The sequence below is a fragment of the Nothobranchius furzeri genome, chromosome 10 (genome assembly GCF_043380555.1).
Source record: "Nothobranchius furzeri strain GRZ-AD chromosome 10, NfurGRZ-RIMD1, whole genome shotgun sequence".
NCBI classification, from domain to species: Eukaryota; Metazoa; Chordata; class Actinopteri; order Cyprinodontiformes; family Nothobranchiidae; genus Nothobranchius; species Nothobranchius furzeri.
This window is the reverse complement of record NC_091750.1, coordinates 10426505-10714862: the sequence shown is the minus strand read 5'-3', so window position 1 is coordinate 10714862 and position 288358 is coordinate 10426505.

The window sequence follows — 288358 nt, the reverse complement described above, 5'->3', positions numbered from 1 at the left end:
GACCTCTCTAGAACATTCAGAAGCCAAGTTATAAGCCCACAAATGTGTAACTGGACTACTTCTTTAAATTGACATCGGATCCGGTGACCTTTGGGACATGGTTTGAACCGCTTAGGAAAGTGCTATCATCATGAAACGTTCAGATCAATTACAACTCAATAGATTCTACCTTCTTGTAACGTTTCAGCCTGATTGGACCTTTTTTTCAAACAAATGAACCCAGAATGATGTGAAATTGTGCTTCGTGCAACATAATTCTGGGTGCCATTTAAAAACCATACGTGCTAATGACTCCATTCCTTTTTGTGGTGGTAGGGGCTGTTTATTGGAGTACACTAAAACAAACCTGATCTCTCTAGGACATTCAGAAGCCAAGTTATAAGTCCACAAATGTGTAACTGGACTACTTCTTTAAAGTGACACCAGATCCGGTGACCTTTGGGACATGGTTTGACCCCCTTAGGAATGTGCGATCATCATGAAACGTTCAGATCACCTACAACTCAATAGATTCTACCTTCTTGTAACGTTTCAGCCTGATTGGACCTTGTTTTCACACAAATGGACCCATAATGATGTGAAATTGTGCTTCGTGCAACATAATTCTGGGTGCCATTTAAAAACCATAAGTGCTAATGACTCCATTCCTTTTTGAGGTAATAGGGGCTGTTAATTGGAGTACTCTAAAACAAACTTGACCTCTCTAGGATATTTAGAAGCCAAGTTATAAGCCCACAAATGTGTAACTGGACTACTTCTTTAAAGTGACACCAGGCCCGGTGACCTTTGGGACATGGTTTGACCCCCTATAGGAATATGCTATCATCATGAAACGTTCAGATCACTTACAACTCAATAGATTCTACCTTCTTGTAACGTTTCAGCCTGATTGGACCTTGTTTTCACACAAATGGACCCAGAATGATGTGAAATTGTGCTTTGTGCAACATAATTCTTGGTGCCATATAAAAACCATAAGTGCTAATGACTCCATTCCTTTTTATGGTTGTAGGGGCTGTTGATTGGAGTACACTAAAACAAACCTGACCTCTCTAGGACATTCAGAAGCCAAGTTATAAAACCACAGAGGTGTAACTGGACTACTTCTTTAAAGTGACACCAGGCCCGGTTACCTTTGGGACATGGTTTGACCCCCTATAGGAATGTGCGATCATCATGAAACGTTCACATCACTTACAACTCAATAGATTCTACCTTCTTGTAACGTTTCAGCCTGAATGGACCTTGTTTTCACACAAATGGACCCAGAATGATGTGAAATTGTGCTTCGTGCAACATAATTCTGGGTGCCATTTACAAACCATAAGTGCTAATGACTCCATTCCTTTTTGTGGTTGTATGGGCTGTTGATTGGAGTACACTAAAACAAGCCTGACCTCTCTAGGACATTCAGAAGCCAAGTTATAAGCCCACAAAGGTGTAACTGGACTACTTCTTTAAAGTGACACCAGGCCCGGTGACCTTTGGGACATGGTTTGACCCCCTATAGGAATGTGCGATCATCATGAAACATTCAGATCATTCACAACTCAATAGATTCTACCTTCTTGTAACGTTTCAGCCTGATTGGACCTTGTTTTCACACAAATGGACCCAGAATGATGTGAAATTGTGCTTCGTGCAACATAATTCTGGGTGCCATTTAAAAACCATAAGTGCTAATGACTCCATTCCTTTTTGGGGTAATGGGGGCTGTTAATTGGAGTACTCTAAAACAAACCTGACCTCTCTAGGATATTCAGAAGCCAAGTTATAATCCCACAAATGTGTAACTGGACTACTTCTTTAAAGTGACACCAGGCCCGGTGACCTTTGGGACATGGTTTGACCCCCTATAGGAATGTGCGATCATCATGAAACGTTCAGATCACTTACAGCTCAATAGATTCTACCTTCTTGTAACGTTTCAGCCTGATTGGACCTTGTTTTCACACAAATGAACCCAGAATGATGTGAAATTGTGCTTCGTGCAACATAATTCTGGGTGCCATTTACAAACCATAAGTGCTAATGACTCAATTCATTTTTGTGGTTGTAGGGGCTGTTGATTGGAGTACACTAAAACAAACCTGATCTCTCTAGGACATTCAGAAGCCAAGTTATAAGCCCAAAAATGTGTAACTGGACTACTTTAAATTGACACCAGATCCGGTGACCTTTGGGACATGGTTTGACCCCCTTAGGAAAGTGCTATTGTCATGAAACGTTCAGATCCCTTACAACTCAATAGATTCTACCTTCCTGTAACGTTTCAGCCTGATTGGACCTTGTTTTCACACAAATGGACCCAGAATGATTTGAAATTGTGCTTCGTGCAACATAATTCTGGGTGCCATTTAAAACCATAAGTGCTAATGACTCCACTCCTTTTTGTGGTTGTAGGGGCTGTTGATTGGAGTACACTAAAACAAACCTGATCTCTCTAGGACATTCAGAAGCCAAGTTATAAGCCCACAAATGTGTAACTGGACTACTTCTTTAAATTGAAACCAGATCCGGTGACCTTTGGGACATGGTTTGACCCCCTTAGGAAAGTGCTATCATTATGAAACGTTCAGATCACTTACAACTCAACAGATTCGACCTTCCTGTAACGTTTCAGCCTGATTGCACCTTGTTTTCACACAAATGAACCCAGAATGATGTGAAATTGTGCTTTGTGCAACATAATTCTGGGTGCCATTTAAAACCCATAAGTGCTAATGACTCCATTCCTTTTTGTGGTTGTAGGGGCTGTTAATTGGAGTACACTAAAACAAACCTGATCTCTCTAGGACATTCAGAAGCCAAGTTATAATCCCACAAATGTGTAACTGGACTACTTTAAATTCACACCAGATCCGGTGACCTTTGGGACATGGTTTGACCCCCTATACGAATGTGCGATCATCATTAAACGTTCAGATCACTTACAACTCAATAGATTCTACCTTCTTGTAACGTTTCAGCCTGATTGGACCTTGTTATCACACAAATGGACCCAGAATTATGTGAAATTGTGCTTCGTGCAACATAATTCTAGGTGCCATTTACAAACCATAAGTGCTAATGACTCCATTCCTTTTTGTGGTTGTAGGGGCTGTTGATTGGAGTACAATAAAACAAACCTGATCTCTCTAGGCATTCAGAAGCCAAGTTATAAGCTGACAACGGTGTAACTGGACTACTTCTTTAAAGTGAAACCAGGCCCGGTGACCTTTGGGACATGGTTTGACCCCCTTAGGAAAGTGCCATCATCATGAAACATTCAGATAACTTACATCTCAATAGATTCTACCTTCTTGTAACGTTTCAGCCTGATTGGACCTTGTTTTCACACAAATGAACCCAGAATGATGTGAAATTGTGCTTCGTGCAACATAATTCTGGGTGCCATTTAAAAACCATAAGTGCCAATGACTCCATTCCTTTTTGTGGTAATGGGGGCTGTTAATTGGAGTACTCTAAATTAAACCTGACCTCTCTAGGATATTCAGAAGCCAAGTTATAAGCCCACAAAAGTGTAATTGCACTACTTCTTTAAAGTGACACCAGGCCCGGTGACCTTTGGGACATGGTTTGACCCCCTATAGGAATGTGCGATCATCATGAAACGTTCAGATCACTTACAACTCAATAGATTCTACCTTCTTGTAACGTTTCAGCCTGATTGGACCTTGTTTTCACACAAATCGACCCAGAATGATGTGTATTTGTGCTTCGTGCAACATAATTCTGGGTGCCATTTACAAACCATAAGTGCTAATGACTCCATTCATTTTTGGGGTAATGGGGGCTGTTAATTGGAGTACTCTAAAACAACCCTGACCTCTCTAGGATATTCAGAAGCCAAGTTATAATCCCACAAATGTGTAACTGGACTACTTCTTTAAAGTGACACCAGGCCCGGTGACCTTTGGGACATGGTTTGACCCCCTATAGGAATGTGCGATCATCATGAAACGTTCAGATCACTTACAGCTCAATAGATTCTACCTTCTTGTAACGTTTCAGCCTGATTGGACCTTGTTTTCACACAAATGGACCCAGAATGATGTGAAATTGTGCTTCGTGCAACATAATTCTGGGTGCCATTTACAAACCATAAGTGCTAATGACTCAATTCATTTTTGTGGTTGTAGGGGCTGTTGATTGGAGTACACTAAAACAAACCTGATCTCTCTAGGACATTCAGAAGCCAAGTTATAAGCCCACAAATGTGTAACTGGACTACTTTAAATTGACACCAGATCCGGTGACCTTTGGGACATGGTTTGACCCCCTTAGGAAAGTGCTATCGTCATGAAACGTTCAGATCATTCACAACTCAATAGATTCTACCTTCCTGTAACGTTTCAGCCTGACTGGACCTTGTTTTCACACAAATGAACCCAGAATGATGTGAAATTATGCTTCGTGCAACATAATTCTGGGTGCCATTTAAAAACCATAAGTGCTAATGACTCCATTCCTTTTTGGGGTAATGGGGGCTGTTAATTGGAGTACTCTAAATTAAACCTGACCTCTCTAGGATATTCAGAAGCCAAGTTATAAGCCCACAAATGTGTAACTGCACTACTTCTTTAAAGTGACACCAGGCCCGGTGACCTTTGGGACATGGTTTGACCCCCTATAGGAATGTGCGATCATCATGAAACGTTCAGATCACTTACAACTCAATAGATTCTACCTTCTTGTAACGTTTCAGCCTGATTGGACCTTGTTTTCACACAAATGGACCCAGAATGATGTGAAATTGTGCTTTGTGCAACATAATACTAGGTGCCATTTACAAACCATAAGTGCTAATGACTCCATTCCTTTTTGTGGTTCTAGGGGCTGTTGATTGGAGTACAATAAAACAAACCTGACCTCTCTAGAAGCCAAGTTATAAGCCGACAACGGTGTAACTGGACTACTTCTTTAAAGTGACACCAGGCCCGGTGACCTTTGGGACATGGTTTGATACCCTATAGGAATGTGCGATCATCATGAAACGTTCAGATCACTTACAACTCAATAGATTCTACCTTCTTGTAACGTTTCAGCCTGATTGGACCTTGTTTTCACACAAATGGACCCAGAATGATGTGAAATTGTGCTTCGTGCAACATAATTCTGGGTGCCATTTAAAACCATAAGTGCTAATGACTCCATTCCTTTTTGTGGTTGTAGGGGCTGTTGATTGGAGTACACTAAAACACACCTGATCTCTCTAGGACATTCAGAAGCCAAGTTATAAGCCCACACATGTGTAACTGGACCAGTTCTTTAAATTGACACCAGATCCGGTGACCTTTGGGACATGGTTTGACCCCCTTAGGAAATTGCTATCACCATGAAACGTTCAGATCACTTACAGCTCAATAGATTCTACCTTCCTGTAACGTTTCAGCCTGAATTGACCTTGTTTTCACACAAATGAACCCAGAATGATGTGAAATTGTGCTTCGTGCAACATAATTCTGGGTGCCATTTAAAAACCATAAGTGCTAATGACTCCATTCCTTTTTGGGGTAATGGGGGCTGTTAATTGGAGTACTCTAAACCAAACCTGACCTCTCTAGGATATTCAGAAGCCAAGTTATAATCCCACAAATGTGTAACTGGACTACTTCTTTAAAGTGACACCAGGCCCGGTGACCTTTGGGACATGGTTTGATACCTTATAGGAATGTGCGATCATCATGAAACGTTCAGATCACTTACAACTCAATAGATTCTACCTTCTTGTAACGTTTCAGCCTGATTGGACCTTGTTTTCACACAAATGGACCCAGAATGATGTGAAATTGTGCTTCGTGCAACATAATTCTGGGTGCCATTTAAAACCATAAGTGCTAATGACTCCATTCCTTTTAGTGGTTGTAGGGGCTGTTGATTGGAGTACACTAAAACAAACCTGACTTCTCTAGGACATTCAGAAGCCAAGTTATAAGCCCACAAATGTGTAACTGGACTACTTCTTTAAAGTGACACCAGATCCGGTGACCTTTGGGACATGGTTTGACCCCCTTAGGAAAGTGCTATCATTATGAAACGTTCAGATCACTTTCAACTCAACAGATTCTACCTTCCTGTAACGTTTCAGCCTGATTGCACCTTGTTTTCACACAAATGAACCCAGAATGATGTGAAATTGTGCTTTGTGCAACATAACTCTGGGTGCCATTTAAAACCCATAAGTGCTAATGACTCCATTCCTTTTTGTGGTTGTAGGGGCTGTTAAGTGGAGTACACTAAAACAAACCTGATCTCTCTAGGACATTCAGAAGCCAAGTTATAAGCCCACAAATGTGTAACTGGATTACTTTAAATTCACACCAGATCCGGTGACCTTTGGGACATTGTTTGACCCCCATAGGAATGTGCTATCGTCATGAAACGTTCAGATCACTTACAACTCAATAGATTCTTCCTTCCTGTAACGTTTCAGCCTGATTGGACCTTGTTTTCACACAAATGAACACAGAATGATGTGAAATTGTGCTTTGTGCAACATAATACTGGGTGCCATTTAAAAACCATAAGTGCTAATGACTCCATTCCTTTTTGTGGTAATGGGGGCTGTTAATTGGAGTACTCTAAATTAAACCTGACCTCTCTAGGATATTTAGAAGCCAAGTTATAAGCCCACAAAGGGGTACCTGCACTACTTCTTTAAAGTGACACCAGGCCCGGTGACCTTTGAGACATGGTTTGACCCCCTATAGGAATGTGCGATCATCATGAAACGACAGATCACTTACAACTCAATAGATTCTACCTTCTTGTAACGTTTCAGCCGGAATGGACCTTGTTTTCACACAAATGGACCCAGAATGATGTGAAATTGTGCTTCGTGCAACATAATTCTGGGTGCCATTTACAAACCATAAGTGCTAATGACTCCATTCCTTTTTGTGGTTGTAGGGGCTGTTGATTGGAGTACTCTGAAACAAACCTGATCTCTCTAGGACATTCAGAAGCCAAGTTATAAGCCCACAAAGGTGTAACTGGACTACTTCTTTAAAGTGACACGAGATCCGGTGACCTTTGGGACATGGTTTGACCCCCTATAGGAATGTGCGATCATCATGAAATGTTCAGATCACTTACAACTCAATAGATTCTACCTTCTTGTAACGTTTCAGCCTGATTGGACCTTGTTTTCACACAAATGGACCCAGAATGATGTGAAATTGTGCTTTGTGCAACATAATTCTGGGTGCCATTTACAAACCATAAGTGCTAATGACTCCATTCCTTTTTGTGGTTGTAGGGGCTGTTGATTGGAGTACACTAAAACAAGCCTGACCTCTCTAGGACATTCAGAAGCCAAGTTATAAGCCCACAAAGGTGTAACTGGACTACTTCTTTAAAGTGACACCAGGCCCGGTGACCTTTGGGACATGGTTTGACCCCCTATAGGAATGTGCGATCATCATGAAACATTCAGATCACTTACAACTCAATAGATTCTACCTTCTTGTAACGTTTCAGCCTGATTGGACCTTGTTTTCACACAAATGGACCCAGAATGATGTGAAATTGTGCTTCGTGCAACATAATTCTGGGTGCCATTTACAAACCATAAGTGCTAATGACTCCATTCCTTTTTGTGGTTGTAGGGGCTGTTGATTGGAGTACACTAAAACAAACCTGACCTCTCTAGGACATTCAGGAGCCAAGTTTGAAGCCCACAAAGGTGTAACTGGACTACTTCTTTAAAGTGACACCAGGCCCGGTGACCTTTGGGACATGGTTTGACCCCCTTAGGAAAGTGCTATCATCATGAAACGTTCAGATCACTTACAACTCAATAGATTCTACCTTCCTGTAACGTTTCAGCCTGACTGGACCTTGTTTTCACACAAATGAACTCAGAATGATGTGAAATTGTGCTTCGTGCAACATAATTCTGGGTGCCATTTACAAACCATAAGTGCTAATGACTCCATTCCTTTTTGGGGTAATGGGGGCTGTTAATTGGAGTACTCTAAATTAAACCTGACCTCTCTAGGATATTCAGAAGCCAAGTTATAAGCCCACAAAGGTGTACCTGCACTACTTCTTTAAAGTGACACCAGGCCCGGTGACCTTTGAGACATGGTTTGACCCCCTATAGGAATGTGCGATCATCATGAAACGTTCAGATCACTTACAACTCAATAGATTCTACCTTCTTGTAACGTTTCAGCCTGATATGACCTTGTTTTCACACAAATGAACCCAGAATGATGTGAAATTGTGCTTCGTGCAACATAATTCTGCGTGCCATTTAAAAACCATAAGTGCTAATGACTCCATTCCTTTTTGGGGTAATGGGGGCTGTTAATTGGAGTACTCTAAAACAAACCTGACCTCTCTAGGATATTCAGAAGCCAAGTTATAATCCCACAAATGTGTAACTGGACTACTTCTTTAAAGTGACACCAGGCCCGGTGACCTTTGGGACATGGATTGATACCCTATAGGAATGTGCGATCATCATGAAACGTTCAGATCACTTACAACTCAATAGATTCTACCTTCTTGTAACGTTTCAGCCTGATTGGACCTTGTTTTCACACAAATGGACCCAGAATGATGTGAAATTGTGCTTCGTGCAACATAATTCTGGGTGCCATTTAAAACCATAAGTGCTAATGACTCCATTCCTTTTTGTGGTTGTAGGGGCTGTTGATTGGAGTACACTAAAACACACCTGATCTCTCTAGGACATTCAGAAGCCAAGTTATAAGCCCACACATGTGTAACTGGACCAGTTCTTTAAATTGACACCAGATCCGGTGACCTTTGGGACATGGTTTGACCCCCTTAGGAAATTGCTATCACCATGAAACGTTCAGATCACTTACAGCTCAATAGATTCTACCTTCCTGTAACGTTTCAGCCTGAATTGACCTTGTTTTCACACAAATGAACCCAGAATGATGTGAAATTGTGCTTCGTGCAACATAATTCTGGGTGCCATTTAAAAACCATAAGTGCTAATGCCTCCATTCCTTTTTGGGGTAATGGGGGCTGTTAATTGGAGTACTCTAAACCAAACCTGACCTCTCTAGGATATTCAGAAGCCAAGTTATAATCCCACAAATGTGTAACTGGACTACTTCTTTAAAGTGACACCAGGCCCGGTGACCTTTGGGACATGGTTTGATACCCTATAGGAATGTGCGATCATCATGAAACGTTCAGATCACTTACAACTCAATAGATTCTACCTTCTTGTAACGTTTCAGCCTGATTGGACCTTGTTTTCACACAAATGGACCCAGAATGATGTGAAATTGTGCTTCGTGCAACATAATTCTGGGTGCCATTTAAAACCATAAGTGCTAATGACTCCATTCCTTTTTGTGGTTGTAGGGGCTGTTGATTGGAGTACACTAAAACAAACCTGACTTCTCTAGGACATTCAGAAGCCAAGTTATAAGCCCACAAATGTGTAACTGGACTACTTCTTTAATTTGACACCAGATCCGGTGACCTTTGGGACATGGTTTGACCCCCTTAGGAAAGTGCTATCATTATGAAATGTTCAGATCACTTACAACTCAACAGATTCTACCTTCCTGTAACGTTTCAGCCTGATTGCACCTTGTTTTCACACAAATGAACCCAGAATGATGTGAAATTGTGCTTTGTGCAACATAACTCTGGGTGCCATTTAAAACCCATAAGTGCTAATGACTCCATTCCTTTTTGTGGTTGTAGGGGCTGTTAAGTGGAGTACACTAAAACAAACCTGATCTCTCTAGGACATTCAGAAGCCAAGTTATAAGCCCACAAATGTGTAACTGGACTACTTTAAATTCACACCAGATCCGGTGACCTTTGGGACATGGTTTGACCCCCATAGGAATGTGCTATCGTCATGAAACGTTCAGATCACTTACAACTCAATAGATTCTTCCTTCCTGTAACGTTTCAGCCTGACTGGACCTTGTTTTCACACAAATGAACACAGAATGATGTGAAATTGTGCTTTGTGCAACATAATACTGGGTGCCATTTAAAAACCATAAGTGCTAATGACTCCATTCCTTTTTGTGGTAATGGGGGCTGTTAATTGGAGTACTCTAAATTAAACCTGACCTCTCTAGGATATTCAGAAGCCAAGTTATAAGCCCACAAAGGGGTACCTGCACTACTTCTTTAAAGTGACACCAGGCCCGGTGACCTTTGAGACATGGTTTGACCCCCTATAGGAATGTGCGATCATCATGAAACGACAGATCACTTACAACTCAATAGATTCTACCTTCTTGTAACGTTTCAGCCGGAATGGACCTTGTTTTCACACAAATGGACCCAGAATGATGTGAAATTGTGCTTCGTGCAACTTAATTCTGGGTGCCATTTACAAACCATAAGTGCTAATGACTCCATTTCTTTTTGTGGTTGTAGGGGCTGTTGATTGGAGCACTCTGAAACAAACCTGATCTCTCTAGGACATTCAGAAGCCAAGTTATAAGCCCACAAAGGTGTAACTGGACTACTTCTTTAAAGTGACACGAGATCCGGTGACCTTTGGGACATGGTTTGACCCCCTATAGGAATGTGCGATCATCATGAAATGTTCAGATCACTTACAACTCAATAGATTCTACCTTCTTGTAACGTTTCAGCCTGATTGGACCTTGTTTTCACACAAATGGACCCAGAATGATGTGAAATTGTGCTTTGTGCAACATAATTCTGGGTGCCATTTACAAACCATAAGTGCTAATGACTCCATTCCTTTTTGTGGTAGTAGGGGCTGTTGATTGGAGTACACTAAAACAAGCCTGACCTCTCTAGGACATTCAGAAGCCAAGTTATAAGCCCACAAAGGTGTAACTGGACTACTTCTTTAAAGTGACACCAGGCCCGGTGACCTTTGGGACATGGTTTGACCCCCTATAGGAATGTGCGATCATCATGAAACATTCAGATCACTTACAACTCAATAGATTCTACCTTCTTGTAACGTTTCAGCCTGATTGGACCTTGTTTTCACACAAATGGACCCAGAATGATGTGAAATTGTGCTTTGTGCAACATAATTCTGGGTGCCATTTACAAACCATAAGTGCTAATGACTCCATTCCTTTTTGTGGTTGTAGGGGCTGTTGATTGGAGTACTCTGAAACAAACCTGATCTCTCTAGGACATTCAGAAGCCAAGTTATAAGCCCACAAAGGTGTAACTGGACTACTTCTTTAAAGTGACACCAGATCCGGTGACCTTTGGGACATGGTTTGACCCCCTATAGAATGTGCGATCATCATGAAATGTTCAGATCACTTACAACTCAATAGATTCTACCTTCTTGTAACGTTTCAGCCTGATTGGACCTTTTTTCACACAAATGGACCCAGAATGATGTGAAATTGTGCTTTGTGCAACATAATTCTGGGTGCCATTTACAAACCATAAGTGCTAATGACTCCATTCCTTTTTGTGGTTGTAGGGGCTGTTGATTGGAGTACACTAAAACAAGCCTGACCTCTCTAGGACATTCAGAAGCCAAGTTATAAGCCCACAAACGTGTAACTGGACTACTTCTTTAAAGTGACACCAGGCCCGGTGACCTTTGGGACATGGTTTGACCCCCTATAGGAATGTGCGATCATCATGAAACATTCAGATCACTTACAACTCAATAGATTCTACCTTCTTGTAACGTTTCAGCCTGATTGGACCTTGTTTTCACACAAATGGACCCAGAATGATGTGAAATTGTGCTTCGTTCAACATATTTCTGGGTGCCATTTACAAACCATAAGTGCTAATGACTCCATTCCTTTTTGTGGTTGTAGGGGCTGTTGATTGGAGTACACTAAAACACACGTGATCTCTCTAGGACATTCAGAAGCCAAGTTATAAGCCCACACATGTGTAACTGGACCACTTCTTTAAATTGACACCAGATCCGGTGACCTTTGGGACATGGTTTGACCCCCTTAGGAAAGTGCTATCACCATGAAATGTTCAGATCACTTACAACTCAATAGATTCTACCTTCCTGTAACGTTTCAGCCTGATTGGACCTTTTTTTCACACAAATGAACCCAGAATGATGTGAAATTGTGCTTCGTGCAACATAATTCTGGGTGCCATTTAAAAACCATAAGTGCTAATGACTCCATTCCTTTTTGGGGTAATGGGGGCTGTTAATTGGAGTACTCTAAAACAAACCTGACCTCTCTAGGATATTCAGAAGCCAAGTTATAATCCCACAAATGTGTAACTGGACTACTTCTTTAAAGTGACACCAGGCCCGGTGACCTTTGGGACATGGTTTGATACCCTATAGGAATGTGCGATCATCATGAAACGTTCAGATCACTTACAACTCAATAGATTCTACCTTCTTGTAACGTTTCAGCCTGATTGGACCTTGTTTTCACACAAATGGACCCAGAATGATGTGAAATTGTGCTTCGTGCAACATAATTCTGGGTGCCATTTAAAACCATAAGTGCTAATGACTCCATTCCTTTTTGTGGTTGTAGGGGCTGTTGATTGGAGTACATTAAAACACACCTGATCTCTCTAGGACATTCAGAAGCCAAGTTATAAGCCCACACATGTGTAACTGGACCAGTTCTTTAAATTGACACCAGATCCGGTGACCTTTGGGACATGGTTTGACCCCCTTAGGAAATTGCTATCACCATGAAACGTTCAGATCACTTACAGCTCAATAGATTCTACCTTCCTGTAACGTTTCAGCCTGAATTGACCTTGTTTTCACACAAATGAACCCAGAATGATGTGAAATTGTGCTTCGTGCAACATAATTCTGGGTGCCATTTAAAAACCATAAGTGCTAATGACTCCATTCCTTTTTGGGGTAATGGGGGCTGTTAATTGGAGTACTCTAAACCAAACCTGACCTCTCTAGGATATTCAGAAGCCAAGTTATAATCCCACAAATGTTTAACTGGACTACTTCTTTAAAGTGACACCAGGCCCGGTGACCTTTGGGACATGGTTTGATACCCTATAGGAATGTGCGATCATCATGAAACGTTCAGATCACTTACAACTCAATAGATTCTACCTTCTTGTAACGTTTCAGCCTGATTGGACCTTGTTTTCACACAAATGGACCCAGAATGATGTGAAATTGTGCTTCGTGCAACATAATTCTGGGTGCCATTTAAAACCATAAGTGCTAGTGACTCCATTCCTTTTTGTGGTTGTAGGGGCTGTTGATTGGAGTACACTAAAACAAACCTGACTTCTCTAGGACATTCAGAAGCCAAGTTATAAGCCCACAAATGTGTAACTGGACTACTTCTTTAAATTGACACCAGATCCGGTGACCTTTGGGACATGGTTTGACCCCCTTAGGAAAGTGCTATCATTATGAAATGTTCAGATCACTTACAACTCAACAGATTCTACCTTCCTGTAACGTTTCAGCCTGATTGCACCTTGTTTTCACACAAATGAACCCAGAATGATGTGAAATTGTGCTTTGTGCAACATAACTCTGGGTGCCATTTAAAACCCATAAGTGCTAATGACTCCATTCCTTTTTGTGGTTGTAGGGGCTGTTAAGTGGAGTACACTAAAACAAACCTGATCTCTCTAGGACATTCAGAAGCCAAGTTATAAGCCCACAAATGTGTAACTGGACTACTTTAAATTCACACCAGATCCGGTGACCTTTGGGACATGGTTTGACCCCCATAGGAATGTGCTATCGTCATTAAACGTTCAGATCACTTACAACTCAATAGATTCTTCCTTCCTGTAACGTTTCAGCCTGACTGGACCTTGTTTTCACACAAATGAACACAGAATGATGTGAAATTGTGCTTTGTGCAACATAATACTGGGTGCCATTTAAAAACCATAAGTGCTAATGACTCCATTCCTTTTTGTGGTAATGGGGGCTGTTAATTGGAGTACTCTAAATTAAACCTGACCTCTCTAGGATATTCAGAAGCCAAGTTATAAGCCCACAAAGGGGTACCTGCACTACTTCTTTAAAGTGACACCAGGCCCGGTGACCTTTGAGACATGGTTTGACCCCCTATAGGAATGTGCGATCATCATGAAACAACAGATCACTTACAACTCAATAGATTCTACCTTCTTGTAACGTTTCAGCCGGAATGGACCTTGTTTTCACACAAATGGACCCAGAATGATGTGAAATTGTGCTTCGTGCAACTTAATTCTGGGTGCCATTTACAAACCATAAGTGCTAATGACTCCATTTCTTTTTGTGGTTGTAGGGGCTGTTGATTGGAGTACTCTGAAACAAACCTGATCTCTCTAGGACATTCAGAAGCCAAGTTATAAGCCCACAAAGGTGTAACTGGACTACTTCTTTAAAGTGACACGAGATCCGGTGACCTTTGGGACATGGTTTGACCCCCTATAGGAATGTGCGATCATCATGAAATGTTCAGATCACTTACAACTCAATAGATTCTACCTTCTTGTAACGTTTCAGCCTGATTGGACCTTGTTTTCACACAAATGGACCCAGAATGATGTGAAATTGTGCTTTGTGCAACATAATTCTGGGTGCCATTTACAAACCATAAGTGCTAATGACTCCATTCCTTTTTGTGGTTGTAGGGGCTGTTGATTGGAGTACACTAAAACAAGCCTGACCTCTCTAGGACATTCAGAAGCCAAGTTATAAGCCCACAAAGGTGTAACTGGACTACTTCTTTAAAGTGACACCAGGCCCGGTGACCTTTGGGACATGGTTTGACCCCCTATAGGAATGTGCGATCATCATGAAACATTCAGATCACTTACAACTCAATAGATTCTACCTTCTTGTAACGTTTCAGCCTGATTGGACCTTGTTTTCACACAAATGGACCCAGAATGATGTGAAATTGTGCTTCGTGCAACATAATTCTGGGTGCCATTTACAAACCATAAGTGCTAATGACTCCATTCCTTTTTGTGGTTGTAGGGGCTGTTGATTGGAGTACACTAAAACAAGCCTGACCTCTCTAGGACATTAAGGAGCCAAGTTTGAAGCCCACAAAGGTGTAACTGGACTACTTCTTTAAAGTGACACCAGGCCCGGTGACCTTTGGGACATGGTTTGACCCCCTTAGGAAAGTGCTATCATCATGAAACGTTCAGATCACTTACAACTCAATAGATTCTACCTTCCTGTAACGTTTCAGCCTGACTGGACCTTGTTTTCACACAAATGAACTCAGAATGATGTGAAATTGTGCTTCGTGCAACATAATTCTGGGTTCCATTTAAAAACCATAAGTGCTAATGACTCCATTCCTTTTTGGGGTAATGGGGGCTGTTAATTGGAGTACTCTAAAACAAACCTGACCTCTCTAGGATATTCAGAAGCCAAGTTATAATCCCACAAATGTGTAACTGGACTACTTCTTTAAAGTGACACCAGGCCCGGTGACCTTTGGGACATTTTTTGACCCCCTATAGGAATGTGCGATCATCATGAAACGTTCAGATCACTTACAGCTCAATAGATTCTACCTTCTTGTAACGTTTCAGCCTGATTGCACCTTGTTTTCACACAAATGGACCCAGAATGATGTGAAATTGTGCTTTGTGCAACATAATTCTGGGTGCCATTTACAAACCATAAGTGCTAATGACTCCATTCCTTTTTGTGGTTGTAGGGGCTGTTGATTGGAGTACACTAAAACAAACCTGATCTCTCTAGGACATTCAGAAGCCATAAGCCCACAAATGTGTAACTGGACTACTTTAAATTGACACCAGATCCGGTGACCTTTTGGACATGGTTTGACCCCCTTAGGAAAGTGCTATCGTCATGAAACGTTCAGATCACTTACAAGTCAACAGATTCTACCTTCCTGTAACGTTTCAGCCTGATTGGACCTTGTTTTCACACAAATGAACCCAGAATGATGTGAAATTATGCTTCGTGCAACATAATTCTGGGTGCCATTTAAAAACCATAAGCGCTAATGACTCCATTCCTTTTTGGGGTAATGGGGGCTGTTAATTGGAGTACTCTAAATTAAACCTGACCTCTCTAGGATATTCAGAAGCCAAGTTATAAGCCCACAAATGTGTAACTGCACTACTTCTTTAAAGTGACACCAGGCCCGGTGACCTTTGGGACATGGTTTGACCCCCTATAGGAATGTGCGATCAGCATGAAACGTTCAGATCACTTACAACTCAATAGATTCTACCTTCTTGTAACGTTTCAGCCTGATTGGACCTTGTTTTCAAACAAATGGACCCAGAATGATGTGAAATTGTGCTTCGTGCAACATAATTCTAGGTGCCATTTACAAACCATAAGTGCTAATGACTCCATTCCTTTTTGTGGTTGTAGGGGCTGTTTATTGGAGTACAATAAAACAAACCTGACCTCTCTAGAAGCCAAGTTATAAGCCGACAACGGTGTAACTGGACTACTTCTTTAAAGTGACACCAGGCCCGGTGACCTTTGGGACATGGTTTGACCCCCTATACGAATGTGCGATCATCATGAAACGTTCAGATCACTTACAACTCAATAGATTCTACCTTCTTGTAACGTTTCAGCCTGATTGGACCTTGTTTTCACACAAATGGACCCAGAATGATGTGAAATTGTGCTTCGTGCAACATAATTCTAGGTGCCATTTACAAACCATAAGTGCTAATGACTCCATTCCTTTTTGTCGTTGTAGGGGCTGTTGATTGGAGTACAATAAAACAAACCTGATCTCTCTAGGCATTCAGAAGCCAAGTTATAAGCCGACAACGGTGTAACTGGACTACTTCTTTAAAATGACACCAGGCCCGGTGACCTTTGGGACATGGTTTGACCCCCTTAGGAAAGTGCCATCATCATGAAACGTTCAGATAACTTACAACTCAATATATTCTACCTTCTTGTAACGTTTCATTCTGATTGGACCTTGTTTTCACACAAATGAACCCAGAATGATGTGAAATTGTGCTTCGTGCAACATAATTCTAACGGAATTAACCGTTATTAACCGTTCACTCAACCGGAGTTCACTCAACTCCGGTTGATTGAACGCTGGCGCGTCTCGCTGCCGCTGCTCGCTGGCAAACAAACTTTTTGTATTTTTTTTTCTTCTTTTTCACCCTGGTCACATCCCTGTGTCGGTGAAAACTCATTTTCACCTACCTGCTCAGCTTGCGTTCTGGTTGCACATCACCACCTCCCTGCTCCACTCCATAATGTGGTCCAGCAGGATTTCTGTGTGCCTCGCACTGGCCTGGATCATCCTGTCGCTCATTCTTCTGTCCGTGGATGGCCTTCTCCAGTACTCGGCGGCGGAGCTCTTCAACCTCCGCTTTCGCTACTCCGGATCTCCACCACCAGCTCTGTGCCTCTTCCCCGACATCACCTTCCAGCCTCGCCGTCGGTATATCCATCGGGGGTCCCGGCGGAACCTCCATCTCGACGGCTCCAAAGGAATACCCTCCTTCTGGTCCACGACTAGCCGGCGGCTACCCAGGAATACCTGCCGAGCTGCCGACTCCAGCGTGTTAGCCCGGCTGGCTAGTCGGACTAATGCTCCTGTCGCCAGGGACTTCCGCACTGCTAATTTTGGTCTTCTCAACATTCGCTCCCTCTCTGGTAAAGGACATCTCCTCCAAGATACCATCAGTGACCATAAGCTAGACTTTCTTTGTCTGAACGAAACATGGCAACAACCCAGCGATTTCTCACAACTCAATGACTGTACTCCTCCCGGATTTGTTTACCTCTCCAAACCCCGTGGGTCGGGCCGCGGCGGTGGTCTCGCGATACTGTATCGCGAGACTTGGAAGGTCCTTCCCGTAAACCTTCCTCCTCTCACCACTCTGGAATGCCTCGCCTGTCAACTCTCCGGCCCGACCCCCACAATAATTGTCACTGTTTATCGTCCCCCCAAGTTCAGCCCTGAGTTTTTAAATGAACTCTCTGCTCTTTTATCCCATCTGTCCGCCCTTTCCCCAAATGTAATTTTACTTGGTGATTTTAATATTCATATGGACAATATGGCCCTCCCCCTCAGCAAAGACTTCTCCTCATCTTTGGACAGCCTCAGTTTTCATCAATATGCCAATTTTCCCACTCACATTAAAGGTCACACCCTGGATTTAATCTGCTGCTCCGGCCTGACCCCCTCCAACTGTACAGCTGACCCGCTCCCTTTCACGGACCACTTCCTCATCTCCTTTTCTGTTCCCCTCCGTCTCTCCATCATCAAGTCACCACGTATCATTTCTTTTCGTAATATTAAGGACATTGATCTAGCCTCCCTGTCCTCCAGTTTTGCCACCTTGACCCCTAACTTGTCCTCTACTCCCGATGATCTTGTCATTCAGTACAATAACGGTCTGGTTTCTATCCTTAATTCATTTGCTCCCATCAAATCCCGCTCTGTATATTTTACTCGGTCTGCTTCATGGTTCACCCCTGCCCTTCGCTCCTTGAAAGCTACCAACCGGAGGCTTGAAAGACTCTACAAGAAAACCGGTCTCACCATCCATAAAGACTTATATTCTGCTCAGATTTCTCTCTACAAGGACTCCATCTCCCATGCCAAATCTCAGTATTACTCCGGTCTCATCTCGTCCAACTCCAGCAACACTAAAACATTATTTTCCATCATGAACAGCATTTTTCAGCCTCCCGACTCCTTACCCATCCATCTTTACTCTTCAGAAACCTGTAACTCTCTCCTTCAGTTTTTTAATGAGAAGGTCAATAGAATCCATCTCTCTTTACCTCATTCCTCCCCTCCCTCTCCTGATTTATTTGAACCCACCATTCCGTTCTCCTCCTTTGAACTTCCCCATCCCTCAGAAATATTAGATTACATCACCAAATCCAAACCTTCCACCTGTCAACTGGACCCTATTCCAACTGTTTTAGTTAAATCCTGCCTTTCTTCTCTGCTCCCTTTTATAACAGCCATTATTCATTCCTCACTATCCTCTGGTACGGTCCCATCCCTATTCAAATCCGCTTCAGTCAGCCCTATTCTAAAAAAACCTGGTTTAGATCCCAATGATTTCAATAACCTCCGTCCCATTTCCCATCTTCCCTTCATTTCCAAAGTCCTTGAGAAAACTGTTGCATCTCAGCTCCATTCACATCTCACCCGCAATAACCTTTATGAACAGTTTCAGTCTGGCTTCCGTCCCCACCACAGCACAGAAACAGCTCTCATCAAGATCACTAACGACCTACTCATTGCTGCTGATTCTGGTTTAATCTCTATTCTTATTCTCCTCGATCTGAGTGCGGCCTTTGACACCATTTCTCATCCCATCCTCCTTAATAGACTCTATTCCTTAGGCATCACTCACACCCCCCTCCGCTGGTTTCAATCTTACCTTACTGGCCGCACTCAGTTCATCCAGTTAAAATCCTTTACCTCAGAACCCTCCCCAGTCAAGTCAGGTGTGCCCCAGGGCTCTGTCCTGGGGCCCCTCCTCTTCATAGTATATCTCCTCCCTATCGGCAAAATCTTCCACAAATTCAATATCCAGTTTCACTGCTTTGCAGATGACACCCAGCTCTACATTTCCAGTAAGCCCAACTCTACTCTCCCACCATCCTCCCTTACACTCTGCCTCTCTGAAATCAAATCATGGTTCACCTCTAATTTCCTCAAACTCAACGGCAATAAAACTGAACTTCTTCTAGTTGGCACTAACTCCACCCTCTCAACATCTGACAGCTTTTCTTTAACTATTGACAGTGCCACAGTCTCCCCCTCACCTCATGTCAAGAGTCTGGGTGTCATTCTCGACAGCTCCCTTTCTTTTCAGGCTCACATTAATAACTTAATTCGGTCAGCATACTTCCATCTATGTTCCATAAACCGTCTTCGTCCCTCACTGACCCCTCACACTGCCGCCATTCTCGTCCACAGCCTCGTCACCTCCCGTCTCGACTATTGCAATTCACTTCTTTATGGTCTCCCCAACAAACTCCTTCATAAACTGCAACTGGTCCAGAATTCAGCAGCCCGTATTATCACCAGAACCCCTTCCTTTCACCACATCACGCCGGTTCTCCAGCAGCTCCACTGGCTCCCAGTTAAATTCAGGCCCATCTTCAAAATTCTCCTCCATACATTCAAAGCAATCCACAACCTCTCTCCTCCATATATCTCAGACCTTATAAGTATTCACACCCCGTCCCGTTCACTCAGATCTTCTTCTTCCATCCATCTTGCGGTTCCTTCTGCCCGTCTCGCTACCATGGGGAGAAGAGCTTTCAGCCGCTCTGCTCCTCGACTCTGGAACTCACTTCCCCCAGACATCAGGAACATCGACAGTTTTACCCTTTTCCAATCAAAACTCAAAACACATATGTTTAAATCTGCCTACAACCTCTGATTTTATTGAAATGTTTCTCTCTGTTTTTTCTTCTTTGGGTTTTATTATTGTTTTATTGTATTTTATTACGTGTTTTGTGTAAAGTGACCTTGGGTGTCCTGAAAGGCGCTTTGAAATAAAATGTATTATTATTATTATTATTATAATTCTGGGTGCCATTTAAAAACCATAAGTGCCAATGACTCCATTCCTTTTTGGGGTAATGGGGGCTGTTAATTGGAGTACTCTAAATTAAACCTGACCTCTCTAGGATATTCAGAAGCCAAGTTATAAGCCCACAAAAGTGTAATTGCACTACTTCTTTAAAGTGACACCAGGCCCGGTGACCTTTGGGACATGGTTTGACCCCCTATAGGAATGTGCGATCATCATGAAACGTTCAGATTACTTACAACTCAATAGATTCTACCTTCTTGTAACGTTTCAGCCTGATTGGTCCTTGTTTTCACACAAATGGACCCAGAATGATGTGTAATTGTGCTTCGTGCAACATAATTCTGGGTGCCATTTACAAACCATAAGTGCTAATGACTCCATTCCTTTTTGTGGTTGTAGGGGCTGTTGATCGGAGTACACTAAAACAAACCTGACCTCTCTCGGACATTCAGAAGCCAAGTTATAAGCCCACAAATGTGTAACTGGACTACTTCTCTAAATTGACACCAGATCCAGTGACCTTTGGGACATGGTTTGACCCCCTTAGGAAAGTGCTATCACCATGAAACGTTCAGATCACTTACAACTCAATAGATCCTACCTTCCTGTAACTTTTCAGCCTGATTGGACCTTGTTTTCACACAAATGAACTCAGAATGATGTGAAATTGTGCTTTGTGCAACATAATTCTGGGTGCCATTTAAAAACCATAAGTGCTAATGACTCCATTCCTTTTTGAGGTAATAGGGGCTGTTGATTGGAGTACTCTAAAACAAGCCTGACCTCTCTATGATATTCAGAAGCCAAGTTATAAGCCCACAAATGTGTAACTGGACTACTTCTTTAAAGTGACACCAGGCCTGGTGACCTTTGGGACATGGTTGTACCCCCTATAGGAATGTGCGATCATCATGAAACGTTCAGATCACTTACAACTCAATAGATTCTACCTTCTTGTAACGTTTCAGCTTGATTGGACCTTGTTTTCACACTAATGGACCCAGAATGATGTGAAATTGTGCTTCGTGCAACATAATTCTGGGTGTCATTTAAAAACCATAAGTGCTAATGACTCCATTCCTTTTTGTGGTTGTAGGGGCTGTTGATTGGAGTACACTAAAATAAACCTGATCTCTCTAGGATATTCAGAAGCCAAGTTATAAGCCCACAAATGTGTAACTGGACTACTTCTTTAAAGTGACACCAGATCCGGTGACCTTTGGGACATGGTTTGACCCCCTTAGGAATGTGCGATCATCATGAAACGTTCAGATCACTTACAACTCAATAGATTCTACCTTCTTGTAACGTTTCAGCCTGATTGGACCTTGTTTTCACACAAATGGACCCAGAATGATGTGAAATTGTGCTTCGTGCAACATAATTCTGGGTGCCATTTAAAAACCATAAGTGCTAATGACTCCATTCTTTTTCGGGTAATGGGGGCTGTTAATTGGAGTACTCTAAAACAAACCTGACCTCTCTAGGTAATTCAGAAGCCAAGTTATAAGCCCACAAAGGTGTAACTGGACTACTTCTTTAAAGTGACACCAGGCCCGGTGACCTTTGGGACATGGTTTGACCCCCTTAGGAAAGTGCTATCATCATGAAACGTTCAGATCACTTACAACTCAATAGATTCTACCTTTATGTAACGTTTCAGCCTGATTAGACCTTGTTTTCACACAAATGAACCCAGAATGATGTGAAATTGTGCTTCGTGCAACATAATTCTCGGTGCCATTTAAAAACCATAAGTGCTAATGACTCCATTCCTTTTTGGGGTAATGGGGGCTGTTAATTGGAGTACTCTAAATTAAACCTGACCTCTCTAGGATATTCAGAAGCCAAGTTATAAGCCCACAAAGGTGTACCTGCACTACTTCTTTAAAGTGACACCAGGCCCGGTGACCTTTGAGACATGGTTTGACCCCCTATAGGAATGTGCGTTCATCATGAAACGTTCATATCAAATACAACTCAATAGATTCTACCTTCTTGTAACGTTTCAGCCTGAATGGACCTTGTTTTCACACAAATGGACCCAGAATGATGTGAAATTGTGCTTTGTGCAACATAATTCTGGGTGCCATTTACAAATCATAAGTGCTAATGACTCCATTCCTTTTTGTGGTTGTAGGGGCTGTTGATTGGAGTACTCTGAAACAAACCTGATCTCTCTAGGACATTCAGAAGCCAAGTTATAAGCGCACAAAGGTGTAACTGGACTACTTCTTTAAAGTGACACCAGATCCGGTGACCTTTGGGACATGGTTTGACCCCCTATAGGAATGTGCGATCATCATGAAATGTTCAGATATGTTACAACTCAATAGATTCTACCTTCATGTAACGTTTCAGCCTGATTGGACCTTGTTTTCACACAAATGGACCCAGAATGATGTGAAATTGTGCTTTGTGCAACATAATTCTGGGTGCCATTTACAAACCATAAGTGCTAATGACTCCATTCCTTTTTGTGGTTGTAGGGGCTGTTGATTGGAGTACACTAAAACAAGCCTGACCTCTCTAGGACATTCAGAAGCCAAGTTATAAGCCCACAAATGTGTAACTGGACTACGTCTTTAAAGTGACACCAGGCCCGGTGACCTTTGGGACATGGTTTGACCCCCTATAGGAATGTGCGATCATCATGAAACGTTCAGATCACTTACAACTCAATAGATTCTACCTTCTTGTAATGTTTCAGCCTGAATTGACCTTGTTTTCACACAAATGGACCCAGAATGATGTGAAATTTTGCTTCGTGCAACATAATTCTGGGTGCCATTTACAAACCATAAGTGCTAATGACTCCATTCCTTTTTGTGGTTGTAGGGGCTGTTGATTGGAGTACACTAAAACAAGCCTGACCTCTCTAGGACATTCAGGAGCCAAGTTATAAGCCCACAAAGGTGTAACTGGACTACTTCTTTAAAGTGACACCAGGCCCGGTGACCTTTGGGACATGGTTTGACCCCCTTAGGAAAGTGCTATCATCATGAAACGTTCAGATCACTTACAGCTCAATAGATTCTACCTTCTTGTAACGTTTCAGCCTGATTGGACCTTGTTTTCACACAAATGGACCCAGAATGATGTGAAATTGTGCTTCGTGCAACATAATTCTGGGTGCCATTTACAAACCATAAGTGCTAATGACTCCATTCCTTTTTGTGGTTGTAGGGGCTGTTGATTGGAGTACAATAAAACAAACCTGACCTCTCTAGAAGCCAAGTTATAAGCCGACAACGGTGTAACTGGACTACTTCTTTAAAGTGACACCAGGCCCGGTGACCTTTGGGACATGGTTTGACCCCCTATACAAATGTGCGATCATCATGAAACGTTCAGATCACTTACAACTCAATAGATTCTACCTTCTTGTAACGTTTCAGCCTGATTGGACCTTGTTTTCACACAAATGGACCCAGAATGATGTGTAATTGTGCTTCGTGCAACATAATTCTGGGTGCCATTTACAAACCATAAGTGCTAATGACTCCATTCCTTTTTGTGGTTGTAGGGGCTGTTGATCGGAGTACACTAAAACAAACCTGACCTCTCTCGGACATTCAGAAGCCAAGTTATAAGCCCACAAATGTGTAACTGGACTACTTCTCTAAATTGACACCAGATCCAGTGACCTTTGGGACATGGTTTGACCCCCTTAGGAAAGTGCTATCACCATGAAACGTTCAGATCACTTACAACTCAATAGATCCTACCTTCCTGTAACTTTTCAGCCTGATTGGACCTTGTTTTCACACAAATGAACTCAGAATGATGTGAAATTGTGCTTTGTGCAACATAATTCTGGGTGCCATTTACAAACCATAAGTGCTAATGACTCCATTCCTTTTTGAGGTAATAGGGGCTGTTAATTGGAGTACTCTAAAACAAGCCTGACCTCTCTATGATATTCAGAAGCCAAGTTATAAGCCCACAAATGTGTAACTGGACTACTTCTTTAAAGTGACACCAGGCCTGGTGACCTTTGGGACATGGTTTTACCCCCTATAGGAATGTGCGATCATCATGAAACGTTCAGATCACTTACAACTCAATAGATTCTACCTTCTTGTAACGTTTCAGCCTGATTGGACCTTGTTTTCACACTAATGGACCCAGAATGATGTGAAATTGTGCTTCGTGCAACATAATTCTGGGTGCCATTTACAAACCATAAGTGATAATGACTCAATTCCTTTTTGTGGTTGTAGGGGCTGTTGATTGGAGTACACTAAAACGAAACCTGATCTCTCTAAGACATTCAGAAGCCAAGTTATAAGCCCACAAATGTGTAACTGGACTACTTCTTTAAATTGACACCCGATCCGGTGACCTTTGGGACATGGTTTGACACCCTTAGGAAAGTGCTATCATCATGAAACGTTCAGATCAGTTACAACTCAATAGATTCTACCTTTCTGTAACGTTTCAGCCTGATTGGACCTTGTTTTCACACAAATGAACCCAGAATGATGTGAAATTGTGCTTCGTGCAACATAATTCTGGGTGTCATTTAAAAACCATAAGTGCTAATGACTCCATTCCTTTTTGTGGTTGTAGGGGCTGTTGATTGGAGTACACTAAAATAAACCTGATCTCTCTAGGATATTCAGAAGCCAAGTTATAAGCCCACAAATGTGTAACTGGACTACTTCTTTAAAGTGACACCAGATCCGGTGACCTTTGTGACATGGTTTGACCCCCTTAGGAATGTGCGATCATCATGAAACGTTCAGATCACTTACAACTCAATAGATTCTACCTTCTTGTAACGTTTCAGCCTGATTGGACCTTGTTTTCACACAAATGGACCCAGAATGATGTGAAATTGTGCTTCGTGCAACATAATTCTGGGTGCCATTTAAAAACCATAAGTGCTAATGACTCCATTCCTTTTTGAGGGATTAGGGGCTGTTAATTGGAGTACTCTAAAACAAACTTGACCTCTCTAGGATATTCAGAAGCCAAGTTTTAAGCCCACAAATGTGTAACTGGACTACTTCTTTAAAGTGACACCAGGCCCGGTGACCTTTGGGACATGGTTTGACCCCCTATAGGAATGTGCTATCATCATGAAACGTTCAGATCCATTACAACTCAATAGATTCTACCTTCCTGTAACGTTTCAGCCTGATTGGACCTTGTTTTCACACAAATGAACCCAGAATGATGTGAAATTGTGCTTCGTGCAACATAATTCTGGGTGCCATTTAAAAACCATAAGTGCTAATGACTCCATTCCTTTTTGTGGTTGTAGGGGCCGTTGATTGGAGTACACTAAAACAAACCTGATCTTTCTAGGACATTCAGAAGCCAAGTTATAAGCCCACAAATGTGTAACTGGACTACTTCTTTAAAGTGACACCAGATCCGGTGACCTTTGGGACATGGTTTGACCCCCTTAGGAATGTGCGATCATCATGAAACGTTCAGATCACTTACAACTCAATAGATTCTACCTTCTTGTAACGTTTCAGCCTGATTGGACCTTGTTTTCACACAAATGGACCCAGAATGATGTGAAATTGTGCTTCGTGCAACATAATTCTGGGTGCCATTTAAAAACCATAAGTGCTAATGACTCCATTCTTTTTCGGGTAATGGGGGCTGTTAATTGGAGTACTCTAAAACAAACCTGACCTCTCTAGGTAATTCAGAAGCCAAGTTATAAGCCCACAAAGGTGTAACTGGACTACTTCTTTAAAGTGACACCAGGCCCGGTGACCTTTGGGACATGGTTTGACCCCCTTAGGAAAGTGCTATCATCATGAAACGTTCCGATCACTTACAACTCAATAGATTCTACCTTTCTGTAACGTTTCAGCCTGATTAGACCTTGTTTTCACACAAATGAACCCAGAATGATGTGAAATTGTGCTTCGTGCAACATAATTCTGGGTGCCATTTAAAAACCATAAGTGCTAATGACTCCATTCCTTTTTGGGGTAATGAGGGCTGTTAATTGGAGTACTCTAAATTAAACCTGACCTCTCTAGGATATTCAGAAGCCAAGTTATAAGCCCACAAAGGTGTACCTGCACTACTTCTTTAAAGTGACACCAGGCCCGGTGACCTTTGGGACATGGTTTGACCCCCTATAGGAATGTGCGATCATCATGAAACGTTCAGATCACTTACAACTCAATAGATTCTACCTTCTTGTAACGTTTCAGCCTGATTGGACCTTGTTTTCACACAAATGGACCCAGAATGATGTGAAATTTTGCTTCGTGCAACATAATTCTGGGTGCCATTTACAAACCATAAGTGCTAATGACTCCATTCCTTTTTGTGGTTGTAGGGGCTGTTGATTGGAGTACACTAAAACAAGCCTGACCTCTCTAGGACATTCAGGTGCCAAGTTATAAGCCCACAAAGGTGTAACTGGACTACTTCTTTAAAGTGACACCAGGCCCGGTGACCTTTGGGACATGGTTTGACCCCCTGAGGAAAGTGCTATCATCATGAAACGTTCAGATCACTTACAGCTCAATAGATTCTACCTTCTTGTAATGTTTCAGCCTGATTGGACCTTGTTTTCACACAAATGGACCCAGAATGATGTGAAATTGTGCTTCGTGCAACATAATTCTGGGTGACATTTACAAACCATAAGTGCTAATGACTCCATTCCTTTTTGTGGTTGTAGGGGCTGTTGATTGGAGTACACTAAAACAAACCTGACCTCTCTAGAAGCCAAGTTATAAGCCGACAACGGTGTAACTGGACTACTTCTTTAAAGTGACACCAGGCCCGGTGACCTTTGGGACATGGTTTGACCCCCTATACGAATGTGCGATCATCATGAAACGTTCAGATCACTTACAACTCAATAGATTCTACCTTCTTGTAACGTTTCAGCCTGATTGGACCATGTTTTCACACAAATGGACCCGAATGATGTGAAATTGTCCTTCGTGCCACATAATTCTGGGTGCCATTTACAAACCATAAGTGCTAATGACTCCATTCCTTTTTGTGGTTGTAGGGGCTGTTGATTGGAGTACACTAAAACAAGCCTGACCTCTCTAGGACATTCAGGAGCCAAGTTATAAGCCCACAAAGGTGTAACTGGACTACTTCTTTAAAGTGACACCAGGCCCGGTGACCTTTGGGACATGGTTTGACCCCCTGAGGAAAGTGCTATCATCATGAAACGTTCAGATCACTTACAGCTCAATAGATTCTACCTTCTTGTAATGTTTCAGCCTGATTGGACCTTGTTTTCACACAAATGGACCCAGAATGATGTGAAATTGTGCTTCGTGCAACATAATTCTGGGTGACATTTACAAACCATAAGTGCTAATGACTCCATTCCTTTTTGTGGTTGTAGGGGCTGTTGATTGGAGTACACTAAAACAAACCTGACCTCTCTAGAAGCCAAGTTATAAGCCGACAACGGTGTAACTGGACTACTTCTTTAAAGTGACACCAGGCCCGGTGACCTTTGGGACATGGTTTGACCCCCTATACGAATGTGCGATCATCATGAAACGTTCAGATCACTTACAACTCAATAGATTCTACCTTCTTGTAACGTTTCAGCCTGATTGGACCTTGTTTTCACACAAATGGACCCAGAATGATGTGAAATTGTGCTTCGTGCAACATAATTCTAGGTGCCATTTACAAACCATAAGTGCTAATGACTCCATTCCTTTTTGTGGTTGTAGGGGCTGTTGATTGGAGTACACTAAAACAAACCTGATCTCTCTAGGACATTCAGAAGCCAAGTTATAAGCCGACAACGGTGTAACTGGACTACTTCTTTAAAGTGACACCAGGCCCGGTGACCTTTGGGACATAGTTTGACCCCCTATAGGAATGTGCGATCATCATGAAACGTTCAGATCACTTACAACTCAATAGATTCTACCTTCTTGTAACGTTTCAGCCTGATTGGACCTTGTTTTCACACAAATTAACCCAGAATGATGTGAAATTGTGCTTCGTGCAACATAATTCTGGGTGCCATTTAAAAACCATAAGTGCCAATGACTCCATTCCTTTTTTGGGTAATGGGGGCTGTTAATTGGAGTACTCTAAATTAAACCTGACCTCTCTAGGATATTCAGAAGCCAAGTTATAAGCCCACAAAAGTGTAATTGCACTACTTCTTTAAAGTGACACCAGGCCCGGTGACCTTTGGGACATGGTTTGACCCCCTATAGGAATGTGCGATCATCATGAAACGTTCAGATCACTTACAACTCAATAGATTCTACCTTCTTGTAACGTTTCAGCCTGATTGGACCTTGTTTTCACACAAATGGACCCAGAATGATGTGTAATTGTGCTTCGTGCAACATAATTCTGAGTGCCATTTACAAACCATAAGTGCTAATGACTCCATTCCTTTTTGTGGTTGTAGGGGCTGTTGATCGGAGTACACTAAAACAAACCTGACCTCTCTCGGACATTCAGAAGCCAAGTTATAAGCCCACAAATGTGTAACTGGACTACTTCTCTAAATTGACACCAGATCCAGTGACCTTTGGGACATGGTTTGACCCCCTTAGGAAAGTGCTATCACCATGAAACGTTCAGATCACTTACAACTCAATAGATCCTACCTTCCTGTAACTTTTCAGCCTGATTGGACCTTGTTTTCACACAAATGAACTCAGAATGATGTGAAATTGTGCTTTGTGCAACATAATTCTGGGTGCCATTTAAAAACCATAAGTGCTAATGACTCCATTCCTTTTTGAGGTAATAGGGGCTGTTAATTGGAGTACTCTAAAACAAACCTGACCTCTCTATGATATTCAGAAGCCAAGTTATAAGCCCACAAATGTGTAACGGGACTACTTCTTTAAAGTGACACCAGGCCTGGTGACCTTTGGGACATGGTTTTACCCACTATAGGAATGTGCGATCATCATGAAACGTTCAGATCACTTACAACTCAATAGATTCTACCTTCTTGTAACGTTTCAGCCTGATTGGACCTTGTTTTCACACTAATGGACCCAGAATGATGTGAAATTGTGCTTCGTGCAACATAATTCTGGGTGCCATTTACAAACCATAAGTGCTAATGACTCCATTCATATTTGTGGTTGTAGGGGCTGTTGATTGGAGTACACTAAAACAAACCTGATCTCTCTAGGACATTCAGAAGCCAAGTTATAAGCCCACAAATGTGTAACTGGACTACTTCTTTAAAGTGACACCAGATCCGGTGACCTTTGGGACATCGTTTGACCCCCTTAGGAAAGTGCTATCATCATGAAACGTTCAGATCACTTACAACTCAATAGATTCTACCTTTCTGTAACGTTTCAGCCCTATTGGACCTTGTTTTCACACAAATGAACCCAGAATGATGTGAAATTGTACTTCGTGCAACATAATTCTGGGTGCCATTTACAAACCATAAGTGCTAATGACTCCATTCCTTTTTGTGGTTGTAGGGGCTGTTGATTGGAGTACACTAAAATAAACCTGATCTCTCTAGGACATTCAGAAGCCAAGTTATAAGCCCACAAATGTGTAACTGGACTACTTCTTTAAAGTGACACCAGATCCGGTGACCTTTGGGACATGGTTTGACCCCCTTAGGAATGTGCGATCATCATGAAACGTTCAGATCACTTACAACTCAATAGATTCTACCTTCTTGTAACGTTTCAGCCTGATTGGACCTTGTTTTCACACAAATGGACCCAGAATGATGTGAAATTGTGCTTCGTGCAACATAATTCTGGGTGCCGTTTAAAAACCATAAGTGCTAATGACTCCATTCCTTTTTGAGGGATTAGGGGCTGTTAATTGGAGTACTCTAAAAAAAACTTGACCTCTCTAGGATATTCAGAAGCCAAGTTATAAGCCCACAAATGTGTAACTGGACTACTTCTTTAAAGTGACACCAGGCCCGGTGACCTTTGGGACATGGTTTGACCCCCTATAGGAATGTGCTATCATCATGAAACGTTCAGATCCCTTACAACTCAATAGATTCTACCTTCCTGTAACGTTTCAGCCTGATTGGACCTTGTTTTCACACAAATCAACCCAGAATGATGTGAAATTGTGCTTCGTGCAACATAATTCTGGGTGCCATTTAAAAACCATAAGTGCTAATGACTCCATTCCTTTTTGTGGTTGTAGGGGCCGTTGATTGGAGTACACTAAAACAAACCTGATCTCTCTAGGACATTCAGAAGCCAAGTTATAAGCCCACAAATGTGTAACTGGACTACTTCTTTAAAGTGACACCAGATCCGGTGACCTTTGGGACATGGTTTGACCCCTTATAGGAATGTGCGATCATCATGAAACGTTCAGATCACTTACAACTCAATAGATTCTACCTTCTTGTAACGTTTCAGCCTGATTGGACCTTGTTTTCACACAAATGGACCCAGAATGATGTGAAATTGTGCTTTGTGCAACATAATTCTGGGTGCCATTTAAAAACCATAAGTGCTAATGACTCCATTCTTTTTTGGGGTAATGGGGGCTGTTAATTGGAGTACTCTAAAACAAACCTGACCTCTCTAGGTAATTCAGAAACCAAGTTATAAACCCACAAAGGTGTAACTGGACTACTTCTTTAAAGTGACACCAGGCCCGGTGACCTTTGGGACATGGTTTGACCCCCTTAGGAAAGTGCTATCATCATGAAACGTTCAGATCGCTTACAACTCAATAGATTCTACCTTTCTGTAACGTTTCAGCCTGATTAGACCTTGTTTTCACACAAATGAACCCAGAATGATGTGAAATTGTGCTTTGTGCAACATAATTCTGGGTGCCATTTAAAAACCATAAGTGCTAATGACTCCATTCCTTTTTCGGGTAATGGGGGCTGTTAATTGGAGTACTCTAAAATAAAACCTGACCTCTCTAGGATATTCAGAAGCCAAGTTATAATCCCACAAAGGTGTAACTGGACTACTTCTTTAAAGTGACACCAGGCCCGGTGACCTTTGGGACATGGTTTGACCCCCTATAGGAATGTGCGATCATCATGAAACGTTCAGATCACTTACAGCTCAATAGATTCTACCTTCTTGTAACGTTTCAGCCTGATTGGACCTTGTTTTCACACAAATGGACCCAGAATGATGTGAAATTGTGCTTTGTGCAACATAATTCTGGGTGCCATTTACAAACCACAAGTGCTAATGACTCAATTCCTTTTTGTGGTTGTAGGGGCTGTTGATTGGAGTACACTAAAACAAGCCTGACCTCTCTAGGACATTCAGGAGCCAAGTTATAAGCCCACAAAAGTGTAACTGGACTACTTCTTTAAAGTGACACCAGGCCCGGTGACCTTTGGGACATGGTTTGACCCCCTTAGGAAAGTGCTATCATCATGAAACGTTCAGATCACTTACAACTCAATAGATTCTACCTTCCTGTAACGTTTCAGCCTGATTGGACCTTGTTTTCACACAAATGAACCCAGAATGATGTGAAATTGTGCTTCGTGCAACATAATTCTGGGTGCCATTTAAAAACCATAAGTGCTAATGACTCCATTCCTTTTTGGGGTAATGGGGGCTGTTAATTGGAGTACTCTAAAATAAAACCTGACCTCTCTAGGATATTCAGAAGCCAAGTTATAATCCCACAAAGGTGTAACTGGACTACTTCTTTAAAGTGACACCAGGCCCGGTGACCTTTGGGACATGGTTTGACCCCCTATAGGAATGTGCGATCATCATGAAACGTTCATATCACTTACAGCTCAATAGATTCTACCTCCTTGTAACGTTTCAGCCTGATTGGACCTTGTTTTCACACAAATGGACCCAGAATGATGTGAAATTGTGCTTTGTGCAACATAATTCTTGGTGCCATTTACAAACCACAAGTGCTAATGACTCAATTCCTTTTTGTGGTTGTAGGGGCTGTTGATTGGAGTACACTAAAACAAACCTGATCTCTCTAGGACATTCAGAAGCCAAGTTATAAGCCCACAAATGTGTAACTGGACTACTTTAAATTGACACCAGATCCGGTGACCTTTGGGACATGGTTTGACCCCCTTAGGAAAGTGCTATCGTCATGAAACGTTCAGATAACTTACAACTCAATAGATTCTACCTTCCTGTAACGTTTCAGCCTGATTGGACCTTGTTTTCACACAAATGAACCCAGAATGATGTGAAATTATGCTTCGTGCAACATAATTCTGGGTGCCATTTAAAAACCATAAGTGCTAATGACTCCATTCCTTTTTGGGGTAATGGGGGCTGTTAATTGGAGTACTCTAAATTAAACCTGACCTCTCTAGGATATTCAGAAGCTAAGTTATAAGCCCACAAATGTGTAACTGCACTACTTCTTTAAAGTGACACCAGGCACGGTGACCTTTGGGACATGGTTTGACCCCCTATAGGAATGTGCGATCATCATGAAACGTTCAGATCACTTACAACTCAATAGATTCTACCTTCTTGTAACGTTTCAGCCTGATTGGACCTTGTTTTCACACAAATGGACCCAGAATGATGTGAAATTGTGCTTCGTGCAACATAATTCTAGGTGCCATTTACAAACCATAAGTGCTAATGACTCCATTCCTTTTTGTGGTTGTAGGGGCTGTTGATCGGAGTACACTAAAACAAACCTGACCTCTCTCGGACATTCAGAAGCCAAGTTATAAGCCCACAAATGTGTAACTGGACTACTTCTCTAAATTGACACCAGATCCAGTGACCTTTGGGACATGGTTTGACCCCTTTAGGAAAGTGCTATCACCATGAAACGTTCAGATCACTTACAACTCAATAGGTCCTACCTTCCTGTAACTTTTCAGCCTGATTGGACCTTGTTTTCACACAAATGAACTCAGAATGATGTGAAATTGTGCTTTGTGCAACATAGTTCTGGGTGCCATTTAAAAACCATAAGTGCTAATGACTCCATTCCTTTTTGAGGTAATAGGGGCTGTTAATTGGAGTACTCTAAAACAAACCTGACCTCTCTATGATATTCAGAAGCCAAGTTATAAGCCCACAAATGTGTAACTGGACTACTTCTTTAAAGTGACACCAGGCCTGGTGACCTTTGGGACATTGTTTTACCCCCTATAGGAATGTGCGATCATCATGAAACGTTCAGATCACTTACAACTCAATAGATTCTACCTTCTTGTAATGTTTCAGCCTGATTGGACCTTGTTTTCACACTAATGGACACAGAATGATGTGAAATTGTGCTTCGTGCAACATAATTCTGGGTGCCATTTACAAACCATAAGTGCTAATGACTCCATTCATATTTGTGGTTGTAGGGGCTGTTGATTGGAGTACACTAAAACAAACCTGATCTCTCTAGGACATTCAGAAGCCAAGTTTTAAGCCCACAAATGTGTAACTGGACTACTTCTTTAAAGTGACACCAGGTCCGGTGACCTTTGGGACATGGTTTGACCCCCTTAGGAAAGTGCTATCATCATGAAACGTTCAGATCACTTACAACTCAATAGATTCTACCTTTCTGTAACGTTTCAGCCCTATTGGACCTTGTTTTCACACAAATGAACCCAGAATGATGTGAAATTGTGCTTCGTGCAACATAATTCTGGGTGCCATTTACAAAGCACAAGTGCTAATGACTCCATTCCTTTTTGTGGTTGTAGGGGCTGTTGATTGGAGTACACTAAAATAAACCTGATTTCTCTAGGACATTCAGAAGCCAAGTTATAAGCCCACAAATGTGTAACTGGACTACTTCTTTAAAGTGACACCAGGCCCGGTGACCTTTGGGACATGGTTTGACCCCCTTAGGAATGTGCGATCATCATGAAACGTTCAGATCACTTACAACTCAATAGATTCTACCTTCTTGTAACGTTTCAGCCTGATTGGACCTTGTTTTCACACAAATGGACCCAGAATGATGTGAAATTGTGCTTCGTGCAACATAATTCTGGGTGCCATTTAAAAACCATAAGTGCTAATGACTCCATTCCTTTTTGAGGGATTAGGGGCTGTTAATTGGAGTACTCTAAAACAAACTTGACCTCTCTAGGATATTCAGAAGCCAAGTTATAAGACCACAAATGTGTAACTGGACTACTTCTTTAAAGTGACACCAGGCCCGGTGACCTTTGGGACATGGTTTGACCCCCTATAGGAATGTGCTATCATCATGAAACGTTCAGATCCCTTACAACTCAATAGATTCTACCTTCCTGTAACGTTTCAGCCTGATTGGACCTTGTTTTCACACAAATGAACCCAGAAAGATGTGAAATTGTGCTTCGTGCAACATAATTCTGGGTGCCATTTAAAAACCTTAAGTGCTAATGACTCCATTCCTTTTTGTGGTTGTAGGGGCCGTTGATTGGAGTACACTAAAACAAACCTGATCTCTCTAGGACATTCAGAAGCCAAGTTATAAGCCCACAAATGTGTAACTGGACTACTTCTTTAAAGTGACACCAGATCCGGTGACCTTTGGGACATGGTTTGACCCCTTATAGGAATGTGCGATCATCATGAAACGTTCAGATCACTTACAACTCAATAGATTCTACCTTCTTGTAACGTTTCAGCCTGATTGGACCTTGTTTTCACACAAATGGACCCAGAATGATGTGAAATTGTGCTTCGTGCAACATAATTCTGGGTGCCATTTAAAAACCATAAGTGCTAATGACTCCATTCTTTTTTGGGGTAATGGGGGCTGTTAATTGGAGTACTCTAAAACAAACCTGACCTCTCTAGGTAATTCAGAAGCCAAGTTATAAGCCCACAAAGGTGTAACTGGACTACTTCTTTAAAGTGACACCAGGCCCGGTGACCTTTGGGACATGGTTTGACCCCCTTAGGAAAGTGCTATCATCATGAAACATTCAGATCACTTACAACTCAATAGATTCTACCTTTCTGTAACGTTTCAGCCTGATTAGACCTTGTTTTCACACAAATGAACCCAGAATGATGTGAACTTGTGCTTCGTGCAACATAATTCTCGGTGCCATTTAAAAACCATAAGTGCTAATGACTCCATTCCTTTTTGGGGTAATGGGGGCTGTTAATATGAGTACTCTAAATTAAACCTGACCTCTCTAGGATATTCAGAAGCCAAGTTATAAGCCCACAAAGGTGTACCTGCACTACTTCTTTAAAGTGACACCATGCCCGGTGACCTTTGAGACTTGGTTTGACCCCCTATAGGAATGTGCGATCATCATGAAACGTTCAGATCACTTACAACTCAATAGATTCTACCTTCCTGTAACGTTTCAGCCTGAATGGACCTTGTTTTCACACAAATAGACCCAGAATGATGTGAAATTGTGCTTCGTGCAACATAATTCTGGGTGCCATTTACAAACCATAAGTGCTAATGACTCCATTCATATTTGTGGTTGTAGGGGCTGTTGATTGGAGTACACTAAAACAAACCTGATCTCTCTAGGACATTCAGAAGCCAAGTTATAAGCCCACAAATGTGTAACTGGACTACTTCTTTAAAGTGACACCAGATCCGGTGACCTTTGGGACATGGTTTGACCCCCTTAGGAAAGTGCTATCATCATGAAACGTTCAGATCACTTACAACTCAATAGATTCTACCTTTCTGTAATGTTTCAGCCCTATTGGACCTTGTTTTCACACAAATGAACCCAGAATGATGTGAAATTGTGCTTCGTGCAACATAATTCTGGGTGCCATTTACAAAGCACAAGTGCTAATGACTCCATACCTTTTTGTGGTTGTAGGGGCTGTTGATTGGAGTACACTAAAATAAACCTGATCTCTCTAGGACATTCAGAAGCCAAGTTATAAGCCCACAAATGTGTAACTGGACTACTTCTTTAAAGTGACACCAGATCCGGTGACCTTTGGGACATGGTTTGACCCCCTTAGGAATGTGCGATCATCATGAAACGTTCAGATCACTTACAACTCAATAGATTCTACCTTCTTGTAACGTTTCAGCCTGATTGGACCTTGTTTTCACACAAATGGACCCAGAATGATGTGAAATTGTGTTTCGTTACACATAATTCTGGGTTCCATTTAAAAACCATAAGTGCTAATGACTCCATTCCTTTTTGAGGGATTAGGGGCTGTTAATTGGAGTACTCTAAAACAAACTTGACCTCTCTAGGATATTCAGAAGCCAAGTTATAAGACCACAAATGTGTAACTGGACTACTTCTTTAAAGTGACACCAGGCCCGGTGACCTTTGGGACATGGTTTGACCCCCTATAGGAATGTGCTATCATCATGAAACGTTCAGATCCCTTACAACTCAATAGATTCTACCTTCCTGTAACGTTTCAGCCTGATTGGACCTTGTTTTCACACAAATGAACCCAGAATGATGTGAAATTGTGCTTCGTGCAACATAATTCTGGGTGCCATTTAAAAACCATAAGTGCTAATGACTCCATTCCTTTTTGTGGTTGTAGGGGCTGTTGATTGGAGTACTCTGAAACAAACCTGATCTCTCTAGGACATTCAGAAGCCAAGTTATAAGCCCACAAAGGTGTAACTGGACTACTTCTTTAAAGTGACACCAGATCCGGTGACCTTTGGGACATGGTTTGACCCCCTATAGGAATGTGCGATCATCATGAAATGTTCAGATCACTTACAACTCAATAGATTCTACCTTCTTGTAACGTTTCAGCCTGATTGGACCTTGTTTTCACACAAATGGACCCAGAATGATGTGAAATTGTGCTTTGTGCAACATAATTCTGGGTGCCATTTACAAACCATAAGTGCTAATGACTCAATTCCTTTTTGTGGTTGTAGGGGCTGGTGATTGGAGTACACTAAAACAAGCCTGACCTCTCTAGGACATTCAGAAGCCAAGTTATAAGCCCACAAAGGTGTAACTGGACTACTTCTTTAAAGTGACACCAGGCCCGGTGACCTTTGGGACATGGTTTGACCCCCTATAGGAATGTGCGATCATCATGAAACATTCAGATCACTTACAACTCAATAGATTCTACCTTCTTGTAACGTTTCAGCCTGATTGGACCTTGTTTTCACACAAGTGGACCCAGAATGATGTGAAATTGTGCTTCGTGCAACATAATTCTGGGAGCCATTTACAAACCATAAGTGCTAATGACTCAATTCCTTTTTGTGGTTGTAGGGGCTGTTGATTGGAGTACACTAAAACAAACCTGATCTCTCTAGGACATTCAGAAGCCAAGTTATAAGCCCACAAATGTGTAACTGGACTACTTTAAATTGACACCAGATCCGGTGACCTTTGGGACATGGTTTGACCCCCTTAGGAAAGGGCTATCGTCATGAAACGTTCAGATCACTTACAACTCAATAGATTCTACCTTTCTGTAACGTTTCAGCCTGATTGGACCTTGTTTTCACACAAATCAACCCAGAATGATGTGAAATTATGCTTCGTGCAACATAATTCTGGGTGCCATTTAAAAACCATAAGTGCTAATGACTCATTTCCTTTTTGGGGTAATGGGGGCTGTTAATTGGAGTCCTCTAAATTAAACCTGACCTCTCTAGGATATTCAGAAGCCAAGTTATAAGCCCACAAATGTGTAACTGCACTACTTCTTTAAAGTGACACCAGGCCCGGTGACCTGTGGGACATGGTTTGACCCCCTATAGGAATGTGCGATCATCATGAAACGTTCAGATCACTTACAACTCAATAGATTCTACCTTCTTGTAACGTTTCAGCCTGATTGGACCTTGTTTTCACACAAATGGACCCAGAATGATGTGAAATTGTGCTTCGTGCAACATAATTCTAGGTGCCATTTACAAACCATAAGTGCTAATGACTCCATTCCTTTTTGTGGTTGTAGGGGCTGTTGATTGGAGTACAATAAAACAAACCTGATCTCTCTAGGACATTCAGAAGCCAAGTTATAAGCCGACAACGGTGTAACTGGACTACTTCATTAAAGTGACACCAGGCCCGGTGAATTTTGGGACATGGTTTGACCCCCTTAGGAAAGTGCCATCATCATGAAACGTTCAGATAACTTACAACTCAATAGATTCTACCTTCTTGTAACGTTTCAGCCTGATTGGACCTTGTTTTCACTCAAATGAACCCAGAATGATGTGAAATTGTGCTTCGTGCAACATAATTCTGGGTGCCATTTAAAAACCATAAGTGCCAATGACTCCATTCCTTTTTGGGGTAATGGGGGCTGTTAATTGGAGTACTCTAAATTAAACCTGACCTCTCTAGGATATTCAGAAGCCAAGTTATAAGCCCACAAAAGTGTAATTGCACTACTTCTTTAAAGTGACACCAGGCCCGGTGACCTTTGGGACATGGTTTGACCCCCTATAGGAATGTGCGATCATCATGAAACGTTCAGATCACTTACAACTCAATAGATTCTACCTTCTTGTAACGTTTCAGCCTGATTGGACCTTGTTTTCACACAAATGGACCCAGAATGATGTGAAATTGTGCTTCGTGCAACATAATTCTGGGTGCCATTTAAAAACCATAAGTGCTAATGACTCCATACCTTTTTGAGGGATTAGGGGCTGTTAACTGGAGTACTCTAAAACAAACTTGACCTCTCTAGGATATTCAGAAGCCAAGTTATAAGCCCACAAATGTGTAACTGGACTACTTCTATAAAGTGACACGAGGCCCGGTGACCTTTGGGACATGGTTTGACCCCCTATAGGAATGTGCTATCATCATGAAACGTTCAGATCCCTTACAACTCAATAGATTCTACCTTCCTGTAACGTTTCAGCCTGATTGGACCTTGTTTTCACACTAATGAACCCAGAATGATGTGAAATTGTGCTTCGTGCAACATAATTCTGGGTGCCATTTAAAAACCATAAGTGCCAATGACTCCATTCCTTTTTGTGGTTGTAGGGGCCGTTGATTGGAGTACACTAAAATAAACCTGATCTCTCTAGGACATTCAGAAGCCAAGTTATAAGCCCACAAATGTGTAACTGGACTACTTCTTTAAAGTGACACCAGATCCGGTGACCTTTGGGACAAGGTTTGACCCCTTATAGGAATGTGCGATCATCATGAAACGTTCAGATCACTTACAACTCAATAGATTCTACCTTCTTGTAACGTTTCAGCCTGATTGGACCTTGTTTTCACACAAATGGACCCAGAATGATGTGAAATTGTGCTTCGTGCAACATAATTCTGGGTGCCATTTAATAACCATAAGTGCTAATGACTCCATTCTTTTTTGGGGTAATGGGGGCTGTTAATTGGAGTACTCTGAAACAAACCTGACCTCTCTAGGGAATTCAGAAGCCAAGTTATAAGCCCACAAAGGTGTAACTGGACTACTTCTTTAAAGTGACACCAGGCCCGGTGACCTTTGGGACATGGTTTGACCCCCTTAGGAAAGTGCTATCATCATGAAACGTTCAGATCACTTACAACTCAATAGATTCTACCTTTCTGTAACGTTTCAGCCTGATTAGACCTTGTTTTCACACAAATGAACCCAGAATGATGTGAAATTGTGCTTCGTGCAACATAATTCTCGGTGCCATTTAAAAACCATAAGTGCTAATGACTCCATTCCTTTTTGGGGTAATGGGGGCTGTTAATTGGAGTACTCTAAATCAAACCTGACCTCTCTAGGATATTCAGAAGCCAAGTTATAAGCCCACAAAGGTGTACCTGCACTACTTCTTTAAAGTGACACCAGGCCCGGTGACCTTTGAGACATGGTTTCACCCCCTATAGGAATGTGCGATCATCATGAAACGTTCAGATCACTTACAACTCAATAGATTCTACCTTCTTGTAACGTTTCAGCCTGAATGGACCTTGTTTTCACACAAATGGACCCAGAATGATGTGAAATTGTGCTTCGTGCAACATAATTCTGGGTGCCATTTACAAACCATAAGTGCTAATGACTCCATTCCTTTTTGTGGTTGTAGGGGCTGTTGATTGGAGTACTCTGAAACAAACCTGATCTCTCTAGGACATTCAGAAGCTAAGTTATAAGCCCACAAAGGTGTAACTGGACTACTTCTTTAAAGTGACACCAGATCCGGTGACCTTTGGGACATGGTTTGACCCCCTATAGGAATGTGCGATCATCATGAAATGTTCAGATCACTTACAACTCAATAGATTCTACCTTCTTGTAATGTTTCAGCCTGATTGGACCTTGTTTTCACACAAATGGACCCAGAATTATGTGAAATTGTGCTTTGTGCAACATAATTGTTGGGGTTATTAGGAGCGAACAATTCGTAAGCGTTAACTTACTTTTGGATTCTTCAATAAATTCTGTAAATATGTAAATATTTACTGATTTATTAATTAATTAAGATATTCTTAGATATACGGGGCACCATTCCCCTTTAACCGGGGAAAAATTGAATCCAAAACTCTTATCAGTCTTTCTTGAAGTTCGTAGAATCCTTGGAGCAGAGACTTCTCTTCGACACAACAAAGCTACTGGAGACGAAAATCTGAATTTTATAACGTTTAATTAACAATTTGTCAAATGAATAAACAGTGGCATAAATGAATAATAACCATGTGATATAATAAAAGGATGTATATTCAAAATAATGTTCAAGGTGTTTTGTGTGTATGTAGGATGTATGAATGGGGTCCTTTGTTCTCACAAAGGAGTAGTGTGTGTGCGTGTGTATGGATTCAAAATGGAGTCTTGAATACAAGATGGCTGACTCCTTTGTCTGGCTAAAGTGTGGGTGGCAACTTGCACTTTAACTTCCAAAGCACTTAGAATCAGTAGTAACTTAACCTTAAATCACTCAAAACATTTCAAAGGATCATGCAACAACACAAAAGTTTAATCACGAGTTAATATCCTTAGTTTATCAGCCTGGCCATGGCCGAACATTTAAAGATACCAAACAATGATTAATAAGCAGTTTATTCTTTCAAAATGACCCGAAGGACGAATTTGGAACGAAAGAGGAAAACACGAAGCTACTTTTTTTAAGCAATAGCGCGGTTTTATTGCTTATTCTGGACTATAGAGGAAACGGGAGAAGAAAAGAATGAGAGAAAAATGAGTTTTCTGATCACCAAAAGAGCGAGGCGTCCCTCCCCCTTTTGATTTGACGGTTCTCCGTGTTTCTCCGCAGTTTTCAGCGTCATCCGCCGGTTTGATGCTTTCTCCGTTGTTTGGCTCCACGAGTGTTTCTCCACGGCTGGACACAAAGAAAACGAAGTTCCTTTTGGGCTGAGTTTGACAACTTACAGCGTTTCTGAGAGCTGGATGGAGTTGTTGTTTCCCTCCGCTGGTTCTGTGTCCTCAAACATCAGCTGGAGGGGAGCAGAAACGAGCAGATCAGCGGTCCCGTGGGCTCAACTTGGCTCTTAGAGCTTCCGCGTGCTCAAAGAAGTCGGAGCGTTCGACAAGCGTGTCCTCACCGCCAGGTATCCTGGGCAAAAGAACGAGGATTCTTTGTCTCTGCTGAAGATTTATGGTCTTAGTTCGCGGGAAAAGCTCCACGGCTTCCCGCACATGCGCAGAACGTGTTTCTGGTACTAGGCGGTGACGTCATCACAATGCTTCCGTGTGCAAAGCATCATGGGAAATGAAGTTTCTTGGCGCTGATGTGATTATTTGCTTTTCAGAGCAATTTAAGCACAGTCATTTTGGAGAAAATCACTGCATAGTAATTTCCTCATGAGGTCAGACCCTCAACATTCCCCCTTTTGGTTTCGGGGATCGCGCCCAAAGCTCGATCGTCGGAAGCACAGATGGGTTTGTTCCTCATGAACATAGGTCGACTTGATTGTCGGAAGCACAGGTGGGTTTGTCCCTTAGGACGTTGGTCTCCTTGGACGCCTTTGTCTTTGGTCTTGGCTTGGATCCTGGCGCCTTTGGTCTTTGATCCTGGTCAGGCACAAAGAGGATAGGAAACGGGATAGTCCCCAACGCGCATAACGAGAAGAAGCCACTCACGCAGGTGGTACGCAATGAAGATGTCGTCCATGCGAGAGGTAGTAGTGTAGAAGGAGGAAGGTCGGTGGGCGGTTAACTCCACAAGGGGACACAAAGGCATCTCACCGCCGGCCATACAGTTCAGTTTATGGAGCACGCGGTGATGTACGAGGTCCATAGTTCGCAAACGCGCATTGACCTATGTGGTCCCAAGATTCCCCCCTTTTTGGTCCAAAGGGTGGATCAGGACAGTCTTTGGGCTAAAACAAGGACCATAAAACTAAGAGGTACTACAATGTGCTGGTGCGTCAGACAGAGTCATTGACAGACTGAGCTGGGCCGGCACATAACCACTAGTTAATATGTGACCAAATACGAAACAAAAATACAGAAAACCCCCAAAAAAAAAAACATATAACATCCAAGAAAATTCATAGCAACCTTGAGGTCTCATAAAATACATTCTTAGGTCATACAGTCAGTGTGTAGCTTATAAAGAATGTGACATACTGCAACACTCAGATAAATATGTTAGGTAGACTAAAATGAGAACTACTCTTAGGGTTACAAAATAATAAAGAAAACGTTGCTCACCCCCTTTAGACAGGTGTGGTACATTCACGCTTGGAGTCTCCCAGAACGCGGTCACGAGGCACACCGTAGGTGAGCAAGTGCATCTTATCTTGGAGTTTCTTAACACGCCTGTAGGCGGAATAAGCAATCACGGCCGTGATGAGCCATCCCATCCCCAGGGCGACCAATGTGCAGATTAAGGTGGTATAATCTGTGTCAATGTAGCGTCTTGGGCGTCAAAGTAAGTTCACGCGGGGTTTGTGTGAACTTAACAAATTTGGTTCCTTCAATCAGTAATTGTTGGTCAATTTCTAAATCGAAGGCAAAGTTATAACCCTGGAAAGCGTCCATGATCTCAATCTCTGAGTCATGCTGTTCGAGGTTGAGGTGATGGAGTGCCAGGTTTCTAGTTCAAAGTGGAAATGCCTACCGTCCTTTCAAATACCAAAGTTCAGCATCGACTTAAACCTATAGATGTGAGGTGTCACAATTATGGGAACATGTAACAGGAAACCGAGTTCTAATTTTTTTCCAACGTGAATGGGAATTGCACTGCCTAGGCTGTACGCTAGGTGGATTTGTGAAAGGTGCACAGTAGAGGGGTAGCAGCTGTCAAGCTATCTTTGAGCAGGTCCAGTGGTACCAAGTACGGGGAAATACGACTTTCAACCAAGCTGTCCAGCGTGGAACTTACTTCCCTGAGCAGGTCCTGCATCAAATCTCTCACCACTCGTGTGTACACAATATCCTGATGTATGGTTTCAGACAAAGTCTTGATTGCACGTAGAGATTCATTAATCAGAGCATAGTATAGGTACCAGAGTACCCTGTAAGGTTTTAGTAGGTACATCCTGTTAGCGGTCTAGGAGGAGTTTCTCTTGGTTAGTGAAAATGACGGCGGGGGGGGGGGCTTGGTTCTTTGTCGGTTAGTACATGTTAGTGGGTTAAACGTGCACTTTCCCCCCTTTCCATTTCCATGCATAGAACTATGTAGCGACTACGTCTACCTCCTGCGGGGAGTCTGGTCTCTGTACCCGCGGGGATGGTTTGACGTAGGGTTTGATTTGGTTTGCATGCACCCATTTGTAGACAGGCTCCTGTCTCGCTTTGGTGATGCGTAACCTGTATGCAACTGGAGAGAGTTTTGCCACGATCTCAAATGGTCCTGACCAGCAGGGCAGGAACTTCTTAGCTTTGCGTGCCGGTTGGGCGAACCGAAAGTAGAATACTTTGTCACCCACCTCGTATTCGCGGCTGGTTGTCTTTTGGTCGTAGTAGGCTTTAGCGCCTTCTACGTTGGTCTCCAGTTTCTTCTGAGCGTGCGCGAACGTAGCTCTGAGGTGTGTTTTCAAGTCTGCCACATACTGATGAGCGGTATAGGCAGTGGCAACACTGACATCCTCTGGGTGATACAGGAGGTGCAGTGGTAGAGTCATCAGTCTGCCGGTCATCATCTCAAAGGGCGTAACCCCCGTGGATCGCTGTGGAGTGGACCGTATGGCCATCAGGACCAGAGGGAGCTTGACGTCCCAGTCCTTCCCAGTGGAGCAGACGTACTTTTTGAGCATAGAGACGACCGTGCGGTTCATCCGTTCGACCTGTCCGGATGACTGTGGGTGATAGGGGAGGGACGTCATTACACTGGATGTGAAATGAGTTCCTCGGTCAGAGTCAATGCAGAGTGGAAGTCCCCATCGACTGAAAACGTGGTTAATCAGCAGTACAGCGGTTGTGACGGCTGTATCGTTTGGCGCTGGAAGGCACTCCACCCACTTTGTGAAACTGCAAGTTACAGTTAGCATATATTTGTTTCCTCTTGCCGATTTGGAAACCGGTCCAACCCAGTCGATCTGCAGGTGGGACCAAGGGAAGGTTATTCCCCTGCGTTGCAGTGGTGCTCTAGCAAGCGGCTGGGAGGGTTGAAACTGGGCACAGATGAGGCAGCCTTGGACATAGCTGTGTACGTCCTTGGACATCGACGGCCAATATGCTACTTCTGTCAGTGATGCGAGGGTAGCTTTTGCTCCGCGGTGACCTCCAACCGGAGTGTCGTGGGCGTAGGCAAGCATCACTCCTCTGTGGTCGAGTGGAACAACCCAGCGCGGCGGGCTGTGATCGTCACGTATGTAAACTAACAAATCGTTTTGTAGTTTCAGATGCGCGAGTTGACGATGCAGGGTTACCAAATCTTGGCTTGCACCAATAGGTGGTGATGGTTGTTTAGACATCGGGCCCTTTTGGAGAAGCTCGCGGATGAGCTTCAGGTCAGGATCTTGTTCCTGCATGGTGACTAGGTCCGCGTCCTGTGGTTTTCTGCCTAGAAACACGGGTACCTCAACGGTCCGAGGTTCGTCTGCCTGGCTAGCATGGCGACGAGTAATCGCGCAGACCTCGTGAACGGCCTTGGGTGGAAGCCACTCGTCTTTGAATTCCCAGCAGGTTCCCTGGTCAGCACCGAGCTTAGCAAGGCGGTCCGCTTCGTCATTACCATCTTTCTCCGGACCTAGGGTCCTGGAGTGACCTTTGACCTTTTTCCAGTAGACCATTATGCCTTTCTCAGTGGTGAGCAGATCACACGCTAGGAATAACTCCGAGTGTTTCACGTCTCTGTTCCTGGCGTTTTTCATGTGGTTCTCCTTCCACATGGGGAAGTGAGAAATGAAGCTGTGTCTAGCGTAGTTTGAATCAGAGCAAAGGACGATTTGAGTGATGTCCAAGGCTGCCGCCTGCTGGAGGGTTATCAACACTGCAGCAATTTCGGCGTACTGACTAGACTTTTGGCCCAACAGGTAGTGATTTGGTTGCTTAGTGTCACAGTCCACCCAAACGACTCCAACCCCAGCACGGAGCTGGCCTTCGTGAAGGTAGGAGCATCCATCAGTGTAAACTTTCGGAAGCCCTTGGCAAACATTCTCATCAAAGTAGCGATGATTGGATGCGGTTGGGTAGACTGCGGCAGGTGTGTCCAGGGGGCCCATGACGGAGTCAGAGTCACAGTGCTGGCAGCCTGCTAGCCCTTGTCCTAGCGCTAGCTTGGTGTTCTGACCATACTTGACCTCAATGTTGTATCCTTGGAGCACCATCATCCACGTCGCAATGCGGCTGTTTGACACTCTTCCTTCGCGAAGTCGCTGGCTGTTTAGGAAGGTGACGGGCTGATGACACGTTTCAATGATCACTTTCTGTCCACCGATGTAACTACGAAAGTGTTCGACGGCCCAGACTGTAGAGAGGAGAGCTCTCTCGCAGTCTGAGAATTGGAGTTCCACCTTGCTCAGAGGCTTGCTGGCGTATGCCACAACTCTCATGTCCTGATCGTGTTTCTGCTTCAAAGCAGCGCTCAGGCAGTGAGAGGAGAAAGTAGCCTCTATGTAGAACTCTTTATCCTTGTCTGGGTAAGCCAGACAGGGTGCGGACGCCAACTTCTGTTTTAGGAACTGGAAGGAGAGTTCTTGGGGTCTGTCCCACACGAAAGGTGTGTCGTTCCGAAGCAGCTCAGTGAGGGGCCTCGCTGTTTCAGCGTACTCCTCAATGAACTGTCTGGAGTAGTTGCAGACTCCGAGGAAGCTCCTGAGTTCAGTCAGATTAGCTGGGGCTTTGATGTCCTGAATGGCTCTAATGCGTCCCGCTTGGGGCTCGACTCCATTAGGGCCAACCAGCAGTCCAACATACTCCACTTTGGTTCGACACCACTGTCTCTTGAGAATCGCCAATTTAGCTCCGGCGTCAGCGAGCTGTTGCAGCACGTGACGGAGTTCGGCCAAGTGCTCCTCGAAGGTTCGACTCCTCATCAAGATGTCATCGACATATATGAGGTTCCCTCTGGAAGCAGCATCTGACATGGCTTTGTGGAGGAAGATGTTGAACTCGGCAGGTGAGTTAGAGTAGCCAAAGGGGCAGCGGTTCCAAGTATATTGGCGATTTCCAAAGGAGAAAGCCAGTTTATACTGGTCCGCCGGCTCAACCTTCATGGTCCAGAAGCCGTTGGCTACGTCAACCGTAGAGAAGAAACGAGCATCTCTGACTCTGGCTAGCTCCTGATCTAAAAGGATCATAGGCCACCTGGAGAGAGGTACTTGTTTGTTCAGTGCACGATAGTCTATGGTGAGACGCCATTTCCCAGTCGGTTTCAGAACCGGCCAGATGGGAGAGTTGTAAGTGGAGTTACACTCTCTGATGATGTTTTTCTCCTTCAGCTGATCGAGGATCTCCTGGATCGACTCATAAGCAGCGAGGGGAATCTTGTACTGACGTACAAAAGTAGGAGGGGCATTCGGGTTCGTCGGAATGCGAACCGTGTGCAGGTTTGTGAGTCCACAGTCCAGGGAGTCCCTGGATAAGACGGACTGAAACTCATAGAACAGGCTTCTAAGCTCTGCTCTCTGCTCCTCTGACTCCAGCGCATCCGCTTTGTCAAGCTGCTGGCTGACTTCGGCCTCGAAGCCGTCATAAGGTTCAGAGGAGGAGGGTCTCTGGTGTTCCGGGCTTTCAACCGGTGACTCAGAGGGTTGAGTATTTATTGCAAAAACCGTTAGACACTGACCGCTGTCAGTATCTAAGGTTGCACTGCAAATGGGTTCCTTAGGAAGGGCTTCATGCCGCTTGATGGTAATCATTTGTGAAGGGAAAGTACTGAATGTGTCTACACCAACCTGTCTGTCGTTCAAGAACAACGGAAGTTGTCCGATCACGGGGACTGAAAGTTCGAAGTCATGGAATGAGCTATCTATCAGCATGCCCAAGGGCTTTCCTGCCGGCAGGTGGATAGGACTCTGGGTCGGATTTTCGACCAACAAGTACGCAGAACGATTGTTCAGCTCCAAGAGTGGCGTGCCACAGACGGCTAAGTTGAGCTCCAAGAAGTGTGGTGATGGCTGGAAGAAGGCCTGTGTGCCTGGCAGCTTCTGATGCTTCATCAGAGTCAGACGAACAGGCACTCCTTTGACCAGTGGGGGCAGAACCGTGCTGGCCTCAACCACTGCACGGCAGGCCTGTGGAATGGTCTGACCGGACAGCAAGTGTTCACGGCCTTCTGAGCGAGGCTCAGAGGATGGTGTGGCTCGGGCCCAAAGGACTTGATTGCAAGTGTCCAGCTGGGCACCGAGTCGAACCAGCAGATCTGCTCCAATGAGTGCAGGTGGATCAAGCTGTGGTATGATGCTGAATGTATGTGTGACCTGTCTTGCTCCAAGTTGGATAGTCAGAGAGCAGACTTCTGGCGCTTTCAGGAGCCTCTGCGGCCAAGTAGGTGACAAGAGCCGATGGCTACGTGTCACGCTGACCAGAAGGGGGTCCTTCTGACGCAGGTGTTCAAACGTCTGCTGGCTGATGGCTGACTTTTCAGACCAAAGAGCAAGGCGAGCATCTGAGATGTGGGTGCAGTTGATGGTAAGACCACCAACCATGTGTGGTGCATATGGCTGCAGGCTGACGTTCTTCAGCGAGCAGAGAAAAGATGAATGTGCGCGGAGCGGAGTTCCAGGAGCGGTTTCGTGCCTTTGCAGGCGGTCATCGTCTGTGGGAGCCGTAGGGAGGGGCATGACCTTGGAACAAGGGTTTTGCGGCTCACTTATGCTGACTTCAAGAATGGAGGATGGTCGGCTGCTATCCGGGTTCCAGGGCTTAGGTGTGTTCACCTGGGCCCACAGTTGACCCTTCTGGCAGTCGATGAGGGGAGCTAGACGTTCAAGCAGGTCCTGACCAATGAGAAGTGGTTCAGTGTCTAGCTGGCAGACATAAAACGGGTGAACCAGAGTCATGTCTTGGAAGGTGATGTCCAGCCACGCCCGGTGAGTGATACACTCCCGGGTCTGGGTGTAGCTGGTGATTTTCAGGTCACAAGGTTCAACCTGGACTGGTTTCCCGAGCGACCGCATGGTGTCAGACACGCGATGGAACAGTGTGGAGCACATCAGGGTGATTTCTGAGCCGGTATCCAGCAGAGCATCAACCTGTATGCATCCACCTACGTTGGTGCTACAGTACAAACGGCGAGCATGATCATGGTTTGTTAAGTCACCAAGGAACTTCAGAAATTTAGTATCAGGTTTCTCTGGGGGGTAGATTTCAGGAGACTCCTGTGATCTACCCGTAGTGTTCCCCCAGCTGATCAGGTAGGTCCTGGCCACGCTGGGGGGTTGAGCCACGCCTAGTCATGCTGACGTTGGCTCTGGGTCTGGCTTCTTAGAAGACGACTTTGGTGTAAGGGTTTCTTCTGCAGATCTCAGCTGTTCCTTCTGTTTAGCTAGGAACTGCTGAAACATCTCCTGGAGGTCGGCTTTGGTCAAGTACTCACCTGCGGACTTGTGTTCGGGACCTACCTGTGGGCGGCGCTCCTTAAACCTTCCACTGTTCCGACCTGCATGCCGTTGGTTTTGGTTGGGCCACTTCCTGTCTGATTGTCCAGACCTAGGCGGCCAATCAGCACCCCCCTTCCCCTGTTGAGGAGATTGGGACTGCTCTCGTGGTTTATCAGGTCTAGGTTTAGCAGATTTTGGCTTAGTGGGTGGAGCTTCTGTGCCTTCGAGCTCCAAACGCGGCTCGGCGTCGGGAGCTAGGTGCATAACGCGGTGATGTGCGTCAGGCTTTTGGGGCTTTCCGCCGGCTTCCAAAGCCTGTTGAGCATATCTCCTAATCTCCTGAGTTGTCAGTTTTTTCATCCGACAATACATTGAGACTTCGGATCGAACACACTCGTGCAGGTTGTGAATGAACAGGGATCTGAAGGCAGGGTCTTCCTCGAGCCCAGGGCCGTTTCGACCTTGGAAATAAGCACTTTTGAGTCGGCGATAATACTCTCTGGGGGGTTCGTTCCTCCCGTGTTTGATGGAGAAGGCCCCCATTGTAGCTGACGCAGAGTCTGCATACGTGGCGTATTCATCTCTCAACGCTCGGCAGAGCGAGGAGTACCGATCACGAATGTCAGGTGGTAGAGTTTCCATGAAACCGTGCACCGTTCTAGATGTGGTTTTCCAAATTAGCTTGAGCTTTTCCCTTGAAGAGGGTGCTGGAAGATCAAGCAGACAACGTTCTATCTCCCTGAGATAATCGTCAACATTGGATTCATTGGTGTTAGGATCAAAGCGTTCTATGTCTTTAGCTAGCGATTCAATTTGACGTACACGGAGCCCTGACTCACGGTACGGCGCGTCATCCTCTGACTCTGACCCACGGTCTGTCTCAGAGGGCGCTGGATATCGCTGGTGTGCTCTGGGCTCCCAATGTTGACTCCTGGGGCCCAAATCGGGGTCCGGCATGTTGTGGCGGGCTGCTGGCACGTCGCGTGGGTGTCTTGGGAGGTCCTCCTCCCGGGGCACGTCTGCGTAGTGCAGCCTGCGTCTTTCAACTGGGGCTTCTGCGTAATACACTTTGTCCAGATACGGACTGGCGTATGATGCTTTGTCCTGCAGCTGGTTACCGGCATGCCGAATACCGGAGTAGCTAGGATGGGTGGATGGTTGAGGTGCAGCTTGGGGTGCATAACCCCAATCGGCACCTTGCACCCTTTGTGGACTGGGGGAGCGGTCTAAATAGAGGTGCCGCTCAGCTGGTCGACTTCTCACTAATTGAGAAGGCCGTGAAGATGAGGGTGGTGGTCCAACCTGGGGTTCGAGGGCGAACTGCCCTCGGCCCCTAGATGGTCCTGAATGCCCTATAGTGTGTGTAGGGAACGGGGCCGAAGGTTGGAACAGATGAGCTTCATCTCTCCCCTGCGGCGTGCGTCCGTCCAGAGAGTCCTGGTGTTTCCCCCCTTCCCACTGTCTGTTGTCATCAGCAGAGGGGGGCGGGGTCTCCTCCCCATCTTCCCCAGAATCGGTGCGGGTGTCGTCTTCCTCGATGAGCCTTCCATTTCGCTGTTTTTCAGCTAGCATACTCTGGAGGTTCATGATCTTCTGACCACGTTGGAGTCCTCTCTGATAGAGGATCAGGGCTAACTTAGCTAAGTGAACCTGGATTGGTTTTGTACCATCCGGGTTTCCTATTTGATCGATTACAGCTTCTAGCTCGACGCTACCCTGTTCTTCAGTGAAATCCCTAGAAGGGTAGTCGGGTTCTCGAGCAACCGCGACCAGTTTGGACAATATTTGTCCAGAAAGTAGGCCAGGTTCATAGTCGTGGGCCGCAGCGCCACCTGGTTGCTGGGAGTTGGTCAGTTCACTACTCTGTCCCTCCATTTTTAACAACCGAACCAAAAATAGCCTAGTAGAGCTTCTGCAGATAGCTCAAGCTGCACCTTTGGCAGCAACTGCTAGCTTTGTAGCAGAAAAACACTAAATTAACCTTTGTGCGCACAGGTTTTAGCGTTTTAAGATTGCACGGAATGCCGTGACTGACGCTTAAAATACTATTCCTTTCAGTATTTTAGCAAAAGCTGGTGCGTTGCCGTAGCAACGTCTTACAACACTTGCAGTGTTAAATATGCTAGTTATTCCTTCAGAATATTAGCAAACAGGGTGTTATCAGTCTTTGAGTGAAGGTTTCAGTTAGTTATAATAGCCACTGTGAGTTAAAGTCGCTAAATTAGCAGTTAATTTTAGCCTAAAAGGGTTAGTCAGAATTACTTACACGCTGCACCTTTAATGAGGAACTGAATTTTAACCTAAAAGGTTAGCCAGAATTAATTACACGTTGCACCTTTAAGGAAAAACTGAATTTTAACCTAAAAGGTTAGCCAGAATTAATTACACGTTGCACCTTTAAGGAAAAACTGAATTTTAACCTAAAAGGTTAGCCAGAATTAAATACACGTTGCACCTTTAAGGAAAAACTGAATTTTTAACCTAAAAGGTCAACCAGAATTAATTTACACGTTGCACCTTTAAAGAAGCACTGAGTTACTGGTGAGAGTTCGATGCAGCTTCCTGCTCAGCGAAATCAGCACCACTCTGTTGCTGGTTCAAGGCTGAACAACGGATTATTTTTAATTCAAGCTCTTTGGATTTATTTGTTTGTTTGTGCCGGATAGAAATCTCTGTGTATCCAAGCCTCACACGGCCGCACCAATAAAATGTTGGGGTTATTAGGAGCGAACAATTCGTAAGCGTTAACTTACTTTTGGATTCTTCAATAAATTCTGTTAATATGTAAATATTTACTGATTTATTAATTAATTAAGATATTCTTAGATATACGGGGCACCATTCCCCTTTAACCGGGGAAAAATTGAATCCAAAACTCTTATCAGTCTTTCTTGAAGTTCGTAGAATCCTTGGAGCAGAGACTTCTCTTCGACACAACAAAGCTACTGGAGACGAAAATCTGAATTTTATAACGTTTAATTAACAATTTGTCAAATGAATAAACAGTGGCATAAATGAATAATAACCATGTGATATAATAAAAGGATGTATATTCAAAATAATGTTCAAGGTGTTTTGTGTGTATGTAGGATGTATGAATGGGGTCCTTTGTTCTCACAAAGGAGTAGTGTGTGTGCGTGTGTATGGATTCAAAATGGAGTCTTGAATACAAGATGGCTGACTCCTTTGTCTGGCTAAAGTGTGGGTGGCAACTTGCACTTTAACTTCCAAAGCACTTAGAATCAGTAGTAACTTAACCTTAAATCACTCAAAACATTTCAAAGGATCATGCAACAACACAAAAGATTAATCACGAGTTAATATCCTTAGTTTATCAGCCTGGCCATGGCCGAACATTTAAAGATACCAAACAATGATTAATAAGCAGTTTATTCTTTCAAAATGACCCGAAGGACGAATTTGGAACGAAAGAGGAAAACACGAAGCTACTTTTTTTAAGCAATAGCGCGGTTTTATTGCTTATTCTGGACTATAGAGGAAACGGGAGAAGAAAAGAATGAGAGAAAAATGAGTTTTCTGATCACCAAAAGAGCGAGGCGTCCCTCCCCCTTTTGATTTGACGGTTCTCCGTGTTTCTCCGCAGTTTTCAGCGTCATCCGCCGGTTTGATGCTTTCTCCGTTGTTTGGCTCCACGAGTGTTTCTCCACGGCTGGACACAAAGAAAACGAAGTTCCTTTTGGGCTGAGTTTGACAACTTACAGCGTTTCTGAGAGCTGGATGGAGTTGTTGTTTCCCTCCGCTGGTTCTGTGTCCTCAAACATCAGCTGGAGGGGAGCAGAAACGAGCAGATCAGCGGTCCCGTGGGCTCAACTTGGCTCTTAGAGCTTCCGCGTGCTCAAAGAAGTCGGAGCGTTCGACAAGCGTGTCCTCACCGCCAGGTATCCTGGGCAAAAGAACGAGGATTCTTTGTCTCTGCTGAAGATTTATGGTCTTAGTTCGCGGGAAAAGCTCCACGGCTTCCCGCACATGCGCAGAACGTGTTTCTGGTACTAGGCGGTGACGTCATCACAATGCTTCCGTGTGCAAAGCATCATGGGAAATGAAGTTTCTTGGCGCTGATGTGATTATTTGCTTTTCAGAGCAATTTAAGCACAGTCATTTTGGAGAAAATCACTGCATAGTAATTTCCTCATGAGGTCAGACCCTCAACATAATTCTGGGTGCCATTTACAAACCATAAGTTCTAATGACTCCATTCCTTTTTGTGGTTGTAGGGGCGGTTGATTGGAGTACACTAAAACAAGCCTGACCTCTCTAGGACATTCAGAAGCCAAGTTATAAGCCCACAAAGGTGTAACTGGACTACTTCTTTAAAGTGACACCAGGCCCGGTGACCTTTGGGACATGGTTTGACCCCCTATAGGAATGTGCGATCATCATGAAACGTTCAGATCACTTACAACTCAATAGATTCTACCTTCTTGTAACGTTTCAGCCTGATTGGACCTTGTTTTCACACAAATGGACCCAGAATGATGTGAAATTGTGCTTCGTGCAACATAATTCTGGGTGCCATTTACAAACCATAAGTGCTAATGACTCCATTCCTTTTTGTGGTTGTAGGGGCTGTTGATTGGAGTACACTAAAACAAGCCTGACCTCTCTAGGACATTCAGGAGCCAAGTTATAAGCCCACAAAGGTGTAACTGGACTACTTCTTTAAAGTGACACCAGATCCGGTGACCTTTGGGACATGGTTTGACCCCTTATAGGAATGTGCGATCATCATGAAACGTTCAGATCACTTACAACTCAATAGATTCTACCTTCTTGTAACGTTTCAGCCAGAATGGACCTTGTTTTCACACAAATGGACCCAGAATGATGTGAAATTGTGCTTCGTGCAACATAATTCTGGGTGCCATTTAAAAACCATAAGTGCTAATGACTCCATTCTTTTTTGGGGTAATGGGGGCTGTTAATTGGAGTACTCTAAAACAAACCTGACCTCTCTAGGTAATTCAGATGCCAAGTTATAAGCCCACAAAGGTGTAACAGGACTACATCTTTAAAGTGACACCAGGCCCGGTGACCTTTGGGACATGGTTTGACCCCCTTAGGAAAGTGCTATCATAATGAAACGTTCAGATCACTTACAACTCAATAGATTCTACCTTTCTGTAACGTTTCAGCCTGATTAGACCTTGTTTTCACACAAATGAACCCAGAATGATGTGAAATTGTGCTTCGTGCAACATAATTCTCGGTGCCATTTAAAAACCATAAGTGCTAATGACTCCATTCCTTTTTGGGGTAATGGGGGCTGTTAATTGGAGTACTCTAAATTAAACCTGACCTCTCTAGGATATTCAGAAGCCAAGTTATAAGCCCACAAAGGTGTACCTGCACTACTTCTTTAAAGTGACACCAGGCCCGGTGACCTTTGAGACATGGTTTGACCCCCTATAGGAATGTGCGATCATCATGAAACGTTCAGATCACTTACAACTCAATAGATTCTACCTTCTTCTAACGTTTCAGCCTGAATGGACCTTGTTTTCACACAAATGGACCCAGAATGATGTGAAATTGTGCTTCGTGCAACATAATTCTGGGTGCCATTTACAAACCATAAGTGCTAATGACTCCATTCCTTTTTGTGGTTGTAGGGGCTGTTGATTGGAGTACTCTGAAACAAAGCTGATCTCTCTAGGACATTCAGAAGCCAAGTTATAAGCCCACAAAGGTGTAACTGGACTACTTCTTTAAAGTGACACCAGGCCCGGTGACCTTTGGGACATGGTTTGACCCCCTATAGGAATGTGCGATCATCATGAAACGTTCAGATCACTTACAACTCAATAGATTCTACCTTCTTGTAACGTTTCAGCCTGATTGGACCTTGTTTTCACACAAATGGACCCAGAATGTGAAATTGTGCTTCGTGCAACATAATTCTGGGTGCCATTTACAAACCATAAGTGCTAATGACTCCATTCCTTTTTGTGGTTGTAGGGGCTGTTGATTGGAGTACACTAAAACAAGCCTGACCTCTCTAGGACATTCAGGAGCCAAGTTATAAGCCCACAAAGGTGTAACTGGACTACTTCTTTAAAGTGACACCAGATCCGGTGACCTTTGGGACATGGTTTGACCCCTTATAGGAATGTGCGATCATCATGAAACGTTCAGATCACTTACAACTCAATAGATTCTACCTTCTTGTAACGTTTCAGCCTGATTGGACCTTGTTTTCACACAAATGGACCCAGAATGATGTGAAATTGTGCTTCGTGCAACATAATTCTGGGTGCCATTTAAAAACCATAAGTGCTAATGACTCCATTCTTTTTTGGGGTAATGGGGGCTGTTAATTGGAGTACTCTAAAACAAACCTGACCTCTCTAGGTAATTCAGATGCCAAGTTATAAGCCCACAAAGGTGTAACAGGACTACTTCTTTAAAGTGACACCAGGCCCGGTGACCTTTGGGACATGGTTTGACCCCCTTAGGAAAGTGCTATCATCATGAAACGTTCAGATCACTTACAACTCAATAGATTCTACCTTTCTGTAACGTTTCAGCCTGATTAGACCTTGTTTTCACACAAATGAACCCAGAATGATGTGAAATTGTGCTTCGTGCAACATAATTCTCGGTGCCATTTAAAAACCATAAGTGCTAATGACTTCATTCCTTTTTGGGGTAATGGGGGCTGTTAATTGGAGTACTCTAAATTAAACCTGACCTCTCTAGGATATTCAGAAGTCAAGTTATAAGCCCACAAAGGTGTACCTGCACTACTTCTTTAAAGTGACACCAGGCCCGGTGACCTTTGAGACATGGTTTGACCCCCTATAGGAATGTGCGATCATCATGAAACGTTCAGATCACTTACAACTCAATAGATTCTACCTTCTTGTAACGTTTCAGCCTGAATGGACCTTGTTTTCACACAAATGGACCCAGAATGATGTGAAATTGTGCTTCGTGCAACATAATTCTGGGTGCCATTTACAAACCATAAGTGCTAATGACTCCATTCCTTTTTGTGGTTGTAGGGGCTGTTGATTGGAGTACAATAAAACATACCTGACCTCTCTAGAAGCCAAGTTATAAGCCGACAACGGTGTAACTGGACTACTTCTTTAAAGTGACACCAGGCCCGGTGACCTTTGGGACATGGTTTGACCCCCTATACGAATGTGCGATCATCATGAAACGTTCAGATCACTTACAAATCAATAGATTCTACCTTCTTGTAACGTTTCAGCCTGATTGGACCTTGTTTTCACACAAATGGACCCAGAATGATGTGAAATTGTGCTTCGTGCAACATAATTCTAGGTGCCATTTACAAACCATAAGTGCTAATGACTCCATTCCTTTTTGTGGTTGTAGGGGCTGTTGATTGGAGTACAATAAAACAAACCTGATCTCTCTAGGACATTCAGAAGCCAAGTTATAAGCCAACAACGGTGTAACTGGACTACTTCTTTAAAGTGACACCAGGCCCGGTGACCTTTGGGACATGGTTTGACCCCCTTAGGAAAGTGCCATCATCATGAAACGTTCAGATAACTTACAACTCAATAGATTCTACCTTCTTGTAACGTTTCAGCCTGATTGGACCTTGTTTTCACACAAATGGACCCAGAAAGATGTGAAATTGTGCTTTGTGCAACATAATTCTGGGTGCCATTTACAAACCATAAGTGCTAATGACTCCATTCCTTTTTGTGGTTGTAGGGGCTGTTGATTGGAGTACACTAAAACAAGCCTGACCTCTCTAGGACATTCAGAAGCCAAGTTATAAGCCCACAAAGGTGTAACTGGACTACTTCTTTAAAGTGACACCAGGCCCGGTGACCTTTGGGACATGGTTTGACCCCGTATAGGAATGTGCGATCATCATGAAACTTTCTGATCACTTACAACTCAATAGATTCTACCTTCTTGTAACGTTTCAGCCTGATTGGACCTTGTTTTCACACAAATGGACCCAGAATGATGTGAAATTGTGCTTCGTGCAACATAATTCTGGGTGCCATTTAAAAACCATAAGTGCTAATGACTCCATTCCTTTTTGGGGTAATGGGGGCTGTTAATTGGAGTACTCTAAAACAAACCTAACCTCTCTAGGATATTCAGAAGCCAAGTTATAATCCCAAAAAGGTGTAACTGGACTACTTCTTTAAAGTGACACCAGGCCTGGTGACCTTTGGGACATGGTTTGACCCCCTATAGGAATGTGCGATCATCATGAAACGTTCAGATCACTTACAGCTCAATAGATTCTACCTTCTTGTAACGTTTCAGCCTGATTGGACCTTGTTTTCACACAAATGGACCCAGAATGATGTGAAATTGTGCTTCGTGCAACATAATTCTGGGTGCCATTTACAAACCATAAGTGCTAATGACTCAATTCCTTTTTGTGGTTGTAGGGGCTGTTGATTGGAGTACACTAAAACAAACCTGATCTCTCTAGGACATTCAGAAGCCAAGTTATAAGCCCACAAATGTGTAACAGGACTACTTTAAATTGACACCAGATCGGGTGACCTTTGGGACATGGTTTGACCCCCTTAGGAAAGTGCTATCGTCATGAAACCTTCAGATCACTTACAACTCAATATATTCTACCTTCATGTAACGTTTCAGCCTGATTGGACCTTGTTTTCACACAAATGAACCCAGAATGATGTGAAATTATGCTTCGTGCAACATAATTCTGGGTGCCATTTAAAAACCATAAGTGCTAATGACTCCATTCCTTTTTGGGGTAATGGGGGCTGTTAATTGGAGTACTCTAAATTAAACCTGACCTCGCTAGGATATTCAGAATCCAAGTTATAAGCCCACAAAGGTGTAACTGCACTACTTCTTTAAAGTGACACCAGGCCCGGTGACCTTTGGGCCATGGTTTGACCCCCTATAGGAATATGCGATCATCATGAAACGTTCAGATCACTTACAACTCAATAGATTCTACCTTCTTGTAACGCTTCAGCCTGATTAGACCTTGTTTTCACACAAATGGACCCAGAATGATGTGAAATTGTGCTTCGTGCAACGTAATTCTAGGTGCCATTTACAAACCATAAGTGCTAATGACTCCATTCCTTTTTGTGGTTGTAGGGGCTGTTGATTTGAGTACAATAAAACAAACCTGACCTCTCTAGAAGCAAAGTTATAAGCCGACAACGGTGTAACTGGACTACTTCTTTAAAGTGACACCAGGCCCGGTGACCTTTGGGACATGGTTTGACCCCCTATACGAATGTGCGATCATCATGAAACGTTCAGATCACTTACAACTCAATAGATTCTACCTTCTTGTAATGTTTCAGCCAGATTGGACCTTGTTTTCACCCAAATGGACCCAGAATGATGTGAAAATGTGCTGCGTGCAACATAATTCAAGGTGCCATTTACAAACCATAAGTGCTAATGACTCCATTCCTTTTTGCGGTGGTAGGGGCTGTTGATTGGAGTACAATAAAACAAACCTGACCTCTCTAGGACATTCAGAAGCCAAGTTATAAGCCGACAACGGTGTAACTGGACTACTTCTTTAAAGTGACACCAGGCCCGGTGACCTTTGGGACATGGTTTGACCCCCTTAGGAAAGTGCCATCAACATGAAACGTTAAGATCACTTACAACTCAATAGATTCTACCTTCTTGTAACGTTTCAGCCTGATTGGACCTTGTTTTCACACAAATGAACCCAGAATGATGTGAAATTGTGCTTCGTGCAACATAATTCTGGGTGCCATTTAAAAACCATAAGTGCCAATGACTCCATTCCTTTTTGGGGTAATGGGGGCTGTTAATTGGAGTACTCTAAATTAAACCTGACCTCTCTAGGATATTCAGAAGCCAAGTTATAAGCCCACAAAAGTGTAACTTCACTCCTTCTTTAAAGTGACACCAGGCCCGGTGACCTTTGGGACATGGTTTGACCCCCTATAGGAATGTGCGATCATCATGAAACGTTCAGATCACTTACAACTCAATAGATTCTACCTTCTTGTAACGTTTCAGCCTGATTGGACCTTGTTTTCACACAAATGGACCCAGCATGATGTGTAATTGTGCTTCGTGCAACATAATTCTGGGTGCCATTTACAAACCATAAGTGCTAATGACTCCATTCCTTTTTGTGGTTGTAGGGGCTGTTGATCAGAGTACACTAAAACAAACCTGACCTCTCTCGGACATTCAGAAGCCAAGTTATAAGCCCACAAATGTGTAACTGGACTACTTCTCTAAATTGACACCAGATCCAGTGACCTTAGGGACATGGTTTGACCCCCTTAGGAAAGTGCTATCATCATGAAACGTTCAGATCACTTACAACTCAATAGAATCTACCTGTCTGTAACGTTTCAGCCTGATTGGACCTTGTTTTCACACAAATGAACCCAGAATGATGTGAAATTATGCTTCGTGCAACATAATTCTGGGTGCCATTTAAAAACCATAAGTGCTAATGACTCCATTCCTTTTTGGGGTAATGGGGGCTGTTAATTGGAGTACTCTAAATTAAACCTGACCTCTCTAGGATATTCAGAAGCCAAGTTATAAGCCCACAAAGGTGTAACTGCACTACTTCTTTAAAGTGACACCAGGCCCGGTGACCTTTGGGACATGGTTTGACCCCCTGTAGGAATGTGCGATCATCATGAAACGTTCAGATCACTTACAACTCAATAGATTCTACCTTCTTGTAACGTTTCAGCTTGATTGGACCTTGTTTTCACACAAATGGACCCAGAATGATGTGAAATTGTGCTTCGTGCAACATAATTCTGGGTGCCATTTACAAACCATAAGTGCTAATGACTCAATTCCTTTTTGTGGTTGTAGGGGCTGTTGATTGGAGTACACTAAAACAAACCTGATCTCTCTAGGACATTCAGAAGCCAAGTTATAAGCCCACAAATGTGTAACTGGACTACTTCTTTAAATTGACACCAGATCCGGTGACCTTTGGGACATGGTGTGACCCCCTTAGGAAGGTGCTATCATCATGAAACGTTCAGATCACTTAAAACTCAATAGATTCTACCTGTCTGTAACGTTTCAGCCTGATTGGACCTTGTTTTCACACAAATGAACCCAGAATGATGTGAAATTGTGCTTCGTGCAACATAATTCTGGGTGTCATTTAAAAACCATAAGTGCTAATGACTCCATTCCTTTTTGTGGTTGTAGGGGCTGTTGATTGGAGTACACTAAAATAAACCTGCTCTCTCTAGGACATTCAGAAGCCAAGTTATAAGCCCACAAATGTGTAACTGGACTACTTCTTTAAAGTGACACCAGATCCGGTGACCTTTGGGACATGGTTTGACCCCCTTAGGAATGCGCGATCATCATGAAACGTTCAGATCACTTACAACTCAATAGATTCTACCTTCTTGTAACGTTTCAGCCTGATTGGACCTTGTTTTCACACAAATGGACCCAGAATGATGTGAAATTGTGCTTCGTGCAACATAATTCTGGGTGCCATTTAAAACCATAAGTGCTAATGACTCCATTCCTTTTTGTGGTTGTAGGGGCTGTTGATTGGGGTACACTAAAACAAACCTGACTTCTCTAGGACATTCAGAAGCCAAGTTATAAGCCCACAAATGTGTAACTGGACTACTTCTTTAAATTGACACCAGATCCGGTGACCTTTGGGACATGGTTTGACCCCCTTAGGAAAGTGCTATCATTATGAAACGTTCAGATCACTTACAACTCAACAGATTCTACCTTCCTGTAACATTTCAGCCTGATTGCACCTTGTTTTCACACAAATGAACCCAGAATGATGTGAAATTGTGCTTTGTGCAACATAGTTCTGGGTGCCATTTAAAAACCAATAGTGTTAATGACTCCATTCCTTTTTGGGGTAATGGGGGCTGTTAATTGGAGTACTCTAAATTAAAGCTGACCTCTCTAGGATATTCAGAAGCCAAGTTATAAGCCCACAAAGGTGTACCTGCACTACTTCTTTAAAGTGACACCAGGCCCGGTGACCTTTGAGACATGGTTTGACCCCCTATAGGAATGTGCGATCATCATGAAATGTTCAGATCACTTACAACTCAATAGATTCTACCTTCTTGTAACGTTTCAGCCTGAATGGACCTTGTTTTCACACAAATGGACCCAGAATGATGTGAAATTGTGCTTCGTGCAACATAATTCTGGGTGCCATTTACAAACCATAAGTGCTAATGACGACATTCCTTTTTGTGGTTGTAGGGGCTGTTTATTGGAGTACTCTGAAACAAACCTGATCTCTCTAGGACATTCAGATGCCAAGTTATAAGCCCACAAATGTGTAACTGGACTACTTCTTTAAAGTGACACCAGATCCGGTGACCTTTGGGACATGGTTTGACCCCCTATAGGAATGTGCGATCATCATGAAATGTTCAGATCACTTACAACTCAATAGATGCTACCTTCTTGTAACGTTTCAGCCTGATTGGACCTTGTTTTCACACAAATGGACCCAGAATGATGGGAAATTGTGCTTTGTGCAACATAATTCTGGGTGCCATTTACAAACCATAAGTGCTAATGACTCCATTCCTTTTTGAGGTAATAGGGGCTGTTAATTGGAGTACTCTAAAACAAACCTGACCTCTCTAGGATATTCAGAAGCCAAGTTATAAGCCCACAAATGTGTAACTGGACTACTTCTTTAAAGTGACACCAGGCCCGGTGACCTTTGGGACATGGTTTGATCCCCTATAGGAATGTGCGATCATCATGAAACGTTCAGATCACTTACAACTCAATAGATTCTACCTTCTTGTAACGTTTCAGCCTGATTGGACCTTGTTTTCACCCAAATGGACCCGAATGATGTGAAATTGTGCTTCGTGCAACGTAATTCTGGGTGCCATTTACAAACCATAAGTGCTAATGACTCCATTCCTTTTTGTGGTTGTAGGGGCTGATGATTGGAGTATACTAAAACACACCAGATCTCTCTAGGACATTCAGAAGCCAAGTTATAAGCCCACAAATGTGTAACTGGACCACTTCTTTAAATTGACACCAGATCCGGTGACCTTTGGGACATGGTTTGACCCCCTTAGGAAAGTGCTATCAACATGAAACGTTCAGATCACTTACAACTCAATCGATTCTACCTTCCTGTAAAGTTTCAGCCTGATTTGACCTTGTTTTCACACAAATGGACCCAGAATGATGTGAAATTGTGCTTCGTGCAACATAATTCTGGGTGCCATTTAAAAACCATAAGTGCTAATGACTCCATTCCTTTTTGGGGTAATAGGGGCTGTTAATTGGAGTACTCTAAAACAAACCTGACCTCTCTAGGATATTCAGAAGCCAAGTTATAATCCCACAAATGTGTAACTGGACTACTTCTTTAAAGTGACACCAGGCCCGGTGACCTTTGGGACATGGTTTGATACCCTATAGGAATGTGCGATCATCATGAAACGTTCAGATCACTTACAACTCAATAGATTCTACCTTCTTGTAACGTTTCAGCCTGATTGGACCTTGTTTTCACACAAATGGACCCAGCATGATGTGAAAATGTGCTTCGTGCAACATAATTCTGGGTGCCATTTAAAACCATAAGTGCTAATGACTCCATTCCTTTTTGTGGTTGTAGGGGCTGTTGATTGGAGTGCACTAAAACAAACCTGACTTCTCTAGGACATTCAGAAGCCAAGTTATAAGCCCACAAATGTGTAACTGGACTACTTTAAATTGACACCAGATCTGGTGACCTTTGGGACATGGTTTGACCCCCATAGGAAAGTGCTATCGTCATGAAACGTTCAGATAACTTACAACCCAATAGATTCTACCTTCTTGTAACGTTTCAGCCTGATTGGACCTTGTTTTCACACTAATGGACCCAGAATGATGTGAAATTGTGCTTCGTGCAACATAATTCTGGGTGCCATTTACAAACCATAAGTGCTAATGACTCCATTCCTTTTTGTGGTTGTAGGGGCTGTTGATTGGAGTACACTAAAACACACCTGATCTCTCTAGGACATTCAGAAGCCAAGTTATAAGCCCACAAATGTGTAACTGGACCACTTCTTTAAATTGACACCACATCCGGTGACCTTTGGGACATGGTTTGACCCCCTTAGGAAAGTGCTATCACCATGAAACGTTCAGATCACTTACAACTCAATCGATTCTACCTTCCTGTAACGTTTCAGCCTGATTTGACCTTGTTTTCACACAAATGGACCCAGAATGATGTGAAATTGTGCTTCGTGCAACATAATTCTGGGTGCCATTTAAAAACCATAAGTGCTAATGACTCCATTCCTTTTTGGGGTAATGGGGGCTGTTAATTGGAGTACTCTAAAACAAACATGACCTCTCTAGGATATTCAGAAGCCAAGTTGTAATCCCACAAATGTGTAACTGGACTACTTCTTTAAAGTGACACCAGGCCCGGTGACCTTTGGGACATGGTTTGATACCCTATAGGAATGTGCGATCATCATGAAACGTTCAGATCACTTACAAGTCAATAGATTCTACCTTCTTGTAACGTTTCAGCCTGATTGGACCTTGTTTTCACACAAATGGACCCAGCATGATGTGAAAATGTGCTTCGTGCAACATAATTCTGGGTGCCATTTAAAACCATAAGTGCTAATGACTCCATTCCTTTTTGTGGTTGTAGGGGCTGTTGATTGGAGTACACTAAAACAAACCTGACTTCTCTAGGGCATTCAGAAGCCAAGTTATAAGCCCACAAATGTGTAACTGGACTACTTCTTTAAATTGACACCAGATCCGGTGACCTTTGGGACATGGTTTGACCCCCTTAGGAAAGTGCTATCATTATGAAACGTTCAGATCACTTACAACTCAACAGATTCTACCTTCCTGTAACGTTTCAGCCTGATTGCACCTTGTTTTCACACAAATGAACCCAGAATGATGTGAAATTGTGCTTTGTGCAACATAATTCTGGGTGCCATTTAAAACGCATAAGTGCTAATGACTCCATTCCTTTTTGTGGTTGTAGGGGCTGTTAATTGGAGTACACTAAAACAAACCTGATCTCTCTAGGACATTCAGAAGCCAAGTTATAAGCCCACAAATGTGTAACTGGACTACTTTAAATTGACACCAGATCTGGTGACCTTTGGGACATGGTTTGACCCCCATAGGAAAGTGCTATCGTCATGAAACGTTCAGATAACTTACAACCCAATAGATTCTACCTTCTTGTAACGTTTCAGCCTGATTGGACCTTGTTTTCACACAAATGGACCCAGAATGATGTGAAATTGTGCTTCGTGCAACATAATTCTGGGTGTCATTTTAAAACCATAAGTGCTAATGACTCCATTCCTTTTTGTGGTTGTAGGGGCTGTTGATTGGAGTACACTAAAATAAACCTGATCTCTCTAGGACATTCAGAAGCCAAGTTATAAGCCCACAAATGTGTAACTGGACTACTTCTTTAATGTGACACCAGATCCGGTGACCTTTGGGACATGGTTTGACCCCCTTAGGAATGTGCGATCATCATGAAACGTTCAGATCACTTACAACTCAATAGATTCTACCTTTTTGTAACGTTTCAGCCTGATTGGACCTTGTTTTCACACAAATGGACGCAGAATGATGTGAAATTGTGCTTCGTGCAACATAATTCTGGGTGCCATTTAAAAACCATAAGTGCTAATGACTCCATTCCTTTTTGAGGGATTACGGGCTGTTAATTGGAGTACTCTAAAACAAACTTGACCTCTCTAGGATATTCAGAAGCCAAGTTATAAGCCCACAAATGTGTAACTGGACTACTTCTTTAAAGTGACACCAGGCCTGGTGACCTTTGGGACATGGTTTGACCCCCTATAGGAATGTGCTATCATCATGAAACGTTCAGATCACTTACAACTCAATAGATTCTACCTTCCTGTAACGTTTCAGCCTGATTGGACCTTGTTTTCACACAAATGAACCCAGAATGATGTGAAATTGTGCTTCGTGCAACATAATTCTGGGTGCCATTTAAAAACCATAAGTGCTAATGACTCCATTCCTTTTTGTGGTTGTAGGGGCTGTTGATTGGAGTACACTAAAACAAACCTGATCTCTCTAGGACATTCAGAAGCCAAGTTATAAGCCCACAAATGTGTAACAGGACTACTTCTTTAAAGTGACACCAGATCCGGTGACCTTTGGGACATGGTTTGACCCCCTTAGGAATGTGCGATCATCATGAAACGTTCAGATCACTTACAACTCAATAGATTCTACCTTCTTGTAACGTTTCAGCCTGATTGGACCTTGTTTTCACACAAATGGACCCAGAATGATGTGAAATTGTGCTTCGTGCAACATAATTCTGGGTGCCATTTAAAAACCATAAGCGCTAATGACTCCATTCCTTTTTGGGGTAATGGGGGCTGTTAATTGGAGTACTCTAAATTAAAACTGACCTCTCTAGGATATTCAGAAGCCAAGTTATAAGCCCACAAAGGTGTAACTGCACTACTTCTTTAAAGTGACACCAGGCCCGGTGACCTTTGGGACATGGTTTGACCCCCTATAGGAATGTGCGATAATCATGAAACGTTCAGATCACTTACAACTCAATAGATTCTACCTTCTTGTAACGTTTCAGCCTGATTGGACCTTGTTTTCACACAAATGGACCCAGAATGATGTGAAATTGTGCTTCGTGCAACATAATTCTGGGTGCCATTTACAAACCATAAGTGCTAATGACTCCATTCCTTTTTGTGGTTGTAGGGGCTGTTGATTGGAGTACACTAAAACAAACCTGATCTCTCTAGGACATTCAGAAGCCAAGTTATAAGCCCACAAATGTGTAACAGGACTACTTCTTTAAAGTGACACCAGATCCGGTGACCTTTGGGACATGGTTTGACCCCCTTAGGAATGTGCGATCATCATGAAACATTCAGATCACTTACAACTCAATAGATTCTACCTTCTTGTAACGTTTCAGCCTGATTGGACCTTGTTTTCACACAAATGGACCCAGAATGATGTGAAATTGTGCTTCGTGCAACATAATTCTGGGTGCCATTTAAAAACCATAAGTTCTAATGACTCCATTCTTTTTTGGGGTAATGGGGGCTGTTAATTGGAGTACTCTAAAACGAACCTGACCTCTCTAGGTAATTCAGAAGCCAAGTTATAAGCCCACAAAGGTGTAACTGGACTACTTCTTTAAAGTGACACCAGGCCCGGTGACCTTTGGGACATGGTTTGACCCCCTTAGGAAAGTGCTATCATCATGAAACGTTCAGATCACTTACAACTCAATAGATCCTACCTTTCTGTAACGTTTCAGCCTGATTGGACCTTGTTATCACACAAATGAACCCAGAATGATGTGAAATTGTGCTTCGTGCAACATAATTCTGGGTGCCATTTACAAACCATAAGTGCTAATGACTCCATTCCTTTTTGTGGTTGTAGGGGCTGTTGATTGGAGTACACTAAAACACACCTGATCTCTCTAGGACATTCAGAAGCCAAGTTATAAGCCCACAAATGTGTAACTGGACCACTTCTTTAAATTGACACCACATCCGGTGACCTTTGGGACATGGTTTGACCCCCTTAGGAAAGTGCTATCACCATGAAACGTTCAGATCACTTACAACTCAATCGATTCTACCTTCCTGTAACGTTTCAGCCTGATTTGACCTTGTTTTCACACAAATGGACCCAGAATGATGTGAAATTGTGCTTCGTGCAACATAATTCTGGGTGCCATTTAAAAACCATAAGTGCTAATGACTCCATTCCTTTTTGGGGTAATGGGGGCTGTTAATTGGAGTACTCTAAAACAAACCTGACCTCTCTAGGATATTCAGAAGCCAAGTTATAATCCCACAAATGTGTAACTGGACTACTTCTTTAAAGTGACACCAGGCCCGGTGACCTTTGGGACATGGTTTGATACCCTATAGGAATGTGCGATCATCATGAAACGTTCAGATCACTTACAAGTCAATAGATTCTACCTTCTTGTAACGTTTCAGCCTGATTGGACCTTGTTTTCACACAAATGGACCCAGCATGATGTGAAAATGTGCTTCGTGCAACATAATTCTGGGTGCCATTTAAAACCATAAGTGCTAATGACTCCATTCCTTTTTGTGGTTGTAGGGGCTGTTGATTGGAGTACACTAAAACAAACCTGACTTCTCTAGGACATTCAGAAGCCAAGTTATAAGCCCACAAATGTGTAACTGGACTACTTCTTTAAATTGACACCAGATCCGGTGACCTTTGGGACATGGTTTGACCCCCTTAGGAAAGTGCTATCATTATGAAACGTTCAGATCACTTACAACTCAACAGATTCTACCTTCCTGTAACGTTTCAGCCTGATTGCACCTTGTTTTCACACAAATGAACCCAGAATGATGTGAAATTGTGCTTTGTGCAACATAATTCTGGGTGCCATTTAAAACGCATAAGTGCTAATGACTCCATTCCTTTTTGTGGTTGTAGGGGCTGTTAATTGGAGTACACTAAAACAAACCTGATCTCTCTAGGACATTCAGAAGCCAAGTTATAAGCCCACAAATGTGTAACTGGACTACTTTAAATTGACACCAGATCTGGTGACCTTTGGGACATGGTTTGACCCCCATAGGAAAGTGCTATCGTCATGAAACGTTCAGATAACTTACAACCCAATAGATTCTACCTTCTTGTAACGTTTCAGCCTGATTGGACCTTGTTTTCACACAAATGGACCCAGAATGATGTGAAATTGTGCTTCGTGCAACATAATTCTGGGTGTCATTTTAAAACCATAAGTGCTAATGACTCCATTCCTTTTTGTGGTTGTAGGGGCTGTTGATTGGAGTACACTGAAATAAACCTGATCTCTCTAGGACATTCAGAAGCCAAGTTATAAGCCCACAAATGTGTAACTGGACTACTTCTTTAAAGTGACACCAGATCCGGTGACCTTTGGGACATGGTTTGACCCCCTTAGGAATGTGCGATCATCATGAAACGTTCAGATCACTTACAACTCAATAGATTCTACCTTTTTGTAACGTTTCAGCCTGATTGGACCTTGTTTTCACACAAATGGACCCAGAATGATGTGAAATTGTGCTTCGTGCAGCATAATTCTGGGTGCCATTTAAAAACCATAAGTGCTAATGACTCCATTCCTTTTTGTGGTTGTAGGGGCTGTTGATTGGAGTACACTAAAACAAACCTGATCTCTCTAGGACATTCAGAAGCCAAGTTATAAGCCCACAAATGTGTAACAGGACTACTTCTTTAAAGTGACACCAGATCCGGTGACCTTTGGGACATGGTTTGACCCCCTTAGGAATGTGGGATCATCATGAAACCTTCAGATCACTTACAACTCAATAGATTCTACCTTCTTGTAACGTTTCAGCCTGATTGGACCTTGTTTTCACACAAATGGACCCAGAATGATGTGAAATTGTGCTTCGTGCAACATAATTCTGGGTGCCATTTAAAAACCATAAGCGCTAATGACTCCATTCCTTTTTGGGGTAATGGGGGCTGTTAATTGGAATACTCTAAATTAAAACTGACCTCTCTAGGATATTCAGAAGCCAAGTTATAAGCCCACAAAGGTGTAACTGCACTACTTCTTTCAAAGTGACACCAGGCCCGGTGACCTTTGGGACATGGTTTGACCCCCTATAGGAATGTGCGATAATCATGAAACGTTCAGATCACTTACAACTCAATAGATTCTACCTTCTTGTAACGTTTCAGCCTGATTGGACCTTGTTTTCACACAAATGGACCCAGAATGATGTGAAATTGTGCTTCGTGCAACATAATTCTGGGTGCCATTTACAAACCATAAGTGCTAATGACTCCATTCCTTTTTGTGGTTGTAGGGGCTGTTGATTGGAGTACACTAAAACAAACCTGATCTCTCTAGGACATTCAGAAGCCAAGTTATAAGCCCACAAATGTGTAACAGGACTACTTCTTTAAAGTGACACCAGATCCGGTGACCTTTGGGACATGGTTTGACCCCCTTAGGAATGTGCGATCATCATGAAACGTTCAGATCACTTACAACTCAATAGATTCTACCTTCTTGTAACGTTTCAGCCTGATTGGACCTTGTTTTCACACAAATGGACCCAGAATGATGTGAAATTGTGCTTCGTGCAACATAATTCTGGGTGCCATTTAAAAACCATAAGTTCTAATGACTCCATTCTTTTTTGGGGTAATGGGGGCTGTTAATTGGAGTACTCTAAAACGAACCTGACCTCTCTAGGTAATTCAGAAGCCAAGTTATAAGCCCACAAAGGTGTAACTGGACTACTTCTTTAAAGTGACACCAGGCCCGGTGACCTTTGGGACATGGTTTGACCCCCTTAGGAAAGTGCTATCATCATGAAACGTTCAGATCACTTACAACTCAATAGATCCTACCTTTCTGTAACGTTTCAGCCTGATTGGACCTTGTTATCACACAAATGAACCCAGAATGATGTGAAATTGTGCTTCGTGCAACATAATTCTGGGTGCCATTTAAAAACCATAAGTGCTAATGACTCCATTCCTTTTTGGGGTAATGTGGGCTGTTAATTGGAGTACTCTAAATTAAACCTGACCTCTCTAGGATATTCAGAAGCCAAGTTATAAGCCCACAAAAGTGTAACTGCACTACTTCTTTAAAGTGACACCAGGCCCGGTGACCTTTGGGACATGGTTTGACCCCCTATAGAAATGTGCGATCATCATGAAACGTTCAGATCACTTACAACTCAATAGATTCTACCTTCTTGTAACGTTTCAGCCTGATTGGACCGTGTTTTCACCCAAATGGACCCGAATGATGTGAAATTGTGCTTCGTGCAACATAATTCTGGGTGCCATTTACAAACCATAAGTGCTAATGACTCCATTCCTTTTTGTGGTTGTAGGGGCTGTTGATTGGAGTACACTAAAACACACCTGATCTCTCTAGGACATTCAGAAGCCAAGTTATAAGCCAACAAATGTGTAACTGGACCACTTCTTTAAATTGACACCAGATCCGGTGACCTTTCGGACATGGTTTGACCCCCTTAGGAAAGTGCTATCACCATGAAACTTTCAGATCACTTACAACTCAATCGATTCTACCTTCCTGTAACGTTTCAGCCTGATTTGACCTTGTTTTCACACAAATGGACCCAGAATGATGTGAAATTGTGCTTCGTGCAACATAATTCTGGGTGCCATTTAAAAACCATAAGTGCTAATGACTCCATTCCTTTTTGGGGTAATGGGGGCTGTTAATTGGAGTACTCTAAAACAAACCTGTCCTCTCTAGGATATTCAGAAGCAGAGTTATAATCCCACAAATGTGTAACTGGACTACTTCTTTAAAGTGACACCAGGCCCGGTGACCTTTGGGACATGGTTTGATACCCTATAGGAATGTGCGATCATCATGAAACGTTCAGATCACTTACAACTCAATAGATTCTACCTTCTTGTAACGTTTCAGCCTGATTGGACCTTGTTTTCACACAAATGGACCCAGCATGATGTGAAAATGTGCTTCGTGCAACATAATTCTGGGTGCCATTTAAAACCATAAGTGCTAATGACTCCATTCCTTTTTGTGGTTGTAGGGGCTGTTGATTGGAGTACACTAAAACAAACCTGACTTCTCAAGGACATCCAGAAGCCAAGTTATAAGCCCACAAATGTGTAACTGGACTACTTCTTTAAATTGACACCAGATCCGGTGACCTTTGGGACATGGTTTGACCCCCTTAGGAAAGTGCTATCATTATGAAACGTTCAGATCACTTACAACTCAACAGATTCTACCTTCCTGTAACGTTTCAGCCTGATTGCACCTTGTTTTCACACAAATGAACCCAGAATGATGTGAAATTGTGCTTTGTGCAACATAATTCTGGGTGCCATTTAAAACCCATAAGTGCTAATGACTCCATTCCTTTTTGTGGTTGTAGGCGCTGTTAATTGGAGTACACTAAAACAAACCTGATCTCTCTAGGACATTCAGAAGCCAAGTTATAAGCCCACAAATGTGTAACTGGACTACTTTAAATTGACACCAGATCTGGTGACCTTTGGGACATGGTTTGACCCCCATAGGAAAGTGCTATCGTCATGAAACGTTCAGATCACTTACAACCCAATAGATTCTACCTTCTTGTAACGTTTCAGCCTGGTTGGACCTTGTTTTCACACTAATGGACCCAGAATGATGTGAAATTGTGCTTCGTGCAACATAATTCTGGGTGCCATTTACAAACCAAAAGTGCTAATGACTCAATTCCTTTTGTTGGTTGTAGGGGCTGTTGATTGGAGTACACTAAAACAAACTTGATCTCTCTAGGACATTCAGAAGCCAAGTTATAAGCCCACAAATGTGTAACTGGACTACTTCTTTAAATTGACACCAGATCCGGTGACCTTTGGGACATGGTTTGACCCCCTTAGGAAGGTGCTATCATCATGAAACGTTCAGATCACTTAAAACTCAATAGATCCTACCTGTCTGTAACGTTTCAGCCTGATTGGACCTTGTTTTCACACAAATGAACCCAGAATGATGTGAAATTGTGCTTCGTGCAACATATTTCTGGGTGTCATTTAAAAACCATAAGTGCTAATGACTCCACTCCTTTTTGTGGTTGTAGGGGCTGTTGATTGGAGTACACTAAAATAAACCTGATCTCTCTAGGACATTCAGAAGCCAAGTTATAAGCCCACAAATGTGTAACTGGACTACTTCTTTAAAGTGACACCAGATCCGGTGACCTTTGGGACATGGTTTGACCCCCTTAGGAATGTGCGATCATCATGAAACGTTCAGATCACTTACAACTCAATAGATTCTACCTTTTTGTAACGTTTCAGCCTGATTGGACCTTGTTTTCACACAAATGGACCCAGAATGATGTGAAATTGTGCTTCGTGCAACATAATTCTGGGTGCCATTTAAAAACCATAAGTGCTAATGACTCCATTCCTTTTTGAGGGATTACGGGCTGTTAATTGGAGTACTCTAAAACAAACTTGACCTCTCTAGGATATTCAGAAGCCAAGTTATAAGCCCACAAATGTGTAACTGGACTACTTCTTTAAAGTGACACCAGGCCCGGTGACCTTTGGGACATGGTTTGACCCCCTATAGGAATGTGCTATCATCATGAAACGTTCAGATCACTTACAACTCAATAGATTCTACCTTCCTGTAACGTTTCAGCCTGATTGGACCTTGTTTTCACACAAATGAACCCAGAATGATGTGAAATTGTGCTTCGTGCAACATAATTCTGGGTGCCATTTAAAAACCATAAGTGCTAATGACTCCATTCCTTTTTGTGGTTGTAGGGGCTGTTGATTGGAGTACACTAAAACAAACCTGATCTCTCTAGGACATTCAGAAGCCAAGTTATAAGCCCACAAATGTGTAACAGGACTACTTTTTTAAAGTGACACCAGATCCGGTGACCTTTGGGACATGGTTTGACCCCCTTAGGAATGTGCGAACATCATGAAACGTTCAGATCACTTACAACTCAATAGATTCTACCTTCTTGTAACGTTTCAGCCTGATTGGACCTTGTTTTCACACAAATGGACCCAGAATGATGTGAAATTGTGCTTTGTGCAACATAATTCTGGGTGCCATTTAAAAACCATAAGTGCTAATGACTCCATTCTTTTTTGGGGTAATGGGGGCTGTTAATTGGAGTACTCTAAAACGAACCTGACCTCTCTAGGTAATTCAGAAGCCAAGTTATAAGCCCACAAAGGTGTAACTGGACTACTTCTTTAAAGTGACACCAGGCCCGGTGACCTTTGGGACATGGTTTGACCCCCTTAGGAAAGTGCTATCATCATGAAACGTTCAGATCACTTACAACTCAATAGATTCTACCTTTCTGTAACGTTTCAGCCTGATTGGACCTTGTTATCACACAAATGAACCCAGAATGATGTGAAATTGTGCTTCGTGCAACATAATTCTGGGTGCCATTTAAAAACCATAAGCGCTAATGACTCCATTCCTTTTTGGGGTAATGGGGGCTGTTAATTGGAGTACTCTAAATTAAACCTGACCTCTCTAGGATATTCAGAAGCCAAGTTATAAGCCCACAAAGGTGTAACTGCACTACTTCTTTAAAGTGACACCAGGCCCGGTGACCTTTGGGACATGGTTTGACCCCCTATAGGAATGTGCGATAATCATGAAACGTTCAGATCACTTACAACTCAATAGATTCTACCTTCTTGTAACGTTTCAGCCTGATTGGACCTTGTTTTCACACAAATGGACCCAGAATGATGTGAAATTGTGCTTCGTGCAACATAATTCTGGGTGCCATTTAGGAACCATATGTTCTAATGACTCCATTCCTTTTTGTGGTTGTAGGGGCTGTTGATTGGAGTACACTAAAACAAACCTGATCTCTCTAGGACATTCAGAAGCCAAGTTATAAGCCCACAAATGTGTAACAGGACTACTTCTTTAAAGTGACACCAGATCCGGTGACCTTTGGGACATGGTTTGACCCCCTTAGGAATGTGCGTTCATCATGAAACGTTCAGATCACTTACAACTCAATAGATTCTACCTTCTTGTAACGTTTCAGCCTGATTCGACCTTGTTTTCACACAAATGGACCCAGAATGATGTGAAATTGTGCTTCGTGCAACATAATTCTGGGTGCCATTTAAAAACCATAAGTGCTAATGACTCCATTCTTTTTTGGGGTAATGGGGGCTGTTAATTGGAGTACTCTAAAACGAACCTGACCTCTCTAGGTAATTCAGAAGCCAAGTTATAAGCCCACAAAGGTGTAACTGGACTACTTCTTTAAAGTGACACCAGGCCCGGTGACCTTTGTGACATGGTTTGACCCCCTTAGGAAAGTGCTATCATCATGAAACGTTCAGATCACTTACAACTCAATAGATCCTACCTTTCTGTAACGTTTCAGCCTGATTGGACCTTGTTATCACACAAATGAACCCAGAATGATGTGAAATTGTGCTTCGTGCAACATAATTCTGGGTGCCATTTAAAAACCATAAGTGCTAATGACTCCATTCCTTTTTGGGGTAATGTGGGCTGTTAATTGGAGTACTCTAAATTAAACCTGACCTCTCTAGGATATTCAGAAGCCAAGTTATAAGCCCACAAAGGTGTAACTGCACTACTTCTTTAAAGTGACACCAGGCCCGGTGACCTTTGGGACATGGTTTGACCCCTTATAGGAATGTGCGATAATCATGAAACGTTCAGATCACTTACAACTCAATAGATTCTACCTTCTTGTAACGTTTCAGCCTGATTGGACCTTGTTTTCACACAAATGGACCCAGAATGATGTGAAATTGTGCTTCGTGCAACATAATTCTGGGTGCCATTTACAAACCATAAGTGCTAATGACTCCATTCCTTTTTGTGGTTGTAGGGGCTGTTGATTGGAGTACACTAAAACAAACCTGACCTCTCTAGGACATTCAGAAGCCAAGTTATAAGCCTAAAAATGTGTAACTGGACTACTTCTTTAAATTGACACCAGATCCGGTGACATTTGGGACATATTTTGACCCCCTTAGGAAAGTGCTATCATCATGAAACGTTCAGATCACTTACAACTCAATATATTCTACCTTCCTGTAACGTTTCAGCCTGATTGGACCTTGTTTTCACACAAATGAACCCAGAATGATGTGAAATTGTGCTTTGTGCAACATAATTCTGGGTGCCATTTACAAACCATAAGTGCTAATGACTCCATTCCTTTTTGAGGTAATAGGGGCTGTTAATTGGAGTACTCTAAAACAAACCTGACCTCTCTAGGATATTCAGAAGCCAAGTTATAAGCCCACAAATGTGTAACTGGACTACTTCTTTAAAGTGACACCAGGCCCGGTGACCTTTGGGACATGGTTTGATCCCCTATAGGAATGTGCGATCATCATGAAACGTTCAGATCACTTACAACTCAATAGATTCTACCTTCTTGTAACGTTTCAGCCTGATTGGACCTTGTTTTCACACAAATGGACCCAGAATGATGTGAAATTGTGCTTCGTGCAACATAATTCTGGGTGCCATTTACAAACCATTAGTGCTAATGACTCCATTCCTTTTTGTGGTTGTAGGGGCTGTTGATTGGAGTACACTAAAACAAACCTGATCTCTCTAGGACATTCAGAAGCCAAGTTATAAGCCCACAAATGTGTAACTGGACTACTTCTTTAAAGTGACACCAGGCCCTGTGACCTTTGGGACATGGTTTGACCCCCTTAGGAATGTGCGATCATCATGAAACGTTCAGATCACTTACAACTCAATAGATTCTACCTTCTTGTAACGTTTCAGCCATATTGGACCTTGTTTTCACACAAATGGACCCAGAATGATGTGAAATTGTGCTTCGTGCAACATAATTCTGGGTGCCATTTAAAAACCATAAGTGCTAATGACTCCATTCTTTTTGGGGTAATGGGGGCTGTTAATTGGAGTACTCTAAAACGAACCTGACCTCTCTAGGTAATTCAGAAGCCAAGTTATAAGCCCACAAAGGTGTAACTGGACTACTTCTTTAAAGTGACACCAGGCCCGGTGACCTTTGGGACATGGTTTGACCCCCTTAGGGAAGTGCTATCATCATGAAACGTTCAGATCACTTACAACTCAATAGATTCTACCTTCCTGTAACGTTTCAGCCTGATTGGACCTTGTTTTCACACAAATGGACCCAGAATGATGTGAAATTGTGCTTCGTGCAACATAATTCTGGGTGCCATTTACAAACCATAAGTGCTAATGACTCCATTCCTTTTTGTGGTTGTAGGGGCTGTTGATTGGAGTACACTAAAACAAACCTGACCTCTCTAGGATATTCAGAAGCCAAGTTATAAGCCCACAAATGTGTAACTGGACTACTTCTTTAAAGTGACACCAGGCCAGGTGACCTTTGGGACATGGTTTGATCCCCTATAGGAATGTGCGATCATCACTAAACGTTCAGATCACTTACAACTCAATAGATTCTACCTTCTTGTAACGTTTCAGCCTGATTGGACCTTGTTTTCACCCAAATGGACCCGAATGATGTGAAATTGTGCTTCGTGCAACATAATTCTGGGTGCCATTTACAAACCATAAGTGCTAATGACTCCATTCCTTTTTGTGGTTGTAGGGGCTGTTGATTGGAGTACACTAAAACACACCTGATCTCTCTAGGACATTCAGAAGCCAAGTTATAAGCCCACAAATGTGTAACTGGACCACTTCTTTAAATTGACACCAGATCCGGTGACCTTTGGGACATGGTTTGACCCCCTTAGGAATGTGCTATCACCATGAAACGTTCAGATCACTTACAACTCAATCGATTCTACCTTCCTGTAACGTTTCAGCCTGATTTGACCTTGTTTTCACACAAATGAACCCAGAATGATGTGAAATTGTGCTTCGTGCAACATAATTCTGGGTGCCATTTAAAAACCATAAGTGCTAATGACTCCATTCCTTTTTGGGGTAATGGGGGCTGTTAATTGGAGTACTCTAAAACAAACCTGACCTCTCTAGGATATTTAGAAGCCAAGTTATAATCCCACAAATGTGTAACTGGACTACTTCTTTAAAGTGACACCAGGCCCGGTGACCTTTGGGACATGGTTTGATACCCTATAGGAATGTGCGATCATCATGAAACGTTCAGATCACTTACAAGTCAATAGATTCTACCTTCTTGTAACGTTTCAGCCTGATTGGACCTTGTTTTCACACAAATGAACCCAGAATGATGTGAAATTGTGCTTTGTGCAACATAATTCTGGGTGCCATTTACAAACCATAAGTGCTAATGACTCCATTCCTTTTTGAGGTAATAGGGGCTGTTAATTGGAGTACTCTAAAACAAACCTGACCTCTCTAGGATATTCAGAAGCCAAGTTATAAGCCCACAAATGTGTAACTGGACTACTTCTTTAAAGTGACACCAGGCCCGGTGACCTTTGGGACATGGTTTGATCCCCTATAGGAATGTGCGATCATCATGAAACGTTCAGATCACTTACAACTCAATAGATTCTACCTTCTTGTAACGTTTCAGCCTGATTGGACCTTGTTTTCACACAAATGGACCCAGAATGATGTGAAATTGTGCTTCGTGCAACATAATTCTGGGTGCCATTTACAAACCATTAGTGCTAATGACTCCATTCCTTTTTGTGGTTGTAGGGGCTGTTGATTGGAGTACACTAAAACAAACCTGATCTCTCTAGGACATTCAGAAGCCAAGTTATAAGCCCACAAATGTGTAACTGGACTACTTCTTTAAAGTGACACCAGGCCCTGTGACCTTTGGGACATGGTTTGACCCCCTTAGGAATGTGCGATCATCATGAAACGTTCAGATCACTTACAACTCAATAGATTCTACCTTCTTGTAACGTTTCAGCCATATTGGACCTTGTTTTCACACAAATGGACCCAGAATGATGTGAAATTGTGCTTCGTGCAACATAATTCTGGGTGCCATTTAAAAACCATAAGTGCTAATGACTCCATTCTTTTTGGGGTAATGGGGGCTGTTAATTGGAGTACTCTAAAACGAACCTGACCTCTCTAGGTAATTCAGAAGCCAAGTTATAAGCCCACAAAGGTGTAACTGGACTACTTCTTTAAAGTGACACCAGGCCCGGTGACCTTTGGGACATGGTTTGACCCCCTTAGGGAAGTGCTATCATCATGAAACGTTCAGATCACTTACAACTCAATAGATTCTACCTTCCTGTAACGTTTCAGCCTGATTGGACCTTGTTTTCACACAAATGGACCCAGAATGATGTGAAATTGTGCTTCGTGCAACATAATTCTGGGTGCCATTTACAAACCATAAGTGCTAATGACTCCATTCCTTTTTGTGGTTGTAGGGGCTGTTGATTGGAGTACACTAAAACAAACCTGACCTCTCTAGGATATTCAGAAGCCAAGTTATAAGCCCACAAATGTGTAACTGGACTACTTCTTTAAAGTGACACCAGGCCAGGTGACCTTTGGGACATGGTTTGATCCCCTATAGGAATGTGCGATCATCACTAAACGTTCAGATCACTTACAACTCAATAGATTCTACCTTCTTGTAACGTTTCAGCCTGATTGGACCTTGTTTTCACCCAAATGGACCCGAATGATGTGAAATTGTGCTTCGTGCAACATAATTCTGGGTGCCATTTACAAACCATAAGTGCTAATGACTCCATTCCTTTTTGTGGTTGTAGGGGCTGTTGATTGGAGTACACTAAAACACACCTGATCTCTCTAGGACATTCAGAAGCCAAGTTATAAGCCCACAAATGTGTAACTGGACCACTTCTTTAAATTGACACCAGATCCGGTGACCTTTGGGACATGGTTTGACCCCCTTAGGAATGTGCTATCACCATGAAACGTTCAGATCACTTACAACTCAATCGATTCTACCTTCCTGTAACGTTTCAGCCTGATTTGACCTTGTTTTCACACAAATGAACCCAGAATGATGTGAAATTGTGCTTCGTGCAACATAATTCTGGGTGCCATTTAAAAACCATAAGTGCTAATGACTCCATTCCTTTTTGGGGTAATGGGGGCTGTTAATTGGAGTACTCTAAAACAAACCTGACCTCTCTAGGATATTTAGAAGCCAAGTTATAATCCCACAAATGTGTAACTGGACTACTTCTTTAAAGTGACACCAGGCCCGGTGACCTTTGGGACATGGTTTGATACCCTATAGGAATGTGCGATCATCATGAAACGTTCAGATCACTTACAAGTCAATAGATTCTACCTTCTTGTAACGTTTCAGCCTGATTGGACCTTGTTTTCACACAAATGGTCCCAGAATGATGTGAAATTGTGCTTCGTGTCACATAATTCTGGGTGCCATTTAAAACCATAAGTGCTAATGACTCCATTCCTTTTTGTGGTTGTAGGGGCTGTTGATTGGAGTACACTAAAACAAACCTGGCTTCTCTAGGACATTCAGAAGCCAAGTTATAAGCCCACAAATGTGTAACTGGACTACTTCTTTAAATTGACACCAGATCCGGTGACCTTTGGGACATGGTTTGACCCCCTTAGGAAAGTGCTATCATTATGAAACGTTCAGATCACTTGCAACTCAACAGATTCTACCGTCCTGTAACGTTTCAGCCTGATTGCACCTTGTTTTCACACAAATGAACCCAGAATGATGTGAAATTGTGCTTTGTGCAACATAATTCTGGGTGCCACTTAAAACCCATAAGTGCTAATGACTCCATTCCTTTTTGTGGTTGTAGGGGCTGTTAATTGGAGTACACTAAAACAAACCTGATCTCTCTAGGACATTCAGAAGCCAAGTTATAAGCCCACAAATGTGTAACAGGACTACTTCTTTAAAGTGACACCAGATCCGGTGACCTTTGGGACATGGTTTGACCCCCTTAGGAATGTGCGTTCATCATGAAACGTTCAGATCACTTACAACTCAATAGATTCTACCTTCTTGTAACGTTTCAGCCTGATTGGACCTTGTTTTCACACAAATGGACCCAGAATGATGTGAAATTGTGCTTCGTGCAACATAATTCTGGGTGCCATTTAAAAACCATAAGTGCTAATGACTCCATTCTTTTTTGGGGTATTGGGGGCTGTTAATTGGAGTACTCTAAAACGAACCTGACCTCTCTAGGTAATTCAGAAGCCAAGTTATAAGCCCACAAATGTGTAACTGGACTACTTCTTTAAAGTGACACCAGGCCCGGTGACCTTTGGGACATGGTTTGACCCCCTTAGGAAAGTGCTATCATCATGAAACGTTCAGATCACTTACAACTCAATAGATCCTACCTTTCTGTAACGTTTCAGCCTGATTGGACCTTGTTATCACACAAATGAACCCAGAATGATGTGAAATTGTGCTTCGTGCAACATAATTCTGGGTGCCATTTAAAAACCATAAGTGCTAATGACTCCATTCCTTTTTGGGGTAATGTGGGCTGTTAATTGGAGTACTCTAAATTAAACCTGACCTCTCTAGGATATTCAGAAGCCAAGTTATAAGCCCACAAAGGTGTAACTGCACTACTTCTTTAAAGTGACACCAGGCCCGGTGACCTTTGGGACATGGTTTGACCCCCTATAGGAATGTGCGATAATCATGAAACGTTCAGATCACTTACAACTCAATAGATTCTACCTTCTTGTAACGTTTCAGCCTGATTGGACCTTGTTTTCACACAAATGGACCCAGAATGATGTGAAATTGTGCTTCGTGCAACATAATTCTGGGTGCCATTTACAAACCATAAGTGCTAATGACTCCATTCCTTTTTGGGGTTTTAGGGGCTGTTGATTGGAGTACACTAAAACAAACCTGACCTCTCTAGGACATTCAGAAGCCAAGTTATAAGCCTACAAATGTGTAACTGGACTACTTCTTTAAATTGACACCAGATCCGGTGACCTTTGGGACATGGTTTGACCCCTTAGGAAAGTGCTATCATCATGAAACGTTCAGATCACTTACAACTCAATATATTCTACCTTCCTGTAACGTTTCAGCCTGATTGGACCTTGTTTTCACACAAATGAACCCAGAATGATGTGAAATTGTGCTTCGTGCAACATAATTCTGGGTGCCATTTACAAACCATAAGTGCTAATGACTCCATTCCTTTTTGTGGTTGTAGGGGCTGTTGATTGGAGTACACTAAAACAAACCTGATCTCTCTAGGTAATTCAGAAGCCAAGTTATAAGCCCACAAAGGTGTAACTGGACTACTTCTTTAAAGTGACACCAGGCCCGGTGACCTTTGGGACATGGTTTGACCCCCTTAGGAAAGTTCTATCATCATGAAACGTTCAGATCACTTACAACTCAATAGATTCTACCTTTCTGTAACGTTTCAGCCTGACTGGACCTTGTTATCACACAAATGAACCCAGAATGATGTGAAATTGTGCTTCGTGCAACATAATTCTGGGTGCCATTTAAAAACCATAAGTGCTAATGACTCCATTCCTTTTTGGGGTAATGTGGGCTGTTAATTGGAGTACTCTAAATTAAACCTGACCTCTCTAGGATATTCAGAAGCCAAGTTATAAGCCCACAAAGGTGTAACTGCACTACTTCTTTAAAGTGACACCAGGCCCGGTGACCTTTGGGACATGGTTTGACCCCCTATAGGAATGTGCGATAATCATGAAACGTTCAGATCACTTACAACTCAATAGATTCTACCTTCTGGTAACGTTTCAGCCTGATTGGACCATGTTTTCACACAAATGGACCCAGAATGATGTGAAATTGTGCTTCGTGCAACATAATTCTGGGTGCCATTTACAAACCATAAGTGCTAATGACTCCATTCCTTTTTGTGGTTGTAGGGGCTGTTGATTGGAGTACACTAAAACAAACCTGACCTCTCTAGGACATTCAGAAGCCAAGTTATAAGCCTACAAATGTGTAACTGGACTACTTCTTTAAATTGACACCAGATCCGGTGACCTTTGGGACATGGTTTGACCCCCTTAGGAAAGGGCTATCATCATGAAACGTTCAGATCACTTACAACTCAATATATTCTACCTTCCTGTAACGTTTCAGCCTGATTGGACCTTGTTTTCACACAAATGAACCCAGAATGATGTGAAATTGTGCTTTGTGCAACATAATTCTGGGTGCCATTTACAAACCATAAGTGCTAATGACTCCATTCCTTTTTGAGGTAATAGGGGCTGTTAATTGGAGTACTCTAAAACAAACCTGACCTCTCTAGGATATTCAGAAGCCAAGTTATAAGCCCACAAATGTGTAACTGGACTACTTCTTTAAAGTGACACCAGGCCCGGTGACCTTTGGGACATGGTTTGATCCCCTATAGGAATGTGCGATCATCACTAAACGTTCAGATCACTTACAACTCAATAGATTCTACCTTCTTGTAACGTTTCAGCCTGATTGGACCTTGTTTTCACCCAAATGGACCCGAATGATGTGAAATTGTGCTTCGTGCAACATAATTCTGGGTGCCATTTACAAACCATAAGTGCTAATGACTCCATTCCTTTTTGTGGTTGTAGGGACTGTTGATTGGAGTACACTAAAACACACCTGATCTCTCTAGGACATTCAGAAGCCAAGTTATAAGCCCACAAATGTGTAACTGGACCACTTCTTTAAATTGACACCAGATCCAGTGACCTTTGGGACATGGTTTGACCCCCTTAGGAATGTGCTATCACCATGAAACGTTCAGATCACTTACAACTCAATCGATTCTACCTTCCTGTAACGTTTCAGCCTGATTTGACCTTGTTTTCACACAAATGAACCAAGAATGATGTGAAATTGTGCTTCGTGCAACATAATTCTGGGTGCCATTTAAAAACCATAAGTGCTAATGACTCCATTCCTTTTTGGGGTAATGGGGGCTGTTAATTGGAGTACTCTAAAACAAACCTGACCTCTCTAGGTTATTTAGAAGCCAAGTTATAATCCCACAAATGTGTAACTGGACTACTTCTTTAAAGTGACACCAGGCCCGGTGACCTTTGGGACATGGTTTGATACCCTATAGGAATGTGCGATCATCATGAAACGTTCAGATCACTTACAAGTCAATAGATTCTACCTTCTTGTAACGTTTTAGCCTGATTGGACCTTGTTTTCACACAAATGGTCCCAGAATGATGTGAAATTGTGCTTCGTGCAACATAATTCTGGGTGCCATTTAAAACCATAAGTGCTAATGACTCCATTCCTTTTTGTGGTTGTAGGGGCTGTTGATTGGAGTACACTAAAACAAACCTGACTTCTCTAGGACATTCAGAAGCCAAGTTATAAGCCCACAAATGTGTAACTGGACTACTTCTTTAAATTGACACCAGATCCGGTGACCTTTGGGACATGGTTTGACCCCCTTAGGAAAGTGCTATCATTATGAAACGTTCAGATCACTTGCAACTCAACAGATTCTACCGTCCTGTAACGTTTCAGCCTGATTGCACCTTGTTTTCACACAAATGAACCCAGAATGATGTGAAATTGTGCTTTGTGCAACATAATTCTGGGTGCCACTTAAAACCCATAAGTGCTAATGACTCCATTCCTTTTTGTGGTTGTAGGGGCTGTTAATTGGAGTACACTAAAACAAACCTGATCTCTCTAGGACATTCAGAAGCCAAGTTATAAGCTCACAAATGTGTAACTGGACTACTTCTTTAAAGTGACACCAGGCCCTGTGACCTTTGGGACATGGCTTTACCCCCTATAGGAATGTGCGATCATCATGAAACGTTCAGATCACTTACAACTCAATAGATTCTACCTTCTTGTAACGTTTCAGCCTGATTGGACCTTGTTTTCAAACAAATGGACCCAGAATGATGTGAAATTGTGCTTCGTGCAACATAATTCGGGGTGCCATTTACAAACCATAAGTGCTAATGACTCCATTCCTTTTTGTGGTTGTAGGGGCTGTTGATTGGAGTACACTAAAACAAACCTGACCTATCTAGGACATTCAGAAGCCAAGTTATAAGCCCACAAATGTGTAACTGGACTACTTCTTTAAAGTGACACCAGGCCCGGTGACCTTTGGGACATGGTTTGACCCCCTATAGGAATGTGCGATCATCATGAAACGTTCAGATCACTTACAACTCAATAGATTCTACCTTCTTGTAACGTTTCAGCCTGATTGGACCTTGTTTTCACACAAATAGACCCAGAATGATGTGAAATTGTGCTTCGTGCAACATAATTCTGGGTGCCATTTAAAAACCATAAGTGCTAATGACTCCATTCCTTTTTGTGGTTGTTTGGGCTGTTTTTTGGAATACACTAAAACAAACTTGATCTCTCTAGGACATTCAGAAGCCAAGTTATAAGCCCACAAATGTGTAACTGGACTACTTCTTTAGATTGACACCAGATCCGGTGACCTTTGGGACATGGTTTGACCCCCTTAGGAAAGTGCTATCATCATGAAACGTTCAGATCACTTACAACTCAATAGATTCTACCTTCCTGTAACGTTTCAGCCTGATTGGACCTTGTTTTCACACAAATGAACCCAGAATGATGTGAAATTGTGCTTCGTGCAACATAATTCTGGGTGCCATTTAAAAACCATAAGTGCTAATGACTCCATTCCTTTTTGTGGTTGTAGGGGCTGTTGATTGGAGTACACTAAAACAAACCTGATCTCTCTAGGACATGCAGAAGCCAAGTTATAAGCCCACAAATGTGTAACTGGACTACTTCTTTAAATTGACACCAGATCCGGTGACCTTTGGGACATGGTTTGACCCCTTATAGGAAAGTGTGATCATCATGAAACATTCAGATCACTTACAACTCAATAGATTCTACCTTCCTGTAACGTTTCAGCCTGATAGGACCTTGTTTTCACACAAATGAACCCAGAATGATGTGAAATTGTGCTTTGTGCAACATAATACTGGGTGCCATTTAAAAACCATAAGTGCTAATGACTCCATTCCTTTTTGTGGTTGTAGGGGCTGTTGATTGGAGTACACTAAAACAAGCCTGACCTCTCTCGGACATTCAGAAGCCAAGTTATAAGCCCACAAAGGTGTAACTGGACTACTTCTTTAAAGTGACACCAGGCCCGGTGACCTTTGGGACATGGTTTGACCCCCTATAGGAATGTGCGATCATCATGAAACGTTCAGATCACTTACAACTCAATAGATTCTACCTTCTTGTAACGTTTCAGCCTGATTGGACCTTGTTTTCACACAAATGGACCCAGAATGATGTGAAATTGTGCTTCGTGCAACATAATTCTGGGTGACATTTACAAACCATTAGTGCTAATGACTCTATTCCTTTTTGTGGTTGTAGGGGCTGTTGATTGGAGTACACTAAAACAAGCCTGACCTCTGTAGGACATTCAGGAGCCAAGTTATAAGCCCACAAAGGTGTAACTGGACTACTTCTTTAAAGTGACACAAGGCCCGGTGACATTTGGGACATGGTTTGACCCCCTTAGGAAAGTGCTATCATCATGAAATGTTCAGATCACTTACAACTCAATAGATTCTACCTTCCTGTAACGTTTCAGCCTGATTGGACCTTGTTTTCACACAAATGAACCCAGAATGATGTGAAATTGTGCTTTGTGCAACATAATTCTGGGTGTCATTTAAAAACCATAAGTGCTAATGACTCCATTCCTTTTTGGGGTAACGGGGGCTGTTAATTGGAGTACTCTAAAACAAACCTGACCTCTCTAGGATATTCAGAATCCAAGTTATAATCCCACAAATGTGTAACTGGACTACTTCTTTAAAGTGACACCAGGCCCGGTGACCTTTGGGACATGGTTTGACCCCATAAAGGAATGTGCGATCATCATGAAACGTTCAGATCACTTACAGCTCAATAGATTCTACCTTCTTGTAACGTTTCAGCCTTATTGGACCTTGTTTTCACACAAATGGACCCAGAATGATGTGAAATTGTGCTTCGTGCAACATAATTCTGGGTGCCATTTACAAACCATAAGTGCTAATGACTCAATTCCTTTTTGTGGTTGTAGGGGCTGTTGATTGGAGTACACTAAAACAAACCTGATCTCTCTAGGACATTCAGAAGCCAAGTTATAAGCCCACAAATGTGTAACTGGACTACTCTAAATTGACACCAGATCCGGTGACCTTTGGGACATGGTTTGACCCCCTTAGGAAAGTGCTATCATCATGAAACGTTCAGATCACTTACAACTCAATAGATTCTACCTTCCTGTAACGTTTCAGCCTGATTGGACCTTGTTTTCACACAAATGAACCCAGAATGATGTGAAATTATGCTTCGTGCAACATAATTCTGGGTGCCATTTAAAAATCATAAGTGCTAATGACTCCATTCCTTTTTGGGGTAATGGGGGCTGTTAATTTGAGTACTCTAAATTAAACCTGACCTCTCTAGGATATTCAGAAGCCAAGTTATAAGCCCACAAAGGTGTAACTTCACTACTTCTTTAAAGTGACACCAGGCCCGGTGACCTTTGGGACATGGTTTGACCCCCTATAGGAATGTGCGATCATCATGAAACGTTCAGATCACTTACAACTCAATAGATTCTACCTTCTTGTAACGTTTCAGCCTGATTGGACCTTGTTTGCACACAAATGAACCCAGAATGATGTGAAATTGTGCTTCGTGCACCATAATTCTGGGTGCCATTTAAAAGTCATAAGTGCCAATGACTCCATTCCTTTTTGTGGTTGTAGGGGCTGTTGATCGGATTACACTAAAACAAACCTGACCTCTCTCGGACATTCAGAAGCCAAGTTAAAAGCACACAAATGTGTAACTGGACTACTTCTCTAAATTGACACCAGATCCAGTGACCTTTGGGACATGGTTTGACCCCCTTAGGAAAGTGCTATCACCATGAAACGTTCAGATCACTTACAACTCAATAGATTCTACCTTCCTGTAACGTTTCAGCCTGATTGGACCTTGTTTTCACACAAATGGACCCAGAATGATGTGAAATTGTGCTTCGTGCAACATAATTCTGGGTGCCATTTACAAACCATAAGTGCTAATGACTCCATTCCTTTTTGTGGTTGTAGGGGCTGTTGATTGGAGTACACTAAAACAAACCTGATCTCTCTAGGACATTCAGAAGCCAAGTTATAAGCCCACAAATGTGTAACAGGACTACTTCTTTAAAGTGACACCAGATCCGGTGACCTTTGGGACATGGTTTGACCCCCTTAGGAATGTGCGATCATCATGAAACGTTCAGATCACTTACAACTCAATAGATTCTACCTTCTTGTAACGTTTCAGCCTGATTGGACCTTGTTTTCACACAAATGGACCCAGAATGATGTGAAATTGTGCTTCGTGCAACATAATTCTGGGTGCCATTTAAAAACCATAAGTGCTAATGACTCCATTCTTTTTGGGGTAATGGGGGCTGTTAATTGGAGTACTCTAAAACGAACCTGACCTCTCTAGGTAATTCAGAAGCCAAGTTATAAGCCCACAAAGGTGTAACTGGACTACTTCTTTAAAGTGACACCAGGCCCGGTGACCTTTGGGACATGGTTTGACCCCCTTAGGAAAGTGCTATCATCATGAAACGTTCAGAACACTTACAACTCAATAGATTCTACCTTTCTGTAACGTTTCAGCCTGATTGGACCTTGTTATCACACAAATGAACCCAGAATGATGTGAAATTGTGCTTCGTGCAACATAATTCTGGGTGCCATTTAAAAACCATAAGTGCTAATGACTCCATTCCTTTTTGGGGTAATGTGGGCTGTTAATTGGAGTACTCTAAATTAAACCTGACCTCTCTAGGATATTCAGAAGCCAAGTTATAAGCCCACAAAGGTGTAACTGCACTACTTCTTTAAAGTGACACCAGGCCCGGTGACCTTTGGGACATGGTTTGACCCCCTATAGGAATGTGCGATAATCATGAAACGTTCAGATCACTTACAACTCAATAGATTCTACCTTCTGGTAACGTTTCAGCCTGATTGGACCATGTTTTCACACAAATGGACCCGAATGATGTGAAATTGTCCTTCGTGCAACATAATTCTGGGTGCCATTTACAAACCATAAGTGCTAATGACTCCATTCCTTTTTGTGGTTGTAGGGACTGTTCATTGGAGTACACTAAAACACACCTGATCTCTCTAGGACATTCAGAAGCCAAGTTATAAGCCCACAAATGTGTAACTGGACCACTTCTTTAAATTGACACCAGATCCAGTGACCTTTGGGACATGGTTTGACCCCCTTAGGAATGTGCTATCACCATGAAACGTTCAGATCACTTACAACTCAATCGATTCTACCTTCCTGTAACGTTTCAGCCTGATTTGACCTTGTTTTCACACAAATGAACCCAGAATGATGTGAAATTGTGCTTCGTGCAACATAATTCTGGGTGCCATTTAAAAACCATAAGTGCTAATGACTCCATTCCTTTTTGGGGTAATGGGGGCTGTTAATTGGAGTACTCTAAAACAAACCTGACCTCTCTAGGATATTTAGAAGCCAAGTTATAATCCCACAAATGTGTAACTGGACTACTTCTTTAAAGTGACACCAGGCCCGGTGACCTTTGGGACATGGTTTGATACCCTATAGGAATGTGCGATCATCATGAAACGTTCAGATCACTTACAAGTCAATAGATTCTACCTTCTTGTAACGTTTCAGCCTGATTGGACCTTGTTTTCACACAAATGGTCCCAGAATGATGTGAAATTGTGCTTCGTGCAACATAATTCTGGGTGCCATTTAAAACCATAAGTGCTAATGACTCCATTCCTTTTTGTGGTTGTAGGGGCTGTTGATTGGAGTACACTAAAACAAACCTGACTTCTCTAGGACATTCAGAAGCCAAGTTATAAGCCCACAAATGTGTAACTGGACTACTTCTTTAAATTGACACCAGATCCGGTGACCTTTGGGACATGGTTTGACCCCCTTAGGAAAGTGCTATCATTATGAAACGTTCAGATCACTTGCAACTCAACAGATTCTATCGTCCTGTAACGTTTCAGCCTGATTGCACCTTGTTTTCACACAAATGAACCCAGAATGATGTGAAATTGTGCTTTGTGCAACATAATTCTGGGTGCCACTTAAAACCCATAAGTGCTAATGACTCCATTCCTTTTTGTGGTTGTAGGGGCTGTTAATTGGAGTACACTAAAACAAACCTGATCTCTCTAGGACATTCAGAAGCCAAGTTATAAGCTCACAAATGTGTAACTGGACTACTTCTTTAAAGTGACACCAGGCCCTGTGACCTTTGGGACATGGCTTTACCCCCTATAGGAATGTGCGATCATCATGAAACGTTCAGATCACTTACAACTCAATAGATTCTACCTTCTTGTAACGTTTCAGCCTGATTGGACCTTGTTTTCAAACAAATGGACCCAGAATGATGTGAAATTGTGCTTCGTGCAACATAATTCGGGGTGCCATTTACAAACCATAGGTGCTAATGACTCCATTCCTTTTTGTGGTTGTAGGGGCTGTTGATTGGAGTACACTAAAACAAACCTGACCTATCTAGGACATTCAGAAGCCAAGTTATAAGCCCACAAATGTGTAACTGGACTACTTCTTTAAAGTGACACCAGGCCCGGTGACCTTTGGGACATGGTTTGACCCCCTATAGGAATGTGCGATCATCATGAAACGTTCAGATCACTTACAACTCAATAGATTCTACCTTCTTGTAACGTTTCAGCCTGATTGGACCTTGTTTTCACACAAATAGACCCAGAATGATGTGAAATTGTGCTTCGTGCAACATAATTCTGGGTGCCATTTAAAAACCATAAGTGCTAATGACTCCATTCCTTTTTGTGGTTGTATGGGCTGTTTTTTGGAATACACTAAAACAAACTTGATCTCTCTAGGACATTCAGAAGCCAAGTTATAAGCCCACAAATGTGTAACTGGACTACTTCTTTAGATTGACACCAGATCCGGTGACCTTTGGGACATGGTTTGACCCCCTTAGGAAAGTGCTATCATCATGAAACGTTCAGATCACTTACAACTCAATAGATTCTACCTTCCTGTAACGTTTCAGCCTGATTGGACCTTGTTTTCACACAAATGAACCCAGAATGATGTGAAATTGTGTTTCGTGCAACATAATTCTGGGTGCCATTTAAAAACCATAAGTGCTAATGACTCCATTCCTTTTTGTGGTTGTAGGGGCTGTTGATTGGAGTACACTAAAACAAACCTGATCTCTCTAGGACATGCAGAAGCCAAGTTATAAGCCCACAAATGTGTAACTGGACTACTTCTTTAAATTGACACCAGATCCGGTGACCTTTGGGACATGGTTTGACCCCTTATAGGAAAGTGTGATCATCATGAAACATTCAGATCACTTACAACTCAATAGATTCTACCTTCCTGTAACGTTTCAGCCTGATTGGACCTTGTTTTCACACAAATGAACCCAGAATGATGTGAAATTGTGCTTTGTGCAACATAATACTTGGTGCCATTTAAAAACCATAAGTGCTAATGACTCCATTCCTTTTTGTGGTTGTAGGGGCTGTTGATTGGAGTACACTAAAACAAGCCTGACCTCTCTCGGACATTCAGAAGCCAAGTTATAAGCCCACAAAGGTGTAACTGGACTACTTCTTTAAAGTGACACCAGGCCCGGTGACCTTTGGAACATGGTTTGACCCCCTATAGGAATGTGCGATCATCATGAAACGTTCAGATCACTTACAACTCAATAGATTCTACCTTCTTGTAACGTTTCAGCCTGATTGGACCTTGTTTTCACACAAATGGACCCAGAATGATGTGAAATTGTGCTTCGTGCAACATAATTCTGGGTGACATTTACAAACCATAAGTGCTAATGACTCTATTCCTTTTTGTGGTTGTAGGGGCTGTTGATTGGAGTACACTAAAACAAGCCTGACCTCTGTAGGACATTCAGGAGCCAAGTTATAAGCCCACAAAGGTGTAACTGGACTACTTCTTTAAAGTGACACAAGGCCCGGTGACCTTTGGGACATGGTTTGACCCCCTTAGGAAAGTGCTATCATCATGAAACGTTCAGATCACTTACAACTCAATAGATTCTACCTTCCTGTAAGGTTTCAGCCTGATTGGACCTTGTTTTCACACAAATGAACCCAGAATGATGTGAAATTGTGCTTTGTGCAACATAATTCTGGGTGTCATTTAAAAACCATAAGTGCTAATGACTCCATTCCTTTTTGGGGTAACGGGGGCTGTTAATTGGAGTACTCTAAAACAAACCTGACCTCTCTAGGATATTCAGAATCCAAGTTATAATCCCACAAATGTGTAACTGGACTACTTCTTTAAAGTGACACCAGGCCCGGTGACCTTTGGGACATGGTTTGACCCCCTATAGGAATGTGCGATCATCATGAAACGTTCAGATCACTTACAGCTCAATAGATTCTACCTTCTTGTAACGTTTCAGCCTTATTGGACCTTGTTTTCACACAAATGGACCCAGAATGATGTGAAATTGTGCTTCGTGCAACATAATTCTGGGTGCCATTTACAAACCATAAGTGCTAATGACTCAATTCCTTTTTGTGGTTGTAGGGGCTGTTGATTGGAGTACACTAAAACAAACCTGATCTCTCTAGGACATTCAGAAGCCAAGTTATAAGCCCACAAATGTGTAACTGGACTACTCTAAATTGACACCAGATCCGGTGACCTTTGGGACATGGTTTGACCCCCTTAGGAAAGTGCTATCATCATGAAACGTTCAGATCACTTACAACTCAATAGATTCTACCTTCCTGTAACGTTTCAGCCTGATTGGACCTTGTTTTCACACAAATGAACCCAGAATGATGTGAAATTATGCTTCGTGCAACATAATTCTGGGTGCCATTTAAAAACCATAAGTGCTAATGACTCCATTCCTTTTTGGGGTAATGGGGGCTGTTAGTTTGTGTACTCTAAATTAAACCTGACCTCTCTAGGATATTCAGAAGCCAAGTTATAAGCCCACAAAGGTGTAACTTCACTACTTCTTTAAAGTGACACCAGGCCCGGTGACCTTTGGGACATGGTTTGACCCCCTATAGGAATGTGCGATCATCATGAAACGTTCAGATCACTTACAACTCAATAGATTCTACCTTCTTGTAACGTTTCAGCCTGATTGGACCTTGTTTTCACACAAATGGACCCAGAATGATGTGAAATTGTGCTTCGTGCAACATAATTCTAGGTGCCATTTACAAACCATAAGTGCTAATGACTCCATTCCTTTTTGTGGTTGTAGGGGCTGTTGATTGGAGTACAATAAAACAAACCTGACCTCTCTAGGACATTCAGAAGCCAAGTTGTAAGCCGACAACGGTGTAACTGGACTACTTCTTTAAAGTGACACCAGGCCCGGTGACCTTTGGGACATGGTTTGACCCCCTTAGGAAAGTGCCATCATCATGAAACGTTCAGATCACTTACAACTCAATAGATTCTACCTTCTTGTAACGTTTCAGCCTGATTGGACCTTGTTTGCACACAAATGAACCCAGAATGATGTGAAATTGTGCTTCGTGCACCATAATTCTGGGTGCCATTTAAAAATCATAAGTGCCAATGACTCCATTCCTTTTTGTGGTTGTAGGGGCTGTTGATCGGATTACACTAAAACAAACCTGACCTCTCTCGGACATTCAGAAGCCAAGTTAAAAGCACACAAATGTGTAACTGGACTACTTCTCTAAATTGACACCAGATCCAGTGACCTTTGGGACATGGTTTGACCCCCTTAGGAAAGTGCTATCACCATGAAACGTTCAGATCACTTACAACTCAATAGATTCTACCTTCCTGTAACTTTTCAGCCTGATTGGACCTTGTTTTCACACAAATGAACCCAGAATGATGTGAAATTGTGCTTTGTGCAACATAATTCTGGGTGCCATTTACAAACCATAAGTGCTAATGACTCCAATCCTTTTTGAGGTAATAGGGGCTGTTAATTGGAGTACTCTAAAACAACCCTGACCTCTCTAGGACATTCAGAAGCCAAGTTATAAAACCACAAAGGTGTAACTGGACTACTTCTTTAAAGTGACACCAGGCCCGGTGACCTTTGGGACATGGATTGACCCCCTATAGGAATGTGCGATCATCATGAAACGTTCAGATCCCTTACAACTCAATAGATTCTACCTTCTTGTAACGTTTCAGCCTGATTGGACCATGTTTTCACAAAAATGGACCCAGAATGATGTGAAATTGTGCTTCGTGCAACATAATTCTGGGTGCCATTTACAAAATATAAGTGCTAATGACTCGATTCTTTTTTGTGGTTGTAGGGGCTGTTGACTGGAGTACTCTAAAATAAACCTGACCTCTCTAGGTAATTCAGAAGCCAAGTTATAAGCCCACAAAGGTGTAACTGGACTACTTCTTTAAAGTGACACCAGGCCCGGTGACTTTTGGGACATGGTTTGACCCCCTTAGGAAATTGCTATCATCATGAAACGTTCAGATCACTTACAACTCAATAGATTATACCTTCCTGTAACGTTTCAGCCTGATTGGACCTTGTTTTCACACAAATGAACCCAGAATGATGTGAAATTGTGCTTCGTGCAAAATAATTCTGGGTGCCATTTAAAAACCATAAGTGCTAATGACTCCATTCCTTTTTGGGGTAATGGGGGCTGTTAATTGGAGTACTCTAAATTAAACCTGACCTCTCTAGGATATTCAGAAGCCAAGTTATAAGCCCAAAAAGATGTAACTGGACTACTTCTTTAAAGTGACACCAGGCCCGGTGACCGTTGGGACATGGTTTGACCCCCTATAGGAATGTGCGATCATCATGAAACGTTCAGATCACTTACAGCTCAATAGATTCTACCTTCTTGTAACGTTTCAGCCTGATTGGACCTTGTTTTCACACAAATGGACCCAGATTGATGTGAAATTGTGCTTCGTGCAACATAATTCTGGGTGCCATTTACAAACCATAAGTGCTAATGACTCCATTCCTTTTTGTGGTTGTAGGGGCTGTTGATTGGAGTACACTAAAACAAACCTGACCTCTCTAGGACATTCAGAAGCCAAGTTATAAGCCCACAAATGTGTAACTGGACTACTTCTTTAAATTGACACCAGATCCGGTGACCTTTGGGACATGGTTTGATCCCCTTAGGAAAGTGCTATCATCATGAAACGTTCAGATCACTTACAACTCAATAGATTCTACCTTCTTGTAACGTTTCAGCCTGATTGGACCTTGTTTTCACACAAATGAACCCAGAATGATGTGAAATTGTGCTTCGTGCAACATAATTCTGGGCGCCATTCACAAACCATAAGTGCTAATGACTACATTCCTTTTTGTGGTTGTAGGGGCTGTTGATCGGATTACACTAAAACAAACCTGACCTCTCTCGGACATTCAGAAGCCAAGTTAAAAGCACACAAATGTGTAACTGGACTACTTCTCTAAATTGACACCAGATCCAGTGACCTTTGGGACATGGTTTGACCCCCTTAGGAAAGTGCTATCACCATGAAACGTTCAGATCAGTTACAACTCAATAGATTCTACCTTCCTGTAACTTTTCAGCCTGATTGGACCTTGTTTTCACACAAATGAACCCAGAATGATGTGAAATTGTGCTTTGTGCAACATAATTCTGGGTGCCATTTACAAACCATAAGTGCTAATGACTCCAATCCTTTTTGAGGTAATAGGGGCTGTTAATTGGAGTACTCTAAAACAACCCTGACCTCTCTAGGACATTCAGAAGCCACGTTATAAAACCACAAAGGTGTAACTGGACTACTTCTTTAAAGTGACACCAGGCCCGGTGACCTTTGGGACATGGATTGACCCCCTATAGGAATGTGCGATCATCATGAAACGTTCAGATCCCTTACAACTCAATAGATTCTACCTTCTTGTAACGTTTCAGCCTGATTGGACCATGTTTTCACACAAATGGACCCAGAATGATGTGAAATTGTGCTTCATGCAACGTAATTCTGGGTGCCATGTAAAAACCATAAGTGCTAATGACTCCATTCCTTTTTGTGGTTGTAGGGGCTGTTGATTGGAGTACACCAAAACAAACCTGATCTCTCTAGGACATTCAGAAGCCAAGTTATAAGCCCACAAATGTGTAACTGGACTACTTCTTTAAAGTGACACCAGATCCGGTGAGCTTTGGGACATGGTTTGACCCCCTTAGGAATGTGCGATCATCATGAAACGTTCAGATAACTTACAACTCAATAGATTCTACCTTCTTGTAACGTTTCAGCCTGATTGGACCTTGTTTTCACACAAATGGACGCAGAATGATGTGAAATTGTGCTTCGTGCAACATAATTCTGGGTGCCATTTAAAAACCATAAGTGCTAATGACTCCATTCTTTTTTGGGGTAATGGGGGCTGTTAATTGGAGTACTCTAAAATAAACCTGACCTCTCTAGGTAATTCAGAAGCCAAGTTATAAGCCCACAAAAGTGTAACTGGACTACTTCTTTAAAGTGACACCAGGCCCGGTGACTTTTGGGACATGGTTTGACCCCCTTAGGAAATTGCTATCATCATGAAACGTTCAGATCACTTACAACTCAATAGATTATACCTTCCTGTAACGTTTCAGCCTGATTGGACCTTGTTTTCATACAAATGAACCCAGAATGATGTGAAATTGTGCTTCGTGCAAAATAATTCTGGGTGCCATTTAAAAACCATAAGTGCTAATGACTCCATTCCTTTTTGGGGTAATGGGGGCTGTTAATTGGAGTACTCTAAATTAAACCTGACCTCTCTAGGATATTCAGAAGCCAAGTTATAAGCCCAAAAAGATGTAACTGGACTACTTCTTTAAAGTGACACCAGGCCCGGTGACCGTTGGGACATGGTTTGACCCCCTATAGGAATGTGCGATCATCATGAAACGTTCAGATCACTTACAGCTCAATAGATTCTACCTTCTTGTAACGTTTCAGCCTGATTGGACCTTGTTTTCACACAAATGGACCCAGATTGATGTGAAATTGTGCTTCGTGCAACATAATTCTGGGTGCCATTTACAAACCATAAGTGCTAATGACTCCATTCCTTTTTGTGGTTGTAGGGGCTGTTGATTGGAGTACACTAAAACAAACCTGACCTCTCTAGGACATTCAGAAGCCAAGTTATAAGCCCACAAATGTGTAACTGGACTACTTCTTTAAATTGACACCAGATCCGGTGACCTTTGGGACATGGTTTGATCCCCTTAGGAAAGTGCTATCATCATGAAACGTTCAGATCACTTACAACTCAATAGATTCTACCTTCTTGTAACGTTTCAGCCTGATTTGACCTTGTTTTCACACAAATGGACCCAGAATGATGTGAAATTGTGCTTCGTGCAACATAATTCTGGGTGCCATTTACAAACCATAAGTGCTAATGACTACATTCCTTTTTGTGGTTGTAGGGGCTGTTGATTGGAGTACACTAAAACACACCTGATCTCTCTAGGACATTCAGAAGCCAAGTTATAAGCCCACAAATGTGTAACTGGACCACTTCTTTAAATTGACACCAGATCCGGTGACCTTTGGGACATGGTTTGACCCCCTTAGGAAAGTGCTATCGTCATGAAACGTTCAGATCACTTACAACTCAATAGATTCTACCTTCTTGTAACGTTTCAGCCTGATTGGACCTTGTTTTCACACAAATGAACCCAGAATGATGTGAAATTGTGCTTCGTGCAACATAATTCTGGGCGCCATTCACAAACCATAAGTGCTAATGACTACATTCCTTTTTGTGGTTGTAGGGGATGTTGATTGGAGTACACTAAAACAAACCTGATCTCTCTAGGACATTCAGAAGCCAAGTTATAAGCCCACAAAGGTGTAACTGGTCTACTTCTTTAAAGTGACACCAGATCCGGTGACCTTTGGGACATGGTTTGACCCCCTATAGGAATGTGCGATCATCATGAAACGTTCAGATCACTTACAACTCAATAGATTCTACCTTCTTGTAACGTGTCAGCCTGATTGGACCTTGTTTTCACACAAATGGACCCAGAATGATGTGAAATTGTGCTTTGTGCAACATAATTCTGGGTGCCATTTACAAACCATAAGTGCTAATGACTCCAATCCTTTTTGTGGTTGTAGGCGCTGTTGATTGGAGTACACTAAAACAAGCCTGACCTCTCTAGGACATTCAGAACCCAAGTTATAAGCCCACAAAGGTGTAACTGGACTACTTCTTTAAAGTGACACCAGGCCCGGTGTCCTTTGGGACATGGTTTGATCCCCTTAGGAAAGTGCTATCACCATGAAACGTTCAGATCACTTACAACTCAATAGATTCTACCTTCTTGTAACGTTTCAGCCTGATTGGACCTTGTTTTCACACAAATGAACCCAGAATGATGTGAAATTGTGCTTCATGCAACGTAATTCTGGGTGCCATGTAAAAACCATAAGTGCTAATGACTCCATTCCTTTTTGTGGTTGTAGGGGCTGTTGATTGGAGTACACTAAAACAAACCTGATCTCTCTAGGACATTCAGAAGCCAAGTTATAAGCCCACAAATGTGTAACTGGACTACTTCTTTAAAGTGACACCAGATCCGGTGAGCTTTGGGACATGGTTTGACCCCCTTAGGAATGTGCGATCATCATGAAACGTTCAGATAACTTACAACTCAATAGATTCTACCTTCTTGTAACGTTTCAGCCTGATTGGACCTTGTTTTCACACAAATGGACGCAGAATGATGTGAAATTGTGCTTCGTGCAACATAATTCTGGGTGCCATTTAAAAACCATAAGTGCTAATGACTCCATTCTTTTTTGGGGTAATGGGGGCTGTTAATTGGAGTACTCTAAAATAAACCTGACCTCTCTAGGTAATTCAGAAGCCAAGTTATAAGCCCACAAAGGTGTAACTGGACTACTTCTTTAAAGTGACACCAGGCCCGGTGACTTTTGGGACATGGTTTGACCCCCTTAGGAAATTGCTATCATCATGAAACGTTCAGATCACTTACAACTCAATAGATTATACCTTCCTGTAACGTTTCAGCCTGATTGGACCTTGTTTTCATACAAATGAACCCAGAATGATGTGAAATTGTGCTTCGTGCAAAATAATTCTGGGTGCCATTTAAAAACCATAAGTGCTAATGACTCCATTCCTTTTTGGGGTAATGGGGGCTGTTAATTGGAGTACTCTAAATTAAACCTGACCTCTCTAGGATATTCAGAAGCCAAGTTATAAGCCCAAAAAGATGTAACTGGACTACTTCTTTAAAGTGACACCAGGCCCGGTGACCGTTGGGACATGGTTTGACCCCCTATAGGAATGTGCGATCATCATGAAACGTTCAGATCACTTACAGCTCAATAGATTCTACCTTCTTGTAACGTTTCAGCCTGATTGGACCTTGTTTTCACACAAATGGACCCAGATTGATGTGAAATTGTGCTTCGTGCAACATAATTCTGGGTGCCATTTACAAACCATAAGTGCTAATGACTCCATTCCTTTTTGTGGTTGTAGGGGCTGTTGATTGGAGTACACTAAAACAAACCTGACCTCTCTAGGACATTCAGAAGCCAAGTTATAAGCCCACAAATGTGTAACTGGACTACTTCTTTAAATTGACACCAGATCCGGTGACCTTTGGGACATGGTTTGATCCCCTTAGGAAAGTGCTATCATCATGAAACGTTCAGATCACTTACAACTCAATAGATTCTACCTTCTTGTAACGTTTCAGCCTGATTTGACCTTGTTTTCACACAAATGGACCCAGAATGATGTGAAATTGTGCTTCGTGCAACATAATTCTGGGTGCCATTTACAAACCATAAGTGCTAATGACTACATTCCTTTTTGTGGTTGTAGGGGCTGTTGATTGGAGTACACTAAAACACACCTGATCTCTCTAGGACATTCAGAAGCCAAGTTATAAGCCCACAAATGTGTAACTGGACCACTTCTTTAAATTGACACCAGATCCGGTGACCTTTGGGACATGGTTTGACCCCCTTAGGAAAGTGCTATCGTCATGAAACGTTCAGATCACTTACAACTCAATAGATTCTACCTTCCTGTAACGTTTCAGCCTGATTGGACCTTGTTTTCACACAAATGAACCCAGAATGATGTGAAATTGTGCTTCGTGCAACATAATTCTGGGCGCCATTCACAAACCATAAGTGCTAATGACTACATTCCTTTTTGTGGTTGTAGGGGCTGTTGATTGGAGTACACTAAAACAAACCTGATCTCTCTAGGACATTCAGAAGCCAAGTTATAAGCCCACAAAGGTGTAACTGGACTACTTCTTTAAAGTGACACCAGGCCCGGTGTCCTTTGGGACATGGTTTGATCCCCTTAGGAAAGTGCTATCACCATGAAACGTTCAGATCACTTACAACTCAATAGATTCTACCTTCTTGTAACGTTTCAGCCTGATTGGACCTTGTTTTCACACAAATGAACCCAGAATGATGTGAAATTGTGCTTCGTGCAACATAATTCTGGGTGCCATTTAAAAACCATAAGTGCTAATGACTCCATTCCTTTTTGGGGTAATGGGGGCTGTTAATTGGAGTACTCTAAATTAAACCTGACCTCTCTAGGATATTCAGAAGCCAAGTTATAAGCCCAAAAAGATGTAACTGGACTACTTCTTTAAAGTGACACCAGGCCCGGTGACCGTTGGGACATGGTTTGACCCCCTATAGGAATGTGCGATCATCATGAAACGTTCAGATCACTTACAGCTCAATAGATTCTACCTTCTTGTAACGTTTCAGCCTGATTGGACCTTGTTTTCACACAAATGGACCCAGATTGATGTGAAATTGTGCTTCGTGCAACATAATTCTGGGTGCCATTTACAAACCATAAGTGCTAATGACTCCATTCCTTTTTGTGGTTGTAGGGGCTGTTGATTGGAGTACACTAAAACAAACCTGACCTCTCTAGGACATTCAGAAGCCAAGTTATAAGCCCACAAATGTGTAACTGGACTACTTCTTTAAATTGACACCAGATCCGGTGACCTTTGGGACATGGTTTGATCCCCTTAGGAAAGTGCTATCATCATGAAACGTTCAGATCACTTACAACTCAATAGATTCTACCTTCTTGTAACGTTTCAGCCTGATTTGACCTTGTTTTCACACAAATGGACCCAGAATGATGTGAAATTGTGCTTCGTGCAACATAATTCTGGGTGCCATTTACAAACCATAAGTGCTAATGACTACATTCCTTTTTGTGGTTGTAGGGGCTGTTGATTGGAGTACACTAAAACACACCTGATCTCTCTAGGACATTCAGAAGCCAAGTTATAAGCCCACAAATGTGTAACTGGACCACTTCTTTAAATTGACACCAGATCCGGTGACCTTTGGGACATGGTTTGACCCCCTTAGGAAAGTGCTATCGTCATGAAACGTTCAGATCACTTACAACTCAATAGATTCTACCTTCCTGTAACGTTTCAGCCTGATTGGACCTTGTTTTCACACAAATGAACCCAGAATGATGTGAAATTGTGCTTCGTGCAACATAATTCTGGGCGCCATTCACAAACCATAAGTGCTAATGACTACATTCCTTTTTGTGGTTGTAGGGGCTGTTGATTGGAGTACACTAAAACAAACCTGATCTCTCTAGGACATTCAGAAGCCAAGTTATAAGCCCACAAAGGTGTAACTGGACTACTTCTTTAAAGTGACACCAGGCCCGGTGTCCTTTGGGACATGGTTTGATCCCCTTAGGAAAGTGCTATCACCATGAAACGTTCAGATCACTTACAACTCAATAGATTCTACCTTCTTGTAACGTTTCAGCCTGATTGGACCTTGTTTTCACACAAATGAACCCAGAATGATGTGAAATTGTGCTTCGTGCAACATAATTCTGGGTGCCATTTAAAAACCATAAGTGCTAATGACTCCATTCCTTTTTGGGGTAATGGGAGCTGTTAATTGGAGTACTCTAAACAAACCTGACCTCTCTAGGATATTCAGAAGCCAAGTTATAATCCCACAAATGTGTAACTGGACTACTTCTTTAAAGTGACACCAGGCCCGGTGACCTTTGGGACATGGTTTGATACCCTATAGGAATGTGTGATCATCATGAAACGTTCAGATCACTTACAACTTAATAGATTCTACCTTCCTGTAACGTTTCAGCCTTGTTGCACCTTGTTTTCACACAAATGAACCCAGAATGATGTGAAATTGTGCTTCATGCAACATAATTCTGGGTGCCATTTAAAACCCATAAGTGCTAATGACTCCATTCCTTTTTGTGGTTGTAGGGGCTGTTAATTGGAGTACACTAAAACAAACCTGATCTCTCTAGGACATTCAGAAGCCAAGTTATAAGCCCACAAATGTGTAACTGGACTACTTTAAATTGACACCAGATCCGGTGAACTTTGGGACATGGTTTGACCCCCTTAGGAAAGTGCTATCGTCATGAAACGTTCAGATCACTTACAACTCAATAGATTCTACCTTCCTGTAATGTTTCAGCCTCATTGGACCTTGTTTTCACACAAATGAACCCAGAATGATGTGAAATTGTGCTTCGTGCAACATAATTCTGGGTGCCATTTAAAAACCATAAGTGCTAATGACTCCATTCCTTTTTGGGGTAATGGGGGCTGTTAATTGGAGTCCTCTAAATTAAACCTGACCTCTCTAGGATATTCAGAAGCCAAGTTATAAGCCCACAAAGTTGTACCTGCACTACTTCTTTAAATTGACACCAGGCCCGGTGACCTTTGAGACATGGTTTGACCCCCTATAGGAATGTGCGATCATCATGAAACGTTCAGATCACTTACAACTCAATAGATTCTACCTTCCTGTAACGTTTCAGCCTGATTGGACCTTGTTTTCACACAAATGAACGCAGAATTATGTGAAATTGTGCTTCGTGCAACATAATTCTGGGTGCCATTTACAAACCATAAGTGCTAATGACTCCATTCCTTTTTGTGTTTGTAGGCGCTGTTGATTGGAGTACACTAAAACAAGCCTGACCTCTCTAGGACATTCAGAAGCCAAGTTATAAGCCCACAAAGGTGTAACTGGACTACTTCTTTAAAGTGACACCAGGCCCGGTGACCTTTGGGACATGGTTTGATCCCTTATAGGAATGTGCGATCGTCATGAAACGTTCAGATCACTTACAACTCAATAGATTCTACCTTCTTGTAACGTTTCAGCCTGATTGGACCTTGTTTTCACCCAAATGGACCCAGAATGATGTGAAATTGTGCTTCGTGCAACATAATTCTGGGTGCCATTTACAAACCATAAGTGCTAATGACTCCATTCCTTTTTGTGAATGTAGGGGCTGTTGATTGGAGTACACTAAAACACACCTGATCTCTCTAGGACATTCAGAAGCCAAGTTATAAGCCCACAAATGTGTAACTGGACCACTTCTTTAAATTGACACCAGATCCGGTGACCTTTGGGACATGGTTTGACCGCTTTAGGAAAGTGCTATCACCATGAAACGTTCAGATCACTTACAACTCAATAGATTCTACCTTCTTGTAACGTTGCAGCCTGATTGGACCTTGTTTTCACACAAATGAACCCAGAATGATGTGAAATTGTGCTTCGTGCAACATAATTCTGGGTGCCATTTAAAAACCATAAGTGCTAATGACTCCATTCCTTTTTGGGGTAATGGGGGCTGTTAATTGGAGTACTCTAAAACAAACCTGACCTCTCTAGGATATTCAGAAGCCAAGTTATAATCCCACAAATGTGTAACTGGACTACTTCTTTAAAGTGACACCAGGCCCGGTGACCTTTGGGACATGGTTTGATACCCTATAGGAATGTGCGATCATCATGAAACGTTCAGATCACTTACAACTCAATAGATTCTACCTTCTTGTAACGTTTCAGCCTGATTGGACCTTGTTTTCACACAAATGGACCCAGAATGATGTGAAATTGTGCTTCGTGCAACATAATTCTGGGTGCCATTTAAAACCATAAGTGCTAATGACTCCATTCCTTTTTGTGGTTGTAGAGGCTGTTGATTGGAGTACACTAAAACATACCTGACTTCTCTAGGACATTCAGAAGCCAAGTTATAAGCCCACAAATGTGTAACTGGACTACTTCTTTAAATTGACACCAGATCCGGTGACCTTTGGGACATGGTTTGACCCCCTTAGGAAAGTGCTATCATCATGAAACGTTCAAATCACTTACAACTCAATAGATTCTACCTTCCTGTAACGTTTCAGCCTTATTGCACCTTGTTTTCACACAAATGAACCCAGAATGATGTGAAATTGTGCTTCATGCAACATAATTCTGGGTGCCATTTAAAACCCATAAGTGCTAATGACTCCATTCCTTTTTGTGGTTGTAGGGGCTGTTAATTGGAGTACACTAAAACAAACCTGATCTCTCTAGGACATTCAGAAGCCAAGTTATAAGCCCACAAATGTGTAACTGGACTACTTTAAATTGACACCAGATCCGGTGACCTTTGGGACATGGTTTGACCCCCTTAGGAAAGTGCTATCGTCATGAAACGTTCAGATCACTTACAACTCAATAGATTCTACCTTCCTGTAACGTTTCAGCCTCATTGGACCTTGTTTTCACACAAATGAACCCAGAATGATGTGAAATTGTGCTTCGTGCAACATAATTCTGGGTGCCATTTAAAAACCATAAGTGCTAATGACTCCATTCCTATTTGGGGTAATGGGGGCTGTTAATTGGAGTCCTCTAAATTAAACCTGACCTCTCTAGGATATTCAGAAGCCAAGTTATAAGCCCACAAAGGTGTACCTGCACTACTTCTTTAAATTGACACCAGGCCCGGTGACCTTTGAGACATGGTTTGACCCCCTATAGGAATGTGCGATCATCATGAAACGTTCAGATCACTTACAACTCAATAGATTCTACCTTCCTGTAACGTTTCAGCCTGATTGGACCTTGTTTTCACACAAATGAACGCAGAATTATGTGAAATTGTGCTTCGTGCAACATAATTCTGGGTGCCATTTACAAACCATAAGTGCTAATGACTACATTCCTTTTTGTGGTTGTAGGGGCTGTTGATTGGAGTACACTAAAACAAACCTGATCTCTCTAGGACATTCAGAAGCCAAGTTATAAGCCCACAAAGGTGTAACTGGTCTACTTCTTTAAAGTGACACCAGATCCGGTGACCTTTGGGACATGGTTTGACCCCCTATAGGAATGTGCGATCATCATGAAACGTTCAGATCACTTACAACTCAAAAGATTCTACCTTCTTGTAACGTGTCAGCCTGATTGGACCTTGTTTTCACACAAATGGACCCAGAATGATGTGAAATTGTGCTTTGTGCAACATAATTCTGGGTGCCATTTACAAACCATAAGTGCTAATGACTCCATTCCTTTTTGTGTTTGTAGGCGCTGTTGATTGGAGTACACTAAAACAAGCCTGACCTCTCTAGGACATTCAGAAGCCAAGTTATAAGCCCACAAAGGTGTAACTGGACTACTTCTTTAAAGTGACACCAGGCCCGGTGACCTTTGGGACATGGTTTGATCCCTTATAGGAATGTGCGATCATCATGAAACGTTCAGATCACTTACAACTCAATAGATTCTACCTTCTTGTAACGTTTCAGCCTGATTGGACCTTGTTTTCACCCAAATGGACCCAGAATGATGTGAAATTGTGCTTCGTGCAACATAATTCTGGGTGCCATTTACAAACCATAAGTGCTAATGACTCCATTCCTTTTTGTGAATGTAGGGGCTGTTGATTGGAGTACACTAAAACACACCTGATCTCTCTAGGACATTCAGAAGCCAAGTTATAAGCCCACAAATGTGTAACTGGACCACTTCTTTAAATTGACACCAGATCCGGTGACGTTTGGGACATGGTTTGACCCCCTTAGGAAAGTGCTATCACCATGAAACGTTCAGATCACTTACAACTCAATAGATTCTACCTTCTTGTAACGTTTCAGCCTGATTGGACCTTGTTTTCACACAAATGAACCCAGAATGATGTGAAATTGTGCTTCGTGCAACATAATTCTGGGTGCCATTTAAAAACCATAAGTGCTAATGACTCCATTCCTTTTTGGGGTAATGGGGGCTGTTAATTGGAGTACTCTAAAACAAACCTGACCTCTCTAGGATATTCAGAAGCCAAGTTATAATCCCACAAATGTGTAACTGGACTACTTCTTTAAAGTGACACCAGGCCCGGTGACCTTTGGGACATGGTTTGATACCCTATAGGAATGTGCGATCATCATGAAACGTTCAGATCACTTACAACTCAATAGATTCTACCTTCTTGTAACGTTTCAGCCTGATTGGACCTTGTTTTCACACAAATGGACCCAGAATGATGTGAAATTGTGCTTCGTGCAACATAATTCTGGGTGCCATTTAAAACCATAAGTGCTAATGACTCCATTCCTTTTTGTGGTTGTAGAGGCTGTTGATTGGAGTACACTAAAACATACCTGACTTCTCTAGGACATTCAGAAGCCAAGTTATAAGCCCACAAATGTGTAACTGGACTACTTCTTTAAATTGACACCAGATCCGGTGACCTTTGGGACATGGTTTGTATCCCTTAGGAAAGTGCTATCATCATGAAACGTTCAGATCACTTACAACTCAATAGATTCTACCTTCCTGTAACGTTTCAGCCTTATTGCACCTTGTTTTCACACAAATGAACCCAGAATGATGTGAAATTGTGCTTCATGCAACATAATTCTGGGTGCCATTTAAAACCCATAAGTGCTAATGACTCCATTCCTTTTTGTGGTTGTAGGGGCTGTTAATTGGAGTACACTAAAACAAACCTGATCTCTCTAGGACATTCAGAAGCCAAGTTATAAGCCCACAAATGTGTAACTGGACTACTTTAAATTGACACCAGATCCGGTGACCTTTGGGACATGGTTTGACCCCCTTAGGAAAGTGCTATCGTCATGAAACGTTCAGATCACTTACAACTCAATAGATTCTACCTTCCTGTAACGTTTCAGCCTCATTGGACCTTGTTTTCACACAAATGAACCCAGAATGATGTGAAATTGTGCTTCGTGCAACATAATTCTGGGTGCCATTTAAAAACCATAAGTGCTAATGACTCATTTCCTTTTTGGGGTAATGGGGGCTGTTAATTGGAGTCCTCTAAATTAAACCTGACCTCTCTAGGATATTCAGAAGCCAAGTTATAAGCCCACAAAGGTGTACCTGCACTACTTCTTTAAAGTGACACCAGGCCCGGTGACCTTTGAGACATGGTTTGACCCCCTATAGGAATGTGCGATCATCATGAAACGTTCAGATCACTTACAACTCAATAGATTCTACCTTCTTGTAACGTTTCAGCCTGAATGGACCTTGTTTTCACACAAATGGACCCAGAATGATGTGAAATTGTGCTTCGTGCAACATAATTTTGGGTGCCATTTACAAACCATAAGTGCTAATGACTCCATTCCTTTTTGTGGTTGTAGGGGCTGTTGATTGGAGTACACTAAAACACACCTGATCTCTCTAGGACATTCAGAAGCCAAGTTAGAAGCCCACAAATGTGTAACTGGACCACTTCTTTAAATTGACACCAGATCCGGTGACCTTTGGGACATGGTTTGACCCCCTTAGGAAAGTGCTATCACCATGAAACGTTCAGATCACTTACAACTCAATAGATTCTACCTTCTTGTAACGTTTCAGCCTGATTGGACCTTGTTTTCACACAAATGAACCCAGAATGATGTGAAATTGTGCTTTGTGCAACATAATTCTGGGTGCCATTTAAAAACCCTAAGTGCTAATGACTCCATTCCTTTTTGGGGTAATGGGGGCTGTTAATTGGAGTACTCTAAATCAAACCTGACCTCTCTAGGATATTCAGAAGCCAAGTTATAATCCCACAAATGTGTTACTGGACTACTTCTTTAAAGTGACACCAGACCCGGTGACCTTTGGGACATGGTTTGATACCCTATAGGAATGTGCGATCATCATGAAATGGTCAGATCACTTACAACTCAATAGATTCTACCTTCTTGTAACGTTTCAGCCTGATTGGACCTTGTTTTCACACAAATGGACCCAGAATGATGTGAAATTGTGCTTCGTGCAACATAATTCTGGGTGCCATTTAAAACCATAAGTGCTAATGACTCCATTCCTTTTTGTGGTTGTAGAGGCTGTTGATTGGAGTACACTAAAACATACCTGACTTCTCTAGGACATTCAGAAGCCAAGTTATAAGCCCACAAATGTGTAACAGGACTACTTCTTTAAATTGACACCAGATCCGGTGACCTTTGGGTCATGGTTTGACCCCCTTAGGAAACTGCTATCATCATGAAACGTTCAGATCACTTACAACTCAATAGATTCTACCTTCCTGTAACGTTTCAGCCTGATTGGACCTTGTTTTCATACAAATGAACCCAGAATGATGTGAAATTGTGCTTCGTGCAAAATAATTCTGGGTGCCATTTAAAAACCATAAGTGCTAAGGACTCCATTCCTTTTTGGGGTAATGGGGGCTGTTAATTGGAGTACTCTAAATTAAACCTGACCTCTCTAGGATATTCAGAAGCCAAGTTATAAGCCCAAAAAGGTGTAACTGCACTACTTCTTTAAAGTGACACCAGGCCCGGTGACCTTTGGGACATGGTTTGACCCCCTATAGGAATGTGCGATCATCATGAAACGTTCAGATCACTTACAGCTCAATAGATTCTACCTTCTTGTAACGTTTCAGCCTGATTGGACCGTGTTTTCACACAAATGGACCCAGATTGATGTGAAATTGTGCTTCGTGCAACATAATTCTGGGTGCCATTTACAAACCATAAGTGCTAATGACTCCATTCCTTTTTGTGGTTGTAGGGGCTGTTGATTGGAGTACACTAAAACAAACCTGACCTCTCTAGGACATTCAGAAGCCAAGTTATAAGCCCACAAATGTGTAACTGGACTACTTCTTTAAATTGACACCAGATCCGGTGACCTTTGGGTCATGGTTTGATCCCCTTAGGAAAGTGCTATCATCATGAAACGTTCAGATCACTTACAAGTCAATAGATTCTACCTTCTTGTAACGTTTCAGCCTGATTGGACCTTGTTTTCACACAAATGGACCCAGAATGATGTGAAATTGTGCTTCGTGCAACATAATTCTGGGTGCCATTTACAAACCATAAGTGCTAATGACTCCATTCCTTTTTGTGGTTGTAGGGGCTGTTGATTGGAGTACACTAAAACACACCTGATCTCTCTAGGACATTCAGAAGCCAAGTTATAAGCCCACAAATGTGTAACTGGACCACTTCTTTAAATTGACACCAGATCCGGTGACCTTTGGGACATGGTTTGACCCCCTTAGGAAAGTGCTATCACCATGAAACGTTCAGATCACTTACAACTCAATAGATTCTAGCTTCTTGTAACGTTTCAGCCTGATTGGACCTTGTTTTCACACAAATGAACCCAGAATGATGTGAAATTGTGCTTCGTGCAACATAATTCTGGGTGCCATTTAAAAACCATAAGTGCTAATGACTCCATTCCTTTTTGGGGTAATGGGAGCTGTTAATAGGAGTACTCTAAACAAACCTGACCTCTCTAGGATATTCAGAAGCCAAGTTATAATCCCACAAATGTGTAACTGGACTACTTCTTTAAAGTGACACCAGGCCCGGTGACCTTTGGGACATGGTTTGATACCCTATAGGAATGTGCGATCATCATGAAACGTTCAGATCACTTACAACTCAATAGATTCTACCTTCTTGTAACGTTTCAGCCTGATTGGACCTTGTTTTCACACAAATGGACCCAGAATGATGTGAAATTGTGCTTCGTGCAACATTATTCTGGGTGCCATTTAAAACCATAAGTGCTAATGAATCCATTCCTTTTTGTGGTTGTAGAGGCTGTTGATTGGAGTACACTAAAACATACCTGACTTCTCTAGGACATTCAGAAGCCAAGTTATAAGCCCACAAATGTGTAACTGGACTACTTCTTTAAATTGACACCAGATCCGGTGACCTTTGGGACATGGTTTGACCCCCTTAGGAAAGTGCTATCATCATGAAACGTTCAGATCACTTACAACTCAATAGATTCTACCTTCCTGTAACGTTTCAGCCTCATTGGACCTTGTTTTCACACAAATGAACCCAGAATGATGTGAAATTGTGCTTCGTGCAACATAATTCTGGGTGCCATTTAAAAACCATAAGTGCTAATGACTCATTTCCTTTTTGGGGTAATGGGGGCTGTTAATTGGAGTCCTCTAAATTAAACCTGACCTCTCTAGGATATTCAGAAGCCAAGTTATAAGCCCACAAAGGTGTACCTGCACTACTTCTTTAAAGTGACACCAGGCCCGGTGACCTTTGAGACATGGTTTGACCCCCTATAGGAATGTGCGATCATCATGAAACGTTCAGATCACTTACAACTCAATAGATTCTACCTTCTTGTAACGTTTCAGCCTGAATGGACCTTGTTTTCACACAAATGGACCCAGAATGATGTGAAATTGTGCTTCGTGCAACATAATTTTGGGTGCCATTTACAAACCATAAGTGCTAATGACTCCATTCCTTTTTGTGGTTGTAGGGGCTGTTGATTGGAGTACACTAAAACACACCTGATCTCTCTAGGACATTCAGAAGCCAAGTTAGAAGCCCACAAATGTGTAACTGGACCACTTCTTTAAATTGACACCAGATCCGGTGACCTTTGGGACATGGTTTGACCCCCTTAGGAAAGTGCTATCACCATGAAACGTTCAGATCACTTACAACTCAATAGATTCTACCTTCTTGTAACGTTTCAGCCTGATTGGACCTTGTTTTCACACAAATGAACCCAGAATGATGTGAAATTGTGCTTTGTGCAACATAATTCTGGGTGCCATTTAAAAACCCTAAGTGCTAATGACTCCATTCCTTTTTGGGGTAATGGGGGCTGTTAATTGGAGTACTCTAAATCAAACCTGACCTCTCTAGGATATTCAGAAGCCAAGTTATAATCCCACAAATGTGTTACTGGACTACTTCTTTAAAGTGACACCAGGCCCGGTGACCTTTGGGACATGGTTTGATACCCTATAGGAATGTGCGATCATCATGAAAAGTTCAGATCACTTACAACTCAATAGATTCTACCTTCTTGTAACGTTTCAGCCTGATTGGACCTTGTTTTCACACAAATGGACCCAGAATGATGTGAAATTGTGCTTCGTGCAACATAATTCTGGGTGCCATTTAAAACCATAAGTGCTAATGACTCCATTCCTTTTTGTGGTTGTAGAGGCTGTTGATTGGAGTACACTAAAACATACCTGACTTCTCTAGGACATTCAGAAGCCAAGTTATAAGCCCACAAATGTGTAACTGGACTACTTCTTTAAATTGACACCAGATCCGGTGACCTTTGGGACATGGTTTGACCCCCTTAGGAAAGTGCTATCACCATGAAACGTTCAGATCACTTACAACTCAATAGATTCTACCTTCTTGTAACGTTTCAGCCTGATTGGACCTTGTTTTCACACAAATGAACCCAGAATGATGTGAAATTGTGCTTTGTGCAACATAATTCTGGGTGCCATTTAAAAACCCTAAGTGCTAATGACTCCATTCCTTTTTGGGGTAATGGGGGCTGTTAATTGGAGTACTCTAAACCAAACCTGACCTCTCTAGGATATTCAGAAGCCAAGTTATAATCCCACAAATGTGTTACTGGACTACTTCTTTAAAGTGACATTAGGCCCGGTGACCTTTGGGACATGGTTTGATACCCTATAGGAATGTGCGATCATCATGAAATGGTCAGATCACTTACAACTCAATAGATTCTACCTTCTTGTAACGTTTCAGCCTGATTGGACCTTGTTTTCACACAAATGGACCCAGAATGATGTGAAATTGTGCTTCGTGCAACATAATTCTGGGTGCCATTTAAAACCATAAGTGCTAATGACTCCATTCCTTTTTGTGGTTGTAGAGGCTGTTGATTGGAGTACACTAAAACATACCTGACTTCTCTAGGACATTCAGAAGCCAAGTTATAAGCCCACAAATGTGTAACTGGACTACTTCTTTAAATTGACACCAGATCCGGTGACCTTTGGGTCATGGTTTGACCCCCTTAGGAAAGTGCTATCATCATGAAACGTTCAGATCACTTACAACTCAATAGATTCTACCTTCTTGTAACGTTTCAGCCTGATTGGACCTTGTTTTCATACAAATGAACCCAGAATGATGTGAAATTGTGCTTCGTGCAAAATAATTCTGGGTGCCATTTAAAAACCATAAGTGCTAAGGACTCCATTCCTTTTTGGGGTAATGGGGGCTGTTAATTGGAGTACTCTAAATTAAACCTGACCTCTCTAGGATATTCAGAAGCCAAGTTATAAGCCCAAAAAGGTGTAACTGCACTACTTCTTTAAAGTGACACCAGGCCCGGTGACCTTTGGGACATGGTTTGACCCCCTATAGGAATGTGCGATCATCATGAAACGTTCAGATCACTTACAGCTCAATAGATTCTACCTTCTTGTAACGTTTCAGCCTGATTGGACCGTGTTTTCACACAAATGGACCCAGATTGATGTGAAATTGTGCTTCGTGCAACATAATTCTGGGTGCCATTTACAAACCATAAGTGCTAATGACTCCATTCCTTTTTGTGGTTGTAGGGGCTGTTGATTGGAGTACACTAAAACAAACCTGACCTCTCTAGGACATTCAGAAGCCAAGTTATAAGCCCACAAATGTGTAACTGGACTACTTCTTTAAATTGACACCAGATCCGGTGACCTTTGGGACATGGTTTGATCCCCTTAGGAAAGTGCTATCATCATGAAACGTTCAGATCACTTACAACTCAATAGATTCTACCTTCTTGTAACGTTTCAGCCTGATTGGACCTTGTTTTCACACAAATGGACCCAGAATGATGTGAAATTGTGCTTCGTGCAACATAATTCTGGGTGCCATTTACAAACCATAAGTGCTAATGACTCCATTCCTTTTTGTGGTTGTAGGGGCTGTTGATTGGAGTACACTAAAACACACCTGATCTCTCTAGGACATTCAGAAGCCAAGTTATAAGCCCACAAATGTGTAACTGGACCACTTCTTTAAATTGACACCAGATCCGGTGACCTTTGGGACATGGTTTGACCCCCTTAGGAAAGTGCTATCACCATGAAACGTTCAGATCACTTACAACTCAATAGATTCTACCTTCTTGTAACGTTTCAGCCTGATTGGACCTTGTTTTCACACAAATGAACCCAGAATGATGTGAAATTGTGCTTCGTGCAACATAATTCTGGGTGCCATTTAAAAACCATAAGTGCTAATGACTCCATTCCTTTTTGGGGTAATGGGAGCTGTTAATAGGAGTACTCTAAACAAACCTGACCTCTCTAGGATATTCAGAAGCCAAGTTATAATCCCACAAATGTGTAACTGGACTACTTCTTTAAAGTGACACCAGGCCCGGTGACCTTTGGGACATGGTTTGATACCCTATAGGAATGTGCGATCATCATGAAACGTTCAGATCACTTACAACTCAATAGATTCTACCTTCTTGTAACGTTTCAGCCTGATTGGACCTTGTTTTCACACAAATGGACCCAGAATGATGTGAAATTGTGCTTCGTGCAACATAATTCTGGGTGCCATTTAAAACCATAAGTGCTAATGAATCCATTCCTTTTTGTGGTTGTAGAGGCTGTTGATTGGAGTACACTAAAACATACCTGACTTCTCTAGGACATTCAGAAGCCAAGTTATAAGCCCACAAATGTGTAACTGGACTACTTCTTTAAATTGACACCAGATCCGGTGACCTTTGGGACATGGTTTGACCCCCTTAGGAAAGTGCTATCGTCATGAAACGTTCAGATCACTTACAACTCAATAGATTCTACCTTCCTGTAATGTTTCAGCCTCATTGGACCTTGTTTTCACACAAATGAACCCAGAATGATGTGAAATTGTGCTTCGTGCAACATAATTCTGGGTGCCATTTAAAAACCATAAGTGCTAATGACTCCATTCCTTTTTGGGGTAATGGGGGCTGTTAATTGGAGTCCTCTAAATTAAACCTGACCTCTCTAGGATATTCAGAAGCCAAGTTATAAGCCCACAAAGGTGTACCTGCACTACTTCTTTAAAGTGACACCAGGCCCGGTGACCTTTGAGACATGGTTTGACCCCCTATAGGAATGTGCGATCATCATGAAACGTTCAGATCACTTACAACTCAATAGATTCTACCTTCCTGAAACGTTTCAGCCTGATTGGACCTTGTTTTCACACAAATGAACGCAGAATGATGTGAAATTGTGCTTCGTGCAACATAATTCTGGGTGCCATTTACAAACCATAAGTGCTAATGACTACATTCCTTTTTGTGGTTGTAGGGGCTGTTGATTGGAGTACACTAAAACACACCTGATCTCTCTAGGACATTCAGAAGCCAAGTTATAAGCCCACAAATGTGTAACTGGACCACTTCTTTAAATTGACACCAGATCCGGTGACCTTTGGGACATGGTTTGACCCCCTTAGGAAAGTGCTATCACCATGAAACGTTCAGATCACTTACAACTCAATAGATTCTACCTTCTTGTAACGTTTCAGCCTGATTGGACCTTGTTTTCACACAAATGAACCCAGAATGATGTGAAATTGTGCTTCGTGCAACATAATTCTGGGTGCCATTTAAAAACCATAAGTGCTAATGACTCCATTCCTTTTTGGGGTAATGGGGGCTGTTAATTGGAGTACTCTAAAACAAACCTGACCTCTCTAGGATATTCAGAAGCCAAGTTATAATCCCACAAATGTGTAACTGGACTACTTCTTTAAAGTGACACCAGGCCCGGTGACCTTTGGGACATGGTTTGATACCCTATAGGAATGTGCGATCATCATGAAACGTTCAGATCACTTACAACTCAATAGATTTTACCTTCTTGTAACGTTTCAGCCTGATTGGACCTTGTTTTCACACAAATGGACCCAGAATGATGTGAAATTGTGCTTCGTGCAACATAATTCTGGGTGCCATTTAAAACCATAAGTGCTAATGACTCCATTCCTTTTTGTGGTTGTAGAGGCTGTTGATTGGAGTACACTAAAACATACCTGACTTCTCTAGGACATTCAGAAGCCAAGTTATAAGCCCACAAATGTGTAACTGGACTACTTCTTTAAATTGACACCAGATCCGGTGACCTTTGGGACATGGTTTGTCCCCCTTAGGAAAGTGCTATCATCATGAAACATTCAGATCACTTACAACTCAATAGATTCTACCTTCCTGTAACGTTTCAGCCTTATTGCACCTTGTTTTCACACAAATGAACCCAGAATGATGTGAAATTGTGCTTCATGCAACATAATTCTGGGTGCCATTTAAAACCCATAAGTGCTAATGACTCCATTCCTTTTTGTGGTTGTAGGGGCTGTTAATTGGAGTACACTAAAACAAACCTGATCTCTCTAGGACATTCAGAAGCCAAGTTATAAGCCCACAAATGTGTAACTGGACTACTTTAAATTGACACCAGATCCGGTGACCTTTGGGACATGGTTTGACCCCCTTAGGAAAGTGCTATCGTCATGAAACGTTCAGATCACTTACAACTCAATAGATTCTACCTTCCTGTAACGTTTCAGCCTCATTGGACCTTGTTTTCACACAAATGAACCCAGAATGATGTGAAATTGTGCTTCGTGCAACATAATTCTGGGTGCCATTTAAAAACCATAAGTGCTAATGACTCATTTCCTTTTTGGGGTAATGGGGGCTGTTAATTGGAGTCCTCTAAATTAAACCTGACCTCTCTAGGATATTCAGAAGCCAAGTTATAAGCCCACAAAGGTGTACCTGCACTACTTCTTTAAAGTGACACCAGGCCCGGTGACCTTTGAGACATGGTTTGACCCCCTATAGGAATGTGCGATCATCATGAAACGTTCAGATCACTTACAACTCAATAGATTCTACCTTCTTGTAACGTTTCAGCCTGAATGGACCTTGTTTTCACACAAATGGACCCAGAATGATGTGAAATTGTGGTTCGTGCAACATAATTTTGGGTGCCATTTACAAACCATAAGTGCTAATGACTCCATTCCTTTTTGTGGTTGTAGGGGCTGTTGATTGGAGTACACTAAAACACACCTGATCTCTCTAGGACATTCAGAAGCCAAGTTAGAAGCCCACAAATGTGTAACTGGACCACTTCTTTAAATTGACACCAGATCCGGTGACCTTTGGGACATGGTTTGACCCCCTTAGGAAAGTGCTATCACCATGAAACGTTCACATCACTTACAACTCAATAGATTCTACCTTCTTGTAACGTTTCAGCCTGATTGGACCTTGTTTTCACACAAATGAACCCAGAATGATGTGAAATTGTGCTTTGTGCAACATAATTCTGGGTGCCATTTAAAAACCCTAAGTGCTAATGACTCCATTCCTTTTTGGGGTAATGGGGGCTGTTAATTGGAGTACTCTAAATCAAACCTGACCTCTCTAGGATATTCAGAAGCCAAGTTATAATCCCACAAATGTGTTACTGGACTACTTCTTTAAAGTGACACCAGGCCCGGTGACCTTTGGGACATGGTTTGATACCCTATAGGAATGTGCGATCATCATGAAAAGTTCAGATCACTTACAACTCAATAGATTCTACCTTCTTGTAACGTTTCAGCCTGATTGGACCTTGTTTTCACACAAATGGACCCAGAATGATGTGAAATTGTGCTTCGTGCAACATAATTCTGGGTGCCATTTAAAACCATAAGTGCTAATGACTCCATTCCTTTTTGTGGTTGTAGAGGCTGTTGATTGGAGTACACTAAAACATACCTGACTTCTCTAGGACATTCAGAAGCCAAGTTATAAGCCCACAAATGTGTAACTGGACTACTTCTTTAAATTGACACCAGATCCGGTGACCTTTGGGACATGGTTTGACCCCCTTAGGAAAGTGCTATCACCATGAAACGTTCAGATCACTTACAACTCAATAGATTCTACCTTCTTGTAACGTTTCAGCCTGATTGGACCTTGTTTTCACACAAATGAACCCAGAATGATGTGAAATTGTGCTTTGTGCAACATAATTCTGGGTGCCATTTAAAAACCCTGAGTGCTAATGACTCCATTCCTTTTTGGGGTAATGGGGGCTGTTAATTGGAGTACTCTAAACCAAACCTGACCTCTCTAGGATATTCAGAAGCCAAGTTATAATCCCACAAATGTGTTACTGGACTACTTCTTTAAAGTGACATTAGGCCCGGTGACCTTTGGGACATGGTTTGATACCCTATAGGAATGTGCGATCATCATGAAATGGTCAGATCACTTACAACTCAATAGATTCTACCTTCTTGTAACGTTTCAGCCTGATTGGACCTTGTTTTCACACAAATGGACCCAGAATGATGTGAAATTGTGCTTCGTGCAACATAATTCTGGGTGCCATTTAAAACCATAAGTGCTAATGACTCCATTCCTTTTTGTGGTTGTAGAGGCTGTTGATTGGAGTACACTAAAACATACCTGACTTCTCTAGGACATTCAGAAGCCAAGTTATAAGCCCACAAATGTGTAACTGGACTACTTCTTTAAATTGACACCAGATCCGGTGACCTTTGGGTCATGGTTTGACCCCCTTAGGAAAGTGCTATCATCATGAAACGTTCAGATCACTTACAACTCAATAGATTCTACCTTCCTGTAACGTTTCAGCCTGATTGGACCTTGTTTTCATACAAATGAACCCAGAATGATGTGAAATTGTGCTTCGTGCAAAATAATTCTGGGTGCCATTTAAAAACCATAAGTGCTAAGGACTCCATTCCTTTTTGGGGTAATGGGGGCTGTTAATTGGAGTACTCTAAATTAAACCTGACCTCTCTAGGATATTCAGAAGCCAAGTTATAAGCCCAAAAAGGTGTAACTGCACTACTTCTTTAAAGTGACACCAGGCCCGGTGACCTTTGAGACATGGTTTGACCCCCTATAGGAATGTGCGATCATCATGAAACGTTCAGATCACTTACAGCTCAATAGATTCTACCTTCTTGTAACGTTTCAGCCTGATTGGACCGTGTTTTCACACAAATGGACCCAGATTGATGTGAAATTGTGCTTCGTGCAACATAATTCTGGGTGCCATTTACAAACCATAAGTGCTAATGACTCCATTCCTTTTTGTGGTTGTAGGGGCTGTTGATTGGAGTACACTAAAACAAACCTGACCTCTCTAGGACATTCAGAAGCCAAGTTATAAGCCCACAAATGTGTAACTGGACTACTTCTTTAAATTGACACCAGATCCGGTGACCTTTGGGACATGGTTTGATCCCCTTAGGAAAGTGCTATCATCATGAAACGTTCAGATCACTTACAACTCAATAGATTCTACCTTCTTGTAACGTTTCAGCCTGATTGGACCTTGTTTTCACACAAATGGACCCAGAATGATGTGAAATTGTGCTTCGTGCAACATAATTCTGGGTGCCATTTACAAACCATAAGTGCTAATGACTCCATTCCTTTTTGTGCTTGTAGGGGCTGTTGATTGGAGTACACTAAAACACACCTGATCTCTCTAGGACATTCAGAAGCCAAGTTATAAGCCCACAAATGTGTAACTGGACCACTTCTTTAAATTGACACCAGATCCGGTGACCTTTGGGACATGGTTTGACCCCCTTAGGAAAGTGCTATCACCATGAAACGTTCAGATCACTTACAACTCAATAGATTCTACCTTCTTGTAACGTTTCAGCCTGATTGGACCTTGTTTTCACACAAATGAACCCAGAATGATGTGAAATTGTGCTTCGTGCAACATAATTCTGGGTGCCATTTAAAAACCATAAGTGCTAATGACTCCATTCCTTTTTGGGGTAATGGGAGCTGTTAATAGGAGTACTCTAAACAAACCTGACCTCTCTAGGATATTCAGAAGCCAAGTTATAATCTCACAAATGTGTAACTGGACTACTTCTTTAAAGTGACACCAGGCCCGGTGACCTTTGGGACATGGTTTGATACCCTATAGGAATGTGCGATCATCATGAAACGTTCAGATCACTTACAACTCAATAGATTCTACCTTCTTGTAACGTTTCAGCCTGATTGGACCTTGTTTTCACACAAATGGACCCAGAATGATGTGAAATTGTGCTTCGTGCAACATAATTCTGGGTGCCATTTAAAACCATAAGTGCTAATGAATCCATTCCTTTTTGTGGTTGTAGAGGCTGTTGATTGGAGTACACTAAAACATACCTGACTTCTCTAGGACATTCAGAAGCCAAGTTATAAGCCCACAAATGTGTAACTGGACTACTTCTTTAAATTGACACCAGATCCGGTGACCTTTGGGACATGGTTTGACCCCCTTAGGAAAGTGCTATCATCATGAAACGTTCAGATCACTTACAACTTACTAGATTCTACCTTCCTGTAACGTTTCAGCCTTATTGCACCTTGTTTTCACACAAATGAACCCAGAATGATGTGAAATTGTGCTTCGTGCAACATAATTCTGGGTGCCATTTAAAACCCATAAGTGCTAATGACTCCATTCCTTTTTATGGTTGTAGGGGCTGTTAATTGGAGTACACTAAAACAAACCTGATCTCTCTAGGACATTCAGAAGCCAAGTTATAAGCCCACAAATGTGTAACTGGACTACTTTAAATTGACACCAGATCCGGTGACCTTTGGGACATGGTTTGACCCCCTTAGGAAAGTGCTATCGTCATGAAACGTTCAGATCACTTACAACTCAATAGATTCTACCTTCCTGTAATGTTTCAGCCTCATTGGACCTTGTTTTCACACAAATGAACCCAGAATGATGTGAAATTGTGCTTCGTGCAACATAATTCTGGGTGCCATTTAAAAACCATAAGTGCTAATGACTCCATTCCTTTTTGGGGTAATGGGGGCTGTTAATTGGAGTCCTCTAAATTAAACCTGACCTCTCTAGGATATTCATAAGCCAAGTTATAAGCCCACAAAGGTGTACCTGCACTACTTCTTTAAAGTGACACCAGGCCCGGTGACCTTTGAGACATGGTTTGACCCCCTATAGGAATGTGCGATCATCATGAAACGTTCAGATCACTTACAACTCAATAGATTCTACCTTCCTGTAACGTTTCAGCCTGATTGGACCTTGTTTTCACACAAATGAACGCAGAATGATGTGAAATTGTGCTTCGTGCAACATAATTCTGGGTGCCATTTACAAACCATAAGTGCTAATGACTACATTCCTTTTTGTGGTTGTAGGGGCTGTTGATTGGAGTACAATAAAACAAACCTGATCTCTCTAGGACATTCAGAAGCCAAGTTATAAGCCCACAAAAGTGTAACTGGTCTACTTCTTTAAAGTGACACCAGATCCGGTGACCTTTGGGACATGGTTTGACCCCCTATAGGAATGTGCGATCATCATGAAACGTTCAGATCACTTACAACTCAATAGATTCTACCTTCTTGTAACGTGTCAGCCTGATTGGACCTTGTTTTCACACAAATGGACCCAGAATGATGTGAAATTGTGCTTTGTGCAACATAATTCTGGGTGCCATTTACAAACCATAAGTGCTAATGACTCCATTCCTTTTTGTGGTTGTAGGCGCTGTTGATTGGAGTACACTAAAACAAGCCTGACATCTCTAGGACATTCAGAAGCCAAGTTATAAGCCCACAAAGGTGTAACTGGACTACTTCTTTAAAGTGACACCAGGCCCGGTGACCTTTGGGACATGGTTTGATCCCTTATAGGAATGTGCGATCATCATGAAACGTTCAGATCACTTACAACTCAATAGATTCTACCTTCTTGTAATGTTTCAGCCTGATTGGACCTTGTTTTCACCCAAATGGACCCAGAATGATGTGAAATTGTGCTTCGTGCAACATAATTCTGGGTGCCATTTACAAACCATAAGTGCTAATGACTCCATTCCTTTTTGTGGTTGTAGGGGCTGTTGATTGGAGTACACTAAAACACACCTGATCTCTCTAGGACATTCAGAAGCCAAGTTATAAGCCCACAAATGTGTAACTGGACCACTTCTTTAAATTGACACCAGATCCGGTGACCTTTGGGACATGGTTTGACCCCCTTAGGAAAGTGCTATCACCATGAAACGTTCAGATCACTTACAACTCAATAGATTCTACCTTCTTGTAACGTTTCAGCCTGATTGGACCTTGTTTTCACACAAATGAACCCAGAATGATGTGAAATTGTGCTTCGTGCAACATAATTCTGGGTGCCATTTAAAAACCATAAGTGCTAATGACTCCATTCCTTTTTGGGGTAATGGGGGCTGTTAATTGGAGTACTCTAAAACAAACCTGACCTCTCTAGGATATTCAGAAGCCAAGTTATAATCCCACAAATGTGTAACTGGACTACTTCTTTAAAGTGACACCAGGCCCGGTGACCTTTGGGACATGGTTTGATACCCTATAGGAATGTGCGATCATCATGAAACGTTCAGATCACTTACAACTCAATAGATTCTACCTTCTTGTAACGTTTCAGCCTGATTGGACCTTGTTTTCACACAAATGGACCCAGAATGATGTGAAATTGTGCTTCGTGCAACGTAATTCTGGGTACCATTTAAAACCATAAGTGCTAATGACTCCATTCCTTTTTGTGGTTGTAGAGGCTGTTGATTGGAGTACACTAAAACATACCTGACTTCTCTAGGACATTCAGAAGCCAAGTTATAAGCCCACAAATGTGTAACTGGACTACTTCTTTAAATTGACACCAGATCCGGTGACCTTTGGGACATGGTTTGACCCCCTTAGGAAAGTGCTATCATCATGAAACGTTCAGATCACTTACAACTCAATAGATTCTACCTTCCTGTAACGTTTCAGCCTTATTGCACCTTGTTTTCACACAAATGAACCCAGAATGATGTGAAATTGTGCTTCATGCAACATAATTCTGGGTGCCATTTAAAACCCATAAGTGCTAATGACTCCATTCCTTTTTGTGGTTGTAGGGGCTGTTAATTGGAGTACACTAAAACAAACCTGATCTCTCTAGGACATTCAGAAGCCAAGTTATAAGCCCACAAATTTGTAACTGGACTACTTTAAATTGACACCAGATCCGGTGACCTTTGGGACATGGTTTGACCCCCTTAGGAAAGTGCTATCGTCATGAAACGTTCAGATCACTTACAACTCAATAGATTCTACCTTCCTGTAACGTTTCAGCCTCATTGGACCTTGTTTTCACACAAATGAACCCAGAATGATGTGAAATTGTGCTTCATGCAACATAATTCTGGGTGCCATTTAAAACCCATAAGTGCTAATGACTCCATTCCTTTTTGTGGTTGTAGGGGCTGTTAATTGGAGTACACTAAAACAAACCTGATCTCTCTAGGACATTCAGAAGCCAAGTTATAAGCCCACAAATGTGTAACTGGACTACTTTAAATTGACACCAGATCCGGTGACCTTTGGGACATGGTTTGACCCCCTTAGGAAAGTGCTATCGTCATGAAACGTTCAGATCACTTACAACTCAATAGATTCTACCTTCCTGTAACGTTTCAGCCTCATTGGACCTTGTTTTTACACAAATGAACCCAGAATGATGTGAAATTGTGCTTCGTGCAACATAATTCTGGGTGCCATTTAAAAACCATAAGTGCTAATGACTCATTTCCTTTTTGGGGTAATGGGGGCTGTTAATTGGAGTCCTCTAAATTAAACCTGACCTCTCTAGGATATTCAGAAGCCAAGTTATAAGCCCACAAAGGTGTACCTGCACTACTTCTTTAAAGTGACACCAGGCCCGGTGACCTTTGAGACATGGTTTGACCCCCTATAGGAATGTGCGATCATCATGAAACGTTCAGATCACTTACAACTCAATAGATTCTACCTTCTTGTAACGTTTCAGCCTGAATGGACCTTGTTTTCACACAAATGGACCCAGAATGATGTGAAATTGTGCTTCGTGCAACATAATTTTGGGTGCCATTTACAAACCATAAGTGCTAATGACTCCATTTATTTTTGTGGTTGTAGGGGCTGTTGATTGGAGTACACTAAAACACACCTGATCTCTCTAGGACATTCAGAAGCCAAGTTATAAGCCCACAAATGTGTAACTGGACCACTTCTTTAAATTGACACCAGATCCGGTGACCTTTGGGACATGGTTTGACCCCCTTAGGAAAGTGCTATCACCATGAAACGTTCAGATCACTTACAACTCAATAGATTCCACCTTCTTGTAACGTTTCAGCCTGATTGGACCTTGTTTTCACACAAATGAACCCAGAATGATGTGAAATTGTGCTTTGTGCAACATAATTCTGGGTGCCATTTAAAAACCCTAAGTGCTAATGACTCCATTCCTTTTTGGGGTAATGGGGGCTGTTAATTGGAGTACTCTAAATCAAACCTGACCTCTCTAGGATATTCAGAAGCCAAGTTATAATCCCACAAATGTGTTACTGGACTACTTCTTTAAAGTGACACCAGGCCCGGTGACCTTTGGGACATGGTTTGATACCCTATAGGAATGTGCGATCATCATGAAACGTTCAGATCACTTACAACTCAATAGATTCTACCTTCTTGTAACGTTTCAGCCTAATTGGACCTTGTTTTCACACAAATGGACCCAGAATGATGTGAAATTGTGCTTCGTGCAACATAATTCTGGGTGCCATTTAAAACCATAAGTGCTAATGACTCCATTCCTTTTTGTGGTTGTAGAGGCTGTTGATTGGAGTACACTAAAACATACCTGACTTCTCTAGGACATTCAGAAGCCAAGTTATAAGCCCACAAATGTGTAACTGGACTACTTCTTTAAATTGACACCAGATCCGGTGACCTTTGGGACATGGTTTGACCCCCTTAGGAAAGTGCTATCACCATGAAACGTTCAGATCACTTACAACTCAATAGATTCTACCTTCTTGTAACGTTTCAGCCTGATTTGACCTTGTTTTCACACAAATGAACCCAGAATGATGTGAAATTGTGCTTTGTGCAACATAATTCTGGGTGCCATTTAAAAACCCTAAGTGCTAATGACTCCATTCCTTTTTGGGGTAATGGGGGCTGTTAATTGGAGTACTCTAAATCAAACCTGACCTCTCTAGGATATTCAGAAGCCAAGTTATAATCCCACAGATGTGTTACTGGACTACTTCTTTAAAGTGACACCAGGCCCGGTGACCTTTGGGACATGGTTTGATACCCTATAGGAATGTGCGATCATCATGAAACGTTCAGATCACTTACAACTCAATAGATTCTACCTTCTTGTAATGTTTCAGCCTGATTGGACCTTGTTTTCACACAAATGGAACCAGAATGATGTGAAATTGTGCTTCGTGCAACATAATTCTGGGTGCCATTTAAAACCATAAGTGCTAATGACTCCATTCCTTTTTGTGGTTGTAGGGGCTGTTAATTGGAGTACACTAAAACATACCTGATCTCTCTAGGACATTCAGAAGCCAAGTTATAAGCCCACAAATTTGTAACTGGACTACTTTAAATTGACACCAGATCCGGTGACCTTTGGGACATGGTTTGACCCCCTTAGGAAAGTGCTATCGTCATGAAACGTTCAGATCACTTACAACTCAATAGATTCTACCTTCCTGTAACGTTTCAGCCTCATTGGACCTTGTTTTCACACAAATGAACCCAGAATGATGTGAAATTGTGCTTCATGCAACATAATTCTGGGTGCCATTTAAAACCCATAAGTGCTAATGACTCCATTCCTTTTTGTGGTTGTAGGGGCTGTTAATTGGAGTACACTAAAACAAACCTGATCTCTCTAGGACATTCAGAAGCCAAGTTATAAGCCCACAAATGTGTAACTGGACTACTTTAAATTGACACCAGATCCGGTGACCTTTGGGACATGGTTTGACCCCCTTAGGAAAGTGCTATAGTCATGAAACGTTCAGATCACTTACAACTCAATAGATTCTACCTTCCTGTAACGTTTCAGCCTCATTGGACCTTGTTTTTACACAAATGAACCCAGAATGATGTGAAATTGTGCTTCGTGCAACATAATTCTGGGTGCCATTTAAAAACCATAAGTGCTAATGACTCATTTCCTTTTTGGGGTAATGGGGGCTGTTAATTGGAGTCCTCTAAATTAAACCTGACCTCTCTAGGATATTCAGAAGCCAAGTTATAAGCCCACAAAGGTGTACCTGCACTACTTCTTTAAAGTGACACCAGGCCCGGTGACCTTTGAGACATGGTTTGACCCCCTATAGGAATGTGCGATCATCATGAAACGTTCAGATCACTTACAACTCAATAGATTCTACCTTCTTGTAACGTTTCAGCCTGAATGGACCTTGTTTTCACACAAATGGACCCAGAATGATGTGAAATTGTGCTTCGTGCAACATAATTTTGGGTGCCATTTACAAACCATAAGTGCTAATGACTCCATTTATTTTTGTGGTTGTAGGGGCTGTTGATTGGAGTACACTAAAACACACCTGATCTCTCTAGGACATTCAGAAGCCAAGTTATAAGCCCACAAATGTGTAACTGGACCACTTCTTTAAATTGACACCAGATCCGGTGACCTTTGGGACATGGTTTGACCCCCTTAGGAAAGTGCTATCACCATGAAACGTTCAGATCACTTACAACTCAATAGATTCCACCTTCTTGTAACGTTTCAGCCTGATTGGACCTTGTTTTCACACAAATGAACCCAGAATGATGTGAAATTGTGCTTTGTGCAACATAATTCTGGGTGCCATTTAAAAACCCTAAGTGCTAATGACTCCATTCCTTTTTGGGGTAATGGGGGCTGTTAATTGGAGTACTCTAAATCAAACCTGACCTCTCTAGGATATTCAGAAGCCAAGTTATAATCCCACAAATGTGTTACTGGACTACTTCTTTAAAGTGACACCAGGCCCGGTGACCTTTGGGACATGGTTTGATACCCTATAGGAATGTGCGATCATCATGAAACGTTCAGATCACTTACAACTCAATAGATTCTACCTTCTTGTAACGTTTCAGCCTAATTGGACCTTGTTTTCACACAAATGGACCCAGAATGATGTGAAATTGTGCTTCGTGCAACATAATTCTGGGTGCCATTTAAAACCATAAGTGCTAATGACTCCATTCCTTTTTGTGGTTGTAGAGGCTGTTGATTGGAGTACACTAAAACATACCTGACTTCTCTAGGACATTCAGAAGCCAAGTTATAAGCCCACAAATGTGTAACTGGACTACTTCTTTAAATTGACACCAGATCCGGTGACCTTTGGGACATGGTTTGACCCCCTTAGGAAAGTGCTATCACCATGAAACGTTCAGATCACTTACAACTCAATAGATTCTACCTTCTTGTAACGTTTCAGCCTGATTTGACCTTGTTTTCACACAAATGAACCCAGAATGATGTGAAATTGTGCTTTGTGCAACAAAATTCTGGGTGCCATTTAAAAACCCTAAGTGCTAATGACTCCATTCCTTTTTGGGGTAATGGGGGCTGTTAATTGGAGTACTCTAAATCAAACCTGACCTCTCTAGGATATTCAGAAGCCAAGTTATAATCCCACAGATGTGTTACTGGACTACTTCTTTAAAGTGACACCAGGCCCGGTGACCTTTGGGACATGGTTTGATACCCTATAGGAATGTGCGATCATCATGAAACGTTCAGATCACTTACAACTCAATAGATTCTACCTTCTTGTAATGTTTCAGCCTGATTGGACCTTGTTTTCACACAAATGGACCCAGAATGATGTGAAATTGTGCTTCGTGCAACATAATTCTGGGTGCCATTTAAAACCATAAGTGCTAATGACTCCATTCCTTTTTGTGGTTGTAGAGGCTGTTGATTGGAGTACACTAAAACATACCTGACTTCTCTAGGACATTCAGAAGCCAAGTTATAAGCCCACAAATGTGTAACTGGACTACTTCTTTAAATTGACACCAGATCCGGTGACCTTTGGGTCATGGTTTGACCCCCTTAGGAAAGTGCTATCATCATGAAACGTTCAGATCACTTACAACTCAATAGATTCTACCTTCCTGTAACGTTTCAGCCTGATTGTACCTTGTTTTCACACAAATGGACCCAGAATGATGTGAAATTGTGCTTCGTGCAACATAATTCTGGGTGCCATTTAAAAACCATAAGTGCTAATGACTCCATTCCTTTTTGGGGTAATGGGGGCTGTTAATTGGAGTACTCTAAATCAAACCTGACCTCTCTAGGATATTCAGAAGCCAAGTTATAATCCCACAAATGTGTTACTGGACTACTTCTTTAAAGTGACACCAGGCTCGGTGACCTTTGGGACATGTTTTGATACCCTATAGGAATGTGCGATCATCATGAAATGTTCAGATCACTTACAACTAAATAGATTATACGTTCTTGTAACGTTTCAGCCTGATTGGACCTTGTTTTCACACAAATGGACCCAGAATGATGTGAAATTGTGCTTCGTGCAACATAATTCTGGGTGCCATTTAAAACCATAAGTGCTAATGACTCCATTCCTTTTTGTGGTTGTAGAGGCTGTTGATTGGAGTACACTAAAACATACCTGACTTCTCTAGGACATTCAGAAGCCAAGTTATAAGCCCAAATAGGTGTAACTGCACTACTTCTTTAAAGTAACACCAGGCCCGGTGACCTTTGGGACATGGTTTGACCCCCTATAGGAATGTGCGATCATCATGAAACGTTCAGATCACTTACAACTCAATAGATTCTACCTTCTTGTAACGTTTCAGCCTGATTGGACCTTGTTTTCACACAAATGGACCCAGAATGATGTGAAATTGTGCTTCGTGCAACGTAATTCTGGGTACCATTTAAAACCATAAGTGCTAATGACTCCATTCCTTTTTGTGGTTGTAGGGGCTGTTGAATGGAGTACACTAAAACAAACCTGACCTCTCTAGGACATTCAGAAGCCAAGTTATAAGCCCACAAATGTGTAACTGGACTACTTCTTTAAATTGACACCAGATCGGGAGACCTTTGGGACATGGTTTGATCCCCTTAGGAAAGGGCTATCATCATGAAATGTTCAGATCCCTTACAACTCAATAGATTCTACCTTCTTGTAACGTTTCAGCCTGATTGGACCTTGTTTTCACACAAATGGACCCAGAATGATGTGAAATTGTGCTTCGTGCAACATAATTCTGGGTGCCATTTACAAACCATAAGTGCTAATGACTCCATTCCTTTTTGTGGTTGTAGGGGCTGTTGATTGGAGTACTCTGAAACAAACCTGATCACTCTAGGACATTCAGAACCAAAGTTATGAGCCCACAAATGTGTAACTGGACTACTTCTTTAAATTGACACCAGATCCGGTGACCTTTGGGACATGGTTTGACCCCCTTAGGAAAGTGCTATCATCATGAAACGTTCAGCTCACTTACAACTCAATAGATTCTACCTTCCTGTAACGTTTCAGCCTGATTGGACCTTGTTTTCACACAAATGAACGCAGAATGATGTGAAATTGTGCTTCGTGCAACATAATTCTGGGTGCCATTTACAAACCATAAGTGCTAATGACTACATTCCTTTTTGTGGTTGTAGGGGCTGTTGATTGGAGTACACTAAAACAAACCTGATCTCTCTAGGACATTCAGAAGCCAAGTTATAAGCCCACAAAGGTGTAACTGGTCTACTTCTTTAAAGTGACACCAGATCCGGTGACCTTTGGGACATGGTTTGACCCCCTATAGGAATGTGCGATCATCATGAAACGTTCAGATCACTTACAACTCAATAGATTCTACCTTCTTGTAACGTTTCAGCCTGATTGGACCTTGTTTTCACCCAAATGGACCCAGAATGATGTGAAATTGTGCTTCGTGCAACATAATTCTGGGTGCCATTTACAAACCATAAGTGCTAATGACTCCATTCCTTTTTGTGGTTGTAGGGGCTGTTGATTGGAGTACACTAAAACACACCTGATCTCTCTAGGACATTCAGAAGCCAAGTTATAAGCCCACAAATGTGTAACTGGACCATTCTTTAAATTGACACCAGATCCGGTGACCTTTGGGACATGGTTTGACCCCCTTAGGAAAGTACTATCACCATGAAACATTCAGATCACTTACAACTCAATAGATTCTACCTTCCTGTAACGTTTCAGCCTCATTGGACCTTGTTTTCACACAAATGAACCCAGAATGATGTAAAATTGTGCTTCGTGCAACATAATTCTGGGTGCCATTTAAAAACCATAAGTGCTAATGACTCCATTCCTTTTTGGGGTAATGGGGGCTGTTAATTGGAGTACTCTAAATCAAACCTGACCTCTCTAGGATATTCAGAAGCCAAGTTATAAGCCCACAAATGTGTAACTGGACTACTTCTTTAAATTGACACCAGATCCGGTGACCTTTGGGTCATGGTTTGACCCCCTTAGGAAAGTGCTATCATCATGAAACGTTCAGATCACTTACAACTCAATAGATTCTACCTTCCTGTAACGTTTCAGCCTGATTGCACCTTGTTTTCACACAAATGAACCCAGAATGATGTGAAATTGTGCTTCATGCAACATAATTCTGGGTGCCATTTAAAACCCATAAGTGCTAATGACTCCATTCCTTTTTGTGGTTGTAGGGGCTGTTAATTGGAGTACACTAAAACAAACCTGACCTCTCTAGGACATTCAGAAGCCAAGTTATAAGCCCACAAATGTGTAACTGGACTACTTTAAATTGACATCAGATCCGGTGACCTTTGGGACATGGTTTGACCCCCTTAGGAAAGTGCTATCGTTATGAAACGTTCAGATCACTTACAACTCAATAGATTCTACCTTCCTGTAACGTTTCAGCCTCATTGGACCTTGTTTTCACACAAATGAACCCAGAATGATGTGAAATTGTGCTTCGTGCAACATAATTCTGGGTGCCATTTAAAAACCATAAGTGCTAATGACTCCATTCCTTTTTGGGGTAAAGGGGGCTGTTAATTGGAGTCCTCTAAATTAAACCTGACCTCTCTAGGATATTCAGAAGCCAAGTTATAAGCCCACAAAGGTGTACCTGCACTACTTCTTTAAAGTGACACCAGGCCCGGTGACCTTTGAGACATGGTTTGACCCCCTATAGGAATGTGCGATCATCATGAAACGTTCAGATCACTTACAACTCAATAGATTCTACCTTCTTGTAACGTTTCAGCCTGAATGGACCTTGTTTTCACACAAATGGACCCAGAATGATGTGAAATTGTGCTTCGTGCAACATAATTTTGGGTGCCATTTACAAACCATAAGTGCTAATGACTCCATTCCTTTTTGTGGTTGTAGGGGCTGTTGATTGGAGTACTCTGAAACAAACCTGATCACTCTAGGACATTCAGAACCAAAGCTATGAGCCCACAAATGTGTAACTGGACTACTTCTTTAAATTGACACCAGATCCGGTGACCTTTGGGACATGGTTTGACCCCCTTAGGAAAATGCTATCATCATGAAACGTTCAGATCACTTACAACTCAATAGATTCTACCTTCCTGTAACGTTTCAGCCTGATTGGACCTTGTTTTCACACAAATGAACGCAGAATGATGTGAAATTGTGCTTCGTGCAACATAATTCTGGGTGCCATTTACAAACCATAAGTGCTAATGACTACATTCCTTTTTGTGGTTGTAGGGGCTGTTGATTGGAGTACACTAAAACAAACCTGATCTCTCTAGGACATTCAGAAGCCAAGTTATATGCCCACAAAGGTGTAACTGGACTACTTCTTTAAAGTGACACCAGATCCGGTGACCTTTGGGACATGGTTTGACCCCCTATAGGAATGTGCGATCATCATGAAACGTTCAGATCACTTACAACTCAATAGATTCTACCTTCTTGTAATGCTTCAGCCTGATTGGACCTTGTTTTCACACAAATGGACCCAGAATGATGTGAAATTGTGCTTTGTGCAACATAATTCCGGGTGCCATTTACAAACCATAAGTGCTAATGACTCCATTCCATTTTGTGGTTGTAGGGGCTGTTGATTGGAGTACACTAAAACAAGCCTGACCTCTCTAGGACATTCAGAAGCCAAGTTATAAGCCCACAAAGGTGTAACTGGACAACTTCTTTAAAGTGACACCAGGCCCGGTGACCTTTGGGACATGGTTTGACCCCCTATAGGAATGTGCGATCATCATGAAACGTTCAGATCACTTACAACTCAATAGATTCTACCTTCTTGTAACGTTTCAGCCTGATTGGACCTTTTTTTCACACAAATGGACCCAGAATGATGTGAAATTGTGCTTCGTGCAACATAATTCTTTGTGCCATTTACAAACCATAAGTGCTAATGGCTCCATTCCTTTTTGTGGTTGTAGGGGCTGTTGATTGGAGTACACTAAAACAATCCTGACCTCTCTAGGACATTCAGGAGCCAAGTTATAAGCCCACAAAGGTGTAACTGGACTACTTCTTTAAAGTGACACCAGGCCCGGTGACCTTTGGGACATGGTTTGACCCCCTTAGGAAAGTGCTATCATTATGAAACGTTCAGATCACTTACAACTCAATAGATTATACCTTCCTGTAACGTTTCAGCCTGATTGGACCTTGTTTTCACACAAATGAACCCAGACTGATGTGAAATTGTGCTTCGTGCAACATAATTCTGGGTGCCATTTACAAACCATAAGTGCTAATGACTCAATTCCTTTTTGTGGTTGTAGGGGCTGTTGATTGGAGTACACTAAAACAAACCTGATCTCTCTAGGACATTCAGAAGCCAAGTTATAAGCCCACAAATGTGTAACTGGACTACTTTAAATTGACACCAGATCCGGTGACCTTTGGGACATGGTTTGACCCCCTTAGGAAAATGCTATCGTCATGAAACGTTCAGATCACTTACAACTCAATAGATTCTACCTTCCTGTAACGTTTCAGCCTGATTGGACCTTGTTTTCACACAAATGAACCCAGAATGATGTGAAATTATGCTTCGTGCAACATAATTCTGGGTGCCATTTAAAAACCATAAGTGCTAAGGACTCCATTCCTTTTTGGGGTAATGGGGGCTGTTAATTGGAGTACTCTAAATTAAACCTGACCTCTCTAGGATATTCAGAAGCCAAGTTATAAGCCCACAAAGGTGTAACTGCACTACTTCTTTAAAGTGACACCAGGCCCGGTGACCTTTGAGACATGGTTTGACCCCCTACAGGAATGTGCGATCATCATGAAACGTTCAGATCACTTACAACTCAATAGATTCTACCTTCTTGTAACGTTTCAGCCTGATTGGACCTTGTTTTCACACAAATGGACCCAGAATGATGTGAAATTGTGCTTCGTGCAACATAATTCTGGGTGCCATTTACAAACCATAAGAGCTAATGACTCCATTCCTTTTTGTGGTTGTAGGGGCTGTTGATTGGAGTACACTAAAACAAACCTGATCTCTCTAGGACATTCAGAAGCCAAGTTATAAGCCCACAAATGTGTAACTGGACCACTTCTTTAAATTGACACCAGATCCGGTGACCTTTGGGACATGGTTTGACCCCCTTAGGAAAGTGCTATCATCATGAAACGTTCAGATCACTTACAACTCAATAGATTCTACGATCCTGTAACGTTTCAGCCTGATTGGACCTTGTTTTCACACAAATGAACCCAGAATGATGTGAAATTGTGCTTCGTGCAACATAATTCTGGGTGCCATTTAAAAACCATAAGTGCTAATGACTCCATTCCTATTTGGGGTAATGGGGGCTGTTAATTGGAGTACTCTAAAACAAACCTGACCTCTCTAGGATATTCAGAAGCCAAGCTATAAGCCCACAAAGGTGTAACTGGACTACTTCTTTAAAGTGACACCAGGCCCGGTGACCTTTGGGACATGGTTTGACCCCCTATAGGAATGTGCGATCATAATGAAACGTTCAGATCACTTACAACTCAATAGATTCTACCTTCTTGTAACGTTTCAGCCTGATTGGACCTTGTTTTCACACAAATGGACCCAGAATGATGTGAAATTGTGCTTCGTGCAACATAATTCTGGGTGCCATTTAAAAACCATAAGTGCTAATGACTCCATTCCTATTTGGGGTAATGGGGGCTGTTAATTGGAGTACTCTAAAACAAACCTGACCTCTCTAGGATATTCAGAAGCCAAGTTATAATCCCACAAATGTGTAACTGGACTACTTCTTTAAAGTGACACCAGGCCCGGTGACCTTTGGGACATGGTTTGATCCCCTATAGGAATGTGCGATCATCATGAAACGTTCAGATCACTTACAACTCAATAGATTCTACCTTCTTGTAACGTTTCAGCCTGATTGGACCTTGTTTTCACACAAATGGACCCAGAATGATGTGAAATTGTGCTTCGTGCAACATAATTCTAGGTGCTATTTACAAACCATAAGTGCTAATGACTCCATTCCTTTTTGTGGTTGTAGGGGCTGTTGATTGGAGTACAGTAAAACAAACCTGACCTCTCTAGGACATTCAGAAGCCAAGTTATAGGCCCACAAAGGTGTGACTGGACTATTTCTTTAAAGTGACACCAGATCCGGTGACCTTTGGGACATGGTTTGACCCCCTTAGGAAAGTGCTATCATCATGAAACGTTCAGATCACTTACACCTCAATAGATTCTACCTTCCTGTAACGTTTCAGCCTGATTGGACCTTGTTTTCACACAAATTAACCCAGAATGATGTGAAATTGTGCTTCGTGCAACATAATTCTGGGTGCCATTTAAAAACCATAAGTGCTAATGACTCCAGTCCTTTTTGGGGTAATGGGGGCTCTTAATTGGAGTACTCTAAAACAAACCTGACCTCTCTAGGGTATTCAGAAGCCAAGTTATAATCCCACAAATGTGTAACTGGACTACTTCTTTAAAGTGACACCAGGGCCGGTGACCTTTGGGACATGGTTTGACCCCCTATAGGAATGTGCGATCATCATGTAACGTTCAGATCACTTACAGCTCAATAGATTCTACCTTCTTGTAACGTTTCAGCCTGATTTGACCTTGTTTTCACACAAATGGACCCAGAATGATGTGAAATTGTGCTTCGTGCAACATAATTCTGGGTGCCATTTACAAACCATGAGTGCTAATGACTCAATTCCTTTTTGTGGTTGTAGGGGCTGTTGATTGGAGTACACTAAAACAAACCTGATATCTCTAGGACATTCAGAAGCCAAGTTATAAGCCCACAAATGTGTAACTGGACTACTTTAAATTGACACCAGATCCGGTGACCTTTGGGACATGGTTTGACCCCCTTAGGAAAGTGCTATCGTCATGAAACGTTCAGATCACTTACAACTCAATAGATTCTACCTTCCTGTAACGTTTCAGCCTGATTGGACCTTGTTTTCACACAAATGAACCCAGAATGATGTGAAATTGTGCTTCGTGCAACATAATTCTGGGTGCCATTTACAAACCATAAGTGCTAATGACTCCATTCCTTTTTGGGGTAATGGGGGCTGTTAATTGGAGTACTCTAAATTAAACCTGACCTCTCTAGGATATTCAGAAGCCAAGTTATAAGCCCACAAAAGTGTAACTGCTCTACTTCTTTAAAGTGACACCAGGCCCGGTGACCTTTGGGACATGGTTTGACCCCCTATAGGAATGTGCGATCATCATGAAACGTTCAGATCACTTACAACTCAATAGATTCTACCTTCTTGTAACGTTTCAGCCTGAATGGACCCTGTTTTCACACAAATGGACCCAGAATGATGTGAAATTGTGTTTCGTGCAACATAATTCTAGGTGCCATTTAAAAACCATAAGTGCTAATGACTCCATTCCTATTTGGGGTAATGGGGGCTGTTAATTGGAGTACTCTAAAACAAACCTGACCTCTCTAGGATATTCAGAAGCCAAGTTATAAGCCCACAAAGGTGTAACTGGACTACTTCTTTAAAGTGACACCAGGCCCGGTGACCTTTGGGACATGGTTTGACCCCCTATAGGAATGTGCGATCATCATGAAACGTTCAGATCACTTACAACTCAATAGATTCTACCTTCTTGTAACGTTTCAGCCTGATTGGTCCTTGTTTTCACACAAATGGACCCAGAATGATGTGAAATTGTGCTTCGTGCAACATAATTCTGGGTGCCATTTAAAAACCATAAGTGCTAATGACTCTGTTCCTTTTTGGGGTAATGGGGGCTGTTAACTGGAATACTCTAAATCAAACCTGACCTCTCTAGGATATTCAGAAGCCAAGTTATAAGCCCACAAATGTGTAACTGGACTACTTCTTTAAAGTGACACCAGGCCCGGTGACCTTTGGGACAAGGTTTGATCCCCGTTAGGAATGTGCGATCATCATGAAACGTTCAGATCACTTACAACTCAATAGATTCTACCTTCTTGTAACGTTTCAGCCTGATTGGACCTTGTTTTCACACAAATGGACCGAGAATGATGTGAAATTGTGCTTCGTGCAACATAATTCTGGGTGCCATTTACAAACCATAAGTGCTAATGACTCAATCCCTTTTTGTGGTTGTAGGGGCTGTTGATTGGAGTACACTAAAACACACCTGATCTCTCTAGGACATTCAGAAGCCAAGTTATAAGCCCACAAATGTGTAACTGGACCACTTCTTTAAATTGACACCAGATCCGGTGACCTTTGGGACATGGTTTGACCCCCTTAGGAAAGTGATATCGTCATGAAACGTTCAGATCACTTACAACTCAATAGATTCTACCTTCCTGTAACGTTTCAGCCTGATTGGACCTTGTTTTCACACAAATGAACCCAGAATGATGTGAAATTATGCTTCGTGCAACATAATTCTGGGTGCCATTTAAAAACCATAAGCGCTAATGACTCCATTCCTTTTTGGGGTAATGGGGGCTGTTAATTGGAGTACTCTAAATTAAACCTGACCTCTCTAGGATATTCAGAAGCCAAGTTATAAGCCCACAAAAGTGGAACTGCACTACTTCTTTAAAGTGACACCAGGCCCAGTGAACTTTGGGACATGGTTTGACCCCCTATAGGAATGTGCGATCATCATGAAACATTCAGATCACTTACAACTCAATAGATTCTACCTTCTTGTAACATTTCAGCCTGATTGGACCTTGTTTTCACACAAATGGACCCAGAATGATGTGAAGTTGTGCTTCGTGCAACATAATTCTGGGTCCCATTTACAAACCATAAGTGCTAATGACTCCATTCCTTTTTGTGGTTGTAGGGGCTGTTGATTGTAGTATATTAAAACAAACCTGATCTCTCTAGGATAATCACAAGCCAAGTTATAAGCCCACAAATGTGTAACTGGACTACTTCTTTAAATTGACACCAGATCCGGTGACCTTTGCCACATGGTTTGACCCCCTTAGGAATGTGCGATCATCATGAAACGTTCAGATCACTTACAACTCAATAGATTCTACCTTCTTGTAACGTTTCAGCCTGAATGGACCCTGTTTTCACACAAATGGACCCAGAATGATGTGAAATTGTGCTTCGTGCAACATAATTCTGGGTGCCATTTACAAACCATAAGTGCTAATGACTCCATTCCTTTTTGTGGTTGTAGGGGCTGTTGATTGGAGCACACTAAAACAAACCTGATCTCTCTAGGACATTCAGAAGCCAAGTTATAAGCCCACAAAAGTGGAACTGCACTACTTCTTTAAAGTGACACCAGGCCCAGTGAACTTTGGGACATGGTTTGACCCCCTATAGGAATGTGCGATCATCATGAAACGTTCAGATCACTTACAACTCAATAGATTCTACCTTCTTGTAACATTTCAGCCTGATTGGACCTTGTTTTCACACAAATGGACCCAGAATGATGTGAAGTTGTGCTTCGTGCAACATAATTCTGGGTGCCATTTACAAACCATAAGTGCTAATGACTCCATTCCTTTTTGTGGTTGTAGGGGCTGTTGATTGTAGTACATTAAAACAAACCTGATCTCTCTAGGATAATCACAAGCCAAGTTATAAGCCCACAAATGTGTAACTGGACTAGTTCTTTAAATTGACACCAGATCCGGTGACCTTTGCCACATGGTTTGACCCCCTTAGGAATGTGCGATCATCATGAAACGTTCAGATCACTTACAACTCAATAGATTCTACCTTCTTGTAACGTTTCAGCCTGAATGGACCCTGTTTTCACACAAATGGACCCAGAATGATGTGAAATTGTGCTTCGTGCAACATAATTCTGGGTGCCATTTACAAACCATAAGTGCTAATGACTCCATTCCTTTTTGTGGTTGTAGGGGCTGTTGATTGGAGCACACTAAAACAAACCTGATCTCTCTAGGACATTCAGAAGCCAAGTTATAAGCCCACAAATATGTAACTGGACTACTTCTTTAAACTAACATCAGATCCGGTGACCTTTGGGATATGGTTTGACCCCCTTAGGAAAGTGCTATCATCATGAAACGTTCAAATCACTTACAACTCAATAGATTCTACCTTTCTGTAACGTTTCAGCCCTATTGGACCTTGTTTTCACACAAATGAACCCAGAATGATGTGAAATTGTGCTTCGTGCAACATAATTCTGGGTGCCATTTAAAAACCATAAGAGCTAATGACTCCATTCCTTTTTGTGGATGTAGGAACTGTTGATTGGAGTACACTAAAACAAACCTGATCTCTCTAGGACATTCAGAAGCCAAGTTATAAGCCCACAAATGTGTAACTGGACTACTTCTTTAAATTGACACCAGATCCGGTGACATTTGGGACATGGTTTGACCCCCTTCGGAAAGTGCTATCATCATGAAACGTTCAGATCACTTACAACTCAATAGATTCTACCTTCCTGTAATGTTTCAGCCTGATTGGACCTTGTTTTCACACAAATGAACCCAGAATGATGTGAAATTGTGCTTCGTGCAACATAATTCTGGGTGCCATTTACAAACCATAAGTGTTAATGACTCCATTCCTTTTTGGGGTAATGGGGGCTGTTAATTGGAGTACTCTAAATTAAACCTGACCTCTCTAGGATATTCAGAAGCCAAGTTATAAGCCCATAAAGGTGTAACTGCACTACTTCTTTAAAGTGACACCAGGCCCGGTGACCTTTGGGACATGGTTTGACCCCCTATAGGAATGTGCGATCATCATGAAACGTTCAGATCACTTACAGCTCAATAGATTCTACCTTCTTGTAACGTTTCAGCTTGATTGGACCTTGTTTTCACACAAATGGACCCAGAATGATGTGAAATTGTGCTTCGTGCAAAATAATTCTGGGTGCCATTTACAAACCATAAGTGCTGATGACTCCATTCCTTTTTGTGGTTGTAGGGGCTGTTGATTGGAGTACTCTGAAACAAACCTGATCACTCTGGGACATTCAGAAGCCAAGTTATGAGCCCACAAATGTGTAACTGGACTACTTCTTTAAATTGACACCAGATCCGGTGACCTTTGGGACATGGTTTGACCCCCTTAGGAAAGTGCTATCATCATGAAACGTTCAGATCACTTACAACTCAATAGATTCTACCTTCCTGTAACGTTTCAGCCTGATTGGACCTTGTTTTCACACAAATGAACCCAGAATGATGTGAAATTGTGCTACGTGCAACATAATTCTGGGTGCCATTTAAAAACCATAAGTGCTAATGACTCCATTCCTTTTTGGGGTAATGGGGGCTGTTAATTGGAGTACTCTAAATTAAACCTGACCTCTCTAGGATATTCAGAAGCCAAGTTATAAGCCCACAAAGTGTAACTGCACTACTTCTTTAAAGTGACACCAGATCCGGTGACCTTTGGGACATGGTTTGACCCCCTATAGGAATGTGCGATCATCATGAAACGTTCAGATCACTTACAACTCAATAGATTCTACCTTCTTGTAACGTTTCAGCCTGATTGGACCTTGTTTTCACACAAATGGACCCAGAATGATGTGAAATTGTGCTTCGTGCAACATAATTCTGGGTGCCATTTAAAAACCATAAGTGCTAATGACTCCATTCCTTTTTTGGATGTAGGAACTGTTGATTGGAGTACACTAAAACAAACCTGATCTCTCTAGGACATTCAGAAGCCAAGTTATAAGCCCACAAATGTGTAACTGGACAACATCTTTAAATTGACACCAGATCCGGTGACCTTTGGGACATGGTTTGACCCCCTTAGGAAAGTGCTATCATCATGAAACGTTCAGATCAATTACAACTCAGTAGATTCTACCTTCCTGTAACGTTTCAGCCTGATTGGACCTTGTTTTCACACAAATGAACCCAGAATGATGTGAAATTGTTTTTCGTGCAACATAATTCTGGGTGCCATTTACAAACCATAAGTGCTAATGACTCCATTCCTTTTTGGGGTAATGGGGGCTGTTAATTGGAGTACTCTAAATTAAACCTGACCTCTCTAGGATATTCAGAAGCCAAGTTATAAGCCCATAAAGGTGTAACTGCACTACTTCTTTAAAGTGACACCAGGCCCGGTGACCTTTGGGACATGGTTTGACCCCCTATAGGAATGTGCGATCATTATGAAATGTTCAGATCACTTACAACTCAATAGAGTCTACCTTCTTGTAACGTTTCAGCTTGATTGGACCTTGTTTTCACACAAATGGACCCAGAATGATGTGAAATTGTGCTTCGTTTAAAATAATTCTGGGTGCCATATACAAACCATAAGTGCTGATGACTCCATTCCTTTTTGTGGTTGTAGGGGCTGTTGATTGGAGTACTCTGAAACAAACCTGATAACTCTAGGACATTCAGAAGCCAAGTTATGAGCCCACAAATGTGTAACTGGACTACTTCTTTAAAGTGACACCAGGCCCGGTGACCTTTGGGACATGGTTTGATCCCCTATAGGAATGTGCGATCATCATGAAACGTTCAGATCACTTACAACTCAATAGATTCTACCTTCTTGTAACGTTTCAGCCTGATTGGACCTTGTTTTCACACAAATGGACCCAGAATGATGTGAAATTGTGCTTCGTGCAACATAATTCTGGGTGCCATTTAAAAACCATACGTGCTAATGACTCCATTCCTATTTGGGGTAATGGGGGCTGTTAATTGGAGTACTCTAAAACCAACCTGACCTCTCTAGGATATTCAGAAGCCAAGTTATAATCCCACAAATGTGTAACTTGACTACTTCTTTGAAGTGACACCAGGCCCGGTGACCTTTGGGACATGGTTTGACCCCCTATAGGAATGTGCGATCATCATGAAACGTTCATATCACTTACAACTCAATAGATTCTACCTTCTTGTAACGTTTCAGCCTGATTGGACCTTGTTTTCACACAAATGGACCCAGAATGATGTGAAATTGTGCTTCGTGCAACATAATTCTAGGTGCCATTTACAAACCATAAGTGCTAATGACTCCATTCCTTTTTGTGGTTGTAGGGGCTGTTGATTGGAGTACAATAAAACAAACCTGACCTCTCTAGGACATTCAGAAGCCAAGTTATAGGCCCACAAAGGTGTGACTGGACTATTTCTTTAAAGTGACACCAGGCCCGGTGACCTTTGGGACATGGTTTGACCCCCTTAGGAAAGTGCTATCATCATGAAACGTTCAGATCACTTACAACTCAATAGATTCTACCTTCTTGTAACGTTTCAGCCTGATTGGACCTTGTTTTCACACAAATGGACCCAGAATGATGTGAAATTGTGCTTCGTGCAACATAATTCTGGGTGCCATTTAAAAACCATAAGTGCTAATGACTCCATTCTTTTTGGGGTAATGGGGGCTGTTAATTGGAGTACTCTAAAACGAACCTGACCTCTCTAGGTAATTCAGAAGCCAAGTTATAAGCCCACAAAGGTGTAACTGGACTACTTCTTTAAAGTGACACCAGGCCCGGTGACCTTTGGGACATGGTTTGACCCCCTTAGGAAAGTGCTATCATCATGAAACGTTCAGATCACTTACAACTCAATAGATTCTACCTTTCTGTAACGTTTCAGCCTGATTGGACCTTGTTATCACACAAATGAACCCAGAATGATGTGAAATTGTGCTTCGTGCAACATAATTCTGGGTGCCATTTAAAAACCATAAGTGCTAATGACTCCATTCCTTTTTGGGGTAATGTGGGCTGTTAATTGGAGTACTCTAAATTAAACCTGACCTCTCTAGGATATTCAGAAGCCAAGTTATAAGCCCACAAAGGTGTAACTGCACTACTTCTTTAAAGTGACACCAGGCCCGGTGACCTTTGGGACATGGTTTGACCCCCTATAGGAATGTGCGATAATCATGAAACATTCAGATCACTTACAACTCAATAGATTCTACATTCTGGTAACGTTTCAGCCTGATTGGGCCATGTTTTCACACAAATGGACCCAGAATGATGTGAAATTGTGCTTCGTGCAAAATAATTCTGGGTGCCATTTACAAACCATAAGTGCTGATGACTCCATTCCTTTTTGTGGTTGTAGGGGCTGTTGATTGGAGTACTCTGAAACAAACCTGATAACTCTGGGACATTCAGAAGCCAAGTTATGAGCCCACAAATGTGTAACTGGACTACTTCTTTAAATTGACACCAGATCCGGTGACCTTTGGGACATGGTTTGACCCCCTTAGGAAAGTGCTATCATCATGAAACGTTCAGATCACTTACAACTCAATAGATTCTACCCTCCTGTAACGTTTCAGCCTGATTGGACCTTGTTTTCACACAAATGAACCCAGAATGATGTGAAATTGTGCTACGTGCAACATAATTCTGGGTGCCATTTAAAAACCATAAGTGCTAATGACTCCATTCCTTTTTGGGGTAATGGGGGCTGTTAATTGGAGTACTCTAAATTAAACCTGACCTCTCTAGGATATTCAGAAGCCAAGTTATAAGCCCACAAAGTGTAACTGCACTACTTCTTTAAAGTGACACCAGATCCGGTGACCTTTGGGACATGGTTTGACCCCCTATAGGAATGTGCGATCATCATGAAACGTTCAGATCACTTACAACTCAATAGATTCTACCTTCTTGTAACGTTTCAGCCTGATTGGACCTTGTTTTCACACAAATGGACCCAGAATGATGTGAAATTGTGCTTCGTGCAACATAATTCTGGGTGCCATTTAAAAACCATAAGTGCTAATGACTCCATTCCTTTTTTGGATGTAGGAACTGTTGATTGGAGTACACTAAAACAAACCTGATCTCTCTAGGACATTCAGAAGCCAAGTTATAAGCCCACAAATGTGTAACTGGACAACATCTTTAAATTGACACCAGATCCGGTGACCTTTGGGACATGGTTTGACCCCCTTAGGAAAGTGCTATCATCATGAAACGTTCCGATCAATTACAACTCAGTAGATTCTACCTTCCTGTAACGTTTCAGCCTGATTGGACCTTGTTTTCACACAAATGAACCCAGAATGATGTGAAATTGTTTTTCGTGCAACATAATTCTGGGTGCCATTTACAAACCATAAGTGCTAATGACTCCATTCCTTTTTGGGGTAATGGGGGCTGTTAATTGGAGTACTCTAAATTAAACCTGACCTCTCTAGGATATTCAGAAGCCAAGTTATAAGCCCATAAAGGTGTAACTGCACTACTTCTTTAAAGTGACACCAGGCCCGGTGACCTTTGGGACATGGTTTGACCCCCTATAGGAATGTGCGATCATTATGAAATGTTCAGATCACTTACAACTCAATAGAGTCTACCTTCTTGTAACGTTTCAGCTTGATTGGACCTTGTTTTCACACAAATGGACCCAGAATGATGTGAAATTGTGCTTCGTTTAAAATAATTCTGGGTGCCATATACAAACCATAAGTGCTGATGACTCCATTCCTTTTTGTGGTTGTAGGGGCTGTTGATTGGAGTACTCTGAAACAAACCTGATCACTCTAGGACATTCAGAAGCCAAGTTATGAGCCCACAAATGTGTAACTGGACTACTTCTTTAAAGTGACACCAGGCCCGGTGACCTTTGGGACATGGTTTGATCCCCTATAGGAATGTGCGATCATCATGAAACGTTCAGATCACTTACAACTCAATAGATTCTACCTTCTTGTAACGTTTCAGCCTGATTGGACCTTGTTTTCACACAAATGGACCCAGAATGATGTGAAATTGTGCTTCGTGCAACATAATTCTGGGTGCCATTTAAAAACCATACGTGCTAATGACTCCATTCCTATTTGGGGTAATGGGGGCTGTTAATTGGAGTACTCTAAAACCAACCTGACCTCTCTAGGATATTCAGAAGCCAAGTTATAATCCCACAAATGTGTAACTTGACTACTTCTTTGAAGTGACACCAGGCCCGGTGACCTTTGGGACATGGTTTGACCCCCTATAGGAATGTGCGATCATCATGAAACGTTCAGATCACTTACAACTCAATAGATTCTACCTTCTTGTAACGTTTCAGCCTGATTGGACCTTGTTTTCACACAAATGGACCCAGAATGATGTGAAATTGTGCTTCGTGCAACATAATTCTAGGTGCCATTTACAAACCATAAGTGCTAATGACTCCATTCCTTTTTGTGGTTGTAGGGGCTGTTGATTGGAGTACAATAAAACAAACCTGACCTCTCTAGGACATTCAGAAGCCAAGTTATAGGCCCACAAAGGTGTGACTGGACTATTTCTTTAAAGTGACACCAGGCCCGGTGACCTTTGGGACATGGTTTGACCCCCTTAGGAAAGTGCTATCATCATGAAACGTTCAGATCACTTACAACTCAATAGATTCTACCTTCTTGTAACGTTTCAGCCTGATTGGACCTTGTTTTCACACAAATGGACCCAGAATGATGTGAAATTGTGCTTCGTGCAACATAATTCTGGGTGCCATTTAAAAACCATAAGTGCTAATGACTCCATTCTTTTTGGGGTAATGGGGGCTGTTAATTGGAGTACTCTAAAACGAACCTGACCTCTCTAGGTAATTCAGAAGCCAAGTTATAAGCCCACAAAGGTGTAACTGGACTACTTCTTTAAAGTGACACCAGGCCCGGTGACCTTTGGGACATGGTTTGACCCCCTTAGGAAAGTGCTATCATCATGAAACGTTCAGATCACTTACAACTCAATAGATTCTACCTTTCTGTAACGTTTCAGCCTGATTGGACCTTGTTATCACACAAATGAACCCAGAATGATGTGAAATTGTGCTTCGTGCAACATAATTCTGGGTGCCATTTAAAAACCATAAGTGCTAATGACTCCATTCCTTTTTGGGGTAATGTGGGCTGTTAATTGGAGTACTCTAAATTAAACCTGACCTCTCTAGGATATTCAGAAGCCAAGTTATAAGCCCACAAAGGTGTAACTGCACTACTTCTTTAAAGTGACACCAGGCCCGGTGACCTTTGGGACATGGTTTGACCCCCTATAGGAATGTGCGATAATCATGAAACATTCAGATCACTTACAACTCAATTGATTCTACATTCTGGTAACGTTTCAGCCTGATTGGGCCATGTTTTCACACAAATGGACCCAGAATGATGTGAAATTGTGCTTCGTGCAACATAATTCTGGGTGCCATTTACAAACCATAAGTGCTAATGACTCCATTCCTTTTTGTGGTTGTAGGGGCTGTTGATTGGAGTACACTAAAACAAACCTGACCTCTCTAGGACATTCAGAAGCCAAGTTATAAGCCTACAAATGTGTAACTGGACTACTTCTTTAAATTGACACCAGATCCGGTGACCTTTGGGACATGGTTTGACCCCCTTAGGAAAGGGCTATCATCATGAAACGTTCAGATCACTTACAACTCAATATATTCTACCTTCCTGTAACGTTTCAGCCTGATTGGACCTTGTTTTCACACAAATGAACCCAGAATGATGTGAAATTGTGCTTTGTGCAACATAATTCTGGGTGCCATTTACAAACCATAAGTGCTAATGACTCCATTCCTTTTTGAGGTAATAGGGGCTATTAATTGGAGTACTCTAAAACAAACCTGACCTCTCTAGGATATTCAGAAGCCAAGTTATAAGCCCACAAATGTGTAACTGGACTACTTCTTTAAAGTGACACCAGGCCAGGTGACCTTTGGGACATGGTTTGATCCCCTATAGGAATGTGCGATCATCACTAAACGTTCAGATCACTTACAACTCAATAGATTCTACCTTCTTGTAACGTTTCAGCCTGATTGGACCTTGTTTTTACCCAAATGGACCCGAATGATGTGAAATTGTGCTTCGTGCAACATAATTCTGGGTGCCATTTACAAACCATAAGTGCTAATGACTCCATTCCTTTTTGTGGTTGTAGGGGCTGTTGATTGGAGTACACTAAAAAACACCTGATCTCTCTAGGACATTCAGAAGCCAAGTTATAAGCCCACAAATGTGTAACTGGACCACTTCTTTAAATTGACACCAGATCTGGTGACCTTTGGGACATGGTTTGACCCCCTTAGGAATGTGCTATCACCATGAAACGTTCAGATCACTTACAACTCAATCGATTCTACCTTCCTGTAACGTTTCAGCCTGATTTGACCTTGTTTTCACACAAATGAACCCAGAATGATGTGAAATTGTGCTTCGTGCAACATAATTCTGGGTGCCATTTAAAAACCATAAGTGCTAATGACTCCATTCCTTTTTGGGGTAATGGGGGCTGTTAATTGGAGTACTCTAAAACAAACCTGACCTCTCTAGGATATTTAGAAGCCAAGTTATAATCCCACAAATGTGTAACTGGACTACTTCTTTAAAGTGACACCAGGCCCGGTGACCTTTGGGACATGGTTTGATACCCTATAGGAATGTGCGATCATCATGAAACGTTCAGATCACTTACAAGTCAATAGATTCTACCTTCTTGTAACGTTTCAGCCTGATTGGACCTTGTTTTCACACAAATGGACCCAGAATGATGTGAAATTGTGCTTCGTTTAAAATAATTCTGGGTGCCATATACAAACCATAAGTGCTGATGACTCCATTTCTTTTTGTGGTTGTAGGGGCTGTTGATTGGAGTACTCTGAAACAAACCTGATCACTCTAGGACATTCAGAAGCCAAGTTATGAGCCCACAAATGTGTAACTGGACTACTTCTTTAAAGTGACACCAGGCCCGGTGACCTTTGGGACATGGTTTGATCCCCTATAGGAATGTGCGATCATCATGAAACGTTCAGATCACTTACAACTCAATAGATTCTACCTTCTTGTAACGTTTCAGCCTGATTGGACCTTGTTTTCACACAAATGGACCCAGAATGATGTGAAATTGTGCTTCGTGCAACATAATTCTGGGTGCCATTTAAAAACCATACGTGCTAATGACTCCATTCCTATTTGGGGTAATGGGGGCTGTTAATTGGAGTACTCTAAAACAAACCTGACCTCTCTAGGATATTCAGAAGCCAAGTTATAATCCCACAAATGTGTAACTGGACTACTTCTTTGAAGTGACACCAGGCCCGGTGACCTTTGGGACATGGTTTGACCCCCTATAGGAATGTGCGATCATCATGAAACGTTCAGATCACTTACAACTCAATAGATTCTACCTTCTTGTAACGTTTCAGCCTGATTGGACCTTGTTTTCACACAAATGGACCCAGAATGATGTGAAATTGTGCTTCGTGCAACATAATTCTAGGTGCCATTTACAAACCATAAGTGCTAATGACTCCATTCCTTTTTGTGGTTGTAGGGGCTGTTGATTGGAGTACAATAAAACAAACCTGACCTCTCTAGGACATTCAGAAGCCAAGTTATAGGCCCACAAAGGTGTGACTGGACTATTTCTTTAAAGTGACACCAGGCCCGGTGACCTTTGGGACATGGTTTGACCCCCTTAGGAAAGTGCTATCATCATGAAACGTTCAGATCACTTACAACTCAATAGATTCTACCTTCTTGTAACGTTTCAGCCTGATTGGACCTTGTTTTCACACAAATGGACCCAGAATGATGTGAAATTGTGCTTCGTGCAACATAATTCTGGGTGCCATTTAAAAACCATAAGTGCTAATGACTCCATTCTTTTTGGGGTAATGGGGGCTGTTAATTGGAGTACTCTAAAACGAACCTGACCTCTCTAGGTAATTCAGAAGCCAAGTTATAAGCCCACAAAGGTGTAACTGGACTACTTCTTTAAAGTGACACCAGGCCCGGTGACCTTTGGGACATGGTTTGACCCCCTTAGGAAAGTGCTATCATCATGAAACGTTCAGATCACTTACAACTCAATAGATTCTACCTTTCTGTAACGTTTCAGCCTGACTGGACCTTGTTATCACACAAATGAACCCAGAATGATGTGAAATTGTGCTTCGTGCAACATAATTCTGGGTGCCATTTAAAAACCATAAGTGCTAATGACTCCATTCCTTTTTGGGGTAATGTGGGCTGTTAATTGGAGTACTCTAAATTAAACCTGACCTCTCTAGGATATTCAGAACCCAAGTTATAAGCCCACAAAGGTGTAACTGCACTACTTCTTTAAAGTGACACCAGGCCCGGTGACCTTTGGGACATGGTTTGACCCCCTATAGGAATGTGCGATAATCATGAAACATTCAGATCACTTACAACTCAATAGATTCTACATTCTGGTAACGTTTCAGCCTGATTGGGCCATGTTTTCACACAAATGGACCCAGAATGATGTGAAATTGTGCTTCGTGCAACATAATTCTGGGTGCCATTTACAAACCATAAGTGCTAATGACTCCATTCCTTTTTGTGGTTGTAGGGGCTGTTGATTGGAGTACACTAAAACAAACCTGACCTCTCTAGGACATTCAGAAGCCAAGTTATAAGCCTACAAATGTGTAACTGGACTACTTCTTTAAATTGACACCAGATCCGGTGACCTTTGGGACATGGTTTGACCCCCTTAGGAAAGGGCTATCATCATGAAACGTTCAGATCACTTACAACTCAATATATTCTACCTTCCTGTAACGTTTCAGCCTGATTGGACCTTGTTTTCACACAAATGAACCCAGAATGATGTGAAATTGTGCTTTGTGCAACATAATTCTGGGTGCCATTTACAAACCATAAGTGCTAATGACTCCATTCCTTTTTGAGGTAATAGGGGCTGTTAATTGGAGTACTCTAAAACAAACCTGACCTCTCTAGGATATTCAGAAGCCAAGTTATAAGCCCACAAATGTGTAACTGGACCACTTCTTTAAATTGACACCAGATCTGGTGACCTTTGGGACATGGTTTGATCCCCTATAGGAATGTGCGATCATCACTAAACGTTCAGATCACTTACAACTCAATAGATTCTACCTTCTTGTAACGTTTCAGCCTGATTGGACCTTGTTTTCACCCAAATGGACCCGAATGATGTGAAATTGTGCTTCGTGCAACATAATTCTGGGTGCCATTTACAAACCATAAGTGCTAATGACTCCATTCCTTTTTGTGGTTGTAGGGGCTGTTGATTGGAGTACACTAAAACACACCTGATCTCTCTAGGACATTCAGAAGCCAAGTTATAAGCCCACAAATGTGTAACTGGACCACTTCTTTAAATTGACACCAGATCTGGTGACCTTTGGGACATGGTTTGACCCCCTTAGGAATGTGCTATCACCATGAAACGTTCAGATCACTTACAACTCAATCGATTCTACCTTCCTGTAACGTTTCAGCCTGATTTGACCTTGTTTTCACACAAATGAACCCAGAATGATGTGAAATTGTGCTTCGTGCAACATAATTCTGGGTGCCATTTAAAAACCATAAGTGCTAATGACTCCATTCCTTTTTGGGGTAATGGGGGCTGTTAATTGGAGTACTCTAAAACAAACCTGACCTCTCTAGGATATTTAGAAGCCAAGTTATAATCCCACAAATGTGTAACTGGACTACTTCTTTAAAGTGACACCAGGCCCGGTGACCTTTGGGACATGGTTTGATACCCTATAGGAATGTGCGATCATCATGAAACGTTCAGATCACTTACAAGTCAATAGATTCTACCTTCTTGTAACGTTTCAGCCTGATTGGACCTTGTTTTCACACAAATGGTCCCAGAATGATGTGAAATTGTGCTTCGTGCAACATAATTCTGGGTGCCATTTAAAACCATAAGTGCTAATGACTCCATTCCTTTTTGTGGTTGTAGGGGCTGTTGATTGGAGTACACTAAAACAAACCTGACTTCTCTAGGACATTCAGAAGCCAAGTTATAAGCCCACAAATGTGTAACTGGACTACTTCTTTAAATTGACACCAGATCCGGTGACCTTTGGGACATGGTTTGACCCCCTTAGGAAAGTGCTATCATTATGAAACGTTCAGATCACTTGCAACTCAACAGATTCTACCGTCCTGTAACGTTTCAGCCTGATTGCACCTTGTTTTCACACAAATGAACCCAGAATGATGTGAAATTGTGCTTTGTGCAACATAATTCTGGGTGCCACTTAAAACCCATAAGTGCTAATGACTCCATTCCTTTTTGTCGTTGTAGGGGCTGTTAATTGGAGTACACTAAAACAAACCTGATCTCTCTAGGACATTCAGAAGCCAAGTTATAAGCCCACAAATGTGTAACAGGACTACATCTTTAAAGTGACACCAGATCCGGTGACCTTTGGGACATGGTTTGACCCCCTTAGGAATGTGCGTTCATCATGAAACGTTCAGATCACTTACAACTCAATAGATTCTACCTTCTTGTAACGTTTCAGCCTGATTGGACCTTGTTTTCACACAAATGGACCCAGAATGATGTGAAATTGTGCTTCGTGCAACATAATTCTGGGTGCCATTTAAAAACCATAAGTGCTAATGACTCCATTCTTTTTTGGGGTATTGGGGGCTGTTAATTGGAGTACTCTAAAACGAACCTGACCTCTCTAGGTAATTCAGAAGCCAAGTTATAAGCCCACAAATGTGTAACTGGACTACTTCTTTAAAGTGACACCAGGCCCGGTGACCTTTGGGACATGGTTTGACCCCCTTAGGAAAGTGCTATCATCATGAAACGTTCAGATCACTTACAACTCAATAGATCCTACCTTTCTGTAACGTTTCAGCCTGATTGGACCTTGTTATCACACAAATGAACCCAGAATGATGTGAAATTGTGCTTCGTGCAACATAATTCTGGGTGCCATTTAAAAACCATAAGTGCTAATGACTCCATTCCTTTTTGGGGTAATGGGGGCTGTTAATTGGAGTACTCTAAAACAAACCTGACCTCTCTAGGATATTTAGAAGCCAAGTTATAATCCCACAAATGTGTAACTGGACTACTTCTTTAAAGTGACACCAGGCCCGGTGACCTTTGGGACATGGTTTGATACCCTATAGGAATGTGCGATCATCATGAAACGTTCAGATCACTTACAAGTCAATAGATTCTACCTTCTTGTAACGTTTCAGCCTGATTGGACCTTGTTTTCACACAAATGGTCCCAGAATGATGTGAAATTGTGCTTCGTGCAACATAATTCTGGGTGCCATTTAAAACCATAAGTGCTAATGACTCCATTCCTTTTTGTGGTTGTAGGGGCTGTTGATTGGAGTACACTAAAACAAACCTGACTTCTCTAGGACATTCAGAAGCCAAGTTATAAGCCCACAAATGTGTAACTGGACTACTTCTTTAAATTGACACCAGATCCGGTGACCTTTGGGACATGGTTTGACCCCCTTAGGAAAGTGCTATCATTATGAAACGTTCAGATCACTTGCAACTCAACAGATTCTACCGTCCTGTAACGTTTCAGCCTGATTGCACCTTGTTTTCACACAAATGAACCCAGAATGATGTGAAATTGTGCTTTGTGCAACATAATTCTGGGTGCCACTTAAAACCCATAAGTGCTAATGACTCCATTCCTTTTTGTCGTTGTAGGGGCTGTTAATTGGAGTACACTAAAACAAACCTGATCTCTCTAGGACATTCAGAAGCCAAGTTATAAGCCCACAAATGTGTAACAGGACTACATCTTTAAAGTGACACCAGATCCGGTGACCTTTGGGACATGGTTTGACCCCCTTAGGAATGTGCGTTCATCATGAAACGTTCAGATCACTTACAACTCAATAGATTCTACCTTCTTGTAACGTTTCAGCCTGATTGGACCTTGTTTTCACACAAATGGACCCAGAATGATGTGAAATTGTGCTTCGTGCAACATAATTCTGGGTGCCATTTAAAAACCATAAGTGCTAATGACTCCATTCTTTTTTGGGGTATTGGGGGCTGTTAATTGGAGTACTCTAAAACGAACCTGACCTCTCTAGGTAATTCAGAAGCCAAGTTATAAGCCCACAAATGTGTAACTGGACTACTTCTTTAAAGTGACACCAGGCCCGGTGACCTTTGGGACATGGTTTGACCCCCTTAGGAAAGTGCTATCATCATGAAACGTTCAGATCACTTACAACTCAATAGATCCTACCTTTCTGTAACGTTTCAGCCTGATTGGACCTTGTTATCACACAAATGAACCCAGAATGATGTGAAATTGTGCTTCGTGCAACATAATTCTGGGTGCCATTTAAAAACCATAAGTGCTAATGACTCCATTCCTTTTTGGGGTAATGTGGGCTGTTAATTGGAGTACTCTAAATTAAACCTGACCTCTCTAGGATATTCAGAAGCCAAGTTATAAGCCCACAAAGGTGTAACTGCACTACTTCTTTAAAGTGACACCAGGCCCGGTGACCTTTGGGACATGGTTTGACCCCCTATAGGAATGTGCGATAATCATGAAACATTCAGATCACTTACAACTCAATAGATTCTACATTCTGGTAACGTTTCAGCCTGATTGGGCCATGTTTTCACACAAATGGACCCAGAATGATGTGAAATTGTGCTTCGTGCAACATAATTCTGGGTGCCATTTACAAACCATAAGTGCTAATGACTCCATTCCTTTTTGTGGTTGTAGGGGCTGTTGATTGGAGTACACTAAAACAAACCTGACCTCTCTAGGACATTCAGAAGCCAAGTTATAAGCCTACAAATGTGTAACTGGACTACTTCTTTAAATTGACACCAGATCCGGTGACCTTTGGGACATGGTTTGACCCCCTTAGGAAAGGGCTATCATCATGAAACGTTCAGATCACTTACAACTCAATATATTCTACCTTCCTGTAACGTTTCAGCCTGATTGGACCTTGTTTTCACACAAATGAACCCAGAATGATGTGAAATTGTGCTTTGTGCAACATAATTCTGGGTGCCATTTACAAACCATAAGTGCTAATGACTCCATTCCTTTTTGAGGTAATAGGGGCTGTTAATTGGAGTACTCTAAAACAAACCTGACCTCTCTAGGATATTCAGAAGCCAAGTTATAAGCCCACAAATGTGTAACTGGACTACTTCTTTAAAGTGACACCAGGCCAGGTGACCTTTGGGACATGGTTTGATCCCCTATAGGAATGTGCGATCATCACTAAACGTTCAGATCACTTACAACTCAATAGATTCTACCTTCTTGTAACGTTTCAGCCTGATTGGACCTTGTTTTCACCCAAATGGACCCGAATGATGTGAAATTGTGCTTCGTGCAACATAATTCTGGGTGCCATTTACAAACCATAAGTGCTAATGACTCCATTCCTTTTTGTGGTTGTAGGGGCTGTTGATTGGAGTACACTAAAACACACCTGATCTCTCTAGGACATTCAGAAGCCAAGTTATAAGCCCACAAATGTGTAACTGGACCACTTCTTTAAATTGACACCAGATCTGGTGACCTTTGGGACATGGTTTGACCCCCTTAGGAATGTGCTATCACCATGAAACGTTCAGATCACTTACAACTCAATCGATTCTACCTTCCTGTAACGTTTCAGCCTGATTTGACCTTGTTTTCACACAAATGAACCCAGAATGATGTGAAATTGTGCTTCGTGCAACATAATTCTGGGTGCCATTTAAAAACCATAAGTGCTAATGACTCCATTCCTTTTTGGGGTAATGGGGGCTGTTAATTGGAGTACTCTAAAACAAACCTGACCTCTCTAGGATATTTAGAAGCCAAGTTATAATCCCACAAATGTGTAACTGGACTACTTCTTTAAAGTGACACCAGGCCCGGTGACCTTTGGGACATGGTTTGATACCCTATAGGAATGTGCGATCATCATGAAACGTTCAGATCACTTACAAGTCAATAGATTCTACCTTCTTGTAACATTTCAGCCTGATTGGACCTTGTTTTCACACAAATGGTCCCAGAATGATGTGAAATTGTGCTTCGTGCACCATAATTCTGGGTGCCATTTAAAACCATAAGTGCTAATGACTCCATTCCTTTTTGTGGTTGTAGGGGCTGTTGATTGGAGTACACTAAAACAAACCTGACTTCTCTAGGACATTCAGAAGCCAAGTTATAAGCCCACAAATGTGTAACTGGACTACTTCTTTAAATTGACACCAGATCCGGTGACCTTTGGGACATGGTTTGACCCCCTTAGGAAAGTGCTATCATTATGAAACGTTCAGATCACTTGCAACTCAACAGATTCTACCGTCCTGTAACGTTTCAGCCTGATTGCACCTTGTTTTCACACAAATGAACCCAGAATGATGTGAAATTGTGCTTTGTGCAACATAATTCTGGGTGCCACTTAAAACCCATAAGTGCTAATGACTCCATTCCTTTTTGTCGTTGTAGGGGCTGTTAATTGGAGTACACTAAAACAAACCTGATCTCTCTAGGACATTCAGAAGCCAAGTTATAAGCCCACAAATGTGTAACAGGACTACATCTTTAAAGTGACACCAGATCCGGTGACCTTTGGGACATGGTTTGACCCCCTTAGGAATGTGCGTTCATCATGAAACGTTCAGATCACTTACAACTCAATAGATTCTACCTTCTTGTAACGTTTCAGCCTGATTGGACCTTGTTTTCACACAAATGGACCCAGAATGATGTGAAATTGTGCTTCGTGCAACATAATTCTGGGTGCCATTTAAAAACCATAAGTGCTAATGACTCCATTCTTTTTTGGGGTATTGGGGGCTGTTAATTGGAGTACTCTAAAACGAACCTGACCTCTCTAGGTAATTCAGAAGCCAAGTTATAAGCCCACAAATGTGTAACTGGACTACTTCTTTAAAGTGACACCAGGCCCGGTGACCTTTGGGACATGGTTTGACCCCCTTAGGAAAGTGCTATCATCATGAAACGTTCAGATCACTTACAACTCAATAGATCCTACCTTTCTGTAACGTTTCAGCCTGATTGGACCTTGTTATCACACAAATGAACCCAGAATGATGTGAAATTGTGCTTCGTGCAACATAATTCTGGGTGCCATTTAAAAACCATAAGTGCTAATGACTCCATTCCTTTTTGGGGTAATGTGGGCTGTTAATTGGAGTACTCTAAATTAAACCTGACCTCTCTAGGATATTCAGAAGCCAAGTTATAAGCCCACAAAGGTGTAACTGCACTACTTCTTTAAAGTGACACCAGGCCCGGTGACCTTTGGGACATGGTTTGACCCCCTATAGGAATGTGCGATAATCATGAAACGTTCAGATCACTTACAACTCAATAGATTCTACCTTCTTGTAACGTTTCAGCCTGATTGGACCTTGTTTTCACACAAATGGACCCAGAATGATGTGAAATTGTGCTTCGTGCAACATAATTCTGGGTGCCATTTACAAACCATAAGTGCTAATGACTCCATTCCTTTTTGGGGTTTTAGGGGCTGTTGAGTGGAGTACACTAAAACAAACCTGACCTCTCTAGGACATTCAGAAGCCAAGTTATAAGCCTACAAATGTGTAACTGGACTACTTCTTTAAATTGACACCAGATCCGGTGACCTTTGGGACATGGTTTGACCCCCTTAGGAAAGTGCTATCATCATGAAACGTTCAGATCACTTACAACTCAATATATTCTACCTTCCTGTAACGTTTCAGCCTGATTGGACCTTGTTTTCACACAAATGAACCCAGAATGATGTGAAATTGTGCTTTGTGCAACATAATTCTGGGTGCCATTTACAAACCATAAGTGCTAATGACTCCATTCCTTTTTGAGGTAATAGGGGCTGTTAATTGGAGTACTCTAAAACAAACCTGACCTCTCTAGGATATTCAGAAGCCAAGTTATAAGCCCACAAATGTGTAACTGGACTACTTCTTTAAAGTGACACCAGGCCCGGTGACCTTTGGGACATGGTTTGATCCCCTATAGGAATGTGCGATCATCATGAAACGTTCAGATCACTTACAACTCAATAGATTCTACCTTCTTGTAACGTTTCAGCCTGATTGGACCTTGTTTTCACACAAATGGACCCAGAATGATGTGAAATTGTGCTTCGTGCAACATAATTCTGGGTGCCATTTACAAACCATAAGTGCTAATGACTCCATTCCTTTTTGTGGTTGTAGGGGCTGTTGATTGGAGTACACTAAAACAAACCTGATCTCTCTAGGACATTCAGAAGCCAAGTTATAAGCCCACAAATGTGTAACAGGACTACTTCTTTAAAGTGACACCAGATCCGGTGACCTTTGGGACATGGTTTGACCCCCTTAGGAATGTGCGATCATCATGAAACGTTCAGATCACTTACAACTCAATAGATTCTACCTTCTTGTAACGTTTCAGCCTGATTGGACCTTGTTTTCACACAAATGGACCCAGAATGATGTGAAATTGTGCTTCATGCAACATAATTCTGGGTGCCATTTAAAAACCATAAGTGCTAATGACTCCATTCTTTTTGGGGTAATGGGGGCTGTTAATTGGAGTACTCTAAAACGAACCTGACCTCTCTAGGTAATTCAGAAGCCAAGTTATAAGCCCACAAAGGTGTAACTGGACTACTTCTTTAAAGTGACACCAGGCCCGGTGACCTTTGGGACATGGTTTGACCCCCTTAGGAAAGTGCTATCATCATGAAACGTTCAGATCACTTACAACTCAATAGATTCTACCTTTCTGTAACGTTTCAGCCTGATTGGACCTTGTTATCACACAAATGAACCCAGAATGATGTGAAATTGTGCTTCGTGCAACATAATTCTGGGTGCCATTTAAAAACCATAAGTGCTAATGACTCCATTCCTTTTTGGGGTAATGTGGGCTGTTAATTGGAGTACTCTAAATTTAACCTGACCTCTCTAGGATATTCAGAAGCCAAGTTATAAGCCCACAAAGGTGTAACTGCACTACTTCTTTAAAGTGACACCAGGCCCGGTGACCTTTGGGACATGGTTTGACCCCCTATTGGAATGTGCGATAATCATGAAACGTTCAGATCACTTACAACTCAATAGATTCTACCTTCTGGTAACGTTTCAGCCTGATTGGACCATGTTTTCACACAAATGGACCCAGAATGATGTGAAATTGTGCTTCGTGCAACATAATTCTGGGTGCCATTTACAAACCATAAGTGCTAATGACTCCATTCCTTTTTGTGGTTGTAGGGGCTGTTGATTGGAGTACACTAAAACAAACCTGACCTCTCTAGGACATTCAGAAGCCAAGTTATAAGCCTACAAATGTGTAACTGGACTACTTCTTTAAATTGACACCAGATCCGGTGACCTTTGGGACATGGTTTGACCCCCTTAGGAAAGGGCTATCATCATGAAACGTTCAGATCACTTACAACTCAATATATTCTACCTTCCTGTAACGTTTCAGCCTGATTGGACCTTGTTTTCACACAAAAGAACCCAGAATGATGTGAAATTGTGCTTTGTGCAACATAATTCTGGGTGCCATTTACAAACCATAAGTGCTAATGACTCCATTCCTTTTTGAGGTAATAGGGGCTGTTAATTGGAGTACTCTAAAACAAACCTGACCTCTCTAGGATATTCAGAAGCCAAGTTATAAGCACACAAATGTGTAACTGGACTACTTCTTTAAAGTGACACCAGGCCCGGTGACCTTTGGGACATGGTTTGATCCCCTATAGGAATGTGCGATCATCACTAAACGTTCAGATCACTTACAACTCAATAGATTCTACCTTCTTGTAACGTTTCAGCCTGATTGGACCTTGTTTTCACCCAAATGGACCCGAATGATGTGAAATTGTGCTTCGTGCAACATAATTCTGGGTGCCATTTACAAACCATAAGTGCTAATGACTCCATTCCTTATTGTGGTTGTAGGGACTGTTGATTGGAGTACACTAAAACACACCTGATCTCTCTAGGACATTCAGAAGCCAAGTTATAAGCCCACAAATGTGTAACTGGACCACTTCTTTAAATTGACACCAGATCCGGTGACCTTTGGGACATGGTTTGACCCCCTTAGGAATGTGCTATCACCATGAAACGTTCAGATCACTTACAACTCAATCGATTCTACCTTCCTGTAACGTTTCAGCCTGATTTGACCTTGTTTTCACACAAATGAACCCAGAATGATGTGAAATTGTGCTTCGTGCAACATAATTCTGGGTGCCATTTAAAAACCATAAGTGCTAATGACTCCATTCCTTTTTGGGGTAATGGGGGCTGTTAATTGGAGTACTCTAAAACAAACCTGACCTCTCTAGGATATTTAGAAGCCAAGTTATAATCCCACAAATGTGTAACTGGACTACTTCTTTAAAGTGACACCAGGCCCGGTGACCTTTGGGACATGGTTTGATACCCTATAGGAATGTGCGATCATCATGAAACGTTCAGATCACTTACAAGTCAATAGATTCTACCTTCTTGTAACGTTTCAGCCTGATTGGACCTTGTTTTCACACAAATGGTCCCAGAATGATGTGAAATTGTGCTTCGTGCAACATAATTCTGGGTGCCATTTAAAACCATAAGTGCTAATGACTCCATTCCTTTTTGTGGTTGTAGGGGCTGTTGATTGGAGTACACTAAAACAAACCTGACTTCTCTAGGACATTCAGAAGCCAAGTTATAAGCCCACAAATGTGTAACTGGACTACTTCTTTAAATTGACACCAGATCCGGTGACCTTTGGGACATGGTTTGACCCCCTTAGGAAAGTGCTATCATTATGAAACGTTCAGATCACTTGCAACTCAACAGATTCTACCGTCCTGTAACGTTTCAGCCTGATTGCACCTTGTTTTCACACAAATGAACCCAGAATGATGTGAAATTGTGCTTTGTGCAACATAATTCTGGGTGCCACTTAAAACCCATAAGTGCTAATGACTCCATTCCTTTTTGTGGTTGTAGGGGCTGTTAATTGGAGTACACTAAAACAAACCTGATCTCTCTAGGACATTCAGAAGCCAAGTTATAAGCTCACAAATGTGTAACTGGACTACTTCTTTAAAGTGACACCAGGCCCTATGACCTTTGGGACATGGCTTTACCCCCTATAGGAATGTGCGATCATCATGAAACGTTCAGATCACTTACAACTCAATAGATTCTACCTTCTTGTAACGTTTCAGCCTGATTGGACCTTGTTTTCAAACAAATGGACCCAGAATGATGTGAAATTGTGCTTCGTGCAACATAATTCGGGGTGCCATTTACAAACCATAAGTGCTAATGACTCCATTCCTTTTTGTGGTTGTAGGGGCTGTTGATTGGAGTACACTAAAACAAACCTGACCTATCTAGGACATTCAGAAGCCAAGTTATAAGCCCACAAATGTGTAACTGGACTACTTCTTTAAAGTGACACCAGGCCCGGTGACCTTTGGGACATGGTTTGACCCCCTATAGGAATGTGCGATCATCATGAAACGTTCAGATCACTTACAACTCAATAGATTCTACCTTCCTGTAATGTTTCAGCCTGATTGGACCTTGTTTTCACACAAATAGACCCAGAATGATGTGAAATTGTGCTTCGTGCAACATAATTCTGGGTGCCATTTAAAAACCATAAGTGCTAATGACTCCATTCCTTTTTGTGGTTGTATGGGCTGTTTTTTGGAATACACTAAAACAAACTTGATCTCTCTAGGACATTCAGAAGCCAAGTTATAAGCCCACAAATGTGTAACTGGACTACTTCTTTAGATTGACACCAGATCCGGTGACCTTTGGGACATGGTTTGACCCCCTTAGGAAAGTGCTATCATCATGAAACGTTCAGATCACTTACAACTCAATAGATTTTACCTTCCTGTAACGTTTCAGCCTGATTGGACCTTGTTTTCACACAAATGAACCCAGAATGATGTGAAATTGTGCTTCGTGCAACATAATTCTGGGTGCCATTTAAAAACCATAAGTGCTAATGACTCCATTCCTTTTTGTGGTTGTAGGGGCTGTTGATTGGAGTACACTAAAACAAACCTGATCTCTCTAGGACATGCAGAAGCCAAGTTATAAGCCCACAAATGTGTAACTGGACTACTTCTTTAAATTGACACCAGATCCGGTGACCTTTGGGACATGGTTTGACCCCTTATAGGAAAGTGTGATCATCATGAAACATTCAGATCACTTACAACTCAATAGATTCTACCTTCCTGTAACGTTTCAGCCTGATTGGACCTTGTTTTCACACAAATGAACCCAGAATGATGTGAAATTGTGCTTTGTGCAACATAATACTGGGTGCCATTTAAAAACCATAAGTGCTAATGACTCCATTCCTTTTTGTGGTTGTAGGGGCTGTTGATTGGAGTACACTAAAACAAGTCTGACCTCTCTCGGACATTCAGAAGCCAAGTTATAATCCCACAAAGGTGTAACTGGACTACTTCTTTAAAGTGACACCAGGCCCGGTGACCTTTGGGACATGGTTTGACCCCCTATAGGAATGTGCGATCATCATGAAACGTTCATATCACTTACAACTCAATAGATTCTACCTTCTTGTAACGTTTCAGCCTGATTGGACCTTGTTTTCACACAAATGGACCCAGAATGATGTGAAATTGTGCTTCGTGCAACATAATTCTGGGTGACATTTACAAACCATAAGTGCTAATGACTCTATTCCTTTTTGTGGTTGTAGGGGCTGTTGATTGGAATACACTAAAACAAGCCTGACCTCTGTAGGACATTCAGGAGCCAAGTTATAAGCCCACAAAGGTGTAACTGGACTACTTCTTTAAAGTGACACCAGGCCCGGTGACCTTTGGGACATGGTTTGACCCCCTTAGGAAAGTGCTATCATCATGAAATGTTCAGATCACTTACAACTCAATAGATTCTACCTTCCTGTAACGTTTCAGCCTGATTGGACCTTGTTTTCACACAAATGAACCCAGAATGATGTGAAATTGTGCTTTGTGCAACATAATTCTGGGTGTCATTTAAAAACCATAAGTGCTAATGACTCCATTCCTTTTTGGGGTAACGGGGGCTGTTAATTGGAGTACTCTAAAACAAACCTGACCTCTCTAGGATATTCAGAAGCCAAGTTATAATCCCACAAATGTGTAACTGGACTACTTCTTTAAAGTGACACCAGGCCCGGTGACCTTTGGGACATGGTCTGACCCCCTATAGGAATGTGCGATCATCATGAAACGTTCAGATCACTTACAGCTCAATAGATTCTACCTTCTTGTAACGTTTCAGCCTTATTGGACCTTGTTTTCACACAAATGGACCCAGAATGATGTGAAATTGTGCTTCGTGCAACATAATTCTGGGTGCCATTTACAAACCATAAGTGCTAATGACTCAATTCCTTTTTGTGGTTGTAGGGGCTGTTGATTGGAGTACACTAAAACAAACCTGATCTCTCTAGGACATTCAGAAGCCAAGTTATAAGCCCACAAATGTGTAACTGGACTACTCTAAATTGACACCAGATCCGGTGACCTTTGGGACATGGTTTGACCCCCTTAGGAAAGTGCTATCATCATAAAACGTTCAGATCACTTACAACTCAATAGATTCTACCTTCCTGTAACGTTTCAGCCTGATTGGACCTTGTTTTCACACAAATGAACCCAGAATGATGTGAAATTATGCTTCGTGCAACATCATTCTGGGTGCCATTTAAAAACCATAAGTGCTAATGACTCCATTCCTTTTTGGGGTAATGGGGGCTGTTAATTTGAGTACTCTAAATTAAACCTGACCTCTCTAGGATATTCAGAAGCCAAGTTATAAGCCCACAAAGGTGTAACTTCACTACTTCTTTAAAGTGACACCAGGCCCGGTGACCTTTGGGACATGGTTTGACCCCCTATAGGAATGTGCGATCATCATGAAACGTTCAGATCACTTACAACTCAATAGATTCTACCTTCTTGTAACGTTTCAGCCTGATTGGACCTTGTTTTCACACAAATGGACCCAGAATGATGTGAAATTGTGCTTCGTGCAACATAATTCTAGGTGCCATTTACAAACCATAAGTGCTAATGACTCCATTCCTTTTTGTGGTTGTAGGGGCTGTTGATTGGAGTACAATAAAACAAACCTGACCTCTCTAGGACATTCAGAAGCCAAGTTGTAAGCCGACAACGGTGTAACTGGACTACTTCTTTAAAGTGACACCAGGCCCGGTGACCTTTGGGACATGGTTTGACCCCCTTAGGAAAGTGCCATCATCATGAAACGTTCAGATCACTTACAACTCAATAGATTCTACCTTCTTGTAACATTTCAGCCTGATTGGACCTTGTTTGCACACAAATGAACCCAGAATGATGTGAAATTGTGCTTCGTGCACCATAATTCTGGGTGCCATTTAAAAATCATAAGTGCCAATGACTCCATTCCTTTTTGTGGTTGTAGGGGCTGTTGATCGGATTACACTAAAACAAACCTGACCTCTCTCGGACATTCAGAAGCCAAGTTAAAAGCACACAAATGTGTAACTGGACTACTTCTCTAAATTGACACCAGATCCAGTGACCTTTGGGACATGGTTTGACCCCCTTAGGAAAGTGCTATCACCATGAAACGTTCAGATCACTTACAACTCAATAGATTCTACCTTCCTGTAACTTTTCAGCCTGATTGGACCTTGTTTTCACACAAATGAACCCAGAATGATGTGAAATTGTGCTTTGTGCAACATAATTCTGGGTGCCATTTACAAACCATAAGTGCTAATGACTCCAATCCTTTTTGAGGTAATAGGGGCTGTTAATTGGAGTACTCTAAAACAACCCTGACCTCTCTAGGACATTCAGAAGCCAAGTTATAAAACCACAAAGGTGTAACTGGACTACTTCTTTAAAGTGACACCAGGCCCGGTGACCTTTGGGACATGGATTGACCCCCTATAGGAATGTGCGATCATCATGAAACGTTCAGATCCCTTACAACTCAATAGATTCTACCTTCTTGTAACGTTTCAGCCTGATTGGACCATGTTTTCACACAAATGGACCCAGAATGATGTGAAATTGTGCTTCGTGCAACATAATTCTGGGTGCCATTTACAAAATATAAGTGCTAATGACTCGATTCTTTTTTGTGGTTGTAGGGGCTGTTGACTGGAGTACAGTAAAACAAACCTGATCTCTCTAGGACATTCAGAAGCCAAGTTATAAGCCCACAAAAGTGTAACTGGACCACTTCTTTAAATTGACACCAGATCCGGTGACCTTTGGGACATGGTTTGACCCCCTTAGGAAAGTGCTATCATCATGAAACGTTCAGATCACTTACAACTCAATAGATTCTACCTTCCTGTAACGTTTCAGCCTGATTGGACCTTGTTTTCACACAAATGAACCCAGAATGATGTGAAATTGTGCTTCATGCAACATAATTCTGGGTGCCATGTAAAAACCATAAGTGCTAATGACTCCATTCCTTTTTGTGGTTGTAGGGGCTGTTGATTGGAGTACACCAAAACAAACCTGATCTCTCTAGGACATTCAGAAGCCAAGTTATAAGCCCACAAATGTGTAACTGGACTACTTCTTTAAAGTGACACCAGATCCGGTGAGCTTTGGGACATGGTTTGACCCCCTTAGGAATGTGCGATCATCATGAAACGTTCAGATAACTTACAACTCAATAGATTCTACCTTCTTGTAACGTTTCAGCCTGATTGGACCTTGTTTTCACACAAATGGACGCAGAATGATGTGAAATTGTGCTTCGTGCAACATAATTCTGGGTGCCATTTAAAAACCATAAGTGCTAATGACTCCATTCTTTTTTGGGGTAATGGGGGCTGTTAATTGGAGTACTCTAAAATAAACCTGACCTCTCTAGGTAATTCAGAAGCCAAGTTATAAGCCCACAAAGGTGTAACTGGACTACTTCTTTAAAGTGACACCAGGCCCGGTGACTTTTGGGACATGGTTTGACCCCCTTAGGAAATTGCTATCATCATGAAACGTTCAGATCACTTACAACTCAATAGATTATACCTTCCTGTAACGTTTCAGCCTGATTGGACCTTGTTTTCACACAAATGAACCCAGAATGATGTGAAATTGTGCTTCGTGCAAAATAATTCTGGGTGCCATTTAAAAACCATAAGTGCTAATGACTCCATTCCTTTTTGGGGTAATGGGGGCTGTTAATTGGAGTACTCTAAATTAAACCTGACCTCTCTAGGATATTCAGAAGCCAAGTTATAAGCCCAAAAAGATGTAACTGGACTACTTCTTTAAAGTGACACCAGGCCCGGTGACCGTTGGGACATGGTTTGACCCCCTATAGGAATGTGCGATCATCATGAAACGTTCAGATCACTTACAGCTCAATAGATTCTACCTTCTTGTAACGTTTCACTCTGATTGGACCTTGTTTTCACACAAATGGACCCAGATTGATGTGAAATTGTGCTTCGTGCAACATAATTCTGGGTGCCATTTACAAACCATAAGTGCTAATGACTCCATTCCTTTTTGTGGTTGTAGGGGCTGTTGATTGGAGTACACTAAAACAAACCTGACCTCTCTAGGACATTCAGAAGCCAAGTTATAAGCCCACAAATGTGTAACTGGACTACTTCTTTAAATTGACACCAGATCCGGTGACCTTTGGGACATGGTTTGATCCCCTTAGGAAAGTGCTATCATCATGAAACGTTCAGATCACTTACAACTCAATAGATTCTACCTTCTTGTAACGTTTCAGCCTGATTGGACCTTGTTTTCACACAAATGGACCCACAATGATGAGAAATTGTGCTTCGTGCAACATAATTCTGGGTGCCATTTACAAACCATAAGTGCTAATGACTCCATTCCTTTTTGTGGTTGTAGGGGCTGTTGATTGGAGTACACTAAAACACACCTGATCTCTTTAGGACATTCAGAAGCCAAGTTATAAGCCCACAAATGTGTAACTGGACCACTTCTTTAAATTGACACCAGATCCGGTGACCTTTGGGACATGGTTTGACCCCCTTAGGAAAGTGCTATCGTCATGAAACGTTCAGATCACTTACAACTCAATAGATTCTACCTTCCTGTAACGTTTCAGCCTGATTGGACCTTGTTTTCACACAAATGAACCCAGAATGATGTGAAATTGTGCTTCGTGCAACATAATTCTGGGCGCCATTCACAAACCATAAGTGCTAATGACTACATTCCTTTTTGTGGTTGTAGGGGCTGTTGATTGGAGTACACTAAAACAAACCTGATCTCTCTAGGACATTCAGAAGCCAAGTTATAAGCCCACAAAGGTGTAACTGGTCTACTTCTTTAAAGTGACACCAGATCCGGTGACCTTTGGGACATGGTTTGACCCCCTATAGGAATGTGCGATCATCATGAAACGTTCAGATCACTTACAACTCAATAGATTCTACCTTCTTGTAACGTGTCAGCCTGATTGGACCTTGTTTTCACACAAATGGACCCAGAATGATGTGAAATTGTGCTTTGTGCAACATAATTCTGGGTGCCATTTACAAACCATGAGTGCTAATGACTCCAATCCTTTTTGTGGTTGTAGGCGCTGTTGATTGGAGTACACTAAAACAAGCCTGACCTCTCTAGGACATTCAGAAGCCAAGTTATAAGCCCACAAAGGTGTAACTGGACTACTTCTTTAAAGTGACACCAGGCCCGGTGTCCTTTGGGACATGGTTTGATCCCCTTAGGAAAGTGCTATCACCATGAAACGTTCAGATCACTTACAACTCAATAGATTCTACCTTCTTGTAACGTTTCAGCCTGATTGGACCTTGTTTTCACACAAATGAACCCAGAATGATGTGAAATTGTGCTTCGTGCAACATAATTCTGGGTGCCATTTAAAAACCATAAGTGCTAATGACTCCATTCCTTTTTGGGGTAATGGGAGCTGTTAATTGGAGTACTCTAAACAAACCTGACCTCTCTAGGATATTCAGAAGCCAAGTTATAATCCCACAAATGTGTAACTGGACTACTTCTTTAAAGTGACACCAGGCCCGGTGACCTTTGGGACATGGTTTGATACCCTATAGGAATGTGCGATCATCATGAAACGTTCAGATCACTTACAACTCAATAGATTCTACCTTCTTGTAACGTTTCAGCCTGATTGGACCTTGTTTTCACACAAATGGACCCAGAATGATGTGAAATTGTGCTTCGTGCAACATAATTCTGGGTGCCATTTAAAACCATAAGTGCTAATGACTCCATTCCTTTTTGTGGTTGTAGAGGCTGTTGATTGGAGTACACTAAAACATACCTGACTTCTCTAGGACATTCAGAAGCCAAGTTATAAGCCCACAAATGTGTAACTGGACTATTTCTTTAAATTGACACCAGATCCGGTGACCTTTGGGACATGGTTTGACCCCCTTAGGAAAGTGCTATCATCATGAAACGTTCAGATCACTTACAACTTAATAGATTCTACCTTCCTGTAACGTTTCAGCCTTGTTGCACCTTGTTTTCACACAAATGAACCCAGAATGATGTGAAATTGTGCTTCATGCAACATAATTCTGGGTGCCATTTAAAACCCATAAGTGCTAATGACTCCATTCCTTTTTGTGGTTGTAGGGGCTGTTAATTGGAGTACACTAAAACAAACCTGATCTCTCTAGGACATTCAGAAGCCAAGTTATAAGCCCACAAATGTGTAACTGGACTACTTTAAATTGACACCAGATCCGGTGACCTTTGGGACATGGTTTGACCCCCTTAGGAAAGTGCTATCGTCATGAAACGTTCAGATCACTTACAACTCAATAGATTCTACCTTCCTGTAATGTTTCAGCCTCATTGGACCTTGTTTTCACACAAATGAACCCAGAATGATGTGAAATTGTGCTTCGTGCAACATAATTCTGGGTGCCATTTAAAAACCATAAGTGCTAATGACTCCATTCCTTTTTGGGGTAATGGGGGCTGTTAATTGGAGTCCTCTAAATTAAACCTGACCTCTCTAGGATATTCAGAAGCCAAGTTATAAGCCCACAAATGTGTAACTGGACTACTTCTTTAAATTGACACCAGATCCGGTGACCTTTGGGACATGGTTTGATCCCCTTAGGAAAGTGCTATCATCATGAAACGTTCAGATCACTTACAACTCAATAGATTCTACCTTCTTGTAACGTTTCAGCCTGATTGGACCTTGTTTTCACACAAATGGACCCACAATGATGTGAAATTGTGCTTCGTGCAACATAATTCTGGGTGCCATTTACAAACCATAAGTGCTAATGACTCCATTCCTTTTTGTGGTTGTAGGGGCTGTTGATTGGAGTACACTAAAACACACCTGATCTCTTTAGGACATTCAGAAGCCAAGTTATAAGCCCACAAATGTGTAACTGGACCACTTCTTTAAATTGACACCAGATCCGGTGACCTTTGGGACATGGTTTGACCCCCTTAGGAAAGTGCTATCGTCATGAAACGTTCAGATCACTTACAACTCAATAGATTCTACCTTCCTGTAACGTTTCAGCCTGATTGGACCTTGTTTTCACACAAATGAACCCAGAATGATGTGAAATTGTGCTTCGTGCAACATAATTCTGGGCGCCATTCACAAACCATAAGTGCTAATGACTACATTCCTTTTTGTGGTTGTAGGGGCTGTTCATTGGAGTACACTAAAACAAACCTGATCTCTCTAGGACATTCAGAAGCCAAGTTATAAGCCCACAAAGGTGTAACTGGTCTACTTCTTTAAAGTGACACCAGATCCGGTGACCTTTGGGACATGGTTTGACCCCCTATAGGAATGTGCGATCATCATGAAACGTTCAGATCACTTACAACTCAATAGATTCTACCTTCTTGTAACGTGTCAGCCTGATTGGACCTTGTTTTCACACAAATGGACCCAGAATGATGTGAAATTGTGCTTTGTGCAACATAATTCTGGGTGCCATTTACAAACCATAAGTGCTAATGACTCCAGTCCTTTTTGTGGTTGTAGGCGCTGTTGATTGGAGTACACTAAAACAAGCCTGACCTCTCTAGGACATTCAGAAGCCAAGTTATAAGCCCACAAAGGTGTAACTGGACTACCGTAAATCCTCTAATACAGGCCCGGGCCTGTATTTGACTCAAGCTCATCAAGCTCCAGGCCTTTATTGGAAGGAGGGCCAGTATTAGAGGCAGGCCTCTATTTCTATTTGAGCAAAATGAACTAATGGTTCGCTGGAGTTTTTGACAATTAAAATTGCGCCCACATTTTCAAAGTTAAACACGTTTCTTTTAACAACGGTAGTTTCTGCTTTAGCCCTCTCCCCCCTCCCCCTGCGCAGCGGCCGCAAACTCACGGATGCGCCTGCAGCCTCTCGGAGTTCCTGCTGCTCTAAACATTAAAATAATTATTTCATTTTCTGTTCCTCACTTCTGATGACCTTCAATGGTGTCTGTTTGTTGCAACACCAGGTACAAAAACTAACTTGTTTTTATTTGACTATTTTTCTGTCCTGTCTGTTTATTATCTTCCTGCATCTCCTCTCAATCCTAAAGAGAAACTGCTACCTGGGTTCATATATATTCACCTCATGAGTTACCTTTGAACTGCAGTTCTAATAGATCTACCGACCGCAAAAACAGCGGAGCGCTTGCTGTTTGGCGGCCGTATCAGTGATCAGTGCATCGGAGGACAAGGTGATGCCCGCAGCGCCCCGCTCCACAGCAGCGAAACGCATCAGGCGCAAATAAAAGACAGAAAACATTAAAGGAAATGAACTGACATGAACGATCGCGTGTCAGTACCTACGGTCTGGCACAGCGCGTTGCTGATCACAGAGAATGTGATCATACGATAATTCAATAGGGAGCGTGGTTTCACAGACGCGGAAGTGATAGCGTCGGTGAAACGCCGGCTGCTCTAGGAAACCCCCGAGCGTTCGAGCATCAACGAAGTGACACGGAAATGCCGGGCTTTCCAGAAGTAAGTAAGATAACTTACTATGAGCTGATAGTTCGTTGGATTGATCGGTAGGTTGGAAACTCTGATCGTGAATCTGAAGAAACGATGACTGAGTGGTGAGCTGGAAAGGCGACTTCCGTTTATAGCCGCGGTTTGTGACGTAGGTGCGACGTGGAGGGAATCCCCGCGAGGGGCATGCTGGGAGTTCCTACTTCGCGGATTTTCACCTATCGCGGCCAGGTCTGGAACGCATCTACCGCGATAAACGAGGGATTACTGTAGTTCATACAACCCCTACTGCTGCTCTCCAGAGTGTTCTGCAGCATAATCAGCACGTTCTCTTTGAACTTGATAGTGTAATGACCTGGCTGGGGTTGTAAGCCAGGTGCATTCTGGGTATTGTGTTATATGTGTTTCCTATCGTTCTGCTAGTTCCTATGTGCTGATTTGCGTGTTGTGTGAGTGTTATGTAAGCCACAGGGAAGATGATGTGTGTTCTGTGGAGCGGGTTGAATTAGCATGGTTAACTGACACCATGACTCTGTGTGGTAGGAGCGTGATAGAGGATCGTGTCTGTAGCGTTACAAAGTGTTGAAGAAAAAGCCTCATAAAGGTCTGCGTGAACCCCTACTGCCTTCTGCTGGATGACTTGGGGACTATAACCCTACCGCTGGGACGCTCGTACTTGCTTGTTACCACATTCCATCCGGCCACAATAAGAGACCGGCCATTATTTACCTCCGCTGACTCTGACACCGGCCAAAATTGGAGACCCGGCTTTTAATTGAATACCGGCCTGTATTAGAGGATTTACGGTACTTCTTTAAAGTGACACCAGGCCCGGTGTCCTTTGGGACATGGTTTGATCCCCTTAGGAAAGTGCTATCACCATGAAACGTTCAGATCACTTACAACTCAATAGATTCTACCTTCTTGTAACGTTTCAGCCTGATTGGACCTTGTTTTCACACAAATGAACCCAGAATGATGTGAAATTGTGCTTCGTGCAACATAATTCTGGGTGCCATTTAAAAACCATAAGTGCTAATGACTCCATTCCTTTTTGGGGTAATGGGAGCTGTTAATTGGAGTACTCTAAACAAACCTGACCTCTCTAGGATATTCAGAAGCCAAGTTATAATCCCACAAATGTGTAACTGGACTACTTCTTTAAAGTGACACCAGGCCCGGTGACCTTTGGGACATGGTTTGATACCCTATAGGAATGTGCGATCATCATGAAACGTTCAGATCACTTACAACTCAATAGATTCTACCTTCTTGTAACGTTTCAGCCTGATTGGACCTTGTTTTCACACAAATGGACCCAGAATGATGTGAAATTGTGCTTCGTGCAACATAATTCTGGGTGCCATTTAAAACCATAAGTGCTAATGACTCCATTCCTTTTTGTGGTTGTAGAGGCTGTTGATTGGAGTACACTAAAACATACCTGACTTCTCTAGGACATTCAGAAGCCAAGTTATAAGCCCACAAATGTGTAACTGGACTACTTCTTTAAATTGACACCAGATCCGGTGACCTTTGGGACATGGTTTGACCCCCTTAGGAAAGTGCTATCATCATGAAACGTTCAGATCACTTACAACTTAATAGATTCTACCTTCCTGTAACGTTTCAGCCTTGTTGCACCTTGTTTTCACACAAATGAACCCAGAATGATGTGAAATTGTGCTTCATGCAACATAATTCTGGGTGCCATTTAAAACCCATAAGTGCTAATGACTCCATTCCTTTTTGTGGTTGTAGGGGCTGTTAATTGGAGTACACTAAAACAAACCTGATCTCTCTAGGACATTCAGAAGCCAAGTTATAAGCCCACAAATGTGTAACTGGACTACTTTAAATTGACACCAGATCCGGTGACCTTTGGGACATGGTTTGACCCCCTTAGGAAAGTGCTATCGTCATGAAACGTTCAGATCACTTACAACTCAATAGATTCTACCTTCCTGTAATGTTTCAGCCTCATTGGACCTTGTTTTCACACAAATGAACCCAGAATGATGTGAAATTGTGCTTCGTGCAACATAATTCTGGGTGCCATTTAAAAACCATAAGTGCTAATGACTCCATTCCTTTTTGGGGTAATGGGGGCTGTTAATTGGAGTCCTCTAAATTAAACCTGACCTCTCTAGGATATTCAGAAGCCAAGTTATAAGCCCACAAAGGTGTACCTGCACTACTTCTTTAAATTGACACCAGGCCCGGTGACCTTTGAGACATGGTTTGACCCCCTATAGGAATGTGCGATCATCATGAAACGTTCAGATCACTTACAACTCAATAGATTCTACCTTCCTGTAACGTTTCAGCCTGATTGGACCTTGTTTTCACACAAATGAACGCAGAATTATGTGAAATTGTGCTTCGTGCAACATAATTCTGGGTGCCATTTACAAACCATAAGTGCTAATGACTCCATTCCTTTTTGTGTTTGTAGGCGCTGTTGATTGGAGTACACTAAAACAAGCCTGACCTCTCTAGGACATTCAGAAGCCAAGTTATAAGCCCACAAAGGTGTAACTGGACTACTTCTTTAAAGTGACACCAGGCCCGGTGACCTTTGGGACATGGTTTGATCCCTTATAGGAATGTGCGATCATCATGAAACGTTCAGATCACTTACAACTCAATAGATTCTACCTTCTTGTAACGTTTCAGCCTGATTGGACCTTGTTTTCACCCAAATGGACCCAGAATGATGTGAAATTGTGCTTCGTGCAACATAATTCTGGGTGCCATTTACAAACCATAAGTGCTAATGACTCCATTCCTTTTTGTGAATGTAGGGGCTGTTGATTGGAGTACACTAAAACACACCTGATCTCTCTAGGACATTCAGAAGCCAAGTTATAAGCCCACAAATGTGTAACTGGACCACTTCTTTAAATTGACACCAGATCCGGTGACCTTTGGGACATGGTTTGACCCCCTTAGGAAAGTGCTATCACCATGAAACGTTCAGATCACTTACAACTCAATAGATTCTACCTTCTTGTAACGTTTCAGCCTGATTGGACCTTGTTTTCACACAAATGAACCCAGAATGATGTGAAATTGTGCTTCGTGCAACATAATTCTGGGTGCCATTTAAAAACCATAAGTGCTAATGACTCCATTCCTTTTTGGGGTAATGGGGGCTGTTAATTGGAGTACTCTAAAACAAACCTGACCTCTCTAGGATATTCAGAAGCCAAGTTATAATCCCACAAATGTGTAACTGGACTACTTCTTTAAAGTGACACCAGGCCCGGTGACCTTTGGGACATGGTTTGATACCCTATAGGAATGTGCGATCATCATGAAACGTTCAGATCACTTACAACTCAATAGATTCTACCTTCTTGTAACGTTTCAGCCTGATTGGACCTTGTTTTCACACAAATGGACCCAGAATGATGTGAAATTGTGCTTCGTGCAACATAATTCTGGGTGCCATTTAAAACCATAAGTGCTAATGACTCCATTCCTTTTTGTGGTTGTAGAGGCTGTTGATTGGAGTACACTAAAACATACCTGACTTCTCTAGGACATTCAGAAGCCAAGTTATAAGCCCACAAATGTGTAACTGGACTACTTCTTTAAATTGACACCAGATCCGGTGACCTTTGGGACATGGTTTGACCCCCTTAGGAAAGTGCTATCATCATGAAACGTTCAGATCACTTACAACTTAATAGATTCTACCTTCCTGTAACGTTTCAGCCTTGTTGCACCTTGTTTTCACACAAATGAACCCAGAATGATGTGAAATTGTGCTTCATGCAACATAATTCTGGGTGCCATTTAAAACCCATAAGTGCTAATGACTCCATTCCTTTTTGTGGTTGTAGGGGCTGTTAATTGGAGTACACTAAAACAAACCTGATCTCTCTAGGACATTCAGAAGCCAAGTTATGAGCCCACAAATGTGTAACTGGACTACTTTAAATTGACACCAGATCCGGTGACCTTTGGGACATGGTTTGACCCCCTTAGGAAAGTGCTATCGTCATGAAACGTTCAGATCACTTACAACTCAATAGATTCTACCTTCCTGTAATGTTTCACCCTCATTGGACCTTGTTTTCACACAAATGAACCCAGAATGATGTGAAATTGTGCTTCGTGCAACATAATTCTGGGTGCCATTTAAAAACCATAAGTGCTAATGACTCCATTCCTTTTTGGGGTAATGGGGGCTGTTAATTGGAGTCCTCTAAATTAAACCTGACCTCTCTAGGATATTCAGAAGCCAAGTTATAAGCCCACAAAGGTGTACCTGCACTACTTCTTTAAATTGACACCAGGCCCGGTGACCTTTGAGACATGGTTTGACCCCCTATAGGAATGTGCGATCATCATGAAACGTTCAGATCACTTACAACTCAATAGATTCTACCTTCCTGTAACGTTTCAGCCTGATTGGACCTTGTTTTCACACAAATGAACGCAGAATTATGTGAAATTGTGCTTCGTGCAACATAATTCTGGGTGCCATTTACAAACCATAAGTGCTAATGACTCCATTCCTTTTTGTGTTTGTAGGCGCTGTTGATTGGAGTACACTAAAACAAGCCTGACCTCTCTAGGACATTCAGAAGCCAAGTTATAAGCCCACAAAGGTGTAACTGGACTACTTCTTTAAAGTGACACCAGGCCCGGTGACCTTTGGGACATGGTTTGATCCCTTATAGGAATGTGCGATCATCATGAAACGTTCAGATCACTTACAACTCAATAGATTCTACCTTCTTGTAACGTTTCAGCCTGATTGGACCTTGTTTTCACCCAAATGGACCCAGAATGATGTGAAATTGTGCTTCGTGCAACATAATTCTGGGTGCCATTTACAAACCATAAGTGCTAATGACTCCATTCCTTTTTGTGAATGTAGGGGCTGTTGATTGGAGTACACTAAAACACACCTGATCTCTCTAGGACATTCAGAAGCCAAGTTATAAGCCCACAAATGTGTAACTGGACCACTTCTTTAAATTGACACCAGATCCGGTGACCTTTGGGACATGGTTTGACCCCCTTAGGAAAGTGCTATCACCATGAAACGTTCAGATCACTTACAACTCAATAGATTCTACCTTCTTGTAACGTTTCAGCCTGATTGGACCTTGTTTTCACACAAATGAACCCAGAATGATGTGAAATTGTGCTTCGTGCAACATAATTCTGGGTGCCATTTAAAAACCATAAGTGCTAATGACTCCATTCCTTTTTGGGGTAATGGGGGCTGTTAATTGGAGTACTCTAAAACAAACCTGACCTCTCTAGGATATTCAGAAGCCAAGTTATAATCCCACAAATGTGTAACTGGACTACTTCTTTAAAGTTACACCAGGCCCGGTGACCTTTGGGACATGGTTTGATACCCTATAGGAATGTGCGATCATCATGAAACGTTCAGATCACTTACAACTCAATAGATTCTACCTTCTTGTAACGTTTCAGCCTGATTGGACCTTGTTTTCACACAAATGGACCCAGAATGATGTGAAATTGTGCTTCGTGCAACATAATTCTGGGTGCCATTTAAAACCATAAGTGCTAATGACTCCATTCCTTTTTGTGGTTGTAGAGGCTGTTGATTGGAGTACACTAAAACATACCTGACTTCTCTAGGACATTCAGAAGCCAAGTTATAAGCCCACAAATGTGTAACTGGACTACTTCTTTAAATTGACACCAGATCCGGTGACCTTTGGGACATGGTTTGACCCCCTTAGGAAAGTGCTATCATCATGAAACGTTCAGATCACTTACAACTCAATAGATTCTACCTTCCTGTAACGTTTCAGCCTTATTGCACCTTGTTTTCACACAAATGAACCCAGAATGATGTGAAATTGTGCTTCATGCAACATAATTCTGGGTGCCATTTAAAACCCATAAGTGCTAATGACTCCATTCCTTTTTGTGGTTGTAGGGGCTGTTAATTGGAGTACACTAAAACAAACCTGATCTCTCTAGGACATTCAGAAGCCAAGTTATAAGCCCACAAATGTGTAACTGGACTACTTTAAATTGACACCAGATCCGGTGACCTTTGGGACATGGTTTGACCCCCTTAGGAAAGTGCTATCGTCATGAAACGTTCAGATCACTTACAACTCAATAGATTCTACCTTCCTGTAACGTTTCAGCCTCATTGGACCTTGTTTTCACACAAATGAACCCAGAATGATGTGAAATTGTGCTTCGTGCAACATAATTCTGGGTGCCATTTAAAAACCATAAGTGCTAATGACTCCATTCCTTTTTGGGGTAATGGGGGCTGTTAATTGGAGTCCTCTAAATTAAACCTGACCTCTCTAGGATATTCAGAAGCCAAGTTATAAGCCCACAAAGGTGTACCTGCACTACTTCTTTAAATTGACACCAGGCCCGGTGACCTTTGAGACATGGTTTGACCCCCTATAGGAATGTGCGATCATCATGAAACGTTCAGATCACTTACAACTCAATAGATTCTACCTTCCTGTAACGTTTCAGCCTGATTGGACCTTGTTTTCACACAAATGAACGCAGAATTATGTGAAATTGTGCTTCGTGCAACATAATTCTGGGTGCCATTTACAAACCATAAGTGCTAATGACTACATTCCTTTTTGTGGTTGTAGGGGCTGTTGATTGGAGTACACTAAAACAAACCTGATCTCTCTAGGACATTCAGAAGCCAAGTTATAAGCCCACAAAGGTGTAACTGGTCTACATCTTTAAAGTGACACCAGATCCGGTGACCTTTGGGACATGGTTTGACCCCCTATAGGAATGTGCGATCATCATGAAACGTTCAGATCACTTACAACTCAAAAGATTTTACCTTCTTGTAACGTGTCAGCCTGATTGGACCTTGTTTTCACACAAATGGACCCAGAATGATGTGAAATTGTGCTTTGTGCAACATAATTCTGGGTGCCATTTACAAACCATAAGTGCTAATGACTCCATTCCTTTTTGTGTTTGTAGGCGCTGTTGATTGGAGTACACTAAAACAAGCCTGACCTCTCTAGGACATTCAGAAGCCAAGTTATAAGCCCACAAAGGTGTAACTGGACTACTTCTTTAAAGTGACACCAGGCCCGGTGACCTTTGGGACATGGTTTGATCCCTTATAGGAATGTGCGATCATCATGAAACGTTCAGATCACTTACAACTCAGTAGATTCTACCTTCTTGTAACGTTTCAACCTGATTGGACCTTGTTTTCACCCAAATGGACCCAGAATGATGTGAAATTGTGCTTCGTGCAACATAATTCTGGGTGCCATTTACAAACCATAAGTGCTAATGACTCCATTCCTTTTTGTGAATGTAGGGGCTGTTGATTGGAGTACACTAAAACACACCTGATCTCTCTAGGACATTCAGAAGCCAAGTTATAAGCCCACAAATGTGTAACTGGACCACTTCTTTAAATTGACACCAGATCCGGTGACCTTTGGGACATGGTTTGACCCCCTTAGGAAAGTGCTATCACCATGAAACGTTCAGATCACTTACAACTCAATAGATTCTACCTTCTTGTAACGTTTCAGCCTGATTGGACCTTGTTTTCACACAAATGAACCCAGAATGATGTGAAATTGTGCTTCGTGCAACATAATTCTGGGTGCCATTTAAAACCATAAGTGCTAATGACTCCATTCCTTTTTGTGGTTGTAGAGGCTGTTGATTGGAGTACACTAAAACATACCTGACTTCTCTAGGACATTCAGAAGCCAAGTTATAAGCCCACAAATGTGTAACTGGACTACTTCTTTAAATTGACACCAGATCCGGTGACCTTTGGGACATGGTTTGACCCCCTTAGGAAAGTGCTATCATCATGAAACGTTCAGATCACTTACAACTCAATAGATTCTACCTTCCTGTAACGTTTCAGCCTTATTGCACCTTGTTTTCACACAAATGAACCCAGAATGATGTGAAATTGTGCTTCATGCAACATAATTCTGGGTGCCATTTAAAACCCATAAGTGCTAATGACTCCATTCCTTTTTGTGGTTGTAGGGGCTGTTAATTGGAGTACACTAAAATAAACCTGATCTCTCTAGGACATTCAGAAGCCAAGTTATAAGCCCACAAATGTGTAACTGGACTACTTTAAATTGACACCAGATCCGGTGACCTTTGGGACATGGTTTGACCCCCTTAGGAAAGTGCTATCGTCATGAAACGTTCAGATCACTTACAACTCAATAGATTCTACCTTCCTGTAACGTTTCAGCCTCATTGGACCTTGTTTTCACACAAATGAACCCAGAATGATGTGAAATTGTGCTTCGTGCAACATAATTCTGGGTGCCATTTAAAAACCATAAGTGCTAATGACTCATTTCCTTTTTGGGGTAATGGGGGCTGTTAATTGGAGTCCTCTAAATTAAACCTGACCTCTCTAGGATATTCAGAAGCCAAGTTATAAGCCCACAAAGGTGTACCTGCACTACTTCTTTAAAGTGACACCAGGCCCGGTGACCTTTGAGACATGGTTTGACCCCCTATAGGAATGTGCGATCATCATGAAACGTTCAGATCACTTACAACTCAATAGATTCTACCTTCTTGTAACGTTTCAGCCTGAATGGACCTTGTTTTCACACAAATGGACCCAGAATGATGTGAAATTGTGCTTCGTGCAATATAATTTTGGGTGCCATTTACAAACCATAAGTGCTAATGACTCCATTCCTTTTTGTGGTTGTAGGGGCTGTTGATTGGAGTACACTAAAACACACCTGATCTCTCTAGGACATTCAGAAGCCAAGTTAGAAGCCCACAAATGTGTAACTGGACCACTTCTTTAAATTGACACCAGATCCGGTGACCTTTGGGACATGGTTTGACCCCCTTAGGAAAGTGCTATCACCATGAAACGTTCAGATCACTTACAACTCAATAGATTCTACCTTCTTGTAACGTTTCAGCCTGATTGGACCTTGTTTTCACACAAATGAACCCAGAATGATGTGAAATTGTGCTTTGTGCAACATAATTCTGGGTGCCATTTAAAAACCCTAAGTGCTAATGACTCCATTGCTTTTTGGGGTAATGGGGGCTGTTAATTGGAGTACTCTAAATCAAACCTGACCTCTCTAGGATATTCAGAGATTATAACCACAAATGTGTTACTGGACTACTTCTTTAAAGTGACACCAGGCCCGGTGACCTTTGGGACATGGTTTGATACCCTATAGGAATGTGCGATCATCATGAAAAGTTCAGATCACTTACAACTCAATAGATTCTACCTTCTTGTAACGTTTCAGCCTGATTGGGCCTTGTTTTCACACAAATGGACCCAGAATGATGTGAAATTGTGCTTCGTGCAACATAATTCTGGGTGCCATTTAAAACCATAAGTGCTAATGACTCCATTCCTTTTTGTGGTTGTAGAGGCTGTTGATTGGAGTACACTAAAACATACCTGACTTCTCTAGGACATTCAGAAGCCAAGTTATAAGCCCACAAATGTGTAACTGGACTACTTCTTTAAATTGACACCAGATCCGGTGACCTTTGGGACATGGTTTGACCCCCTTAGGAAAGTGCTATCACCATGAAACGTTCAGATCACTTACAACTCAATAGATTCTACCTTCTTGTAACGTTTCAGCCTGATTGGACCTTGTTTTCACACAAATGAACCCAGAATGATGTGAAATTGTGCTTTGTGCAACATAATTCTGGGTGCCATTTAAAAACCCTAAGTGCTAATGACTCCATTCCTTTTTGGGGTAATGGGGGCTGTTAATTGGAGTACTCTAAACCAAACCTGACCTCTCTAGGATATTCAGAAGCCAAGTTATAATCCCACAAATGTGTTACTGGACTACTTCTTTAAAGTGACATTAGGCCCGGTGACCTTTGGGACATGGTTTGATACCCTATAGGAATGTGCGATCATCATGAAATGTTCAGATCACTTACAACTCAATAGATTCTACCTTCTTGTAACGTTTCAGCCTGATTGGACCTTGTTTTCACACAAATGGACCCAGAATGATGTGAAATTGTGCTTCGTGCAACATAATTCTGGGTGCCATTTAAAACCATAAGTGCTAATGACTCCATTCCTTTTTGTGGTTGTAGAGGCTGTTGATTGGAGTACACTAAAACATACCTGACTTCTCTAGGACATTCAGAAGCCAAGTTATAAGCCCACAAATGTGTAACTGGACTACTTCTTTAAATTGACACCAGATCCGGTGACCTTTGGGTCATGGTTTGACCCCCTTAGGAAAGTGCTATCATCATGAAACGTTCAGATCACTTACAACTCAATAGATTCTACCTTCCTGTAACGTTTCAGCCTGATTGGACCTTGTTTTCATACAAATGAACCCAGAATGATGTGAAATTGTGCTTCGTGCAAAATAATTCTGGGTGCCATTTAAAAACCATAAGTGCTAATGACTCCATTCCTTTTTGGGGTAATGGGGGCTGTTAATTGGAGTACTCTAAATTAAACCTGACCTCTCTAGGATATTCAGAAGCCAAGTTATAAGCCCACAAAGGTGTACCTGCACTACTTCTTTAAAGTGACACCAGGCCCGGTGACCTTTGAGACATAGTTTGACCCCCTATAGGAATGTGCGATCATCATGAAACGTTCAGATCACTTACAACTCAATAGATTCTACCTTCTTGTAACGTTTCAGCCTGAATGGACCTTGTTTTCACACAAATGGACCCAGAATGATGTGAAATTGTGCTTCGTGCAACATAATTTTGGGTGCCATTTACAAACCATAAGTGCTAATGACTCCATTCCTTTTTGTGGTTGTAGGGGCTGTTGATTGGAGTACACTAAAACACACCTGATCTCTCTAGGACATTCAGAAGCCAAGTTAGAAGCCCACAAATGTGTAACTGGACCACTTCTTTAAATTGACACCAGATCCAGTGACCTTTGGGACATGGTTTGACCCCCTTAGGAAAGTGCTATCACCATGAAACGTTCAGATCACTTACAACTCAATAGATTCTACCTTCTTGTAACGTTTCAGCCTGATTGGACCTTGTTTTCACACAAATGAACCCAGAATGATGTGAAATTGTGCTTTGTGCAACATAATTCTGGGTGCCATTTAAAAACCCTAAGTGCTAATGACTCCATTCATTTTTTGGGGTAATGGGGGCTGTTAATTGGAGTACTCTAAATCAAACCTGACCTCTCTAGGATATTCAGAGATTATAACCACAAATGTGTTACTGGACTACTTCTTTAAAGTGACACCAGGCCCGGTGACCTTTGGGACATGGTTTGATACCCTATAGGAATGTGCGATCATCATGAAAAGTTCAGATCACTTACAACTCAATAGATTCTACCTTCTTGTAACGTTTCAGCCTGATTGGACCTTGTTTTCACACAAATGGACCCAGAATGATGTGAAATTGTGCTTCGTGCAACATAATTCTGGGTGCCATTTAAAACCATAAGTGCTAATGACTCCATTCCTTTTTGTGGTTGTAGAGGCTGTTGATTGGAGTACACTAAAACATACCTGACTTCTCTAGGACATTCAGAAGCCAAGTTATAAGCCCACAAATGTGTAACTGGACTACTTCTTTAAATTGACACCAGATCCGGTGACCTTTGGGACATGGTTTGACCCCCTTAGGAAAGTGCTATCACCATGAAACGTTCAGATCACTTACAACTCAATAGATTCTACCTTCTTGTAACGTTTCAGCCTGATTGGACCTTGTTTTCACACAAATGAACCCAGAATGATGTGAAATTGTGCTTTGTGCAACATAATTCTGGGTGCCATTTAAAAACCCTAAGTGCTAATGACTCCATTCCTTTTTGGGGTAATGGGGGCTGTTAATTGGAGTACTCTAAACCAAACCTGACCTCTCTAGGATATTCAGAAGCCAAGTTATAATCCCACAAATGTGTTACTGGACTACTTCTTTAAAGTGACATTAGGCCCGGTGACCTTTGGGACATGGTTTGATACCCTATAGGAATGTGCGATCATCATGAAATGTTCAGATCACTTACAACTCAATAGATTCTACCTTCTTGTAACGTTTCAGCCTGATTGGACCTTGTTTTCACACAAATGGACCCAGAATGATGTGAAATTGTGCTTCGTGCAACATAATTCTGGGTGCCATTTAAAACCATAAGTGCTAATGACTCCATTCCTTTTTGTGGTTGTAGAGGCTGTTGATTGGAGTACACTAAAACATACCTGACTTCTCTAGGACATTCAGAAGCCAAGTTATAAGCCCACAAATGTGTAACTGGACTACTTCTTTAAATTGACACCAGATCCGGTGACCTTTGGGTCATGGTTTGACCCCCTTAGGAAAGTGCTATCATCATGAAACGTTCAGATCACTTACAACTCAATAGATTCTACCTTCCTGTAACGTTTCAGCCTGATTGGACCTTGTTTTCATACAAATGAACCCAGAATGATGTGAAATTGTGCTTCGTGCAAAATAATTCTGGGTGCCATTTAAAAACCATAAGTGCTAATGACTCCATTCCTTTTTGGGGTAATGGGGGCTGTTAATTGGAGTACTCTAAATTAAACCTGACCTCTCTAGGATATTCAGAAGCCAAGTTATAAGCCCAAAAAGGTGTAACTGCACTACTTCTTTAAAGTGACACCAGGCCCGGTGACCTTTGGGACATGGTTTGACCCCCTATAGGAATGTGCGATCATCATGAAACGTTCAGATCACTTACAGCTCAATAGATTCTACCTTCTTGTAACGTTTCAGCCTGATTGGACCGTGTTTTCACACAAATGGACCCAGATTGATGTGAAATTGTGCTTCGTGCAACATAATTCTGGGTGCCATTTACAAACCATAAGTGCTAATGACTCCATTCCTTTTTGTGGTTGTAGGGGCTGTTGATTGGAGTACACTAAAACAAACCTGACCTCTCTAGGACATTCAGAAGCCAAGTTATAAGCCCACAAATGTGTAACTGGACTACTTCTTTAAATTGACACCAGATCCGGTGACCTTTGGGACATGGTTTGATCCCCTTAGGAAAGTGCTATCATCATGAAACGTTCAGATCACTTACAACTCAATAGATTCTACCTTCTTGTAACGTTTCAGCCTGATTGGACCTTGTTTTCACACAAATGGACCCAGAATGATGTGAAATTGTGCTTCGTGCAACATAATTCTGGGTGCCATTTACAAACCATAAGTGCTAATGACTCCATTCCTTTTTGTGGTTGTAGGGGCTGTTGATTGGAGTACACTAAAACACACCTGATCTCTCTAGGACATTCAGAAGCCAAGTTATAAGCCCACAAATGTGTAACTGGACCACTTCTTTAAATTGACACCAGATCCGGTGACCTTTGGGACATGGTTTGACCCCCTTAGGAAAGTGCTATCACCATGAAACGTTCAGATCACTTACAACTCAATAGATTCTACCTTCTTGTAACGTTTCAGCCTGATTGGACCTTGTTTTCACACAAATGAACCCAGAATGATGTGAAATTGTGCTTCGTGCAACATAATTCTGGGTGCCATTTAAAAACCATAAGTGCTAATGACTCCATTCCTTTTTGGGGTAATGGGAGCTGTTAATTGGAGTACTCTAAACAAACCTGACCTCTCTAGGATATTCAGAAGCCAAGTTATAATCCCACAAATGTGTAACTGGACTACTTCTTTAAAGTGACACCAGGCCCGGTGACCTTTGGGACATGGTTTGATACCCTATAGGAATGTGCGATCATCATGAAACGTTCAGATCACTTACAACTCAATAGATTCTACCTTCTTGTAACGTTTCAGCCTGATTGGACCTTGTTTTCACACAAATGGACCCAGAATGATGTGAAATTGTGCTTCGTGCAACATAATTCTGGGTGCCATTTAAAACCATAAGTGCTAATGAATCCATTCCTTTTTGTGGTTGTAGAGGCTGTTGATTGGAGTACACTAAAACATACCTGACTTCTCTAGGACATTCAGAAGCCAAGTTATAAGCCCACAAATGTGTAACTGGACTACTTCTTTAAATTGACACCAGATCCGGTGACCTTTGGGACATGGTTTGACCCCCTTAGGAAAGTGCTATCATCATGAAACGTTCAGATCACTTACAACTTAATAGATTCTACCTTCCTGTAACGTTTCAGCCTTATTGCACCTTGTTTTCACACAAATGAACCCAGAATGATGTGAAATTGTGCTTCGTGCAACATAATTCTGGGTGCCATTTAAAACCCATAAGTGCTAATGACTCCATTCCTTTTTGTGGTTGTAGGGGCTGTTAATTGGAGTACACTAAAACAAACCTGATCTCTCTAGGACATTCAGAAGCCAAGTTATAAGCCCACAAATGTGTAACTGGACTACTTTAAATTGACACCAGATCCGGTGACCTTTGGGACATGGTTTGACCCCCTTAGGAAAGTGCTATCGTCATGAAACGTTCAGATCACTTACAACTCAATAGATTCTACCTTCCTGTAATGTTTCAGCGTCATTGGACCTTGTTTTCACACAAATGAACCCAGAATGATGTGAAATTGTGCTTCGTGCAACATAATTCTGGGTGCCATTTAAAAACCATAAGTGCTAATGATTCCATTCCTTTTTGGGGTAATGGGGGCTGTTAATTGGAGTCCTCTAAATTAAACCTGACCTCTCTAGGATATTCAGAAGCCAAGTTATAAGCCCACAAAGGTGTACCTGCACTACTTCTTTAAAGTGACACCAGGCCCGGTGACCTTTGAGACATGGTTTGACCCCCTATAGGAATGTGCGATCATCATGAAACGTTCAGATCACTTACAACTCAATAGATTCTACCTTCCTGTAACGTTTCAGCCTGATTGGACCTTGTTTTCACACAAATGAACGCAGAATGATGTGAAATTGTGCTTCGTGCAACATAATTCTGGGTGCCATTTACAAACCATAAGTGCTAATGACTACATTCCTTTTTGTGGTTGTAGGGGCTGTTGATTGGAGTACACTAAAACACACCTGATCTCTCTAGGACATTCAGAAGCCAAGTTATAAGCCCACAAATGTGTAACTGGACCACTTCTTTAAATTGACACCAGATCCGGTGACCTTTGGGACATGGTTTGACCCCCTTAGGAAAGTGCTATCACCATGAAACGTTCAGATCACTTACAACTCAATAGATTCTACCTTCTTGTAACGTTTCAGCCTGATTGGACCTTGTTTTCACACAAATGAACCCAGAATGATGTGAAATTGTGCTTCGTGCAACATAATTCTGGGTGCCATTTAAAAACCAAAAGTGCTAATGACTCCATTCCTTTTTGGGGTAATGGGAGCTGTTAATTGGAGTACTCTAAACAAACCTGACCTCTCTAGGATATTCAGAAGCCAAGTTATAATCCCACAAATGTGTAACTGGACTACTTCTTTAAAGTGACACCAGGCCCGGTGACCTTTGGGACATGGTTTGATACCCTATAGGAATGTGCGATCATCATGAAACGTTCAGATCACTTACAACTCAATAGATTCTACCTTCTTGTAACGTTTCAGCCTGATTGGACCTTGTTTTCACACAAATGGACCCAGAATGATGTGAAATTGTGCTTCGTGCAACATAATTCTGGGTGCCATTTAAAACCATAAGTGCTAATGAATCCATTCATTTTTGTGGTTGTAGAGGCTGTTGATTGGAGTACACTAAAACATACCTGACTTCTCTAGGACATTCAGAAGCCAAGTTATAAGCCCACAAATGTGTAACTGGACTACTTCTTTAAATTGACACCAGATCCGGTGACCTTTGGGACATGGTTTGACCCCCTTAGGAAAGTGCTATCATCATGAAACGTTCAGATCACTTACAACTTAATAGATTCTACCTTCCTGTAACGTTTCAGCCTTATTGCACCTTGTTTTCACACAAATGAACCCAGAATGATGTGAAATTGTGCTTCGTGCAACATAATTCTGGGTGCCATTTAAAACCCATAAGTGCTAATGACTCCATTCCTTTTTGTGGTTGTAGGGGCTGTTAATTGGAGTACACTAAAACAAACCTGATCTCTCTAGGACATTCAGAAGCCAAGTTATAAGCCCACAAATGTGTAACTGGACTACTTTAAATTGACACCAGATCCGGTGACCTTTGGGACATGGTTTGACCCCCTTAGGAAAGTGCTATCGTCATGAAACGTTCAGATCACTTACAACTCAATAGATTCTACCTTCCTGTAATGTTTCAGCCTCATTGGACCTTGTTTTCACACAAATGAACCCAGAATGATGTGAAATTGTGCTTCGTGCAACATAATTCTGGGTGCCATTTAAAAACCATAAGTGCTAATGACTCCATTCCTTTTTGGGGTAATGGGGGCTGTTAATTGGAGTCCTCTAAATTAAACCTGACCTCTCTAGGATATTCATAAGCCAAGTTATAAGCCCACAAAGGTGTACCTGCACTACTTCTTTAAAGTGACACCAGGCCCGGTGACCTTTGAGACATGGTTTGACCCCCTATAGGAATGTGCGATCATCATGAAACGTTCATATCACTTACAACTCAATAGATTCTACCTTCCTGTAACGTTTCAGCCTGATTGGACCTTGTTTTCACACAAATGAACGCAGAATGATGTGAAATTGTGCTTCGTGCAACATAATTCTGGGTGCCATTTACAAACCATAAGTGCTAATGACTACATTCCTTTTTGTGGTTGTAGGGGCTGTTGATTGGAGTACAATAAAACAAACCTGATCTCTCTAGGACATTCAGAAGCCAAGTTATGAGCCCACAAAGGTGTAACTGGTCTACTTCTTTAAAGTGACACCAGATCCGGTGACCTTTGGGACATGGTTTGACCCCCTATAGGAATGTGCGATCATCATGAAACGTTCAGATCACTTACAACTCAATAGATTCTACCTTCTTGTAACGTGTCAGCCTGATTGGACCTTGTTTTCACACAAATGGACCCAGAATGATGTGAAATTGTGCTTTGTGCAACATAATTCTGGGTGCCATTTACAAACCATAAGTGCTAATGACTCCATTCCTTTTTGTGGTTGTAGGCGCTGTTGATTGGAGTACACTAAAACAAGCCTGACCTCTCTAGGACATTCAGAAGCCAAGTTATAAGCCCACAAATGTGTAACTGGACTACTTCTTTAAAGTGACACCAGGCCCGGTGACCTTTGGGACATGGTTTGATCCCTTATAGGAATGTGCGATCATCATGAAACGTTCAGATCACTTACAACTCAATAGATTCTACCTTCTTGTAACGTTTCAGCCTGATTGGACCTTGTTTTCACCCAAATGGACCCAGAATGATGTGAAATTGTGCTTCGTGCAACATAATTCTGGGTGCCATTTACAAACCATAAGTGCTAATGACTCCATTCCTTTTTGTGGTTGTAGGGGCTGTTGATTGGAGTACACTAAAACACACCTGATCTCTCTAGGACATTCAGAAGCCAAGTTATAAGCCCACAAATGTGTAACTGGACCACTTCTTTAAATTGACACCAGATCCGGTGACCTTTGGGACATGGTTTGACCCCCTTAGGAAAGTGCTATCACCATGAAACGTTCAGATCACTTACAACTCAATAGATTCTACCTTCTTGTAACGTTTCAGCCTGATTGGACCTTGTTTTCACACAAATGAACCCAGAATGATGTGAAATTGTGCTTCGTGCAACATAATTCTGGGTGCCATTTAAAAACCATAAGTGCTAATGACTCCATTCCTTTTTGGGGTAATGGGGGCTGTTAATTGGAGTACTCTAAAACAAACCTGACCCCTCTAGGATATTCAGAAGCCACGTTATAATCCCACAAATGTGTAACTGGACTACTTCTTTAAAGTGACACCAGGCCCGGTGACCTTTGGGACATGGTTTGATACCCTATAGGAATGTGCGATCATCATGAAACGTTCAGATCACTTACAACTCAATAGATTCTACCTTCTTGTAACGTTTCAGCCTGATTGGACCTTGTTTTCACACAAATGGACCCAGAATGATGTGAAATTGTGCTTCGTGCAACATAATTCTGGGTACCATTTAAAACCACAAGTGCTAATGACTCCATTCCTTTTTGTGGTTGTAGAGGCTGTTGATTGGAGTACACTAAAACATACCTGACTTCTCTAGGACATTCAGAAGCCAAGTTATAAGCCCACAAATGTGTAACTGGACTACTTCTTTAAATTGACACCAGATCCGGTGACCTTTGGGACATGGTTTGACCCCCTTAGGAAAGTGCTATCATCATGAAACGTTCAGATCACTTATAACTCAATAGATTCTACCTTCCTGTAACGTTTCAGCCTTATTGCACCTTGTTTTCACACAAATGAACCCAGAATGATGTGAAATTGTGCTTCATGCAACATAATTCTGGGTGCCATTTAAAACCCATAAGTGCTAATGACTCCATTCCTTTTTGTGGTTGTAGGGGCTGTTAATTGGAGTACACTAAAACAAACCTGATCTCTCTAGGAAATTCAGAAGCCAAGTTATAAGCCCACAAATTTGTAACTGGACTACTTTAAATTGACACCAGATCCGGTGACCTTTGGGACATGGTTTGACCCCCTTAGGAAAGTGCTATCGTCATGAAACGTTCAGATCACTTACAACTCAATAGATTCTACCTTCCTGTAACGTTTCAGCCTCATTGGACCTTGTTTTCACACAAATGAACCCAGAATGATGTGAAATTGTGCTTTGTGCAACATAATTCTGGGTGCCATTTACAAACCATAAGTGCTAATGACTCCATTCCTTTTTGTGGTTGTAGGCGCTGTTGATTGGAGTACACTAAAACAAGCCTGACCTCTCTAGGACATTCAGAAGCCAAGTTATAAGCCCACAAAGGTGTACCTGGACTACTTCTTTAAAGTGACACCAGGCCCGGTGACCTTTGGGACATGGTTTGATCCCTTATAGGAATGTGCGATCATCATGAAACGTTCAGATCACTTACAACTCAATAGATTCTACCTTCTTGTAACGTTTCAGCCTGATTGGACCTTGTTTTCACCCAAATGGACCCAGAATGATGTGAAATTGTGCTTCGTGCAACATAATTCTGGGTGCCATTTACAAACCATAAGTGCTAATGACTCCATTCCTTTTTGTGGTTGTAGGGGCTGTTGATTGGAGTACACTAAAACACACCTGATCTCTCTAGGACATTCAGAAGCCAAGTTATAAGCCCACAAATGTGTAACTGGACCACTTCTTTAAATTGACACCAGATCCGGTGACCTTTGGGACATGGTTTGACCCCCTTAGGAAAGTGCTATCACCATGAAACGTTCAGATCACTTACAACTCAATAGATTCTACCTTCTTGTAACGTTTCAGCCTGATTGGACCTTGTTTTCACACAAATGAACCCAGAATGATGTGAAATTGTGCTTTGTGCAACATAATTCTGGGTGCCATTTAAAAACCATAAGTGCTAATGACTCCATTCCTTTTTGGGGTAATGGGGGCTGTTAATTGGAGTACTCTAAAACAAACCTGACCTCTCTAGGATATTCAGAAGCCAAGTTATAATCCCACAAATGTGTAACTGGACTACTTCTTTAAAGTGACACCAGGCCCGGTGACCTTTGGGACATGGTTTGATACCCTATAGGAATGTGCGATCATCATGAAACGTTCAGATCACTTACAACTCAATAGATTCTACCTTCTTGTAACGTTTCAGCCTGATTGGACCTTGTTTTCACACAAATGGACCCAGAATGATGTGAAATTGTGCTTCGTGCAACATAATTCTGGGTACCATTTAAAACCATAAGTGCTAATGACTCCATTCCTTTTTGTGGTTGTAGAGGCTGTTGATTGGAGTACACTAAAACATACCTGACTTCTCTAGGACATTCAGAAGCCAAGTTATAAGCCCACAAATGTGTAACTGGACTACTTCTTTAAATTGACACCAGATCCGGTGACCTTTGGGACATGGTTTGACCCCCTTAGGAAAGTGCTATCATCATGAAACGTTCAGATCACTTATAACTCAATAGATTCTACCTTCCTGTAACGTTTCAGCCTTATTGCAGCTTGTTTTCACACAAATGAACCCAGAATGATGTGAAATTGTGCTTCATGCAACATAATTCTGGGTGCCATTTAAAACCCATAAGTGCTAATGACTCCATTCCTTTTTGTGGTTGTAGGGGCTGTTAATTGGAGTACACTAAAACAAACCTGATCTCTCTAGGAAATTCAGAAGCCAAGTTATAAGCCCACAAATTTGTAACTGGACTACTTTAAATTGACACCAGATCCGGTGACCTTTGGGACATGGTTTGACCCCCTTAGGAAAGTGCTATCGTCATGAAACGTTCAGATCACTTACAACTCAATAGATTCTACCTTCCTGTAACGTTTCAGCCTCATTGGACCTTGTTTTCACACAAATGAACCCAGAATGATGTGAAATTGTGCTTCATGCAACATAATTCTGGGTGCCATTTAAAACCCATAAGTGCTAATGACTCCATTCCTTTTTGTGGTTGTAGGGGCTGTTAATTGGAGTACACTAAAACAAACCTGATCTCTCTAGGACATTCAGAAGCCAAGTTATAAGCCCACAAATGTGTAACTGGACTACTTTAAATTGACACCAGATCCGGTGACCTTTGGGACATGGTTTGACCCCCTTAGGAAAGTGCTATCGTCATGAAACGTTCAGAACACTTACAACTCAATAGATTCTACCTTCCTGTAACGTTTCAGCCTCATTGGACATTGTTTTTACACAAATGAACCCAGAATGATGTGAAATTGTGCTTCGTGCAACATAATTCTGGGTGCCATTTAAAAACCATAAGTGCTAATGACTCATTTCCTTTTTGGGGTAATGGGGGCTGTTAATTGGAGTCCTCTAAATTAAACCTGACCTCTCTAGGATATTCAGAAGCCAAGTTATAAGCCCACAAAGGTGTACCTGCACTACTTCTTTAAAGTGACACCAGGCCCGGTGACCTTTGAGACATGGTTTGACCCCCTATAGGAATGTGCGATCATCATGAAACGTTCAGATCACTTACAACTCAATAGATTCTACCTTCTTGTAACGTTTCAGCCTGAATGGACCTTGTTTTCACACAAATGGACCCAGAATGATGTGAAATTGTGCTTCGTGCAACATAATTTTGGGTGCCATTTACAAACCATAAGTGCTAATGACTCCATTTCTTTTTGTGGTTGTAGGGGCTGTTGATTGGAGTACACTAAAACACACCTGATCTCTCTAGGACATTCAGAAGCCAAGTTATAAGCCCACAAATGTGTAACTGGACCACTTCTTTAAATTGACACCAGATCCGGTGACCTTTGGGACATGGTTTGACCCCCTTAGGAAAGTGCTATCACCATGAAACGTTCAGATCACTTACAACTCAATAGATTCCACCTTCTTGTAACGTTTCAGCCTGATTGGACCTTGTTTTCACACAAATGAACCCAGAATGATGTGAAATTGTGCTTTGTGCAACATAATTCTGGGTGCCATTTAAAAACCCTAAGTGCTAATGACTCCATTCCTTTTTGGGGTAATGGGGGCTGTTAATTGGAGTATTCTAAATCAAACCTGACCTCTCTAGGATATTCAGAAGCCAAGTTATAATCCCACAAATGTGTTACTGGACTACTTCTTTAAAGTGACACCAGGCCCGGTGACCTTTGGGACATGGTTTGATACCCTATAGGAATGTGCGATCATCATGAAACGTTCAGATCACTTACAACTCAATAGATTCTACCTTCTTGTAACGTGTCAGCCTGATTGGACCTTGTTTTCACACAAATGGACCCAGAATGATGTGAAATTGTGCTTTGTGCAACATAATTCTGGGTGCCATTTACAAACCATAAGTGCTAATGACTCCATTCCTTTTTGTGGTTGTAGGCGCTGTTGATTGGAGTACACTAAAACAAGCCTGACCTCTCTAGGACATTCAGAAGCCAAGTTATAAGCCCACAAAGGTGTAACTGGACTACTTCTTTAAAGTGACACCAGGCCCGGTGACCTTTGGGACATGGTTTGATCCCTTATAGGAATGTGCGATCATCATGAAATGTTCAGATCACTTACAACTCAATAGATTCTACCTTCTTGTAACGTTTCAGCCTGATTGGACCTTGTTTTCACCCAAATGGACCCAGAATGATGTGAAATTGTGCTTCGTGCAACATAATTCTGGGTGCCATTTACAAACCATAAGTGCTAATGACTCCATTCATTTTTGTGGTTGTAGGGGCTGTTGATTGGAGTACACTAAAACACACCTGATCTCTCTAGGACATTCAGAAGCCAAGTTATAAGCCCACAAATGTGTAACTGGACCACTTCTTTAAATTGACACCAGATCCGGTGACCTTTGGGACATGGTTTGACCCCCTTAGGAAAGTGCTATCACCATGAAACGTTCAGATCACTTACAACTCAATAGATTCTACCTTCTTGTAACGTTTCAGCCTGATTGGACCTTGTTTTCACACAAATGAACCCAGAATGATGTGAAATTGTGCTTCGTGCAACATAATTCTGGGTGCCATTTAAAAACCATAAGTGCTAATGACTCCATTCCTTTTTGGGGTAATGGGGGCTGTTAATTGCAGTACTCTAAAACAAACCTGACCTCTCTAGGATATTCAGAAGCCAAGTTATAAGCCCAAAAAGGTGTAACTGCACTACTTCTTTAAAGTGACACCAGGCCCGGTGACCTTTGGGACATGGTTTGACCCCCTATAGGAATGTGCGATCATCATGAAACGTTCAGATCACTTACAGCTCAATAGATTCTACCTTCTTGTAACGTTTCAGCCTGATTGGACCTTGTTTTCACACAAATGGACCCAGAATGATGTGAAATTGTGCTTCGTGCAACATAATTCTGGGTGCCATTTAAAACCATAAGTGCTAATGACTCCATTCCTTTTTGTGGTTGTAGAGGCTGTTGATTGGAGTACACTAAAACATACCTGACTTCTCTAGGACATTCAGAAGCCAAGTTATAAGCCCACAAATGTGTAACTGGACTACTTTAAATTGACACCAGATCCGGTGACCTTTGGGACATGGTTTGACCCCCTTAGGAAAGTGCTATCATCATGAAACGTTCAGATCACTTACAACTCAATAGATTCTACCTTCCTGTAACGTTTCAGCCTTATTGCACCTTGTTTTCACACAAATGAACCCAGAATGATGTGAAATTGTGCTTCATGCAACATAATTCTGGGTGCCATTTAAAACCCATAAGTGCTAATGACTCCATTCCTTTTTGTGGTTGTAGGGGCTGTTAATTGGAGTACACTAAAACAAACCTGATCTCTCTAGGACATTCAGAAGCCAAGTTATAAGCCCACAAATTTGTAACTGGACTACTTTAAATTGACACCAGATCCGGTGACCTTTGGGACATGGTTTGACCCCCTTAGGAAAGTGCTATCGTCATGAAACGTTCAGATCACTTACAACTCAATAGATTCTACCTTCCTGTAACGTTTCAGCCTCATTGGACCTTGTTTTCACACAAATGAACCCAGAATGATGTGAAATTGTGCTTCATGCAACATAATTCTGGGTGACATTTAAAACCCATAAGTGCTAATGACTCCATTCCTTTTTGTGGTTGTAGGGGCTGTTAATTGGAGTACACTAAAACAAACCTGATCTCTCTAGGACATTCAGAAGCCAAGTTATAAGCCCACAAATGTGTAACTGGACTACTTTAAATTGACACCAGATCCGGTGACCTTTGGGACATGGTTTGACCCCCTTAGGAAAGTGCTATCATCATGAAACGTTCAGATCACTTACAACTCAATAGATTCTACCTTCCTGTAACGTTTCAGCCTCATTGGACATTGTTTTTACACAAATGAACCCAGAATGATGTGAAATTGTGCTTCGTGCAACATAATTCTGGGTGCCATTTAAAAACCATAAGTGCTAATGACTCATTTCCTTTTTGGGGTAATGGGGGCTGTTAATTGGAGTCCTCTAAATTAAACCTGACCTCTCTAGGATATTCAGAAGCCAAGTTATAAGCCCACAAAGGTGTACCTGCACTACTTCTTTAAAGTGACACCAGGCCCGGTGACCTTTGAGACATGGTTTGACCCCCTATAGGAATGTGCGATCATCATGAAACGTTCAGATCACTTACAACTCAATAGATTCTACCTTCTTGTAACGTTTCAGCCTGAATGGACCTTGTTTTCACACAAATGGACCCAGAATGATGTGAAATTGTGCTTCGTGCAACATAATTTTGGGTGCCATTTACAAACCATAAGTGCTAATGACTCCATTTCTTTTTGTGGTTGTAGGGGCTGTTGATTGGAGTACACTAAAACACACCTGATCTCTCTAGGACATTCAGAAGCCAAGTTATAAGCCCACAAATGTGTAACTGGACCACTTCTTTAAATTGACACCAGATCCGGTGACCTTTGGGACATGGTTTGACCCCCTTAGGAAAGTGCTATCACCATGAAACGTTCAGATCACTTACAACTCAATAGATTCCACCTTCTTGTAACGTTTCAGCCTGATTGGACCTTGTTTTCACACAAATGAACCCAGAATGATGTGAAATTGTGCTTTGTGCAACATAATTCTGGGTGCCATTTAAAAACCCTAAGTGCTAATGACTCCATTCCTTTTTGGGGTAACGGGGGCTGTTAATTGGAGTATTCTAAATCAAACCTGACCTCTCTAGGATATTCAGAAGCCAAGTTATAATCCCACAAATGTGTTACTGGACTACTTCTTTAAAGTGACACCAGGCCCGGTGACCTTTGGGACATGGTTTGATACCCTATAGGAATATGCGATCATCATGAAACGTTCAGATCACTTACAACTCAATAGATTCTACCTTCTTGTAACGTTTAAGCCTAATTGGACCTTGTTTTCACACAAATGGACCCAGAATGATGTGAAATTGTGCTTCGTGCAACATAATTCTGGGTGCCATTTAAAACCATAAGTGCTAATGACTCCATTCCTTTTTGTGGTTGTAGAGGCTGTTGATTGGAGTACACTAAAACATACCTGACTTCTCTAGGACATTCAGAAGCCAAGTTATAAGCCCACAAATGTGTAACTGGACTACTTCTTTAAATTGACACCAGATCCGGTGACCTTTGGGACATGGTTTGACCCCCTTAGGAAAGTGCTATCACCATGAAACGTTCAGATCACTTACAACTCAATAGATTCTACCTTCTTGTAACGTTTCAGCCTGATTGGACCTTGTTTTCACACAAATGAACCCAGAATGATGTGAAATTGTGCTTTGTGCAACATAATTCTGGGTGCCATTTACAAACCCTAAGTGCTAATGACTCCATTCCTTTTTGTGGTTGTAGAGGCTGTTGATTGGAGTACACTAAAACATACCTGACTTCTCTAGGACATTCAGAAGCCAAGTTATAAGCCCAAATAGGTGTAACTGCACTACTTCTTTAAAGTAACACCAGGCCCGGTGACCTTTGGGACATGGTTTGACCCCCTATAGGAATGTGCGATCATCATGAAACGTTCAGATCACTTACAGCTCAATAGATTCTACCTTCTTGTAACGTTTCAGCCTGATTGGACCTTGTTTTCACACAAATGGACCCAGATTGAAGTGAAATTGTGCTTCGTGCAACATAATTCTGGGTGCCATTTACAAACCATAAGTGCTAATGACTCCATTCCTTTTTGTGGTTGTAGGGGCTGTTGAATGGAGTACACTAAAACAAACCTGACCTCTCTAGGACATTCAGAAGCCAAGTTATAAGCCCACAAATGTGTAACTGGACTACTTCTTTAAATTGACACCAGATCGGGAGACTTTTGGGACATGGTTTGATCCCCTTAGGAAAGGGCTATCATCATGAAATGTTCAGATCACTTACAACTCAATATATTCTACCTTCTTGTAACGTTTCAGCCTGATTGGACCTTGTTTTCACACAAATGGACCCAGAATGATGTGAAATTGTGCTTCGTGCAACATAATTCTGGGTGCCATTTACAAACCATAAGTGCTAATGACTCCATTCCTTTTTGTGGTTGTAGGGGCTGTTGATTGGAGTACTCTGAAACAAACCTGATCACTCTAGGACATTCAGAACCAAAGTTATGAGCCCACAAATGTGTAACTGGACTACTTCTTTAAATTGACACCAGATCCGGTGACCTTTGGGACATGGTTTGACCCCCTTAGGAAAGTGCTATCATCATGAAACGTTCAGATCACTTACAACTCAATAGATTCTACCTTCCTGTAACGTTTCAGCCTGATTGGACCTTGTTTTCACACAAATGAACGCAGAATGATGTGAAATTGTGCTTCGTGCAACATAATTCTGGGTGCCATTTACAAACCATAAGTGCTAATGACTACATTCCTTTTTGTGGTTGTAGGGGCTGTTGATTGGAGTACACTAAAACAAACCTGATCTCTCTAGGACATTCAGAAGCCAAGTTATAAGCCCACAAAGGTGTAACTGGTCTACTTCTTTAAAGTGACACCAGATCCGGTGACCTTTGGGACATGGTTTGACCCCCTATAGGAATGTGCGATCATCATGAAACGTTCAGATCACGTACAACTCAATAGATTCTACCTTCTTGTAACGTTTCAGCCTGATTGGACCTTGTTTTCACCCAAATGGACCCAGAATGATGTGAAATTGTGCTTCGTGCAACATAATTCTGGGTGCCATTTACAAACCATAAGTGCTAATGACTCCATTCGTTTTTGTGGTTGTAGGGGCTGTTGATTGGAGTACACTAAAACACACCTGATCTCTCTAGGACATTCAGAAGCCAAGTTATAAGCCCACAAATGTGTAACTGGACCATTCTTTAAATTGACACCAGATCCGGTGACCTTTGGGACATGGTTTGACCCCCTTAGGAAAGTACTATCACCATGAAACATTCAGATCACTTACAACTCAATAGATTCTACCTTCCTGTAACGTTTCAGCCTCATTGGACCTTGTTTTCACACAAATGAACCCAGAATGATGTGAAATTGTGCTTCGTGCAACATAATTCTGGGTGCCATTTAAAAACCATAAGTGCTAATGACTCCATTCCTTTTTGGGGTAATGGGGGCTGTTAATTGGAGTACTCTAAATCAAACCTGACCTCTCTAGGATATTCAGAAGCCAAGTTATAAGCCCACAAATGTGTAACTGGACTACTTCTTTAAATTGACACCAGATCCGGTGACCTTTGGGTCATGGTTTGACCCCCTTAGGAAAGTGCTATCATCATGAAACGTTCAGATCACTTACAACTCAATAGATTCTACCTTCCTGTAACGTTTCAGCCTGATTGCACCTTGTTTTCACACAAATGAACCCAGAATGATGTGAAATTGTGCTTCATGCAACATAATTCTGGGTGCCATTTAAAACCCATAAGTGCTAATGACTCCATTCCTTTTTGTGGTTGTAGGGGCTGTTAATTGGAGTACACTAAAACAAACCTGACCTCTCTAGGACATTCAGAAGCCAAGTTATAAGCCCACAAAGGTGTACCTGCACTACTTCTTTAAAGTGACACCAGGCCCGGTGACCTTTGAGACATGGTTTGACCCCCTATAGGAATGTGCGATCATCATGAAACGTTCAGATCACTTACAACTCAATAGATTCTACCTTCTTGTAACGTTTCAGCCTGAATGGACCTTGTTTTCACACAAATGGACCCAGAATGATGTGAAATTGTGCTTCGTGCAACATAATTTTGGGTGCCATTTACAAACCATAAGTGCTAATGACTCCATTCCTTTTTGTGGTTGTAGGGGCTGTTGATTGGAGTACTCTGAAACAAACCTGATCACTCTAGGACATTCAGAACCAAAGCTATGAGCCCACAAATGTGTAACTGGACTACTTCTTTAAAATGACACCAGATCCGGTGACCTTTGGGACATGGTTTGACCCCCTTAGGAAAATGCTATCATCATGAAACGTTCAGATCACTTACAACTCAATAGATTCTACCTTCCTGTAACGTTTCAGCCTGATTGGACCTTGTTTTCACACAAATGAACGCAGAATGATGTGAAATTGTGCTTCGTGCAACATAATTCTGGGTGCCATTTACAAACCATAAGTGCTAATGACTACATTCCTTTTTTTGGTTGTAGGGGCTGTTGATTGGAGTACACTAAAACAAACCTGATCTCTCTAGGACATTCAGAAGCCAAGTTATAAGCCCACAAAGGTGTAACTGGACTACTTCTTTAAAGTGACACCAGATCCGGTGACCTTTGGGACATGGTTTGACCCCCTATAGGAATGTGCGATCATCATGAAACGTTCAGATCACTTACAACTCAATAGATTCTACCTTCTTGTAACGTTTCAGCCTGATTGGACCTTTTTTTCACACAAATGGACCCAGAATGATGTGAAATTGTGCTTCGTGCAACATAATTCTGGGTGCCATTTACAAACCATAAGTGCTAATGGCTCCATTCCTTTTTGTGGTTGTAGGGGCTGTTGATTGGAGTACACTAAAACAATCCTGACCTCTCTAGGACATTCAGGAGCCAAGTTATAAGCCCACAAAGGTGTAACTGGACTACTTCTTTAAAGTGACACCAGGCCCGGTGACCTTTGGGACATGGTTTGACCCCCTTAGGAAAGTGCTATCATTATGAAACGTTCAGATCACTTACAACTCAATAGATTATACCTTCCTGTAACGTTTCAGCCTGATTGGACCTTGTTTTCACACAAATGGACCCAGACTGATGTGAAATTGTGCTTCGTGCAACATAATTCTGGGTGCCATTTACAAACCATAAGTGCTAATGACTCAATTCCTTTTTGTGGTTGTAGGGGCTGTTGATTGGAGTACACTAAAACAAACCTGATCTCTCTAGGACATTCAGAAGCCAAGTTATAAGCCCACAAATGTGTAACTGGACTACTTTAAATTGACACCAGATCCGGTGACCTTTGGGACATGGTTTGACCCCCTTAGGAAAGTGCTATCGTCATGAAACGTTCAGATCACTTACAACTCAATAGATTCTACCTTCCTGTAACGTTTCAGCCTGATTGGACCTTGTTTTCACACAAATGAACCCAGAATGATGTGAAATTATGCTTCGTGCAACATAATTCTGGGTGCCATTTAAAAACCATAAGTGCTAATGACTCCATTCCTTTTTGGGGTAATGGGGGCTGTTAATTGGAGTACTCTAAATTAAACCTGACCTCTCTAGGATATTCAGAAGCCAAGTTATAAGCCCACAAAGGTGAAACTGCACTACTTCTTTAAAGTGACACCAGGCCCGGTGACCTTTGAGACATGGTTTGACCCCCTACAGGAATGTGCGATCATCATGAAACGTTCAGATCACTTACAACTCAATAGATTCTACCTTCTTGTAACGTTTCAGCCTGATTGGACCTTGTTTTCACACAAATGGACCCAGAATGATGTGAAATTGTGCTTCGTGCAACATAATTCTGGGTGCCATTTACAAACCATAAGAGCTAATGACTCCATTCCTTTTTGTGGTTGTAGGGGCTGTTGATTGGAGTACACTAAAACAAACCTGATCTCTCTAGGACATTCAGAAGCTAAGTTATAAGCCCACAAATGTGTAACTGGACCACTTCTTTAAATTGACACCAGATCCGGTGACCTTTGGGACATGGTTTGACCCCCTTAGGAAAGTGCTATCATCATGAAACGTTCAGATTACTTACAACTCAATAGATTCTACGTTCCTGTAACGTTTCAGCCTGATTGGACCTTGTTTTCACACAAATGAACCCAGAATGATGTGAAATTGTGCTTCGTGCAACATAATTCTGGGTGCCATTTAAAAACCATAAGTGCTAATGACTCCATTCCTATTTGGGGTAATGGGGGCTGTTAATTGGAGTACTCTAAAACAAACCTGACCTCTCTAGGATATTCAGAAGCCAAGTTATAAGCCCACAAAGGTGTAACTGGACTACTTCTTTAAAGTGACACCAGGCCCGGTGACCTTTGGGACATGGTTTGACCCCCTATAGGAATGTGCGATCATAATGAAACGTTCAGATCACTTACAACTCAATAGATTCTACCTTCTTGTAACGTTTCAGCCTGATTGGACCTTGTTTTCACACAAATGGACCCAGAATGATGTGAAATTGTGCTTCGTGCAACATAATTCTGGGTGCCATTTAAAAACCATAAGTGCTAATGACTCCATTCCTATTTGGGGTAATGGGGGCTGTTAATTGGAGTACTCTAAAACAAACCTGACCTCTCTAGGATATTCAGAAGCCAAGTTATAATCCCACAAATGTGTAACTGGACGACTTCTTTAAAGTGACACCAGGCCCGGTGACCTTTGGGACATGGTTTGATCCCCTATAGGAATGTGCGATCATCATGAAACGTTCAGATCACTTACAACTCAATAGATTCTACCTTCTTGTAACGTTTCAGCCTGATTGGACCTTGTTTTCACACAAATGGACCCAGAATGATGTGAAATTGTGCTTCGTGCAACATAATTCTGGGTGCCATTTAAAAACCATAAGTGCTAATGACTCCATTCCTATTTGGGGTAATGGGGGCTGTTAATTGGAGTACTCTAAAACAAACCTGACCTCTCTAGGATATTCAGAAGCCAAGTTATAATCCCACTAATGTGTAACTGGACTACTTCTTTAAAGTGACACCAGGCCCGGTGACCTTTGGGACATGGTTTGACCCCCTATAGGAATGTGCGATCATCATGAAACGTTCAGATCACTTACAACTCAATAGATTCTACCTTCTTGTAACGTTTCAGCCTGATTGGACCTTGTTTTCACACAAATGGACCCAGAATGATGTGAAATTGTGCTTCGTGCAACATAATTTTAGGAGCTATTTACAAACCATAAGTGCTAATGACTCCATTCCTTTTTGTGGTTGTAGGGGCTGTTGATTGGAGTACAATAAAACAAACCTGACCTCTCTAGGACATTCAGAAGCCAAGTTATAGGCCCACAAAGGTGTGACTGGACTATTTCTTTAAAGTGACACCAGATCCGGTGACCTTTGGGACATGGTTTGACCCCCTTAGGAAAGTGCTATCATCATGAAACGTTCAGATCACTTACACCTCAATAGATTCTACCTTCCTGTAACGTTTCAGCCTGATTGGACCTTGTTTTCACACAAATGAACCCAGAATGATGTGAAATTGTGATTTGTGCAACATAATTCTGGGTGCCATTTAAAAACCATAAGTGCTAATGACTCCATTCCTTTTTGGGGTAATGGGGGCTGTTAATTGGAGTACTCTAAATTAAACCTGACCTTTCTAGGATATTCAGAAGCCAAGTTATAAGCCCACAAAGGTGTAACTGCACTACTTCTTTAAAGTGACACCAGTCCCGGTGACCTTTGAGACATGGTTTGACCCCCTACAGGAATGTGCGATCATCATGAAACGTTCAGATCTCTTACAACTCAATAGATTCTACCTTCTTGTAACGTTTCAGCCTGATTGGACCTTGTTTTCACACAAATGGACCCAGAATGATGTGAAATTGTGCTTCGTGCAACATAATTCTGGGTGCCGTTTACAAACCATAAGTGCTAATGACTCCATTCCTTTTTGTGGTTGTAGGGGCTGTTGATTGGAGTACACTAAAACAAACCTGATCTCTCTAGGACATTCAGAAGCCAAGTTATAAGCCCACAAATGTGTAACTGGACCACTTCTTTAAATTGACACCAGATCCGGTGACCTTTGGGACATGGTTTGACCCCCTTAGGAAAGTGCTATCATCATGAAACGTTCAGATCACTTACAACTCAATAGATTCTAACTTCCTGTAACGTTTCAGCCTGATTGGACCTTGTTTTCACACAAATTAACCCAGAATGATGTGAAATTGTGCTTCGTGCAACATAATTCTGGGTGCCATTTAAAAACCATAAGTGCTAATGACTCCAGTCCTTTTTGGGGTAATGGGGGCTCTTAATTGGAGTACTCTAAAACAAACCTGACCTCTCTAGGGTATTCAGAAGCCAAGTTATAATCCCACAAATGTGTAACTGGACTACTTCTTTAAAGTGACACCAGGGCCGGTGACCTTTGGGACATGGTTTGACCCCCTATAGGAATGTGCGATCATCATGTAACGTTCAGATCACTTACAGCTCAATAGATTCTACCTTCTTGTAACGTTTCAGCCTGATTTGACCTTGTTTTCACACAAATGGACCCAGAATGATGTGAAATTGTGCTTCGTGCAACATAATTCTGGGTGCCATTTACAAACCATAAGTGCTAATGACTCAATTCCTTTTTATGGTTGTAGGGGCTGTTGATTGGAGTACACTAAAACAAACCTGAAATCTCTAGGACATTCAGAAGCCAAGTTATAAGCCCACAAATGTGTAACTGGACTACTTTAAATTGACACCAGATCCGGTGACCTTTGGGACATGGTTTGACCCCCTTAGGAAAGTGCGATCGTCATGAAACGTTCAGATCACTTACAACTCAATAGATTCTACCTTCCTGTAACGTTTCAGCCTGATTGGACCTTGTTTTCACACAAATGAACCCAGAATGATGTGAAATATTGTTCGTGCAACATAATTCTGGGTGCCATTTAAAAACCATAAGTGCTAATGACTCCATTCCTTTTTTGGGGTAATGGGGGCTGTTAATTGGAGTACTCTAAATTAAACCTGACCTCTCTAGGATATTCAGAAGCCAAGTTATAAGACCACAAAAGTGTAACTGCTCTACTTCTTTAAAGTGACACCAGGCCCGGTGACCTTTGGGACATGGTTTGACCCCCTATAGGAATGTGCGATCATCATGAAACGTTCAGATAACTTACAACTCAATAGATTCTACCTTCTTGTAACGTTTCAGCCTGAATGGACCCTGTTTTCACACAAATGGACCCAGAATGATGTGAAATTGTGTTTCGTGCAACATAATTCTGGGTGCCATTTACAAACCATAAGTTCTAATGACTCCATTCCTTTTTGTGGTTGTAGGGGATGTTGATTGGAGTACACTAAAACAAACATGATCTCTCTAGGACATTCAGAAGCCAAGTTATAAGCCCACAAATGTGTAACTGGACCACTTCTTTAAATTGACACCGGATCCGGTGACCTTTGGGACATGGTTTGACCCACTTAGGAAAGTGCTATCATCATGAAACGTTCAGATCACTTACAACTCAATAGATTCTACCTTCCTGTAACGTTTCAGCCTGATTGACCCTTGTTTTCACACAAATGAACCCAGAATGATGTGAAATTGTGCTTCGTGCAACATAATTCTGGGTGCCATTTACAAACCATAAGTGCTAATGACTCCATTCCTTTTTGTGGTTGTAGGGGCTGTTGATTGGAGTACACTAAAACACACCTGATCTCTCTAGGACATTCAGAAGCCAAGTTATAAGCCCACAAATGTGTAACTGGACCACTTCTTTAAATTGACACCAGATCCGGTGACCTTTGGGACATGGTTTGACCCCCTTAGGAAAGTGCTATCATCATGAAACGTTCAGATCACTTACAACTCAATAGATTCTACCTTCCTGTAACGTTTCAGCCTGATTGGACCTTGTTTTCACACAAATGAACCCAGAATGATGTGAAATTGTTCTTCATGCAACATAATTCTGGGTGCCATGTAAAAACCATAAGTGCTAATGACTCCATTCCTTTTTGTGGTTGTAGGGGCTGTTGATTGGAGTACACCAAAACAAACCTGATCTCTCTAGGACATTCAGAAGCCAAGTTATAAGCCCACAAATGTGTAACTGGACTACTTCTTTAAAGTGACACCAGATCCGGTGAGCTTTGGGACATGGTTTGACCCCCTTAGGAATGTGCGATCATCATGAAACGTTCAGATAACTTACAACTCAATAGATTCTACCTTCTTGTAACGTTTCAGCCTGATTGGACCTTGTTTTCACACAAATGGACGCAGAATGATGTGAAATTGTGCTTCGTGCAACATAATTCTGGGTGCCATTTAAAAACCATAAGTGCTAATGACTCCATTCTTTTTTGGGGTAATGGGGGCTGTTAATTGGAGTACTCTAAAATAAACCTGACCTCTCTAGGTAATTCAGAAGCCAAGTTATAAGCCCACAAAGGTGTAACTGGACTACTTCTTTAAAGTGACACCAGGCCCGGTGACTTTTGGGACATGGTTTGACCCCCTTAGGAAATTGCTATCATCATGAAACGTTCAGATCACTTACAACTCAATAGATTATACCTTCCTGTAACGTTTCAGCCTGATTGGACCTTGTTTTCACACAAATGAACCCAGAATGATGTGAAATTGTGCTTCGTGCAAAATAATTCTGGGTGCCATTTAAAAACCATAAGTGCTAATGACTCCATTCCTTTTTGGGGTAATGGGGGCTGTTAATTGGAGTACTCTAAATTAAACCTGACCTCTCTAGGATATTCAGAAGCCAAGTTATAAGCCCAAAAAGATGTAACTGGACTACTTCTTTAAAGTGACACCAGGCCCGGTGACCGTTGGGACATGGTTTGACCCCCTATAGGAATGTGCGATCATCATGAAACGTTCAGATCACTTACAGCTCAATAGATTCTACCTTCTTGTAACGTTTCAGCCTGATTGGACCTTGTTTTCACACAAATGGACCCAGATTGATGTGAAATTGTGCTTCGTGCAACATAATTCTGGGTGCCATTTACAAACCATAAGTGCTAATGACTCCATTCCTTTTTGTGGTTGTAGGGGCTGTTGATTGGAGTACACTAAAACAAACCTGACCTCTCTAGGACATTCAGAAGCCAAGTTATAAGCCCACAAATGTGTAACTGGACTACTTCTTTAAATTGACACCAGATCCGGTGACCTTTGGGACATGGTTTGATCCCCTTAGGAAAGTGCTATCGTCATGAAACGTTCAGATCACTTACAACTCAATAGATTCTACCTTCTTGTAACGTTTCAGCCTGATTGGACCTTGTTTTCACACAAATGGACCCAGAATGATGTGAAATTGTGCTTCGTGCAACATAATTCTGGGTGCCATTTACAAACCATAAGTGCTAATGACTCCATTCCTTTTTGTGGTTGTAGGGGCTGTTGATTGGAGTACACTAAAACACACCTGATCTCTCTAGGACATTCAGAAGCCAAGTTATAAGCCCACAAATGTGTAACTGGACCACTTCTTTAAATTGACACCAGATCCGGTGACCTTTGGGACATGGTTTGACCCCCTTAGGAAAGTGCTATCGTCATGAAACGTTCAGATCACTTACAACTCAATAGATTCTACCTTCCTGTAACGTTTCAGCCTGATTGGACCTTGTTTTCACACAAATGAACCCAGAATGATGTGAAATTGTGCTTCGTGCAACATAATTCTGGGCGCCATTCACAAACCATAAGTGCTAATGACTACATTCCTTTTTGTGGTTGTAGGGGCTGTTGATTGGAGTACACTAAAACAAACCTGATCTCTCTAGGACATTCAGAAGCCAAGTTATAAGCCCACAAAGGTGTAACTGGTCTACTTCTTTAAAGTGACACCAGATCCGGTGACCTTTGGGACATGGTTTGACCCCCTATAGGAATGTGCAATCATCATGAAACGTTCAGATCACTTACAACTCAATAGATTCTACCTTCTTGTAACGTGTCAGCCTGATTGGACCTTGTTTTCACACAAATGGACCCAGAATGATGTGAAATTGTGCTTTGTGCAACATAATTCTGGGTGCCATTTACAAACCATAAGTGCTAATGACTCCAATCCTTTTTGTGGTTGTAGGCGCTGTTGATTGGAGTACACTAAAACAAGCCTGACCTCTCTAGGACATTCAGAAGCCAAGTTATAAGCCCACAAAGGTGTAACTGGACTACTTCTTTAAAGTGACACCAGGCCCGGTGTCCTTTGGGACATGGTTTGATCCCCTTAGGAAAGTGCTATCACCATGAAACGTTCAGATCACTTACAACTCAATAGATTCTACCTTCTTGTAACGTTTCAGCCTGATTGGACCTTGTTTTCACACAAATGAACCCAGAATGATGTGAAATTGTGCTTCGTGCAACATAATTCTGGGTGCCATTTAAAAACCATAAGTGCTAATGACTCCATTCCTTTTTGGGGTAATTGGAGCTGTTAATTGGAGTACTCTAAACAAACCTGACCTCTCTAGGATATTCAGAAGCCAAGTTATAATCCCACAAATGTGTAACTGGACTACTTCTTTAAAGTGACACCAGGCCCGGTGACCTTTGGGACATGGTTTGATACCGTATAGGAATGTGCGATCATCATGAAACGTTCAGATCACTTACAACTCAATAGATTCTACCTTCTTGTAACGTTTCAGCCTGATTGGACCTTGTTTTCACACAAATGGACCCAGAATGATGTGAAATTGTGCTTTGTGCAACATAATTCTGGGTGCCATTTAAAACCATAAGTGCTAATGACTCCATTCCTTTTTGTGGTTGTAGAGGCTGTTGATTGGAGTACACTAAAACATACCTGACTTCTCTAGGACATTCAGAAGCCAAGTTATAAGCCCACAAATGTGTAACTGGACTACTTCTTTAAATTGACACCAGATCCGGTGACCTTTTGGACATGGTTTGACCCCCTTAGGAAAGTGCTATCATCATGAAACGTTCAGATCACTTACAACTTAATAGATTCTACCTTCCTGTAACGTTTCAGCCTTGTTGCACCTTGTTTTCACACAAATGAACCCAGAATGATGTGAAATTGTGCTTCATGCAACATAATTCTGGGTGCCATTTAAAACCCATAAGTGCTAATGACTCCATTCCTTTTTGTGGTTGTAGGGGCTGTTAATTGGAGTACACTAAAACAAACCTGATCTCTCTAGGACATTCAGAAGCCAAGTTATAAGCCCACAAATGTGTAACTGGACTACTTTAAATTGACACCAGATCCGGTGACCTTTGGGACATGGTTTGACCCCCTTAGGAAAGTGCTATCGTCATGAAACGTTCAGATCACTTACAACTCAATAGATTCTACCTTGCTGTAATGTTTCAGCCTCATTGGACCTTGTTTTCACACAAATGAACCCAGAATGATGTGAAATTGTGCTTCGTGCAACATAATTCTGGGTGCCATTTAAAAACCATAAGTGCTAATGACTCCATTCCTTTTTGGGGTAATGGGGGCTGTTAATTGGAGTCCTCTAAATTAAACCTGACCTCTCTAGGATATTCAGAAGCCAAGTTATAAGCCCACAAAGGTGTACCTGCACTACTTCTTTAAATTGACACCAGGCCCGGTGACCTTTGAGACATGGTTTGACCCCCTATAGGAATGTGCGATCATCATGAAACGTTCAGATCACTTACAACTCAATAGATTCTACCTTCCTGTAACGTTTCAGCCTGATTGGACCTTGTTTTCACACAAATGAACGCAGAATTATGTGAAATTGTGCTTCGTGCAACATAATTCTGGGTGCCATTTACAAACCATAAGTGCTAATGACTCCATTCCTTTTTGTGTTTGTAGGCGCTGTTGATTGGAGTACACTAAAACAAGCCTGACCTCTCTAGGACATTCAGAAGCCAAGTTATAAGCCCACAAAGGTGTAACTGGACTACTTCTTTAAAGTGACACCAGGCCCGGTGACCTTTGGGACATGGTTTGATCCCTTATAGGAATGTGCGATCATCATGAAACGTTCAGATCACTTACAACTCAATAGATTCTACCTTCTTGTAACGTTTCAGCCTGATTGGACCTTGTTTTCACCCAAATGCACCCAGAATGATGTGAAATTGTGCTTCGTGCAACATAATTCTGGGTGCCATTTACAAACCATAAGTGCTAATGACTCCATTCCTTTTTGTGAATGTAGGGGCTGTTGATTGGAGTACACTAAAACACACCTGATCTCTCTAGGACATTCAGAAGCCAAGTTATAAGCCCACAAATGTGTAACTGGACCACTTCTTTAAATTGACACCAGATCCGGTGACCTTTGGGACATGGTTTGACCCCCTTAGGAAAGTGCTATCACCATGAAACGTTCAGATCACTTACAACTCAATAGATTCTACCTTCTTGTAACGTTTCAGCCTGATTGGACCTTGTTTTCACACAAATGAACCCAGAATGATGTGAAATTGTGCTTCGTGCAACATAATTCTGGGTGCCATTTAAAAACCATAAGTGCTAATGACTCCATTCCTTTTTGGGGTAATGGGGGCTGTTAATTGGAGTACTCTAAAACAAACCTGACCTCTCTAGGATATTCAGAAGCCAAGTTATAATCCCACAAATGTGTAACTGGACTACTTCTTTAAAGTGACACCAGGCCCGGTGACCTTTGGGACATGGTTTGATACCCTATAGGAATGTGCGATCATCATGAAACGTTCAGATCACTTACAACTCAATAGATTCTACCTTCTTGTAACGTTTCAGCCTGATTGGACCTTGTTTTCACACAAATGGACCCAGAATGATGTGAAATTGTGCTTCGTGCAACATAATTCTGGGTGCCATTTAAAACCATAAGTGCTAATGACTCCATTCCTTTTTGTGGTTGTAGAGGCTGTTGATTGGAGTACACTAAAACATACCTGACTTCTCTAGGACATTCAGAAGCCAAGTTATAAGCCCACAAATGTGTAACTGGACTACTTCTTTAAATTGACACCAGATCCGGTGACCTTTGGGACATGGTTTGACCCCCTTAGGAAAGTGCTATCGTCATGAAACATTCAGATCACTTACAACTCAATAGATTCTACCTTCCTGTAATGTTTCAGCCTCATTGGACCTTGTTTTCACACAAATGAACCCAGAATGATGTGAAATTGTGCTTCGTGCAACATAATTCTGGGTGCCATTTAAAAACCATAAGTGCTAATGACTCCATTCCTTTTTGGGGTAATGGGGGCTGTTAATTGGAGTCCTCTAAATTAAACCTGACCTCTCTAGGATATTCAGAAGCCAAGTTATAAGCCCACAAAGGTGTACCTGCACTACTTCTTTAAATTGACACCAGGCCCGGTGACCTTTGAGACATGGTTTGACCCCCTATAGGAATGTGCGATCATCATGAAACGTTCAGATCACTTACAGCTCAATAGATTCTACCTTCCTGTAACGTTTCAGCCTGATTGAACCTTGTTTTCACACAAATGAACGCAGAATTATGTGAAATTGTGCTTCGTGCAACATAATTCTGGGTGCCATTTACAAACCATAAGTGCTAATGACTCCATTCCTTTTTGTGTTTGTAGGCGCTGTTGATTGGAGTACACTAAAACAAGCCTGACCTCTCTAGGACATTCAGAAGCCAAGTTATAAGCCCACAAAGGTGTAACTGGACTACTTCTTTAAAGTGACACCAGGCCCGGTGACCTTTGGGACATGGTTTGATCCCTTATAGGAATGTGCGATCATCATGAAACGTTCAGATCACTTACAACTCAATAGATTCTACCTTCTTGTAACGTTTCAGCCTGATTGGACCTTGTTTTCACCCAAATGGACCCAGAATGATGTGAAATTGTGCTTCGTGCAACATAATTCTGGGTGCCATTTACAAACCATAAGTGCTAATGACTCCATTCCTTTTTGTGAATGTAGGGGCTGTTGATTGGAGTACACTAAAACACACCTGATCTCTCTAGGACATTCAGAAGCCAAGTTATAAGCCCACAAATGTGTAACTGGACCACTTCTTTAAATTGACACCAGATCCGGTGACCTTTGGGACATGGTTTGACCCCCTTAGGAAAGTGCTATCACCATGAAACGTTCAGATCACTTACAACTCAATAGATTCTACCTTCTTGTAACGTTTCAGCCTGATTGGACCTTGTTTTCACACAAATGAACCCAGAATGATGTGAAATTGTGCTTCGTGCAACATAATTCTGGGTGCCATTTAAAAACCATAAGTGCTAATGACTCCATTCCTTTTTGGGGTAATGGGGGCTGTTAATTGGAGTACTCTAAAACAAACCTGACCTCTCTAGGATATTCAGAAGCCAAGTTATAATCCCACAAATGTGTAACTGGACTACTTCTTTAAAGTGACACCAGGCCCGGTGACCTTTGGGACATGGTTTGATACCCTATAGGAATGTGCGATCATCATGAAACGTTCAGATCACTTACAACTCAATAGATTCTACCTTCTTGTAACGTTTCAGCCTGATTGGACCTTGTTTTCACACAAATGGACCCAGAATGATGTGAAATTGTGCTTCGTGCAACATAATTCTGGGTGCCATTTAAAACCATAAGTGCTAATGACTCCATTCCTTTTTGTGGTTGTAGAGGCTGTTGATTGGAGTACACTAAAACATACCTGACTTCTCTAGGACATTCAGAAGCCAAGTTATAAGCCCACAAATGTGTAACTGGACTACTTCTTTAAATTGACACCAGATCCGGTGACCTTTGGGACATGGTTTGACCCCCTTAGGAAAGTGCTATCATCATGAAACGTTCAGATCACTTACAACTCAATAGATTCTACCTTCCTGTAACGTTTCAGCCTTATTGCACCTTGTTTTCACACAAATGAACCCAGAATGATGTGAAATTGTGCTTCATGCAACATAATTCTGGGTGCCATTTAAAACCCATAAGTGCTAATGACTCCATTCCTTTTTGTGGTTGTAGGGGCTGTTAATTGGAGTACACTAAAACAAACCTGATCTCTCTAGGACATTCAGAAGCCAAGTTATAAGCCCACAAATGTGTAACTGGACTACTTTAAATTGACACCAGATCCGGTGACCTTTGGGACATGGTTTGACCCCCTTAGGAAAGTGCTATCGTCATGAAACGTTCAGATCACTTACAACTCAATAGATTCTACCTTCCTGTAACGTTTCAGCCTCATTGGACCTTGTTTTCACACAAATGAACCCAGAATGATGTGAAATTGTGCTTCGTGCAACATAATTCTGGGTGCCATTTAAAAACCATAAGTGCTAATGACTCCATTCCTTTTTGGGGTAATGGGGGCTGTTAATTGGAGTCCTCTAAATTAAACCTGACCTCTCTAGGATATTCAGAAGCCAAGTTATAAGCCCACAAAGGTGTACCTGCACTACTTCTTTAAATTGACACCAGGCCCGGTGACCTTTGAGACATGGTTTGACCCCCTATAGGAATGTGCGATCATCATGAAACGTTCAGATCACTTACAACTCAATAGATTCTACCTTCCTGTAACGTTTCAGCCTGATTGGACCTTGTTTTCACACAAATGAACGCAGAATTATGTGAAATTGTGCTTCGTGCAACATAATTCTGGGTGCCATTTACAAACCATAAGTGCTAATGACTACATTCCTTTTTGTGGTTGTAGGGGCTGTTGATTGGAGTACACTAAAACAAACCTGATCTCTCTAGGACATTCAGAAGCCAAGTTATAAGCCCACAAAGGTGTAACTGGTCTACTTCTTTAAAGTGACACCAGATCCGGTGACCTTTGGGACATGGTTTGACCCCCTATAGGAATGTGCGATCATCATGAAACGTTCAGATCACTTACAACTCAAAAGATTCTACCTTCTTGTAACGTGTCAGCCTGATTGGACCTTGTTTTCACACAAATGGACCCAGAATGATGTGAAATTGTGCTTTGTGCAACATAATTCTGGGTGCCATTTGCAAACCATAAGTGCTAATGACTCCATTCCTTTTTGTGTTTGTAGGCGCTGTTGATTGGAGTACACTAAAACAAGCCTGACCTCTCTAGGACATTCAGAAGCCAAGTTATAAGCCCACAAAGGTGTACCTGCACTACTTCTTTAAAGTGACACCAGGCCCGGTGACCTTTGAGACATGGTTTGACCCCCTATAGGAATGTGCGATCATCATGAAACGTTCAGATCACTTACAACTCAATAGATTCTACCTTCTTGTAACGTTTCAGCCTGAATGGACCTTGTTTTCACACAAATGGACCCAGAATGATGTGAAATTGTGCTTCGTGCAACATAATTTTGGGTGCCATTTACAAACCATAAGTGCTAATGACTCCATTCCTTTTTGTGGTTGTAGGGGCTGTTGATTGGAGTACACTAAAACACACCTGATCTCTCTAGGACATTCAGAAGCCAAGTTAGAAGCCCACAAATGTGTAACTGGACCACTTCTTTAAATTGACACCAGATCCGGTGACCTTTGGGACATGGTTTGACCCCCTTAGGAAAGTGCTATCACCATGAAACGTTCAGATCACTTACAACTCAATAGATTCTACCTTCTTGTAACGTTTCAGCCTGATTGGACCTTGTTTTCACACAAATGAACCCAGAATGATGTGAAATTGTGCTTTGTGCAACATAATTCTGGGTGCCATTTAAAAACCCTAAGTGCTAATGACTCCATTCCTTTTTGGGGTAATGGGGGCTGTTAATTGGAGTACTCTAAATCAAACCTGACCTCTCTAGGATATTCAGAAGCCAAGTTATAATCCCACAAATGTGTTACTGGACTACTTCTTTAAAGTGACACCAGGCCCGGTGACCTTTGGGACATGGTTTGATACCCTATAGGAATGTGCGATCATCATGAAAAGTTCAGATCACTTACAACTCAATAGATTCTACCTTCTTGTAACGTTTCAGCCTGATTGGACCTTGTTTTCACACAAATGGACCCAGAATGATGTGAAATTGTGCTTCGTGCAACATAATTCTGGGTGCCATTTAAAACCATAAGTGCTAATGACTCCATTCCTTTTTGTGGTTGTAGAGGCTGTTGATTGGAGTACACTAAAACATACCTGACTTCTCTAGGACATTCAGAAGCCAAGTTATAAGCCCACAAATGTGTAACTGGACTACTTCTTTAAATTGACACCAGATCCGGTGACCTTTGGGACATGGTTTGACCCCCTTAGGAAAGTGCTATCAACATGAAACGTTCAGATCACTTACAACTCAATAGATTCTACCTTCTTGTAACGTTTCAGCCTGATTGGACCTTGTTTTCACACAAATGAACCCAGAATGATGTGAAATTGTGCTTTGTGCAACATAATTCTGGGTGCCATTTAAAAACCCTAAGTGCTAATGACTCCATTCCTTTTTGGGGTAATGGGGGCTGTTAATTGGAGTACTCTAAACCAAACCTGACCTCTCTAGGATATTCAGAAGCCAAGTTATAATCCCACAAATGTGTTACTGGACTACTTCTTTAAAGTGACATTAGGCCCGGTGACCTTTGGGACATGGTTTGATACCCTATAGGAATGTGCGATCATCATGAAATGTTCAGATCACTTACAACTCAATAGATTCTACCTTCTTGTAACGTTTCAGCCTGATTGGACCTTGTTTTCACACAAATGGACCCAGAATGATGTGAAATTGTGCTTCGTCCAACATAATTCTGGGTGCCATTTAAAACCATAAGTGCTAATGACTCCATTCCTTTTTGTGGTTGTAGAGGCTGTTGATTGGAGTACACTAAAACATACCTGACTTCTCTAGGACATTCAGAAGCCAAGTTATAAGCCCACAAATGTGTAACTGGACTACTTCTTTAAATTGACACCAGATCCGGTGACCTTTGGGTCATGGTTTGACCCCCTTAGGAAAGTGCTATCATCATGAAACGTTCAGATCACTTACAACTCAATAGATTCTACCTTCCTGTAACGTTTCAGCCTGATTGGACCTTGTTTTCATACAAATGAACCCAGAATGATGTGAAATTGTGCTTCGTGCAAAATAATTCTGGGTGCCATTTAAAAACCATAAGTGCTAATGACTCCATTCCTTTTTGGGGTAATGGGGGCTGTTAATTGGAGTACTCTAAATTAAACCTGACCTCTCAAGGATATTCAGAAGCCAAGTTATAAACCCAAAAAGGTGTAACTGCACTACTTCTTTAAAGTGACACCAGGCCCGGTGACCTTTGGGACATGGTTTGACCCCCTATAGGAATGTGCGATCATCATGAAACGTTCAGATCACTTACAGCTCAATAGATTCTACCTTCTTGTAACGTTTCAGCCTGATTGGACCGTGTTTTCACACAAATGGACCCAGATTGATGTGAAATTGTGCTTCGTGCAACATAATTCTGGGTGCCATTTACAAACCATAAGTGCTAATGACTCCATTCCTTTTTGTGGTTGTAGGGGCTGTTGATTGGAGTACGCTAAAACAAACCTGACCTCTCTAGGACATTCAGAAGCCAAGTTATAAGCCCACAAATGTGTAACTGGACTACTTCTTTAAATTGACACCAGATCCGGTGACCTTTGGGACATGGTTTGATCCCCTTAGGAAAGTGCTATCATCATGAAACGTTCAGATCACTTACAACTCAATAGATTCTACCTTCTTGTAACGTTTCAGCCTGATTGGACCTTGTTTTCACACAAATGGACCCAGAATGATGTGAAATTGTGCTTCGTGCAACATAATTCTGGGTGCCATTTACAAACCATAAGTGCTAATGACTCCATTCCTTTTTGTGGTTGTAGGGGCTGTTGATTGGAGTACACTAAAACACACCTGATCTCTCTAGGACATTCAGAAGCCAAGTTATAAGCCCACAAATGTGTAACTGGACCACTTCTTTAAATTGACACCAGATCCGGTGACCTTTGGGACATGGTTTGACCCCCTTATGAAAGAGTTATCACCATGAAACGTTCAGATCACTTACAACTCAATAGATTCTACCTTCTTGTAACGTTTCAGCCTGATTGGACCTTGTTTTCACGCAAATGAACCCAGAATGATGTGAAATTGTGCTTCGTGCAACATAATTCTGGGTGCCATTTAAAAACCATAAGTGCTAATGACTCCATTCCTTTTTTGGGGTAATGGGAGCTGTTAATTGGAGTACTCTAAACAAACCTGACCTCTCTAGGATATTCAGAAGCCAAGTTATAATCCCACAAATGTGTAACTGGACTACTTCTTTAAAGTGACACCAGGCCCGGTGACCTTTGGGACATGGTTTGATACCCTATAGGAAAGTGCGATCATCATGAAACGTTCAGATCACTTACAACTCAATAGATTCTACCTTCTTGTAACGTTTCAGCCTGATTGGACCTTGTTTTCACACAAATGGACCCAGAATGATGTGAAATTGTGCTTCGTGCAACATAATTCTGGGTGCCATTTAAAACCATAAGTGCTAATGAATCCATTCCTTTTTGTGGTTGTAGAGGCTGTTGATTGGAGTACACTAAAACATACCTGACTTCTCTAGGACATTCAGAAGCCAAGTTATAAGCCCACAAATGTGTAACTGGACTACTTCTTTAAATTGACACCAGATCCGGTGACCTTTGGGACATGGTTTGACCCCCTTAGGAAAGTGCTATCATCATGAAACGTTCAGATCACTTACAACTTAATAGATTCTACCTTCCTGTAACGTTTCAGCCTTATTGCACCTTGTTTTCACACAAATGAACCCAGAATGATGTGAAATTGTGCTTCGTGCAACATAATTCTGGGTGCCATTTAAAACCCATAAGTGCTAATGACTCCATTCCTTTTTGTGGTTGTAGGGGCTGTTAATTGGAGTACACTAAAACAAACCTGATCTCTCTAGGACATTCAGAAGCCAAGTTATAAGCCCACAAATGTGTAACTGGACTACTTTAAATTGACACCAGATCCGGTGACCTTTGGGACATGGTTTGACCCCCTTAGGAAAGTGCTATCGTCATGAAACGTTCAGATCACTTACAACTCAATAGATTCTACCTTCCTGTAATGTTTCAGCCTCATTGGACCTTGTTTTCACACAAATGAACCCAGAATGATGTGAAATTGTGCTTCGTGCAACATAATTCTGGGTGCCATTTAAAAACCATAAGTGCTAATGACTCCATTCCTTTTTGGGGTAATGGGGGCTGTTAATTGGAGTCCTCTAAATTAAACCTGACCTCTCTAGGATATTCAGAAGCCAAGTTATAAGCCCACAAAGGTGTACCTGCACTACTTCTTTAAAGTGACACCAGGCCCGGTGACCTTTGAGACATGGTTTGACCCCCTATAGGAATGTGCGATCATCATGAAACGTTCAGATCACTTACAACTCAATAGATTCTACCTTCCTGTAACGTTTCAGCCTGATTGGACCTTGTTTTCACACAAATGAACGCAGAATGATGTGAAATTGTGCTTCGTGCAACATAATTCTGGGTGCCATTTACAAACCATAAGTGCTAATGACTACATTCCTTTTTGTGGTTGTAGGGGCTGTTGATTGGAGTACACTAAAACACACCTGATCTCTCTAGGACATTCAGAAGCCAAGTTATAAGCCCACAAATGTGTAACTGGACCACTTCTTTAAATTGACACCAGATCCGGTGACCTTTGGGACATGGTTTGACCCCCTTAGGAAAGTGCTATCACCATGAAACGTTCAGATCACTTACAACTCAATAGATTCTACCTTCTTGTAACGTTTCAGCCTGATTGGACCTTGTTTTCACACAAATGAACCCATAATGATGTGAAATTGTGCTTCGTGCAACATAATTCTGGGTGCCATTTAAAAACCATAAGTGCTAATGACTCCATTCCTTTTTGGGGTAATGGGAGCTGTTAATTGGAGTACTCTAAAATTACCTGACCTCTCTAGGATATTCAGAAGCCAAGTTATAATCCCACAAATGTGTAACTGGACTACTTCTTTAAAGTGACACCAGGCCCGGTGACCTTTGGGACATGGTTTGATACCCTATAGGAATGTGCGATCATCATGAAACGTTCAGATCACTTACAACTCAATAGATTCTACCTTCTTGTAACGTTTCAGCCTGATTGGACCTTGTTTTCACACAAATGGACCCAGAATGATGTGAAATTGTGCTTCGTGCAACATAATTCTGGGTGCCATTTAAAACCATAAGTGCTAATGAATCCATTCCTTTTTGTGGTTGTAGAGGCTGTTGATTGGAGTACACTAAAACATACCTGACTTCTCTAGGACATTCAGAAGCCAAGTTATAAGCCCACAAATGTGTAACTGGACTACTTCTTTAAATTGACACCAGATCCGGTGACCTTTGGGACATGGTTTGACCCCCTTAGGAAAGTGCTATCATCATGAAACGTTCAGATCACTTACAACTTAATAGATTCTACCTTCCTGTAACGTTTCAGCCTTATTGCACCTTGTTTTCACACAAATGAACCCAGAATGATGTGAAATTGTGCTTCGTGCAACATAATTCTGGGTGCCATTTAAAACCCATAAGTGCTAATGACTCCATTCCTTTTTGTGGTTGTAGGGGCTGTTAATTGGAGTACACTAAAACAAACCTGATCTCTCTAGGACATTCAGAAGCCAAGTTATAAGCCCACAAATGTGTAACTGGACTACTTTAAATTGACACCAGATCCGGTGACCTTTGGGACATGGTTTGACCCCCTTAGGAAAGTGCTATCGTCATGAAACGTTCAGATCACTTACAACTCAATAGATTCTACCTTCCTGTAATGTTTCAGCCTCATTGGACCTTGTTTTCACACAAATGAACCCAGAATGATGTGAAATTGTGCTTCGTGCAACATAATTCTGGGTGCCATTTAAAAACCATAAGTGCTAATGACTCCATTCCTTTTTGGGGTAATGGGGGCTGTTAATTGGAGTCCTCTAAATTAAACCTGACCTCTCTAGGATATTCATAAGCCAAGTTATAAGCCCACAAAGGTGTACCTGCACTACTTCTTTAAAGTGACACCAGGCCCGGTGACCTTTGAGACATGGTTTGACCCCCTATAGGAATGTGCGATCATCATGAAACGTTCAGATCACTTACAACTCAATAGATTCTACCTTCCTGTAACGTTTCAGCCTGATTGGACCTTGTTTTCACACAAATGAACGCAGAATGATGTGAAATTGTGCTTCGTGCAACATAATTCTGGGTGCCATTTACAAACCATAAGTGCTAATGACTACATTCCTTTTTGTGGTTGTAGGGGCTGTTGATTGGAGTACAATAAAACAAACCTGATCTCTCTAGGACATTCAGAAGCCAAGTTATAAGCCCACAAAGGTGTAACTGGTCTACTTCTTTAAAGTGACACCAGATCCGGTGACCTTTGGGACATGGTTTGACCCCCTATAGGAATGTGCGATCATCATGAAACGTTCAGATCACTTACAACTCAATAGATTCTACCTTCTTGTAACGTGTCAGCCTGATTGGACCTTGTTTTCACACAAATGGACCCAGAATGATGTGAAATTGTGCTTTGTGCAACATAATTCTGGGTGCCATTTACAAACCATAAGTGCTAATGACTCCATTCCTTTTTGTGGTTGTAGGCGCTGTTGATTGGAGTACACTAAAACAAGCCTGACCTCTCTAGGACATTCAGAAGCCAAGTTATAAGCCCACAAAGGTGTAACTGGACTACTTCTTTAAAGTGACACCAGGCGCGGTGACCTTTGGGACATGGTTTGATCCCTTATAGGAATGTGCGATCATCATGAAACGTTCAGATCACTTACAACTCAATAGATTCTACCTTCTTGTAACGTTTCAGCCTGATTGGTCCTTGTTTTCACCCAAATGGACCCAGAATGATGTGAAATTGTGCTTCGTGCAACATAATTCTGGGTGCCATTTACAAACCATAAGTGCTAATGACTCCATTCCTTTTTGTGGTTGTAGGGGCTGTTGATTGGAGTACACTAAAACACACCTGATCTCTCTAGGACATTCAGAAGCCAAGTTATAAGCCCACAAATGTGTAACTGGACCACTTCTTTAAATTGACACCAGATCCGGTGACCTTTGGGACATGGTTTGACCCCCTTAGGAAAGTGCTATCACCATGAAACGTTCAGATCACTTACAACTCAATAGATTCTACCTTCTTGTAACGTTTCAGCCTGATTGGACCTTGTTTTCACACAAATGAACCCAGAATGATGTGAAATTGTGCTTCGTGCAACATAATTCTGGGTGCCATTTAAAAACCATAAGTGCTAATGACTCCATTCCTTTTTGGGGTAATGGGGGCTGTTAATTGGAGTACTCTAAAACAAACCTGACCTCTCTTGGATATTCAGAAGCCAAGTTATAATCCCACAAATGTGTAACTGGACTACTTCTTTAAAGTGACACCAGGCCCAGTGACCTTTGGGACATGGTTTGATACCCTATAGGAATGTGCGATCATCATGAAACGTTCAGATCACTTACAACTCAATAGATTCTACCTTCTTGTAACGTTTCAGCCTGATTGGACCTTGTTTTCACACAAATGGACCCAGAATGATGTGAAATTGTGCTTCGTGCAACATAATTCTGGGTACCATTTAAAACCATAAGTGCTAATGACTCCATTCCTTTTTGTGGTTGTAGAGGCTGTTGATTGGAGTACACTAAAACATACCTGACTTCTCTAGGACATTCAGAAGCCAAGTTATAAGCCCACAAATGTGTAACTGGACTACTTCTTTAAATTGACACCGGATCCGGTGACCTTTGGGACATGGTTTGACCCCCTTAGGAAAGTGCTATCATCATGAAACGTTCAGATCACTTACAACTCAATAGATTCTACCTTCCTGTAACGTTTCAGCCTTATTGCACCTTGTTTTCACACAAATGAACCCAGAATGATGTGAAATTGTGCTTCATGCAACATAATTCTGGGTGCCATTTAAAACCCATAAGTGCTAATGACTCCATTCCTTTTTGTGGTTGTAGGGGCTGTTAATTGGAGTACACTAAAACAAACCTGATCTCTCTAGGACATTCAGAAGCCAAGTTATAAGCCCACAAATTTGTAACTGGACTACTTTAAATTGACACCAGATCCGGTGACCTTTGGGACATGGTTTGACCCCCTTAGGAAAGTGCTATCGTCATGAAACGTTCAGATCACTTACAACTCAATAGATTCTACCTTCCTGTAACGTTTCAGCCTCATTGGACCTTGTTTTCACACAAATGAACCCAGAATGATGTGAAATTGTGCTTCGTGCAACATAATTCTGGGTGCCATTTAAAAACCATAAGTGCTAATGACTCATTTCCTTTTTGGGGTAATGGGGGCTGTTAATTGGAGTCCTCTAAATTAAACCTGACCTCTCTAGGATATTCAGAAGCCAAGTTATAAGCCCACAAAGGTGTACCTGCACTACTTCTTTAAAGTGACACCAGGCCCGGTGACCTTTGAGACATGGTTTGACCCCCTATAGGAATGTGCGATCATCATGAAACGTTCAGATCACTTACAACTCAATAGATTCTACCTTCTTGTAACGTTTCAGCCTGAATGGACCTTGTTTTCACACAAATGGACCCAGAATGATGTGAAATTGTGCTTTGTGCAACATAATTTTGGGTGCCATTTACAAACTATAAGTGCTAATGACTCCTTTTCTTTTTGTGGTTGTAGGGGCTGTTGATTGGAGTACACTAAAACACACCTGATCTCTCTAGGACATTCAGAAGCCAAGTTATAAGCCCACAAATGTGTAACTGGACCACTTCTTTAAATTGACACCAGATCCGGTGACCTTTGGGACATGGTTTGACCCCCTTAGGAAAGTGCTATCACCATGAAACGTTCAGATCACTTACAACTCAATAGATTCCACCTTCTTGTAACGTTTCAGCCTGATTGGACCTTGTTTTCACACAAATGAACCCAGAATGATGTGAAATTGTGCTTTGTGCAACATAATTCTGGGTGCCATTTAAAAACCCTAAGTGCTAATGACTCCATTCCTTTTTGGGGTAATGGGGGCTGTTAATTGGAGTACTCTAAATCAAACCTGACCTCTCTAGGATATTCAGAAGCCAAGTTATAATCCCACAAATGTGTTACTGGACTACTTCTTTAAAGTGACACCAGGCCCGGTGACCTTTGGGACATGGTTTGATACCCTATAGGAATGTGCGATCATCATGAAACGTTCAGATCACTTACAACTCAATAGATTCTACCTTCTTGTAACGTTTCAGCCTAATTGGACCTTGTTTTCACACAAATGGACCCAGAATGATGTGAAATTGTGCTTCGTGCAACATAATTCTGGGTGCCATTTAAAACCATAAGTGCTAATGACTCCATTCCTTTTTGTGGTTGTAGAGGCTGTTGATTGGAGTACACTAAAACATACCTGACTTCTCTAGGACATTCAGAAGCCAAGTTATAAGCCCACAAATGTGTAACTGGACTACTTCTTTAAATTGACACCAGATCCGGTGACCTTTGGGACATGGTTTGACCCCCTTAGGAAAGTGCTATCACCATGAAACGTTCAGATCACTTACAACTCAATAGATTCTACCTTCTTGTAACGTTTCAGCCTGATTGGACCTTGTTTTCACACAAATGAACCCAGAATGATGTGAAATTGTGCTTTGTGCAACATAATTCTGGGTGCCATTTAAAAACCCTAAGTGCTAATGACTCCATTCCTTTTTGGGGTAATGGGGGCTGTTAATTGGAGTACTCTAAATCAAACCTGACCTCTCTAGGATATTCAGAAGCCAAGTTATAATCCCACAAATGTGTTACTGGACTACTTCTTTAAAGTGACACCAGGCCCGGTGACCTTTGGGACATGGTTTGATACCCTATAGGAATGTGCGATCATCATGAAACGTTCAGATCACTTACAACTCAATAGATTCTACCTTCTTGTAATGTTTCAGCCTGATTGGACCTTGTTTTCACACAAATGGACCCAGAATGATGTGAAATTGTGCTTCGTGCAACATAATTCTGGGTGCCATTTAAAACCATAAGTGCTAATGACTCCATTCCTTTTTGTGGTTGTAGAGGCTGTTGATTGGAGTACACTAAAACATACCTGACTTCTCTAGGACATTCAGAAGCCAAGTTATAAGCCCACAAATGTGTAACTGGACTACTTCTTTAAATTGACACCAGATCCGGTGACCTTTGGGTCATGGTTTAACCCCCTTAGGAAAGTGCTATCATCATGAAACGTTCAGATCACTTACAACTCAATAGATTCTACCTTCCTGTAACGTTTCAGCCTGATTGTACCTTGTTTTCACACAAATGGACCCAGAATGATGTGAAATTGTGCTTCGTGCAACATAATTCTGGGTGCCATTTAAAAACCATAAGTGCTAATGACTCCATTCCTTTTTGGGGTAATGGGGGCTGTTAATTGGAGTACTCTAAATCAAACCTGACCTCTCTAGGATATTCAGAAGCCAAGTTATAATCCCACAAATGTGTTACTGGACTACTTCTTTAAAGTGACACCAGGCTCGGTGACCTTTGGGACATGTTTTGATACCCTATAGGAATGTGCGATCATCATGAAATGTTCAGATCACTTACAACTCAATAGATTCTACCTTCTTGTAACGTTTCAGCCTGATTGGACCTTGTTTTCACACAAATGGACCCAGAATGATGTGAAATTGTGCTTCGTGCAACATAATTCTGGGTGCCATTTACAAACCATAAGTGCTAATGACTCCATTCCTTTTTGTGGTTGTAGGGGCTGTTGATTGGAGTACTCTGAAACAAACCTGATCACTCTAGGACATTCAGAACCAAAGTTATGAGCCCACAAATGTGTAACTGGACTACTTCTTTAAATTGACACCAGATCCGGTGACCTTTGGGACATGGTTTGACCCCCTTAGGAAAGTGCTATCATCATGAAACGTTCAGATCACTTACAACTCAATAGATTCTACCTTCCTGTAACGTTTCAGCCTGATTGGACCTTGTTTTCACACAAATGAACGCAGAATGGTGTGAAATTGTGCTTCGTGCAACATAATTCTGGGTGCCATTTACAAACCATAAGTGCTAATGACTACATTCCTTTTTGTGGTTGTAGGGGCTGTTGATTGGAGTACACTAAAACAAACCTGATCTCTCTAGGACATTCAGAAGCCAAGTTATAAGCCCACAAAGGTGTAACTGGTCTACTTCTTTAAAGTGACACCAGATCCGGTGACCTTTGGGACATGGTTTGACCCCCTATAGGAATGTGAGATCATCATGAAACGTTCAGATCACTTACAACTCAATAGATTCTACCTTCTTGTAACGTTTCAGCCTGATTGGACCTTGTTTTCACCCAAATGGACCCAGAATGATGTGAAATTGTGCTTCGTCCAACATAATTCTGGGTGCCATTTACAAACCATAAGTGCTAATGACTCCATTCCTTTTTGTGGTTGTAGGGGCTGTTGATTGGAGTACACTAAAACACACCTGATCTCTCTAGGACATTCAGAAGCCAAGTTATAAGCCCACAAATGTGTAACTGGACCATTCTTTAAATTGACACCAGATCCGGTGACCTTTGGGACATGGTTTGACCCCCTTAGGAAAGTACTATCACCATGAAACATTCAGATCACTTACAACTCAATAGATTCTACCTTCCTGTAACGTTTCAGCCTCATTGGACCTTGTTTTCACACAAATGAACCCAGAATGATGTGAAATTGTGCTTCGTGCAACATAATTCTGGGTGCCATTTAAAAACCATAAGTGCTAATGACTCCATTCCTTTTTGGGGTAATGGGGGCTGTTAATTGGAGTACTCTAAATCAAACCTGACCTCTCTAGGATATTCAGAAGCCAAGTTATAAGCCCACAAATGTGTAACTGGACTACTTCTTTAAATTGACACCAGATCCGGTGACCTTTGGGTCATGGTTTGACCCCCTTAGGAAAGTGCTATCATCATGAAACGTTCAGATCACTTACAACTCAATAGATTCTACCTTCCTGTAACGTTTCAGCCTGATTGCACCTTGTTTTCACACAAATGAACCCAGAATGATGTGAAATTGTGCTTCATGCAACATAATTCTGGGTGCCATTTAAAACCCATAAGTGCTAATGACTCCATTCCTTTTTGTGGTTGTAGGGGCTGTTAATTGGAGTACACTAAAACAAGCCTGACCTCTCTAGGACATTCAGAAGCCAAGTTATAAGCCCACAAATGTGTAACTGGACTACTTTAAATTGACATCAGATCCGGTGACCTTTGGGACATGGTTTGACCCCCTTAGGAAAGTGCTATCGTCATGAAACGTTCAGATCACTTACAACTCAATAGATTCTACCTTCCTGTAACGTTTCAGCCTCATTGGACCTTGTTTTCACACAAATGAACCCAGAATGATGTGAAATTGTGCTTCGTGCAACATAATTCTGGGTGCCATTTAAAAACCATAAGTGCTAATGACTCCATTCCTTTTTGGGGAAAAGGGGGCTGTTAATTGGAGTCCTCTAAATTAAACCTGACCTCTCTAGGATATTCAGAAGCCAAGTTATAAGCCCACAAAGGTGTACCTGCACTACTTCTTTAAAGTGACACCAGGCCCGGTGACCTTTGAGACATGGTTTGACCCCCTATAGGAATGTGCGATCATCATGAAACGTTCAGATCACTTACAACTCAATAGATTCTACCTTCTTGTAACGTTTCAGCCTGAATGGACCTTGTTTTCACACAAATGGACCCAGAATGATGTGAAATTGTGCTTCGTGCAACATAATTTTGGGTGCCATTTACAAACCATAAGTGCTAATGACTCCATTCCTTTTTGTGGTTGTAGGGGCTGTTGATTGGAGTTCTCTGAAACAAACCTGATCACTCTAGGACATTCAGAACCAAAGCTATGAGCCCACAAATGTGTAACTGGACTACTTCTTTAAATTGACACCAGATCCGGTGACCTTTGGGACATGGTTTGACCCCCTTAGGAAAATGCTATCATCATGAAACGTTCAGATCACTTACAACTCAATAGATTCTACCTTCCTGTAACGTTTCAGCCTGATTGGACCTTGTTTTCACACAAATGAACGCAGAATGATGTGAAATTGTGCTTCGTGCAACATAATTCTGGGTGCCATTTACAAACCATAAGTGCTAATGACTACATTCCTTTTTGTGGTTGTAGGGGCTGTTGATTGGAGTACACTAAAACAAACCTGATCTCTCTAGGACATTCAGAAGCCAAGTTATAAGCCCACAAAGGTGTAACTGGACTACTTCTTTAAAGTGACACCAGATCCGGTGACCTTTGGGACATGGTTTGACCCCCTATACGAATGTGCGATCATCATGAAACGTTCAGATCACTTACAACTCAATAGATTCTACCTTCTTGTAATGCTTCAGCCTGATTGGACCTTGTTTTCACACAAATGGACCCAGAATGATGTGAAATTGTGCTTTGTGCAACATAATTCCGGGTGCCATTTACAAACCATAAGTGCTAATGACTCCATTCCATTTTGTGGTTGTAGGGGCTGTTGATTGGAGTACACTAAAACAAGCCTGACCTCTCTAGGACATTCAGAAGCCAAGTTATAAGCCCACAAAGGTGTAACTGGACAACTTCTTTAAAGTGACACCAGGCCCGGTGACCTTTTGGACATGGTTTGACCCCCTATAGGAATGTGCGATCATCATGAAACGTTCAGATCACTTACAACTCAATAGATTCTACCTTCTTGTAACGTTTCAGCCTGATTGGACCTTTTTTTCACACAAATGGACCCAGAATGATGTGAAATTGTGCTTCGTGCAACATAATTCTGGGTGCCATTTAAAAACCATAAGTGCTAATGGCTCCATTCCTTTTTGTGGTTGTAGGGGCTGTTGATTGGAGTACACTAAAACAATCCTGACCTCTCTAGGACATTCAGGAGCCAAGTTATAAGCCCACAAAGGTGTAACTGGACTACTTCTTTAAAGTGACACCAGGCCCGGTGACCTTTGGGACATGGTTTGACCCCCTTAGGAAAGTGCTATCATTATGAAACGTTCAGATCACTTACAGCTCAATAGATTATACCTTCCTGTAACGTTTCAGCCTGATTGGACCTTGTTTTCACACAAATGGACCCAGACTGATGTGAAATTGTGCTTCGTGCAACATAATTCTGGGTGCCATTTACAAACCATAAGTGCTAATGACTCAATTCCTTTTTGTGGTTGTAGGGGCTGTTGATTGGAGTACACTAAAACAAACCTGATCTCTCTAGGACATTCAGAAGCCAAGTTATAAGCCCACAAATGTGTAACTGGACTACTTTAAATTGACACCAGATCCGGTGACCTTTGGGACATGGTTTGACCCCCTTAGGAAAGTGCTATCGTCATGAAACGTTCAGATCACTTACAACTCAATAGATTCTACCTTCCTGTAACGTTTCAGCCTGATTGGACCTTGTTTTCACACAAATGAACCCAGAATGATGTGAAATTATGCTTCGTGCAACATAATTCTGGGTGCCATTTAAAAACCATAAGTGCTAATGACTCCATTCCTTTTTGGGGTAATGGGGGCTGTTAATTGGAGTACTCTAAATTAAACCTGACCTCTCTAGGATATTCAGAAGCCAAGTTATAAGCCCACAAAGGTGTAACTGCACTACTTCTTTAAAGTGACACCAGGCCCGATGACCTTTGAGACATGGTTTGACCCCCTACAGGAATGTGCGATCATCATGAAACGTTCAGATCACTTACAACTCAATAGATTCTACCTTCTTGTAACGTTTCAGCCTGATTGGACCTTGTTTTCACACAAATGGACCCAGAATGATGTGAAATTGTGCTTCGTGCAACATAATTCTGGGTGCCATTTACAAACCATAAGAGCTAATGACTCCATTCCTTTTTGTGGTTGTAGGGGCTGTTGATTGGAGTACACTAAAACAAACCTGATCTCTCTAGGACATTCAGAAGCCAAGTTATAAGCCCACAAATGTGTAACTGGACCACTTCTTTAAATTGACACCAGATCCGGTGACCTTTGGGACATGGTTTGACCCCCTTAGGAAAGTGCTATCATCATGAAACGTTCAGATCAATTACAACTCAATAGATTCTACGTTCCTGTAACGTTTCAGCCTGATTGGACCTTGTTTTCACACAAATGAACCCAGAATGATGTGAAATTGTGCTTCGTGCAACATAATTCTGGGTGCCATTTAAAAACCATAAGTGCTAATGACTCCATTCCTATTTGGGGTAATGGGGGCTGTTATTTGGAGTACTCTAAAACAAACCTGACCTCTCTAGGATATTCAGAAGCCAAGTTATAAGCCCACAAAGGTGTAACTGGACTACTTCTTTAAAGTGACACCAGGCCCGGTGACCTTTGGGACATGGTTTGATCCCCTATAGGAATGTGCGATCATCATGAAACGTTCAGATCACTTACAACTCAATAGATTCTACCTTCTTGTAACGTTTCAGCCTGATTGGACCTTGTTTTCACACAAATGGACCCAGAATGATGTGAAATTGTGCTTCGTGCAACATAATTCTGGGTGCCATTTAAAAACCATAAGTGCTAATGACTCCATTCCTATTTGGGGTAATGGGGGCTGTTAATTGGAGTACTCTAAAACAAACCTGACCTCTCTAGGATATTCAGAAGCCAAGTTATAATCCCACAAATGTGTAACTGGACTACTTCTTTAAAGTGACACCAGGCCCGGTGACCTTTGGGACATGGTTTGACCCCCTATAGGAATGTGCGATCATCATGAAACGTTCAGATCACTTACAACTCAATAGATTCTACCTTCTTGTAACGTTTCAGCCTGATTGGACCTTGTTTTCACACAAATGGACCCAGAATGATGTGAAATTGTGCTTCGTGCAACATAATTCTAGGTGCTATTTACAAACCATAAGTGCTAATGACTCCATTCCTTTTTGTGGTTGTAGGGGCTGTGGATTGGAGTACAATAAAACAAACCTGACCTCTCTAGGACATTCAGAAGCCAAGTTATAGGCCCACAAAGGTGTGACTGGACTATTTCTTTAAAGTGACACCAGATCCGGTGACCTTTGGGACATGGTTTGACCCCCTTAGGAAAGTGCTATCATCATGAAACGTTCAGATCACTTACACCTCAATAGATTCTACCTTCCTGTAACGTTTCAGCCTGATTGGACCTTGTTTTCACACAAATGAACCCAGAATGATGTGAAATTGTGCTTTGTGCAACATAATTCTGGGTGCCATTTAAAAACCATAAGAGCTAATGACTCCATTCCTTTTTGGGGTAATGGGGGCTGTTAATTGGAGTACTCTAAATTAAACCTGACCTTTCTAGGATATTCAGAAGCCAAGTTATAAGCCCACAAAGGTGTAACTGCACTACTTCTTTAAAGTGACACCAGGCCCGGTGACCTTTGAGACATGGTTTGACCCCCTACAGGAATGTGCGATCATCATGAAACGTTCAGATCTCTTACAACTCAATAGATTCTACCTTCTTGTAACGTTTCAGCCTGATTGGACCTTGTTTTCACACAAATGGACCCAGAATGATGTGAAATTGTGCTTCGTGCAACATAATTCTGGGTGCCATTTACAAACCATAAGTGCTAATGACTCCATTCCTTTTTGGGGTAATGGGGGTTCTTAATTGGAGTACTCTAAAACAAACCTGACCTCTCTAGGGTATTCAGAAGCCAAGTTATAATCCCACAAATGTGTAACTGGACTACTTCTTTAAAGTGACACCAGGGCCGGTGACCTTTGGGACATGGTTTGACCCCCTATAGGAATGTGCGATCATCATGTAACGTTCAGATCACTTACAGCTCAATAGATTCTACCTTCTTGTAACGTTTCAGCCTGATTTGACCTTGTTTTCACACAAATGGACCCAGAATGATGTGAAATTGTGCTTCGTGCAACATAATTCTGGGTGCCATTTACAAACCATAAGTGCTAATGACTCCATTCCTTTTTGTGGTTGTAGGGGCTGTTGATTGGAGTACACTAAAACAAACCTGATATCTCTAGGACATTCAGAAGCCAAGTTATAAGCCCACAAATGTGTAACTGGACTACTTTAAATTGACACCAGATCCGGTGACCTTTGGGACATGGTTTGACCCCCTTAGGAAAGTGCTATCGTCATGAAACGTTCAGATCACTTACAACTCAATAGATTCTACCTTCCTGTAACGTTTCAGCCTGATTGGACCTTGTTTTCACACAAATGAACCCAGAATGATGTGAAATATTGTTCGTGCAACATAATTCTGGGTGCCATTTAAAAACCATAAGTGCTAATGACTCCATTCCTTTTTGGGGTAATGGGGGCTGTTAATTGGAGTACTCTAAATTAAACCTGACCTCTCTAGGATATTCAGAAGCCAAGTTATAAGCCCACAAAAGTGTAACTGCTCTACTTCTTTAAAGTGACACCAGGCCCGGTGACCTTTGGGACATGGTTTGACCCCCTATAGGAATGTGCGATCATCATGAAACGTTCAGATCACTTACAACTCAATAGATTCTACCTTCTTGTAACGTTTCAGCCTGAATGGACCCTGTTTTCACACAAATGGACCCAGAATGATGTGAAATTGTGTTTCGTGCAACATAATTCTGGGTGCCATTTACAAACCATAAGTTCTAATGACTCCATTCCTTTTTGTGGTTGTAGGGGCTGTTGATTGGAGTACACTAAAACAAACATGATCTCTCTAGGACATTCAGAAGCCAAGTTATAAGCCCACAAATGTGTAACTGGACCACTTCTTTAAATTGACACCGGATCCGGTGACCTTTGGGACATGGTTTGACCCACTTAGGAAAGTGCTATCATCATGAAACGTTCAGATCACTTACAACTCAATAGATTCTACCTTCCTGTAACGTTTCAGCCTGATTGTACCTTGTTTTCACACAAATGGACCCAGAATGATGTGAAATTGTGCTTCTTGCAACATAATTCTGGGTGCCATTTACAAACCATAAGTGCTAATGACTCCATTCCTTTTTGTGGTTGTAGGGGCTGTTGATTGGAGTACACTAAAACACACCTGATCTCTCTAGGACATTCAGAAGCCAAGTTATAAGCCCACAAATGTGTAACTGGACCACTTCTTTAAATTGACACCAGATCCGGTGACCTTTGGGACATGGTTTGACCCCCTTAGGAAAGTGTGATCATCATGAAACGTTCAGATCACTTACAACTCAATAGATTCTACCTTCTTGTAACGTTTCAGCCTGATTGGTCCTTGTTTTCACACAAATGGACCCAGAATGATGTGAAATTGTGCTTCGTGCAACATAATTCTAGGTGCCATTTAAAAACCATAAGTGCTAATGACTCCATTCCTATTTGGGGTAATGGGGGCTGTTAATTGGAGTACTCTAAAACAAACCTGACCTCTCTAGGATATTCAGAAGCCAAGTTATAAGCCCACAAAGGTGTAACTGGACTACTTCTTTAAAGTGACACCAGTCCCGGTGACCTTTGGGACATGGTTTGACCCCCTTAGGAATGTGCGATCATCATGAAACGTTCAGATCACTTACAACTCAATAGATTCTACCTTCTTGTAACTTTTCAGCCTGATTGGTCCTTGTTTTCACACAAATGGACCCAGAATGATGTGAAATTGTGCTTCGTGCAACATAATTCTAGGTGCCATTTACAAACCATAAGTGCTAATGACTCCATCCCTTTTTGTGGTTGTAGGGGCTGTTGATTGGAGTACAATAAAACAAACCTGACCTCTCTAGGACATTCAAAAGCCAAGTTATAAGCCTACAAAGGTGTAACTGGACTACTTCTTTAAAGTGACACCAGGCCCGGTGACCTTTGGGACATGTTTTGACCCCCTTAGGAAAGTGCTATCAACATGAAACGTTCAGATCACTTACAACTCAATAGATTCTACCTTCCTGTAACGTTTCAGCCTGATTGGACCTTGTTTTCACACAAATGAACCCAGAATGATGTGAAATTGTGCTTCGTGCAACATAATTCTGGGTGCCATTTAAAAACCATAAGTGCTAATGACTCTGTTCCTTTTTGGGGTAATGGGGGCTGTTAACTGGAATACTCTTAATCAAACCTGACCTCTCTAGGATATTCAGAAGCCAAGTTATAAGCCCACAAATGTGTAACTGGACTACTTCTTTAAAGTGACACCAGGCCTGGTGACCTTTGGGACAAGGTTTGATCCCCGTTAGGAATGTGCGATCATCATGAAACGTTCAGATCACTTACAACTCAATAGATTCTACCTTCTTGTAACGTTTCAGCCTGATTGGACCTTGTTTTCACACAAATGGACCCAGAATGATGTGAAATTGTGCTTCGTGCAACATAATTCTGGGTGCCATTTACAAACCATAAGTGCTAATGACTCCATCCCTTTTTGTGGTTGTAGGGGCTGTTGATTGGAGTACACTAAAACAATCCTGACCTCTCTAGGACCTCCAGGAGCCAAGTTATAAGCCCACAAAGGTGTAACTGGACTACTTCTTTAAAGTGACACCAGGCCCGGTGACCTTTGGGACATGGTTTGACCCCCTTAGGAAAGTGCTATCATTATGAAACGTTCAGATCACTTACAGCTCAATAGATTATACCTTCCTGTAACGTTTCAGCCTGATTGGACCTTGTTTTCACACAAATGGACCCAGACTGATGTGAAATTGTGCTTCGTGCAACATAATTCTGGGTGCCATTTACAAACCATAAGTGCTAATGACTCAATTCCTTTTTGTGGTTGTAGGGGCTGTTGATTGGAGTACACTAAAACAAACCTGATCTCTCTAGGACATTCAGAAGCCAAGTTATAAGCCCACAAATGTGTAACTGGACTACTTTAAATTGACACCAGATCCGGTGACCTTGGGGACATGGTTTGACCCCCTTAGGAAAGTGCTATCGTCATGAAACGTTCAGATCACTTACAACTCAATAGATTCTACCTTCCTGTAACGTTTCAGCCTGATTGGACCTTGTTTTCACACAAATGAACCCAGAATGATGTGAAATTATGCTTCGTGCAACATAATTCTGGGTGCCATTTAAAAACCATAAGTGCTAATGACTCCATTCCTTTTTGGGGTAATGGGGGCTGTTAATTGGAGTACTCTAAATTAAACCTGACCTCTCTAGGATATTCAGAAGCCAAGTTATAAGCCCACAAAGGTGTAACTGCACTACTTCTTTAAAGTGACACCAGGCCCGATGACCTTTGAGACATGGTTTGACCCCCTACAGGAATGTGCGATCATCATGAAACGTTCAGATCACTTACAACTCAATAGATTCTACCTTCTTGTAACGTTTCAGCCTGATTGGACCTTGTTTTCACACAAATGGACCCAGAATGATGTGAAATTGTGCTTCGTGCAACATAATTCTGGGTGCCATTTACAAACCATAAGAGCTAATGACTCCATTCCTTTTTGTGGTTGTAGGGGCTGTTGATTGGAGTACACTAAAACAAACCTGATCTCTCTAGGACATTCAGAAGCCAAGTTATAAGCCCACAAATGTGTAACTGGACCACTTCTTTAAATTGACACCAGATCCGGTGACCTTTGGGACATGGTTTGACCCCCTTAGGAAAGTGCTATCATCATGAAACTTTCAGATCAATTACAACTCAATAGATTCTACGTTCCTGTAACGTTTCAGCCTGATTGGACCTTGTTTTCACACAAATGAACCCAGAATGATGTGAAATTGTGCTTCGTGCAACATAATTCTGGGTGCCATTTAAAAACCATAAGTGCTAATGACTCCATTCCTATTTGGGGTAATGGGGGCTGTTATTTGGAGTACTCTAAAACAAACCTGACCTCTCTAGGATATTCAGAAGCCAAGTTATAAGCCCACAAAGGTGTAACTGGACTACTTCTTTAAAGTGACACCAGGCCCGGTGACCTTTGGGACATGGTTTGATCCCCTATAGGAATGTGCGATCATCATGAAACGTTCAGATCACTTACAACTCAATATATTCTACCTTCTTGTAACGTTTCAGCCTGATTGGACCTTGTTTTCACACAAATGGACCCAGAATGATGTGAAATTGTGCTTCGTGCAACATAATTCTGGGTGCCATTTAAAAACCATAAGTGCTAATGACTCCATTCCTATTTGGGGTAATGGGGGCTGTTAATTGGAGTACTCTAAAACAAACCTGACCTCTCTAGGATATTCAGAAGCCAAGTTATAATCCCACAAATGTGTAACTGGACTACTTCTTTAAAGTGACACCAGGCCCGGTGACCTTTGGGACATGGTTTGACCCCCTATAGGAATGTGCGATCATCATGAAACGTTCAGATCACTTACAACTCAATAGATTCTACCTTCTTGTAACGTTTCAGCCTGATTGGACCTTGTTTTCACACAAATGGACCCAGAATGATGTGAAATTGTGCTTCGTGCAACATAATTCTAGGTGCTATTTACAAACCATAAGTGCTAATGACTCCATTCCTTTTTGTGGTTGTAGGGGCTGTGGATTGGAGTACAATAAAACAAACCTGACCTCTCTAGGACATTCAGAAGCCAAGTTATAGGCCCACAAAGGTGTGACTGGACTATTTCTTTAAAGTGACACCAGATCCGGTGACCTTTGGGACATGGTTTGACCCCCTTAGGAAAGTGCTATCATCATGAAACGTTCAGATCACTTACACCTCAATAGATTCTACCTTCCTGTAACGTTTCAGCCTGATTGGACCTTGTTTTCACACAAATGAACCCAGAATGATGTGAAATTGTGCTTTGTGCAACATAATTCTGGGTGCCATTTAAAAACCATAAGTGCTAATGACTCCATTCCTTTTTGGGGTAATGGGGGCTGTTAATTGGAGTACTCTAAATTAAACCTGACCTTTCTAGTATATTCAGAAGCCAAGTTATAAGCCCACAAAGGTGTAACTGCACTACTTCTTTAAAGTGACACCAGGCCCGGTGACCTTTGAGACATGGTTTGACCCCCTACAGGAATGTGCGATCATCATGAAACGTTCAGATCTCTTACAACTCAATAGATTCTACCTTCTTGTAACGTTTCAGCCTGATTGGACCTTGTTTTCACACAAATGGACCCAGAATGATGTGAAATTGTGCTTCGTGCAACATAATTCTGGGTGCCATTTACAAACCATAAGTGCTAATGACTCCATTCCTTTTTGGGGTAATGGGGGTTCTTAATTGGAGTACTCTAAAACAAACCTGACCTCTCTAGGGTATTCAGAAGCCAAGTTATAATCCCACAAATGTGTAACTGGACTACTTCTTTAAAGTGACACCAGGGCCGGTGACCTTTGGGACATGGTTTGACCCCCTATAGGAATGTGCGATCATCATGTAACGTTCAGATCACTTACAGCTCAATAGATTCTACCTTCTTGTAACGTTTCAGCCTGATTTGACCTTGTTTTCACACAAATGGACCCAGAATGATGTGAAATTGTGCTTCGTGCAACATAATTCTGGGTGCCATTTACAAACCATAAGTGCTAATGACTCCATTCCTTTTTGTGGTTGTAGGGGCTGTTGATTGGAGTACACTAAAACAAACCTGATATCTCTAGGACATTCAGAAGCCAAGTTATAAGCCCACAAATGTGTAACTGGACTACTTTAAATTGACACCAGATCCGGTGACCTTTGGGACATGGTTTGACCCCCTTAGGAAAGTGCTATCGTCATGAAACGTTCAGATCACTTACAACTCAATAGATTCTACCTTCCTGTAACGTTTCAGCCTGATTGGACCTTGTTTTCACACAAATGAACCCAGAATGATGTGAAATATTGTTCGTGCAACATAATTCTGGGTGCCATTTAAAAACCATAAGTGCTAATGACTCCATTCCTTTTTGGGGTAATGGGGGCTGTTAATTGGAGTACTCTAAATTAAACCTGACCTCTCTAGGATATTCAGAAGCCAAGTTATAAGCCCACAAAAGTGTAACTGCTCTACTTCTTTAAAGTGACACCAGGCCCGGTGACCTTTGGGACATGGTTTGACCCCCTATAGGAATGTGCGATCATCATGAAACGTTCAGATCACTTACAACTCAATAGATTCTACCTTCTTGTAACGTTTCAGCCTGAATGGACCCTGTTTTCACACAAATGGACCCAGAATGATGTGAAATTGTGTTTCGTGCAACATAATTCTGGGTGCCATTTACAAACCATAAGTTCTAATGACTCCATTCCTTTTTGTGGTTGTAGGGGCTTTTGATTGGAGTACACTAAAACAAACATGATCTCTCTAGGACATTCAGAAGCCAAGTTATAAGCCCACAAATGTGTAACTGGACCACTTCTTTAAATTGACACCGGATCCGGTGACCTTTGGGACATGGTTTGACCCACTTAGGAAAGTGCTATCATCATGAAACGTTCAGATCACTTACAACTCAATAGATTCTACCTTCCTGTAACGTTTCAGCCTGATTGTACCTTGTTTTCACACAAATGGACCCAGAATGATGTGAAATTGTGCTTCTTGCAACATAATTCTGGGTGCCATTTACAAACCATAAGTGCTAATGACTCCATTCCTTTTTGTGGTTGTAGGGGCTGTTGATTGGAGTACACTAAAACACACCTGATCTCTCTAGGACATTCAGAAGCCAAGTTATAAGCCCACAAATGTGTAACTGGACCACTTCTTTAAATTGACACCAGATCCGGTGACCTTTGGGACATGGTTTGACCCCCTTAGGAAAGTGTGATCATCATGAAACGTTCAGATCACTTACAACTCAATAGATTCTACCTTCTTGTAACGTTTCAGCCTGATTGGTCCTTGTTTTCACACAAATGGACCCAGAATGATGTGAAATTGTGCTTCGTGCAACATAATTCTAGGTGCCATTTAAAAACCATAAGTGCTAATGACTCCATTCCTATTTGGGGTAATGGGGGCTGTTAATTGGAGTACTCTAAAACAAACCTGACCTCTCTAGGATATTCAGAAGCCAAGTTATAAGCCCACAAAGGTGTAACTGGACTACTTCTTTAAAGTGACACCAGGCCCGGTGACCTTTGGGACATGGTTTGACCCCCTATAGGAATGTGCGATCATCATGAAACGTTCAGATCACTTACAACTCAATAGATTCTACCTTCTTGTAACTTTTCAGCCTGATTGGTCCTTGTTTTCACACAAATGGACCCAGAATGATGTGAAATTGTGCTTCGTGCAACATAATTCTAGGTGCCATTTACAAACCATAAGTGCTAATGACTCCATCCCTTTTTGTGGTTGTAGGGGCTGTTGATTGGAGTACAATAAAACAAACCTGACCTCTCTAGGACATTCAAAAGCCAAGTTATAAGCCTACAAAGGTGTAACTGGACTACTTCTTTAAAGTGACACCAGGCCCGGTGACCTTTGGGACATGTTTTGACCCCCTTAGGAAAGTGCTATCAACATGAAACGTTCAGATCACTTACAACTCAATAGATTCTACCTTCCTGTAACGTTTCAGCCTGATTGGACCTTGTTTTCACACAAATGAACCCAGAATGATGTGAAATTGTGCTTCGTGCAACATAATTCTGGGTGCCATTTAAAAACCATAAGTGCTAATGACTCTGTTCCTTTTTGGGGTAATGGGGGCTGTTAACTGGAATACTCTTAATCAAACCTGACCTCTCTAGGATATTCAGAAGCCAAGTTATAAGCCCACAAATGTGTAACTGGACTACTTCTTTAAAGTGACACCAGGCCTGGTGACCTTTGGGACAAGGTTTGATCCCCGTTAGGAATGTGCGATCATCATGAAACGTTCAGATCACTTACAACTCAATAGATTCTACCTTCTTGTAACGTTTCAGCCTGATTGGACCTTGTTTTCACACAAATGGACCCAGAATGATGTGAAATTGTGCTTCGTGCAACATAATTCTGGGTGCCATTTACAAACCATAAGTGCTAATGACTCCATCCCTTTTTGTGGTTGTAGGGGCTGTTGATTGGAGTACACTAAAACACACCTGATCTCTCTAGGACATTCAGAAGCCAAGTTATAAGCCCACAAATGTGTAACTGGACCACTTCTTTAAATTGACACCAGATCCGGTGACCTTTGGGACATGGTTTGACCCCCTTAGGAAAGTGCTATCGTCATGAAACGTTCAGATCACTTACAACTCCATAGATTCTACCTTCCTGTAACGTTTCAGCCTGATTGGACCTTGTTTTCACACAAATGAACCCAGAATGATGTGAAATTATGCTTCGTGCAACATAATTCTGGGTGCCATTTAAAAACCATAAGCGCTAATGACTCCATTCCTTTTTGGGGTAATGGGGGCTGTTAATTGGAGTACTCTAAATTAAACCTGACCTCTCTAGGATATTCAGAAGCCAAGTTATAAGCCCACAAAAGTGGAACTGCACTACTTCTTTAAAGTGACACCAGGCCCAGTGAACTTTGGGACATGGTTTGACCCCCTATAGGAATGTGCGATCATCATGAAACATTCAGATCACTTACAACTCAATAGATTCTACCTTCTTGTAACATTTCAGCCTGATTGGACCTTGTTTTCACACAAATGGACCCAGAATGATGTGAAGTTGTGCTTCATGCAACATAATTCTGGGTGCCATTTACAAACCATAAGTGCTAATGACTCCATTCCTTTTTGTGGTTGTAGGGGCTGTTGATTGTAGTACATTAAAACAAACCTGATCTCTCTAGGATAATCACAAGCCAAGTTATAAGCCCACAAATGTGTAACTGGACTACTTCTTTAAATTGACACCAGATCCGGTGACCTTTGCCACATGGTTTGACCCCCTTAGGAATGTGCGATCATCATGAAACGTTCAGATCACTTACAACTCAATAGATTCTACCTTCTTGTAACGTTTCAGCCTGAATGGACCCTGTTTTCACACAAATGGACCCAGAATGATGTGAAATTGTGCTTCGTGCAACATAATTCTGGGTGCCATTTACAAACCATAAGTGCTAATGACTCCATTCCTTTTTGTGGTTGTAGGGGCTGTTGATTGGAGCACACTAAAACAAACCTGATCTCTCTAGGACATTCAGAAGCCAAGTTATAAGCCCACAAATATGTAACTGGACTACTTCTTTAAATTAACATCAGATCCGGTGACCTTTGGGACATGGTTTGACCCCCTTAGGAAAGTGCTATCGTCATGAAACGTTCAGATCACTTACAACTCAATAGATTCTACCTTCCTGTAACGTTTCAGCCTGATTGGACCTTGTTTTCACACAAATGAACGCAGAATGATGTGAAATTGTGCTTCGTGCAACATAATTCTGGGTGCCATTTACAAACCATAAGTGCTAATGACTACATTCCTTTTTGTGGTTGTAGGGGCTGTTGATTGGAGTACACTAAAACACACCTGATCTCTCTAGGACATTCAGAAGCCAAGTTATAAGCCCACAAATGTGTAACTGGACCACTTCTTTAAATTGACACCAGATCCGGTGACCTTTGGGACATGGTTTGACCCCCTTAGGAAAGTGCTATTACCATGAAACGTTCAGATCACTTACAACTCAATAGATTCTACCTTCTTGTAACGTTTCAGCCTGATTGGACCTTGTTTTCACACAAATGAACCCAGAATGATGTGAAATTGTGCTTCGTGCAACATAATTCTGGGTGCCATTTAAAAACCATAAGTGCTAATGACTCCAGTCCTTTTTGGGGTAATGGGGGCTCTTAATTGGAGTACTCTAAAACAAACCTGACCTCTCTAGGGTATTCAGAAGCCAAGTTATAATCCCACAAATGTGTAACTGGACTACTTCTTTAAAGTGACACCAGGGCCGGTGACCTTTGGGACATGGTTTGACCCCCTATAGGAATGTGCGATCATCATGTAACGTTCAGATCACTTACAGCTCAATAGATTCTACCTTCTTGTAACGTTTCAGCCTGATTTGACCTTGTTTTCACACAAATGGACCCAGAATGATGTGAAATTGTGCTTCATGCAACATAATTCTGGGTGCCATTTACAAACCATAAGTGCTAATGACTCAATTCCTTTTTGTGGTTGTAGGGGCTGTTGATTGGAGTACACTAAAACAAACCTGATATCTCTAGGACATTCAGAAGCCAAGTTATAAGCCCACAAATGTGTAACTGGACTACTTTAAATTGACACCAGATCCGGTGACCTTTGGGACATGGTTTGACCCCCTTAGGAAAGTGCTATCGTCATGAAACGTTCAGATCACTTACAACTCAATAGATTCTACCTTCCTGTAACGTTTCAGCCTGATTGGACCTTGTTTTCACACAAATGAGCCCAGAATGATGTGAAATATTGTTCGTGCAACATAATTCTGGGTGCCATTTAAAAACCATAAATGCTAATGACTCCATTCCTTTTTGGGGTAATGGGGGCTGTTAATTGGAGTACTCTAAATTAAACCTGACCTCTCTAGGATATTCAGAAGCCAAGTTATAAGCCCACAAAAGTGTAACTGCTCTACTTCTTTAAAGTGACACCAGGACCGGTGACCTTTGGGACATGGTTTGACCCCCTATAGGAATGTGCGATCATCATGAAACGTTCAGATCACTTACAACTCAATAGATTCTACCTTCTTGTAACGTTTCAGCCTGAATGGACCCTGTTTTCACACAAATGGACCCAGAATGATGTGAAATTGTGTTTCGTGCAACATAATTCTAGGTGCCATTTACAAACCATAAGTGCTAATGACTCCATTCCTTTTTGTGGTTGTAGGGGCTGTTGATTGGAGTACAATAAAACAAACCTGACCTCTCTAGGACATTCAAAAGCCAAGTTATAAGCCGACAAAGGTGTAACTGGACTACTTCTTTAATGTGACACCAGGCCCGGTGACCTTTGGGACATGTTTTGACCCCCTTAGGAAAGTGCTATCAACATGAAACGTTCAGATCACTTACAACTCAATAGATTCTACCTTCCTGTAACGTTTCAGCCTGATTGGACCTTGTTTTCACACAAATGAACCCAGAATGATGTGAAATTGTGCTTCGTGCAACATAATTCTGGGTGCCATTTAAAAACCATAAGTGCTAATGACTCTGTTCCTTTTTGGGGTAATGGGGGCTGTTAACTGGAATACTCTAAATCAAACCTGACCTCTCTAGGATATTCAGAAGCCAAGTTATAAGCCCACAAATGTGTAACTGGACTACTTCTTTAAAGTGACACCAGGCCCGGTGACCTTTGGGACAAGGTTTGATCCCCGTTAGGAATGTGCGATCATCATGAAACGTTCAGATCACTTACAACTCAAAAGATTCTACCTTCTTGTAACGTTTCAGCCTGATTGGACCTTGTTTTCACACAAATGGACCCAGAATGATGTGAAATTGTGCTTCGTGCAACATAATTCTGGGTGCCATTTACAAACCATAAGTGCTAATGACTCCATCCCTTTTTGTGGTTGTAGGGGCTGTTGATTGGAGTACACTAAAACACACCTGATCTCTCTAGGACATTCAGAAGCCAAGTTATAAGCCCACAAATGTGTAACTGGACCACTTCTTTAAATTGACACCAGATCCGGTGACCTTTGGGACATGGTTTGACCCCCTTAGGAAAGTGCTATCGTCATGAAACGTTCAGATCACTTACACCTCAATAGATTCTACCTTCCTGTAACGTTTCAGCCTGATTGGACCTTGTTTTCACACAAATGAACCCAGAATGATGTGAAATTATGCTTCGTGCAACATAATTCTGGGTGCCATTTAAAAACCATAAGCGCTACTGACTCCATTCCTTTTTGGGGTAATGGGGGCTGTTAATTGGAGTACTCTAAATTAAACCTGACCTCTCTAGGATATTCAGAAGCCAAGTTATAAGCCCACAAAAGTGGAACTGCACTACTTCTTTAAAGTGACACCAGGCCCAGTGAACTTTGGGACATGGTTTTACCCCCTATAGGAATGTGCGATCATCATGAAACGTTCAGATCACTTACAACTCAATAGATTCTACCTTCTTGTAACATTTCAGCCTGATTGGACCTTGTTTTCACACAAATGGACCCAGAATGATGTGAAGTTGTGCTTCGTGCAACATAATTCTGGGTGCCATTTACAAACCATAAGTGCTAATGACTCCATTCCTTTTTGTGGTTGTAGGGGCTGTTGATTGTAGTACATTAAAACAAACCTGATCTCTCTAGGATAATCACAAGCCAAGTTATAAGCCCACAAATGTGTAACTGGACTACTTCTTTAAATTGACACCAGATCCGGTGACCTTTGCCACATGGTTTGACCCCCTTAGGAATGTGCGATCATCATGAAACGTTCAGATCACTTACAACTCAATAGATTCTACCTTCTTGTAACGTTTCAGCCTGAATGGACCCTGTTTTCACACAAATGGACCCAGAATGATGTGAAATTGTGCTTCGTGCAACATAATTCTGGGTGCCATTTACAAACCATAAGTGCTAATGACTCCATTCCTTTTTGTGGTTGTAGGGGCTGTTGATTGGAGCACACTAAAACAAACCTGATCTCTCTAGGACATTCAGAAGCCAAGTTATAAGCCCACAAATATGTAACTGGACTACTTCTTTAAATTAACATCAGATCCGGTGACCTTTGGGATATGGTTTGACCCCCTTAGGAAAGTGCTATCATCATGAAACGTTCAAATCACTTACAACTCAATAGATTCTACCTTTCTGTAACGTTTCAGCCCTATTGGACCTTGTTTTCACACAAATGAACCCAGAATGATGTGAAATTGTGCTTCGTGCAACATAATTCTGGGTGCCATTTAAAAACCATAATAGCTAATGACTCCATTCCTTTTTGTGGATGTAGGAACTGTTGATTGGAGTACACTAAAACAAACCTGATCTCTCTAGGACATTCAGAAGCCAAGTTATAAGCCCACAAATGTGTAACTGGACTACTTCTTTAAATTGACACCAGATCCGGTGACATTTGGGACATGGTTTGACCCCCTTCGGAAAGTGCTATCATCATGAAACGTTCAGATCACTTACAACTCAATAGATTCTACCTTCCTGTAATGTTTCAGCCTGATTGGACCTTGTTTTCACACAAATGAACCCAGAATGATGTGAAATTGTGCTTCGTGCAACATAATTCTGGGTGCCATTTACAAACCATAAGTGTTAATGACTCCATTCCTTTTTGGGGTAATGGGGGCTGTTAATTGGAGTACTCTAAATTAAACCTGACCTCTCTAGGATATTCAGAAGCCAAGTTATAAGCCCATAAAGGTGTAACTGCACTACTTCTTTAAAGTGACACCAGGCCCGGTGACCTTTGGGACATGGTTTGACCCCCTATAGGAATGTGCGATCATCATGAAACGTTCAGATCACTTACAGCTCAATAGATTCTACCTTCTTGTAACGTTTCAGCTTGATTGGACCTTGTTTTCACACAAATGGACCCAGAATGATGTGAAATTGTGCTTCGTGCAAAATAATTCTGGGTGCCATTTACAAACCATAAGTGCTGATGACTCCATTCCTTTTTGTGGTTGTAGGGGCTGTTGATTGGAGTACTCTGAAACAAACCTGATAACTCTGGGACATTCAGAAGCCAAGTTATGAGCCCACAAATGTGTAACTGGACTACTTCTTTAAATTGACACCAGATCCGGTGACCTTTGGGACATGGTTTGACCCCCTTAGGAAAGTGCTATCATCATGAAACGTTCAGATCACTTACAACTCAATAGATTCTACCTTCCTGTAACGTTTCAGCCTGATTGGACCTTGTTTTCACACAAATGAACCCAGAATGATGTGAAATTGTGCTACGTGCAACATAATTCTGGGTGCCATTTAAAAACCATAAGTGCTAATGACTCCATTCCTTTTTGGGGTAATGGGGGCTGTTAATTGGAGTACTCTAAATTAAACCTGACCTCTCTAGGATATTCAGAAGCCAAGTTATAAGCCCACAAAGTGTAACTGCACTACTTCTTTAAAGTGACACCAGATCCGGTGACCTTTGGGACATGGTTTGACCCCCTATAGGAATGTGCGATCATCATGAAACGTTCAGATCACTTACAACTCAATAGATTCTACCTTCTTGTAACGTTTCAGCCTGATTGGACCTTGTTTTCACACAAATGGACCCATAATGATGTGAAATTGTGCTTCGTGCAACATAATTCTGGGTGCCATTTAAAAACCATAAGTGCTAATGACTCCATTCCTTTTTTTGGATGTAGGAACTGTTGATTGGAGTACACTAAAACAAACCTGATCTCTCTAGGACATTCAGAAGCCAAGTTATAAGCCCACAAATGTGTAACTGGACAACATCTTTAAATTGACACCAGATCCGGTGACCTTTGGGACATGGTTTGACCCCCTTAGGAAAGTGCTATCATCATGAAACGTTCAGATCAATTACAACTCAGTAGATTCTACCTTCCTGTAACGTTTCAGCCTGATTGGACCTTGTTTTCACACAAATGAACCCAGAATGATGTGAAATTGTTTTTCGTGCAACATAATTCTGGGTGCCATTTACAAACCATAAGTGCTAATGACTCCATTCCTTTTTGGGGTAATGGGGACTGTTAATTGGAGTACTCTAAATTAAACCTGACCTCTCTAGGATATTCAGAAGCCAAGTTATAAGCCCATAAAGGTGTAACTGCACTACTTCTTTAAAGTGACACCAGGCCCGGTGACCTTTGGGACATGGTTTGACCCCCTATAGGAATGTGCGATCATTATGAAATGTTCAGATCACTTACAACTCAATAGAGTCTACCTTCTTGTAACGTTTCAGCTTGATTGGACCTTGTTTTCACACAAATGGACCCAGAATTATGTGAAATTGTGCTTCGTTTAAAATAATTCTGGGTGCCATATACAAACCATAAGTGCTGATGACTCCATTCCTTTTTGTGGTTGTAGGGGCTGTTGATTGGAGTACTCTGAAACAAACCTGATCACTCTAGGACATTCAGAAGCCAAGTTATGAGCCCACAAATGTGTAACTGGACTACTTCTTTAAAGTGACACCAGGCCCGGTGACCTTTGGGACATGGTTTGATCCCCTATAGGAATGTGCGATCATCATGAAACGTTCAGATCACTTACAACTCAATAGATTCTACCTTCTTGTAACGTTTCAGCCTGATTGGACCTTGTTTTCACACAAATGGACCCAGAATGATGTGAAATTGTGCTTCGTGCAACATAATTCTGGGTGCCATTTAAAAACCATACGTGCTAATGACTCCATTCCTATTTGGGGTAATGGGGGCTGTTAATTGGAGTACTCTAAAACAAACCTGACCTCTCTAGGATATTCAGAAGCCAAGTTATAAGCCCACAAATGTGTAACTGGACTACTTCTTTGAAGTGACACCAGGCCCGGTGACCTTTGGGACATGGTTTGACCCCCTATAGGAATGTGCGATCATCATGAAACGTTCAGATCACTTACAACTCAATAGATTCTGCCTTCTTGTAACGTTTCAGCCTGATTGGACCTTGTTTTCACACAAATGGACCCAGAATGATGTGAAATTGTGCTTCGTGCAACATAATTCTAGGTGCCATTTACAAACCATAAGTGCTAATGACTCCATTCCTTTTTGTGGTTGTAGGGGCTGTTGATTGGAGTACAATAAAACAAACCTGACCTCTCTAGGACATTCAGAAGCCAAGTTATAGGCCCACAAAGGTGTGACTGGACTATTTCTTTAAAGTGACACCAGGCCCGGTGACCTTTGGGACATGGTTTGACCCCCTTAGGAAAGTGCTATCGTCATGAAACGTTCAGATCACTTACAACTCAATAGATTCTACCTTCCTGTAACGTTTCAGCCTGATTGGACCTTGTTTTCACACAAATGAACCCAGAATGATGTGAAATTGTGCTTTGTGCAACATAATTCTGGGTGCCATTTAAAAACCATAAGTGCTAATGACTCCATTCCTTTTTTGGGTAATGGGGGCTGTTAATTGGAGTACTCTAAATTAAACCTGACCTCTCTAGGATATTCAGAAGCCAAGTTATAAGCCCACAAAGGTGTAACTGCACTACTGCTTTAAAGTGACACCAGGCCCGGTGACCTTTGAGACATGGTTTGACCCCCTACAGGAATGTGCGATCATCATGAAACGTTCAGATCACTTACAACTCAATAGATTCTACCTTCTTGTAACGTTTCAGCCTGATTGGACCTTGTTTTCACACAAATGGACCCAGAATGATGTGAAATTGTGCTTCGTGCAACATAATTCTGGGTGCCATTTACAAACCATAAGTGCTAATGACTCCATTCCTTTTTGTGGTTGTAGGGGCTGTTGATTGGAGTACACTAAAACAAACCTGATCTCTCTAGGACATTCAGAAGCCAAGTTATAAGCCCACAAATGTGTAACTGGACCACTTCTTTAAATTGACACCAGATCCGGTGACCTTTGGGACATGGTTTGACCCCCTTAGGAAAGTGCTATCATCATGAAACGTTCAGATCACTTACAACTCAATAGATTCTAACTTCCTGTAACGTTTCAGCCTGATTGGACCTTGTTTTCACACAAATTAACCCAGAATGATGTGAAATTGTGCTTCGTGCAACATAATTCTGGGTGCCATTTAAAAACCATAAGTATTAATGACTCCATTCCTTTTTGGGGTAATGGGGGCTCTTAATTGGAGTACTCTAAAACAAACCTGACCTCTCTAGGGTATTCAGAAGCCAAGTTATAATCCCACAAATGTGTAACTGGACTACTTCTTTAAAGTGACACCAGGCCCGGTGACCTTTGGGACATGGTTTGACCCCCTATAGGAATGTGCGATCATCATGAAACGTTCAGATCACTTACAACTCAATAGATTCTATCTTCTTGTAACGTTTCAGTCTGAATGGACCCTGTTTTCACACAAATGGACCCAGAATGATGTGAAATTGTGTTTCGTGCAACATAATTCTGGGTGCCATTTACAAACCATAAGTTCTAATGACTCCATTCCTTTTTGTGGTTGTAGGGGCTGTTGATTGGAGTACACTAAAACAAACATGATCTCTCTAGGACATTCAGAAGCCAAGTTATAAGCCCACAAATGTGTAACAGGACCACTTCTTTAAATTGACACCGGATCCGGTGACCTTTGGGACATGGTTTGACCCCCTTAGGAAAGTGCTATCATCATGAAACGTTCAGATCACTTACAACTCAATAAATTCTACCTTCCTGTAACGTTTCAGCCTGATTGGACCTTGTTTTCACACAAATGAACCCAGAATGATGTGAAATTGTGCTTCGTATAACATAATTCTGGGTGCCATTTACAAACCATAAGTGCTAATGACTCCTTTCCTTTTTGTGGTTGTAGGGGCTGTTGATTGGAGTACACTAAAACACACCTGATCTCTCTAGGACATTCAGAAGCCAAGTTATAAGCCCACAAATGTGTAACTGGACCACTTCTTTAAATTGACACCAGATCCGGTGACCTTTGGGACATGGTTTGACCCCCTTAGGAAAGTGCTATCATCATTAAACGTTCAGCTAACTTACAACTATATCGGTTCTACCTTCCTGTAACTTTTCAGCCTGATTGGACCTTGTTTTCACACAAATGAACCCAGAATGATGTGAAATTGTGCTTCGTGCAACATAATTCTGGGTGCCATTTAAAAACCATAAGTGCTAATGACTCCATTCCTATTTGGGGTAATGGGGGCTGTTAATTGGAGTACTCTAAAACAAACCTGACCTCTCTAGATTATTCAGAAGCCAAGTTATAAGCCCACAAAGGTGTAACTGGACTACTTCTTTAATGTGACACCAGGCCCGGTGACCTTTGGGACATGGTTTGACCCCCTATAGGAATGTGCGATCATCATGAAACGTTCAGATCACTTACAACTCAATAGATTCTACCTTCTTGTAATGTTTCAGCCTGATTGGACCTTGTTTTCACACAAATTGACCCAGAATGATGTGAAATTGTGCTTCGTGCAACATAATTCTAGGTGCCATTTACAAACCATAAGTGCTAATGACTCCATTCCTTTTTGTGGTTGTAGGGGCTGTTGATTGGAGTACAGTAAAACAAACCTGACCTCTCTAGGACATTCAAAAGCCAAGTTATAAGCCGACAAAGGTGTAACTGGACTACTTCTTTAAAGTGACACCAGGCCAGGTGATCTTTGGGACATGGTTTGACCCCCTTAGGAAAGTGCTATCAACATGAAACGTTCAGATCACTTACAACTCAATAGATTCTACCTTCCTGTAACGTTTCAGCCTGATTGGACCTTGTTTTCACACAAATGAACCCAGAATGATGTGAAATTGTGCTTCGTGCAACATAATTCTGGGTGCCATTTAAAAACCATAAGTGCTAATGACTCCATTCCTTTTTGTGGTTGTAGGGGCTGTTGATTGGAGCACACTAAAACAAACCTGATCTCTCTAGGACATTCAGAAGCCAAGTTATAAGCAAACAAATATGTAACTGGACTACTTCTTTAAATTAACATCAGATCCGGTGACCTTTGGGATATGGTTTGACCCCCTTAGGAAAGTGCTATCATCATGAAACGTTCAAATCACTTACAACTCAATAGATTCTACCTTTCTGTAACGTTTCAGCCCTATTGGACCTTGTTTTCACACAAATGAACCCAGAATGATGTGAAATTGTGCTTCGTGCAACATAATTCTGGGTGCCATTTAAAAACCATAAGAGCTAATGACTCCATTCCTTTTTGTGGATGTAGGAACTGTTGATTGGAGTACACTAAAACAAACCTGATCTCTCTAGGACATTCAGAAGCCAAGTTATAAGCCCACAAATGTGTAACTGGACTACTTCTTTAAATTGACACCAGATCCGGTGACCTTTGGGACATGGTTTGACCCCCTTCGGAAAGTGCTATCATCATGAAACGTTCAGATCACTTACAACTCAATAGATTCTACCTTCCTGTAATGTTTCAGCCTGATTGGACCTTGTTTTCACACAAATGAACCCAGAATGATGTGAAATTGTGCTTCGTGCAACATAATTCTGGGTGCCATTTACAAACCATAAGTGTTAATGACTCCATTCCTTTTTGGGGTAATGGGGGCTGTTAATTGGAGTACTCTAAATTAAACCTGACCTCTCTAGGATATTCAGAAGCCAAGTTATAAGCCCATAAAGGTGTAACTGCACTACTTCTTTAAAGTGACACCAGGCCCGGTGACCTTTGGGACATGGTTTTACCCCCTATAGGAATGTGCGATCATCATGAAACGTTCAGATCACTTACAGCTCAATAGATTCTACCTTCTTGTAACGTTTCAGCTTGATTGGACCTTGTTTTCACACAAATGGACCCAGAATGATGTGAAATTGTGCTTCGTGCAAAATAATTCTGGGTGCCATTTACAAACCATAAGTGCTGATGACTCCATTCCTTTTTGTGGTTGTAGGGGCTGTTGATTGGAGTACTCTGAAACAAACCTGATAACTCTGGGACATTCAGAAGCCAAGTTATAAGCCCACAAATGTGTAACTGGACTACTTCTTTAAATTGACACCAGATCCGGTGACCTTTGGGACATGGTTTGACCCCCTTAGGAAAGTGCTATCATCATGAAACGTTCAGATCACTTACAACTCAATAGATTCTACCTTCCTGTAACGTTTCAGCCTGATTGGACCTTGTTTTCACACAAATGAACCCAGAATGATGTGAAATTGTGCTTCGTGCAACATAATTCTGGGTGCCATTTAAAAACCATAAGTGCTAATGACTCCATTCCTTTTTGGGGTAATGGGGGATGTTAATTATAGTACTCTAAATTAAACCTGACCTCTCTAGGATATTCAGAAGCCAAGTTATAAGCCCACAAAGTGTAACTGCACTACTTCTTTAAAGTGACACCAGATCCGGTGACCTTTGGGACATGGTTTGACCCCCTATAGGAATGTGCGATCATCATGAAACGTTCAGATCACTTACAACTCAATAGATTCTACCTTCTTGTAACGTTTCAGCCTGATTGGACCTTGTTTTCACACAAATGGACCCAGAATGATGTGAAATTGTGCTTCGTGCAACATAATTCTGGGTGCCATTTAAAAACCATAAGTGCTAATGACTCCATTCCTTTTTTGGATGTAGGAACTGTTGATTGGAGTACACTAAAACAAACCTGATCTCTCTAGGACATTCAGAAGCCAAGTTATAAGCCCACAAATGTGTAACTGGACAACATCTTTAAATTGACACCAGATCCGGTGACCTTTGGGACATGGTTTGACCCCCTTAGGAAAGTGCTATCATCATGAAACGTTCAGATCAATTACAACTCAGTAGATTCTACCTTCCTGTAACGTTTCAGCCTGATTGGACCTTGTTTTCACACAAATGAACCCAGAATGATGTGAAATTGTTTTTCGTGCAACATAATTCTGGGTGCCATTTACAAACCATAAGTGCTAATGACTCCATTTCTTTTTGGGGTAATGGGGGCTGTTAATTGGAGTACTCTAAATTAAACCTGACCTCTCTAGGATATTCAGAAGCCAAGTTATAAGCCCATAAAGGTGTAACTGCACTACTTCTTTAAAGTGACACCAGGCCCGGTGACCTTTGGGACATGGTTTGACCCCCTATAGGAATGTGCGATCATTATGAAATGTTCAGATCACTTACAACTCAATAGAGTCTACCTTCTTGTAACGTTTCAGCTTGATTGGACCTTGTTTTCACACAAATGGACCCAGAATGATGTGAAATTGTGCTTCGTGCAAAATAATTCTGGGTGCCATATACAAACCATAAGTGCTGATGACTCCATTCCTTTTTGTGGTTGTAGGGGCTGTTGATTGGAGTACTCTGAAACAAACCTGATCACTCTAGGACATTCAGAAGCCAAGTTATGAGCCCACAAATGTGTAACTGGACTACTTCTTTAAAGTGACACCAGGCCCGGTGACCTTTGGGACATGGTTTGATCCCCTATAGGAATGTGCGATCATCATGAAACGTTCAGATCACTTACAACTCAATAGATTCTACCTTCTTGTAACGTTTCAGCCTGATTGGACCTTGTTTTCACACAAATGGACCCAGAATGATGTGAAATTGTGCTTCGTGCAACATAATTCTGGGTGCCATTTAAAAACCATACGTGCTAATGACTCCATTCCTATTTGGGGTAATGGGGGCTGTTAATTGGAGTACTCTAAAACAAACCTGACCTCTCTAGGATATTCAGAAGCCAAGTTATAATCCCACAAATGTGTAACTGGACTACGTCTTTAAAGTGACACCAGGCCCGGTGACCTTTGGGACATGGTTTGACCCCCTATAGGAATGTGCGATCATCATGAAACGTTCAGATCACTTACAACTCAATAGATTCTACCTTCTTGTAACGTTTCAGCCTGATTGGACCTTGTTTTCACACAAATGGACCCAGAATGATGTGAAATTGTGCTTCGTGCAAAATAATTCTGGGTGCCATTTACAAACCATGAGTGCTGATGACTCCATTCCTTTTTGTGGTTGTAGGGGCTGTTGATTGGAGTACTCTGAAACAAACCTGATAACTCTGGGACATTCAGAAGCCAAGTTATGAGCCCACAAATGTGTAACTGGACTACTTCTTTAAATTGACACCAGATCCGGTGACCTTTGGGACATGGTTTGACCCCCTTAGGAAAGTGCTATCATCATGAAACGTTCAGATCACTTACAACTCAATAGATTCTACCTTCCTGTAACGTTTCAGCCTGATTGGACCTTGTTTTCACACAAATGAACCCAGAATGATGTGAAATTGTGCTACGTGCAACATAATTCTGGGTGCCATTTAAAAACCATAAGTGCTAATGACTCCATTCCTTTTTGGGGTAATGGGGGCTGTTAATTGGAGTACTCTAAATTAAACCTGACCTCTCTAGGATATTCAGAAGCCAAGTTATAAGCCCACAAAGTGTAACTGCACTACTTCTTTAAAGTGACACCAGATCCGGTGACCTTTGGGACATGGTTTGACCCCCTATAGGAATGTGCGATCATCATGAAACGTTCAGATCACTTACAACTCAATAGATTCTACCTTCTTGTAACGTTTCAGCCTGATTGGACCTTGTTTTCACACAAATGGACCCAGAATGATGTGAAATTGTGCTTCGTGCAACATAATTCTGGGTGCCATTTAAAAACCATAAGTGCTAATGACTCCATTCCTTTTTTGGATGTAGGAACTGTTGATTGGAGTACACTAAAACAAACCTGATCTCTCTAGGACATTCAGAAGCCAAGTTATAAGCCCACAAATGTGTAACTGGACAACATCTTTAAATTGACACCAGATCCGGTGACCTTTGGGACATGGTTTGACCCCCTTAGGAAAGTGCTATCATCATGAAACGTTCAGATCAATTACAACTCAGTAGATTCTACCTTCCTGTAACGTTTCAGCCTGATTGGACCTTGTTTTCACACAAATGAACCCAGAATGATGTGAAATTGTTTTTCGTGCAACATAATTCTGGGTGCCATTTACAAACCATAAGTGCTAATGACTCCATTCCTTTTTGGGGTAATGGGGGCTGTTAATTGGAGTACTCTAAATTAAACCTGACCTCTCTAGGATATTCAGAAGCCAAGTTATAAGCCCATAAAGGTGTAACTGCACTACTTCTTTAAAGTGACACCAGGCCCGGTGACCTTTGGGACATGGTTTGACCCCCTATAGGAATGTGCGATCATTATGAAATGTTCAGATCACTTACAACTCAATAGAGTCTACCTTCTTGTAACGTTTCAGCTTGATTGGACCTTGTTTTCACACAAATGGACCCAGAATGATGTGAAATTGTGCTTCGTTTAAAATAATTCTGGGTGCCATATACAAACCATAAGTACTGATGACTCCATTCCTTTTTGTGGTTGTAGGGGCTGTTGATTGGAGTACTCTGAAACAAACCTGATCACTCTAGGACATTCAGAAGCCAAGTTATGAGCCCACAAATGTGTAACTGGACAACTTCTTTAAAGTGACACCAGGCCCGGTGACCTTTGGGACATGGTTTGATCCCCTATAGGAATGTGCGATCATGATGAAACGTTCAGATCACTTACAACTCAATAGATTCTACCTTCTTGTAACGTTTCAGCCTGATTGGACCTTGTTTTCACACAAATGGACCCAGAATGATGTGAAATTGTGCTTCGTGCAACATAATTCTGGGTGCCATTTAAAAACCATACGTGCTAATGACTCCATTCCTATTTGGGGTAATGGGGGCTGTTAATTGGAGTACTCTAAAACAAACCTGACCTCTCTAGGATATTCAGAAGCCAAGTTATAAGCCCACAAATGTGTAACTGGACTACTTCTTTGAAGTGACACCAGGCCCGGTGACCTTTGGGACATGGTTTGACCCCCTATAGGAATGTGCGATCATCATGAAACGTTCAGATCACTTACAACTCAATAGATTCTACCTTCTTGTAACGTTTCAGCCTGATTGGACCTTGTTTTCACACAAATGGACCCAGAATGATGTGAAATTGTGCTTCGTGCAACATAATTCTAGGTGCCATTTACAAACCATAAGTGCTAATGACTCCATTCCTTTTTGTGGTTGTAGGGGCTGTTGATTGGAGTACAATAAAACAAACCTGACCTCTCTAGGACATTCAGAAGCCAAGTTATAGGCCCACAAAGGTGTGACTGGACTATTTCTTTAAAGTGACACCAGGTCCGGTGACCTTTGGGACATGGTTTGACCCCCTTAGGAAAGTGCTATCATCATGAAACGTTCAGATCACTTACAACTCAATAGATTCTACCTTCCTGTAACGTTTCAGCCTGATTGGACCTTGTTTTCACACAAATGAACCCAGAATGATGTGAAATTGTGCTTTGTGCAACATAATTCTGGGTGCCATTTAAAAACCATAAGTGCTAATGACTCCATTCCTTTTTTGGGTAATGGGGGCTGTTAATTGGAGTACTCTAAATTAAACCTGACCTCTCTAGGATATTCAGAAGCCAAGTTATAAGCCCACAAAGGTGTAACTGCACTACTGCTTTAAAGTGACACCAGGCCCGGTGACCTTTGAGACATGGTTTGACCCCCTACAGGAATGTGCGATCATCATGAAACGTTCAGATCACTTACAACTCAATAGATTCTACCTTCTTGTAACGTTTCAGCCTGATTGGACCTTGTTTTCACACAAATGGACCCAGAATGATGTGAAATTGTGCTTCGTGCAACATAATTCTGGGTGCCATTTACAAACCATAAGTGCTAATGACTCCATTCCTTTTTGTGGTTGTAGGGGCTGTTGATTGGAGTACACTAAAACAAACCTGATCTCTCTAGGACATTCAGAAGCCAAGTTATAAGCCCACAAATGTGTAACTGGACCACTTCTTTAAATTGACACCAGATCCGGTGACCTTTGGGACATGGTTTGACCCCCTTAGGAAAGTGCTATCATCATGAAACGTTCAGATCACTTACAACTCAATAGATTCTAACTTCCTGTAACGTTTCAGCCTGATTGGACCTTGTTTTCACACAAATTAACCCAGAATGATGTGAAATTGTGCTTCGTGCAACATAATTCTGGGTGCCATTTAAAAACCATAAGTATTAATGACTCCATTCCTTTTTGGGGTAATGGGGGCTCTTAATTGGAGTACTCTAAAACAAACCTGACCTCTCTAGGGTATTCAGAAGCCAAGTTATAATCCCACAAATGTGTAACTGGACTACTTCTTTAAAGTGACACCAGGCCCGGTGACCTTTGGGACATGGTTTGACCCCCTATAGGAATGTGCGATCATCATAAAACGTTCAGATCACTTACAACTCAATAGATTCTATCTTCTTGTAACGTTTCAGTCTGAATGGACCCTGTTTTCACACAAATGGACCCAGAATGATGTGAAATTGTGTTTCGTGCAACATAATTCTGGGTGCCATTTACAAACCATAAGTGCTAATGACTCCATTCCTTTTTGTGTTTGTAGGCGCTGTTGATTGGAGTACACTAAAACAAGCCTGACCTCTCTAGGACATTCAGAAGCCAAGTTATAAGCCCACAAAGGTGTAACTGGACTACTTCTTTAAAGTGACACCAGGCCCGGTGACCTTTGGGACATGGTTTGATCCCTTATAGGAATGTGCGATCATCATGAAACGTTCAGATCACTTACAACTCAATAGATTCTACCTTCCTGTAACGTTTCAGCCTGATTGGACCTTGTTTTCACACAAATGAACCCAGAATGATGTGAAATTGTGCTTCGTATAACATAATTCTGGGTGCCATTTACAAACCATAAGTGCTAATGACTCCTTTCCTTTTTGTGGTTGTAGGGGCTGTTGATTGGAGTACACTAAAACACACCTGATCTCTCTAGGACATTCAGAAGCCAAGTTATAAGCCCACAAATGTGTAACTGGACCACTTCTTTAAATTGACACCAGATCCGGTGACCTTTGGGACATGGTTTGACCCCCTTAGGAAAGTGCTATCATCATTAAACGTTCAGCTAACTTACAACTATATCGGTTCTACCTTCCTGTAACTTTTCAGCCTGATTGGACCTTGTTTTCACACAAATGAACCCAGAATGATGTGAAATTGTGCTTCGTGCAACATAATTCTGGGTGCCATTTAAAAACCATAAGTGCTAATGACTCCATTCCTATTTGGGGTAATGGGGGCTGTTAATTGGAGTACTCTAAAACAAACCTGACCTCTCTAGAATATTCAGAAGCCAAGTTATAAGCCCACAAAGGTGTAACTGGACTACTTCTTTAAAGTGACACCAGGCCCGGTGACCTTTGGGACATGGTTTGACCCCCTATAGGAATGTGCGATCATCATGAAACGTTCAGATCACTTACAACTCAATAGATTCTACCTTCTTGTAATGTTTCAGCCTGATTGGACCTTGTTTTCACACAAATGGACCCAGAATGATGTGAAATTGTGCTTCGTGCAACATAATTCTAGGTGCCATTTACAAACCATAAGTGCTAATGACTCCATTCCTTTTTGTGGTTGTAGGGGCTGTTGATTGGAGTACAGTAAAACAAACCTGACCTCTCTAGGACATTCAAAAGCCAAGTTATAAGCCGACAAAGGTGTAACTGGACTACTTCTTTAAAGTGACACCAGGCCCGGTGATCTTTGGGACATGGTTTGACCCCCTTAGGAAAGTGCTATCAACATGAAACGTTCAGATCACTTACAACTCAATAGATTCTACCTTCCTGTAACGTTTCAGCCTGATTGGACCTTGTTTTCACACAAATGAACCCAGAATGATGTGAAATTGTGCTTCGTGCAACATAATTCTGGGTGCCATTTAAAAACCATAAGTGCTAATGACTCCATTCCTTTTTGTGGTTGTAGGGGCTGTTGATTGGAGCACACTAAAACAAACCTGATCTCTCTAGGACATTCAGAAGCCAAGTTATAAGCCAACAAATATGTAACTGGACTACTTCTTTAAATTAACATCAGATCCGGTGACCTTTGGGATATGGTTTGACCCCCTTAGGAAAGTGCTATCATCATGAAACGTTCAAATCACTTACAACTCAATAGATTCTACCTTTCTGTAACGTTTCAGCCCTATTGGACCTTGTTTTCACACAAATGAACCCAGAATGATGTGAAATTGTGCTTCGTGCAACATAATTCTGGGTGCCATTTAAAAACCATAAGAGCTAATGACTCCATTCCTTTTTGTGGATGTAGGAACTGTTGATTGGAGTACACTAAAACAAACCTGATCTCTCTAGGACATTCAGAAGCCAAGTTATAAGCCCACAAATGTGTAACTGGACTACTACTTTAAATTGACACCAGATCCGGTGACCTTTGGGACATGGTTTGACCCCCTTCGGAAAGTGCTATCATCATGAAACGTTCAGATCACTTACAACTCAATAGATTCTACCTTCCTGTAATGTTTCAGCCTGATTGGACCTTGTTTTCATACAAATGAACCCAGAATGATATGAAATTGTGCTTCGTGCAACATAATTCTGGGTGCCATTTACAAACCATAAGTGTTAATGACTCCATTCCTTTTTGGGGTAATGGGGGCTGTTAATTGGAGTACTCTAAATTAAACCTGACCTCTCTAGGATATTCAGAAGCCAAGTTATAAGCCCATAAAGGTGTAACTGCACTACTTCTTTAAAGTGACACCAGGCCCGGTGACCTTTGGGACATGGTTTTACCCCCTATAGGAATGTGCGATCATCATGAAACGTTCAGATCACTTACAGCTCAATAGATTCTACCTTCTTGTAACGTTTCAGCTTGATTGGACCTTGTTTTCACACAAATGGACCCAGAATGATGTGAAATTGTGCTTCGTGCAAAATAATTCTGGGTGCCATTTACAAACCATAAGTGCTGATGACTCCATTCCTTTTTGTGGTTGTAGGGGCTGTTGATTGGAGTACTCTGAAACAAACCTGATAACTCTGGGACATTCAGAAGCCAAGTTATAAGCCCACAAATGTGTAACTGGACTACTTCTTTAAATTGACACCAGATCCGGTGACCTTTGGGACATGGTTTGACCCCCTTAGGAAAGTGCTATCATCATGAAACGTTCAGATCACTTACAACTCAATAGATTCTACCTTCCTGTAACGTTTCAGCCTGATTGGACCTTGTTTTCACACAAATGAACCCAGAATGATGTGAAATTGTGCTTCGTGCAACATAATTCTGGGTGCCATTTAAAAACCATAAGTGCTAATGACTCCATTCCTTTTTGGGGTAATGGGGGCTGTTAATTGGAGTACTCTAAATTAAACCTGACCTCTCTAGGATATTCAGAAGCCAAGTTATAAGCCCACAAAGTGTAACTGCACTACTTCTTTAAAGTGACACCAGATCCGGTGACCTTTGGGACATGGTTTGACCACCTATAGGAATGTGCGATCATCATGATACGTTCAGATCACTTACAACTCAATAGATTCTACCTTCTTGTAACGTTTCAGCCTGATTGGACCTTGTTTTCACACAAATGGACCCAGAATGATGTGAAATTGTGCTTCGTGCAACATAATTCTGGGTGCCATTTAAAAACCATAAGTGCTAATGACTCCATTCCTTTTTTGGATGTAGGAACTGTTGATTGGAGTACACTAAAACAAACCTGATCTCTCTAGGACATTCAGAAGCCAAGTTATAAGCCCACAAATGTGTAACTGGACAACATCTTTAAATTGACACCAGATCCGGTGACCTTTGGGACATGGTTTGACCCCCTTAGGAAAGTGCTATCATCATGAAACGTTCAGATCAATTACAACTCAGTAGATTCTACCTTCCTGTAACGTTTCAGCCTGATTGGACCTTGTTTTCACACAAATGAACCCAGAATGATGTGAAATTGTTTTTCGTGCAACATAATTCTGGGTGCCATTTACAAACCATAAGTGCTAATGACTCCATTCCTTTTTGGGGTAATGGGGGCTGTTAATTGGAGTACTCTAAATTAAACCTGACCTCTCTAGGATATTCAGAAGCCAAGTTATAAGCCCACAAAGTGTAACTGCACTACTTCTTTAAAGTGACACCAGATCCGGTGACCTTTGGGACATGGTTTGACCCCCTATAGGAATGTGCGATCATCATGAAACGTTCAGATCACTTACAACTCAATAGATTCTACCTTCTTGTAACGTTTCAGCCTGATTGGACCTTGTTTTCACACAAATGGACCCAGAATGATGTGAAATTGTGCTTCGTGCAACATAATTCTGGGTGCCATTTAAAAACCATAAGTGCTAATGACTCCATTCCTTTTTTGGATGTAGGAACTGTTGATTGGAGTACACTAAAACAAACCTGATCTCTCTATGACATTCAGAAGCCAAGTTATAAGCCCACAAATGTGTAACTGGACAACATCTTTAAATTGACACCAGATCCGGTGACCTTTGGGACATGGTTTGACCCCCTTAGGAAAGTGCTATCATCATGAAACGTTCAGATCAATTACAACTCAGTAGATTCTACCTTCCTGTAACGTTTCAGCCTGATTGGACCTTGTTTTCACACAAATGAACCCAGAATGATGTGAAATTGTTTTTCGTGCAACATAATTCTGGGTGCCATTTACAAACCATAAGTGCTAATGACTCCATTCCTTTTTGGGGTAATGGGGGCTGTTAATTGGAGTACTCTAAATTAAACCTGACCTCTCTAGGATATTCAGAAGCCAAGTTATAAGCCCATAAAGGTGTAACTGCACTACTTCTTTAAAGTGACACCAGGCCCGGTGACCTTTGGGACATGGTTTGACCCCCTATAGGAATGTGCGATCATTATGAAATGTTCAGATCACTTACAACTCAATAGAGTCTACCTTCTTGTAACGTTTCAGCTTGATTGGACCTTGTTTTCACACAAATGGACCCAGAATGATGTGAAATTGTGCTTCGTGCAAAATAATTCTGGGTGCCATATACAAACCATAAGTGCTGATGACTCCATTCCTTTTTGTGGTTGTAGGGGCTGTTGATTGGAGTACTCTGAAACAAACCTGATCACTCTAGGACATTCAGAAGCCAAGTTATGAGCCCACAAATGTGTAACTGGACTACTTCTTTAAAGTGACACCAGGCCCGGTGACCTTTGGGACATGGTTTGATCCCCTATAGGAATGTGCGATCATCATGAAACGTTCAGATCACTTACAACTCAATAGATTCTACCTTCTTGTAACGTTTCAGCCTGATTGGACCTTGTTTTCACACAAATGGACCCAGAATGATGTGAAATTGTGCTTCGTGCAACATAATTCTGGGTGCCATTTAAAAACCATACGTGCTAATGACTCCATTCCTATTTGGGGTAATGGGGGCTGTTAATTGGAGTACTCTAAAACAAACCTGACCTCTCTAGGATATTCAGAAGCCAAGTTATAATCCCACAAATGTGTAACTGGACTACTTCTTTAAAGTGACACCAGGCCCGGTGACCTTTGGGACATGGTTTGACCCCCTATAGGAATGTGCGATCATCATGAAACGTTCAGATCACTTACAACTCAATAGATTCTACCTTCTTGTAACGTTTCAGCCTGATTGGACCTTGTTTTCACACAAATGGACCCAGAATGATGTGAAATTGTGCTTCGTGCAACATAATTCTAGGTGCCATTTACAAACCATAAGTGCTAATGACTCCATTCCTTTTTGTGGTTGTAGGGGCTGTTGATTGGAGTACAATAAAACAAACCTGACCTCTCTAGGACATTCAGAAGCCAAGTTATAGGCCCACAAAGGTGTGACTGGACTATTTCTTTAAAGTGACACCAGGCCCGGTGACCTTTGGGACATGGTTTGACCCCCTTAGGAAAGTGCTATCATCATGAAACGTTCAGATCACTTACAACTCAATAGATTCTACCTTCCTGTAACGTTTCAGCCTGATTGGACCTTGTTTTCACACAAATGAACCCAGAATAATGTGAAATTGTGCTTTGTGCAACATAATTCTGGGTGCCATTTAAAAACCATAAGTGCTAATGACTCCATTCCTTTTTTGGGTAATGGGGGCTGTTAATTGGAGAACTCTAAATTAAACCTGACCTCTCTAGGATATTCAGAAGCCAAGTTATAAGCCCACAAAGGTGTAACTGCACTACTTCTTTAAAGTGACACCAGGCCCGGTGACCTTTGAGACATGGTTTGACCCCCTACAGGAATGTGCGATCATCATGAAACGTTCAGATCACTTACAACTCAATAGATTCTACCTTCTTGTAACGTTTCAGCCTGATTGGACCTTGTTTTCACACAAATGGACCCAGAATGATGTGAAATTGTGCTTTGTGCAACATAATTCTGGGTGCCATTTACAAACCATAAGTGCTAATGACTCCATTCCTTTTTGTGGTTGTAGGGGCTGTTGATTGGAGTACACTAAAACAAACCTGATCTCTCTAGGACATTCAGAAGCCAAGTTATAAGCCCACAAATGTGTAACTGGACCACTTCTTTAAATTGACACCAGATCCGGTGACCTTTGGGACATGGTTTGACCCCCTTAGGAAAGTGCTATCATCATGAAACGTTCAGATCACTTACAACTCAATAGATTCTACCTTCCTGTAACGTTTCAGCCTGATTGGACCTTGTTTTCACACAAATTAACCCAGAATGATGTGAAATTGTGCTTCGTGCAACATAATTCTGGGTGCCATTTAAAAACCATAAGTGCTAATGACTCCATTCCTTTTTGGGGTAATGGGGGCTCTTAATCGGAGTACTCTAAAACAAACCTGACCTCTCTAGGGTATTCAGAAGCCAAGTTATAATCCCACAAATGTGTAACTGGACTACTTCTTTAAAGTGACACCAGGGCCTGTGACCTTTGGGACATGGTTTGACCCCCTATAGGAATGTGCGATCATCATGAAACGTTCAGATCACTTAAAGCTCAATAGATTCTACCTTCTTGTAACGTTTCAGCCTGATTTGACCTTGTTTTCACACAAATGGACCCAGAATGATGTGAAATTGTGCTTCGTGCAACATAATTCTGGGTGTCATTTACAAACCATAAGTGCTAATGACTCAATTCCTTTTTGTGGTTGTAGGGGCTGTTGATTGGAGTACACTAAAACAAACCTGATATCTCTAGGACATTCAGAAGCCAAGTTATAAGCCCACAAATGTGTAACTGGACTACTTTAAATTGACACCAGATCCGGTGACCTTTGGGACATGGTTTGACCCCCTTAGGAAAGTGCTATCGTCATGAAACGTTCAGATCACTTACAACTCAATAGATTCTACCTTCCTGTAACGTTTCAGCCTGATTGGACCTTGTTTTCACACAAATAAACCCAGAATGATGTGAAATATTGTTCGTGCAACATAATTCTGGGTGCCATTTAAAAACCATAAGTGCTAATGACTCCATTCCTTTTTGGGGTAATGGGGGCTGTTAATTGGAGTACTCTAAATTAAACCTGACCTCTCTAGGATATTCAGAAGCCAAGTTATAAGCCCACAAAAGTGTAACTGCACTACTTCTTTAAAGTGACACCAGGCCCGGTGACCTTTGGGACATGGTTTGACCCCCTATAGGAATGTGCGATCATCATGAAATGTTCAGATCACTTACAACTCAATAGATTCTACCTTCTTGTAACGTTTCAGTCTGAATGGACCCTGTTTTCACACAAATGGACCCAGAATGATGTGAAATTGTGTTTCGTGCAACATAATTCTGGGTGCCATTTACAAACCATAAGAGTTAATGACTCCATTCCTTTTTGTGGATGTAGGAACTGTTGATTGGAGTACACTAAAACAAACCTGATCTCTCTAGGACATTCAGAAGCCAAGTTATAAGCCCACAAATGTGTAACTGCACTACTTCTTTAAAGTGACACCAGATCCGGTGACCTTTGGGACATGGTTTGACCCCCTATAGGAATGTGCGATCATCATGAAACGTTCAGATCACTTACAGCTCAATAGATTCTACCTTCTTGTAACGTTTCAGCTTGATTGGACCTTGTTTTCACACAAATGGACCCAGAATGATGTGAAATTGTGCTTCGTGCAAAATAATTCTAGGTGCCATTTACAAACCATAAGTGCTGATGACTCCATTCCTTTTTGTGGTTGTAGGGGCTGTTGATTGGAGTACTCTGAAACAAACCGAATAACTCTGGGACATTCAGAAGCCAAGTTATAAGCCCACAAATGTGTAACTGGACAACATCTTTAAATTGACACCAGATCCGGTGACCTTTGGGACATGGTTTGACCCCCTTAGGAAAGTGCTATCATCATGAAACGTTCAGATCAATTACAACTCAGTAGATTCTACCTTCCTGTAATGTTTCAGCCTGATTGGACCTTGTTTTCACACAAATGAACCCAGAATGATGTGAAATTGTTTTTCGTGCAACATAATTCTGGGTGCCATTTACAAACCATAAGTGCTAATGACTCCATTCCTTTTTGGGATAATGGGGGCTGTTAATTGGAGTACTCTAAATTAAACCTGACCTCTCTAGGATATTCAGAAGCCAAGTTATAAGCCCATAAAGGTGTAACTGCACTACTTCTTTAAAGTGACACCAGGCCCGGTGACCTTTGGGACATGGTTTGACCCCCTATAGGAATGTGCGATCATTATGAAATGTTCAGATCACTTACAACTCAATAGAGTCTACCTTCTTGTAACGTTTCAGCTTGATTGGACCTTGTTTTCACACAAATGGACCCAGAATGATGTGAAATTGTGCTTCGTGCAAAATAATTCTGGGTGCCATATACAAACCATAAGTGCTGATGACTCCATTCCTTTTTGTGGTTGTAGGGGCTGTTGATTGGAGTACTCTGAAACAAACCTGATCACTCTAGGACATTCAGAAGCCAAGTTATGAGCCCACAAATGTGTAACTGGACTACTTCTTTAAAGTGACACCAGGCCCGGTGACCTTTGGGACATGGTTTGATCCCCTATAGGAATGTGCGATCATCATGAAACGTTCAGATCACTTACAACTCAATAGATTCTACCTTCTTGTAACGTTTCAGCCTGATTGGACCTTGTTTTCACACAAATGGACCCAGAATGATGTGAAATTGTGCTTCGTGCAACATAATTCTGGGTGCCATTTAAAAACCATACGTGCTAATGACTCCATTCCTATTTGGAGTAATGGGGGCTGTTAATTGGAGTACTCTAAAACAAACCTGACCTCTCTAGGATATTCAGAAGCCAAGTTATAATCCCACAAATGTGTAACTGGACTACTTCTTTAAAGTGACACCAGGCCCGGTGACCTTTGGGACATGGTTTGACCCCCTATAGGAATGTGCGATCATCATGAAACGTTCAGATCACTTACAACTCAATAGATTCTACCTTCTTGTAACGTTTCAGCCTGATTGGACCTTTTTTTTTCACACAAATGGACCCAGAATGATGTGAAATTGTGCTTCGTGCAACATAATTCTGGGTGCCATTTACAAACCATAAGTGCTTATGACTCCATTCCTTTTTGTGGTTGTAGGGGCTGTTGATTGGAGTACTCTGAAACAAACCTGATCACTCTAGGACATTCAGAAGCCAAGTTATGAGCCCACAAATGTGTAACTGGACTACTTCTTTAAATTGACACCAGATCCGGTGACCTTTGGGACATGGTTTGACCCCCTTAGGAAAGTGCTATCATCATGAAACGTTCAGATCACTTACAACTCAATAGATTCTACCTTTCTGTAACGTTTCAGCCCTATTGGACCTTGTTTTCACACAAATGAACCCAGAATGATGTGAAATTGTGCTTCGTGCAACATAATTCTGGGTGCCATTTAAAAACCATAAGTGATAATGACTCCATTCCTTTTTGGGGTAATGGGGGCTATTAATTGGAGTACTCTAAAACAAACCTGACCACTCTAGGATATTCAGAAGCCAAGTTGTAAGCCCTCAAAGGTGTAACTGGACTACTTCTTTAAAGTGACACCAGGCCCGGTGACCTTTGGGACATGGTTTGACCCCCTATAGGAATGTGCTATCATCATGAAACGTTCAGATCAATTACAACTCAATAGATTCTACCTTCTTGTAACGTTTCAGCCTGATTGGACCTTTTTTTCACACAAATGGACCCAGAATGATGTGAAATTGTGCTACGTGCAACATAATTCTGGGTGCCATTTACAAACCATAAGTGCCAATGACTCCATTCCTTTTTGTGGTTGTAGGGGCTGTTGATTGGAGTACACTAAAACAAACCTGATCTCTCTAGGACATTCAGAAGCCAAGTTATAAGCCCACAAATGTGTAACTGGACTACTTCTTTAAAGTGACACCAGATCCGGTGACCTTTGGGACATGGTTTGACCCCCTTAGGAAAGTGCTATCATCATGAAACGTTCAGATCACTTACAGCTCAATAGATTCTACCTTTCTGTAACGTTTCAGCCCTATTGGACCTTGTTTTCACACAAATGAACCCAGAATGATGTGAAATTGTGCTTCGTGCAACATAATTCTGGGAGCCATTTAAAAACCATAGGAGTACACTAAAATAAACCTGATCTCTCTAGGACATTCAGAAGCCAAGTTATAAGCCCACAAATGTGTAACTGGACTACTTCTTTAAAGTGACACCAGATCTGGTGACCTTTGGGACATGGTTTGACCCCCTTAGGAATGTGCGATCATCATGAAACGTTCAGATCACTTACAACTCAATAGATTCTACCTTCTTGTAACGTTTCAGCCTGATTGGACCTTGTTTTCACACAAATGGACCCAGAATGATGTGAAATTGTGCTTCGTGCAACATAATTCTGGGTGCCATTTAAAAACCATAAGGGCTAATGACTCCATTCCTTTTTGAGGTAAAAGGGGCTGTTAATTGGAGTACTCTAAAACAAACTTGACCTCTCTAGGATATTCAGAAGCCAAGTTATAAGCCCACAAATGTGTAACTGGACTACTTCTTTAAAGTGACACCAGGCCCGGTGACCTTTGGGACATGGTTTGACCCCCTATAGGAATGTGATATCATCATGAAACGTTCAGATCACTTACAACTCAATAGATTCTACCTTCTTGTAACGTTTCAGCCTGATTGGACCTTTTTTTCACACAAATGGACCCAGAATGATGTCAAATTGTGCTTCGTGCAACATAATTCTGGGTGCCATTTACAAACCATAAGTGCTAATGACTCCATTCCTTTTTGGGGTAATGGGAGCTGTTAATTGGAGTACTCTAAATTAAACCTGACCTCTCTAGGATATTCAGAAGCCAAGTTATAAGCCCATAAAGGTGTCACTGCACTACTTCTTTAAAGTGACACCAGGCCCGGTGACCTTTGGGACATGGTTTGACCCCCTATAGGAATGTGCGATCATCATGAAACGTTCAGATCACTTACAGCTCAATAGATTCTACCTTCTTGTAACGTTTCAGCTTGATTGGACCTTGTTTTCACACAAATTGACCCAGAATGATGTGAAATTGTGCTTCGTGCAAAAAAATTCTGGGTGCCATTTACAAACCATAAGTGCTGATGACTCCATTCCTTTTTGTGGTTTTAGGGGCTGTTGATTGGAGTACTCTGAAACAAACCTGATCACTCTAGGACATTCAGAAGCCAAGTTATGAGCCCACAAATGTGTAACTGGACTACTTCTTTAAATTGACACCAGATCCGGTGACCTTTGGGACATGGTTTGACCCCCTTAGGAAAGTGCTATCATCATGAAACGTTCAGATCACTTACAACTCAATAGATTCTACCTTCCTGTAACGTTTCAGCCTGATTGGACCTTGTTTTCACACAAATGAACCCAGAATGATGTGAAATTGTGCTTCGTGCAACATAATTCTGGGTGCCATTTAAAAACAATGAGTGCTAATGACTCCATTCCTTTTTGGGGTAATGGGGGCTGTTAATTGGAGTACTCTAAATTAAACCGGACCTCTCTAGGATATTCAGAAGCCAAGTTATAAGCCCACAAAGGTGTAACTGCACTACTTCTTTAATGTGACACCAGATCCGGTGACCTTTGGGACATGGTTTGACCCCCTATAGGAATGTGCAATCATCATGAAATGTTCAGATCACTTACAACTCAATAGATTCTACCTTCCTGTAACGTTTCAGCCTGATTGGACCTTGTTTTCACACAAATGAACCCAGAATGATGTGAAATTGTGCTTCGTGCAACATAATTCTGGGTGCCATTTAAAAACCATAAGTGCTAATGACTCCATTCCTTTTTGTGGTTGTAGGGGCTGTTGATTGGAGTACACTAAAACAAACCTGATCTCTCTAGGACATTCAGAAGCCAAGTTATAAGCCCACAAATGTGTAACTGGACAACTTCTTTAAATTGCCACGAGATCCGGTGACCTTTGGGACATGGTTTGACCCCCTTAGGAAAGTGCTACCATCATAAAACGTTCAGATCACTTACAACTCAATAGATTCTACCTGCCTGTAACGTTTCAGCCTGATTGGACCTTGTTTTAACACAAATGAACCCAGAATGATGTGAAATTGTGCTTCGTGCAACATATTTCTGGGTGCCATTTACAAACCATAAGTGCTAATGACTCCATTCCTTTTTGGGGTAATGGGGGCTGTTAATTGGAGTACTCTAAAACAAACCTGACCTCTCTAGGATATTCAGAAGGCAAGTTATAAGCCCATAAATGTGTAACTGCACTACTTCTTTAAAGTGACACCAGGCCCGGTGACCTTTGGGACATGGTTCGACCCCCTATAGGAATGTGCGATCATCATGAAACGTTCAGATCACTTACAACTCAATAGATTCTACCTTCCTGTAACGTTTCAGCCTGATTGGACCTTGTTTTCACACAAATGAACCCAGAATGATGTGAAATTGTGCTTCGTGCAACATAATTCTGGGTGCCATTTAAAAACCATAAGTGCTAATGACTCCATTCCTTTTTGTGGTTGTAGGGGCTGTTGATTGGAGTACACTAAAACAAACCTGATCTCTCTAGGACATTCAGAAGCCAAGTTATAAGCCCACAAATGTGTAACTGGACTACTTCTTTAAATTGACACCAGATCCGGTGACCTTTGGGACATGGTTTGACCCCCTTAGGAAAGTACTATCATCATGAAACGTTCAGATCACTCACAACTCAATAGATTCTACCTTCCTGTAACGTTTCAGCCTGATTGGACCTTGTTTTCACACAAATGAACCAAGAATGATGTGAAATTGTGCTTTGTGCAACATAATTCTGGGTGCCATTTAAAAACCATAAGTGCTAATGACTCCATTCCTTTTTGGGGTAATGGGGGCTATTAATTGGAGTACTCTAAAACAAACCTGACCTCTTTAGGATATTCAGAAGCCAAGTTGTAATCCCTCAAAGGTGTAACTGGACTACTTCTTTAAAGTGACACCAGGCCCGGTGACCTTTGGGACATGGTTTGACCCCCTATAGGAATGTGCGATCATCATGAAACGTTCAGATCACTTACAACTCAATAGATTCTACCTTCTTGTAACGTTTCAGCCTGATTGGACCTTTTTTTTTTTCACACAAATGGACCCAGAATGATGTGAAATTGTGCTTCGTGCAACATAATTCTGGGTGCCATTTACAAACCATAAGTGCTAATGACTCCATTCCTTTTTCTGGTTGTAGGGGCTGTTGATTGGAGTACACTAAAACAAACCTGATCTCTCTAGGACATTCAGAAGCCAAGTTATAAGCCCACAAATGTGTAACTGGACTACTTCTTTAAATTGACACCAGATCCGGTGACCTTTGGGACATGGTTTGACCCCCTTAGGAAAGTGCTATCATCATGAAACGTTCAGATCACTTACAACTCCATAGATTCTACCTTTCTGTAACGTTTCAGCCCTATTGGACCTTGTTTTCACACAAATGAACCCAGAATGATGTGAAATTGTGCTTCGTGCAACATAATTCTGGGTGCCATTTAAAAACCATAAGTGATAATGACTCCATTCCTTTTTGGGGTAATGGGGGCTATTAATTGGAGTACTCTAAAACAAACCTGACCTCTCTAGGATATTCAGAAGCCAAGTTGTAAGCCCTCAAAGGTGTAACTGGACTACTTCTTTAAAGTGACACCAGGCCCGGTGACCATTGGGACATGGTTTGACCCCCTATAGGAATGTGCTATCATCATGAAACGTTCAGATCACTTACAACTCAATAGATTCTACCTTCTTGTAACGTTTCAGCCTGATTGGACCTTTTTTTCACACAAATGGACCCAGAATTATGGCAAGCCAAATGAGCATTTATTCTGATATCAGGATATCAGCCAGAATTGTCATGAACATGTAAGCCATTTCTGTCCACTAGTTAACTAGTTAGACATGTTTGTGTCAACTAGTTAAATATCGAGGGTGAAAATGTGCCCACTAGTTAACTAGTGACAGCAGAAATGCGCACTAGTTAACTAGTGAACACATTTAGTCTTCAGTAGTTAACTAGTTGACACAAAAACTGCTCACTAGTTAACTAGTAAAAGCAGAAATGCATAGCAGTCAGCTACTTGAAGGTATTTGTCTCACTAGTTAACTAGTGAGGGTCAAAATGTGCACACTAGTTAACTTGTGGTAGACATAAATGCGCACTAGTTAACTAGTGAACATATTTTGGCTTCACTAGTTAACTAGTTGACACATAAATTGCTCACTAGTTAACTAGTAAAGACCAAAATGCATACCAGTCAGCTAGTTGAAGGTTTTTGTGTCTCACTAGTTAACTAGTGATGGCCAAAATGTGCACACTAGTTAACTTGTGGTAGACATAAATGTGCACTAGTTAACTAGTGAACACATTTTGGCTTCACTAGTTAACTAGTTGTCACATAAATGGCTCACTAGTTAACTAGTAAAGGCCAAAGTGCATACCAGTCAGCTAGTTGAAGGTTTTTTGTGTCTCACTAGTTAACTATTGATGGCCAAAATGTGCACACTAGTTAACTAGTGAAGGCTTAACTCCTAACTAGTTAACTAGTTGGAGTAGGTCAGTGCCACTAGTTAACTAGTGAACCATTAATGGCTCACTAGCTAGCTAGTTGATGGCAGCAGGCTCACTAGTTACCTAGTTGATGCATCCATTGTCCAAACTAGTTAACTAGTGAGGACATAAATGTATACTAGTAAACTAGTTCAAGTCTACATTCACACTAGCTAGCTAGTTGCGCAGAATTCTAATTAGGAGGCGGAGAATTTCTCAAATTAAGACTCTCTATTGGCTCCCTGTGTCAAAATAAAATATGACAACCAATCACAGTGCGGAATTTCGTAAAATCCCACCCCAAACATTTGCATGCGGCACACAAGTTAACATGCTCGCCAGAGGAACCTCAGCTAGTGAACTAGTAGTGGCTTCAGTGTGACACTTACATGTAAACTTGTGAAGGCAGAACTGCTCACTAGTTAACTAGAGAGGGTACAAATGTCCACTAGTTAACTAGTGAGGTGCAAAATAAGTGTCACTAGTTCACTAGTGGGCCCCAAATCGCCCACAAGTTAACTAGTAAGGTGCGGATATGCTCACTAGTTAACTAGTGAGGTGCAGATTTGCTCACTAGTTAACTAGTGCGCCCTAAAGCGCCCACTAATTAACTAGTAAGGTGCAAAAAAGCATCACTAGTTAACTTGTAAAGTGCAGATATGCTCACTAGTTAACTAGTGGGCCCCCAAATGTCAACAAGTTAACTAGTAGGGTGCGGATTTGCTCACTAGTTAACTAGTGAGGCACAGATATGCTCACTAGTTAACTAGTGATGTGCGGATTTGCTCACTAGTTAACTAGTGAGGTGCAGATTTGCTCACTAGTTAACTAGTGTGCCCTAAAGCACCCACTAGTTAACTAGTAAGGTGCAAAAAAGCATCACTAGTTAACTTGTAAAGTGCAGATATGCTCACTAGTTAACTAGTGGGCCCCAAAACGCCAACTAGTTAACTAGTAGGGTGCGGATTTGCTCACTAGTTAACTAGTGAGGCACAGATATGCTCACTAGTTAACTAGTGAAGTGCGGATTTGCTTACTAGCTAACTAGTGAGGTGCGGATTTGCTCACTAGTTAACTAGTGAAGTGCGGATTTGCTCACTAGTTAACTAGTGAGGTGCGGATTTGCTCACTAGTTAACTAGTGAGGTGCGGATTTGCTCACTAGTTAACTAGTGAGGTGCAGATATGCTCACTAGTTAACTAGTGAGGTGCAGATATGCTCACTAGTTAACTAGTGCGCACAAGACGCACACTAGTTGCTGTTTTTGGAGCAATCTAGTTTACTTGTTATGTAAAAATGTGTTCTTACTAGTTAACTAGTGACAAATTTACCTTCACTAGTTAACTAGTTGACATATTTGGCCTTTCTAGTTCACTTGTAATGGGACAGGAAGCACTCACTAGTTAACTAGTGAGCATATCTGCATTATAATTTTTTCTCACTAGCTTAAAGAGGGCAAACTGAGCCTTACATGTTAAGTAGTGAACACAAAACACTGTCACTAGTTAACTAGCTGCAGAAAAATGCCCCTAAAACTAGTAAATTTGTGGAATTTGAATAAATACACACTTGGCTGGCATTCTGTGTAACATGTTAACTAGTTCGACCGCTGTACTGCTCACTAGTTAGCTAGTGAGCAAATCCGGCCTTTACATGCAAATGAAGAAATGCAGAACAGCAATGTGATTGGTCCATGTAGGACTGAGAAACAAAGTATGGCGGACTCTGTTCAGGCTGTTCTAAGAGATAATTTGATAAACTAAGATCGTTTGAGCACATAAATATGTTTTGACGATATTTGTAGCGAGAAAGTTGTGGTGTATTGCTGTAATATTTGTTCAGTCAACGTGTGCAGTCTTTAGTTTTCAGTTATTAGTCTGAAAAAGCCTGGAGGCGGAAGGCAGCGGCAGACAGCATGTCTGTTTCTGTTGACAGGAAAGTGCAGAAACTCCGCAGAAATCTCCGTCAGATATATTGTTTCACATTTGTACGGAAGCGACAAGTTTATAATAATAAAAAAGGCTCTATTTTACATACGTTGCTGTAAAGCCTGCCAGCACTCATAGTATTTTAAAGGTATGAATTTGCGAGAAGATGTAGAACCTAGTGCTTGTGGTCTAGTGACTAACGTGTTCGCCTGCAATGGTGAAGGTCACGAGTTCGATACTGGATCATACACTTTAGTTTTGTACATTATTTCACTTCTTTTCTTTTGCATAATTTTTGTATTTATGTCAACAAGAAACAAAATACGTAACGGATTAGTGGGCAGAGTTACACACACACACACACACACACACACACACACACACACACACACACACACACACACACACACAACATGTAAACAAGTATTTTATGAGTATGAATCTGATTATTGCCGACAGTCGATATTTAAGCATGTGTGTCCCCCTTCCTCAATCCATCCTCGCAAAATAAAATCATCGGCACAGCACAGCATGCTTTCTCTTGATCCAGAACTAGCACTTCGAAATTGATCATGTCCGCGGCCATCTGCTGCACAATCAGCTGCTCGCATCGCGGGAAACATTGAAAACAGCTTCATGAACTGAGACACAACAGGGTTAACATCGACAAAAAAATCCACAAATAAATCTAAATAATTAATGCCATTTCCGTCTTTTTCCTTGAAATATACAAATAGCAGATCATAAATCTAGAGCAGAAAAAGCTGCTGCAGGAAGCAGGGTCTGTAGTTATTCATGCACCAATTCATCAATGTGATTATTGATCAAGATCAGGTAAACTGATATTAATGTTGCAACATTTCATTTGATCATCTGAATGATACCACACAACTGAATGACCTGTTGAGTCTCTGCATATTCAGGTATTTACTACGGAAAACAAACAACAGCAGGCAGCAGCAGGACTCCCCATGTTATTTCTCGGGTCGCTGGCCCGCGGTTGTCGGGGCCGCTGCGGTCAGCTCTTAGCCGGGAAGCCCTCGTTCGGCTGCGTGGGCTGCTTCACCGTGGACCAGCTCCCAGCAGCCGCTGGTCGGGAGAAACGCTCTGGCTGCAGCTCCGATCAGACCCTACCAACACCTCGCCACAGACAGCACCGCATTAAAAGCCCACAATTACGACCCGCTCCCCAAAGTTACAGTTCTCAAGCACTGATGAACACATACATAACCCACAACAGCTATGAAATGTGTGTTATTTACGGCAAAAAGGAGATATTTTTCAAGCCGACGTGCCAATGTTAACCGCAGTTGGCTTGGAAATGTGCTGATTTTATTATTTTTGTCAATTAAAATCCCCCTTGTTTGCTCTTACGTTTTACGAAAACGCAATATTAATTAAAGCACGCTTTAGTGATCAGCATGTAAAGCAAAGAAGAAATGTGAACATTTCAACCCATTTCGAACCAACCAGTAATATGATTTCTTAATACGGTGCAGCGGCAGCATTTAAAAACCAAAATATAGTTTTTACTCTCCAAAAAAAGGAGAAGACAGTCACGGTGCAGCAACCCATTTTAGTCCATTAATCTCCACAATAAATATCCAGACAGAGAATTTCTACGGCCTCGCTGTAAACTCCAATGTCACCCAGGACCAGTCTTAAAGAGACAACGCGCTTAAAGGGAAAGTGTGTAGATTTCTGGCAATAGGGGGTAGTAAATACCAAAGTCACTGCAAACAAGCTGTATTTTTTGTTCAAGTGAGGACCTTACTAACTAATGCTCATAAAGCCAACAAAACCCTCTGGACTCTAGCTGTAACTCTCAAATTAGGATATGAGATTAATGACTCAGGTTCACGCTCCAATACATTAATTGTTTGAGAAATGCATCTTTTTATGTTGAGTGCCATCCGCCAAATAACACACGAGAAAAGGAAGAAGAAGAGTGTTGTTGCACAGTTTTCAAAGGAGTCAAAAACCACCAGCAAAACCATAAATACAGCTAAATAAACATAGAATCCAACATGGCGTCCTCCAGAGAGTCGGACCCTCGCCTGTGTTGTTTTATTACTATGAAGGGTACATGAACTGATTAGGAACACAATGTCATAGGGTCAAAGGTCAAGGTTGTGTGAGGTCATATATATATCAAAAATTGCCTGAACGGGTTGAATGATTTTGACCAAATCAGAGGTGATAGCTCCCTATCAAAGGTAGATAAACTGATCAGGTCACAACCTCATAGGGTCAAAGGTAAAGGTCGTGTGAGGCCGTATATATGAAAAATTGGTTTTTGTGTGCAATATCTTCTGAACAGGTTGAAATACTTTGACCAAATCGCAGGTGAGAACTCCCTATCTAAGGTAAATAAACTCATGAGGTACAAAACCTCATAGGGTCAAAGGTCAAGGTTGTGTGAGGCCGTATATATGAAAATTTGGCTTTTGTGTGCAATATCTCCTGAACGGGTTGAAGGATTTTGACAAAATCAGAGGTCATAACTCCCTATCAAAGGTAAATAAACTCATCACATACACAAGTTCATAGGGTCAGAGGTCAGTGTCATGAGAGATAATATATATGACCAGTCAGGCATATCCTCCTCCTTGAACCGTCACCTTATCGTGGTGGAGGAGTTTGAGTGCCCTAATGATCCTAGGAGCTATGTTGTCTGGGGCACTTAGTGCCCCTGGTAGGGTCTCCCATGACAAATTGGTCTTAGGTGAAGGGTGAGACAAAGAACGGTTCGAAGGATCTTTCATGGCGGTGAAAACGAAGAGTCGGAGTACCCGGCCCGGAGGGTTACCGGGGTCCCACCCTGGAGCCAGGCCTGGGGTTGGGGCCCGTGAGCGAGCGCCTGGTGGCCGGGCTTTCGCCCATGGGGCCCGGCCGGGCCCAGCCCGAACCGGATACATGGGCTCGTCCAACTGTGGACCCACCACCCGCAGGAGGAACATGAAGGGTCCGGTGCAATGTGAATCGGGTGGCAGACCAAGGCGGGAGCCTTGGCGGTCCAATCCCCGGACAAGAAAACTAGTTTTTGGGACATGGAACGTCACCTCGCTGGCGGGGAAGGAGCCGGAGCTTGTGGCAGAGGTTGAGCGGTACCGGCTAGATATAGTCGGACTCACCTCGACACATTGCATTGGCTCTGGAACCCGAGACCTGGAGAGGGGTTGGACACTCTACTTTGCTGGAGTTGCTCCGGGTGAGAGGCGGAGGGCTGGGGTTGGCTTTTTGTTAGCCCCGAGACTCTCTGCCTGTGTGTTGGGGTTTACCCCGGGGGACAAGAGGGTAGCTTCCTTGCGCCTTCGGGTCGGGGAACGGGTCCTGACTGTTGTTTGTGCTTATGGGCCAAATATCAGTTCAGAGTACCCACCCTTTTTGGAGTCCCTGGGACGAGTGCTAGATAGTGCTCCATCAGGGGACTCCATTGTCCTGCTGGGGGACTTCAATGCTCACGTGGGCAATGACAGCTTGACCTGGAGGGGTGTGATTGGGAGGAACGGCCCACCTGATCAGAACTCGAGCGGTGTTTTGTTATTGGACTTCTGTGCAAGCCGCAGTTTGGCCATAACGAACACCATGTTCGAACATAAGGATGCCCACCGGTACACTTGGTACCAGGGCAGCCTAGGTCACAGGTCGATGATAGATTTTGTAGTCGTATCATCTGACCTGCGGCCGTATGTTTTGGACACCCGAGTGAAGAGAGGGGCGGAGCTGTCAACTGATCACCACCTGGTGGTGAGTTGGATCAGATGGCAAGGGAACATGCCGCGTAGACCTGGCAGACCCAAACGCATAGTGAGGGTCTGCTGGGAACGCCTGGCAGAAGAACCTGTCAAGACGGTCTTCAACTCCCACCTCCGGCAGAGCTTTGACCACGTCCCGAGAGCAGTGGGGGACATTGAGTCCGAGTGGGCCTTGTTCCACTCTGCGATTGTCGAGGCGGCTGTTGCTAGCTGTGGTCGTAAGGTGGCCGGTGCCAGTCGTGGTGGCAACCCCCGTACCCGCTGGTGGACACCAGAGGTTCGGGGAGCCGTCAGGCTGAAGAAGGAGGCCTACAGGGCGTGGCTGGTCTGTGGGTCTCCGGAGGCAGCAGACAGGTACCGGATAGCCAAGCGGGGTGCAGCAGTGGCAGTTGCCGAGGCAAAATCTCGGGCGTGGGAGGAGTTTGGTGAGGCCATGGAGAAAGACTATCGATCGGCTCCAAAGAGGTTCTGGCAAACTGTCCGGCGCCTCAGGAGAGGAAGGCAGCAACTCGCTCACACTGTTTACAGTGGGGATGGGGAGCTGCTGACGTCAACTGAGGCTATAGTCGGACGGTGGAAGGAATACTTTGAGGAGCTCCTCAATCCCACCAATGCGCATTCCGAGGAGGAACCAGAGCTGGGAGGCCTGGGGATGGACTGTCCGATCTCGGGGGCAGAAGTTGCTGAGGTAGTCAAACAACTACACAGCGGCGGAGCCCCGGGGGCGGATGAGGTTCGTCCTGGGTATCTCAAGGCTATGGATGTTGTAGGGCTGTCATGGTTGACACGTCTCTACAACATTGCGTGGTCATCGGGGGCAGTTCCTAGGGAGTGGCAGACCGGGGTGGTGGTCCCCATCTTTAAGAAGGGTGACCTGAGGGTGTGTTCCAACTATAGGGGGATCACACTCCTCAGCCTCCCTGGAAAGGTCTACGCCAAGGTACTGGAGAGGAGGGTCCGATCGATAGTTGAATCTCAGATAGAGGAGGAGCAATGTGGTTTTCGTCCTGGCCGTGGAACTGTGGACCAGCTCTATACCCTTGCAAGGGTGATGGAGGGGGCATGGGAGTTTGCCCAACCAATCCACATGTGCTTTGTGGATTTGGAGAAGGCTTATGACCGTGTCCCCAGGGGCACCCTGTGGGGGACGCTCCAGGAGTATGGGGTGGGTGGCTTTCTGTTAAGGGCCATTCAGTCCCTTTACCAGAGGAGCGTGAGTTTGGTCCGCATAGCCGGTAGTAAGTCGGACCTGTTCCCAGTGAGGGTTGGACTCCGCCAGGGCTGCCCTTTGTCACCGGTTCTGTTCATCACTTTTATGGACAGAATTTCTAGACGCAGCCGTGGTGTGGAGTGTGTCGAGTTTGGTGGCAGGAGAATCTCGTCTCTGCTTTTTGCGGATGATGTGGTCCTCCTAGCTTCATCCAGCTCTGACCTTCAGCTCTTGCTGGGTAGGTTCGCGGCCGAATGTGAAGCGGCTGGGATGAGGATCAGCACCTCCAAATCTGAGACCATGGTTCTCGACCGGAAAAGGGTGGCTTGCCACCTCCGGGTCGGGGGAGAGGTCCTACCTCAAGTGGAGGAGTTTAAGTATCTCGGGGTCTTGTTCACGAGTGAGGGTAGGAGGGATCGGGAGATCAACAGGCGGATTGGTTCGGCGTCTGCAGTGATGCGGACGCTGAGCCGATCTGTCGTGGGGAAGAGGGAGCTGAGCCAGAAAGCCAGGCTCTCGATTTACCGGTCGATCTACGTCCCAATCCTCACCTATGGTCATGAGCTTTGGGTAATGACCGAAAGAACGAGATCGCGGATACAAGCGGCCGAAATGAGTTTCCTCCGTAGGGTGGCCGGGCTCAGCCTTAGAGATAGGGTGAGGAGCTCGGACATTCGGGAGGGACTCGGAGTAGAACCGCTGCTCCTCCGGATCGAAAGGAGCCAGTTGAGGTGGTTTGGGCATCTGGTCAGGATGCCTCCTGGACGCCTCCCCGGGGAGGTGTTTCGGGCATGTCCTGCCGGCAGAAGGCCCCCGGGTCGACCCAGGACACGTTGGAGAAGTTACATCTCCAATCTGGTCCGGGAACGCCTTGGGGTCCTGCCGGAGGAGCTGGTGGACAAGGCCGGGGAGAGGACGGCCTGGAGCTCCCTAGTTGGGATGCTGCCCCCGCGACCCGGACCCGGATAAGCGGAGGAAGACGACGACGACGACGACGACAGTCAGGCATATCCCGCAACGCTCCGCATCGATTTGCAGGGCTTTCTTGTTTCTACAGAGTTTATGTAGGGTGCTGCTGGTTTGGGGTGTTATGTCAGCAGGCAGAGTTTAGGAGTCTGACAGCTGTGGGGAAGAAACTGTTTCGGGACCTGGTAGTCTTAGTCCATAGGCTCCTGTAGCGCTTCCCAGAGGGCAGGAGGGTGAAGAGTCCATTCGATGGGTGACTGGAGTCTGATGGTTTTCCCTGCCCTTTTCAGACACCAGGAAAAAAGGAGAGTAACTTTATTTTGTTTGTGTGATTTTATTTTGTTGTGTGACTACTGGTTGCAGTTCCCTGTTCAATTGATTGCTGTTCCCTGTTAAATTTAAAAAAGAAAAAAGTCTAAAGTTTTGTTTTGACTGGAGAGAACTAAAAAAGGTTACACTGTCTTCTGGTACTAGCTCAAAATAACAAGTGGTGCTTGCTGCAGAACCACAAAGGCGGAGCTGCACCAGAAGGTGGAGCTGCACCAGAGTCAGCCCCGCCCATTCCAGAATCAGCCCCGCCCATTCCATTAGAGTCAGTCTAATTCCTTCCAGTTGTCAGACTTGATAGCATTCTGGAACCAAAGAGGGTGTTGTAGCTAAAAAATGCGAGATTGAGGACGGAGTTGAGAAGTTAATTGAACAGTTTTTGTAAAGGTTCCATATAATTAAAAATCTAACTTTTGGAACTTTTAATCATGTTATATTGTCATTTCCTCATAAGAAACACGCCAAAGCCATTTTTAGCCTCATTCATGCATTTTCCTCCCATCTCAGCTTCAATTTGGTCTCCTCCCCCGAAGCGGGTCTGGTCTTGGTTCTCAAATCTGGATATTCTGTGAATTTTCTGACAAATTATTTCTGAAATGACTTCTACTGAGACACCGCCAATAAACCATACATCCCATCTCAGAGACACACTGGGCAGCACAATTACATGTAACGCCACTTGATTTATAACAGATGCGGTGGTGTAGTGGTTATGGAGTCAGGTTGACATGCTGTTTCGCCTCCCAGTAGTGTAAGTTTTAGGTAGTTTACAACCTCTTTTCTTCATTTCTAGCTACACTTGCCAGTACTATGTTTACAACAATTTACTGGTATACCGTTTAACATATAATGTGTTTATTTATTTATTTATTCGTTTATTTAGCCAGTGTGAGTCCATTTGTGAGCAGAGTTTCAACTAAAATGCTGTTTAGGAACGACCAAATTCAAAGAACTTTTAGCGACATAAATATTTTGCTGAAAAGAAACATTACAACTAAAATATAAACAAATTGAATGTGGCTAAATAGACTGCTGATGACCCCACCGAGAATCGAACCAGCATCAGCTGGGGGGAAAGCAAAAACCAACTCAGACTATTTTACCACTAGACTACCAGAGGCCATTCAATAGACTGAAGTGCTGTTGTACACCACTTTTATTAGACCAGCTGTAGGCAGATATTCGCTAAAAGAAACCTTTTCATTTCGAGATATATTCAGTCTTTGTCATGTAGCAAGTTATATTTATCTTGTTTAATTGGAGTATAGAACATAGCATTAACGACTGTAAACTAGTAACAGCCGTAATTCATGTGGGTCAGGTCAGTTTGCGATAAAGTTGAAAACAAAAACGGAAGTCAGTGGGCTAGGCTGAGTTTGCGTGAATGGGCGGGGTGCAGCTCCGCCTTTGTGGTTTTGCAGCCAGCACCCTCTCCAAAATAACCACAGTTTTTTCCCTCAGTGTCATTTGATCTATTTCTTGGGAAGATGGATGGATGGATGGATGGATATATATATATCAATAATTATTTTTAATATAGCCTTTTTCAATACCAAACTTTCAATACCAAACAAAAATGAACTACAATAAAATTACTGGCACACTAAATTCCAATTCTCCTCAATGGGACTTGAACTCGCCAACTGATCTCCCTTACACGACACCAAACGAGGTGCTTTACTTGATTTGGGAGGGGGGAATAAAAGCAGTAAAACAATAAAACTTTGAACATTACAACACAAAGAGAAAATAAATAATGTTACAGCAATTGCGGAATGCCATCTGCGGGATTCGAACCCGCCGCAACGACCAACCAGTAGGTGTCAAACCATGACTAATGAGTGCAAGCCTTGGCGCTCAGGGACACCCATCAGTATGTGATTGTGAGGCCACAGCACATACGTTTTAGACTGGGTGGGATTCTTATACCCAACAGGAGTCTTCTGCCCGCCTTCTCATTAGAATATGCATAATTTGTGTTTCAGGCACTAGTTAACTAGTGAGCTGCTGCACTGCCACACATGTAAACTGGTGAAATTTCAATTGTTCCACTAGTTAACTAGTGGACAAAAATGGTCAGCTTGTATGTGTTTTTAGATGCAACTAGTTAACTAGTGAGCAAATCCGCACCTCACTAGTTAACTAGTGAGGTGCAGATATGCTCACTAGTTAACTAGTGAGGTACTAGTGAGGTGCAGATATGCTCACTAGTTAACTAGTGAGCATATCTGCATCTCACTAGTTAACTAGTGAGCAAATCCGCACCTCACTATTTAACTAGTGAGCAAATCCGCACCTCACTAGTTAACTAGTGAGCAAATCTGCACCTCACTAGTTAACTAGTGAGCAAATCCGCACCTCACTAGTTAACTAGTGAGCAAATCTGCACCTCACTAGTTTACTAGTGAGCATATCTGCGCCTCACTAGTTAACTAGTAAGCAAATCCGCACGTCACTAGTTAACTAGTGAGCATATCTGCGCCTAACTAGTTAACTAGTGAGCAAATCCGCACCCTACTAGTTAACTAGTTGGCGTTTTGGGGCCCACTAGTTAACTAGTGAGCATATCTGCACCTTACTAGTTAACTAGTGATGCTTTTTTGCACCTTACTAGTTAACTAGTGGGCGCTTAAGGGTGCACTAGTTAACTAGTGAGCAAATCTGCGCCTCACTAGTTAACTAGTGAGCATATCCACACCCTACTAGTTAACTTGTGGGCGTTTTGGGGCCCACTAGTGAACTAGTGACACTTATTTTGCACCTCACTAGTTAACTAGTGGACATTTGTACCCTCTCTAGTTAACTAGTGAGCAGTTCCGCCTTCACAAGTTTACATGTAAGTGTCACACTGAAGCCACTACTAGTTTACTAGCTGAGGTTCCTCTGGCCAGCATGTTAACTTGTGTGCCGCATGCAAATGTTTGGGGTGGGATTTTGCAAAATTCCGCACTGTGATTGGTTGTCATATTTTATTTTAACATAGTGAGCCAATAGAAAGCCTCGATTTGAGAAATTCTCTGCCTCCTAATTAGAATTCTGTGCAACTAGCTAGCTAGTGTGAATGTAGGCTTGAACTAGTTTACTAGTATACATTTATGTCCTCACTAGTTAACTAGTTTGGACAATGGATGCATCAACTAGGTAACTAGTGAGCCTGCTACAATTAACTAGCTAGCTAGTGAGTCATTAATGGTTCACTAGTTAACTAGTGGCACTGCCCTACTCCATCTACTTAACTAGTTAGGAGTTTTGCCTTCACTAGTGAACATGTGGACACTTTGAATTGTCACTAGTTAACTAGTGAGACACAAAAACCTTCAACTAGCTGACTGGTATGCATTTTAGCCCTTACTAGTTAACTAGTGAGCCATTTTTGTGTCACCTAGTTAACTAGGAAGCCAAAATGTGTTCACTAGTCAACTAGTGGGCATTTCTTCTGTCACTAGTTAACTGGTGTGCACATTTTGGCCATCACTAGTTAACTAGTGAGACACAAAAACCTTCAACTAGCTGACTGGTATGCATTTTGGCCTTTACTAGTTAACTAGTGAGCCATTTTGTGTCACCTAGTTAACTAGTGAAGCCAAAATGTGTTCACTAGTTAACTAGTGAACATTTCCGTCTCCCACTAGTTAACTGGTGGGCTCATTTTGACCCTGACTAGTTAACTAGTGAGACACAAATACCTTCAACTAGCTGACTGGTATGCATTTTGGCCTTTACTAGTTAACTAATGAGCCATTTTTGTGTCAACTAGTTAACTAGTGAAGGTCAAAATGTGTTCACTAGTTAACTAGCGTGTACAGTTTGACCCTCACTAGTTAACTAGTTGACCTGTTGACAAGATATCAGAATTAATGCTCAAGCGGCTGGCCAAATTGGGCAAAGTTAACAAGTGGGATTTTTACATTCAGTAGTCAGCTAGTACGAGTTTTTGTACCTTACTAGTTGACTAGTAAAAACTAAATGTGTTTTAACTAGTTAACTAGTGGACATTGATCTGTCCACTAGTTAACTAGTGAACACACTGAGCAATACTAGTTAACTAGTAAGATATGAAACATTTTAACTAGTTAACTAGAGAGAATTTAGGCCTTACTAGTTAACTAGTTGACATTTAGGCTGTCACTATTTAACTAGTTGACACAAACATGGCTAACTAGTTAACTAGTGGACAGAAATGGCTTACATGTTCATGACAATTCTGGCTGATATCCTGATATCAGAATAAATGCTCATTTGGCTTGCCATACATAATGATGTGAAATTGTGCTACGTGCAACATAATTCTGGGTGCCATTTACAAACCATAAGTGCTAATGACTCCATTCCTTTTTGTGGTTGTAGGGGCTGTTGATTGGAGTACACTAAAACAAACCTGATCTCTCTAGGACATTCAGAAGCCAAGTTATAAGCCCACAAATGTGTAACTGGACTACTTCTTTAAAGTGACACCAGATCCGGTGACCTTTGGGACATGGTTTGACCCCCTTAGGAAAGTGCTATCATCATGAAACGTTCAGATCACTTACAGCTCAATAGATTCTACCTTTCTGTAACGTTTCAGCCCTATTGGACCTTGTTTTCACACAAATGAACCCAGGATGATGTGAAATTGTGCTTCGTGCAACATAATTCTGGGTGCCATTTAAAAACCATAGGAGTACACTAAAATAAACCTGATCTCTCTAGGACATTCAGAAGCCAAGTTATAAGCCCACAAATGTGTAACTGGACTACTTCTTTAAAGTGACACCAGATCCGGTGACCTTTGGGACATGGTTTGACCCCCTTAGGAATGTGCGATCATCATGAAACGTTCAGATCACTTACAACTCAATAGATTCTACCTTCTTGTAACGTTTCAGCCTGATTGGACCTTGTTTTCACACAAATGGACCCAGAATGATGTGAAATTGTGCTTCGTGCAACATAATTCTGGGTGCCATTTAAAAACCATAAGTGCTAATGACTCCATTCCTTTTTGAGGTAAAAGGGGCTGTTAATTGGAGTACTCTAAAACAAACTTGACCTCTCTAGGATATTCAGAAGCCAAGTTATAAGCCCACAAATGTGTAACTGGACTACTTCTTTAAAGTGACACCAGGCCCGGTGACCATTGGGACATGGTTTGACCCCATATAGGAATGTGCTATCATCATGAAACGTTCAGATCACTTACAACTCAATAGATTCTACCTTCTTGTAACGTTTCAGCCTGATTGGACCTTTTTTTCACACAAATGGACCCAGAATGATGTGAAATTGTGCTACGTGCAACATAATTCTGGGTGCCATTTAAAAACAATGAGTGCTAATGACTCCATTCCTTTTTGGGGTAATGGGGGCTGTTAATTGGAGTACTCTAAATTAAACCAGACCTCTCTAGGATATTCAGAAGCCAAGTTATAAGCCCACAAAGGTGTAACTGCACTACTTCTTTAATGTGACACCAGATCCGGTGACCTTAGGGACATGGTTTGACCCCCTATAGGAATGTGCGATCATCATGAAACGTTCAGATCACTTACAACTCAATAGATTCTACCTTCTTGTAACGTTTCAGCCTGATTGGACCTTGGTTTCACACAAATGAACCCAGAATGATGTGAAATTGTGCTTCGTGCAACATAATTCTGGGTGCCATTTAAAAACCATAAGTGCTAATGACTCCATTCCTTTTTGTGGTTGTAGGGGCTAGTGATTGGAGTACATTAAAACAAACCTGATCTCTCTAGGACATTCAGAAGCCAAGTTATAAGACCACAAATGTGTAACTGGACTACTTCTTTAAATTGACACCAGATCCGGTGACCTTTGGGATATGGTTTGACCCCCTTAGGAAAGTGCTATCATCATGAAACGTTCAGATCACTTACAAATCAATAGATTCTACCTTTCTGTAATGTTTCAGCCCTATTGGACCTTGTTTTCACACAAATGAACCCAGAATTATGTGAAATTGTGCTTCGTGCAACATAATTCTGGGTGCCATTTAAAAACCATAAGTGCTAATGACTCCATTCCTTTTTGTGGATGTAGGAACTGTTGATTGGAGTACACTAAAACAAACCTGATCTCTCTAGGACATTCAGAAGCCAAGTTATAAGCCCACAAATGTGTAACTGGACAACTTCTTTAAATTGACACCAGATCCGGTGACCTTTGGGACATGGTTTGACCCCCTTAGGAAAGTGCTATCATCATAAAACGTTCAGATAACTTACAACTCAATAGATTCTACCTGCCTGTAACGTTTCAGCCTGATTGGACCTTGTTTTCACACAAATGAACCCAGAATGATGTGAAATTGTGATTCGTGCAACATAATTCTGGGTGCCATTTACAAACCATAAGTGCTAATGACTCCATTCCTTTTTGGGGTAATGGGGGCTGTTAATTGGAGTACTCTAAAACAAACCTGACCTCTCTAGGATATTCAGAAGGCAAGTTATAAGCCCATAAAGGTGTAACTGCACTACTTCTTTAAAGTGACACCAGGCCCGGTGACCTTTGGGACATGGTTTGACCCCCTTAGGAAAGTGCTATCATCATGAAACGTTCAGATCACTTACAACTCAATAGATTCTACCTTCCTGTAACGTTTCACCCTGATTGGACCTTGTTTTCACACAAATGAACCCAGAATGATGTGAAATTGTGCTTCGTGCAACATAATTCTGGGTGCCATTTAAAAACCATAAGTGCTAATGACTCCATTCCTTTTTGTGGTTGTAGGGGCTGTTGATTGGAGTACACTAAAACAAACCTGATCTCTCTAGGACATTCAGAAGCCAAGTTATAAGCCCACAAATGTGTAACTGGACTACTTCTTTAAATTGACACCAGATCCGGTGACCTTTGGGACATGGTTTGACCCCCTTAGGAAAGTGCTATCATCATGAAACGTTCAGATCACTCACAACTCAATAGATTCTACCTTCCTGTAACGTTTCAGCCTGATTGGACCTTGTTTTCACACAAATGAACCCAGAATGATGTGAAATTGTGCTTCGTGCAACATAATTCTGGGTGCCATTTAAAAACCATAAGTGCTAATGACTCCATTCCTTTTTGTGGTTGTAGGGGCTGTTGATTGGAGTACACTAAAACAAACCTGATCTCTCTAGGACATTCAGAAGCCAAGTTATAAGCCCACAAATGTGTAACTGGACTACTTCTTTAAATTGACACCAGATCCGGTGACCTTTGGGACATGGTTTGACCCCCTTAGGAAAGTACTATCATCATGAAACGTTCAGATCACTCACAACTCAATAGATTCTACCTTCCTGTAACGTTTCAGCCTGATTGGACCTTGTTTTCACACAAATGAACCAAGAATGATGTGAAATTGTGCTTTGTGCAACATAATTCTGGGTGCCATTTAAAAACCATAAGTGCTAATGACTCCATTCCTTTTTGGGGTAATGGGGGCTATTAATTGGAGTACTCTAAAACAAACCTGACCTCTTTAGGATATTCAGAAGCCAAGTTGTAATCCCTCAAAGGTGTAACTGGACTACTTCTTTAAAGTGACACCAGGCCCGGTGACCTTTGGGACATGGTTTGACCCCCTATAGGAATGTGCGATCATCATGAAACGTTCAGATCACTTACAACTCAATAGATTCTACCTTCTTGTAACGTTTCAGCCTGATTGAACCTTTTTTTTTCACACAAATGGACCCAGAATGATGTGAAATTGTGCTTCGTGCAACATAATTCTGGGTGCCATTTACAAACCATAAGTGCTAATGACTCCATTCCTTTTTGTGGTTGTAGGGGCTGTTGATTGGAGTACACTAAAACAAACCTGATCTCTCTAGGACATTCAGAAGCCAAGTTATAAGCCCACAAATGTGTAACTGGACTACTTCTTTAAAGTGACACCAGATCCGGTGACCTTTGGGACATGGTTTGACCCCCTTAGGAAAGTGCTATCATCATGAAACGTTCAGATCACTTACAGCTCAATAGATTCTACCTTTCTGTAACGTTTCAGCCCTATTGGACCTTGTTTTCACACAAATGAACCCAGAATGATGTGAAATTGTGCTTCGTGCAACATAATTCTGGGTGCCATTTAAAACCATAGGAGTACACTAAAATAAACCTGATCTCTCTAGGACATTCAGAAGCCAAGTTATAAGCCCACAAATGTGTAACTGGACTACTTCTTTAAAGTGACACCAGATCCGGTGACCTTTGGGACATGGTTTGACCCCCTTAGGAATGTGCGATCATCATGAAACGTTCAGATCACTTACAACTCAATAGATTCTACCTTCCTGTAACGTTTCAGCCTGATTGGACCTTGTTTTCACACAAATGAACCCAGAATGATGTGAAATTGTGCTTCGTGCAACATAATTCTGGGTGCCATTTAAAAACAATGAGTGCTAATGACTCCATTCCTTTTTGGGGTAATGGGGGCTGTTAATTGGAGTACTCTAAATTAAACCAGACCTCTCTAGGATATTCAGAAGCCAAGTTATAAGCCCACAAAGGTGTAACTGCACTACTTCTTTAATGTGACACCAGATCCGGTGACCTTTGGGACATGGTTTGACCCCCTATAGGAATGTGCGATCATCATGAAACGTTCAGATCACTTACAACTCAATAGATTATACCTTCTTGTAACGTTTCAGCCTGATTGGACCTTGTTTTCACACAAATGAACCCAGAATGATGTGAAATTGTGCTTCGTGCAACATAATTCTGGGTGCCATTTAAAAACCATAAGTGCTAATGACTCCATTCCTTTTTGTGGTTGTAGGGGCTGTTGATTGGAGTACATTAAAACAAACCTGATCTCTCTAGGACATTCAGAAGCCAAGTTATAAGACCGCAAATGTGTAACTGGACTACTTCTTTAAATTGACACCAGATCCGGTGACCTTTGGGATATGGTTTGACCCCCTTAGGAAAGTGCTATCATCATGAAACGTTCAGATCACTTGTAAATCAATAGATTCTACCTTTCTGTAATGTTTCAGCCCTATTGGACCTTGTTTTCACACAAATGAACCCAGAATTATGTGAAATTGTGCTTCGTGCAACATAATTCTGGGTGCCATTTAAAAACCATAAGTGCTAATGACTCCATTCCTTTTTGTGGATGTAGGAACTGTTGATTGGAGTACACTAAAACAAACCTGATCTCTCTAGGACATTCAGAAGCCAAGTTATAAGCCCACAAATGTGTAACTGGACAACTTCTTTAAATTGACACCAGATCCGGTGACCTTTGGGACATGGTTTGACCCCCTTAGGAAAGTGCTATCATCATAAAATGTTCAGATAACTTACAACTCAAGAGATTCTACCTGCCTGTAACGTTTCAGCCTGATTGGACCTTGTTTTCACACAAATGAACCCAGAATGATGTGAAATTGTGATTCGTGCAACATAATTCTGGGTGCCATTTACAAACCATAAGTGCTAATGACTCCATTCCTTTTTGGGGTAATGGGGGCTGTTAATTGGAGTACTCTAAAACAAACCTGACCTCTCTAGGATATTCAGAAGGCAAGTTATAAGCCCATAAAGGTGTAACTGCACTACTTCTTTAAAGTGACACCAGGCCCGGTGACCTTTGGGACATGGTTTGACCCCCTTAGGAAAGTGGTATCATCATGAAACGTTCAGATCACTTACAACTCAATAGATTCTACCTTCCTGTAACGTTTCACCCTGATTGGACCTTGTTTTCACACAAATGAACCCAGAATGATGTGAAATTGTGCTTCGTGCAACATAATTCTGGGTGCCATTTAAAAACCATAAGTGCTAATGACTCCATTCCTTTTTGTGGTTGTAGGGGCTGTTGATTGGAGTACACTAAAACAAACCTGATCTCTCTAGGACATTCAGAAGCCAAGTTATAAGCCCACAAATGTGTAACTGGACTACTTCTTTAAATTGACACCAGATCCGGTGACCTTTGGGACATGGTTTGACCCCCTTAGGAAAGTGCTATCATCATGAAACGTTCAGATCACTCACAACTCATTAGATTCTACCTTCCTGTAACGTTTCAGCCTGATTGGACCTTGTTTTCACACAAATGAACCCAGAATGATGTGAAATTGTGCTTCGTGCAACATAATTCTGGGTGCCATTTAAAAACCATAAGTGCTAATGACTCCATTCCTTTTTGTGGTTGTAGGGGCTGTTGATTGGAGTACACTAAAACAAACCTGATCTCTCTAGGACATTCAGAAGCCAAGTTATAAGCCCACAAATGTGTAACTGGACTACTTCTTTAAATTGACACCAGATCCGGTGACCTTTGGGACATGGTTTGACCCCCTTAGGAAAGTACTATCATCATGAAACGTTCAGATCACTCACAACTCAATAGATTCTACCTTCCTGTAACGTTTCAGCCTGATTGGACCTTGTTTTCACACAAATGAACCAAGAATGATGTGAAATTGTGCTTTGTGCAACATAATTCTGGGTGCCATTTAAAAACCATAAGTGCTAATGTCTCCATTCCTTTTTGGGGTAATGGGGGCTATTAATTGGAGTACTCTAAAACAAACCTGACCTCTTTAGGATATTCAGAAGCCAAGTTGTAATCCCTCAAAGGTGTAACTGGACTACTTCTTTAAAGTGACACCAGGCCCGGTGACCTTTGGGACATGGTTTGACCCCCTATAGGAATGTGCGATCATCATGAAACGTTCAGATCACTTACAACTCAATAGATTCTACCTCCTTGTAACGTTTCAGCCTGATTGGACCTTTTTTTTTTCACACAAATGGACCCAGAATGATGTGAAATTGTGCTTCGTGCAACATAATTCTGGGTGCCATTTACAAACCATAAGTGCTAATGACTCCATTCCTTTTTGTGGTTGTAGGGGCTGTTGATTGGAGTACACTAAAACAAACCTGATCTCTCTAGGACATTCAGAAGCCAAGTTATAAGCCCACAAATGTGTAACTGGACTACTTCTTTAAATTGACACCAGATCCGGTGACCTTTGGGACATGGTTTGACCCCCTTAGGAAAGTGCTATCATCATGAAACGTTCAGATCACTTACAACTCCATAGATTCTACCTTTCTGTAACGTTTCAGCCCTATTGGACCTTGTTTTCACACAAATGAACCCAGAATGATGTGAAATTGTGCTTCGTGCAACATAATTCTGGGTGCCATTTAAAAACCATAAGTGATAATGACTCCATTCCTTTTTGGGGTAATGGGGGCTATTAATTGGAGTACTCTAAAACAAACCTGACCTCTCTAGGATATTCAGAAGCCAAGTTGTAAGCCCTCAAATGTGTAACTGGACTACTTCTTTAAAGTGACACCAGGCCCGGTGACCATTGGGACATGGTTTGACCCCCTATAGGAATGTGCTATCATCATGAAACGTTCAGATCACTTACAACTCAATAGATTCTACCTTCTTGTAACGTTTCAGCCTGATTGGACCTTGTTTTCACACAAATGGACCCAGAATGATGTGAAATTGTGCTACGTGCAACATAATTCTGGGTGCCATTTACAAACCATAAGTGCTAATGACTCCATTCCTTTTTGTGGTTGTAGGGGCTGTTGATTGGAGTACACTAAAACAAACCTGATCTCTCTAGGACATTCAGAAGCCAAGTTATAAGCCCACAAATGTGTAACTGGACTACTTCTTTAAAGTGACACCAGATCCGGTGACCTTTGGGACATGGTTTGACCCCCTTAGGAAAGTGCTATCATCATGAAACGTTCAGATCACTTACAGCTCAATAGATTCTACCTTTCTGTAACGTTTCAGCCCTATTGGACCTTGTTTTCACACAAATGAACCCAGAATGATGTGAAATTGTGCTTCGTGCAACATAATTCTGGGTGCCATTTAAAAACCATAGGAGTACACTAAAATAAACCTGATCTCTCTAGGACATTCAGAAGCCAAGTTATAAGCCCACAAATGTGTAACTGGACTACTTCTTTAAAGTGACACCAGATCCGGTGACCTTTGGGACATGGTTTGACCCCCTTAGGAATGTGCGATCATCATGAAACGTTCAGATCACTTACAACTCAATAGATTCTACCTTCTTGTAACGTTTCAGCCTGATTGGACCTTGTTTTCACACAAATGGACCCAGAATGATGTGAAATTGTGCTTCGTGCAACATAATTCTGGGTGCCATTTAAAAACCATAAGTGCTAATGACTCCATTCCTTTTTGAGGTAAAAGGGGCTGTTAATTGGAGTACTCTAAAACAAACTTGACCTCTCTAGGATATTCAGAAGCCAAGTTATAAGCCCACAAATGTGTAACTGGACTACTTCTTTAAAGTGACACCAGGCCCGGTGACCATTGGGACATGGTTTGACCCCATATAGGAATGTGCTATCATCATGAAACGTTCAGATCACTTACAACTCAATAGATTCTACCTTCTTGTAACGTTTCAGCCTGATTGGACCTTTTTTTCACACAAATGGACCCAGAATGATGTGAAATTGTGCTACGTGCAACATAATTCTGGGTGCCATTTACAAACCATAAGTGCTAATGACTCCATTCCTTTTTGGGGTAATGGGGGCTGTTAATTGGAGTACTCTAAATTAAACCTGACCTCTCTAGGATATTCAGAAGCCAAGTTATAAGCCCATAAAGGTGTCACTGCACTACTTCTTTAAAGTTACACCAGGCCCGGTGACCTTTGGGACATGGTTTGACCCCCTATAGGAATGTGCGATCATCATGAAACGTTCAGATCACTTACAGCTCAATAGATTCTACCTTCTTGTAACGTTTCAGCTTGATTGGACCTTGTTTTCACACAAATTGACCCAGAATGATGTGAAATTGTGCTTCGTGCAAAAAAATTCTGGGTGCCATTTACAAACCGTAAGTGCTGATGACTCCATTCCTTTTTGTGGTTGTAGGGGCTGTTGATTGGAGTACTCTGAAACAAACCTGATCACTCTAGGACATTCAGAAGCCAAGTTATGAGCCCACAAATGTGTAACTGGACTACTTCTTTAAATTGACACCAGATCCGGTGACCTTTCGGACATGGTTTGACCCCCTTAGGAAAGTGCTATCATCATGAAATGTTCAGATCACTTACAACTCAATAGATTCTACCTTCCTGTAACGTTTCAGCCTGATTGGACCTTGTTTTCACACAAATGAACCCAGAATGATGTGAAATTGTGCTTCGTGCAACATAATTCTGGGTGCCATTTAAAAACAATGAGTGCTAATGACTCCATTCCTTTTTGGGGTAATGGGGGCTGTTAATTGGAGTACTCTAAATTAAACCAGACCTCTCTAGGATATTCAGAAGCCAAGTTATAAGCCCACAAATGTGTAACTGCACTACTTCTTTAATGTGACACCAGATCCGGTGACCTTTGGGACATGGTTTGACCCCCTATAGGAATGTGCGATCATCATGAAACGTTCAGATCACTTACAACTCAATAGATTCTACCTTCTTGTAACGTTTCAGCCTGATTGGACCTTGTTTTCACACAAATGAACCCAGAATGATGTGAAATTGTGCTTCGTGCAACATAATTCTGGGTGCCATTTAAAAACCATAAGTGCTAATGACTCCATTCCTTTTTGTGGTTGTAGGGGCTGTTGATTGGAGTACATTAAAACAAACCTGATCTCTCTAGGACATTCAGAAGCCAAGTTATAAGACCACAAATGTGTAACTGGACTACTTCTTTAAATTGACACCAGATCCGGTGACCTTTGGGATATGGTTTGACCCCCTTAGGAAAGTGCTATCATCATGAAACGTTCAGATCACTTACAAATCAATAGATTCTACCTTTCTGTAATGTTTCAGCCCTATTGGACCTTGTTTTCACACAAATGAACCCAGAATTATGTGAAATTGTGCTTCGTGCAACATAATTCTGGGTGCCATTTAAAAACCATAAGTGATAATGACTCCATTCCTTTTTGGGGTAATGGGGGCTGTTATTTGGAGTACTCTAAAACAAACCTGACCTCTCTAGGATATTCAGAAGCCAAGTTGTAAGCCCTCAAAGGTGTAACTGGACTACTTCTTTAAAGTGACACCAGGCCCGGTGACCTTTGGGACATGGTTTGACCCCCTTAGGAAAGTGCTATCATCATGAAACGTTCAGATCACTTACAGCTCAATAGATTCTACCTTTCTGTAACGTTTCAGCCCTATTGGACCTTGTTTTCACACAAATGAACCCAGAATGATGTGAAATTGTGCTTCGTGCAACATAATTCTGGGTGCCATTTAAAAACCATAGGAGTACACTAAAATAAACCTGATCTCTCTAGGACATTCAGAAGCCAAGTTATAAGCCCACAAATGTGTAACTGGACTACTTCTTTAAAGTGACACCAGATCCGGTGACCTTTGGGACATGGTTTGACCCCCTTAGGAATGTGCGATCATCATGAAACGTTCAGATCACTTACAACTCAATAGATTCTACCTTCTTGTAACGTTTCAGCCTGATTGGACCTTGTTTTCACACAAATGGACCCAGAATGATGTGAAATTGTGCTTCGTGCAACATAATTCTGGGTGCCA